We start from the raw sequence: 286,668 nt of genomic DNA, 5'->3' as shown, positions 1-286,668 counted from the left end.
TGACGTGCTTTCGAACTGCTAGGTTGGCTGGAGCAGGGACCGAGCAATGGGAGCTCGCCCCATTGCGGGGATTCGAACTGCCGACCTTCTGATCGGCAAGCCCTAGGCTCTGTGGTTTAACCCACAGCGCCACCTGCATCCCTTAACCTCTAAGTTAGATTACTGCAATGCATTAGACATAAGGTTGCCTCTGAAGATGATTCAGAAACTTCAGCCGGTGCAGAATTCGGCGGCCAGGTTGCTCATCAGAGCAAGACAGTCGGAGCATAATTCTGGCCCAACTGCACTGGCTGCCAGTTAGTATCCAAGCACAATTCAAAGCGCTGATTTTGACCTACAAACCTTAAATGGCTCAGGACTGCCATACCTCAAAGAGTGCCTCTCCCTATGTCAACCAATTTGGACCCTGCGATCATCATCTGAGGCCCTCCTTCATGTTTCTCCTCCATGAGAGGGTAGCAACACAAGAACAGGCCTTCTCTGCAGCGTCTCCCTGGGGAGGCTTACCTGGTGCCAACATCATATATCTAGGTGCCAGGCAAAAATCTTCCTCTAAAACCATGCCTTTGGCCTTTATGTGGCCTTTTAGAAGTAGGTATTTAGGTATCAAAATACATAATGTTTATATACTGTATTTAAAAAGCTCAACAACTTTGTCCAGATTTTTAGGCTTGGGAATATGGCAACCCTAAATGTATATATAGGGACGTGGGTGGCACTGTGGTCTAAACCACTGAGCCTAGGGCTTGCCAATCAGAAGGCTGGCAGTTAGAATCCCCGTGATGGGGTGAGTTCCCATTGCTCAGCCCCAGGTCCTGCCCACCTAGCAGTTCAAAAGCACGTCAAAGTGCAAGTAGATAAATAGGTACAGCTCTGGTGGGAAGGTAAACGGTGTTTCCATGCACTGCTCTGGTTCACCAGAAGTGGCTTAGTCATGCTGGCCACATGACCCGGAAGCTGTCTGTGGACAAACGCTGGCTCCCTCGGCCTATAGAGCGAGATGAATGCGCAACCCCAGAGTTGTCCGCAACTGGACCTAATGGTCAGGGGTACCTTTACCTTTACCTTTAAATGTATATATATATATGGGTCATTTTCTTTGGTTGGTTGGTTGGTTGGTTGGTTGGTTGGTTGGTTGGTTGTAAGTCACTTTGGGTTGTCTTGGGTAAGATAAAGTGGTGTATTATTTATATAACAAATATTAACAACAGCAGCAGCAGCAGCAGCAGCAGCAACAACACAGCTTCCTGTGTTGACTATGACATGTCAAATACCAACCACTGGAATCAGGCACAAAAGGGTAAATCTGAAATCAACATCGCATCCACCCAGAAAGTATAAAAAGGCTTTTCATATCAGCAACAATGCCCTCCATCCTGTATCTGCAACCATCTGAAAACAAAGGGCATCAAGAGCAATCTGGCTGTACACAAACAGCGTTCAAGTACAGAACGTTACAGGACCACATGACTGTTGAGACATGAGCAAGCAGAGGCCAGCGAAGATCATGGAATTCATCCAACAGCTGCCTGCACAAAGCTCAACGGCTGGAGATGAAGAACCCACAAGAACTCACAAAGAAAGTTAATTTCACGTATAGATTAGAATTAAACACTCAGCCTCTCATCAGTCACAGAGATGAGAGGTTGCAGATCTGGGTTTCAAACAACTGCAAATCCAGGAAGAAAGTCTGGAACAAAATGTTTTCACCCAGCCCATTCTTATTAGACAAAGGAAGCTGCTCGTTGCAAATGACTCGCCTAACTTTGGATTTTCAGCCATCCGTTTTGTCAGTGTCGGTAGTTGGGTGGTGCTGTTGAAATCATGGACCTTCACAGTGCTGGGAGGGGACTGAGCTCTCAAAGCCACAGCTCCTCTTTGGGAGCCATAGCTTAGGGGCAGGGCGTCTGCCTTCCTTGCAGAAAGTTGCAGTTTCAATCTCCGGCATCTTCAAGTATGGAGGTTCCCTGCCTGAAACTCCAAAGAGCTGCTGCCAGTCTGTGTAGGCAGTATTGAGCTAGATGGACCAATGGTTTGAGTTGATATGAGGCAGCTTTGGGTGCTCCTACTTAATCAACAGGTTGTCTGAAGAGGCAACAAGTCATGATCTGCTATTGCAGCTTATGGCCCTTTGCAAAGATGAAGACTTGGGCAACTGATTTATGTCATCTTCCCGCAAGTTTTTCATTTACTTCCCGCAAGTTTTTCATATAACTTTGAAAGTGTTTGAAAGAGCACTTCATCCAATATACTATAGGGGTATTTCTTCCATCTGAAAATAAGTCAGCAATAGTATACTCCCACTGCTGAAAGACCTAGCAGAGCAGAGACATGTTGACCTGCCACCAAAAATCAAGGGGAGGAGGAGTTTGCCATTAGAGACTGAAGGGTCATAAACCTGGAAGCTGGGGAGTGGAACATTTGTTGCCGCACAACTTCTTGAGCAAAGCTTCAAGTTACCATATTTTTCACTCCATAAGACACACTTTTTTCCTCCTAAAAAGTTAGGGGAAATATCTGTGCGTCTTATTGAGTGAATGGTGGTCCCTAGAGCTGAATTTCCCAGGGGCCAAAAGAGGATCATGCTTTTTATTTTACAAAGAGAAAAGGGGGTGTTGAGAGGACCCCACTCAGCAGCTGATCAGCAAGAGATAGGGAGAGAGGCAAGAGTCCCGGCTCCCTTTCAGCCCTGCCCCCTTGCCCAGGCCTCCATTGTTGAATGTGCTGCAGAGGGAGGTTGTTTGTTTCCCCAGCAACATGTGACTGGCTGATTAGATTATCTGTCTGGAAACTGTAGAAAAGGCTGCCTTTCCTTTAGAAGCTGCAGAAATGTGAGTTGAACCCCATAAAAATGGGGCTTTTCCTCTTTGCTTTTCCCCCTTTGCAAAAAAAAGCTGCAAAACTTTTAGCTGATCCTCAAAAAAAACAGGGCTTTTAGAGGAAGAAAACCAGGGGGGGGAATTCTTGTTTCCTCCTCTAAAAACGAGGTGCGCCCTATGGTCCGGTGCGCCCTATGGAGCGAAAAATACGGTACCTTTGAGCCTCATGAGTGCTATGTATACTGCCCACAGAAATGCAAACAAGCATTCAACAATTACCAGCAGAAATCACTTGAACCAGAATTCAATACGGTACGTTGAGTTCTGCGCCTGTTAAGATAGTGTGTGCGAGTTGCACTCACTTGTGGAGCACAAGCAAATCCTGAGTGCAATTCTCTAAAACAAAGGCAAATCTATATATTTTAGTTCTTTTATGAAACCACACCTCCAGAGATAGTAGTCTGGAACCCAGTGTCCGACTCTCGCAGAGGGAAAATTGCTGTTAGCTATAATCATGCAGCTTCTGCTGGTGAAAGCAGAAATGAAAGGAGAGATTGTTTCAGAGTTAGCAGATAACATTTGCCGCGCAATGTGAAATGTCTTTCCCTCCAGCAATAAGAACTGCAGGCATATTGTGGGAATGTTCAGGGATGCAGGAAAGGATATATTGTTTGATTATATCCTTTCCAACAAAGTTCTACAATTTAGCAGAGTAACATTCCCCCTTTTAAACTTGCAAAGTGGATGTGTTTGCTCAGGCTTTCTAAAGCCTCTATAATAAGTTTTGCTTTTGGTAATTCCCCATTTTGGTAAATGGACCCCTGACCAGTAGGTCCAGTCGCGGACGACTCTGGGGTTGCGGCGCTCATCTCGCTTTATTGGCTGAGGGAGCCGGCGTACAGCTTCTGGGTCATGTGTCCAGCATGACTAAGCCGCTTCTGGCGAACCAGAGCAGCGCACGGAAACGCCATTTAGCTTCCCGCTGGAGCGGTACCTATTTATTTACTTGAACTTTGGCGTGCTTTCAAACTGCTAGGTTGGCCCAAGCAACGGAAGCTCACCCCGTCGCAGGGATTCAAACCGCCAACCTTCTGATTAGCAAGCCCCTAGGCTCTGTGCCACCCGCGTCCCAATTCCCCATTTAGTCCCTCATAAAAAGATAGACACGACACAGTCTTCTATAAAAGTATAAAAAGAGTTTACTCACACATTACAATTGGATCCCAGAAGGCAGACTTTAAGTTACAAAAGTAATATACACCTTGAAACTATCCCATAAGGAGACAGCCCCTTTGTCCTCTCTTGAGCATCTTAGGCTAAGCAGATGTTGCTTCTTCAACGAATGTGGTCAGAGAGAGATGGCTGACCAGTCCTGCTCTTTTGTTACCTGGGCAGGTGAGGTCACGCCCACCTCTAGTCACATGTAGAGGAAGTCTGTCCCAGTCGAGGAGAAACAGGAAGTTCCGACTGGCTGGTCCAGACATCCCCTTTTATGTCCACTCTAGGGATGTTGTACTTGACTGCTCTTATGTTTCACATCCCACACATATGAAAGTGAAACAATTGCCAATAGTTCCTTTAAATCTGGATCGTCCACAATGCCAATGAATGTTCAAGTTTTTGGAAGCGTTTTGATGCTGAGGTGTTCCCGAATGTAAGAATATTTCCAAAGTCTCTATGAAAGATGGCCTTTGCTTCGGCTTTTATTTATAAATTTACTTGGTGCTTATTTTTGCTGCTAGAAATATGTTCTTTCATTGAGGTTTTGAAACATGGAAGTTATTTAATTGACTCATAAAAGAATCTGATAGTCTATTCAAATGCAAGTCCTGTGACACACACATAAGTATATAAACCACGTGTCTGAAATAGTACAGGAGAACAATCCTGAGGCCATTTTGACTCTCCCAATAACCTCAAATATTCCTCTGCAGCAAGGGAGGAAAATGGGAAAAGCCCATTACAAATCCTATCTTAAGGGTGTATTTGTGTATGAACAGGGTGAACCTGTGACCTAGATTCAGGAACTAAAGCATTAACCATCACAGAAGAATGGCTAGGCTGCCCAGGTAAAGCAATCAGTGACCATCATCAGGTATCCTGCCAGACAGGATTTCTGCTGAAGACCGCCTCCTTCTGTGATGTATGTATGTATGATATATGGAGGGGTGGTCTTGAGCTCCAGGGTAATATAAGGGCAGGCACACCTTTGTTCTGGGTTCTCTCTTGCATGTGAGGGGAGCATCCTGTTGCAACAGTTAATAAAGATCAGGCTTACTAGTTGCTTTGCTTCTCAATATACTCTGGTTGGCCTCTGTTATTTTCTCCTACCGATAGAGAACCCACTTAAGGACTCTATACGGGCTCTTGGATAGGGAAAAGGAGCAGTTTTTTTCTTACAACAAGTTCAATGAGTCTTACTCCCAAGTAACTCTACATACACACCACACCTTTAAAGCCTGTTTTCCCACCCCAAAGAATCCAGGGAAATGTAGTTAGTTAAGGGAGGTTGGAGCTGTAGCTCCACGAGAGATAAGCTACAGTTCCCAGGATTCTGGGGGTGGGGGTGCTTTAATGGTATGGTGTGTACAAAGCCTAAGAAATTAAAAAGAGGTCTGCTAGATCAGCTGAAAAGCCCACCTAGTTCTGCATCTTTTTCTCACACTGGTGGATCAGATACCTGCAGAGGCCTTCTTTATCGAACATTCATCCTGATTTGTTTGCAGGGAGATCAGTTGACATTGCATTAAAGCAAATGCTATCCCAGACTTTCCAATGCATTTCCTCATCCTTTCCTTAATTGCTTAATCTTTTGGAGAAGCGGGTTTGTAGCACAGGACCTCCCAGTCAGCTACAGTCTTGCAATCTGAATCTACCAGTATGTGATTGAATCCGACTCCAAAATTGCAACAGTCTGGAAGTGCCTGTAATCTGATGACCACATAAGCTTGGTGCAAGCAAATCAGGACAAGATTGCTCAATGATCAGGTCATCACACACACAGAGGACAAACATACAGGCACACACAGCCCCTTGCTTCTCAGCTAAGCTGTGCAATTGAGGAAGCAAAATCACCACATTCCTGCTCATCAGACAACTGTATGCCCATCAAGCCACTGGGCTGGGCAGAGAGGTTTAAACTTCCCACCCACCTGACCACTGCCGCTCAAATTGTTGGGGTCTGTGAGGGGCAGAAGAAACTGGAGGGGTTGCATCAGGGTCCTGTGCCAGGGGTTGGGCACCCCTGCTCCAAGGAGAAGCAAGCAAAACAAGTCTCTGATTTCTCGCTTTGCTTTCTATTTTGGGAAATCACCTCTGGCATAAATTACAAAGCTTTGCTGTACTCAGAGGAAGGCTCTTCCGTGAGATCAGTAGAGCTGATCCTGGAAAATCACTTTAGCTGCTGCAGATTTTTGTTTTTCCTTGGCCGAGAAGTGCAATGGACAACCCTGGGGTTGCGGGGGGGGGGGGTTGAGTCCTTCCCTTTCTACATATGGGAAGCATTGTTTTCCACTAGATTCGCATCACTTGGTTTGGATGCTTGGGACAACATTGTGGCTTGGCCGAAAGAAAGCGGGATTTAGTACAGCGCTCCCATTGCAAGGTACCGCTTGGATGCAGAATTTAACCCCATTATAAATCTGTGCAAAGGAGGGGGCCGTAGCTCAGTGTGGAAGTACGTGTTTTGCATGCAAATGGCCCCAAGTTCATTCCTGGAATCTCCAGTTAAAGAGTTTCAGAAATGAGAACTGGGAATGATCTCTGGCTGAGACCTCGGAGGTGAGGTGCCAGTCAGAGAAGGCATGTGAGCACAGGACAGTGCCTTGATCTGAGTCACAGGATTGGTCTGTGTAGCTTAATATTGTCTACACTGGCTGGCAGTGACTCTCCAAGGCTTCAGTGGCTTTTCCAGGGTCTCTCCTAGCCCTACCTAGAGATGCCGGGTATTGAACCTTATACCTTCTGCATGCAAAGCAGATTCTCTACCACTGAGCTACAGCCCTTCCCCCAAAATCCGACACGAATCCAACAGAAATATAGTTGGATGAAGTATCACTGTACTGGGTGGGGGCACACCCATTCTTCTCCATGTTTTGTTTAGATGTTAATCAAGCCTTTGCCTTCAGATTATTTCCCAGTGTTTGGAACAGCACACATGGGACATGATAGGCAGGAGCAATCCATGGCATTTAGAATAACCACCCAAGATCCAAGTACCCTTGACATTTGGGGGCAGCTCGGCTGAGATGGGAGCTTTGATGTCTGGTCTTATTGCTAATTGTAATGGACTCCTCTTATCTTCCTCCAAGAAAGACATTGCCAGGTGTCTTTCTCGGTCTGGAACACAGCGTTCTTGCACAACTCTTGAGGACCACAAGAGGAACTGGACAGAGAGATCTGCAGCTGTACTTGGTATTTAGGTGTCAATGCTCTGAGCGTTTTATTGTCACCCGTGTTCCCAGCGGACCAGACCACCTTACACTTTACATGGGCACGGCAGACAAGCAGGGATGGGGTGCGAGGAGCTACATACCAGAGTATCTGCCCTCTGCAAAAATCTATACCCTCCCATCTGTAGTTACAGCAATGTGTTGCGCCCACATTTAGATAATGTTCTGTATTCATGTGTACCTCCCTAGCCAAAGAGTGAATGAAAACTGTATGTTTTCCGTTGTGGGTAAGTGTCCTGAATGGAAAGCAGGTTTGTGGATCTTCTTGACAGATCGATGGAGAGCGGGGGAGTGGCTTCCTTGCACAAGCTATCAACCAGTTACATCTTTGATTCACAACAATGATTCAGATCTAACTTACAATGCTTTGGAACGGGGGAAGTTAAGTCTGTTGTGTGGATAATTGCATGCAGGCAAAGCTACCGCCGGCCCACCCTTGAGGTAAGGTTAAGAGACCACCTCAAGTGGCAGAATTCACAGGGGCAGCAGATCCGGACTCCAAGGAATGCATTGCCCATTGCTACTGCCACTGCTGCGGTGGCAGCGATGAATGCGGTGGATATGCAGCTAAAGCAGGCTTCCTCAAACTTGGCCCTCCAGATGTTTTGAGACTACAGTTCCCATCATCCCTGACCACTGGTCCTGCTAGCAAGGGGTCATGGGAGTTGTAGGCCAAAAACATCTGGAGGGCCGAGTTTGGGGGTGCCTGAGCTAAAGCATCCATGACAGATGGCCATCCAACCTCTGCTTAAAAACCTCCAAGGAAGGAGAGTCCACAACCTCCCGAGGGAGTCCGTTCCACTGTCTGACAGCTCTTACCATCAGAAAGTTCTTCCTGGTGTTTAGTTGGCATCTCCTTTCTTGTAACTTGAAGCCATTGGTTTGAGTCTTACCCTCCAGAGCAGGAGAAAACAACCATGTTCCCCTCTTCCATGTGACAGCCCTTGAGATATGATTCTGCACTGTGAAGATTAACTCTGCAAATCAGCCGTGTGTGTGTGTGTGTGTGTGTGTGTGTGTGTGTGAGAGAGAGAGAGAGAGAGAGAGAGAGAGAGAGAGAGAGAGAGAGAGAGAGACTGACTATATTCCAAGCAAATGGACACAGGAAGTTCCCTTGTGGAGAGTCAGAAATACCAATCCCTCTAGCTCAGTATTTTCTACAAACCAGAGATGGATGACAGCCTCCAGGAGGATTTAGCTTCAGCAAGATGGCTGCAAAATGTGCCCTCAGACCATTATTATTACTTTCCACCACCCATTCCCTTCCCTTGTGTGCCCGGTCATATTTGGACCATGCTTCGTGTTGGGTTTATGCACACTGCTTAGTTCTTGTTGGAGCGGAATAGGGCATCTGTGACCCGACTGATGTTTCATGCAACTCCCATCATCCCTGACCATCTAGTATGCCAGCTGAGGCTCATGGGATTTGGAGTCCAAGAGAATCAGGTCCAAACTGATGGTTGGCAGCTGTCCAAGGTTTCAGGTAGGAGCATTTCCCAGCTCTCCTGGAGGATGATGGAGAAGACTGAACCTGGAACCTTTTACATGCAAAGGGTGGGCTCTACCCACTGAACCTCTTCCCTTGATATTAAGGAGCATTCATTCTACAAATGTTCTCAACCATCCCGTGGAAGGGCAGCTATCGAAACAGACTTTTAGGAGCCAACACCTCTGGGAATCAGAGCTCGGAGTTTCTCGAAACCAGGACTGAAATGGAACTGTATGAACTAAACGGGCAACAAGCTGTTACACAAGCTCAGAGACAAAATACACATGGCTTCCACAGTTGTAAGCCACACTGCTGTGTTGTGACACCTATCTGCTGTTACCATGAACTTGGGAGCTTAACAATTCAGCTGTTCGCTCAGCTGCGATCTATTTGTGGTTTCGTAATTCTCAAGTGTTACCTTGGTGGAGAGTTATTTTCCACAAACATATGTGCCAGAGCTTCATTTAAGCCTCCTCTGATTGACACCATTCATCCCCCACCCTACCAAAGCTTTGGGTTAAATTTCCTGGAACAGGATCCCACCCACCCCCTCCCAACTTTCCAGTGCACAGAAGATGGGCTCTGTTTATCTGGGACTAATTATCTTGTGCAGCAATTCACAAAATTTGCAGATGCCCTTAAGTAAGGGGAGGATTTGTGTTTAACATGGGGATGGGGAAGTTAAATTCAATTCAGTTTGCATTTAAAGGCAAAACTCCCTAATTTGTGCCTTGCAAAAATGAGTACCAACACACAGCCATCCTTCAAAATGTGCAGTTTTCTGAATTATGCAGTGCAGTTCTCCAGGTAATGTGTAAACCCTCCCCCCCAAAAATGTATTTACTAGATGTATTTACAAAAAATGTATTTACTAGGGGTGATATGATAGCCATGTTCAAATATATCAAAGGATGTCATACAGAGGAGGGTGAAAGGTTGTTTTCTGCTGCTCCAGAGAAGCGGACACGGGGCAATGGATTCAAACTACAAGAAAGAAGATTCCACCTAAACATTAGGAAGAACTTCCTGACAGTAAGAGCTGTCCGACAGTGGAATTTGCTACCAAGGAGTGTGGTGGAGTCTCCTTCTTTGGAGGTCTTTAAGCGGAGGCTTGACAGCCATCTGTCAGGAATGCTTTGATGGTGTTTCCTGCTTGGCAGGGGGTTGGACTGGATGGCCCTTGTGGTTTCTTCCAACTCTATGATTCTATGATTCTAGATGAAGTGTGGATTAAATGAATATATTTGTAAAAGTAACAAACAAAAATGTTTTGTATTAGGGAGCACTGCATTTAAAAAAAATGTTTGTATTAGAAGAAATTTGCACAAAATCCTAGTGAATCTTCATGACTTTAAAGAGATTCGCAAACTTGTGTGGAAATGTGGAGAATTGAACTTCGGATTCTTGTAACACCTAATAAAACATTTGCTAGAGATTCACTGTGCCTAATTCACCCCGAATTCAGTTTCTTCTAAACAGCAGCCGGTCTTGTATCGGCAATCAAAGCAGGTGTGTTAATAAACCAACGTCACAGTGTACTTCATTAAAAAAACAAAAAAACAAATAAGGTTTCGTAGATGTTTAGGACACAATTCTGTTCTGCCATTATGCCATCTGATCTGTGTTGGGGAGCGGCGTAGACTAGCAGCAGATATGAAGTTAGTGTATGTGAGGTCCCACATACTTTGCCCATCTCACAATGGATCTGGCTGCACTATAAAATTGCTGCCATGGAAATAGCTGCCATTGCAGGGAGTAGGGCTAGATGACGCTGGGGGTCCCTTCCAACTCTACGATTCTTTGATTCTATGAAATGCATTAATCATCGTTTACTCTCGGGATAGGCAGTGGTAAGGAGCAATGACCTAAGTGGGTTAGTACATCTAATAGGCATTGCACACACACTGACAACATTTAAAATTTATAAAAGTTTCCCCGAAAGGAGATAGGAAATCATCGGGGGCAACTTATGGGCCCTGTAAAGCAGAACGAATCCATTCTCCAACCTACTTCTATGGCTAGTTTTCAGATATGGAGCCAAGTGGAGAGAGATGGGAAAGCGCCATGGCTTAAGGTCAGGGCCATAGCTCAGTGGCAGAACATCTGCCTTGCATGCAGAAGGTTGCAAGTTCAATCCCTGGCATTTCCATGTATGGTTGGAAACGTTCTCCTGCCTGAAACCTTCGAGATATTAAGCCAGCCCATATAGACAGCACTCAGCTAAATGAAATGATGCTGTGGCTAATCATAAGCCACTTTACCATGTTCCGGAGCAGGTGGTGCAACACACATGAATGCGGCCCTCAATATCTTTTTGGTGGCCCTCAGCAACATTTCAAGCCCCCCCCCCCGTGCCCTTGTATTGCCTTCCCAAAGATGGGTAAGCGAGGCACTGGGCTTAGGAAAGGAGGCAGGAGGGCTCCGGCCAGGCCCTAGAGTTTTTCCTAAAGCCTAGTTAGTACTTTCCCAGCTTTGGGAAGGAGGTAGGAGGGATCTAGGGCCTGGCCAGAGCTTCACACCTCCTTCTGAAGAAGAAGAAGAAGAAGAAGAAGAAGAAGAAGAAGAAGAAGAAGAAGAAGAAGAAGAAGAAGAAGAATTTGGATTTGATATCCCACTTTATTACTACCCAAAGGAGTCTCAAAGCGGCTAACATTCTCCTTTCCCTTCCTCCCCCACAACAAACACTCTGTGAGGTGAGTGGGGCTGAGAGACTTGAGAGAAGTGTGACTAGCCCAAGGTCACCCAGCAGCTGCATGTGGAGGAGCGGAGACGCGAACCCGGTTCACCAGATTACGAATCTACTGCTCTTAACCACTACACCACACTGGCGGCTTTGCTTAGCCGGCTTTGGGAAGGCAGTATGAGAGCTGGAGGAGCGTCAAATTTTGGCCTCCCCCGCCCCGCCCCGCCCCTCCATGCGACAAGGTGGTGTGCGGCTCACGGCATCCGCATCGAAGTATTCTTGCGGCCTACTCGGTATGAAAAGTTCGGCCACCCTGTTCCAGAGAGAGGAGCGGATGGCGAAAGAAGCCTTATAGAATCCTCAGGGAAGATTCCTCACTTTGCTTTACAAAAGAGAGGCTTAGAAGGGCTTAGCAAAGGAACATGAAGTTTGCCTCGAAACAACCACATGCATTCCGACACAAAACAAGCTCACGGCAAGAACATAATAAGGGGCTGTGGAACTTCCTCCTTTAATGATATCTGAATGAAGAAGGATGGATTTCCTTGCTTGCAAAATTGAAAACTCCCCACCCGGCATTTATACGTGCTTGTTTGTCTCCATAATATGCATATTACAAAGTTATGCAGTAATAACCCACAGCATTGTTTTGCAGTTCCTCTACACACATATTTATACATGTGTGCATTGTGCTTTGGTATTTAAAACATACGGATCGTGAAATTTGCAGCTGATGAGTAATATTTAAAGTAACAGATTGGGGCTGGGGGCAAAATCAAGAATGGATAAAATCTTAAAAATGTCACCACTGTCAACCCCTGACGAGAGTTTCCCTTTCTTTTACTTGAAGGCAAACTTTGCAAGCTGTGCTGTGGTTGGTTAGCAAAAAGCCTCATAAACTCCACTTTGATGTCACATTCCTGGCCCAGCTTTTTGTCAGCTATGCAAGCAAAGAATGTATATTTTGGGAATGCAGACTGGCTGGAAAATATTTTTGCAAAAGCCAAAACATTCTGACCGCATCGAGAATCGGAACCCGCTAATACTAATTAGTAGATAATTGTGGAATGTTTTAGATTCAGCAGTGTCAAACACGCACTGAAAACTTTTCAAACTGGATATATACCTAATACTGTATATTGCAAAGTTAAACCAGTTTCAAAACACAGGGACTCCATTCACCGCTCTTGGTGGACTTTATGAGTTGTAGTTTTGATAGTTCTGTGTTGCCTTTGAGGTCCCTTCAGAACTACATTTCCCAGGGTGTCTTGGTTGGAAAACCATGACTGTTTGCAAGCTTGAAACTGGCAGGTGCTCTACCATGGAGTTATAGTGCTTCCCCATAAAGTCTTCCTGTAATTTTTCGTAGGTTCATGAGCACATAGGTTCATGACCACATGGTGAGTCAATGTGGGGAGCTGTAGGTCCTGCGTTCCATTTATTTTGAGGGCACTGAATCATAGTTTGGCTGTTCTAGGCAGGTATTCATTCTCATTCATTCTCTCTCTGTGGAATGAAGATGACGACTCTCCCTCACCTTCCTAAAGTGAATTTGGAGCTGATTAATGCGTGCCCAGTGTATCTGAAGAAGTGTGCATGCACACGAAAGCTCATACCAAGAACAAACTCAGTTGGTCTCTAAGGTGCTACTGGAAAGAATTTTCTATTTTGTTCCAAATTATTTGTAAGCCTCCAAGAGTTACACAAAAGGTGCAGCGACCTCTGTAATTAAGCAGTCTATGTTCACCTGTGAGTAGGCATATGTAGCACAGCTAACACAGAGAGTTACACTCAGGGATGTTACTGGAATATTTTTTCACTTGTATAACATCAAAAGGATGCTCTGATGTTGGCAGGACTTCACAGGATCTGGAGGAACTCGATTACCTGAGGCTGGGCAAAGTGCACGTAACCCTGACAAGCTCTGGCTCCTGAAATATGCATTCTAGGCTCTTCAACAAAGACTGAAATGGATGGATTCCTTTTAAAGGGACAGTAGCCTCTTTGTGATAGGGTTCCAGAAAAAAAGGCCTTGTCTAGAAGAGCTGAGTGACTGTGTTGTCAGCAGCCGCTGCAGCAGAGTTACTGCTTCTATTACAAGTGGAACCTGCAGCAAAATGTTGCAGCATATCTTCCCTTCCCACAGCGCCTATACAGGTTCCAGCTTGTTGGCCATGCATTCTTGTTGATTGCTTCTTTAGAAGTCTTATACCCTGATTTATGTCATGCAGACCTCTAATACTTCAATTACAGTGATGTCAAGGACATATAACAAAATACAAAATTGAAAATACTCGTGCATGTGTAGTATGCCTATTCTTTTCCATTTTGGGGAGCGTGTCCTCTTTTAGGTTTGTTCGATTTGAGGGGCAGGCAGTTTTGTACTTCTGCTACAAAGTAGGGATTGATAGTGATACCCTCCTTCCTACTTGTTGGAGGCCCCAGTCTGGCTCCAGTCACGTTGGCACAGCAGGCACCGAGTTCACTATTAGAGGGTGTGATAGCACCACCCGTGAACATGGTGCATCAAAGTGAACATGTGGACAATAACCTGACTTCATTTCTGGTTCAATGCTGGCTCCCATGGAAGCAAGGCAAAGGCTGACTAGAAGTTGCAGGACTACGGACAGTTCCAAGTGAGCCACTTGCTCTAACAGAGGCCAGGAGCAGCCTAAAGCCTTTTAAGCTGCTGTCTCCAGACTTCCCCCTCCAGGCTCCACCCTCTTGTGATGAACTTCAGAGTCTTAAAGGGCCAACCCCACAACCCTCCTCCTTTCCATATAGACTCCTTCCTGGTGTACTCTCTATGCTACTAGATAGATGATATGTGATTGGAGGCACATGGTTCCTCAGGGTAAGGTGTCTATGAGGCCCTGGTGGCATGGCGTGATTTTGGGAGGGTTCCAGTCTGCCAGCCTTGGGAACACTGACTTCCTGGTCTCCAGCAATCAGTTCAGAGCCCTAAACTTGATCTGGGTCCTTAGCTGGTTCCTGTGCAGCTTCCCAATCTGTGCCTGGATCGTGGCTTGATGGCACCTGCCCACAAAGGTCTTATAATTTATAACTGACCAGTATTAGCTCCCAGATCACCATTGTCTGTCCATTGCCCTCTATGCCCAATCACACCACTGCCAAGGAGGAATAAGCAAGGTAAGTGGATAATACTTCTCACCACTCACACACTTGAAGGTGATGGGAGAACAGGCAGCAACAGGAAGGGGGAACTGGCCCAGGGATCAGCAGCAGAACCCCTGCTGGGGTGTGGGACTTGGCAGGTGCCCAAGCAATACAGACCTCAAGACACCAGCTCCAAATTTGACAGAGGAGAGACACACAACAGGAGTGGGATCCCACCCCTATACTACACAGGGGCTGCCTTCCTGGGGTGAAAACAATGAAAGGTTAAGCCATATCCTCACTTTTCTTGGCTTGCAACAATCTGCATGTGTGTATTCCACTGCACCACAAAGGTCACAGGGTGATGGAGGGAGGATATGAGATGACTTCATCTACCCTCTGGGCTGCAGTGTTTCAACAGCCCATGTGTAGAACCTGTATGGACAGGTTCACCTGCACACTTCCAAGAATTGTGACTATAATGACATCACCTTGCAAGCACCTGGAAGTGAAGCCAGCGGTAAGCTCGCCATATAGTTGAGGAAGAAAGACGTTCTAAGTGAGGCACATTGTTGGGACGTGCCTATTCTTGGCAGGGAGCTCTTTCTGCCACAGATAACTCATATCGCAGTGCACATATATCTCTAGAACAGTGTTTCCCAAACTTGGGTCTCCAGCTGTTTTTCAGGCTACAATTCCCATCATCCCTGACCACTGGTCTTGCTAGCTAAGGATGATGGGAGTTGTAGTCCAAAAACAGCTGGAGACCCAAGTTTGGGAAACACTGCTCTAGAACATCCTTTGTTTACACGGTGCCCTCTAGACATTGTTGGACTGCAAGATCCATCACCACTTGACCATTGGTCATGCTTAAGACCCATGGGCCATTTTTAAAGACCTGCTGATTTCATCTGGAGAGAGAGAGAGCATTGGGAATGTGCTTACCTCTGGGGAAATCAAATGCTCATCCGAGGCTGGATTGTCCCCAGATTCAATGATGTCTTCTGCTTCCACCACAGGGCAGCTTTGTGATTCAAGCGATGCTGAATTATGATTACTGGGAAGTATCCAGGGTGTGTACCTGTGATATGGTTTAACCAGCTTTGATTACCTGGAAAGACAAGGCAGGAATTAGGCAGCAGTGCTCACCTGACTAGCACTGCTGCATCTTATCAGAAGGAGGGGGCAAGGCAGCAGGGAAGGCTGTGTGGTGCAAACCCACTGGCAGGAACACAAGAAGGGCCTGCTGGATCAGGGTCAACGGCCCACCTAGTCCATTCTTACGGTCACCAACCAGATGCCTGTGGGGTGCTATTCTGGCACACGGTTTTCTCCTGCTGTACTCATGGTGGAAACAGAAGCAATGTTGTCCAATGTTGATGTCCATTGCTGGGTTACAGCACGCCCACTGCCGTGAAAGACATTGTTGTGGTGTGCCCGTATATCGGACAAAAAGCCACAGGTCCATAACACAGCGATAATATAACATGGTAAAAATGCATTATGTGAGGGGAAATTGCTTGCAGAAATGTGAATGTCAGGGGAAATTGTACAGACAAATGTGGGCCCCAGAAGAAATTCACACTAAAATGCTGGTGAATTTTTATGAAGACTTTTTTTTTTTAAATCCCAAACTTGATGCAGAAATGTGGAGGCTGGAAAAATGGGAATTATATTATTTATAATTTATATTTATATTTATATTTATATTTATATTTATATTTATATTTATATTTATATTTATATTTATATTTATATTTATATTTATATTTATATTTATTTCTAAGCCATCCAGTGTGGTGTAGTGGTTAAGAGCGGTAGACTCGTAATCTGGGGAACCGGGTTCGCGTCTCCACTCCTCCACATGCAGCTGCTGGGTGACCTTGGGCTAGTCACACTTCTCTGAAGTCTCTCAGCCCCACTCACCTCACAGAGTGTTTGTTGTGGGGGAGGAAGGGGAAGGAGAATGTTAGCCGCTTTGAGACTCCTTCGGGTAGTGAAAAGTGGGATATCAAATCCAAACTCCTCCTCCTCCTCTTCTTCTTCTTCTTCTTCTTCTTCTTCTTCTTCATCATCATCATCCATATTATTATATTTCTAAGCCATCCATCTGACTGGGCAGCTCCTCTGGGCAGCTCCCAACAGAATATTAAAAACACGTTAAAACATCAAACATTAAAAACTTCCCTAAACAATGAAGCAGAGAGAAACCAAAACTGACAGATTCTGCTCTCTGTATTTCAACCTTAGATTGTTTCGGGTGCAGGTATTTCAAGGTTTCCTGTCTTTCCCACAGTTTGTACCTACGGGTGCTATTTTGACTGCAGGGGAATAGCTCTGATGAGGATTTAGTCAGCAACCTTCTGGAAAGAACCAAGTGGTTTATGTGTCAACTAACCACATGGCAGAGGAGGTGGCAAGTGAGGCAGTGACTCAGCAGCTAACAGGTGTGGGCAATAGCATGATCCAAACACATGCTTGCCATGTTTATATATAGCAGGGTTAGGGTTACCTTCTGAATGAAATTGGTCTGCCTAACCTGTGTTGCCACAAACCACTACTTCGTGAATCAGAGAATGGGAGAGAATGAGTGGGTTGCAGAAATCAGGCCTGTCATGTGCCTCCTTAACATGGCCCAACTCTCTACATATGTGTGTGTTTAAACGGCAGGTAGTTCATCGAATGATGGCTGTGTATAATGACATCTCATGATGGTGGTGATTCCAGAGGACTAGTAAATTTTCAAGTATACTATAGGCCAGTTCAGAGCTTCTCCCTTGCATAGACTCTCTTTCCTTGGAGGTTTTTAAGCAGAGGTTGGATGGCCACCTGTCATGGATGCTTCACCCGAGATTCCTGCATTGCAGGGGGTTGGACTAGATGACCCTCAGGGTCCCTTCCAACTCTACAGTTCTATGATTCTATGTTTGCTGGAAGCATGAATGCACTTCTAACCTTACCCCCTGATGCTGACACACCTGTTAGTCCTGTTCCCATTCCAGATTAGCTGCATATTTTGCTTTAGTCTAAAAAGTGACTTATACGTAAATAGCAGGTGTATGAGCATAGGTCTCCTCCACATTGACGGGAATGATTCATCAGAACCTCTTTCATAATAAGTAATGTTTGTCAATAATAGTATATCCCATACATTTTTGTACCATTGCAAAGTGTCAACTGTTCAATCTGATTTCCAATTTCTTCCTCTGACTGCCCTTGCTACAGTGATGAAGAAGAAGAAGAAGAAGAGTTTGGATTTGATATCCCGCTTTATCACTACCCGAAGGAGTCTCAAAGCGGCTAACATTCTCCTTTCCCTTCCTCCCCCACAACAAATACTCTGTGAGGTGAGTGGGGCTGAGAGACTCCAGAGAAGTGTGACTAGCCCAAGGTCACCCAGCAGCTGCATGTGGAGGAGCGGAGAGGCGAACCCGGTTCCCCAGATTACGAGTCTACCGCTCTTAACCACTACACCACACTGGCTCTCACAGCAGCTGCGAGTTGCAAATCAACCTCACTTACTGTGCCTTTGGGATGTCCCACAAAGAATGCCATTTTTAAAAAGTATTGAAAGTAGTTTGTTTCCCATAAAGTACACACACAGTTCTTCTGGTCAAAACAGTATTTGAAACACTACAGGAGTCTGAACATAATTTGAACATAATATTTTATTAATTTATTATTATTATTATTATTATTATTATTATTATTATTATTATTATTATCATCATCATCATCATCATCATCATCACCCCACCCATCTGGCTGGGCTGCCCCAGCCACTCTGGGCAGCTTCCAACACCTATAAAAACATACTGTATTGGCCCGAATATGAGCCGCACCCAAATATAAGCCGCACCTTTAAAATTCAAGGGGGGGGGGGAGACAATACCCAAATATAAGCCGCTCCCTTAAAATTCTGCAGGCACTCACACCCGTTCTGTTTTACCATATGTCTGTTTCAGCAGCAATATCGTAAAAAAAGCCAATTTTTGTAAGGTTGCGAATTTAAGCCGCACTTTAACTTTTCAGAGTCAGAATTTTTTGGGGGGTGGGTGGGGTGGGGTGCGGTTTATATTCAGGCCAATACGGTAACAACACATCAGCCATTAAGAACTTCCTGATAGAGGGCTGCCTTCAGATGTCTGAACACAGCACAACAAAAGCAACGGTCCCTCTTTCAAACTCTCTTAAAAAGTCATAATTCTGTTCCCAGACTATTCCAATAGGCCTGAATAACTTAAACAGCCCGTTCTAGTCAACTACAAGATGTTGTTCTCCCATTCTCAATTACTTGGCGCTGTTGCCCACTAGGGCATTGCCCCCCCCACCCCGAGGGAGAGATAAAACTCGAGAGATTTATGTTTACAACCTTGAGCACTTGGCTTTCGAGACGTTGTTTTGAAAGAGCACATATCACCTTGTGCACGAAATGCCAGCTGTTGTTGTAACTCTGCAAGTCAGCAGGTCCATCGGCCCCCCCCCCCCAGGAGAAGAGGTGACAGCGTGACTGGGATTAGGGCAGCTAGACTTCTGTGGGGGTGTTTATCTCTCAAGCACTCTTATATAAGCAAACTCGGGCCACCTTCCCTCCTCTTCCTCCGTTAGTAGCAAAGGGAGGGCTTGTCTATTTGGACCACTTGTGTAAAACCAGCATCCTCAGGAGAAACACGGAAGGCAAAGACGACAGCAAGAATTACAGGTGCCTCGCGGCAGGTCCTCTAACTGTGGGGTGGGCCCAGCATTGCAACTAAAAATGACAGAAATAAATAACAGCAAATCGATGCCTGGGAATCAGCCTTGTTCCATTCATTTTATACCTTGTGTCAGAGTGCACCAAGGTGTTGCTCACGAGTAACGACAGAGTCTTCTTTCGCTAAAGACTACTTTATTGTGCATAACTATTTACAGTGCAGAGCTAGCTAAAAACATGACCACTCAGTCACTTGCAGAATCCGGAAGTGCCCCTCTCCTGTTTCCCGCCCAGCACCAAAGCCTCGGCACCCTAAAATGACGTCTTCTGTGTCCCCTGAACCCCCGATGCTGTGCTGGTGCCGGAAGCTGCAACTCCCCCTCTGATCACCTCTGGCTGGCATTGCTGGGTCTCTGCCCAGCATCCCTGACCCTCTGCTGCTGCTGCTCCTCTTCCGCGGGAGAGAGCCCTGGCGATGGGCTTTGAGAGGAGTCCGATGACAGGAGTGGCTGGGGCTCCCTGTACCTCTGCTCTCCCCGAGAGGAGTACTCCCGCCCGGGCTCTCCTCACGAGTAGGACCTCCACCCAGACTCTCCTCGCGAGAAGACAAATCCCTGACACCTTGCTTTTCCTGAGTTAAGCACCCAAGGCAGCTGACAACATGAACATTGCGATTCCAAAACACACACACACACCAGAATATCGGAAAATAAAAGCCCTGCGCTTCATGTACAGTAAGCTGTCTGTTCTTCATTTTTTTTATTTTAAAAAGGCACCATATGAACATTCATGCACATACCTGCTTCGTTGCTGCCTTGCTGTTTTTAAAAGGGTAACCATGGGACTTTTTTAAAAGAAGAAGAAGAAGAAGAAGAAGAAGAAGAAGAAGAAGAAGAAGAAGAAGAAGAGCGAAATTGTTCTCGCCATTGAAAGAGGGAGGTTTCATGAAGGATAAAGAGTATCAATGGCCAGTGGCATAGCGTGGGTTGCAAGCACCCGGGGCTGCACAGAATAAAGGAAACCGACAGAGTACGTTATGTGCATTCAACTGCCTAATGGCATCTGCATCACCCAGGAGATTGCAACCACAGAAATAAGAAAAGAAGAGTCATTCCATTGTCTGGAGAGGTCACTTCCTGTTTCACACGGAGAAGTCATTTTCCACAGAGCCCAGCAACAGAAGCATGCAGTTATATTGAGGCAGCACCAGGTGTTGAAATTTTGCTCCGCTAACATTTTTGCACCCGGGGCAACCCCACGCTATGCCACTGTCAATGGCTAGTAGCCACAATGGCTATGTCTTGCCTCTGCTGTTGAAGGCAGAATGCCTCTGTTGCTGGTAATGGCTGGTAGGGCTTCCCATAGGCACCTGATTGGCCACCATGTGAATAGACAACTGGGCATGAGGTGTCTGTGGTCTGCTGCAGAAGAGCCTTACATTCCTATAAGGCCAACCAACACCTTGCGCAGCCAACTTCAGGCTTACCAAACTGCATTTTGCCTTTTGTTCTTGGGATTCTTTAATTGCATGATTGGCAACCATGCTTGGGTTATAAAGGAACCGTTTAATAATAGGTCTCCCCCCCCCAACCCATCATCAAGACCTCTGCATGTGGGAAGCTGTAACCCATTCCCTCCTTACCAGGGATCCTGTCCCTCACATTGCAGTTAAGCTTAAGGGGTAAAGCTCCCATTGGTCTCTCTTTGCTAATAAGCAGGAGGCACATTTGTGCTGGGATCATGGCTGGAGAAGGAAGGGTTAACCATCCCTCCCCACCCCCGCATCTACTATGTCTCTAGTGTTGACTTCTTTTAAAAAGCAGGTATGGCTGCTAATCACACAATCAAAATTACATTTGCTTAGATTCTCATGCAGGCAATCTTCCCAAACCCGCCCACAGGGCTTGTGAATGATACTAAAGAGCTAACTATACATCAATATTCAGGTTGCAATAGCCCAGCACCTGCTTCTTCTAGGGGAAAGGCAGGTTTGGGAGGAGACAAAATGCAGCTGAAAGCCATGTTGGTGTGGGCGTGTTGTTGTTAAAGGTAAAGGTAAAGGTACCCCTGACCGTTAGGTCCAGTCGCGGACGACTCTGGGGTTGCGCTCTCATCTAGCTCTACAGGCCGAAGGTGCCGGTGTTTGTCCGCAGACAGCTTCTGGGTCATGTGGCCAGCATGACTAAGCCGCTTCTGGCGAACCAGAGCAGTGCACGGAAACGCTGTTTACCTTCCCGCTGGAGTGGTACCTATTTATCTACTTGCACTTTGATGTGATTTCGAACTGCTAGGTGGGCAGGAGCTGGGACTGAGCAACGGGAGCTCACCCTGTCGTGGGGATCCGAACCGCCGACCTTCTGATCAGCAAGCCCTAGGCTCTGTGGTTTAAACCACAGTGCCACCCGCGTCCATCGTGTTGTTGTTAGGGGTTGCTTAACCCTTTCCACTGCCCAATACTTCTCTGCTCAGTTACTCAAGGGAATAGAGCCCTGGTGTCAACCAGGATGCCGTGGCACCTTGGGAAGACTTGAGGAACGTTCATGGGAGCCCCAGGGAGCCGTCCTTTCAATAACTTGTAGCCCAAAAATTTCTACATTATCTCTCTCTCTTTCTCTCCTCATTAAGGGGAGCCTGCGGCTTTAACCTGCAGTCAATTATCTTCCTGCATCTCTCTCTCTCTCTCTCTCTCTCTCTCTCTCTCTCTCTCTCTCTCTCTCTCTCTCTTTTTCTCTCTCTCTCTCCCTGGCAGCCTTGCTTCCTTGAGCCCACCCAAAAAAGGGGCAGGGTGGAATGGGACAGGGGCAGAACAGGAGAGCCACAGAAAGCATGTGCTTGGTCAAGGGAGCAATGGAATCAAAAATGTTGAAGGCTGAAAACTGCTGGAATAGAGTAACTTCCCTATGAGGAATACATTTGGGGCTTTTTCATTTAGAGGATGGGCGTGCAAGAGGAGTCACGATAGAATAAAACTATGCATGGGTTGGAGAAAGTGGAAAGAGGAAAGTTTTTCTCCCTCTCTCACAATACTGGAACTTGAGGACATCTGATGAAGCTGAATGTTAGAAGCCAGGACAAGGCATAACTAAATTATGGAACGGGCTCCCACAGGAGGCAGTGATGGCCACCAACCTGGATGGCTTGAGAAACGGATTAGACAAATTCATGGAAGGCTACCCATGGCTACTAGCCCTATCACAGGCAGCGTGCCTCTGAATGCCAGTCACTGAGAATCACAGCTGGAGAGAGTGGTGTTGTGCCCAGTTCCTGCTTGCAAGCTTCCCATGGGAATATTGATTGGCCACCATGAGAGTAGATGGACCTTTCAGAGGAGTGGGTGGCGCTGTGGTCTAAACCACTGAGCCTCTTGGGTTTGCTGATCGGAAGGTCGGCGGTTCGAATCCATGCGACGGGGTGATCTCCCATTGCTCTGTCCCAGCTCCTGCCAAGCTAGCAGTTCAAAAGCACGCCAGTGCCAGTAGATAAATAGGTGCCACTGCAGCGGGAAGGTAAACGGTGTTTCTGTGCACTCTTGCACTCGTCACAGTGTCCCATTGCACCAGAAGCAGTTTAGTCATGCTGGCCACATGACCCAGAAAGCTGTCTGTGGACAAAGGCCAGCTCCCTCGGCCTGAAAGCAAGATGAGCGCCGCAACCCTAGAGTCACCTTTGACTGGACTTAACCATCCAGGGGACCTTTACCTTTACCTTAGATGGACCTATGGACTGATCCAGCAGGCCTCTTCCTATGTTCTTATGTCCAGTTTCCACCAAGGAATTCCAAATGCCTGATGGGATTTTGTTGCATACATATGCCTATAACGCATAATTCAACTCTGTGGCAAGTAAAGGTTCGCTCCAGGAATGCTCTGAGCAGGCACTTGAGGACTTTGCAACTGATTTATGCTTTGCTGCACAGCGTGTACAAGACCAAGCTCTCGTTTTGACGGCTAGCTCAAACAAAAGCAAGGCGCTTGATTGGCAGAAATAAATATAGGCAGTTGGTGGCTGCTTGGGAAGAGAACCCAAAAGTGTGTGATCTTTGAAAGTGTTGAGAAATACAGACCGGGTTCCTTCTTGCATACCTAAAAGCATAAGAAACAGAAAAGGACAAAGGGAAATTATAAACATTAGAAGCACTTACATTGTTAGGTATTTCAAAAGTTATGGTGGTGTTATTGTTAAATGTTTTTCAGAGTGCAATGTGACTGATTAACCTTACCTCAGCTAACCTTCTCAGCAGCCCCGTGAAGCGGGTTGGGAGAGCAGGAGAAGGTCTGCTGTTACATTATCACTTGCCCTTAAGACAGTGATTTGCAAACTTTCTACCTTCAGGAAATTCTTTTCATATTGGTTGCCTGCCAAAGAATTTGAGTGTCTGCTGCATATTCCCTGTGCATAGCAGGGGATTCTGGGGGATATTCTAGCCTTGCCCCTGCAACAGAGGGTGCCCGGGGCATGCCAACATCACTCACGCATGTTGAGGGGGTGTCCTGATGTGACATGCAGACACCCCATGGCCTGCATGTAGAACTGTTTTTATGTTTGCTTTTTATTTGTAAGTTGCTTTGAGCAAGCCCTTTGTGGAAGAGAAAAACATGGGTATATATTATTATTATTATTATTATTATTATTATTTGGGGGGAAGGGTGGCATTCAACTAAGTTTTACTCAGAACAGACCCAGTGAAATGAATGAACGTGACTAAACTAGGCTCAGCAGGTCTACTCTGAGTAATAACTTAGTTTCATACCATCCTTGGCAAATAATCAATGGATAACAAATTAAAGGAGCAGGGGCTAATTTGCCCTTTTAGTTTACGTGGGTAATGTGCAGGTGCTTGCATGCACAATTCATGCTCAGAGCATGAAACTCGGGGTTATGGGTTCGAGTCCCATGTTGAGCAAAAGACCCCTGGACTAGATGATCCCCGTGGTCCCAAATCTACAAGTCTATGACTGGAACGCCTGTATTTCCTAGTGAGGGTTTTCTCTTAGTACGCTTAGGAGTAGTTTTCAGGTCCCTCCATCTGTGTGCGCTGTGGGGAAATCTCAGTAACTAATTTCATAGATGTGCTGCCGATAACTCAGTCGGTAGAGCATGAGACTCTTAATCTCAAGGTTATGGGTTCGAGCCCCATATTGGGCAGAAGATTCCTGAACTGCAGGGGGTTGGACTAGATGGCCCTCACGGTCCCATACATACATAACTGTTCTTGAGTACAGGAAGCTACTGTTGGTGGAGGGAGTCCACAGTTCAATGGAGTGTCAGGGATGGGGAACCTCAGGAAATTGGGAGCAAAAGGTGCCCCCCTGGGTCTTTCAATGTCAGAAGCCTCAACAGGCTTTTGCTTGTCTGGAGTGTGTTCCTGGCTATTGCTTGCTGCAATGGAGAGTAGAGAGGAGTTTATGAGCACATGTAGAAATTATCCTACAGAAGCAAATTTTAAATTTGCTGCTCTGCATGCACTCCCTCCCATGCACCCACCCAAATCTCCTTCCAGGGAAGCAAGAGGCATTTATCAGAGTAGAAGGACACACTCCAGACAGTCAAAAACACTCCAGGCAAGGTCAGTAGCAGGTGTGGCCTGGGAAGATTTACAAGGGCCAGACAGAAAGGCTTTGAGGGCCGCATATGGCTCCCAGGCCTCAGGTTACCCACCCCTTAGTTACAGTTTAGTAACAGCTGCACCAACAACGCAGCCTGTGCCGGAGTGTCTTACTGGATACCTCCTGGGAGCCCGGCTGGGTTCAAGTCCCCACTGAGCCATGAAGCTCACTGGGTGGCCTTGGGCCAGCCACTGCCTCTCGGCCTACCCTACCTCACAGGGTTGTTGTGGGGGACCAAAAACGAGCCGGGACAGAGCCCCTGCCTTGCCCTCCTTGGAGGAAAAAGGTCGGACCCACAAGCACAATTAATGCATGTTCCTACCCTGTCTTTGCTGTTGTTCTGTGGGGTTTTTTTTTTTACTTGGCTCGGGGGCCCTATAAATAAGCCGAAGCCGGGCAGCTGAGAGAGGGGACCCCGATGCCAGGGCACAAGTTTCCATTTCCAGGGTTTGCGCAACAACCGCCTCTCCTCCCGGGGAAAGAGTGCAGCGATAAACAAAGCCACGTGTCTCTCCTCCCTCCCCGGGCGAGAGGCGGAGCTGCAGCCGCTCTTCCGGCAACAAAGAGCTCCTGCAGCCCGCAGATAAATTCGGAGGCGGCCGGAGCGAGGGCAGAGACAAGGGTCGGAGTGGTGGAGCAAGGGCGAAGGAGATCATAGTAGAGGAGGTGGAGAGCAAAGAATAATAGTAATAATTTCTGTGTAGCCCTTTGGCTAGGGACAATTCCCTTCCTAGGTATCTTCGCTTGGGAGAAGGCGGCGAAAGGGAGCGCAAGGACAACTTGGGTTGCTGCTGGATTTCTTTGGCTGGCGAGGATGCCTTTTCTGGGCCAGGACTGGCGCTCCCCGGGGCAGAACTGGGTGAAGACGGCGGATGGTTGGACGAGGTTTCTGGCCGAGAGGGAGAACAGCAGCGGCAGCTTCGCCAGCGAGCGGAACAGGTGAGACCGGCGCGGAGAGAGCCGGGTGCCTTGCGCGCTGCGTGCGCCTTTGGAGAGGTTTGCCCCACTTGCAGGTAGGGTGTCGTCCCCCCGCCCCAACCCCGGACATAGTTGCTAGCAAATGCTGCCGCTGTTGTTGTTGGGGCTGCCGAGTGGTAGCAGGCAGAGAGAGATACGTGGCGGATCACACACACACCGGTTCGCATCTTTGCAAATTTAAAAAAAAAAATGGCAAGGCTTGCTTTTTGCAAAGAACGCGCAGACATGGCGGTTGTTTTCTTAGCGAGGCCGTTGTTTCCCCGAGTGCATCTCTGCCCGTGCGAGGCTGCAACGCCTCGGTTTATGTTGTTCTTGGGGTTGTGGCGTCATTGCGGGAAAGGAAGATCATCTGGCGAGCTAAACCCTCTCCTGGAACCCGGAGGCGGAGGCAGGAGGAGGAGAGTGCAGCGCCCACCTCCTGCGGCGCTACCATGAACGTGCCGCTTCCAGCTCTCCAGATGTGACTCTCGGCCCCTTAAATGCGTACGCGCGTTTGCTCCAGATTTTTTAAAAAGCGAAATGTCCGTCTTGCCCACGTTTGGGGTTGGTTGGAGAGTGGAAGCAAATCTGTGGGATTGTGGATCAGAGAGCCACCATTTTATTATCGCAATATGGAGAGTGGAGGGCTGTATCTTAAAGTTCGTCCTACTCGGAGCAGACCTATTAAAAATAATGGGCATTACTAACTTGGGTCCATTAACTTCATTGGGCTTCTCTGAGTATAATTGGATGGAACTGTGTGTGTGTAAGGGTTGTTCATATACCCGGTATGTCCTCAAGAACAATTTCACATAAAGTGATCAGCAGTAGGACCCGGTGTTTCCAGAAATCCTGAGCCCTAAAAAAAAAAAAGTCTCCAGAAATCTTCAGTTGTCTTAAAGGCATATTCTTGTAAAAGCAACAAAGGCTCTTTAAAACGCAGGATTTTGGCCTAAACTTTCTTCAGTTCTGTTTGGGTGCTCTTCTCTTATTCTTTCCTTGTGGTTACCACCCACTCAGAATTTTTTATTGGGCCAGTTTGAATTTTACCATTGGAAATGTCAGACTCAAAGCTGGACAATAAGCCCTTGCCAGACAGTTCTTGTTGTTAGCCATCTTAGGTGTCACCTGTCTTTGGCACTACGTTGCAACCTTCGTGCCTTCCAAAGCAGGTGTGTTGTGAACATAAATGCATACATATGTCCTCTGTTGCTGTTTCAAACTCTGCCCCTTGATAAGAGGATGATGGAGGTGGTTGGTTGGTTTGCTTTCTCTCTCTCTCTCTCTCTCTCTCTCTCTCTCTCTCTCTGGGTGTGATTCTCCTAGCTGCTGTGAAGGCACACCAGCCACCCCAGAACCTGGGCCTCTCTCCCCCATGGTCTTCTGCCAGCCCTCCTCTGCCTGCCTTCTTGCGAACATCCAGCCCAGGGGGGTTCTACTGCCTGTCAGTTTCCTCCTCCTCAGTCTCAGGTTGTCCTTGCAGAACTCGGCAGGGAGGAGGATGGGGACAGAAGAACTAGAGTGAACTACATCTGCTGCTCATTGGCAACCTAATGTTGGGCTCCCTGCCCTCCACTCTATCAGTCGCAGTGGGCATCAGAGACCACCTGCTTGCCCTTATGCTCTAGGTCAGGCATCCCCAAACTTGGTCCTCCAGATGTTTTGGGACTACAATTCCCATCATCCCTGACCACTGGTCCTGTTAGCTAGGGATGATGGGAGTTGTAGTCCCAAAACATCTGGAGGGCCGAGTTTGAGATGACCTAGAGCAGGCACCCCCAATCTGCTGGTCTCTGGATGTTTGCTGGACTACAACTCACATCATGCCTGACCATTGGCAAGGTTGGCTGGGACTGATGGGAGTTGGTGTCCAATAATACCTGGAGGTTTCTAGGTTGCTTTGCAACAGGGATCTCATGGGATCACTACCAGCAGATGGTGCGACACCAGATTCCAAAGCACAGCAGCAGAGACTGTTTCTTGAATAGGCAAGGAAGCATTCCCTTTAGGAAAATAATTCCGTGCATGCTCAGAGACACTCAGCCATAAAGTACCTTTTTAAAAATAAGCACTGTTCTGTCCCACCTCCACCCATTTCCCCACCTCTCATACTCTATCCAACCTTTGTCTTCTCCCCCGGGTTTTTTCCAGCATGCTGCTAAGTCTCTCCATGTCCCTGGAGACTGGTCTGATGCAACACACACACACACACACACACACACACACACACACACACACACAGTTTGTGCTGCTCTGCCTTCATCCCTACCCAAGTTCCCTCAGTCACAACATACAGCTGGGCAAAAGTGCTTGAAAGTCTAATATTCTCAAAATGTTATTGCTTTGGTTCAGGGAAGTGAGCAATCCTGCAAATTGTTTTCCTCGAAAACCAACTCCCCCTAGAACTTAATGAGAAACTTAAATAATAAATTGGCACACCAAAGAACAGAGGAGTTGGAACAGCGGCAGATAGTATGTCAATTACTGAGGAAGCAGGTTACAGTATCTGCTAAGCATGAAAGCTGGATAGCTCAGTTGGTATAGCATTAGACTCTCGGGAATCTCAGGTTCCTGGGTTCGAGCCCCACATTGGGCAGAAGATTCCTGCAATGTAGGGGGTTGGACTAGATGACCCTCGTGGTCCCTTCCAACTCTGCAATTCTACGATTTGTATGAAGTTTATTCAGGAATTAAAACACCCACCAGCCCCCATAGGCCATCAGTGAGGATTTTTTTGATGGAAGCATGTGCGTGTTACATTATGCAGTTCGCGGTGATAGTTTTGCTTGGCGCACAGATATTTCCCCCCCTACATCTGCCTAAAATGTGCAGCAAACCAGGATTTTAGATGGATGGTTTCTGTACGAGAGCCAGATTTTTTTGTTATTAGGGTTTTGGAGCTTCTTGGATGGGTTCGCTGAGCAAGCAAGAAAATGAAGAGAAAACAGATACAACCCAGTTAGGCCACAATGTTTGGATTTAAACTGACTCAAATCCCCTTCCATTTAATGGGGCTGCAATCCTTTGCACGCCAACCTGCCTGTAGATCCCACTGAACACAGTGGAGTTTACTTCTGAGTAAGTCATAGAATTGCACTGCCAAAGCTGCTCACTTGGGTAGTTAGGCTTGCTGAATTTATTTTGGAATACAGGTACCTGCTTTTTGGAAACGCCGAGTTGCAAAACTAAGCACTGAATTTAGTTGGACTTTTAAATTAGCATTACGTTATCTGTGAAGGAAGTATGTCAGATGTAACTAGGCAATATAGATTGAGACTCCTGCCTGATGATTTTGGAAGGCTTGTATCCTGTAACTTCTGTTTATGCTTTCCAGGAAAACATCAGTTTGAGTAATGTATGGGTTAGTTTTGCAAAATCCTCGGTGGGTGGTTGAAACATAAATTTGTGGCAATGGGAACACTGCGTCCCCATTAGCGGAGTTGTGCTTCAAAGCTTTTGCTCAGACGGGTATCTATTTAACTACAAGAAATCAATACTGACAGTTCAAGTGGCTTCAGAGCATGCAGTGGTTGAGATGTGGGACTTAACAAAATGGGTTGAGTCTATTTTTAAACTCGGAGCTCTCTTGGTTTACTGTGTTTAGTTAACAAAAGCCTTGGCTATGGCAGGGCATTCTGGTTTATTTTGTTTGGCATTTAACAGAATGTTGGCCACTTAAGCAGAGGCCTGTATTCGTTGCATATTAAAGGCTTCTGCATGAAAAAAATGAAATATCGTTAAGCAATGGGCCATCGTCGAGTTCCAGTATCCTGTCTTTAGCAGGGACTGATACTGAAATGCCACAGAGTAGGGTGTTTACATTCCTATCTGTCCCACGAAACTAGCCACAACTGTGAACAAGTTACATGATATTTGTTTCAGCATCTTTCAGTTTGCTTGTGCAGCATGCAGAGGATTTCCACAGCCAAATTAAAAAGAGTTCTACTGTCAGTAAGCTGTAGCCCAAGCTTTTTTTGTCTAGGCTGCTCATTTTGCTAAAAGTTCACATTGCTGAATATTGCTACTGCTACTGAGAAAGTGAACCCAGGTGTGTTTTTTGAATTCCTGGCTTTTGAAACTGCAATGGCAAAACCGAATGCAACCACTTTTGGATTAGACGTGAGTGGCAAGAGTATGACATAGCACATGGGAACGGTGCCCTGATCATTTCTTTGTCATTCGGTTGGCATCTCTCACTGCTTAAATATGCCATCTGTCAAAGCATGCCTTGACACACCAGTCTTTGAGAGCTTGTGTGATGCTCCACCTGTGCAACAGTAGCTCATCCATATGAAATAGACTGGAAGGAAAAGCCTCGCCTTGGGGCTGTGCTGATTTTCACAGTTTAAAAAAAGAAAACTGGCTAGATGTGGGCTCTTGCACAAGAGAAGTTAGGTGCACAGCTGCCAAAGTATCAAATCTCTATATCAAAGTTAGAGTGCATTGTGGGGGCATGAGAGAGGAATTATGGCTGTCTGTCTGGAGAGACCACTGCCTGCAGGACAGAAGGTTGCCACTGGTTCTAACCCTCCTGTAGGAAGAGGAGGCAGAGCCGTAGCTAGGTGATATTGAGCCCCTGTCCAGATTGTGCCCCCTAGGGAATATGGCACAGGAAAAAAATAGGGGAAAACAGGGTCCCCGCATATCATATATAGATCCTCTATTTAAAACCTTTTTATTATGAGGCAATAATTGATATTTTTATTTATGGACATGTTTATGGAAATATTTATAGCAGATTTTGCACCCCCTCCTTGCCTGTGCCCCTGAGGGGGGGGGCTTCCTCGCCACCCCCTAGCTACGTCCCTGAGAGGCAGGATTGCCTCTTTGGAAATACAAGGGGAAGGAACCGCAGCTTGTGAGGAGGGTAGAGCACATACTGCATGCTGAAAAACCCAGTTTCAATGCCTGGAATCTCCAACTCAAAGAATCAGGTGACATTTATTGGGAAAGAGCTCTCCAGAATTGCTGCAAACCCAAGTGAGCAATCCTGGGGTAATGGATAGATGCTTCTCAGTCTGCTTCTTGTGGTTCACGTTGCTTTCCTGTGCATTGAAATCTCTGTAGAAACCTTCTCCGTAACCTTTGCAGCATAAATTTACCCCTGGCATCTCAAGATGGGACTGTTAACAAGTTCCAGGTCACATCACATGACATTGGGCAATAAAGCGCTGTTGAATCATCTGATCCAGTGACATTTCTATGTCCTAGTAACGTAGCCCAGTAAACAGAGATACAGTTTCTACTGAAGATAAGGAGTGGGTGACGTTCGCTTTGGGGAAAACACAAAGAGATGAGAAGGGGGGGGGTAGAGTGATGCTTCTTTGGACAATACAGCAGAACTGTAGTTCCTTTAGGTTTCAAATAGCAACTGTTCTCTTCAATTGTTCTCTGTTGCTGCACCATCAAGACCATGCAGTTTATAAGCCAAGCCGAACAGTATATTAGTGGACACTTCCAGAAATACCTCTGTTTTCTGGCCATTCGCTGAGGAGCTGTCTGAAAACAGTGCCTTTCTGCATTAGCCAGAATCAATTCCTCACACCTGTGGCATTAGGAATTTCCCTGTGCATACGCATACACCTGGTCAGTTCCCCAAACCTGTGGCGTTAGGTATTTTCTGTTCTGTATTTGATCTGATAATTTGACAACTCCTGCGATTGCCTAAACGAAGGGCTGGAAATAACCCCTGTTACAAAGTTACTATAGTATATTTGAAATGAATGCAGAAGAGAGGGCGTGAGGAAGTCCCCAAAGTAAGATTATAAAATAAGATTAGAATAGTTAAATGAGTGTTTGAGGTTTTGTTATTGTTTGTTTGTAGTTAGGTTATTGTTTATTATGTTTGTTTTGTATTTTGTATTGTGTAGTTGTATGTTTCCTTTTTTGTATTTTTTGTAGTGTATTTGTTAAAATGCTAATAAATTCTTATATAAAAAAGGAAATAACCCCTAAACCCGAAACACTTTATACATTGGTACCTCGGTTTACAAACTTAATCCATTCCCGAAGTTCGTTCTTAAACCAAGGCGTGCTTTCCCATAGCAGCGGGGGACTCAGTTTACAAATGGAATGCACTCAACAGGAAGCAAAACATGTTCTGCTTCCAAGGCAAAGTTCACAAACCAAAACACCTACTTCCAGGTTTGCAGTGTTCTTAATCCAAGTTGATCATAAACTAAGCTGTTCTTAAACCAAGGTACCATTGTACTGTGATCTGCAGATCAGGCTCTTTCCAGTAAGGAAGCCGTCTTAAGTCTATTACTGCAAGAGTGTCAGAGTCTTGATTTGAAAGACCAATGGGTTTATTGTGACATAAACTTTTGTGGAATTAGAGCCCATGAAAACATATTGGACACTGGCACCTAAGAACAGAGGTGCACATCTAGTTGTGTCCAAGGGTCAGGGATCTCTGCTAAAAATCCACGATTCTGCCTTCCAGCAGAACAGTTGAGCTACAACCAAATTATATAAAGTCGTACCTTGGAAGTCGAATGGAATCCGTTCCGGAATTCCATTCAACTTCCAAAATGTCCAGAAACCAAAGCGTGGCTCCTGCAGCCGATTGGAAGCTGTGGAAGCCCCATCAGACGTTTGGCTTCCAAAAATAGTTCACAAACCAGAACAGACACTTCCGGGTTTGCGGCGTTCAGGAGCCAAAACGTTCGAGAGTTAAGCTGTTCGAAAACCAAGGTACGACTGTATTGTGAATGTATTTCACAAGAACAGCTAGATTCTGCAACTTGTATAAATTATGCAAACAAGCAGATTTACATGGAATTGCCAAATTTGCATAATTTAGTCTGCTTCCACTGGACAAGACAAGGGACGGTCTTTCTCAGGAGGTTATGGACTCTCCTTCCTTGGAGGTATTTAAGCAAAGGTTGGGTGGCTTTTTGTCATGGATGCTTTAGCTGAGATTCCTGCATTGCAGGGGGTTGGACTGGATGACTCTTGGTGTCCCTTCTGATTCTATGAGGAGCTGCATTTTACACATAGTATACCTTGCAGTTACAGAGCTCCAAGGCACCCTGCTGACCACATTGTGTCCCACAGTGTCATTTTTTTTTTTAAAAAATATTTTTTATTAAGGATTTTCTTGTTTTACAAAAGTATATTCACTGTCTCTCTTGTATTTTTCCATGTAACATTTTTACACATCTGTTTCGTTTGTTGAGACATTAGGAAGAAAAGGGGGAGAGAGGTGGGTGGGATGGGGAGATGGGTGGGGTGGTGATGTTTTTACTTTGCTTAATATATGTAGGCTTTGGTGTCAGCTTCGTTTGTGCTGGTTCTCTGTTGTTTGCTTGTGCTCCTTTGGTGGTGAGAGAGGTCAGGGTTGGTGTAGGGTGTGATTGTTCATTTGTGGTTGGCTGTGGTGGTCTTTGGTTTCCTCTGTGAGAGGGGTGGGTGAGAATTTTTGGTCACGTTAGCCATATTGATTTGTATGCTGTCGGTAGATTTTTGTCATTGTCTTGTTGGGCTGTGTGTGTGTTGAAGGGGAACCATACCAGGGTGAAGGCGTCTTCTTCTATTTGTCCCTGTGTCAGTTTCAGCTTACTAGTTAGTTTTTCTAGTAGGGCTGTTTCCCATACTACTTGGTACCATTGGTCCATGCTTACTCCTTATAGGTCTTTCCAGTGTCTGGTTATGATGTTTCTGGCTGCTAAGAGTAAGTGGGTTATGAGTTCTTTGTGGTGTAAGTGGGCATTGTTGTCTTGGAAGATGTTTAGTAAGACCAGTTCTGGGGTGATTTCTAGCAAGGTATACTTGGTTATCTTACCTATTTCTTATATGATTGTTGTCCAGAATCGTTGGATTTTGGGGCACTCCCACCACATGTGGAGGTAAGTGCCTGTGTCAATTTAATGTGCATGTGGCTGCGTTGACCCAAGTTTGAATCCCATGCTTCATTTGAAGCCAGTACCTAAAGAAGCCAGTACCTCCCACCATTGTCCCATGCAGTTCAGAGCTTCACTAGCTTAATGCAGAAGTGGACAACCTGTGGCCTTCTCGATATTGTTGGACCCCAAATCTGGTCAGCCCCAGCCAGAATGGCCAGTACTCCAGGATGATGGGAGTCGAAGTCCACAACATCTGCACAGCCACAGGTTGCGCACCTCTGCCTTAAAAAGAGCATGGCTGGAAATCTAGTTGTGCCATAGATTTGTATAATGGTATTATGAAATTGGTAAGCTTTATTTACAGCTCCCTTCCTAATGATCCCTAGCAGAGCATTCGCCTTTTTCACAGCTGCCACACACTGGGTCAATATACTACGACCCTGAGGTCTTGTTCCTGGTCAGTCGCTGTACACTTCAGACCCCATGAGCGCATATGTGAAATTAAGATTATTCAGTTGTTGCACAAACAAGCGGGATCTTAAGTATTAGGTGACCGATCACTGTTACGCTGTACGTTAGTAAAGGAGCAAGTCGTTTTCTTTGGGCATTTGTTTATATTACTTTGAGGCAGTCAAGAATGAAATTTAATATAAAACTCCAACTCTGGCCAGGAGATTCTGCAATAGAGGCAGCTGTCTAATGATGACTCTGAACAGGATCTTGTTACAAATACAAGAAGGAATGCGATATCTTTCTGCAGCAGAGCATTATTTTGTTATACTTCCCGTTCCCCCGTTCTCCGTTTAGACAAGTTTTTAAAATAGTTTACGTCCTCGGCATTAAGCATGGGGTAATGAAACTGATCGCTATGTAAATAAGTACAACTTGTGCATGTAGCTGTAAAATTGTAGATAGAACTGCAATGTGGTTACCCTGACGCAATTATTCCGCTCCATTGGAAAGAAAAGCCGTTGTGAGGGTGCTGTGTGTGGGACACACATTTTGCAGGTGGTTAACTGAAATCCTTGGGAGCAACGCTGCAGTCAAGGCTGTGTTGAAACATTCATTTCTTTATTGGTTGAACCCAACTTCCATTTCAGAGCAATTCTTCACTGCCTTTGTAAAGGTAAAGGTAAATGTACCCCTGACCGTTGGGTCCAGTCATGGACGACTCTGGGGTTGTGGCGCTCATCTCGCTTTAGTGGCCGAGGGAGCCGGCGTACAGCTTCCAGGTCATGTAGCCGGAATGACTAAGCCACTTCTGGCAAACAGAGCAGTGCATGGAAACGCCGTTTACCTTCCCGCCGGAGCGGTACCTATTTACCTACTTGCACTTGACGTGCTTTCGAACTGCTAGGTGGGCAGGAGCTGGGACCGAGCAACGGGAGCTCACCCCGTCGTGGGGATTCGAACCGCCGACCTTCTGATCGGCAAGCCCTAGGCTCTGTAGTTTAGACCACAGCGACACCCACGTCCCTATCACTGGCTTTGTAGTATAAATCAATAAAGTGTAATGGAAAAGTGACGCAAATTATGGATGACTCTCTGCCCCCTTTTAACGTTGATCTACAGCAGGCATAGGCAAACTCGGCCCTCCAGATGGTTTGGGACTTACAACTCCTATCATCCCTAGCTGACAGGACCAGTGGTCAGGGATGATGGGAGTTGTAGTCCCAAAACATCTGTAGGGCCGAGTTTGAATATGCCTGATCAACGGGGACTCTGAAGGGTGTGGTGGTCTAAGGAAAGGACATTAGATTGAGTTCTACTGATCAATAATTCCCCCCCCCCGATAGATGATCAGCCACAGATTGGGAAAGATTCAGACTCCCAATTGTTCAACATTTAGCAGCAACAAACAAAATCTTCCTGCCCCACTACCCTCTGGGAAACAATCACTGGAAATCCTTATCTGTAGTCTCCCAGATGTAGATTTGTACTGTGAAGCTCCATTTTTGCATTTGGCTCACCTGTCTACAACTTTGCTTTTGCTCCTGAGGGGGCTTGGCTGGATGTTTAAGACAACCATGCTAGGCTAGATTCAGAGAGGCAATTCAACCCCACAACAGACTTGTGAATGGCGAGGACCATTCTTAAATTGCCTTGCGGCCAAGTGAGACAGACCTCTATAGAAAAATGGTTTGGAAACTGCAGCCTTTAAAGCCGTTCTACAAGTGCAGTTCAGCGTGTAGTAGAGAGATCTCTGTCAGAATCACTTTAGGCTGAAAATGGAAATTGTAGTAGCGTGGGGATAATGATTTCAGCAAGTGATTTCAGCTCTCTGACATAGCAGGCAGGAGACAGCTTCTCCACATAACACTCTTTATTCAGGCAAACAAGACTGGAGACTGAGGAGAGGGAAGCTACATTTATAGGGACAGAAGACTGGCTAGAAAGGATACATTTTGGAGGGAACAATCTCAAGCAGTCACAAAGCTGCCTTTTGGTGGGAACCAATAATACTGAGGATCCAAATGCAGCAACTTGAATGAACCAATAGTAGCTGTTCCTTCTGGAACAGGAAGGCAGTTACTTTCCCCTAATGTGAATACAGACAATAGGAATACAGATATGATAACCCTTGAATCAATACACAACAGAAATAGTATGTTTTTAGTGATTCCTATGGGGAGTAAACTCCCTGCGATTAGAAAAAAACGTAGCACAGCAGGTAGAAGACTACACCAGAACATTTCTGCCTCGCATCCAAGTTCCGTTTGGGCGTTGAGCATTTTTGATCTTCGTATCCCTTGCAGTGTATAGAACTTTTCACATTCCCACATTGTTCTCCTTAGCCACCCTTGACCTGCTGAAGCTCCTCTCCCAACACAGTACTATTTGCAGGCCTTGCAAAATATGTCTGACAATAGACACATGCCTGCAACCTGTTGCTGCCTCAGGACATCTCATGACACAAGCAGGAAGCGATGACATCAGGTGAGGCAGGACGAGGCGAAAGAAAGGGCATTGACGTTGCACCCAGGTCAAGAGCTTCGTTATGCAACTGCCGCTTAATTATGGGTGCAATTGCCGCCTCATTCCATTTTTCATCAGGACAGCCTATAAAAGTGTCACTGGAGCTTGTCCTGAAAGTGACCGTTCCTGGGATATTTCCTGAACGTGCAAGGGTGTGTACAGGAAAGGAAGTTTGCTCTACGGTTCATCTTGTTTATATAAAAGAGCATTTAAATAAAATTCTTCCAGATGTGTAGGACAAGGTTGGTGCCAACACCTACCAGAATGAAACAGATTTGGGGCAGACTTAGTTTCCCATAGAAATCTATTTGGTCCCTTAGGGTCCAATGTACCAACTGAAAAACTGTGTATATCGCAGTAGCTGCCCAGAAGCCATTTCTCTTCTTCCCATTCCACCCCAATAACATTTACTTACCAACTAAGTTTCTGAGGTAATCTATAGGAGCATATTTGGGTGTCCTTCTGCATTGGTGAGACTTGCCTAATGACAATACAAAATGGAGCCTTCTGCCTTGTGGCCCAGTCTTGTGGAAAGCTCTTCCAACAGATTCAACCAGTATCTTCAGTACTTCACCCAGCAATTTACCCAGACCCACTCTTTTTTGGGGGGGGGGACCCTCAATGTGTTTATATTAGGACCCACATTATTTCTATGATTGTAAGTTATTTTAAATTGCTTTTAGTACTGTATTTTAATGCTGTGAGGGATGGATAAATATCATCAACAACAGCAGCAGCAGCAACTTCTAAACATTTGATGGGAAGCTTCCTTGAATTGGAGGGTGATCCTCTGAAGTGGGGAGCCTCTTGCAGTCAATGGAGGCCCCATTGGTATGAACCCTGGAAGGACCTAGTCATAAATCACACAGAGAGACTGAACCTTGGGGGGGGGGGTTGGAGAGCAATGCCTTCTTGCCCTTCTCCCTATTTGCATGTTGCTTTCACACAGGTGTAGAACTCCTTAAGAGGTTGGTGGCCCATGTTGTGGTTAACTCAACCTACTGATTTCAGAACGGCAGAAGTTCAGTTAACTTGGATGGGGTCCAATCCATGATCTCGGGATAATGGCTCAGGACTACAATACCTCAAGGACCACCTCTTTCCACATGAACCTACCCGGACCCTGAGATCATCTTCTGAGGCCCTCCTTCGTGTGCCTCCTCCTCGAGAGCTCCAGAGGGTGGCAACACGAGAACGGGCCTTCTCTGTAGCGGCTCCCCATCTGTGGAATGCTCTCCCTGGGGAAGTTCGCCAGACACCTTCATTACACGCCTTTAGGTGCCAGGCAAAAACATTCATTTTTAACCAGGCCTTTGGTTGATCTATTTGGCATCCTATACAGTGGTACCTCGTTTTGAGTCCGGGATCCGTTCCGGAGCCCCAGACGCTCGCTGAAAAGGGCGTTCGTCAAAACGCCACTCTGCGCGCGCACGCGGAGCAGTTTGCGCTTCTGCGCGATTAGCATACCCGGAAGTAACCCGTTCCAGTACTTCCGGGTTTGCCGCGGACATTCGCTGAAATGGACGCTGGACGGGGCAGACTAAAATGTGGCTCTTTTCTGGGGGGGTGTTATTGGGTTGTTGTTGTTGTTGTTGTTATATATGTTGTGATCTTCTCTGTGAACCGCCCTGAGGCCTCCAGGTATAGGGCGGTATATAAACTCAATAAATGAATAAATATTATAACTGGCGGAGGGAAGCATAGGGGAAGGTAGTCTCTCTGGGTGCTCTAGGTGGGGAATTCCCAGAGAGCAGGTGACGTTGGTCATTACAAGGCTGCTGCTTGCTCCTTTTGATGATCTCATCCACCTAAGTGGCTGGACCACAAACAGAGCCTCACGTGAAATTCTTAAGGCATGGGAGTGTTCGTGAAGGAGGACTTGTTTCCTCGAGTATTCAAAACCCAAGTTTTAGGGAAGGGATCTGTTCTTCCTCGTGTTGCTGGACTGCAACTCCCACCAACATGGTCATGCAATATAGGAGCAGGGGTCCAGAAATTTCTGGACAGCCTCCTGGAGAGATGGTAGAATTTGTCCATTTTGGTTTCTCTGGATTTCCTCATTTTTCCGTCTTAAATTCTGTTCTTCACATTTCTGCATCAGTTTGCATTTTTAAAAAAAGGAAAAAAAGGAAACCTGTTTGAAAATTCACCAGCATTTTAGAGTGACTGTCTCCTTCACATAGGCAGGTTTGTGTGCAATTTTGCCTACTGGACACACTTTGGCAAAAGCCATTTCCCCGAACATAATACATTTTTGTATGCTAAATTTCACATGTGTGCATTTCGATGCACACTTTCCCCCCAGCATATGCATTTTTGCACATGTTACTTGGCTGGAAAACCATGCTGCAAAATTCAGAGAAGTGTGTATTTTGAAAGCTGATTCTGATGTGCTTCTCGTATTGTTTCAGAAAATGTGAATTAGGTAGATCCGGCTTTCAGTGTGAACTGGATCGAATTTCTCCTCCATCCCTAGCGCAGGTTCCCCATCCCTGCTTTTAGAAGCTAGATCTCTTTGAAACGGACCCAAAAGGCAATCTTGTATCATATATTGACTTAACTGTTGATGTTTGTATTCCAGGCTCCTCTTAATGGAGCTGGGGAAGTGATTAGTCAGATTGCAGAAGAGATTAAACCTTTCTCCTTCATTTTCTGGTGTCATCCCCAGTTACTGCAGAAAAGAGGACTACAATAAGGAGAATATTTTGAATAGCATGAACTATGATGTTGCTGCGAAGAAGAGAAAGAAGGACCAGCTGAACAACAAGACAAAGATTCACTGTAAGGCTGGGGAGATTTTTTATTTTATTTTAATAACAATAAACAGCTGTGTTTGGAGAGGGGGCGGGAGAAAACCCAAACTTCTCGCTCAATGAATTGACCTCTGACCCTGGAAAGGCTTTGCACTTCTGCTTAGCCGGAGAACTTGTTGCAATGTAGAATCTTATGCCTGGGATCTTTGCTCTATGTTCGTCACTTGTATTTGGCAGAGGGGGGAGGGATCTGTTTCCAGCTTCTTCTCCCCCCAGCCCACTTGGCAAGCACATAACCCCACAGCTTGAACCGGCCCCCTTCCCCAATGTTCTTTAAACATGCACCCCCAAACCACAAGATGGTGTCTAAAAACAGATGGGGGGGTAGGGAATAAAACCATTCACTTGAACCCTTTCAAAGTGGGGGGCTCCCTTTCTAATCAGACTGCCTAGAGTCTTATTTAATGGTTCGTATCCAGTTGCAGTGCTGTGCAAGGATCCCCACTTGTGCAATAGGACTTCCCCCCCCCCTTTCTCCTTGCCCCCACATTCTCCCCAGATCTTCTCCCAGGGGTTGGGGGAATTCCACAAAATAGGATGGGAATGTATTTGAGGAGGAGAGAGGGGATGGCCCCTTGTGGAAGCGGGAATCCTTGTGCTGGCGGTATGATTATTTAGTGCTGTGTTGGATATGCGCCACACATTGCGCCAGTGTGTCTCTGCAATTCCTGAGAGAGCTAAATGTCTTCCTGCTTTGAGCTTGGCTTAGGGGAGGGTTGACTCAACATGGAGGTCAAAGCTTTTGTGCCTATAACCCAGAGTACCCAAAGAAAAAGTGCTTCCAAAGGCCTATGGTCTGCCTTTGAGGAATCCCAAAGCCCCACCACCTCTCCTGTTCGTTATTATTATTGTTGTCCTTGTTAAACTGTAAGCACCGATGGGAATTCTGCAGCTAAGGTGTTGCCACAGGGAATGCCCTCTTCTAGGACACTGCTCCTCTCCAAATTTTGAGGGCAGGGGAACTATCAAGAAGGCCCCCTCTGCCAATCTAAACACCCGTGAGGGTCTGTGTGGAAGGAGGTGGTGGTCTTTCAGATATGCTTCCGATTTGATCCATTTATCAAGCTCACTCGTCCATGGGACCTGATGTAACCCAGGGTGGTGGTGATCGTTGGCAACCAATGACAAACTGAAGCAAATGGGGCAAGGGTCGAAATTTGCAGGGCTTTAAATCAAGGAAATGTGGTTTCATTTCAACAGATTTTCACCAAGAAAAGTGGATTTATGTGCACAAAGGAAGCACGAAAGAAGTGAGTATCCCTTGTTACTTGGAACGCCGTAGCTTTGCTCAAAATTATTATTTAAAACTGCCTAAAATAGCCCACTTTGCTTCCATTTACCATAACCAAAATGGCTTAGGGCTGAGTCAACATTCATTCTTGGCATGTTCTGGGTCATTTCTCAACAAACCTAAGTATGAGTAAAGGTAGAAGTGAATGTGGCCTGTTGCATCGTATTTCGACTTTTGACTTGGCATATCTAGAGAACTGCCCAGTGCAAGGAGATTGCAACTTTGCCAGTTCATCACAGAAACGCAGTAATCTCTTGGCGCCTCTGGATTGCTTTTTTATCCTATTTGCTAAAATTATAGATCATCTGTTTAAGGGTTCATCTGCACTCCTGCTTGACCCATGCAAGCGGTTTCCTCCTTGTCCTGCTCCTTTCCCAGTGAAAACCCGCTCTTGAGCTCTTTATCGGAGCAAACGTCAATCCAGAGAAACCACAAATTGCTGTTTGCTCCAATTGAGCACTAAAGAGTGGTTTTCCCCAGGAAGGGAGCAGAGGAACAAGAGGAAGTGTGAAGTTCATGGACACTAGAGGCTGATGTGATGGCACCATAGCTCAGGTGAAGAGCCACGTGATCTGCTTGCAGAAGGCCATGGGTTCAAATCCTGAAGTCTCCAATTAAATGAATGTGTAGAAGGTTATGCAAAAGATCATTCAGTATCTGAGATCCTGGAGGGCTGTTTCCAGCAGGAATGAAAGAGGACAAATAATGTCACCCGATGTAAGGTAGCTTCTATTTCTGGTTTGACTCAGAGAGAAGATAAGCCCCCTGGTTTATATGTGATTGCTCCAGATGTGGAGCTTGAAAGAATATCACTACCCTAGAAATACTTGGACCATATTAAGGTGTTGGGAGGCGCGAAAGGGAATCGCAGGTGCTTGGTCAATCTCTGGCGAGGCCAAGCAAGAAATCCCAATTCCTTTGGAATCCAAACTCAGCCTTTAGTGTTAGTTTTGAAGAGCATGCCACTACTGTCTCAGTTCCAGATCCTGAGTACAAATGAATCACTTGTGGTATTCCTCTCTCTCTTTCTCAGCGACATGGCTATTGCACTCTTGGAGAAGCATTCAATAGGCTGGATTTCTCAAGTGCCATCTTGGACTCGAGGAGATTCAACTACGTCGTACGGGTGAGTGTTGGTGAAAGCTTTGCACCGCTGAATTGTTAAATCTAGCCGTGGCTTTCAGGTAATCCAGGGGCGAGACAGAAAACAACCTGTATCTGCATATCATAGCCTTTTAAATGGTGGGGTTTTTTTTCTTTTTCTTTTTAAGAGTAGTTTCGTTGATTTTTGTGGACGTCATCCTCGATTTAAGATCACCAGTGTGCGTTTCAGACAAACTCCCCATGTGTTGAGTCTTAACTGAATTGCCACAGGCTACAATTAAAAAATAATAATTCCATTGCCACTTAACTCCATCCTTTATAACCCCTCCACTGCTTTGTTTTTTTTTACCCATTTGTAGTATGTACCTAGTAGCTGAGGGTCAAACTCCATGCATCTCATGAAGCGGGTTCTAGTTAAAAAAAGCTTTTCCCCGTAAGAAACTGTGTTAGTCCTTAAGGTCCACAAGACCTCCCTCTTGCCTTTTGCTGCAACAAACTTAACATGGCTGCCTCTTGGAATTTTTAAAAAATATTCCTTTCTTTTTGTGTGTTGCATGAACACAATGAAGTTGCTTATAGTGGAGAACTGTACAATATATACCAAGCAGGAAATTTGCTCCCCCCCTTGTCTGACTCACCGCCTGGAAACTTGCCATGATATATCTTGGGATGTCACTCTGACTCTTAATTCCTCAGTTCAACTACTGCCCTTTTTTTTACTGACGTGTGATCTTTTTTAAAAATTGAGTTGGCAGAACAACAGGAAGGGCATGGCATTTTAGGAAACGGCTTGCCCGCCACCTGCTTTTCAGATCAGAATTGAGCATAGAAGATTGGGTTTGGTGTAATAAGGGAACACACCAGCCATTCCCAACCTGGTGCCCTCTGGATGTGTTGGACTGCAACTCCCACCAGCCAGCACAGCAATAATCCTGCCTTACAGTACATGTCTGTCTGTGTCTCTCTCTCTCTCTCTCTCTCTCTCTCTCTCTCTCTCACACACACACACACACACACACACACACACACACACAATATACTACTACTACTACTACTACTACTACCACCACTGCAGTTTGAAAAGGTACAGTCCAGATTTTTTGGAAATAGGTTAATTATATATGTTTTAGAAGAATATATTGGTTAAGATGTTAGTCCATAGAAACTGCTAGAGAATATTATGGAAATGAAATTCAGATGAGGGGGGAACCGAGGGAAGTCACCCAATAATGTAAAGAATAAGTTATGTGTATGTAAGAACAACATAATGTTCTTTTTCTTTTTTCTTCTCTCTTTTTTTCTTTCTTTTTTCATCTATTACTATGTTATCTTTTCTATATCTTACAAAATGAATAAAAATTATTATTATTATTATTATTATTTTTAAAAAGAAAAGGTACAGTCCAGAAATCTAGTTTCTTAATTCTCCAGAAAATTAATTTCTCTATACAGTGGTACCTTGGTTCTTGAACTTAATCTGTTATGGGATTCCGTTCGACTCCCGAAACTGTTCGAAAACCAAGGCGCCGCTTCCGATTGGCTGCAGGAGCTTCCTGCAAATAAGCGGAAGCCATGTTGGAAGTTCGGCTTCCAAAAATTGTTCGCAAACTGGAACACTCACTTCCAGGTTTGCGGTGTTCGAGAGCAAGGCCATTCAAATACCAAAGTACCACTGTATTCAAATGTATAGGCTGCCCCAAAGAGCCCTCAAAATGGCTTAGAAAACCATTTAAAAAATTAAATCAGCAGTCATAAGAAACAGAATAATATAGCAATAGATAAAAGTTAAGCTGCAGGGAAAAGTTCAAACAACATTAAAAAATAAATTCGAGCACAATTTTAGCAGCATGTAATGTGTGGAATGGATCTTCGTTTAGGCCATTTCCAAAGTCCTTTATATTTTTCCTCTCCACTAAGATTAATACATGTAGAAATTGCAGCATTTAAGAACTCATAAAAGTGCGTGTTTCTCCAGCCAATCCTCTTAACTTCCTGGAGCCTCAGATACTGAGCAGTACCTAGAAGTTAAAAACTCTCTGATTCAAACTGGCTGTCGGTTTGGCAGAGAGAAAGCGAAACCTTCCATCCAAGCACCGCAACTCAAACAAGAACGCTGTGTTAAAAATGAATTGATCCTATCAGCCAAGTCCCTGGTGAATAATAGCTCGCATCATAGATACCACATAAATGGCTGAGCAGGGCGTGTGTGTGTGTGTGTGTGTGTGCGCGCGCGCGCCTCTGCCTGGAAAACCTCTGCTATGCTTGGAGTCACTCACTTGCAAAGCAGAAGAAGAAGCAAATAGGTGCTATTTTGTGACTAGTAACCCACCTTTGGCACAAGCCGTGTCTATGGGACTACCAGGCTGGCTTTAGGGAGCCAGTCTGGTGTAGTGGTTAGGAGCGGTGGACTCATAATCTGGTGAACCGGGTTCGCGCCTCCGCTCCTCCATATGCAGCTGCTGGTTGACCTTGGGCTAGTCCCACTTCCTTGAAGTCTCTCAGCCCCACTCACCTCACAGAGTGTTTGTTGTGGGGGAGGAAGGGAAAGGAGATTGTTAGCCGCTTTGAGACTCCTTAGGGTAGTGATAAAGCAGGATATCAAGTTCAAACTCTTCTTCTTTTAGCTGTTGGGCCAGAAGGTTTTTTGTGGGGGGGGGGGAGTTTTAAAAAAGAGCAAAGTTCTAGCACTTTTCCAGTGCTTCTTGTGCAATTTGGATGAGGAGTGTGATTTGGAGGAATGCAAATGGTTGCAAATGTTTTATGGTTTTATCTTTTTGCAAACCACTTTGAAGTTTCTCTCTCTTTTTTACAATCAAGTAATGTATAAATTTTACGAAATAAATAAATACATTCCTCAACCACCCCACAACTAGAAGCTGCTTCTAGATAGATAGATAGATAGATAATACTTAGAATTCATTTGTATGTTGAGCAGGGCAATAGGGAATAGTCCATGCAAGATTTTACCATTTCAAACATGTCTGTCAAGTTGCATGCTTGAAAGCATTCTTACACAATTTCCCTGTGCATTCATTAATAGCAAGCATATATCTTAAAAGGCCATATTGCAGGTGTTAATATTGTGTAGCTTGAAGCAGCTGGATGCATGAAAACTGACTCCTTTTGGAATAAAACTTTGTCCAGACCCATTAGATATTATTCAAAGCTTTACTTGCAGAACTTTCTTCTAAAGAGAACAGAAGCAATCAAAGGTATTTTCAAAGAATTCCATTGGACACATGCCTTCCAAGGCACAGGTTCAGCATCTTCCTAGGAATAAAATAATGTATAATCAGAGCTGAGAAACATAGCTCTTTCACACAGGTGCCATTAGCCTGCATTCCAGCCCCAAGGCTGTGGAGCTCCTGAAGTGATTCATTTGCACATCCTTCTCCCACGGAGAAGATCAGTCTACATCCCAATCCCAAAGAAGGGCAGTGCCAAAGAATGCTCCAACTACCGCACAATTGCACTCATTTCACACGCTAGCAAGGTTATGCTTAAAATTCTACAAGGCAGGCTTAAGCAGTATGTGGACCGAGAACTCCCAGAAGTGCAAGCTGGATTTCGAAGGGGCAGAGGAACCAGAGACCAAATTGCAAACATGCGCTGGATTATGGAGAAAGCTAGAGAGTTCCAGAAAAACATCTACTTCTGCTTCATTGACTACACAAAAGCATTTGACTGTGTCGACCACAACAAACTATGGCAAGTTCTTAAAGAAATGGGAGTGCCGGATCACCTCATTTGTCTCCTGAGAAATCTCTATGTGGGACAAGAAGCTACAGTTAGAACTGGATATGGAACAACTGATTGGTTCAAAATTGGGAAAGGAGTACGACAAGGCTGTATATTGTCTCCCTGCTTATTTAATTTATATGCAGAATTCATCATGCGAAAGGCTGGACTGGATGAATCCCAAACCGGAATTAAGATTGCCGGAAAAAATATCAACAACCTCAGATATGCTGATGACACTACCTTGATGGCAGAAAGTGAGGAGGAATTAAAGAACCTTTTAATGAGGGTGAAAGAGGAGAGCGCAAAATATGGTCTGAAGCTCAACATCAAAAAAACTAAGATCATGGCCACTGGTCCCATCACCTCCTGGCAAATAGAAGGGGAAGAAATGGAGGCAGTGAGAGATTTCACTTTTTTGGGTTCCACGATCACTGCAGATGGTGACAGCAGTCACGAAATTAGAAGACGCCTGCTTCTTGGGAGAAAAGCAATGACAAACCTAGACAGCATCTTAAAAAGCAAAGACATCACCTTGCCGACAAAGGTCCGTATAGTTAAAGCTATGGTTTTCCCAGTAGTAATGTATGGAAGTGAGAGCTGGACCATAAAGAAGGCTGATCGCCGTAGAATTGATGCTTTTGAATTATGGTGCTGGAGGAGACTCTTGAGAGTCCCATGGACTGCAAGAAGATCAAACCTATCCATTCTCAAAGAAATCAGCCCTGAGTGCTCACTAGAAGGACAGATCCTGAAGTTGAGGCTCCAGTACTTTGGCCACCTCATGAGAAGAGAAGACTCCCTGGAAAAGACCCTGATGTTGGGAAAGATGGAGGGCACAAGGAGAAGAGGACGACAGAGGATGAGATGGTTGGACAGTGTTCTCGAAGCTACTAACATGAGTTTGGCCAAACTGCGAGAGGCAGTGAAGGATAGGCGTGCCTGGCGTGCTCTGGTCCATGGGGTCACGAAGAGTCGGACACGACTGAACGACTGAACAACAACAACTCCCACGGAGCCCAGGAACAAAAGACAAAGACCAACTCCCCAAGATGGTGATTTGCAATTCAATACCTCTCATGTGACCTAAGGTTAAACACTCACGTGTTAGCTAGCAGAGAACAACAATAGTTAATTATCAAACCATCTAGGAGCCCAGAGAGCTTAATAGAAAATCCCCATGTTGAAGCCTTCAGTAATACACACAGGCATGCCCCATTTCAGTGTGAACTGAACAATTATACTTAACAGGCAGGACTAAAAGATGAAAGCCTGTTTAGTGAGGTAATCACACCTCCATGCATGTGCATGCATAGGGGCCTTTCCTGTTTTGGAGTCCTAGAAATAAAGCCAGTTAGTTAGAATGGAGGCCACTTTATTTGAACCTGAGCCCGAGTGTATCCTTTTCTTTCCTTCCTCCCTCCCCCTGCCCTGCAAAACTGTCCCGTTTCAGACAGCTTTGCTCGCTGTCTGGGGTGTTATGTATAGGCAGATGACAGTGACAGATTCCTTACTCCAGAAGAATTTGCCGTGTGATGCGCTCTTAAGCAATGTTCTGCAAGCGCTCACTCGCCCGCACCGCAAAAGCAGGAGAAATAATGTGTGTATTAATTTACAAGGGGAAATCCAAAGGAACTTATTCCAGAGGTGTTGTGTTATGGGGAGAGGGTCCTGGCTCACTTTTTGTTTACACGCAGGCTAACACCATTCGCTGAAGGCGTCAGCCACATACCCTGGGGTCCTGTGGGCCAAATTGGCTTCTGAAGTTTTAGGACAACAGCAGCGGAGAAGGCTTTTCCATAACAAGCCTCACATTCCCATCTGGACAACTTTCTGGGCACTGTGTACCAGTGATGGGTGGGGGCCAGAAGCAAAAGAAAACAAAAATGTTGTTTTCATAGAATCAAAGAATTAGAGTTGGAAGGGACCATGAGGGTCATCTAGTCCAACCCCCCTGCAGTGCAGGAATCATTTGCCCAGTGTGGAGCTCGAACCCATGACCCTGTGATTAAAACACTCATGCTCTACTGACTCTTGTTTAAGGTATCCCTTTATCCTCTCTTCAGATTCGGTGAACTTAGAAGTCTTAGTGCCTTAAGAAAGCAATCGTTTTTTTTAAAAAAATAACAAACATAAAATTTACTAACAAAATATCGGCAAGTAGCAGCAGAATGAACATTAAAAGGTGCTGAGCAAATTTAGGAATATTTGTGTGATATGCAAAAGTAATCGAGGAGGCTCCCCTTCAAAGGCAGGCTGCCATGGCTGAAAAAGCTCGCTCTTAGTTTAACTGCTCACCTAACTTTTGATAGCTTTGTACCTGGAGAAGGACCTCAGGTGATGATCTTGGGGCTTATCTACATCTACCTTTCGCACTTAGCTTTCTAGGCACAGGTCTGTGCTTTAAATCTCCTTGTCTGAGCACCACCACCACCCCTTTTATTTCTTTTTGCTCTGAAGCTTTCTCCACAAAAACCTGCTCTTTAAAGCTGAATCGGAGCAAACAGCAATTTGGTTTTCCCACGACTTGCCATTTCCTCCGATTCAGTAGTAAAGAGGGGATTTTCACAGGGAAAATGAGTGGGCACTTGGGCGAGGAGTGTGGACTAGGGCTGGAAAGGGCGGAGAAAATGTAAGTGTGAATAAGCTCTTAGAAACCCAGGCATGTTTGTGTGGGGTCAGGCAGTCCTTAAGATATCCTGGTACCAAGCCATATAGGACATTTCCCCACCCCACAGTCTTAAGGTCTAAAAGCTTAATTTAAAAACACCACCACAACACCACCATGCTTGGAACAGCTTCAAATGCCAAGCAGGTGATGGAGCACAGTTCCCCAGGACTTTTTGTTTATTTCGTAAAACGCATACACCGCCAGATTGTCAAAAATCCTCAGTTTACATTAAAAAAGAGCCAAGAAATAAAATTAGCGGTTGAGCAAAGTTAACAGCAATTTAAAACATTCAAAAAGTAAAAATGGCAATAGACGTAAGAAACAGATTAAGACTCTCATCAGCTTTCTAAACATCCAGGTAGTCTTGTGTATACAAAAATGTTTTTAGGCATACAAATGAAGGTACCTGCCTGATATCAATAGGCAGGGAGTTCCAAAGTGTAGCTGCTGCATCAAGTCCTTGCAGATGCAGAACAGGTGTTCTGTGACACCTGTAATAGTGCTGATTCCTCTGATCAAAGAAGTTGATTGGGCATGCATGGGGTAAGGCAGTCTCACAGGTAAACACTCCCCAAGTTGTGAAGGGCTGTACTGCTTTGGATATGTACGAGTGTGTGATTTCCTGTTTGAAAGCATCTCGATGATGCTCTCGATGAGAGCCAGTGTGGTGTAGTGGTTAAGAGTGGTAGACTCATAATCTGGGGAACTGGGTTCGTGTCTCCGTTCCTCCACATGCAGCTGCTGGGTGACCTTGGGCTAGTCACACTTCTTTGAAGTCCCTCAGCCCCACTCACCTCACAGTGTTTGTTGTGGGGGAGGAAGGGAAAAGGAGAATGTTAGCCGCTTTGAGACTCCTTTGGGTAGTGAAAAGCGGGGTATCAAATCCAAACTCTTCTTCTTCTTCTTCTTCTTCTCTCTTCTCGCTGTCATGCGCCTGTTTATCACCCCCCTTGTCGTGTCTCTGTGTGTGCTATCAGGAGCTATTTCGAAAATGCACACCTGTGTGCGTATTCATGTGGGTTTTTTTATTTTTAACTTCCCTGAAATGGTGAGTCATAGAAATGAAGCCGATTAGCCGGGGTTAGACGACTTAGCAAATTAGCCAGGGCTCCTTTTCCCCGTCTCCCTTGGTTTTTCTACCAGTCATGTGGCCACACAAAGTATTAATAGAATGCTCACGTAGGAGAGCCATCTGTTGACGTTCAAAGTTGGCCGGGGAGATAAACAGAAGAGTGGATCAGTCACCCTCGGCCACTTCTCCGCCTTGAGCCGATAGTCACACGGTGGTGACAGCGCTGTGAAAGAGGAGAGAGCAGCTGAAGCGATCTCTTTCTCCTGTTCTTCCCCTCTGTGCCCCCGCCCCTTTCCTCCTTGTCCCATGCGTTCTGACTTTATAGAAAGGCGTTGATAAGTGCAGACAAATTCTGATCATTCTTCCCACTGGGCAAAGCACTTTTCAACCCATGACTTGATGTGTTTTATCATTTTAACATGGTCAGAATTTCCTTGCCGGGTTCATCGCAAGTCCAAACTGCCTGGCGTCATCGTTGCTGTTCCAACAACGGACAGCAAGGTGCCAATTCATGAACAGGACATGGGGTTTCGGGGGGGCATGAAGGTATACTGCATCCGTACATGCAAGTTCCTTTTAGCTGTTGTAGCAGAGATCTTGCCTTTTTGACACACTGAGATACGTTAACATGGGGAGGTTGAAGGAAGGAAACTTACTTGTTCTCTATTTTCCACTGCAACTACCTGTGCCTGCAGTAGCATCTCTAGAGGGTTAGAAGAGAAGGGAAATCCTTCTCTTAAGTGAATCGGTCAAGTACAGTTTCTCATTTTTCTAATCGTAGGTTCCTATCTCCACACTTCCAAATCAGTTTGCAAGTTTTTTTGTTTTTTCTTTAAAAAGTACTTGTGGAAATTCACCAGCATTTTTAGTGCTTTACACGGCTCAAGATCTCAATACCTTAAGGACTGCCTCTCTCTATACAAACTGACCCAGACCCTGCTCTTCTCATCCGAGGCCCCTCCCCGAGGGGTTCAGAGGGTGGCAACATGAGAATGGGCCTTTTCTGTGGTGGCTCCCCATCAGTGGAATGGTCTCCCCAGAGAGGCCCGCCTGGTGCCATCGTTACATGTATTTAGGTGCCAGGCAAAAACATTTCTCTACCTAGGTCTTTAGCCATTGAATAACCTATGGCCTGTTAAAGGTGTTGGGAGGGGCTGTTATTTTGATTATTTTATCATATTGCTGTCTATTACTATGCTTTGTTTTATGTTTTTGTTATTATGTTCCATAAAATATGTTTTGAATGTTGTACACCACCCTGAAATTCTATTAAAAGGTGGAGTATAAATGTTGTTGTTAATGATGTGGATTTCTCCCAATGGGCACACTTTTTAATGCAGTTTGGGCCAATACACACATTATTGCACATTCCCTGTGTCACAAGACAAATGAGAGGACCTATCGCCATCTATGTTGTGCAGACCTGAATGGGGATGGCAGACACCAGCAGCATATCTGCATCTGATCTGTGCTGGCAATGTGTGCTTGCCCTGCTGAATCGGGACCAGTATCTTCCATTGCCTTGGAAGTCTGACTACCCCCTTAGTCCTCCAACTGAGTTTACGTATTATGTCACCGCATTTGCTCATAGCAATCCACTGCTGCACTTGTCACTCCTGCCTCTCATCCTGTTGCATTTCCTACTATGAAATTCAGATGGCAAGCTCCCGGGGGCAGGGACCCTGGTCTGCATGAAGTTACGTTTAGTGCTATGTTGTTGTTCAGTCGTTCAGTCGTGTCCGACTCTTCGTGACCCCATGGACCAGAGCACGCCAGGCACGCCTATCTTTCACTGCCTCTCGCAGTTTGGCCAAACTCATGTTAGTAGCTTCGAGAACACTGTCCAACCATCTCATCCTCTGTCGTCCCCTTCTCCTTGTGCCCTCCATCTTTCCCAACATCAGGGTCTTTTCTAGGGATTCTTCTCTTCTCATGAGGTGGGCAAAGTACTGGAGCCTCAACTTCAGGATCTGTCCTTCTAGTGAGCACTCAGTTTAGTGCTATAGCAAATATCAAAGGATGTTTCGGAAACGAGTATGTCCCCCATGGTGTTTTTTTTAATGTAGCTGCCCTTAGAGGCTGCAGCTGAACCTCAAAATATAGTTGCTTGCTGTAGCAAAAGCATTCAATTGCCCACATCGCTCTTTGTGGTTAAGGTGCTCCCATGTTCAGCAAAGCAGCTTAGATGACCACAATCTGTTTTTCTCCTCTGCTGTCAGTTTTAATGACTTGGCTTAGTAATTAAGCCAACGAGAAGAGGTGGAAAGATTGCTATCGCTTAAGCTCCTGCATTTGTCTTTCCTTTCTGGCTCTCTTGTCTATCCGTTCCCACCCTCCCTCCCTCCAAAAGTGTGTGTGTGAGAGAGAGTCAAGCAACAACAACCATCTGAACTGTTTTACTGTGCATCACATGACCAGGAAGCTAAGATTAGAAAAGTGCCTTTGTGCTCTTTAAGGCTGAATGTCTTTATTTTTATCCACAGCTGTTGGAGCTGATAGCAAAGTCTCAGCTAACATCACTGAGCGGAATTGCCCAGAAAAACTTTATGAACATCTTGGAAAAAGTAGTGCAGAAAGGTAAAGGCAACAGGCGGCTGGGGGTTGCAAACCTAAGGTTATCAACTTCGCAAGCAATAGGCTGTGGGTTCCTCCAGATGAGCTGTTTGTTGAACATTTGATTTTCTTTAAATAGAGGCCATTCTATGACGAACATTCGTCCTGGTTTGTTCCTGCTATGCTTATGTCTTCCCTTATCCATCCCACACTTCTCAGTGCATTTCCCCAGTGCCAGAGTGTTGGATGATGACCTGGGACACCACGGTTCAAATCGCCACTTGGCAGTGTTAGAAATTAGCCGGGAGCCAGGCGTGTTTTGCAACTGGCGTGGGTCCAGTTTGCGACCATGTGGAGATCTCGGGATGCCTGGTTGGCAACTGGGGAAAGCAAAATGTCAGAGAAGGATCTGAAATATTTTTAGCATCTGGGCATGCACAGAAGCAATTTCCAGAGCCGTGGAAGAGAGTCCCCGTGCCATGCTGCGCTGGTTTAGTGCAGCGCGCGGGGACTCGCCAAGCAGGCGGCTCGGTTCAGGGGTGGCTCATGAGCTGGTTAAACGGCCTTCGTGGGCCGCTTCTGGCCCATGGGCCTTAGGTTGCCTACCCCTGCAATAAGCAAACATGGTCTCACTGCTAAGAATAGAATGCGTGCTTCTTTAGCATTTTTCGTCGTCTTTGTGTCTAATTTCACTCCTTCTCTTTTCTTTTCCTATTCAAAAAGTCTTGGAGGATCAGCAGAATATCAGGCTAATCAAGGAATTGCTGCAGACTTTGTATCTGTCTCTGTGCACATTGGTGCAAAGCGTTGGCAAGTCTGTCCTGGTTGGCAACATCAACATGTGGGTCCATAGGATGGAGACGATTCTTCACTGGCAGCAGCAGCTGAACAATATCCAAATCACCAGGGTGAGTGGAGTATCCTGCCTTGTTTGTTGCCGGAAATGTTGCTTCTTTGCTCTTTCACGAAGCTCTTTTCACGCTCTGTCTTTTCCCTTCCCAGCCTGCCTTTAAGGGCTTGACTTTTACAGACCTGCCCTTGTGTTTGCAACTGAACATCATGCAGCGCCTGACAGACGGGAGAGACCTGGTGAGCCTTGGGCAAGTAGCTCCAAGTCTTCAGGTGCTCAGTGAGGACCGGCTGCTGTGGAAAAAGCTTTGCCACTACCATTTCACAGACAGACAGGTAATAATGATAATTGGAAAATTGGAGTCCTTGGAGAATACAGGAAATAAAGTAGAAAGGTTGCAAGGACTCAGGCCAGGACGGCAATAAACAATGGTTTTCTCTATTTTTGTTGTTGAAAGTATAAAACAAATTCCAGTTACAACGATTGTGAACTCCAGGACAAGGCCCTGTTTCGTTTATTCTTCTTCAGCTATTGTTTCTTAGTTTTATGGTCAAAGTGTACCGAGTGTGTTTTACCATAAAACTAAGAAACGATAGCTGAAGAAGAATAAACGAAACAGGGCCTTGTCCTGGAGTTAACAATCGTTGTAGCTGGAATTTGTTTTATACTTTCAACAACAAAAATAGGTAATAATAATAGGCTGCTGTAATCTTGAAACTGTGGGGAAAGTGATGATCACAGAAGCAGCAGAAATACTGAAAATAAGACCCCAGGGTTTTGTTTAGCTTTACTGCCCGGTCGTGAAGCAGGAGAAAGTAGACATTTAAAGGCGAACCTATGTAACACTCAGTTTCTCAAACAATACACGAACCAGACCACAACCAACTTAAAAAAAAAAAATCACACTGTTCTGAATTTTGCTGTGCAGCTCTTCAACCAAACAAATGTTCGCAGAAATGAGTGTGTTAGTGGCAGTAACCTGCAGACTTGCATTGTGTTAGTAAAAACTGCTTTGCAAAAAAAAAAAAGTGTAAATGAGTCAAAATTGCAGATAAAAGTGTGTGTGTGTTAGGTGAAATTAGCACTTACACGCTGATGGATTTTCAGGAGGACTTTAAAACACACACACACACACACACACACACACACGTAAACTTTGGTGTGAATAACTAAATTTAAGACTGGAAATATGAGCGACCAAACTTGACAGATTAGTCCATCCATACTGCCCAGACTAGTCTTGGGTCTTGAAGGTTCTTGCCAGTTTTCTGCAAAATTCCTGAGAGCATGCCTGTAACATTCTTAAGTCCTACGGTGGGGAACCAAAGAAACAAGATATCTGCATTTTCCGCCACCAAAGAGACAAGTCCCCCCCCCCTCATTTGAAAAAGCAGCTTGCTGCAGAACTCACCATGGAAAACTCCTGAATTTCCTTCCTCCTGTGTAGGATCTGCTTTAGATCCTAGTTTATCTCCTATGTTGAACAATTCTCAGTATTGAGCAGGCAGCAGTCCTAGTTTTATCGATCTGAATTTATGTAAATTTTGCTACTATTCCTGTCTCCTACTTAGGCCACACTTGGGTGTTTAATTTGCTTGGTTGTGGCGTATATTCTCTCGGGGGGGGGGGGGTTGTCTTAGATTTGCCTGATCCTCGTTTCACTGTTGTGTGGCTCATAGGAGAATAGGAAGCTGCCATATACAGAGTCAGATCATTGGGACCCACCCAGCTCCGTACTGCCTATGATGATTGCCAACAGCTCTTTGGGGCTTCATTCAGGGTCTCCGCCTGGCCAAATCTGGAGATGCCAAGGATTTGAACCTGGGACTTTCCGCATGCAGACCAGAGGCTCTCTGACTGAGCTGTGGCAGCTGCCCTAAACTAGCCAGTCCTTGGACAAATTTCCCAGGCCTCTGATTCCCATTGTGGGACTTTTACATTTCAGATTCGTAAACGGCTAATTATGTCGGAGAAGGGGCATTTGGATTGGAAGAAGATGTATTTCAAGCTTGTGAGGTGCTACCCAAGGAAGGAGCAGTACGGCGATTCTTTGCAGCTCTGTAGACACTGCCATATCTTGTCTTGGAAGGTAGGTGGCCAGTCCCAAACCCTCTGATGGCTGGAGGTTTCAACTTGGGGCAGAGGATATGTTGCATGGACTGCAATTGCAGCATCTCGCTTGAAGGGTCTTAAAGCTTGATCTCTTGGACTCGGGGTGGAATTCAGTGCTGCACTCTCCCAGCTGTTCTGCTCGCTAGATGACACTATCTCCCCTCTCCTCCTCCATGCATTGTTCTGAAGGTTCTCCTGACTTCCACCAGAGCCAATTTCATGGAGGTGCAAGAGCCCCATTACATGAGCATAAGTCCTTGCACAGGGGCTGGTTAGGTGACTCCTCTGGTTTGTTTGCCTAGTCCGCAAGATGTCGATTGCTTTCATGAACCAATCTAACCTCCTTGAGGCTCGGGGCCTCCAAAGTGTTGTTATTTATGGACCTTAAGGTCCTCTGCGAGGCGTACCAGGAGAGGCTGTCCCGTAGGTATGAGGGTCTTAGTTGTAGCCCAGAGGCTCCAAGTACCCCATCTCTGATGCATGTGGGCCAACTGCCGCTTGTACTATGTTGACGGCATGAGTGACTTGGCTGAGCTTGCAGCTTGTGCCTCTAGCAGCAGCAGCAGCAGCAGCAAAACCCCCCTTGCTGCAAGTAAGCTGTTTTATTGTCGCTAAGCTACCTACAGATATGCCATCTGCATTGGTGACATCTCTATACATCCAGATTTTCTTCCTTTTCAGGGCACTGATCATCCATGCACAGCTAACAACCCAGAGGGCTGCTTGACTTCTCTTTCACCCCAGGACTTCATCAACTTGTTCAGATTTTGAATCCCCAAGTAATTTCACCGTGTAAATATTTTGCTATTCTGATGGGACACTGTATACTGCTGAGCAGGCCCGCTCAACCTATATATGGTGTGTAAATATTACGGCTTTGGGAGTTCCTGAGTCAAGAGGACAAGAGGATTTTAGGAAGCAAAGGGAGTCATTATTCAGTGGCATTGAACTCTTTTTGAGAATATGGCCTTCTAACTGAACTGATAAATGTGTAAACACTGTAAATATGATTCTTTGTAAGAATTTGAGTGCAAGCAACTGGGGAGAATCCTTATTCTGCTTAGGAAATTCAGATTTGTTTTGTTTTTTGCATCCGTTTGAAATGTCTCTTTGGTTTCAAAGCCTAGAGAAATTAAACACCATGATTAGGCTAAAGCTGTTGAACTACTTCCCACTCTGGGTTTTGTTTACAATAGATATTTATACCGAAGACATTTTTAGAATCGGTAGCTTACGAGGGCATAGCCCTTTATCCTTCAAGATAAAATAAAAATCAATGTAAAATGTACACGCCACACCATTTTCTACCTCTGAAAAGCTTTGCAGCCAACCCGATATGCAATGTGAAGTGTTTGTACTTTATAGAGATTTAAAGGAGGGAGGTTGATAGCAAAAGTAGACTTAACTTCCTTTTTGTTACCGCTTAAGAGTCTGCTTGTTCTTTTGTTCGAAAAGCCTGGTTCTCAGAAATTTGGAAAGGCTCTAGCAGAACAGTGGGCTTGTTGTGGTTGCTGGTAAAACAACAAACGCGAAGAAGAGCTAATGATGGAGATTCCAGCTGGTGTGCCACATCACATTGTCCCTGCGTATTTTCTAGAGGCCTGCTGTTGCTCTCAATCTCTCTCCAATACAGTGCCCAAGTTCACATGTCACACTGAGCCCAAACTGGCTTAGCATGAATGCATGGGCGTGGGAGAGGAGATTGCAGCTGCACTGCTCCTCTGGAGTCGTTCAGCTGCTGTGCTGAACTAAACCATAGTTTGGATTAGCATGTCTTCCAAACCTAGTCTTATGGCTAAGCTCTGTCCAGACCAGGCATAGGCAAACTAGGCCCTCCAGATGTTTTGGGACTACAACTCCCATCATCCCTAGCTAACAGGACCCAGTGGTCAGGGATGATGGGACTTGTAGTCCCAAAACATCTGGAGCACCGAGTTTGCCTGTGGTTGGTCCAGACTAACCACAAGCTGTACCCTAAGGTCTGCCCTGTGGTTTACAGCTTACGGGTTGTGTGGAAGAGCTGTACCACAAGCCCCCGGGTTCAGGCAACATGCTCAAGCAAACCATGGCTCAGCTCTTGGCGTGATGGAGCAGCAGAATGACCAGCGAGGAGCAAAGGAGCTGCAATGTCGCCTCTGGCACTGGTTGACTTTTGAGTACGTACAGATAACACTGTGCTCTGAAAGTGGTGTAGCCAGCCTTGCTTTTTGCAAAGAGACGTCGCTTGTCTGTTCTCGGGCAAGCTCTAATGTGCAATACACTCTGCTATGTAGGCTTTAAGCTCTGTGGAGCTTGAATGTGGAAGATCCACCTGTGGGGAGGCACTCTTTGGCCGGTGCCTGTGACATGAACCCACCTCCTCCTTCCCACACCCCACCCCAGAACAATTTTACAACTTCCACATCACCTGCTCTCCAACTATAGATCCCGCTGGGATGGGATTAAACCCGAGGCTTTCTGTTTGCAAAGTGGAATGCCCTTACCACTGCCCTTCTCCTTCCTTGCAGAACCGGCCCAGTATTAAATTAATTGCAGGGGAAACACTAAAACTCCACCAAAGGTGGTGTACTCGCCTCTGTCCCCCTAATAAGTGTTGATGTTGGATTCTGAGAAGTGTGTGGCCTAGAGAACGGTAGATTAGCTATTACCTTTTGCTTGAATAAGACCACAGGCCCCCATGAGGCACATGTATCTGTGCTTAGCCTATGTTGGTACCACACATGGTCTAAAGCAGGCATGTCCAACAGGTAGATCGCACTCTACCAGTAGATCACTGGACATCTGTGGTAGATCACTGGCAGATCATTGGCTCCTCCCAAAGAAACTGAACTGTGGCTACCCTAAAAAAAAAGCTCAACATTTTACCTCCTCCCTGAAAAAGCTCAACAACTTGGACCTGAACCCCCAAAAAGGGGATAGATCACTGACAGTTTTTAACTCTGTGAGTAGATCGCAGCCTCTTGGGAGTTGGCAGCTGCGCTCAAACTAGTTACATCAGGCGTCGGCAAGGTTATCCGGCCATGGGCCGGATCAAGCCTATGGAGAGCGTCCGTGGGCCGAACATGCGCAGCGCAATGCTGGAAATCGTGTCTGCGCATGTCCGTGGCACCGGAAATCACTTCTGCGCATGTCCATGGTGCCAGAAATTGCACCTGCGCAGAAGCGATTTCGGCGTCTGGACATGCACTGACGCAATTCCCAGTATCTGCACATGAGCAGACGCAATTCCCAGCGCCACTCGGCAAGTTGCCACGCCGGTTTAGCGCAGCGCACGGGGGGGGGGGGGCTTGCTGAGCAGGCAGCTTGGTTAGCAGGCGTCTCGTGGGCTGGTAAAACAGCCTTCATGGGCTGCATCCTGCCCATGGGCCGGAGGTTGCCAACCTCTGAGTTACATTATCCAAAGAACCAACATGGCAAAAGTTGCCCCGTGTCGTGTGAAAACATTTCTCCTTTGGAGCTGCTTCTCCTATATACTGTCTCAAGTTTGGTGCTGAAACATGGGAGAAATTCCTCACACACGGTTTTAAAAGATTTTAAATAATCACGATCATTTTATTGGTATTATTCAAAGTAGTAAACCAAACTAAGGTACAGTCAGGGTACATGCATAAAATACCTTTTTTTGGCTAAGATTTAATATAGAAGCACAGGTTTTTAACAACGCTAAGGGTTGTTTAGGGGCATTGCTGGAGCTAGGAAGATGTGGAAATGAAGTGAGGTTGGAACAGGGAAGTGAGAGCAGAGGTGTGGGTGGTGGTTGACGTGAGGAGTTGGTATAAGTTGTTATGGAACTGATACGTTTGCCATGTGGTTGGGTCATTCAGGAACTGAATTTAGCAGCCTATATAGTTTAGGAGAGTAGAGGATGGGTCTGAGTGTAAGCAGAATGTGGCTTTTGGTGTTTAGGCGATGCGTGAATGAAAGGGGGGGGAGATTCAGTGGTCACTTAGGGTGAACGGGATGTTGTCCCACCAACATCTTGTCTTCCCTCAGCCAATGCCATCTCCTTTCTTACTTGCATCCACTGGCTATCAGCTTCCTCCTCCGTGGTCTCAGCATTGCCACGATAGAATTTGGTAGCAGGGAGGATGGGGGCAAACCTAGAAATGAGTTATGTCATGCGCTCTGGCGCCACCTACTGTTAGCCTCCCTGCCTTCTGCCCTACCAGTATCAATGGGTGCCAGCGACCACTAAAGGGATTGTTTACATGTGTGTGCCGATTCCTTTTTATTATGAAACCCATTAAAACTAAAATAGAAATGGTAGGGTAACATTTCTGGACCTGTCGAGCATTTCCTACATCCAAACTAGCCTCTGGCAAACGAATTCCCCTGGTTTATATGAGGATAGGACTTTTTTTATTTTTACAAAATGTGTGTATTTTATACTAGAGAAGCACTTATTCCACCCGTTGTTTGGGGGAGTTTTGTACGCACCTTGTATATATTATTGTTTAGCTATTGGATGAATCAGAATCACTTTCATGTGTCGAAAAACATGCATTTTCTACCTGAATACGTGCCCTGGAAATAAGTCTCTTTATAATGGGTTCTACGGCATGTGGGCACTCGTCGTACGACAGAATCCTCCTTACCACTTGGCAATATGGTGCAGGTGACCAAGACCCCTCAGGGGCAACACAGGTCGTTTTGGGAGCAGTTTGGTTGGCAAGTATGGACTCTTCATCTGCATGATGCTGGGCCACCTGTAGGATGGATACCTGTGGGTATGCAGTACTGTACAACTTCAGACACCAAACTCCTCCTTGAGTGCACCCCAACAGTTAGATAAATCTGGTAAGGAGGCAAAATGAGTTGACTCTGTATGGCTTAAGCTGAAACAAACCAGGATCTCTCCAAGTGCAGTTAAGTCTCTCGTAAAACTGATGAGATGTTCCTGGGCTTGAAACCATCCACTTGCTGTATGGGAGGGGGAGGTGTTGGCAGAGATTTCCGTGCAACCTGTTGCAAGGCTCATTTTAACGACCCTTCTTGCATCTTGCCATAAACCCATATATTTAATTGAAACCACTCCTCTCGCTAGCTGACTTGTTGGCGAAAACAATGACTTGCTGTGAATGTGATGCCTTTATGACTTTTAAAGTCACACTCCTCTTTTTTTTTTTTTTTTGCAGATGAGATTAGCTCTTTCCCCCTCCACCCCCGTTTTAGAAAAATTGTTTAGCATTCTGGAGTTTGGCCTATGGCAAAATACTGCCAAGGTTGTTTTCTGAACCCTTTTTTAAAAATGTAACTGCAGTCGTAAAGACGTTTTCCAACTGGAAGTGACAAAGCTCCTTTAGCTCTCAGATGCTGATGTGTCTGGAAAATGCACCCTTCTCATTCCATCGTCAGAACTGAGTCTTTCGTACAGATTTTATGTCCAACGAGCATACGATTGCTGGATTTTCACCCATTGAACAATCTCTATCTGTAACGTCTTAACTCTGGGAATGTACACTTGGAGGAGTACTGCTGCAAAATGTGGTGTAGTGTAGGGAAAACCTCTTGAAGGCAATGGGCTTGATCCTGATGAGCTTAAGGCCCATTGATTTCAGGGTTAACGAACCTGGGTGCAGAATCCTATGGTTCCTCGGAGTGTCCCGAGGGCCATACAATATGGCAGAGAAGGAAATCTGCTCTCGATAGAGGGGGGGTCCTCCCATCTACCGTGGAAAGTACTGGTGCTATTTCAGGCACAGGCAAACTCGGCCCTCCAGATGTTTCGGGACTACAAGTCCCATCACCCCTAGCTAACAGGACCAGTGGTCAGGGATGATGGGAGTTGTAGTCTCAAAACATCTGGAGGGCCGAGTTTGCCTATGCCTGTGCTGTTGCTTCCCCTCCCCCCAAATTGGAGCTGTGGTGGTGGAGAGGACAAAAAGGCAGAGGCGGATTAGAGGAGGGGTGCCATGGGTCATTCTCCTGACATGACCTTGGGACAGTGAGGTGTGTTCGCTGGCCCTTAACCGGCTTTTCTTCTTATTGGAATCAATGGGTAGGGTTTGTTCTCTTTGATGAGAGGATAAAACCATAGGCTTCCCTTCTGTAGAACATGCAGCAAATAGAATGACAATCTCAGATACAGATACAAATTTCTCCCAACAGAATTCTCTCCCTGTTCCAGACATATTCTACTTCTCATCTCTGACCTGGAAGGCTCATCACGTGTTAGGAGTCCTCTCCATTCCTGCCCACTTGTATCACACGGCTTATTTGCATTCCCCACCCTTAACCGCAGCCAGGAATTGGGGAGCAGTTCGATCCGGGGTTTGCATTTAAAGGCAAATTTGCCCCATTAGCAGATATTTTGAAGCCATACGTGTACCGGAACAAAGCCATCTTTTGAAATTCGCACTTTTCTGAAATTTTGCGGTGTGGTTCTCCAGCCAAGCGATCTGTGCGAAAATACATTTTGTAAGAGGAAATTGATTAGGGGGCGGGGAGGGAAATGTGTACATTATCATCCCTAGCTAACAGGAGAAATTAGCGTGGAAATGCTGGTGAATTTTCATGAGGTTTTTAAAAAAAAGAACTGCAAAATGTTGTGGAAGGGTGGAGAACTGAATTTGAGGCTTTTAAAAAAATAAAAAAGAAAGAAAACTTGGGAGAACCAAAATGGATAGATTTCTCCCTCCCTGAAAGGACGGAGAAGAGCAACCTGAAGATACAGCCATAAGACCCTTGTAGCATTCCTACATCCTGGGTCCTCCATCCTCATGTTCAATGTATCTTTGCTTTTGGGTGTTTGGATTTGATATCCCGCTTTATCACTTCCCGAAGGAGTCTCAAAGCGGCTAACATTCTCCTTTCCTTTCCTCCCCACAACAAACACTCTGTGAGGTGAGTGGGGCTGAGAGACTTCAAAGAAGTGTGACTACCCCAAGGTCACCCAGCAGCTGCATGTGGAGGAGTGGAGACATGAACCCGGTTCACCAGATTACAAGTCTACCGCTCTTAACCACCTACACCACACTGGTGTCTGGGATTAGTAGCATGTGCCACATTGGGGGGGAAAGCCCTCAGAACCCTTTACTCCAGAATGACCCTGTTGGTTACCAGCAGATCTTCTCCAGAGTACTTTGGCTGGGATTTGTGGCTGTACACCAGAGATGGGGAACCTGTTGTCCTCCAGCATGTCGAGGATGATCCAAAATCTCGTGAAGGACCACAGGTTGCCCATCCTTGCGCTGCACCAAAGATGCCACAACAATGCATGTTGGCATCAGCGGAGTTCAGCTGCAGCCTCTGTAAAGTGGGGGGGAGGGGTAACAGCTCTCCGTCGTTGCCTTATAGAAATGAGAATTGTTCCATTCATTCAGAATCGTGCATTGTTTGGAAACTCTGGGGGGGAGGGAGAGGCATCCGTTTGGCCCTCCGGCTCCTTCTGCCCTTTTCTCTCTCATATACTGTCTTGACAGAAAAAGTTATATTTCACTCTACATCATGCCAATAGGCCAGCTCAAGAAAGAATTTTCTTTAAAAAGAAAAAAAGAATCATTTTTTTATTATTGCCATTAATAATACATAGCTGCCTATATTTGTCTAAAAGAAGAAACTTACTTGTTTAAAGGAGGTTTACTTTGATGTAGCTCAATAGGGTGGTTCAGAGGTTGAAAAGCATACCTTATTGTGTATTTGAAACCCTTTTGTGTTAAGTATAATGGGGTGCTTGAAAATCTTTTCATATAAATGTCGCACATTCTTTTCTTGCATGTTCAGCCGTTTTTGATTTTTACAACTGCTTGGAACAAGCAGCGATGTAAAAAAAAAAATTTTGTAAACTTTTTTTGACACTGAATTATAAATAAAATGTTCAGAAATTATGAATGTTGTATTTTGTTCCCCCTGTCTTTGTTTGACTCAATCTTGCCCTGGCTTGACCCACGTCCCTTTTATCTCTCTCTGTTCTCCCCACCCTCTCTGCTCACCTAGCTATGGGGACAACTTAAATGTACTGTGTCTCTCCATTCTTCAGACTTTTATTTAAGTCATTCCTCCCCACTCACAATATCCATGGGAATGTGGTTGGCCACTGTGAGAACAGGATGCTGGACTAGATAGACCATTGACATGATGATGATGATGAAGAAGAAGAAGAAGAGTTTGGATTTGATATCCCGCTTTTCACTACCCGAAGGAGTCTCAAAGTGGTTAACATTCTCCTTTCCCTTCCTCCCCCACAACAAACACTCTGTGAGGTGAGTGGGGCTGAGAGACTTCAGAGAAGTGTGACTAGCCCAGGGTCACCCAGCAGCTGCATGTGGAAGAGTGGAGATGCAAACCCGGTTTCCCAGATTACGAGTCTACCACTCTTAACCACTACACCACACTGATGATCCGCCAAGGGTCTTCTCAGGTTCTTACATATCAGTCCAAACATTTCAGTTTTAGATAAGCTGAAAATCTCTAAAGTTGCTCTTCTGCATTTTTTAAAAAAACAAAACCCTTGTTTATTACTGTTGAAGAAATAAGATGGTTGCTTTCACACTTGCAAAGAAATGTTTGAAGAGCTAGATCTGTCCCCAAATGTGTGAAACACTAAAAACATGCATTATTATTATTATTATTATTATTATTATTATTATTATTAATAATAATTTTGGTTATTTTTAAACATCTAACAATTCTCTCTGGGATTTCCTCCCTAAAATAACTTGTTTTAAATACAAGTTTTACTGGCTCTTTTATTCATGCAAGAGGGGAAGGATTTCTGTCAATTTCCCCATCCGTCAGCAGTCCGCAACTCTTTTGTGGGGGCTACAGAGTGAAAAAGCAGAGATTGGAAGCCGTAATTCCTGTCCTGTTAACAGAAGAGAACTTAGGATAGAAGCTCTGCAGCTTCAAAGGTAACCTATCGGCATTTGCCAACTGCATTTCACATTCTGCAACCCTTAAGTCAGAGTTGGGGCTGTGTTATATGTGATATTTCCGCACTTGTACAAAACGCATGTGCATTGCGTCAGATGTGAAGTGCACTCTTGGGAGTTGGAGTGTGTGTGTGTGTGTGTGTGTGTGTGTGTGTGTGTGTTTGGATCGTCATCCAAACCAATGCCTAAGATGCATTGCCCCACCCTAAAAAGTATCAACTGAATCAAGATTTTTGGTGCAGATGTGATTTAATCCAGAGTATATTGGACCATAAAGAAGTCTGATCGCTGAAGAATTGATGCTTTTGAATTATGGTGCTGGAGGAGACTCTTGAGAGTCCCATGGACTGCAAGAAGATCAAACCTATCCATTCTTAAAGAAATCAAGCCCTGAGTGCTCACTAGAAGGACAGATCCTGAAGTTGAGGCTCCAGTACTTTGGCCACCTCATGAGAAGAGAAGACTCCCTGGAAAAGACCCTGATGTTGGGAAAGATGGAGGGCACAAGGAGAAGGGGACGACAGAGGACAAGATGGTTGGACAGTGTTCTCGAAGCTGCCAACATGAGTCTGACCAAAGTGCGGGAGGCAGTGGAAGACAGGAGTACCTGGAATGCTCTGGTCCATGGAGTCACGAAGAGTCCGACACGACTAAACAACAACAACAACTATATTCCACAATCCTAATCGCTCTCATTTTGAAATATCTCATTTTGCAACCTCGGTGTCAACGAGGGTTTCAAGATTTCCTCAAGTCCTTTTTTTTGGCAAATTAAATGTTTCTTTCCTCAAAATAGCTGGCTTGTGGGGACTGAAGCGCAACCTACCATTTTCCCGTCACCGCAAGCTTCATGCTTATACATCCGCTATTTTTAACACGACGACGGGACTCAGGGTTAATGGTAGTTTGGAGAAGCGTCTAGACAGTTGTGATGGAGTGGGGGAGATCTAGGGAAGTACAGGAAATACCCTGCATTGTAGAATGAGTGGAGATAAAAACCTCCTCTTTCTGCTGAGTCCACAGCCTACTTGGGGTGGGAGCGGGAGCAGTGTTTTGTTTTTGAGTTGTATTTGGAAGTTGCAGGAAATATCAAAAACACACACACCAAAGGAATGCAGTCTGCAACATGTTTACTTAAGAAAAGGCTCACTAAAGGGAAGAGAGAAAGTGGGTTGCTGCGGCCAAAATAATGACATTTCTGCAATGCACAGAGGGATTTCACATACGAACACACATTTCTGTTTTCTACTGCTGCGCCCACATGCTAATTCCTGTACTCTAGTCCCCGTGGGAAAACCCCACTCCACTTTATTTTATTCAGTTTTTGGTAACCGAAATGTCCAAACGCATTAAATGGTATTGTCACATGGGAGTTCCAGGCACCCACTAAGCAGATTCCAGTAAAACAATAAAAAGGGAAGATGATGGTTCATTGCTGGTATTACTTATTATTAATAAACAAACTGAATATTTTGTTTAATTTGCATACAATTTTCTTTGTAGATTGAACATACACCACCCATTTATTTTTCTGCATGTAATAGTTCATGGGTTTTATCCACTGCCATGACAGTGCTCAAATCATGTACGTGAGGAATGGACAGCTTTATGCTTAGACCTCTGCTCTTCCAATAGGAGACAAACTGCAAACAGTGACACCTAGTGACAGAACACAGTATTAGTCTTCCCATCGAGAAGCTACAGGAGACCTTCAAAAACAGCCACTTCCCAGAATTATCTATTGCAAGGAGTCTTTCTTTTTCTTTTTTTTTGCTTGAGGGCTGCATTTACCCTAAAGAAACCCTCTGGATGGCCACATGCCAATTAGTTGCCCCTGGAAGCCTTTAAACAAGAGGAGCACTGGATAGCTCAGTTGGTTAGAGCCTAGTGCTGATAATGCCAAGGTTGCAGGTTCAATCCCTGTATGGGACAGCTACATATTCCTGTATTGTAGATGATCCTCGGGGTCCCTTCCAACTCTAAAATTCTATGAATCAAACACCCCTAATATTCAGATGTGTACTGCAACTCTGCTTAACCAGGGGTGTCCAAACTTTTTAAAGAGAGGGCCAGATTTGATGAAGTGAACATGCATGAGGGCCCACCAAAGCTTTCTTTACAAGTTTACTCCCAAAGTTGTTGCCACAGGGGCCGAATTAAATCCAGCGGGCTAAATTAGCCCCCCCCCCCCGAAACGGACTTTGGACATGTCTGACTTAAGCCATCACAGCTACGAGCTACTGATCAACATAACATGCCTTTCAAAAATGCACCTATTCCTTTTTACAGCTGTCTGAGCTACTGGTCATCTTGTGGCGATTCAGTTAATTGAATGAATTCGTTTTGTGATGTGTGAATAAGTACTTCTTTTAGTCTGCCCTTTTCCTATTTCAAAGGTCGTCGAAGGGAGGGTGAGAGAGGTTTCCTTGCCCGAGGTGTACGTAATTTCTTTCCCCTGCTGTCGCTTCAAGTCACACGAACTTTACTAGCTTTTGAAACGTTTCAAAAATCCGTGAGCCCTAAGCATCCAAGCCTCAGAAACTCTTACAATCTGTGCTGCCCTTTGTCCAATGCTAAAAGCACCCTCTGCTGGCTAAAGGCAGAACTGCACCCAGGGATAATTAATGTTGCATTCAAAACGTTAATTGCATTCAATAACAATAAAACAATTATTACCTCTATAGTCATCCAATTCATGGTGCAGCTCAATATGCAACACATTTTTCGTATGTATGAAAATATAACAGCCTCAGGGTGTAAATGTAATAAAAGACCTCCCGGGTTCTGGTTATCACCCCCTTTGAGAACATTCAGATCTAAATGAGAATATCATTTGGCCATCGTCAATTTGTGCTGGCTTAGGTGAGATCATTTCCCCCACAAAGCAAGCTAGCAGGTGGGTGCACAGCTTGGTACAATCAGCTGGGAATTACTGGCATTGTTTTTCTACCGATATCTGACCCATTTTTATTTTTATTTTGCAATTTGCTAAATTCCTTGCTGCAGCATTTGCCTTCACAGAAAGGAGCTTTGTAGCTCGGCTTTCCACATACTTGCTTTGGAGATACTGCGACTGAGCCTCCCAATTTTAGGCAGAATCTGCTAATCTGGATGTTCTAAGCAGTTCTTTTATATTTCCCCCTTCTCTCTTTTTTTTGCAAGTATGTTTTTATTTTCAGATAACAAAACAAAATGAGTACACATTTACCAAACATAATCTTTAAATTATAACATAAACTCCGCCGAGTTTCCTGACTTCCCTCCTTCTCTACTTTAGTTTTCTAGATTCCTTCATTCATCCGCTTTCTCTTAACTTTCTCCACATTTTATTTACATTACAATAATGCCACTATCTATCATTATTCTTTCTGTTATATTGCAAGTATTTCATCACACCTGTCAGTGTTTTACAAATTTTTACACTTTTTAAATATTCTAAAAATTTACTCCATTCTAATTGGAAATTCTGGTCTCTCTGGTTTCTTATTCTCCCAGTCAGCTTCGCTAATTCTGAATATTCCAGCAATTTCATTCTCCATTCTTCAACCGTTGACAAGTCCGTCGATTTCCACTTCTGTGCTAGTAATATTCTAGCTGCTGTGGTGGCATATATATATATTTTCCCCCTTCTCACACGCCTCTCAAAGCATCCTTACCCATCTACCTATTGCCCACCCCTGAGCGGCTTCATTTCACTTGTGTCCTGCAGGGGGCTCCTCTGCAGATAGAAGATTGCCAATAGAACAATCCAGAATATGGGTGATATGATAGCCATGTTCAAATATATAAAAGGATGTCATATAGAGGAGGGTGAAAGGTTGTTTTCTGCTGCTCCAGAGAAGCGGACACGGGGCAATGGATTCAAACTACAAGAAAGAAGATTCCACCTAAACATTAGGAAGAACTTCCTGACAGTGAGAGCTGTTCGGCAGTGGAATTTGCTGCCAAGGAGTGTGGTGGAGTCTCCTTCTTTGGAGGTCTTTAAGCGGAGGCTTGACAGGCATCTGTCAGGAATGCTTTGATGGTGTTTCCTGCTTGGCAGGGGGTTGGACTGGATGGCCCTTGTGGTCTCTTCCAACTCTATGATTCTATGAAGGATTTCACAAGGGAAATGACATAATGTACTGGTAGAGTATGCAGACGTGCCCGGAGTCAAACACTGGCATGTCCGAGAGCTCCTAGTCTGAAACCCTGGAGAGCTGTTGCCAGTCAGGGTAGACAATACTGAGCTAAATGGACCAACGATCTAAACTTCCTATGTTATTCCGGCTCCTCTCAATATATATTAATATACAATTTAATATTTTTTTTTTAAAAAGGTTTTATTCCGTTCAGTACATTTTCTTCTATTTCCCCCCGCCCAAATGCAACCAGTACTATCAGTCCAACTTTAAAAACCTGAATGCAATAAATAAGAATGGCGCTCGTCAAAAGGATTTCTTCGCTGTGAGTCAAAAATCAGTTCTGGCTGCCGAACCCTTGCACAAATTCGGGGAGAGAGAGCACAGAACCCCATCCAACATCTGGATTCATACTGATGAAGTCATCCAGGTTCATCTTGAAGTCTTTTTTTTTCAAAAAGAGAAGGGGGGGGGGACGAGAGATGGTGTCAAGAGTACATTTGAGTGTCCCAGAAAGCTGTCTGGGAGATGATACATAATGAAATGAAGGGAAAAAATGTTGAAAATAACTTTTGTTAAGAAACCAGAAGCCTTTTTATTAGTAATTGTTGTTGTTGTTCAGTCGTGTCTGACTCTTCGTGACCCCATGGACCAGAGCACGCCAGGCACGCCTATCCTTCACTGCCTCCCGCAGTTTGGCCAAACTCATGCCAGTCGCTTCGAGAACACTGTCCAACCATCTCATCCTCTGTCATCCCCTTCTCCTTGTCCCCTCCATCTTTCCCAACATCAGGGTCTTTTCTAGGGAGTCTAAGATCATGGCCACTGGTCCCATCACCTCCTGGCAAATAGAAGGGAAGAAATGGAGGCAGTGAGAGATTTTACTTTCTTGGGCTCCATGATCACTGCAGATGGTGACAGCAGCCACAAAATTAAAAGACACCTGCTTCTTGGGAGAAAATCAATGACAAACCTAGACAACATCTTAAAAAGCAGAGGCATCACCTTGCCGACAAAGGTCCGTATAGTTAAAGCTATGGTTTTCCCAATAGTGATGTATAGAAGTGAGAGCTGGACCATAAAGAAGACTGATGACCGAAGAATTGATGCTTTTGAATTATGGTGCTGGAGGAGACTCTTGAGAGTCCCATGGACTGCAAGAAGATCAAACCTATCCATTCTTAAAGAAATCAAGCCCTGAGTGCTCACTGGAAGGACAGATCCTGAAGCTGAGGCTCCAATACTTTGGCCACCTCATGAGAAGAGAAGACTCCCTGGAAAAGATCCTGATGTTGGGAAAGATTGAAGGCACAAGGAGAAGGGGACGACAGAGGACGAGATGGTTGGACAGTGTTCTCGAAGCTACCAACACGAGTCTGACCAAACTGCGGGAGGCAGTGAAAGACAGGAGTGCCTGGCGTGCTCTGGTCCATGGGGTCACGAAGAGTCGGACATGACTAAACGACTAGACAACAACAACAAAGGGGACTGAGAGTGTCCTAACAGCTCTCAGACTACAGTTCTCAGGATACTTTGGCGGGCATGCTGTCAAATACATGAAAGGCTTTGAGCCTGCAAAGGGAATGTTAAGACACAGGTGTAACGGGAGTCTAAAACAACTTCTTACCTGCGGTCTCGATGCATGGATATAATGGAGGCGGCTTTTGCCAGTTCCCGCTGGCATCTTTCATGTGGGATCGGTCAGAGGCAAACGTCTTCAGGTACACGTCGGCTCGAACCAATCGGACTTTTCTAAACAAGCCAAACACTTATGTGACAGGGATTGCATAGTCCGCAACAGAAACATCAGGAAACATCAGGGCTGACTCTGCTCCTGGTATTTTCAGCTACAGCTGGACCAAACATGGATCATTAGGTATCAAACTCAAATGTAATTAACCGTGAACGGTTTTAAAAGGAAATCCACTTTAAACACGCAATTTTTGCAAATTACATTTTTGAAGTCCGGTTTAAATCGCAATGCAATGGGGCTTAACTTTCAGGTTAAGGGAGTGCACCCTAGGGCTGGATAGCCCTATATGAGAATAAAGCCCCACTGAACACAGTTGGGCTTACGTCCAAGTAGACATCATAGAATTGACCTGGTATTTGGTGTTTTAGACACGGAAGCAAAAGCAACCACATGACTCTCTCTCTGTGGCACTTTAAAAGACTAACAAGTGCACTGCTGCAAATGTTTTTGTAGGCATTCTGTAGTTCCTGAAGGAGCATCTCCACCCCCATCGTTCTGCCCAGACACTGAGGTCCAGCGCTGATGGCCTTCTGGTGGTTCCCTCCCTGCGAGAAGTGAGGTTACAGGGAACCAGGCAGAGGGCCTTCTCAGTAGTGGCGCCCGCCCTGTGGAACGCCCTGCCACCAGATGCTAAGGAGATAAGGAACTATGTGGCTTTTAGAAGAAATCTGAAGGCAGACCTGTTTAGGGAAGTTTTTAATGTTTGATGTTTTGTCATGCTTTTAATATCCTGTTCAAAGCTGCCCAGAGTGGCTGAGGAAACCCCGCCAGATGGGTGGGGTATAAAGAATATATTATTATTTATTTATTATTATTATTATTATTATTTATTGACAAAACAGAAACATCTAAATCTGTTGGTGCCATAGAATGCTTTATGGCAGGCATAAGCAAACTCTGGCCCTCCAGATGTTTGGGACTACAATTCCCATCATCCCTAGCTAACAGCACCGGTGGTCAGGGATGATGGGAATTGTAGTCCCAAACATCTGGAGGGCCGGAGTTTGCCTATGCCTGCTTTATGGTTATGGAAGGTATCCCATCCTCCCTTTGCCCCCAAATCGTTTACATCCACAATCTACAAAAATGATGATGAGCAGAATTGAAATATAAAGAGGAAAAACAAGAACATTTTATGACAATTCCACTTACCCGTATAGCATTTATGCAAACTGTAGTTTGCTAAGGTTGCTGAGAGTTGTCAGGAGACCCCCCTGTTCTCTTCACAGAGCTATAATTCCCAGAGTTCCCTGAGAAGAGGGACTGGCTGTTAAAAACCTGGGAACTGTAGCATCGGGAGGAGAATGGGCACCCTTAACAGACTAGTTCCCAGGGTTCTTTGGGGGGGAAGCCATGATGATTTAGAGTGGTGTGATACTGCCTGAAATGCGAAGTTCAGCAGAGGTCAACTAAACCTGTAATGCGCCATGCCAGTTTTGGGTAAGCCCAAATCTTGGTTGTTATTACAGTTGCACAGGCAATGTCTGCCCTCACCTTTGAAATTCTGGACGAATAATGCTGTCTGATTTAAAAGCCTTTTCAATATAGGTGTCGATGGGGCAAGGGAAAGGCAGCAAAGTATCAAGGTCGTAAATGAAATTCTGGTCTCCGCTGGCCACATGAAGCAAAACAACATGGTAGTCCTGTAAGTAGACAGTATTACAACTTCTTAACTGTAAGAATCTGTGACAAATGGCTGAGAGAAGTCTCCATCTAGGAATAAAACAATTCAGAAACATATACAATCAAATATTTTAAAATATCTTTTAAAAAACAACTTATTGCATTTTTCCCCACCAAGAAATTCAGTTGGTGTAGTGCACACTGTGGTCTAAACCACCGAGCCTCTTGGACTTTCCGATTGGAAGGTCAACGGTTCGAATCCGCATGACGGGGTGAGCTTCTGCCAACCTAGCAGTTCAGAAGCATACCAGCGCAAGTAGATAAATAGGTACCACTGCGATGGGAAGGTAAACGACGTTTCCATGAGCTCTGGCCCTCATCATGGTCAGCAGTTTTTAGTCATGCTGGCCACATGACCTGGAAAGCTGTCAGTGGACAAACGCCGGCTCCCTTGGCCTGAAAAGCAAGATAAGCGCCACAACCCCATAGTCTCCTTTGAATGGAGTTAACCGTCCAGGAGTCCTTTACCTTTACCTTACCTACTTCTCCCCCTCTCCATTTTATCCTCAAAACAACCCTGACAGGTAGGTTAGGATGGAAGGCAGTAGAGTCGGAAGGGACCCTAAGGGTCATCGATTCCAACCCCCGGCAATGCAGGAATCTCAGCTATTGAATACCACCCAGTGGTGTCAGAATATACATTTACCTGGAAAGATCACCGGACGCTGTTGAACTCCAGCTCCCATCAGTCCCAGCTATGGCCAGGGATGATGGGAGTTGTAGTCTTAGCAACATCTGAAGGTCCACACGTTTCCCAACTCTGGCTCAAGGAGCATAAATTAGGATTCGTATCATACTGCATTGGCTAGTGTGTTGGGCATGGACACACAAGACATATTCCCTCACTGCGAGAAGCAAAACTACAGGGAACCAGGCAGAGGGCCTTCTCGGTAGTGGAGCCCGCCCTGTGGAACACCCTCCCATCACAGGTCAGGGAAATAAACAACTACCTGACATTCAGAAAAAAACTGAAGGCAGCCCTTTTTAGGGAAGTTTTTAATGTTTGATATTTTTGTATTTGGTTTCTGTTGGAAGCCGCCCAGAGTGGCTGGGGAAATCCAGCCAGATGGGCGGGGTACAAATAATAAATATTATTATTATATTATTATTATTTAAATTCCTGGCAAGGCCATATTTCATTGACTGGCCTAGCGCATGTCACATATTTGAATGAGGCGCAGCCATCTTTAGACTGGGCGAACTGCATTAGAATGAAGTGCTTTAAAACAGGCCTCCAGCCTAATACCGGGTAAAATCTAGACATATCTACAGTTTTTAAACTGTGGGTTATGCAGGGAGATTGAAATGGGGTCACATAATTCTCTTTCTCTAGAGCTACACCTTTTTTATCGCAATAGGTGCATTTAAAAAGAAAATAAAAGTAGCAGTAGCAGTTGTTAGCAGAGAGACTAGGATAAAGCAGACAGAGTCCAGAGAGAGAGAGAGAGAGAAGAAACAGGTAATACTTTACCGAGGTAAACGGTACAAAAACAGCGTATGAGAAGAAAGGAAGAGAGACATTTGTCTTTCTTAGGTCAGGCTTACACAGGGGTGGGGGGGAACTCCTTTAAAACTACATTTCCAGCAACAGTGGAAGGGGCAATTGTAATATTAAACATAGAAAGGAAGCTCTGAATTTCCTCACCCAAATCACAGGTTGACCAACCACACCTGCCTGCTGCTCCCAAAGGGGCACCTGTGGATTACAGAGAACGGGTGATTGCATTTCAGTACGGTAAACAAACATAAAAGAGTTCAGATTACTACTGAGTTAGCGTTTAAAAAAGTATTATCTGATGCAGCTAAGATTTTTTTTCATTGGGATACAGGATGAGACCCAAATATCCCCATGCCGAGTGCCTGAAAAGCTCTTGAAGACCCATGGAAGATTTGCTCCTAACACCCACATAGTTTAGCCATTTCAAGTTTAGCATTTTGCAGCGAACTTCAGACTCAGGTCCTCCCCTCTCCACCTCCAGGTGAGCAGATCCAGTAAATCTTCTGCTCCCACTTAGATTGACCTCATCTTAGCATGTTGTCCAAAACCCTAAAGTGCGGTTTGTACGTTCAAGCAAGCTAGTTTCATCATCCGTGCTCTGAAACTGGGTGACCTGAACAAACCATAGTCAATAGGTATCAACTAAAACACTCCTTCCAGTAGCACCTTAGAGACCAACTAAGTTTGTTCTTGGTATGAGCTTTCGTGTGCATGCACACGAAAGCTCATACCAAGAACAAACTTAGTTGGTCTCTAAGGTGCTACTGGAAGGAGTGTTTTAGTTGATATTTTGTTTGGACTATGGCAGACCAACACGGCTACCTACCTGTAACTGGAACTAAAACACTGACTTGGTTTGAACAGAACACACACACACAGTGCATAGGTGAACTATGGAATTTGCTCCCACAAGATGGGAGCGATCGACACCAACTTGGATGGCTTTAAAAAGTGGATTGGACAACTTCATGAAGGATAAGGCTATCCATGACTACTAATCCTGATGGATATATTCTGTTTCCATGGCTGGAGGCATAAACGCTCCTGAATACCAGTTTCTGGGAAACCACAGGTCTGGAGAATGCTGGTTCCGTTCAGATCCTGCTTGCATCTGTCATAGGTGCTTTAGCTGAGATATGTGCATTACAGGGGGTTGGACTAGATGACCCTTGGGATCCCATCCAACTCTACAATTCTATGATTCTATCCGGTTGGCCACTAAGAATACAGGAGGCAGGACTAATGGTTGTGGGCCTGATCTTCATCGTCTTTCAATTTCCCTTTGGCCTCTCTACTCAGAAGAAAGGCCCCTTGATTTCAGGTAGGCTTACCCCCAAGAGAAGTGGGTATAGGATTGCAGCCTAAAACAACCGCCAGGATCCTATTCTGCATGCAACAGCAAGTAAGCCACTTAAGCGATCACATATATTCCACAGAACCCAGCTTCTGATGCTGCCGTGGCAAACGTCATTTTGCATTTCATAGAATCATAGAATCCTAGAGTTGGAAGAGACCACAAGGGCCATCCAGTCCAACCCCCTGCCAAGCAGGAAACACCATCAAAGCATTCCTGACAGATGGCTGTCAAGCCTCTGTTTAAGGACCTCCAAAGAAGGAGACTCCACCACACTCCTTGGCAGCAAATTCCACTGTCAAACAGCTCTTACTCTCAGGAAGTTCTTTCTAATGTTTAGGTGGAATCTTTTCTTGTAGTTTGAATCCACTGCCCCCTGTCCGCTTCTCTGGAGCAGCAGAAAACAACCTTTCACCCTCCTCTATATGACATCCTTTGATATATTTGAACATGGCTATCATATCACCCCTTAACCTTCTTTTCTCCAGGCTAAACATACCCAGCTCCCTAAGCCGTTCCTCATAAGGCATCATTTCCAGGCCTTTGACCATTTTGGTTGCCCTCCTCTGGACACGTTCCAGCTTGTCAGTATCCTTCTTGAACTGTGGTGCCCAGAACTGGACACAGTATTCCAGGTGAGGTCTGACCAGAGCACAATACAGTGGTACTATTACTTCCCTTGATCTAGATGCTATACTCCTATTGATGCAGCCCAGAATTGCATTGGCTTTTTTAGCTGCTGCATCACACTGTTGACTCATGTCAAGTTTGCGGTCTACCAAGACTCCTAGATCCTTTTCACATGAACTGCTCTCAAGCCAGTTGTCACCCATCCTGTATTTGTGCCTTTCATTATTTTTTGCCCAAGTGTAGTACTTTACATTTCTCCCTGTTAAAATTCATCTTGTTTGCTTTGGCCCAGTTCTCTAATCTGTTAAGGTCATTTTGAAGTGTGATCCTGTCCTCTGGGGTATTAGCCACCCCTCCCAATTTGGTGTCATCTGCAAACTTGATCAGGATGCCCTCAGATTCAGTTCAATGCCGCAACTCACCATCCTCCTGTCATTGGAAATGAAAACCGCATAAAATTCTTCTAAAGGGTATAGATTCTGGTTTCGGATGTATTCACAAAGCTTCCACACATTTTCCTCACTGTAACAGAGAAAACAGAAACACAACCTACTACATTTCCATTCCACGTTCTCCCCAGTAATAAAATTTCAACATTGCGTGCATTCACTGATATGGATTATTAGGACTTTACGTTGTTGTTTTTAAATAGGGACTCTTTCCCTGCCTGAGAGACCCGCACTCGCTTTTGGACAAGATTCTGAGGTCCATTTGCTATTGGGGTGTTTGGGGTGTCAGGGGCAAAAGTGGTCTAAGCAATGAATTTAAGATATTATTATTATTATTATTGTTGTTGTTGTTGTTGTTGTTGTTGTTGTTGTTGTTGTTGTTGTTATTAATTGAATTTATATACCGCCCTATACCTGGAGGTCTCAGGGCGGTTCACAGAATAAAACCAAGAGCCAAGATTTTATTTTATACGGTAGGCTAGTTTCCACATACAAACCCCCCACTTCTATCCTCCATTCAGACAAGGAGGAGGCACTATCAGGGTTCAAAGAAACATCCCAACCAGGCCAAAACATTTGGGATGAGAAGCATGGGCAGTGAGGGAGAGATTGAGGATCGAGAGCCACAATTGCCCCAGGGTTCTCGAGGTTCCCCACCCATTCTTTACAGGGTTTAATCCTCATTCCACTTTCCTGTCCCACTCTGAAAAGCTTGATCCAATCACTTTTAAAAGCACGTGTTTAATGTAATCAGATTTTTCTTGAGCCCTTCTTATTTCTACCAGAAACTATGCCCACTCCAAACACGCACCTTTGATTCAAAGGATAGGCGTGCCTGGTGTGCTCTGGTCCATGGGGTCACGAAGAGTCGGACACGACTGAACGACTGAACAACCACAACAACAACAACATGCCCATGGAAGTTCATAACTTCCCTATGAAGTGTGGGGTGTGTGTGCAGTGATCGGGTAACCTCAGGGAGAGCGAACCTATGTAAGCAAGAGGGTCTTGTCACCTGGGGAGGTCATATCGGTGCTACTACCTGTAATGCAGTTTGACTTCACACACACAGATGCCAGCATCAACCAGCTACAGTTTCCACAACCTCCGGCCACTAGCTGTCTCAACTTCCTTCTAAATGCACCGGCGTTAAGGGGGAAATTTCTGCGGAAGCAATTCTCCAGGAAGCAACTTAGGAGGGGCTTGTAATATTTTGGAGAGCTCCAGATATTCTGGAAAAGGTTGCAGCTGCTCCGATCCTCTCAGGCGCTGCGATGCTCTAGAATTAAGTGGTCCTTATGTCCTCCTATTCTATTAGGGGCATTGCAGCAATCGCCTCCTCTCCCCCGTGTTGCATTGGTTTCTTACCAGTAGCAGCCGGTGTAGACGCAACCGGGCCGAGCAGGCACCGCAAGCTCATAGCCAGCCGGTGGTGGTGCAGCTGCCGCATCTGCAGAACCTGGCTCGGGCTGATCCATTCGGACTCTCACTCAGCTAGCAAGGGGGAAGGTTGTGCGGGGCTCATTTCCCGAAGAAAGCCTTGGTGCATTTCGCCGCCGCGTCTCCCGCGGCCGCTGCAGCTGCTTAGACAGACCCGGGAAGCACCACACGGCTCGTGCGCAGGCGGCTGGGTGTGTTTCAAGCAAGTCCTTCCCCGGGAAACGCGGCAGCGTTGCAAGGATTGGAAATCCCAGGGAAGTGGAGAAGCTGTGCACGAAGGGGGAAGCTTCAGCAAAAGCTGCGCGAAGGTTTCAGCAAAACCACCTTGGCGTTGTTAACTCCGATCCTTGCTTTGCATGCGTACTGTTGCTCGGGGGCTTGCCCCAAATAAGTTGGTAACCAAAACAAATCTGCATGAAACTGCTTCTCAAAGATGCAGTACTGCGCTCCAGGCTGCTGCCTAGTCGGTCTAGTGAGAACACCGGCCCTGGATGCAGGGCTGCAATCCTGCACCCGCTGAAGAGAGGGTGGGGCACACCCACCCACAACTGCACAGAGCGGGACTTGCTTCCGATGCAATGCTGAGAAGCGCAACGGCGCACCCTGGGAACTCAAGGCTGCGTGCGGGTCAGTGGCTGCAGAAACAACAGAAAAGCCTTATGTCGCCCTTGCCTCTACATTGCAGGGGGTTGGACTAGATGACCATGGGATCCCTTCCACCTCTACAATGCTGTGATTCTAAATGGACTGTAAATCCAGGAAGCCCGACTCCGTCGTGAATTTGCCAGCTTTTAAGATTCAACCGGGCTCTTCTTGTTTTTGCCATTTTCAGATGTGCGCCCAATGTTTATTCGCAACGCATGATCCTTCGTTTAAGGTGTTGTTCAGTCGTTTAGTCGTGTCCGACTCTTCGTGACCCCATGGACCAGAGCACGCCAGGCACGCCTATCTTTCACTGCCTCCCGCAGTTTGGCCAAACTCATGTTAGTAGCTTCGAGAACACTGTCCAACCATCTCATCCTCTGTCGTCCCCTTCTCCTTGTGCCCTCCATCTTTCCCAACATCAGGGTCTTTCCCAGGGAGTCGTCTCTTCTCATGAGGTGGCCAAAGTATTGGTGCCTCAACTTCAGGATCTGTCCTTCCAGTGAGCACTCAGGGCTGATTTCTTTAAGGTTGGATAAGTTTGATCTTTTTGCAGTCCATGGGACTCTCAAGAGTCTCCTCCAGCACCATAAGTCCATTCTTAAAGAAATCAGCCCTGAGTGCTCACTGGAAGGACAGATCCTGAAGTTGAGGCTCCAGTACTTTGGCCACCTCATGAGAAAAGAAAAGACCCTGATGTTGGGAAAGATGGAGGGCACAAGGAGAAGGAGATGATAAGAGGATGAGATGGTTGGACAGTGTTGTGCCTGGCGTGCTCTGGTCCATGGGGTCACAAGGAGTTTAAGTATGTCTGGCTATAAAAGGGAGTTCAGTACGCTTGTGTTTCCACCTTCTCATTTTATTAATTGCTGAGTCTTATTGGTGCTTTTACTGCTAATTTTAGAGGGGTGGAGTTGTACATCTTCAACTGTGGGTATTATTTCCTTTTTTAAATAAAAAAAATTATTAAAAGAAATTTAAGTCCATATAATTTTTAGTTTTGACAAATTATATAAAAAAAAGAAGAAAAAATTTCCTTTTGCTGTTTTGTACGCTGCCTTATGAGTAAACTTGTGCTGCAAGGCAGGATATCAATATTTTAATAAATAACAACACATACATTTGTATTGTGGTGCAGGTTTCATGGGGTGGTGGTGTAAAGACCCACTTTATCAAATAGGCACGAGACTATCAATGGAGAGCAAACTTTATCAGGAGTAAAGGGAGGTGTGTTGTGTCTTAGTATTTTTAGAAAGCGGGGCCAAAACTGCAGGAATGAACAGCACAAATTAATCCAGTTAAGTGCATAAAAGATCCAATCAATGTAGATGTGGCCCATTTTGGAAGGGAGAAATATGCAGATCAGGATGTCAGTACCCTTAAGTACTTTAATAGAGAAGAGGTCAAATTCTTAATCGATAAAGAGATGGGGGAAACCCCGCCCTCTTAAGGGAGCGAAAATCTTGCAGGTCTTGTCTGGGACGTGACCCGACTCGGGGCTGGAGAGAAGAGGCTTGTTTTCCATCCGGGGAGGTGAGTATCTCCATTTGGGATCTGCTCCGAAAGTTACCTGGGATCTTACCGGTGAGAAAAATTTCCCATCTTTTAATACGCTTTGGGGCAGGGCGTCCTTCGTGTTGGGCAACAGGGATGAAGGAAATGCAAGATTCCTGGGAAGAGCCACGTTTGGAAAAAGCCTGCAGGATCAGGCCAATCGTCCATCATCTAGGCCAGCCAGCATCCTGATCTCACAGTGGCCAATCCGATGCCCATGAGAACCCCCCCCCCCCAAAAAAGAAGGCCTGAGCCCATGAGCATTAGTCTCTCCTGCGGTTTCCAGCCACTGGGCGTTAGGGCAACTTGTTCTCCCAATAATTTCTCTCACCCTTTAAAAGTCATCCAAGTTGGTGCCCCTTTTATAGGCCTGCATTGCTTTATGACGGCGAGCATGCATTGCACACGCTTTTTCCATATGTGCGTGAAGGGCTTGCGGTTCGCTTGCAATCTGCCGTGCATGCTGTTGGCTTGGAAGCAAGTCCCGCTTTGCTCAAAGGCGCTTACTCGCGGGTAAGCGGGGCAGGGGGAAAAAAAGGGCGCTGGTTGTGCTGCTAGGCAGGGTTTTCTCTGCAGAAAAGCAACCGCCTCTTGCATCTTATTTACAGAAAAGCGTTTGCTTTCCTGCACTCGCTCGTTTGACAGAAGCTTACTTCGTAGTAGTCGGCGGCGGATCGCTCCCACACGGGACAGGATCTTTTAAAAAACACCACCCGTCTTTGCTCTGTCTCTCCAAGGTGCGGTTCCTGCCCACCGTGGTGACCGCTTTAAGGCTTTACGTCTCAATGCACTTAATTAGGATATGCAATACTTTTGGCCGGTGTTGTGCGTTGCTGCAGGATAGATACCCTTCCAACAAAAACTCTTTAGTGGCGAGTACCGATATAACATGCAGTATTAAATAAAAATCGGCAACGCGTTGCATTTGCAACAAGGGCTGCGCGCCCTCCTAGTTATTGTGCAATGTTTATTTCGTTGGTATTTTTTGGCCCCCCTCCAAACCCACGCTCGGAGCGCGGTTTGTTTCCCGGGCGCCGCCGCAGCAAACTGGCCTCGCGAAGGCGCGGGATTTGAAGCGGGGGCGGGGGGAGCCTGCGAGGCACAGCCGCGCGCGCCGGGCCCCGCCAGCCAATCGCGGCGCAGCAGGACAAGCGGGCTCTCAAAACAACTTCGCGCGCGCCAAAACTCCCGATGAGAAACACAGCGAAGAGAGAGCCGTGTCCCTCCGCCGGTTTGGGACTACTTGTCCAGCGGAGAACTCACTTAACTCTTAGGATTTTTCTTTAAAAAGTGTTCTGTAGTAGAAATAGGGAATGAAGGGGAAGTAGTTCAGAGTCTATGAGGTTTGGCAGGGGTGTTGTATTTTCCTTTCCCGCCGTGAGGTTGAGAAGCGGGCTCTGAGGCGCGGAGGGGTTCGCATGGCGGTTGAGTGAAGCGGCTCCTCCCCGTTTGTGGCGCCAGAATTCGTCGGCGGGGAAGGAGCCTCGTCTGTGGCGGCCGAGGCCTCTTGCAGCTGTCAGGGCGACGCGACGGGAGGGCCATGGTGATGCTCCGAAGCGGCTCGGGCGGCCCTAGCCGTCCAGGCCCGGGCGGGGCTCCCGGCAGCAGCAGCAACTCAGGCGGCGGCCGAGGGGGCGCAACGCCGGGGTCGCCTTACGACGCGATGGAGTCGAGCTCCGAGTTTCTCTCATTGCAGCTCCCGTCGGCTTCCTCGGCAGCGGCCGGCGGGGACACGGCCCGGAGAGACACCGCGGTGAGGAGAAAACCGGGAGGGGGGGAGGCGCACCTTTTATTTTTATTAAGTCCCTTAGGGAGATTCAGGCTCCTACCTCAGGAGGGATCACCCCCAGGCAGCAGAGACTGTTTTATGTGAAATGAATTCATTATTATTATTAATAGAAAGTTGCTGGCCGCTCCTCCTTGCCACCAGAGGCTTTGGAAGCAGCTGCCAAGAAAAACCGGAGCGCGCGATAAAACCACTCCAAAATAACGCAGCTGGGCAGCAGAAGTTTCATAACAAGCGGCGAAATGCTGCATGGAAATCTTGAAAGTTTCAGCCAAAAAACAAAACAACCCAACTAATCTTGGATTTTGTATGCGGGGTTTTTTTTGGGGGGGGGGGTAGGGTGACCCAGAAGCTGGGAGGTCGTTGTTTTGTAAATGCTATTTATTGCTTTTTTCACACACCAGAAGCTACGAAGTCTTAAGCGTAGGGAGAGCCGTCCTGGATTAGAAACCGAAGTTGCCCATCTAGTCCAGCATCCTTTTCCCACTCTGCCTGCTGTTGATAGGGAACCCAAAGCACACAGCTATTAGTTAGATGGGGTTTGTGTGGGGGCAAGCTTAATAATTCTCCTTTTAAATTTGCCCGCCTCAATCGCCCATGTCGCATGGTAGCGAGTGCCACCAGTTTTGAACTACGTGAAGTGCTTTTTTCCCCATCCCGAAACTCCCCCCACGATTCAGCTCTGTTGCATAACAATGCCTTCCAGCAAATTGAGCAATCCGCCCCCTCGAGCTTGGAAGCTTTGGAAGCGGGTTTTTTTAACAGCAGGCTGTGGGCTTGACTTGCCCAGAGGGTATATCATTCATTGCTTTGTTTCGTTTCCTTTGTCATGAAAAGATGTTTAGAAAGACACTCTGCAAGTTGGGCAGTGGCCCTGTCCCTCCCCTGTCCCTCTCCGTGTGCCGCGGAACAGTGGTTGAAAAACACTGAGCTACTGGGTAATGTAAATGTAATGGAGGAGCTGATATGCAACTACTAATCACAAAATATGGAGAGGTTTTTGTCAATTGTTAATTTATATACCACTTACATGCCAAATTGGCTTTTAAGTGGTTTACAACTGTTCAAACATCCATAATTTAAAATACACAATAATATTAAAGCATCCTTAATTAAAATATACAATAACACAAAAAATTAAAAGCAAATAGTACAATGTGCATGTTCCTAATTTGTTTTTACTTCTTCAGGAGCTTTCTTCAGATAAAGAATGTGAACATTTACATTCCTTAAGATCTATGAGGAAAAATAATCTACATTATTCAGACTCTAGTTTTGACAAAAGCGTGACAATGCTGAGTGAGAATGGTATTAACAGGAAACATTTTACAAGGTAAATAACCTTTTCTACTTCTTGCAAATAAGTTTGTAAGATCATTTTATGATCTACCTGTATTACTTGTAGCCTAGTTTAAGTCCTACGCTCTAAGTACCAGAGTTTTTATACCCGTGCTGTGCTCCATGCAGAGTAAATTAGTGCTTACAAATCTGACTGCATGTAGAGCACTTCACGTTGCCAGAACTTAAGTGGGCCCAGTTATGCTGACTTCTATTTGTATACCATGCCTTGGAAATTGTCTGCTTGAGTGAATTTGTCCTTTGGTCATTGTTAGAGAAAATTGTGGTGTAAAAACTACAGCTTTTCTGAGGTGGATTTCAACTAAAGTACTTGGCTGAATTGTTTGAGAATGATGGCACTGGCTTATATACTTTTAAGATTTAAAAATTTACATCTTGGACTTTTTGAGTGATCATACGTATCTACTACCACCATGTGAAAAGATTATCTCTTTTAGGGTTTCCTGTTAACTACCGTATTTTTCGGTCCATAAGGCGCTCCGGACCACAAGACGCACCTGATTTTAAGAGGGGAAAAACCAGGAAAAAATATTTTCCTGGTTTTCCTCCTCTAAAAGGCAGGGAGGGGGCGCTGGAGGGGGAGCACCTTCTCCATTCACAGCGGCTCATCCCCGCTTGCTTTAAAGGGACATGGGGACGAGGGGAGAACGCTCTGTTTCTCCCCTTCTCCCCATGTCCCTTTAAAGCAAGTGGGGATGAGCCTGCTTTTGGCATCGGCGCACCGGGCACAGAGTGGTGGAGAAAGCAGCAGCATCCCCGCTGTTTTCTCCACCACCCCGTGCCTTGCACCGATCCCAAAAGCAGGCATCGCAGCTGCCTCCCCCCACCTCCCGCCAAACGCGGCGGGGGGTGGGGGGAGGCCGCAGGAGCGAAGCCTTCGCTCCATAAGGCACACAGGGATTTTCCCTTCCTTTTTAGGAGGGAAAAGGTGCGTCTTATGGAGCGTAGAATACGGTAAGTGTTGTGTACGTGACATACATATCCGGACAGGCAGCCACTGCGTTGACATATCGTGGGCCTTGGCTTACAATGCACCAGTGAATTGTGCTCCATTTTGCTCCTCCCAGCTAGCACTGAAAAGTAACCACAATCCATGGTGAAGTCTGAATTAGGATCGCAGTTTGTTTCACTGCAACAAACCACATTCAGTAAGCCCAAGAACAAATATTTGCTACAGAATGTGTTCAAACATAATGCTAAGCCAGAGGTGGTGGTTTGTTTCCTAAAGCCAGGAGGAGCGATTAACTTGATTCATTCATGCGGTAAGCAATGGTTTATGACTATCACATGAGAATTTGGCTAATGCCAAGCAAATTGACCGTAAGCAATATGAACTAGAACATGTTTACATATTTCACTTTTCAGTGGCCAATCAACATTTTTCGAGTAGCTTACTAAATAGTAAAAAGTGCAAATGTGAAAGAAATAAAACATAAGAGCACGGGATAAAAACTTGCAGCATCTTAGAAGAAATAAAAAAGTGTGTTTAAAAGCCTGAAGGAGGGGGAGGTTGTTGTCTGGTACTAAACTTACAGCAAAGTGGGAGCTAGGCAAGCTTCAGGTTATCGCCTGTTTGCCATTCACTTCCTGTTTGCCATTCATCTTGCTTCCAGTGGTGAGGGTATCTGGAGAAAGGTCTCAGGTGGATCCAGGAGTAGACTGGTTAGTAGATACAGGCAGATGGATCCAGGAGTAGACTGGTTAGTAGATACAGTGGTACCTCGGGTTACATATGCTTCAGGTTACATACTCCGCTAACCCAGAAATAACGCTTCAGGTTAAGAAATTTGCTTCAGGATAAGAACAGAAATTGTGTTCTGGCGGGGCAGCGGGAGGTCCCATTAGTTAAAGTGGTGCTTCAGGTTAAGAACGCACCTCCGGAACGAATTAAGTATGTAACCAGAGGTACCACTGTACTGGTTTATTAGTTGGGTACCTTGCACTTTGAACTGAAGTTGTATGTGATAGGGAGCAAATTCAAACTGTGATTATTATCCTACCTCCTGGTTCCTTTTAGCGGTCTTAACAGCTGTGTCCTCAACTAATTGGAACTTTTAGATGTCTTCAAAGGCAGCCCCATAAAAGAGCATGTTGCAGTAAATGAGAATTAATGAGGCCAACATGTATCTACTCTGGAGAGTCTGTAACTGGTGCTGTCCAAAATACTGTTCTTTACATGCCACTGGAGCACTGGATGGCAATAATGGATTTATAATCATCCTCAAACTACACACCTGATTCTTGTGGAATAGGGAAACCCACTCTAGAACTGAATGAACACAGTCTCTGAATATATGGACCACCCACCAATAGTTCCTACACCTTGGCAGAATAGAACTTCCTTGAAAGTATATTGCAGTGTAGCTATTATATCAGTGAAAACTATTAAAATGTTTTACATTTAAAATGTATTATTTATGGACTAAATACCCCAGAATTATACTGCAGCCTGTGGAGGGCAATCTCCACAGTTAATACACAAATGTAGTAAGACTGGGAAAATACAAATAATTTTGGTACTAGCGTGCAAAGCCCTAAACAGCTTAGGACCAGGGTATCTTAAAGAGCACCTCACTCCCTATAGGCTGCCTAGGTCATAGAGTTTCGGGGCTGACCTTTTGGCGGTGGATCCCTCTCTAGAAATCAGATTTATTTTTACTCAGAAGATAGCATTTAGCATAGTAGCCCCTGCATTATGCTACCCTTCTAGCAGAGGCAAGACCCATTGGTGGAGGTGAGAAATTTCCGACACTGGGTTTTGGCATGCCAGAAAAACATTTTTATTTGAAGCATTTCTGGGGTGTTAATTTTATCTGATTAATTTTAATATTCAGTGTTTCGTTTTTAATGTTTGCTTTTCTACTAATCCTGTAGAGATCTATGGTTATAAGCAATTTTTTTTAAAAAAAAAACAACAAACTCTTTTTTTTAAGGACTTACTGTCCAAGCAACATTACATTTTAAAATGATTTTGGCACTACCTTGTGTTAACTTGAGCTTTTGGAATTGATCTTTTTATAACAAAATTGAACAAATAAACAGTATTTCATAAACTAAGCAAATTCAAATTCTCAAGAGCACCAGTCCTTATGAAGCTAAAACATTCCATCAAGCTTGGCATGAGTACAAATTTTCCTTTTGGGTGGTGGGAGAGAACAAAAATAGCCTAGTGAGAACTGAGCATGCTCATTAGGAAAAGCATATTGGCCAGTGGATGGATGAAAATGGGAGTATTCTGGAAAAAGAACATGTTTGGAACCCAAAAGAAAAGTTGCAGGTCCCAGAGTTCAACTCAGTTCCAGTACTGTGCCAAATAAAAATTGGTGAAGTCTTAACTTTGAATCTATTTGTTTCTATGCAGGCAGCTGGCTAGACAACAAGCAGATAAAAAGAATGAAGATTGTGAATATGGTAAATCTAGTAAAATACAGATATTGAGAATTACAGAAATGTAGAGTTGTAAAATGATCCAGTGCAGCACTGATACCATTCAACCTCCTACCCTGGGGAAGGTTGACATTTGTGTACCTTTGCAGTGGAAGGACATTCCATAGCTTTCATAGGCACTGTGTTCTGCTGCAGCAAGAATGATCTGACCTAAAACTATGCCGTTTATCAATACCTATTGCTCCTTTTGTATTTTTAGAGATATGGTAAATGAATGTGTCCCATGAGGCACCATTTCACAGGGCCCCTCTACCCTTGGTGGCTTGCAGAGGTGACAGGGCAGCGATAACAGAAGGATAACACTTCTGAACAAGGGGAGTTTCAGATTTTTTTAAGGGTTGATACTATATTTTAATGTTTTCTTTTGGTAATGAGAGCCAGTTGCTCCTGGATTTGATTTTAGTTTGCTCCCAGAAATATTGCATCCAAACATCAGTTTTGAAAAACCTCACAGAAATACATGATCGACATCATAAGAAGTACTTAGGATTACTGCATAAACTTATTTTTGAAACAATTCTCGACGCCAAAGAATAATGCGTAAAAATCTGTTCTTTATGTATGCCAACAGACTAATGAAAAGAATGTTTGTTTTAAAACATAGGAACTGTAGTTCATGTCACAAGGTCTTTGAAAACAGGAGTAAATTCGAAGTCTGGTGAACATGTTGCAGAAGAAAATGGGGATGTTGAAGTCCGCCGCAGTTGCAGAATTAGGCGAAGCCGCTTTAGTACTATGAACCAGTCCGTTTTGTTTGACAAGCTTATTACAAAGTAAGGACTTTATATATTGTCAAAATGCCTTGAAAAGGCATTTTCATGAACAACTGGTAGAAATGAAAATTTTGTGAAACACATGGTATTTCCCCACTTTTAATTTCTGATTGCTGCTTCTTATATTATACTGGATAGCTCTATAACTACAAGAGTAACTTTTCAGGGATTAGAATGTTCTGTAGTGGAAAGAGGGAACTTAATAGTTACGTTGAGTGTACATGTGGCTCTGCATAGTAGCATAGTAGCCTGTTTATGTTGTTTATTGGTATGTTTATATTGTTACTATAGTTTTTATTGCTAAAATTCAGTTTAAAAGATCCTGCCCTCTGTCAACCAACCAGGTTTATATCGTAAGTTCAATACTGTATTACTATTGTTATCATTAAGCTTACAATATAAACATGGCGGACGAAACTGGGTGGGAATTTTTATTGAATTTTACTATTTTGATGTTGTTGTGTTCCTTTATTACCATATATTTTTTTATTGCTGTGAAGTGTCCTGATGCCAAATATGATGAAAAATAGTATAGAAGCACTCAAAATAAGAGTAAATCTTTTAGTTCAAACCTTAATGGTAAATAAAAATAAACATTTATTAACACTTACGGATTCATGCTCCGATTTCCCATTCTACCAGCAACTGCTTTAATGGTTTCTTAGTATTCTTGTAAGATAGGGTGTTATCTTTGTGATTTGTGCTTGAATAATAGAAAGTTCTGCTATTTCACTTTCAGATGGGACTGTAGTAAAATTATTTTATCTTGCTGCCATCCATTTCAAACCTTGCATGTATTTTTTTAAGAGTTAGTTTCATATTCGCATAACCTGTTAGCACAGCACAACAGCTTGTTCTGTTTAACTGATTTGTGTTTTAAATTATTTTTCATGTTCTGTTTGATTACATATTGCACTTTATCAAGCACTGCAGAAGCTGTACTACAAAAAATGGATGATATGAAGAAGATGCGCCGGCGAAGAATGCTGGATTTGGAAGATCTTGGAGTGTTTAATGATGGAACAGAGGTACATGTATATACAGATTGTGTAAAAGAATAATATTTCTTGCTATTATTCTTTCTTTGTTAAATATGTATTTTGCAATTTTAACTTCACCTTTGCTTGCACCCTGAGCAAAAGGGATGGAGATGGAAAGCTTAAACATTTATTCCTTTGTGTTTTGCTACTTTTATTGGAGCTGGCCTTGAAGCTGATAGTTTCATTGCGTGTATGATACATGTCATGGGATGCCTTGAATTACATGTTTTCACTTGTTATTACTAGGAAAACCTTAATGTGTACTCAAGAGGAAAACCAAAAAGAGCAATCCAAAGGATTGATGAAGAAACCACTGATAACCAAGATGGAAGTGCAGGTTATTGTGCTACTTTAACTTTTTAGAGCTATATTCTGTTTTATTATTTTAATACAATGCAGTACAATGTAGCCATTTCATCATACTTTTATGTTTTGAGCAGGTGAATTGGTATACTCCAATAGGATAAAAAATTATGCTTCATTTTGGAACCTGTTTGTTTTTTTAAAAAAAGTTTTTATTGTTTTTCAGTATAACAAAATACAAATTAGACCAACTAACTTTTATACACAATGGGGAACCTTTTTGTTTATAGAAACATCCTTCACCGTAGACATTTAGAAAATGACATGTGGAGATGGTAGTTAATTACTCGAAAAATCCATTTAGTTTGTAGTACTAAACTCACAAAATTTATTAGGATTTCTGAGGAGATGCTATTACAGCAGGCATCCCCAACCTTCGGCCCTCCAGATGTTTTGGACTACAATTTCCATCATCTCTGACCACTGGTCCTGTTAGCAAGTGATCATGGGAGTTGTAGGCCAAAATATCTGGAGGGCTGAAGGTTGGGGGTGCCTGTATTACAGTCTCTTAAAAAAAAAAAACAAATTGAAATAGCTTTTACTGTAGTGAAGCTGTTATTCCTAATCCAAGATTGGCAGTGTCTAACTGCATTTATAGCCCTAGAATCTGCTGTAAGTCAAGTAAGTTTCATTCTTTAAGCTAAAGATAATTCTGTTATTTAGAATCTTCAGAAGAAGGTGAAGACCATGAAGATGGAGAAGATAATCAAAAGCGTTACGACCTTAGACAGCGGAAAACGGTTGTGCGTTATCAGGCCTCACCAGAAAGTAGGTGTTCTCTATACCATCTTTCCCTGGAGTTTATTTACCCTTGCAAATTATATTTGGAAAGCTTCGTTATTTTGGTATATCAACCCCTGTTTTGTTTTTGCTTTTTTTGGCTGTCTTTACGTTTTGCCACACAATTATACATGCTTTCACTAGGTGACTACTAGAAAATCTTCCAGTTTGAAAAGTCTTGTCCCAGAAATGAAAACACAAACTTAGTTCATGTTAGAACTAAACTTAGCATATAAGTGCGCGATATTCCAAAATTTTGAAATTTTATATTCTCATCAGTTAATACGTAAGGGAAAACATGTAACTGTTCTAACTTTGATGTTTGTTAATAGAACCAAGGCACCAAAGGAAGCCCAAATTATTTTATCCTGATGCTGCTTCTCCAGTGAGACGAAGATTTTCCTTCAGCCCTGTGGGATCAAGGAGTCCTTATTGTAAGAAGATTAACAGGTTTGTTGATTTGTTGTGACTAGTGCTCCAGTATTATCAGTGCATAAATGTTTTCTCTCCTCCTGACTTACTCAACAACTAGACTATATGGTTTCAAATCAGCTGCACTTTCCTCCAGTTGCACTTGCTGTTATGACTTTGTCATCTGTAGCAAATTATGTAGAGAGCATGGTAATTTGTGTTTCTGTTTGAATGGGGAGTATGTGTTAGCTTTCTGGTCTCTCTGAAGCTCAATTCATAGTGTTGGCTTTGACTGAAAATCTTAATGGCTTAGCCCTAATGTAAATCAGACACTGGGAAGTAGGTATTATCTGACCAGTGAGAGGGAGACATGTAAACATTAGTTGTATTCCAGTGTTGCTCAGCGCAGGCAGGATCATTAATATTTCTACACTGTCATTCAGGAGTCTGCCCCTCCCAGAAAGCATTATCAAAGAATTTATGGTTGTGTTAGTAGGTGCTCTTAATCCATGGACACTGACTCCTGCCTACTCCCTCCCACAAAACACATCTGCATTCAGCTTACCCACTTCGCTAATACATGGAATACCGGTAATTTGGATGCCTTAACTGGCTGTGTAAATTAATTGCACAATTTTTCACAGTGCCTACTTAACAGTTTTTGTCTTCCAATTAAAACAGACGAAAGCATGCGATTCATAATAGTGATTCTACATCTTCATCTTCTGATGATGAGCAATGCTTTGAAAGGCGTAGGAAACGAAGTCGGAGCAAAGCATTAAGCAGGTATCCTGCAACTTTTGGACTCAGAATAACAATGTACATATTATGCATTCTTATCTAGCTCAGTGGTTCCCAAACATATTCCCAATAGACCACCTGAAAATTGCTGAGGGTCTTGGCAGACTACTTTTTCTGCCTGTTGTGGCAGTTGTAATGTGTTGTACTACATCAGGATTTCCCAAACTTTGATCTTCAGCTGTTTTTGTACTACAACTTCCATCATTCCTAGCTAGCAGGACCAGTGGTCAGGGATAATGGGAATTGTAGTCCAAAAACAGCTGGAGACGCAAATTTGGGAACTTGTGTACTAGATGCTGCATGATTTTTAATGTTACTTTTACAGGCACACCACAAACCACCTGAATTTAACTTAAAATCACAGTTTGGGAGTCCCTGATCTGGATACTAGATGATTAAAACATTGTTAATAAGAAACCTAGATAATTCTGGTTCTTCAGATTAAATAATTTGTTCAGAGGAGACATAGGACTGGATTTGACATAATAATTGCACTAGCATGAGGCAGGGCAATGAGTCATGCTAGTGCAGCAGGGCTCCCCGCTTCCCCTGCACCTTTTGAAATCAGTGGGTTTTTTTGGGGGGGGTAGAATAAAGTGTGGGAGAAGGAGAAGAGAGATTGTTCCATCTGGGAAGCAGAAATGCTTTCACGGACAGAATGATTGTACAGCATTGAATTTCACCCACAATATTAATAACAACTGTTTTACATTTAGCTTATGTAGATTCTACAGTATTTTACAGATAATATGGGGTAGATTTCTAATTTGAAATTACATCTCATACTTTTGCTAAATTAAAGGCAACCCCATTTCCATGTTTCAATATGAACTTGTTCCTTCTCTATTACTTAAAATGACTCTTATTTCTCAAATTAGGTGCCTTCCACTAAACTTTAGGAAAGATGAGTTGAAGGGAATCCACAAGGATCGAATGAAAATTGGAGCAAGCCTGGCTGATGTTGATCCAATGCAAATAGATTCTTCAGTGAGTGTTTAATTTCCTAGTTTCTTAAGTACATTTTGTTATTAACCACTCTCTTAACATAAGCACAGCTTTTCAAGTTTTGCTGATTAACCTGAATGGGAGCTGTGTAGCTGTTTTGTTCATTTAAGTACCCATTATTATTTTTTAAAGACTTCTGTAATGAGGTTTAATTATTCACTTCTGTGTTTTGTTGACCTTCATTTGTTAATTCTGCTTCTCCTTAGGTCCAGTTTGATAGTGTGGGTGGACTCTCTAGCCATATTTCAGCTTTAAAGGAGATGGTGGTTTTCCCACTACTTTATCCAGAAGTGTTTGAGAGATTCAAAATTCAGCCTCCAAGGTAGGAAGCAAACATTTTGTTTGCAGGATGACAGTGAACTTACCCAATTGTAAACTTTCATCTTCTGTTCATGATTGCTAGGGTTTTTTTTTTAGCCTGCTCTCCACACAAGATTACTTTTTGCATAGTTAATGCCTTTTGCATAGATGCAGCATGTTCATACATTTTTTTCAACACAATGCCAGCAGACTGCAAGTTGCTTTTTTAAATGGGGAGAGAGGAATATTGAAATCAATAGTTGGTGGGACCCAGAAGAGGGGAGGGGATGAAATCTCTGTTAGGCAGACAGAAATTCATAAGCATATTTAATGAGGTTAGCTTAAATTATATTTTGAAAATTATGAAACATTCTACTAACCAAAACATTGCAATTTCATACTTTTAATAGGGGCTGCCTCTTCTATGGTCCACCAGGTACTGGAAAAACTCTTGTTGCCAGGGCACTTGCTAATGAGTGTAGTAAGGGTGATAGAAGAGTTGCATTTTTCATGAGAAAAGGTGCTGACTGCCTCAGTAAATGGGTGGGAGAATCTGAACGACAGCTTCGTTTATTATTTGATCAGGTAATTATACTTTTAACTTACTCTATAGTATATTCTGTATAGCGCCTTCAGAATTTCTACATTTGAGCTTTTGTTTTAGGCCTTTCAGATGCGTCCTTCAATTATATTCTTCGATGAAATAGATGGTCTTGCTCCTGTACGATCCAGTAGGCAAGATCAAATTCACAGGTACAATTTTGTTTGTTTTCTGTTTGTCTTCCAATCTCCTGAACTTTTTCCCTAAATAAATTACTTCTTATACAAATACTCTTACGACAAGTCACTGTTTCCATTGTAGATTTGTAAGCTTTAAATTTTGTGATGTGCTTAAAGCACCTTTGTATTTAACCAATTGCCTAAAGTTAGTAACAGTTCTTCCTGGCAAATGATATGTAAGCCTCCAGGTATGCAGGCAGACTTTTGTGTGTGTACTGCAACATTGGTTTAGTACACACACACACACACTCTGTGAGTTGTGTTAGAGCACAAATTTGAGGTTCAGCAACACTATCCTGTCTCATAGCAGTTCCAAGAACTGGTTTATGTGTTACCTACCGGTATGTGGCATCATGACAGGAATATAAGATCTGCTAATGTGGAATATTTTGACAGTGTTGCCAGGTCTTGAGGAAGTGCAGCTCTGGCATGATTTTGTCCCGTTTGAAATATTTGTCCCATGTAACTAATTGACTCTCACATACGTTATTTTATCTTTGATAAGTCAAAACTTCATTTGAAATTTCAGTGAGTGTTTATAGTTTGAGAACAGCTTTCTATTACAAAGTAAAGTTATGTTTCCTTTTAATTGGATCTCTTCAGTGGGTAGAAAATGATACAGGCTTGGACCCCAAGTTACTGCTGCACAAGCCAAAATGCCTTCCACTTGCAGATTAAATGAGGGTTGCTTATTTCTCACAAACACCCAGTCTTCATCTGTATGCTGCCCCATAGACATGAAAAAGTTGAGTGTCCCCTGGCCCAAGAGTCAGTTTTCTAGAGCAACAGGGATTGCAGGTGGGGCTAAGGACAATGGTTTCTTCCTTCTGGTTGTGCCAGCAGAATCTTGCCCAAGCCACAGTGGATAAAATTATTTTTGTTTTGTTTTTGAAAGTTCTATCGTGTCTACATTACTTGCACTGATGGATGGCTTAGACAACAGAGGTGAGATTGTGGTGATTGGAGCTACCAATAGATTGGATTCTATAGATCCTGCTTTGCGAAGGCCTGGACGTTTCGATAGAGAATTCATTTTCAACTTGCCAGATAAAGATGTAAGACTCCATTTTTTTCATGCATATTTGGCTTTAACCTACCCAGAGTCAGGCAGGGGGTGGAAGTTGATTTCTACTTAAAATTGTTCTGGTAGGCTAACATGAGAGGAGTGGAGAACACTAACATGTGAAAAGTGTGGGCATAGACAGCTGGTGCCACTTCACAAATCCCAAATGCAATCCAGATGATATAGGTTCTGCTGTAGCAACTGGGAATTTGGTTTTCTGTAACAAAAATGAATGAATGAATCTTATGATAGTAAAAATAAATCATAAGATAGTAAGGTACCAAGAACCATGTACTTTGAATTCCCTGGAAAGTCCTTTATCCTGAAATAACTGTTTAAAATATTGCTTCTGAGAAACATGGTTAGAAAAGTGTACGTAAGGCATACTGGCTGTGACTGATTGAGTGCAACAGGTTCGCCATCTCTGCTCCATCCACTATTTACACCATGCATGGTTTTATAAACCTCTGTCAGGTACTCCTCCTTAATAACTTTCTCAAACATGAAAAGCTTGAACACTAACCTTTTTCTGGAATTATATATGGGAGCATGCAGTAAATAGTGGGACAACATCCCACTGCTTAGGACAGGCAGGTTGGGGTCAGAAGATGCAAAATGGTTGCATCAGCCAGCTCTTCAGTCTGCCTCTAGTTCCTTCCTCGCTTTGTCTTGCGACTGAGCATTTCTGAACTCCTCCTTACTCCTTCATTCATTGTTGTTCATTTTTTCCCTTGCCATCTCCAAATTCCTTACTACCGGTACTTTTAATTTTGTTTTGCTTGTTTTCTGTGTTTTCCTTTTTAAACCAAATTTAAAAACTCCCCACCCCAGGACATTTGTAAATAGTGTAATACTGAAAATGTTGGTTACTGTAACTAGAAAGGAAGATATTTGAAAGGGAAATATATGTGTAGTCTTTTGAAACTAGATGTATTTGAAATACATGTTTGTGTTTCTAGGCAAGGAGAGAGATCCTTAAGATTCACACCCGAGAATGGTTGCCTAAGCCATCGGAGATGTTCCTTGAAGAGTTAGCTGAAAAAAGTGTTGGTAAGATGATGATGATGATAAAACTTTTGACAGTTTGAGAATAGACTTCTGCCATCTCTGCAGAACCCTCTTAACAATATTTTGTATTTACCTGCTTATTAACCAAAACACTGGTTTCACATTTAAAAAAAAAATAAACCTTGAAATTTGCAATTTATGCCATCGTTCCCTCTTTTTCTGATGGTGAAGTATAATAGCGTTTACTCCCACTGCACAACAAAGGTCTCAATAGTACAGTCAGTCTTTAGGACACTCCCCCCCCCCCAAAAAAAAGAACAACAACAACAACCCGGAAACAGTCCAGTGAGGACTGAGTATGCTCGGTGGCCATGGAATACGTTGTGTACAGAATGTTGTTGAATGCTATTTAATCAAAGAATACAACTGCTACATATAGCAATGGCATGCAAAGTAACACATCCATTCTGTGGGGCTTGCTTTTATATTGTAGCACACATACTAGGCAAATGTTACAAATGCATGGTAGGCACCAGCTGTTCATTCTTTACATCAGCACCATATGAAACTTCTATAAGATATAACTAATAATAATAATAAATTTTTATTTATACCCCACCCTCCCCGGCCAGGGCTGGGCTCAGGGTGGCTAACACCGAATATAAACTACAATAAAACATAATAGAAAAAAGAAGAAAACAGTTACCGGTAATTAAAATACAGCTTAAAATAGGCAACGTACGATCTGCGTTTCTTATACTGCATGGAATTGGCCTAAATAACCTCTAGTTTTGAGACAGGAAGAATTATTTAATCTTTTGTATGATTAGATCTTTGTGTGGCTTATAAGACTATTTGCAGGCCCTATAATTTCATACAGGTGTGCTTTTCCTTTTGTAGGGTACTGTGGTGCTGACATTAAATCCATATGTGCTGAAGCAGCTTTGTGTGCCTTGCGCCGACGTTATCCTCAGATTTACACCAGCAGTGTCAAGTTGCAGTTGGATATCTCTTCTATTAACATAACAGCTAATGATTTTGTGGTGGCTATGCAAAAGACCATACCTGCTTCTCAGAGGGCAGTGACATCACCTGGCCAAGCACTCTCCAACATTTCCAAACCACTACTTGAAAATACACTTCAAAGAATCCTGGAAGTCTTACAGAATGTCTTTCCACATGCAGAACTGGCACAGAAAGGCGGAAAGTCAGGTATGTGCACATTTATTTACATTGATGGGGGGGTGAGTGAATATCGTATCTAATTAATCTGATGTGGTATACAGAACTGAAACTTGAAATTTTCCTCCCCTTTGAGAATTGCTCTTTTTTGCAAGCCAAAAACAGAAAACTACTAAAACTTGTGAGGAACGGAAGCTTCAGATTGATTATTTATCAAATAAATGGCTTTGGAAGGTACAGAGCCATTTCTGCCACTCCCCAGAAGACAGAAAATATAATAGGGGCACAAATGGTCCAACAACCGTAAGCTAGTGGAAGGCACTCTGTGCCAGCAGGGCCATTGAACCTCAAGCAACAGTAAAGGATCCAGGGGTACCACCTGCGCCTTCAGAGGCAGTGTCACATCATCAAGAGCAGGCAGTCTCCCATCCATCTGGTCTGGGGAACCACCCACTAACAGTGCCTCAGTCTTATCTAGATTGAGCTTCATTTTGTCGTGAATCATAGCATACTTTATTTAAAACATTTCTTCATCAATAATAGGTTCAATAGTATGAAAAAAATTGTTCATACAATATACAACTACAAGATAAGTGTAAACAATTTAGTGCAGCAATATACAACAAAATAAAAATAGATAAAAACCCATAAACTTAAAAAGCACAGTAAAGCAAAATTCCAACTAAAATATAATCCAAAATTCCTTGGCAAATGGGAAGGTGCTGAAATAATTGTTGTATTGGTGTTGTACTTCCCTCGTTGGGGAGGGCATTCCAGAATTTGGGCACTTGCCAGCATTTCATAGAATCAGAATTGTAATGCAGGAAATTTTTTGCACAACATGGGGCTCGAACCCTTGACCCTAAGATTAAGAGTCTAATTGTCTACTGACTGAGCTATCAGTCAGGAAGCTCCTTTATATTTGCTCTTCATTCGCAGAGTTATTCTGTTTGTTTAATATCACTTGGCTTCTTGGCATTATTAGTAAAGTTTCCTTAAGCATTTTAGGTTACTGTATTTATGCAGAGTTGAATCACCAGGCCTTAGAAATCAGGTACAATATTCCAAAGGAAATAATGTAGAGTTGTTGTTGTTTTTCTAAGATTTTGCTGGTCAGGTATTTGACAATGACTTGCTGTACAGTGATGAAGAGGAACTATCAGTTTCTGAAACTGCACCTTCTCAGAAAATATATGATAAACGAAAAGAAATGTTCCTGATTTTTAGCAGGTATGTGATAAAAGATTGCAGTTGTTGGCTGGTTGGTCTTTAAAGGAAATTTCGTTATTTTCACACTTGAGGTGTTTGATTTCTTATGCTTGCTCCCTCATTCTCTCTGATGAGCAGTACTGAGGCTTGAAGGGTGGGCTGTCATTCAGTAATGACCTCCCTTCAGTGCCTGCCACTGGGGTGGGGAGGGGCTTTGCAGGTGTCAAGGGGAATGTTGAATGGCCTCCTGAAAGTTCTGGAGAAACGGGAAGTTCCTTACTATAAATTTATGTTACACAAGTCATGCCATGTGCCATTTCTGGGATCAACTCTGGTGATTCTGTTTTGCCATAGCTTTGTAGCTTCTGCCAATGGCATACATGTGTGGGAGATAGCTTCCTAAATCCCTGCCTATTTCCTTTCATGCTGTATATCACTTGATTTATTTTACTTGTGCTAATTTATATTAAGCTGTAGCTTAGTGTGTTTTTGTATTGTAGTTGGGGGTTGTTGGTTCAGGGGATTTGGAGCAGCTCCTCGCCTTCCCCCCCCCCCAAAAAAAATCTAGGGAAATAAAAAATTGTTGACTCTGGCTGTGGATTCCAATAGGCTCTGTCCTCCTGAGGATGTGAGGTGCCTTCCAGGAAACCCAAAGGAAGAAAATCTCATGATAGAAAAATTTATTTTTCTCATTTCTTATAGAAATGCTTATCACCAGCCAACCTCTTGCCGACCAAGACTTTTAATAGCAGGAGAACCAGGATTTGGACAAGCCTCTCATTTGGCTCCGGCAGTGATACATGCTTTGGAAAAGTTCACTGTGTATACACTAGACCTTTCCATTCTCTTTGGAACCAGTGCCAAAACACCTGAAGAAACATGTGCACAGGTATTTCAGCTTTGTAGTATTACTACTTGAGTGAGGCTAACAGAACAGATTTTTTCAGCAAATCCTGAAAACATTTCCACTTTCTGTTGTTGTTGTTCAGTCGTTCAGTCGTGTCCGACTCTTCGTGACCCCATGGACCAGAGCACGCCAGGCACGCCTATCCTTCACTGCCTCTCGCAGTTTGGCCAGACTCATGTTAGTAGCTTCGAGAACACTGTCCAACCATCTCATCCTCTGTCGTCCCCTTCTCCTTGTGCCCTCCATCTTCCCCAACATCAGGGTCTTTTCTAGGGAGTCTTCTCTTCTCATGAGGTGGCCAAAGTACTGGAGCCTCAACTTCAGGATCTGTCCTTCTAGTGAGCACTCAGGGCTGATTTCTTTGAGAATGGATAGGTTTGATCTTCTTGCAGTCCATGGGACTCTCAAGAGTCTCCTCCAGCACCATAATTCAAAAGCATCAATTCTTCGGCGATCAGCCTTCTTTATGGTCCAGCTGTCACTTCCGTACATTACTACTGGGAAAACCATAGCTTTAACTATACGGACCTTTGTCGGCAAGGTGATGTCTCTGCTTTTTAAGATGCTGTCTAGGTTTGTCATTGCTTTTCTCCCAAGAAGCAGGCGTCTTCTAATTTCGTGACTGCTGTCACCATCTGCAGTGATCATGGAACCCAAGAAAGTGAAATCTCTCACTGCCTCCATTTCTTCCCCTTCTATTTGCCAGGAGGTGATGGGACCAGTGGCCATGATCTTAGTTTTTTTGATGTTGAGCTTCAGACCATATTTTGCGCTCTCCTCTTTCACCCTCATTAAAAGGTTCTTTAATTCCTCCTCACTTTCTGCCATCAAGGTAGTATCATCAGCATATCTGAGGTTGTTGATATTTTTTCCGGCAATCTTAATTCCGGTTGGGGATTCATCCAGTCCAGCCTTTCGCATGATGAATTCTGCATATAAGTTAAATAAGCAGGGAGACAATATACAGCCTTGTCATACTCCTTTCCCAATTTTGAACCAATCAGTTCCATATCCAGTTCTAACTGTAGCTTGTTGTCCCACATAGAGATTTCTCAGGAGACAAATGAGGTGATCCGGCACTCCCATTTCTTTAAGAACTTGCCATAGTTTGTTGCGGTCGACACAGTCAAATGCTTTTGCGTAGTCAATGAAGCAGAAGTAGATGTTTTTCTGGAACTCTCTAGCTTTCTCCATAATCCAGCGCATGTTTGCAATTTGGTCTCTGGTTCCTCTGCCCCTTCAAAATCCAGCTTGCACTTCTGGGAGTTCTCGGTCCACATACTGCTTAAGCCTGCCTTGTAGAATTTTAAGCATAACCTTGCTAGCGTGTGAAATGAGTGCGATTGTGCGGTAGTTGGAGCATTCTTTGGCACTGCCCTTCTTTGGGATTGGGATGTAGACTGATCTTCTCCAATCCTCTGGCCACTGCTGAGTTTTCCAAATTTGCTGGCATATTGAGTGTAGCACCTTAACAGCATCATCTTTTAAAAATTTTAATAGTTCAGCTGGAATATCATCGCTTCCACTGGCCTTGTTGTTAGTGAGGCTTTCTAAGGCCCATTTGACTTCACTCTCCAGGATGTCTGGCTCAAGGTCAGCAACCACATTACCTGGGGTGTATGACACCTCCGTATCTTTCTGGTATAATTCCTCTGTGTATTCTTGCCACCTCTTCTTGATATCTTCTGCTTCTGTTAGGTCCTTTCCACTTTTGTCCTTAATTGTGGTAATCTTTGTACGAAATGTTCCTTTCATATCTCCAATTTTCTTGAACAAATCTCTGGTTTTTCCCATTCTGTTATTTTCTTCTATTTCTTTGCATTGCTCGTTTAGAAAGGCCCTCTTGTCTCTCCTTGCTATTCTTTGGAAATCTGCATTCAATTTCCTGTATCTTTCACATCTCCTTCGCATTTTGCTTGTCTTCTCTCCCCCGCTATTTGTAAGGCCTCATTGGACAGCCACTTTGCTTTCTTGCATTTCTTTTTCATTGGGATGGTTTTCGTTGCTGTCTCCTGTATAATGTTACGAGCCTCCATCCACAGTTCTTCAGGCACTCTATCCACCAAATCTAAATCCTTAAACCTGTTCTTCACTTCAAATGTGTATTCATAAGGAATTTGATTTAGATTGTATCTTACTGGCCCAGTGGTTTTTCCTACTTTCTTCAGTTTAAGCTGGAATTTTGCTATAAGAAGCTGATGATCTGAGCCACAGTCAGCTCCAGGTCTTGTTTTCGCTGAGTGTATAGAGCTTCTCCATCTTTGGCTGCAGAGAATATAATCAATCTGATTTCGATGTTGCCCATCTGATGATGTCCATGTGTAGAGTCGTCTCTTGTGTTGTTGGAAAAGAGTGTTTGTGATGACCAGCTTGTTCTCTTGACAGAACTCTATTAGCCTTTGCCCTGCTTCATTTTGAACTCCAAGGCCAAACTTGCCAGTTGTTCCTTTTATCTCTTGACTCCCTACTTTAGCATTCCAATCCCCTATAATGAGAAGAACATCCTTCTTTGGTGTCATTTCTATAAGGTGTTGTAAGTCTTCATAGAATTGATCAATTTCAGTTTCTTCAGCACTGGTAGTTGGTGCATAAATTTGGATTGCTGTGATGTTAAAAGGTCTGCCTTGGATTCGTATCGAGATCATTCTATCATTTTTGAAATTGCATCCCAGTACAGCTTTCGCCACTCTTTTGTTGACTATGAGGGCCACTCCATTTCTTTTACGGGATTCCTGCCCACAGTAGTAGATATGATAGTCATCCGAACTGAATTCGCCCATTCCTGTCCATTTTAGTTCACTGATGCCTAGGATGTCAATGTTTATTCTTGCCATCTCATTTTTTACCACATCCAGCTTTCCAAGGTTCATGGTTCTTACATTCCAGGTTCCTATGCAATACTTTTCTTTACAGCATTGGACTTTCCTTTCGCTTCCAGGCATATCTGCAGCTGAGCGTCCTTTCGGCTTTGGCCCAGCCGCTTCATCAGCTCTGGAACTACTTGTACTTGTCCTCTGCTCTTCCCCAGTAGCAAGTTGGACGCCTTCCGACCTGAGGGGCTCATCTTCCAGCGTCATATCTTTTATATGCCTATTGTCTTTGTCCATGGAGTTTTCTTGGCAGGGATACTGGAGTGGGTTGCCAGTTCCTCCTCCAGGTGGATCACGTTTGGTCCAAACTCTCCACTATGACCTGTCCATCTTGACCTGCCCATAGCTTCCCTGAGTAATTCAAGCCCCTTCGCCGCGACAAGGCAGTGATCCACTTTCTGGTGGTAGAGAATTCTAGAGAACTGGAATGTCAGACCATCTTCCACATGTGGGTGGGAGGTTTCTTTGCCCCATAGGAATGGTTTGTTTGTTTGGCCAAGGTTTGAGAATTATGGTTAACAATATGAATGCTGCTTTTCTTCAGTCATGCTTCTAACATGATGCAACTCAAGGCAGTATTTCCATCTCAGCAGACCCAGAAAAACTTACGGTACTTCAGGGTTGCTACATATTCCTTCAGACAATCCCTCGTATCTTTTAGTATTGTACTGTTTACATCTGAATTGTTTATAATTAATCTGGTTAACAGATGACTAGTATATTTGATTTCAAGTGCCTTCCAGAAAATAGTGATGAATTTAAATAAAGATTAATGAGAGCGGCAAGAAAAGGGGTATGGACAAGTGACTTGCTCACTTTCAGAAAATACCACTGAGAAAATGTGTATTGCTAAAGCAAATTTGGCAGTATGCTGATTGTTCCTTCCTGTTTTTATAGATTTTTGTTTTAGCTTATATTTTGTTTTTTTTCTGTTCTATCAGCCATTTTTGGGAATTAGCGCAGATAGGCAGGCAGTAACTATTTTGATTTTGGGAATCTGAGAAAATCTGGTGGGGGCTGGTCCCAAAATTAACAAATTTGGGGAATGGGAGCGGTTAATGGTTTTGATTTTGGTGTCTTTCAGGCAAAAAAGTCATGATTAAAGGACAAATGTGCTAATGACCTGTCAGCTGATCATTCTTCTTGTGTTTTACTAGTTAATATGTGAAGCCAAGAGAACAGCTCCAAGTATAATATACATTCCAAATATTCATTTGTGGTGGGAGACAATTGGGCAAACGCTGCAAGCTACATTTATTGCACTGCTACAGAACATTCCATCTTTTGCTCCAATTTTGCTCCTTGCAACATCAGATGTACATCATGCATCTTTGCCAGATGAGGTACTTTATGTCATTGAATTCATAGGGTATCTCTGATCCAAAGTTTTCTTTTTCTAACTTAAGCATTTGATTTCTTTTATAAATAATAAATAAAGATGAATGAGTATTTAATGTTTGCCAAATATTTCTGAACATGAAAGCAATTAGGGAATACTTAGGCTATCAAGAAAATTGCAATGCTCTATTACTGCTTACAGAACAGAAGCATTCCAACACAACTAGTAAATTTCCAGTTAAAATAAATTGAAATTAGATTTATTTATATCTGCCAAGTTTTGAGCTAAAGTTTTTTTGTTCAGATCCTCAGTATTAAGTATTAGTAGTTTAATAGCCCTGGAACTCAGATCTTTTCTGTCACTTTCAACACTCTTATTTCCTTCTCACAAGAACTTGTACATTTCATATTCATTTATTTAAGGTACAAGAATTGTTTGACAAAGCGTATGGAGAAGTTTTTGATGTCTGCTTGCCTAGTGCTGACGAGAGAAGAAAGTTTTTTGAGAATTTAATTCTTCACCAAGCTGCTAAACAACCTGCATCAAAAAAGAAAGCAGGTTAGTATGTGCAACAGATAAAACTAGAAAGCCCTGTAAAGGTGATGGGATGTTGAAAATAACTGCAGTCAAAATATCTGCTTTTTAACTCATCAAAATGTTTTCTTTTGTCCCGTCCCCCCACAGTTTTGCAGGCTCTAGAAGTACTACCAGTAGCAGCAGCACCTGAACCACGACAATTAACAGAAGAGGAGGTCAAACAACTTGAGGGGCAAGAAGAAGATACTTTACGTGAACTCAGAATTTTCTTAAGAAACGTTACTCACAGGCTTGCAGTTGACAAACGTTTCAGAGCCTTTACAAAACCAGTTGACTTACATGAGGTAATGCTTAGGATTTTCTCTGCTTAACCGATAAATAAACAATGACGTGACCCAAAGTAATTCGCTGTGTATGTTCCTGCCACTTTATTTGGAACATACATGTTTTATGTTGCAATAATTAGCATGTTCTGTGATGTAGTAAGGTAGTTATTTTGTCTAATGTGGATCTAACAGGCTGTACAAGTGCAATCAAAAACTGACACAAAATGGCATCCTAAATGCAATCCAAAGCTGATACTGCCTTTTCTAGGAATTAAATTAAATTTCAATGGAAGGCAAAGCCTGTTTGAAAAACTCTTATGTTCAGTGACAGGAAGGTGCCATAAATAACTTACAGATGCTGTCCAAGCTCTTGATTTACCTGCATTGTGAATATCCTTTGTACCAACCCTTCATTGTCCCATCTAGCTCCTCCATTTACCCTCCTTCACGTTCCTACTTCTCTCTGTCGCTGGCCCCTGAGGACTTGGTTTAACACTTCCAGTGTAAAAATAACATTTAGCCCATTGTTCACTCCTATTGCATTTAAAGTGCCTCTTGAGTTTTAAAGTGTATGTGTGAGAGAAAAGGAGTTGTTTGTATGCACAGCTTATAATGCTGGGGTGTGTGTGTGTGTGTTTGTGTGTCCAAAATATAAAGAGTATTTTTAATGCTCAAAAGGGGAAGAGGTGCAGGGAAAGCATTTTCTCTGAGTGGCATGTAGGAGGAGGAGGAGGAAGAAGAGTTTGGATTTGATATCCCGCTTTATCACTACCTGAAGGAGTCTCAAACCGGCTAACATTCTCCTTTCCCTTCCTCCCCCACAACAAACACTCTGTGAGGTAAGTGGGGCTGAGAGACTTCAGAGAAGTGTGACTAGCAGCTGCATGTGGAGGAGCGGGGACACGAAACCGGTTCACCAGATTACGAGTCTACCGCTCTTAACCACCACAGCACACTGGTTCTCGAGGAGGCACTCAAGTTCCTATAGCTGGCAATAACAGGAACTAAACCTCATCTGATCTTATTGAGAGGACTTTAACATGTCACAGGCAGTCTGTAGCTAATGAGAAGTCCAGTTGATTGACAAATTATTTGCTGCTGCTTCCTGCCAGTATCCTAATACTTAAGTTACAGTTTTAGTAACATTAAAACCAACATAATGAGATTTCAAACATTCTTAAAAACATCAAGATTTCTGTTTTCTAGCTTAACTGAGACATTTCTAAGTTTTTTATGTTACATTTGTAGGTACCAGACTATGTTACTGTTATCAAACAACCAATGGATCTTTCAACAGTTATTTCAAAAATTGACCTTCACCAATATCTCTCTGCCAAAGACTATCTAAAAGATATTGATCTGATCTGTAGCAATGCATTAGAGTATAATCCAGACAGAGACCCTGGAGGTGAGTACAAAAATACTGTATTTGTTACAGAAATAAATGTTACAAACTTACTGCGATATCCAAATCAGAAATGTTAAATGACAATGTTTTAGAAGCTGTATTTTCTTTTGACAGAACTCTTGTTGTAACATACTTTTATTTCGATAAATCACAGTAGTTCAGCAAGCAGTATAAATGTTACAGTATAATGGAAATTACTGATGTAGCTGCTACAAAGTATTTTTCTTGTGTGTTCCTTGTTAGATCGCCTTATCAGACACAGAGCCTGTTCTCTCAGAGATACAGCATATGCAATAATTAAGGACGAAATGGATGAAGATTTTGAACACCTTTGTGAAGAAATTCAAGAATCTCGCAAAAAAAGAGGTGTGTTATATGTACTCAAAAAGCATCTACATTATAATTTATCTAAGAAGAATATGCCAAATTTCCATTTCCTGCTGCAGCCCCTTAGACTGTATCAAATTCCCCTTTCCAGGATCCCATATTCTTTAGGAGCCAGTGCTGTCTGTGCATGTGCACACAAAAGGCTGGGGGAGATCTAAAAAGTCTAAATGCAGCCCTTTGGATTCCATATTCTCCCTCCCCCTCTCATCTTCCAACATCAGTGTAGTTCAGTAATGTTTAACAAAAGATGCCTACAAAAATTCATTTATTTTTAAAGGTTGCAGCTCCTCAAAATATGCTCCTTCTTACTATTATGTAATGCCAAAGCAGAATACCTCCTTGGAATACAAGAAACTGGATTCTGAATTTGGTGAGAAACTGAAAATCCATTCAATGCCTCTGGATTCTAGCTCTCCTTGCCCTTCTAATGGTAAGTGTTACATTATTTCTTACTTAACAAACAATTTGTGAACTGATTTCAAGTTGTCAATCTTGTATTTAAAGAAGAAGGATAATGGGGTGTGTCCAATGTGAGTCAGAGTAGACGCATTGGGATTAATAGACATGACTTAGATCCATAAATTTCAGTGTATTTACTCTGAGTAGAATTTAGCTGGATAGTAGCCCAGTGTAAGGACAACACACATAATCAGGAATTTTAATTGTGTAAAGTAATGCTTTATGATATTTGTATGAGATATCAAATTCTGGTCTCAGAATATCTTTACTTTATGCCATTGTCTCATGTGCCATCTCCTATTATTTTTATTATTCCACCCATTTGACTGTGTTGCTCCAGCCACTCTGAGCAGCTCCCAACAAAGTATTAAATGCACAATAAAACATCAACCATTAAAAACTTCCCTGAACAAGGCTGCTTTCAGATGTCTTCCAAAAGTCAAATACAGTGGTACCTCGACTTACGAAATTAATCCGTTCCGAAGGTGCCATCTTGGAACAGGAAAAAAAATCGTATGTTGAAAAAACCGCATTCAAAACTTCATAAGTCGAGGTATTGTGCCACCGCTTTGCCTTCGTAAGTCGAAAATTTCGGAAGCGGCGGCCATTTTTTCGCTTCCGGAGGTCATTCGGAAGTCGAAAAATATGTAAGTCAAGTCGCTTGGAAGTCGAGGTACCACTGTAGTTCCCTGTAGCTTCATGTCTCACAATGAGGGAACTGCCAGAAGGCTCTTGAAGCTGGACCTCAATGTCCAGGCTGGACTGTGGAGACGCTCCTTCAGGTATACAAGGCCAAGGCTGCTTTAAAGGTCAACACCGACACTTTGAATTGTGCTCAGAAACATACTGGGAGCCAGATCCTTTAGGAGTGGTGTTACGTAGTCTTGGCAGCTGCTGCCAGTCATGAGTCTAGCTGCTGCATTCTAGATTATTTTAGTTTCCAGGTCACCTTCAGTGGTAGCCCCATGTAGAATGCATTGCAGTAGTCCAAGCGGAAGATAACCAATGCATGTATCACTATGGCGAGACACTGCACAGGCAGGTCTCAGCCAGTATACCAGACAGAGCTGGTAGACAGCCACCCTGGACACAGAATTAATCTGTGCCTCCATGGACAGCTGTGAGCCCCAAATAACTCCCAGGGTGCACAACTGGTCATTTAGGGGCACAGTTACCCCATTCAGGACACAGGGTATCAGCCATACTTGCCCACCTCTTGCCTCTCTCTCCCACTTCTCCATAGGAAGACTTTGGTCCTCATAAACAGCATTGTTTATTTTGTGTTTATTATTTTTAATACCTTGAGTATGTTTTTAAATTTTGATTTATACCTTTGCTGTAGCCTTATCAAAGAGAAAACTCAGAAGAAAGAGCCGATGGTGCCAGGGTAACCTAGCGAAGAGGAAGAAGACTTCTCATTTCAATAAAGAGAACAAAGCTCCGGGACAAGAGCAAGATGAAGTAGAGAGTGAAGGAGAAGACTGCATTGGAAATCATGACTCCAGCATGGAACAAACTGAAGTGGAAGAATCTGAAGCTGTGCTTCCTGACCAGCACACAAATAGCTCTGAAAACAAATCTGATACAGAGAATGGGAGTGATCAATCTGCCAGTAATGGTGCCAAGTGTAGATCTGAGGAGAACAAGGATACTGACTGTTCAGAGCAAAACAGAGGATGTAATGGAGATCTAACAGAGAATTCATTAAATAAGGATATTAATGGTAAGTGGAGAGTCATCTATTGGCATTATCTGAATACATAGTTTCCTTTAGTTACTTAATTATTCTCCCATCCCCACATACATGCAATTCTGTGAGATGACCACACCAAGAACTCTGGAAATATTTGTAAAACAGTTAAGCAAGGTGAAATTTTCAGTGAAATTTTGATCATGCCAGGGTAATTGGAGCAGACATTTCAAATGTATCAAATTTGACTTTTGTTCAAAACCTTATGTTTGAATTCTTGTGTTTTTTAAGTTACCTTTCTTGCGACTTTGCAGATATAGACTCCCTAGCCTTAGATTTGCATGACACATTTTCTCATTTAGGTGAGAGTAAATCCTATTGTACTCGGTGGGAATTGCATTCAAGTAAATGGGCACAGGGTTGACCATGTTATAGAATGGGTTTCATAATTACCTGGCAAAATCTTAGCTGTTGTGACCTAATAGAGAACTTAGCAAGGCCAACATATTATATAGATAGATCAAATTACAAAATGAAACAGTTGTATTTAAAAATCTTCTGGTTTGAATCTGTTTCTGCTACTCTATGGAAATGATATTCTTTAGTGAGAAAGAACTTGGGCTCGGTTTTGAGTGTCTCGTAAGCCAAACATTTTGATTTTTAAACACCAAAAAAACGGAAGTAATTGCTTCCGTTGTCGAACAGCTTCTGCTGCATGTTTTTCATTTTTCTTAGATTATTTGGTTGTTCTTATTCTAGCTTCATTTTTGTTATTCTAGATGTATGTATGCTTCGCATGACTCGTGCAAGGCGTTCTCAAGTGGAACAGCAACATCTCATTAGTGTTGAGAAAGCTATGGAGATTCTTTCAGAACAGACACCACCACTCATTGTTGACCATGGAAAACTTAATGTATGTACACATTGTCTTCCTACTGAATACTAAATAAGAGATTAAATGCTTCTAAAAATTAGGTTAATGTGTGGCTTCGGATGTCATGGGTGCATTCTTTGGAGCAGGTAGTATGGCAAAAACTGGCAGAAAATTCCTTTCTAGGAGTTGAGCAATTAACTTATTTTAAATTACCATCCAAGTAGTATTTTGTTGCTAATGAGCTCCAATTCCCAGCCTTCATCAGAGCTGGAAAATAAATGCTGAACTCATTTGTTAAGACATTGTTGCTAGTCTAGTGAACTGAAATTCATGCATGCTTAGTATTTATTGGACCCAAATTGGTATCTAAATTTTAAAGAGCTTGTAGCAGTGTGGATGGGAATAGAGAAATTCAGATACATTGTGCTTATATGCACCAGCCATTTAGACTTCTGCATTGTACCTCATGTTTCAATGTGTTCTTTACAACACTGTACGATCAGTGGTTAAGAGAATAAAGAAAAAGGATTGTTGTTTTAAACTCATCTTTTCCAGGTATTGCTGAACACTGTTACTGAGAAAAGTAGGAACTACACTATACTTCAGTTGGAAAAACTTTATGCCTTGCTCAGCCAGTGTATTTATCGACATCGCAAGGACTATGACAAAACCAAATTGTTGCAGGTATGATATGTTACAGGTGTTTTCTTCTGATCCCATTGCATTGCTTTATAGATACCAAGACACTTCAATTTGTTGTGTTTTACATTAAGTTTGCTACTGTTCTATTGGTCTGTTTTAATGCACACTGAGATTAAGTCAAACTTCACAAATATTCTGAAGCATTTGACTCCCATGTTACAATTTTCAATTGAGGCCATAGTTGTTCATGCCAGTTTTTTCTTAAGATGTTTGTGTAACTTACAATCTACGTACCGGTATGTCAAAGTGTTGGCTTCTATAGTATCTCTCAGATTAGCATATATTGTGTCCTTATGTGATGGGTTATTCCATGGCAGTTGGGTTTTTCCTGTGGATGCTTCTCCATTACCACAGATTCTCCTCAGTTTTAAAGCATCACTGAGAACTGGAAATACGACTGCTTTTAAAATAAGCATTTTGTATTTCATATGCACAGACACACCACTCTGCCCCTGTTAAGTATCCTGATCTAGACAGTATGGACCAAAGATTTTGAATGTGGGGGTGTAAAATTGGCATCGGCATTCATCTGTGTCTGGTGACAGTGGAGGAGTGTGCCTTTGGGGGTGAGGTCAAGCTGTTGGAAGGTTGAAGCACCTGCTGTGGCTGTAGAGAAAGTCCAGTGATCTAGCCTACTTTACTCCTGCCTGCTAGCTTGTGTGATAAATGAAACACGGTCCCTGGTATTTGTTGCTCCCCCCACCCCTAGCATGTGGGGGGAAAGTGACTCAAATCTGTGCATTCACAGTAAGCTATTAACAATGTTTTATTTTGATACGTGAATGAAGCCTAAAATACCTAAAATAAGAACTTGCCCAACAATTATTGTTCCTCACCTTAAATTGAAATACAATAGATGAGACTGCTCTTTCCACTGAAAGCTTACAATGTAAATCTGCAAACATCACATCTGGAAATATAACTAGGTTACAAATTCATTTTGAAGAAAAGTACCTAATAAAATGCTGTTCGGTTTTGTCACTGATGCTATTATTCATTTTCAGGAAATGACAAGAGAAATTGCAGCCTTTACTTAAATCTGCTAATGAAATCTTCTAGTTTGAAATGTTATCCCCTATTAATTTGGGATCAAATACCTGCATATAACAAGCCTAAATGTTCTTGATTCAACTCAGTATGGATGTAAAAGCCATAGACATTGAACAAGCCGGATGAAAGAACTAAAGAATGCAAGTGATCTGTCCACCCTAAGTCTTCATGCAGAATGCTTGGGGTTTTTTCTTCTCTTTGAAAATAAGTTTGTAATTTTCTGGTGCTAATGTGTGTTCTTTAAAGAAAGAAGTTTGGTGGAAGTTTTCATTGAAAGTTTTGAAAATATTTACACACATTACACTACTTTTCTCTGTAACATGAATACATGCTAATTTATGTCAGAATGTTTTTCAGTCAAATCATGTATATATGTTGAACCTCTATTGAAAAAATTATATAGTTGGTGTTCTAATATCTCACATGGGTTTTAAACGAGTGATGGGACATTCTAGTATTCTTATTTCCTCAAGTTTTTAACACAATCTATATTTCTATCACTGCACTAATTCTTGTGTTAATACAATCTGTAATCTGTTGTATAATATATGAATATGTTAAATCTTAATGGACAAAATAAATTTCTGTTCTCTTTAAAAGTTGGCTGTGATACCTTTTTAAAGTTACTATTACAGCTGAAGACATGGATTAATCCCTTCTTTGTTTTCTCCTGTTTGTAGATTCTCTTTTTTCATAAATCCCAGCTCTTATCAGCTTCCCCCCTTCCCCTCCCCCACCTTGCTTTTACTGTTGTGAATGACCTTAGTCAGGACGTAAGTCTTTTTTCTTCTGGGAAAGACCTCAAGTCCCACGTGCTTTAAAGTTCCTGCTTCTAGGCAAGCTAGTTGCCACAGTGACAGGCAGCACCCAGTCAGCCGCACTGCTCTCCATGGCTATGTTACTACAGAAGTACCTTTGAATTTGGGTGGGGGACATAGTCCCAAATTGTCCCAACAACATCTGCTTGGCAGACTAGACAATTCTCTCCAGAGCACCTATTTGAAGGAGCTTTGGGTTTTAGCAGGGACAGCTCAAGCAGCAGTGATGGAGCTTAGTAGTAGCCACAAAATTGTTCAACCCCTGCTAGACAGGTGCTTGCCATCCACTCTCTTCCCCCCCCCCCCAGCTTTCCCCATGAGTCCGGTGGAAGCTGGAGTTGCTGTTTTTGAATGAAGGTGAGGGGGGGCATGAAATTTCAACTCATCCCACTTGCGTATGTATCCTTTTGCCAAAGGGAGAAATGGCAGTTTTGTGCCATTCATATTCCTACATAATACACTCTGTATATGCTGTATTTGTGCTGTGTCAGCACCACATGAAAAATCAGTCCTAGTTTGAGAAAATGCGTAGAAAGCATAGGAAGACAGGTGTATCTTAAGGCATTGTTTCCTGTCTTACAAGTTCAGATCTTACAATTCCCTGAAAAAAATCAGATGTAGGCCTAGTTAAGCTTTAAACCAGGGGTCAGCAACCTTTTTCAGCTGTGGGCCGGACTATATTTTTGGGGTGGAAATGAACGAATTCCTATGCCCCACAAATAACCCAGGGTTGCATTTTTAATAAAAGCACACATTCTACTTGCGTAAAAACACCAGGCAGGCCCCACAAATAACCCGGAGGTGCATTTTTAATAAAAGGACACATTCTACTCATGTAAAACACTGATTCCCAGACCATCCACGGGCCGAATTTAAAAGACCTTAATATTATTACAGAGGGATCGCCAAATATTGCCTCCCCTGTTCCTTTGTGTCAGCTGACAATTGCCAAGGTATACTACTCTTAGCATTTCTGCCCTGGTTTTTATTTACATAGGGAATGCAATAGAAAAAAAAGCAGCTGGATAACATGCATGGTGTGGGGAAAGCCAAAAGAGTTTTCCTCTTGAAAACTAAAAGTAGAATACTAGAACCTGGAACAAAGGGAAAGTGCTTCACACAATGTGCAGTTAAACCATTGGATAGCGGGAGAACACCAGCAAGGGGAGGGCTATTGTGCTCCATATCCAACTTGCGGACTTCCCCAAACTGAACTAATGGACCTTAGATCCTGCATGGCTCTTATGTCAAACGCCGCTCCCTCCACCCCTCTGCAAACCGACCTGATTATTGCAGCGGCTGACAACCAACAGAGTCCTGCATTGCAGGGGGCTGGACTACTAGAGGACTCTCAGCGATCCCTTCCAACTCTGCAATTCTGTGCAATATATATAAATAAAGCAGGGCGCTCATCGCCAGCCAGCGCGAGCAGAGCGCTTTCTTACCACCAGGTTTGTTTTTTGCTTTTTAACCACCCTAGAGAGAGAGAGTAGCGCACGAATTCCCATAAAAGCTCGAGCCGCTGCACTCCTCCTTTTTAAGAAAACTTAAAAGGCATGTGCGTAAGAGGCGGCGCAAATAACGCAGGTGCATTAAGTAAAAAATAATTTAAAAAAAAAAAAAAAACGTCATGTGGCTGCTCCGCTTTTCACCCTCCCCTGCCCTCGGGGCGCAATTCCCTATGGCCAGCGCCAAGTCTCTCTGGGGCCAATCAGAGGGTTGCTTTCTGTTGGGTCCGCCGCTTGCAACTGGGGCTTTGACCCCACCCACTCCCTCGTTTCCCACACTCCGGGGAGGAGGAGTTGGGGGGGGGGAGAGAGAAAGCGAGTCTCTTGCAGGGCTTCCATTGGCTCCGCCCTTTCGCCGCCGTTCCCTTCCGGCTCCTTTCTCTGGGTTGCCTATGGGTGAATGTGAGACTTTTGCACACATTCGCAGTTTTGCTGCGGCGCTTCCCTTCCCCCTCCACTTTTGCGTTTTTGTTTTTTGTTTTAAATAGAAAATATTCATTGATGTCATCGGGTGTTAGAGGGAGGGAGAGGAACGAACCTCTAGTTTTCATGCTGCATGGGGGGGAAGTGAACGAGGGCGGTGGGCTGCTCTCTCTCGCTCTCTCTTTTTTAAGAAAAGTCTCATTCTTTAAAGTGCTGGCTTCAGGTTCAAAGTTCACAAAGCATCGCTACCCCTCCTCCCCCTAAAAAGTGCAGTAGGTCTCTCTCTCTCATTTTTTTTTAAAATGCAAGATGGCGGACTTGCACTGAAGAAGCAGAAATGCAGAGGTCTCTAAAAGCTGCTTGCAAAATATTGCAAGGTAGGGATTTGTTTGTTCTTTTAATAATCTTCCGGGTGAGTGTTGCGGGATGGCGAGAGGGGTGGGTGTGGGTGGCTGCCCTTACAGGCATGAAATGGCCAGCAGACTTTAAAAAGAAATAAATGATGGGCTAAGTTACAAAAGCGTTTTTCCCCCTTCCATGCACGCAGTCCCACGGTCATCGCCTTGGAAGCTAACATTTAGAGGAGATGCGAGCTGGCCTCTCCTACCTCTCAGATCTTCAAAACAAAACAACAACAAAAATCACTCTTTTGGAGTCATGGGGCAAGGAAATGAGAAACCCTGTTTTCTGCTTGGTGTCCCCCTATTTTATTTTTATTTTTTTGTGGGGCACTATAAGAAAACGGGAGTTGCTCTAATTAGGAGGATAAATCATTTGGGGGAAATGTAACTAAAAATAATAATAATAATAAAAGAAAACCACATTGAAGTGATGGGTCTCATCGCAAATGGAGAATAAATATTATTGTTGGGAAAGAAAGGTGGCAATCTTTCGATATTTGTTGTGACTTTATGGTCCATACTCCTTGCCTCCATTGTTTGCGGGGTGCGTGTGGTATTTTGGCTTTATGGTGCTTCTGAAGGAGTTAGGAAACTGGGGAGTGGAGAGGTGAAGGTGGTAGTCAAAATTTGGGCCCTGTGGTGAAAAGAAAGAGCTTCTTAACTCAAAACAAAACAAAACAAAACAAAAACCCCAAATCCTGGAATCATCCTTGACAGTTCCATTTCTCTCTGCATTTGCCCTGCAAAAACACAGTGTGCAGTTATTTTATCCAGCACAGATAGTATGTGTGTGTGTGTATATATATTTTAGGTTGGGAGTAAATGAGCTTTTTGTGTTTTTTGCTTGCCCCTTACAACATACATTGAGGAGGGAGTGGCTCACAGAGTGGGGAGCATAGCTGTATGTGTGTGTTCACCAACAGGCTACGGGGGAAATTAAACGAGCCAAATTAAATGTGTCACATTTGTGCTGCACCATTCCTCCGGGGTGGAATCTGGGGCGATCCGTGCAACAACCCTCTTGAGGGTGAGGTCAGCCTGGCTTGCTTAAGTGTATTCAGCCTTATGGGTAAGCAAGGATTTGAACCTCTAAATCTGACCTCCTAGCATCTAGCCGCTGTGCGAAAGCGTACAGGAATCGTAGGATTTAGAGGCCCAATTTGCGTGAACAAGTTATCCTCTTCGGTTAACTACTTGGAGGTTTGTGGGATTGTGTGCAAGCCTGCAGAGTTCTCTTTTTCCTTTTGACTTGAATTAAATCTACACCGCAGCACCATTTGTACGGCGAGCACATGAAAATTTTTATTTTTCAGGCTGCCTAATATCTCTGCCCTTGTCGTTGTGTTAGATGATGCTCCTCCTCCTGCCCCCAAGAACAGATGGATGTAGCGCTGGAGTCTCTAAGGAGACTTAAAATAAGTTTATAATTGCAGACAATCCCCTAGGCTTCCGAAAGAACACCTGAACTCAGCAATAAGCACTTTGCTGCTAGGGCTGGTTTAGCTGTTTGGAGTTCCTTAGCAGCCTGCCCAGTCAGCTAAAAGCTTTTATCATCTTTCGCCTTCATTTTTTCCCTCTTCCCTTGTTGTGCTTCTGCCACTTCTTCCCAGAACTCTGCTGTCAGATTCACTTGCCTAACCCTCTCCTGACACCCCATTTCAAACCACCATTCTGCCTTCCTGTCTCCTTCTTCAAGCAACACAGGAACCCCCTTAAAAACAACAACACAACAACATAGGAGTCAGACCTATTGGTCCAGCTGACTATTGTTTACTCCAAGGCCACATTGACGCCATACAATTCAAAGCACTATGGTATCATTTCAAAATAGTCATGGTTCCCCCCTTCAAGAATTCTGGGAGCTGTAGTTTGTTATGGGTGCTGAGAATTGTTAGGAGACCTCTGTCCCCCCCCCCCCACACACACACAGAGCCAAAGGTCCCAGAGTGTAATAGTCTCTGCAGGGAATCTTCAGAATTGTGGATGCTTCTAAATCAGGGGTCAGCAAACTTTTTCAGCAGGGGGCCGGTCCACTGTCCCTCAGACCTTGTGGGGGGCCGGACTATATTTTTTGGGGGGAAATGAACGAATTCCTATGCCCCACAAATAACTCAGGGTTGCATTTTTAATAAAAGCACACATTCCACTCATGTAAAAACACCAGGCAGGCCCCACAAATAATCCAGAGATGCATTTTAAATAACAGGACACATTCTACTCATGTAAAAACACGCTGATTCCCGGACCGTCTGCGGGCCGCATTTAGAAGGCGATTGGGCCGCATCCGGCCCCCGGGCCTTAGTTTGGGGACCCCTGTTCTAAAGGGAGGTGTTAAAAATGAGTGCATTCAATTTACCCAGTAGCCTCAAATCGCTGGGCATCCTTAATCACTGTTTGAATGAAATGCTCTACTTTGCTTTGATATAAGTGGGTAGGCTCTAGATCGGGGCTGGAGAACCTTTGGCCCTGCAGATGTTGCTGGACTACCTCTCCCAGCATCCCTGACCATTGGCCATGCTGGCTGGAGCAGCTGGGTGTTGGTAGTTCAATGACATCTGAAGGACCACAGGTTCCCCCTACCCCACTCTGTATAGAGGAGGGAACAGAGATTGAATATTGGGCTTTGCTTGACCTCTGGGGCTACGCTGGACATTTGCCACGGAACTTGATGGCAAAAAACACACACACACAACCCACCTCCCATTGAGGCCCACCTAAATTTCCTACTGGGTCTCTCACATTTCAACCAACCATTGTGTTGTCAGATGCATCCAGTGAAATAAAACAAGAGTCCAGGTAGGTAGCCGTGTTGGTCTGATGCAGTGGAAATATATTTTAAAAATTGTCCAGTAGCACCTTAGAGACCAACTGAGTTTGTTCTTGGTATAAGCTTTCGTGTGCATGCAAGAAGTGTGTATCTGAAGAAGTGTGCATGCACACGAAAGCTTATACAGTCGTACCTTGTGTTACGAACGCTGCGTGTTGCGTTCATCACGGGTTACGAACCCACCGAACCCGGAAGTACCGGAATGGGTTGGTTCCAGGTTCGCGCATGCGCAGACACATCAAATGACATCACGCGCATGCACAGAAGCGCCGAATCGCGCTGCGCACATGTGCAGACAATATATATATATATATATATATATATATATATATATATATATATATATATATATATATATATATATAAAACAGAGTGTGAGCTTTGCAGTTTGGTACCCTGTTTCTCCTAAAATAAGACATAGCCATAAAATAAGCCATAGCAGGATTTCTATGCATTTGCGAAATATAAGCCGTTCCCCAAAAATAAGCCATACCCCGAAAATAAGCCATAGTGACGTGGTACCTCCCATTAAAACAGCCTGGAGAGGCGTGGCTATGCAGCGTGCCGATGCGACACGGTTAAAATAAGACATCCCCTGAAAATAAGCCATACTGTGTTTTGTTGAGCGGAAAAAAAATATAAGACGGTGTCTTATTTTAGGAGAAACATGGGTATCTCTAAAGTGGTACAGTGAAATTATCTAACCTGCAGGTCCTGATTAGATGAACTTATGACAATGGTTCCCAATTGATGGTGCGGACCCCAAGGATTTTTTTTTTTGAGATTTTAGTCTTTAAAATATAAAGTGGTATAGAAATGAAATTAATAAAAATAATAAGAAGAAGAAGAAGAGAAGAGTTTGGATTTGATATCCCGCTTTATCACAACCCAAAGGTGTCTCAAAGCGGCTAACATTCTCCTTTCCCTTCCTCCCCCACAACAAACACTCTGTGAGGTGAGTGGGGCTGAGAGACTTCAGAGAAGTGTGACTAGCCCAAGGTCACCCAGCAGCTGCATGTAAGAAACACTATGGTGGGCGGAGGGCAGGAATGGCACCTGGTCATACCATTGTGGCAACTGCAAGCTAGGTTTCAGCTGCCATTTGGTGATGAGCCTATATATCTGAGTTTCTAACACGGCATGTAACCCACCCAGGGGATCCCCATGGCACATACCTGTCAACTGTCTGGGACATCCTATTTGGGGGGGGCAAGCACAGCACCCCAAAACGTGCAAAATCGCAGCCAGACATGCATCTCGTGTGAGATCGCGGGGTGCCCAAAAACACGCGTGTTACGTGACTGAAACGCAGGCATGCGGTCTGGAAAACGCACAGCCCAGTATTGCGCTGGGACAGGTTGGCGGAGATGGTGGCACCATTCACATAACAAAAACTACCAACATTTTCAAAAGCAGGGGGTCCGTGGCTTGGCTTTTGGAAAACTGGGTTCGCAGTACGAAACTCGTCGGGAACCACTGTTCTATGACATCTGTATGCTGCCCCATAACAGAAATCTAATGAGAATGCCTTACTCATCTGTATGTGGAATTATCCTGAACCACTTCTCTCAGCGGAAGGTTGAAAGAGAGTTATGGGTGGTGGGTTCAGAGCCATCAGCAGTTGCCCAAATTCATGCCCTTCTTCCTACTAGGAAAGGAACAATAACTTTGAGTTAGAGCACTCATTTTGCATCTGTTTGTCGGCCACTTGCGACCAAGTGAAGATGCCTGGATGTCAGGATGGTGCCTGACGTCTCCACCATCTGGAGGTGCATGCCTGGGGATCCTTGGATCTTTATTGTTTTCACACACTAATACCTCATCCTTTAGAAGTTATGTTTTATTTGCACAGTCAGAATGAATTTCAGGAACCAAGATGCTTTTCCTGTGCAGCCTAAGGAGGAGCAGTGAGCAACGTTATAGTTAATTGTTGTCTCTTGTCTTCCCTTACCCCATCCTACTGCCCTGCTCACAGTTGTGAAGAATATTCTTAAGTTGTGAATGATCTGTGTGACCCTTAAGAAAAAGAGGTCAGAATAGGCCAATATCTCTATGAAGACTGTCCCTGGATCAAGTGACTATTCATCCTTAACTTCTCAGAGTTCTCAACCTAGCTCAAGGTTGTGATATGAACTAGCCAGATATTTTAACAGTCGGCCCATCATTTGAAAAATAAGATTTGCCCCCAAATGGCAACTAGGCATTCCATTTAGAGACTATAGCCTTGGTTTAAGGAGCCATTTGGCCCCTAGCTTAAATATCGCGAGTTTCTTAAAACTCTTTCCCCTCTCCCTCCTCCTCCCACCCCACTCCCAATTTCCAAATTTCTAAAATCAGAGCCTTGGTTTCATGCAATGGTAAAGGGACCCCTGACCGTTAGGTCCAGTTACAAACGACTCTGGGGTTGCGGCACTCATCTCGCTTTATTGGCCGAGGGAGCCGGTGTACAGCTTCCAGGTCATGTGGCCAGCATGACTAAGCCGCTTCTGGCAAACCAGAGCAGCGCACGGAAATGCCGTTTACATTCTCGCCGGAGTGGTACCTATTTATCTACTTGCACTTTCACGTGATTTCGAACTGTTAGGTTGGCAGGAGCTGGGACCGAGCAACGGGAGCTCACCCTGTCTTGGGGATTCGAACCGCTGACCTTCTGGTCAGCAAGCCCTAGGCTCTGTGGTTTAGACCACAGCACCACCCCCATCCCATGCATACATCGATCCAAAAACTGACCTGCAAACAGCGTCCAGTCGATACAGATTGCTTCATATTGAAAAGTACTAAGCATCACTTTCTGCATAAGTAGAAATTATGACAATTAGGTGTTTGGTCACTTTATCTTGCATATTAACCATTTGGTGGCGGTGGAGGAGCAAGGCTTGGCTTTAGATGAAAAATTGGTGACTGGTTCTTGAAAACAAGCCTACAAAATTATGAACCCACAGGGTCTTTTTTATTTTTTATTTTTTAACTTTACTGTCCTGATTCCTATACGTACTTAGCCTGGAGCATATGTGAAGAAGACGGAGTTTGCAGGATGTTGAGCGGTACAGCGGTGTGGTTTGGGGGAAATGCCCTAAATCAGTCTTTCCCAAACTTGGGTCACTAGCTGTTTTTGGACTACAACTCCCATCATCCCTAGCTAGCAAGAGCAGTGGTCAGGGATGATGGGAATTGTAATCCAAAAGCGACTAGAGAAGGAGACCAAAGTTTGGGAAACATGGCCCTGAATTTTGAGTAGGTAACAATTTATTAGCCCAAGGACCAAGTTACTCTCTAGGCAAACGTGCCAGCGGGGGCTTTGGCCAAAGCAAAAGTGGGGGGAAGTAATTAATGTAAGATTTATCCTTGTGCACAAGGCTGCTTTCTACACTCACTCGCACACTGCTCACTATCTGCTGTCCCGGCAACCCAAGAGGAGTTATCATTGTGTCAAGGACACATTCCAGCCAGACAAAGCATTTGAGGAGGGTGCAGAGCATAGCAGAGCCGTTGCTTGGTGGTAGAACACATCTTTTGCACTGGGTTCAATCTGCAGCATCTCTAGGTAGAGCCGGGAAGGACTATGTGTCTGAAATCTTGGAGAGCTGCTGCCAGTCAGTGCAGGCAATACTGGCCTAAATTGCTGTCTGATCTGATTCTGTATAAGGCAGCTTTCTATGCTGCTAATATTAATAAAACATTAGAAGAGTTTGGATTTGATATCCCGCTTTTCACTACCCTAAAGAGTCTCAAAGCGGCTAAACATTCTCCTTTCCCTTCCTCCCCCACAACAAACACTCTGTGAGGTGAGTGGGGCTGAGAGACTTCAAAGAAGTGTGACTAGCCCAAAGTCACCCAGCAGCTGCATGTGGAGGAGCGGGGAAGCGAACCCGGTTCCCCAGATTACGAGTCTACCACTCTTAACCACTACACCACCCTTAGCTAAAGAGTTGGATCTGGACTTGCAAGTACTGATGGGAGATAAATAATTAGCTGAAAATTATGCTAAACAAATGGTCAAAAGGGGTGGGGTGGCATCTGAAGCATAATCTATGCCTGGATTTTTATTTCAATGAGTTCACATTCTATGTCCTTTTAAATGTGTTTGTGTGAGGAGGGGTTATTGGTTTGGTTGGTTCTTGTTTGTGTTTTGTGTTTTTATGCTGCAAACTGCACTGAGATCTTCAGTTGCACTGAGATCTTCAGTTGTACCTCGGATCTCAAATCGGCTCCCAAACGATCAAAACCCAGAAGTGAGTGTTCCGGTTTCCGGATGATTTTTTTTTAAAGCCGGACGTCCGGCAGGAATTCCAGATGGCTGCAGGAGCTTCCTACAGCCAATCAGAAGCCGTACTTTGGTTTCCAAACATTTTGGAAGTCCAATGGGCTTCCGGAACGGATTCCGTTGGACTTCCGAGGTATGACTGTACAGATGTAATAAATAAATTAAATAAAAACACATTAGGCGTATTTGGAGGTAGGTCCATTGAAATGAAGGGGGCGTTAGTCCCATTGAGTCATCTCTGAAGCCCCATTCATTTCAGTGGGACTGCGCTAAGTATGGCCACGTTGGGCTCCAATGCAAAATCCATAAAACAAATGCAACAAATTGTAATGGTAGGGCTGAATTGAAATGGATTGAAAGGATCAGCAGGAAGATATAATTTCAGAGGTACAAGGGCATTTGGTTTCACACAACGGAAGCAATGCATTTTAAAATCGTCTTTCTTTTTTTCTTTCTTTCTAAATGCAGGTGGTAGACGCCGAAGTTAAGAAGCTGCTGCTTGTTCTTTTATCCTTTGCACTGCAAGTCGCCGTCTTGCCTTGTTGCACTACAGAGATGCTGCTAACGAGCTGAATAATGCTGAGAACCTGCCATGCGTTGACGGAGAACCAAAAGCCATTATCGTAACCCAATCCTCCGGGAAGCTTGACACGGAGCAGGAGCCGCGTCAACTCAAGCCTGCCAAGTCTCTTCGCTGCAGCAGAATGGCAAGTAAACGGAAATCCACTACGCCCTGCATGGTCTTAGCAAGTGAGCCAGACCCAGACTTGGAGGTGGTCTCTGACGTGGAGGAAGGGCCGGCTGCCATCACGCCAACAGGGAGCGTCTCGAGTGACGAAGACTCTCAAGAATACGCAGACTCGGACAGTCAGCAAAAAAAAAAAAGTCGAAGGGGGTTATGAATGCAAGTACTGTACGTTCCAGACTCCAGATCTCAATATGTTTACTTTCCACGTGGATTCTGAGCACCCGACCATCGTACTGAGCTCCTCCTATGTCTGCCTTGAGTGCAAGTTCGTCACCAAGAGGTATGACGCCCTTTCGGAACACAATATGAAATACCACCCCGGAGAGGAGAACTTTAAGCTCACCATGGTGAAGCGTAACAACCAGACCATCTTTGAGCAGACGGTGAACGATCTCACTTTCGATGGGAGTTTCGTCCAGGAGGAGAAAGCAGAGGAGTCGGAAGCTTCCGAGGGCCATTTGTCGGGCATCTCGATCAGCAAAACCCCAATTATGAAAAGGATGAAGAATAAGAGCGAATCGAAGCGGATCGCCGTTTTCCACAACGCGGCGGAGGATGGTGCCGCAGAGGAGAAAGACGCCGAATCAGACCCAGAGTGTGAGGAAATCGTAGAGAAGCCGGCTCCTGCCGTTTCGGACCCCAACCCAAGTAATTCACTGGCGGCGGAAACCATTAGCACGGTTGTGAACCCCACGACGGTGATCCAGCCTGCGCAAGTGATTACTACCATCACGTCTCCGCAGAACTCAAACTTGATTTCTAAAGTCTTGATCCCTATCAATAGCATTCCGACCTATAACACTGCTTTGGATAACAACCCCCTCTTGCTCAACACCTACAACAAGTTCCCGTACCCAACAGTGTCCGAAATTGCACTTCTAGCCACGCAAGCGAAATACACCGAGGAGCAGATCAAAATCTGGTTCTCTGCCCAGCGCCTGAAGCATGGTGTCAGCTGGACGCCGGAGGAGGTGGAGGAAGCAAGGAGGAAGCAGTTCAATGGCACTGTGCACACTGTCCCTCAGACCATTACGGTCATTCCGGCACACATTTCGGCAGCAGGCAATGGCCTGCCTTCCATTCTGCAGACCTGCCAAATAGTTGGCCAGCCAGGCCTGGTGCTTACGCAAGTCACGGGCTCCGGCACGCTTCCGGTGACTGCCCCGATCGCGTTGACGGTGGCCGGAGTACCGAACCCGGCCCAGTTGCAGAAAGCACAGGTGCAAGCAACTCAGCCTGTTACTGAAACCAAGCAGGTAGCTGCCGTCCCGGCCCCTCAGCTTACCAAATCGGAGGTGGTGGCAGCGGCAAATGTGGACGTGGTCGGGGGGCGTACGAAGAAGACCAAGGAGCAGCTGACGGCACTGAAGATCAGCTACCTGAAAAGCCACTTCCCTCTCGATTCAGAGATCATTCGGCTCATGAAAGCGACGGGCCTGACCAAAGGGGAGATCAAGAAGTGGTTCAGTGACACCCGATACAACCAGAGGAACTCGAAGCACAACCACTATAACCATCTCAGCAACGACTCCTGCACCATCGTGATTGACTCGAGCGACGAGACGAACGAGCCCTCAGCGCTGGTGCAGCCGCAGCAGAGACAGTCGTGGAATGCCTCTGACCTGAGCCCCCAGAAATTTAAGGAGAAGACTGCCGAGCAGCTGCAGGTCCTCCAAGACAGTTTCCACAACAACCCTGCACTTACAGACGATGAACTGAACAGGATACGGTCGGAGACCAAGCTGACCAGGCGGGAGATTGACGCTTGGTTTTCGGAACAGAAGAAACCTAACGTTCCGCAGGACGAAAGCGTGGAATTGGCCGAAAGCAATTCAGGAAGCTTGAAGGAAGCATCTGCCGAGGCATGTGGTGGGGAAGGAGCTGGAGCCCAGAAGTCAGGGAAGCTGTCTAAGAAGTCGCCGGAACAACTGCATATGCTCAAAATGTCCTTCGTCCGGACGCAGTGGCCGTCCGCGGAAGAATACGACAAGTTGGCAGAAGAGACCAGGCTCCCCCGGTCGGAAATCGTTAGCTGGTTTGGAGACACGCGTTACGCCTGGAAAAATGGCGGCTTGAAATGGTACTACTACTACCAAGGGGCCAACGCAAGCGGCATGAATGGCCAAGGCTATTCGAGGCGGAGGGGGAGAGGACGGCCGAAAGGCAGAGGGAGGGGAAGGCCTCGTGGGCGGCCGAGGGCCAACAAACGGATTAGGCCTTGGGACAGGACGCCAATCATCAAATTTAAAACTGGAAAAGCCATCCTGAAGGATTATTACCTGAAACACAAATTCCTTAACGAGCAGGACCTTGACGAGCTGGTGGCCAAATCGCACATGGGATACGAGCAGGTCAGGGAGTGGTTTGCGGAGAAGCAGAGGAGAGCCGACTTAGGCCTCGAGTTGTTTGAGGAGGAAGACGAGGAGGAGGAGCCATTGGAAGAGCAGGACGACGAAGACGAAGGCGAGGCTGAGGACGACGAAGAAACAGACGACAGCGACAACTGGGAGCCTCCTCGACACGTCCGACGTAAGCTCTCGAAATCGGACTGAGGTTCCAGTTCTTTGGTCGTGGGACGTGGCTGCGCGGTGCCAAATGATTGACGCTGTCCCTCCAGTCCTGGTGGCCCCTAAAGGTTCCCTCCACATATTTGCTCCTCGGTTGGCCGAAGTGAACAAGCAGTTCCAGGATTTGGAATTTACAAATTTGGCTCTCCTCCACATCTCTGCTGGCGAGGCTGCACCACATAAGGGACTGTTGGTTTAATGGCCTTATGTTCGATTCCAAAAATCCTTTAAGGGTGCAGATGATTTTTTAAAAAAATAATAATTAAATAAAATAAAGAATCCACTTAACCGCAGTAGGAAAATTAACTGCAAAACGATATTTGAAAAACGTGCTTCGTGTTGCAAAGCTGCATGTCTGCTTTTCTCCCTCTGAGCAGAAGGACAATTTTATTTTTTTCCTCCCCAGAGAAAAACAAGATGGGTTGGGGTAAAGGATACCAAAGGGCAAACAGCAGCAAAAGCGTGTGAGGATGGCTTGCGGTTTTTGTGTGTTTTCTTAGGACAATAGAGGAAAAGGAGTACCTTCGATACATCCGAAGCCTGTGTGCTAGGTTTACAGAAGTCCTATTGAATGTGTCTCTCTAGCTGTGTTCAGGGAGCTTGGGTTGAAGAAGTATGCTTTTATATTAAAACTAATCAGTGTATATCATATTTAAATACTAGATACGATTAATGCAGCCAATACCAAAACTTGTCTTTGACCGTGCCGTTCTTTTGAAATCGCCAACAATAACGGGTTGCCTCCGTACAGAAAGGTCCCCAAAAATATGTATATCAGGCTTCTTTAAGGAAAAGAGCAAAGCTTAAAAACACACACAAACAAACACACACACCAGCCATCTTGGTTTTTAAAGATCAATGGCCAAATACTTTAGCCTGGGGGAGACGGACAATTCCCAGCCTAGACATCATCTCCTCCACTTCCCTTCTCCATTGTGTCTCTTCCCACCCATCACAGCATCAAGAGAATCTGCCTCCACAACCTGTAGAACAGATACTGTTGGGACTCGCAACTCCCATCAGCCCCAGGCAGCTTGGCTAATGCTCAGGGATGATGGGAGTTGTAGTTCAGCAACATCTGGAAAGCCACAGCTGGCATCCCGCCTGTCGAGGGAAATATGCCAAAAAGCATCATGTGAGTCACGGTAGCTCAGTGGTTAGAACGTGGTGCTGATGACTCCAAGTTTGCAGGTCTGATCCTTGTGTAAGGAATGCCTGCATATTCCTGCATTGCAGGCGGTTGAACTAGATGGTCCTCCGGGTCCCGTGACCCAACTCCAGTGATTTAAGATATGCCACCATTTTCAGATTAACCTCCCTGGCGGAAGGCCGTTTGCCAGCTTAGAAGGGGCGCCATTTGCTTTCTGCCAGGCACAAAACGGGTGTAAGGGGTTGAATGGGAATAATGACCAGAGTTGGGTGGGAACTGCCAATTCTTGGTTGAGAAGAACAGTGGTTCCCAAATTCCCTCTATCAAGGAACTTGTGGATTTGAAGTCCCCCACCCAGTATAATAAAAGGCCTAAGCAAAGCAGCTCAGCTAGTGGAACTTGCTCTGGGTCTGCAATCCTGCAACCAGGCAAACCGAGCAGATATGGTCAGGTGGAACCCAAGGTGTCTTGTCTTGTCATGTGTGCTGTGCTTTTAAGCGGCATAGAGCAAAAAGAACACAACAAAGGAACCGCCGGCCTGTCTGTCTCCTTGACCCTTCTTGTGGCCCAGCAACATTGCCCTGCAAATTCTGTGCCCCCCCCCCCCGCAAGCCACGTACAGATTGGGAATCAGTTGCAGACCATGCTGGCTGTCAGAAATGGAGACGAGTTAACAGGGGAGCTTGCAGTGTCCCGGCAGATGTCCATCCCCTCCAATTTAGGGACTTTGAAACAGGTTTGCAAGCTAGAGAGAGAGCGCAGCCCGAGAGCCACACAAGAACACTTCAGGTTTATTTTTACAGCCCTTTTGCTTTGCCAGTGTTTGAATTCATACAGGGTTTAAAATTGTGACATTTCCTGCCTTTCCAGCACTGGGTGTGTGGCTAAATCTCCTGTGTGGTTCAGCGTTGCCTCATTTGTCTTCCTTTGCAGTTGTAGCTCGAGCAGATGAATTTGCACAGCTAGTTGAACCAGACTTCATGGTAACTAATTCAGGCAGCCAATTACTTCTGCAGCTTTGCAGCGCAGCCAGGCATTCTTCTTTCCAGTTCAGTTCTTTATTTATTTCCTTTAACTTGCTAGGGGGAAATCCCTTGTGGCGTTCAGTATTAGCCTCCAGAAAGCTGCCTTTTCCCAAACGTTTGGCAGGCCAACTTAAAAACCATGCACTGGAATTATTTGTCAAAATCGGCCAGCTTTCAAACGGACACGGTTCAATGCAGATGCAGTGCTAACGTCCTGCAAACCATGGTTTACAACTTCAAAACCAGCCTCGAATATATGTGTTTCCCCCACCCCACCTTCCATGTGCGCCGACCATAGTTAAACACAGTTAACCAGGTTTTCTTTTTTTTTTAAAAAAAAATATTTTTATTTTTCAGCAGATAAAAATACAAACAAGTTGAACATACAGTATTTTACAATATTACATAAAACTCCGTCGAGTTTTCTGACTTCCCTCCTTCTCTTCTCTGGTTTTCTAACTTCTCACTACTTTCTCGCTTTTTCTTATTTCCATTCATTTTACAAACTTATTTTCCTCACTTTGCCTTAACATATCATCCTAGTGCAAGAATTCCGCCGACTCCCGAAAGTGCTACTAATTTTTACAATCTTTCATATAATCTAAAAATTTACCCCACTCCAATTGAAACCTTTGGTCTCTTTGATCTCTTACTCTCCCAGTTAACTTGGCCAGTTCTGAATATTCCCATAACTTTAGTTTCCAATCTCCCACCGAAGGTAAATCTTTTGATTTCCAATGCTGCGCCAAAAGTATCCTTGCTGCTGTAGTTGCATAAAGGAAAAACCTTTGGTCCTTCTTTTTTATCTCTTTTCCAACTAAACCGATTAGGAAAGCTTCCGGTTTTTTCGGAAATGTATATTTAAGTATTTTCTTTAATTCGTTGTAAATTACTTCCCAGTACTGCTTGATTTTATCACATGTCCACCACATGTGGTAGAAATCACCGTCCTTCGCCTCACATTTCCAGCATTTCTTATCGTAGTTTCTATACATTTTTGCTAGTCTTACCGGCGTGAGATACCAGCGATACATCATTTTCATGATGTTCTCCTTCAAAGTTATACAAGCAGTGAATTTTAAGTGTTCACACCATAATTTCTCCCACATTTCAAATTGAATATTATGACCTATATCTATAGCCCACTTTATCATTACTTCTTTAATTTCTTCATCTTTTGTGAACCACTCTAATAAATAATTATACATTTTAGATAGTAATTTCTCCTTTCCTTCTAATATTTCTTCTTGAAATTTTGATTTTTTCTTATCAAAGTTGTATTTTCTTTTATCCTCATTAAATAAGTTGTACACCTGGTGATATTGGATCCACCCTGTCAACCTTTCCGCCACCTGATCATAAGGTTTGATTTTCCAACCTTTTTCTGATTCAATTAAAAGGTCTTGATATGTTATCCATTTTTCATTTTCTGTATAGATCTTTTTTATCGTTATTATCTCTGTAGGTGAGAGCCACCTGGGTGTCTTTCTTTCTAATAAGTCCTTGTACCTTTGCCATACCTCATATAATGGTCTCCTAAATATATGTGTTAAAAATTCTTTGTGGACCTTCACTTTGTCTTGCCAGAGATAGGAGTGCCAACCGTATCTGTTATTAAAGCCCTCCAGGTCCAGCAACTCCTTATCTTCCAGCACTATCCACTCTCTCAGCCAGACTAAACAAGATGCTTCATAATAAATTTTAATATCCGGCATTCCAAACCCCCCTCTTTCTTTTTTGTCTATCAATAATTTATGCTTGATTCTCGGGTGTTTACCCTGCCAGATAAATTTAGTCAGATTTTTTTGCCACTCTTTTAGCTGGCTCGTTCCCTTAATTACCGGCAACATTTGGTAAAGAAACAGAATTCTCGGTATTACATTCATTTTTATACATGCTATTCTACCCCACAGAGATAAATTCAATTTGTTCCAAATTTCCAAATCCTTCTTAATTTCTTTCCAGATTGGTTCATAATTATCCCCGAATAAATTTATATTTTTTGGTGACAACCAAATTCCCAAATACTTGACCTTTTTTGCCATCATAATACCATATTCTTTTTGTATTTCTTCGATTTCATTCTTATCCAGGTTCTTAACCAACATTTTTGTCTTTTCCTTGTTTATCTTTAAACCTGCCAGTTTACCAAACTCCTCTATCACTTCCAGCATTTTCCCCATACTTTGTAATGGATCTTCCAAAGTCATAACCAGATCATCCGCAAATGCCTTAACTTTAAATTCCCTCCTACCGACCTTCACTCCTTTTACCTCTTTTGTATCTCTTAATTTGTTTGTCAGGATTTCCAAAACCATAATAAAAAGAAGTGGCGATATCGGGCAACCCTGCCTTGTGCCTTTTGTAATTCTGATTTTGTCTGATAGTATTCCATTTACCACTAATTTCGCTGTTTGTTCTTTATAAATGGCCGAAATTCCCTTTAAAAAATTTTCTCCCACCTCCATCTTTTCCAATACCTTCAACAAAAATTCCCATGATACGTTATCGAAAGCTTTTTCGGCATCAATAAAAATTAGGGCTGCCTTTCTATCGATTTTCAAATCCAAATATTCTATCAGGTCCACAACTGTTCTTATATTATTTTTCATTTGGCGACCTGGTAGGAACCCATTTTGGTCTCTGTGAATTACTTTGTTCATAACCTTTTTGAGTCTATCAGCCAATATGTTCGTAAATAATTTATAATCCAGGTTCAATAGGGAAATCGGTCGGTAGTTTTTTACATTCGTTAGATCTGTACCTTGTTTGGGGATTACTGTAATAAAAGCCTCTTTCCATGAATCTGGTATTCTCCCATTGGTTAGAATCCTGTTCATCAGTTCTAACATCTTTGGAACTAATTGTGGTGCCAAGTCCTTATAAAACCTAGCCGATAAGCCGTCAGGGCCCGGGGCTTTCCCCCCTTTTAATTTCTGTATAGCGCTTTTGAGCTCCTCTTCCGATATTGGAATGTTTAACTGTTCTTGATCTTCCTTTGAGATTTTCGTTGGTTTATTTTTCTCTAGGTAAAGATCTATTTCTTCATCATCCTCCTGCTCTTTCTGATATAGATTCTTATAGAAATCTTGGAATACATTTCTAATTTCCTTTGGATTATCTATCATTACTTCATTCTTTCTAATTTTATTTATTATGCCTTGTTCTTGTCTTCTTTTCAATTGCCATGCCAATAATTTCCCTGTCTTATTTGCGTATTCAAAATTTTTTTGTCTTAACCATTTTAACTTCCACTCAATTTCTTGATTAATCATCGATTCAAATTGGTTTTTTAGCAACTTAATACTCTGCTTCAGTTCTTGATTTTTCGGTTTCCGAATTAGTTGCTTTTCTTTGTCTTCCAATGCCTTCAATATTTCTTCCTTCTTTTTTCCTCTTGCTCTTCTTATGCCAATATCTTGTGAAATCATAAAGCCCCTCATCACCGCCTTACCGGCATCCCAAATTATATTTAAATCTGTTTCTTTGTTTGTGTTCAATGCAAAATATTCATTCACTGCTTTCTTTGCTTTTTCAACCACTTTTCCGTCATTAAATATACTCTCGTTCATCCTCCACCTACTCTTGGCACCTTCTCCTTTTAGTTCCATATAAATGGCATTATGATCCGATAAGGTTCTTGGCTGGATCTCTATTTTATTGACTCTTGACACTACCCCCTTGGTGGCCCAAATATAGTCTATTCTTCCTGAGCTTTGATTGGGCTCTGAGAAGTGCGTGTACTGTTTCGTTGTTGGGTGTTTGGATCTCCATATATCTATTAAGTTTAAGTTTTCTGTCAAAGTGAAAAAAGACTTTGGTAATTTCCCTTCGGAACCCGTGCTTCTAGATGATCTATCTATTGCTGGAGTTACCACTCCGTTTAGATCTCCCATTAAAATTTGCTTTTGATCAGCATATTCGAATAAGGTTTCCTCAAGTTTTTTGTAGAACTTGGCTTTCTTGTTATTTGGGGCGTATATTCCTACCAGCAACAGTTTCTCACCCTGCCATTTGATTTGTACAATTATCACTCTCCCCTCCTCATCTTTATATAATAATTTGGGTTCCAACTTGTGTTTTACATAAAAAACCACCCCACGCTTTTTCTTTTCATCCGTTGTCGCAAAATCCAGACCCAGTCTTTTGTTTATTAATATTTTCCTATGTTTTTTGGCGATATGGGTTTCCTGCAAACATATGACATCTAATTTCTTTTTGTTCAAAACATGTTCAACTTTATTTCTTTTACATTTATTATTTAAACCATTTATATTCCACGATTGGACCTTTAAAATCATGTCTACTTTCCGAATTTATGATCTTACAACTTTCTTATCAAATTCTTCTAGGTATTTGCGCTGTCTTCCTTTTCTTCTTTCTTCTCTTCTTCTTCCTCTTCCTCTTCTCCTTCTTCTTCACTTTCCTGTCCACTTCTTTCTCCTTCTCCTTCTTCTACTTCGCCCTCTTCTTCTGCTCCTCCTACTGCTCCTACATCCGTCTCGCCCTCTACTATTTCTCTCTTCCTCTTTCCCTTCTTATCCTCCTCCAGTCCCAACTCTTTTGGGTATCTTCTGGTGAATTTCTTTAATTCTTGCTCACTCTTAATCTTATATCTCTTGCTTTTGAAGTAAAAGGTTAATCCTTCAGGAAATTCCCATCTAAAGCTTATCCCTTTTCTTCTTAAAATACCTGCCAGCTCGTGGTACGGTTGCCTCTTGTTTAAAAATCTTGTTGGGATTTCTTTGTAAATGATGATTTCCCTTCCCCCTACTATCAACTTCTGCGAGTGGCTTAATTTCAATATTTCGTTCCTAATGTCCATCGAGTTGAACATTACTAGGCAGTCACCTGGTAATTTTTTCGCTCTTGCTTTTGCCGACTTCACACCTATTCTGAAGGCATTCAGGATTGAATATTCTATAATTTCCTGTTTGGTGTCTAGCCATCTGGCCAATTCAACCACTAATTTTTGTCTAATATTTTCATTGGCTTCCACCGGAATCCCACGAAATTTGAGATTAAGCTGTTTCTGCCTCAGTTCTAACAGAGCAATATTGTCCAACATCTCTTCCTGGGCCCTATTTAGGTCTCCAATCTCTTCTTTTACTTTTTCTGTGTCTTTTTTTGATTGTTTAACTTCTTTCTGGACTTTCTTCACTGAATTTTCTATCGTCTTGGATTTACTGGACAGCTCTTTTAACTGTTCTGTTAGCTCTCCCACTACTTTCTCAAATTTCTCATCCATAGATTCCTTCAGATCTACAATTTTTTTCTCAATATTCTGCTCACTCTGCCTTATCTCTTTTTTAATTTCTGCCAATAAACCTTCCCACTCCTTTCCTTCCTCCTGCTTTGAGGATCTTCTATCACCTGGCGTTGCACTCCCCTTAATCCCTTTCATCTTATTACAATATCCAATTCCTATTTTAATTCCAAACCTAATATACAATAATTATTTTCCACCACCAGGGGGCTCCAATCTCATTCGCTTTACAATCAATCCTGCAGTCTCACTTAAACCTGAAGGTGGCGCCAGATAGATAGTTATTGGACAGCGTCTATGCTCAGATCAACAGTCCTTTTACTTTACTTTCGATTTCTTTGTTCACCAGAGTCTTAAGGATACTTTCAGTTTCTTTGTTTCAGTCTCTTCTCCTCTCCCGCTACTTTATAACCTACCAAAGACAGCAATTCCCCTAGTGTCTCTTTAAGTCAGTCATCGGAATGCAAAGACAGTCCACAAAAGACGAAAGTCGAACCTGCAAAATAAAGCCCCTCTCCCTCCCTCCTTAAAAATTCCCCCAACAGCTCGGTCCGGCGGCTATTTCTCTGCTTCCCTTGTAATGTTCCAAAATAAGCTAAGGCGGTATTAATTCCCAGCGTCAGGTCAAACGATGTTTGTAATCCGAGAGGTCGTTACCCCTCCGTTTTAAGTGAAGCCAAGAATAAAGTTATAATCCACAGGCTCAGAAGTCCTTTGTTTCCTCTCGTCGTCCGCCGGTTATTCTTCTACGTGCTGGAGGGGGGGGGCCGATCTTCTCCAGGGATACAACACTTCTTGAAATATACTTTAAAAAGCGCCGCAGAGCTTTCCCAGGATCAAAGGTAGCTTTTCTCCAGCCATACCACAGCGTCTCCCCCTTTGTCCTTTTGTTCAGCCGTGTCGCGACCGCGTCCCAGCGACAAACCGATCTTAAGGTCTCTTTCTCTTTCTTACTTTCCCCCCCTCACGGGACCTTTTTGGTTTCTGCGATACTCTGCTCTTTCCGATCTTATTTTATAATAATGTTCTGATCAGCCCGGTCTTCAGGCTTCCCGGACGATCAGTCAAAAAGAAAAGTTACTCACTTTGCAGGAACGTTATCTTCTAGACGTCTTGCACAGTCATGCCCAGCGCCATTTTCACGCCAGAGAAGAGACGGACTCCCTTTTTGCGTCTCTTACTCTCTTCCAAATTACATGTTTAACCGTTCTTAAATTAAGAGCAACTGCGATCTCTTTCGTTGCCCCGATCTTCTTTTGTCTTCTTTCTTTTGTTTTGGAAGCGGGCTGCTTTCATCTGGATCTCGAGGCTTAGCGCCGCTGGGGGGGAGCGATGTCCCCGTCTTGCGTCCGCTTTTCGCCCTTCTCCCGACGTCTGCTCTCAAACCTCGGGTTCAGGGGCGCAGCTAGTGACGCTGCCGGGTACACTGATCTTCAAGGTAACCCCCCTTGAAGTGACCGGGTCCGCTTAGCCTTTGCGCGACCCCTTTTCCCCCAGGTACGCTTGGAACTCCCAGAGGGGATATTCCACGATCCTACGATGGCCGCAGCTCCACCGGAAGTCAGTTAACCAGGTTTTCTTAGGACAAACTACAAACTACCGTTTCAAACTGTGGTTTATGAGGGAACGGTTGTTTTGTATCTGCACATATGAAATGCTAAATCATGGTTAAAGCCAGTCAGGGAAGGGAGATGGAGAGTTGTTTCAGAAAGACTGACTGCTGATGTGCAAACCATGGTTTACAGGGAGCCAGTGTTTCATTTTCACTTGTTTCCAGCATCCTAGCCCTTCTCTCAATGCTTTACGCACAGGGGCTGGTGGTTGTGGTTTTGACACAGTTCAGGATGCTGTCTTAGGCCGTTTTTGTGGAGAGGGCACGATTCCTGTGTTTTGTGCTTTTAATGTGGGAAAGTAATCACAAAACTATTTTTCCCTTCGTCTTTCATGTAACAAACATTTCCCCTCCTCACAGCAGAAGCAGGTTTGATCTTAGGCCTCTTCCCCACCCCCCAAGCATGGTTTAAAAAACCCTGCTGTCTCCACGTTAGGACACACGTGCAAAAAGAGCATTGTGAAAATGATGCCGTTAAAACCAAATCGTCATGAGGATTTTGCCATCTTTAAGGGGGTGGGACTTAAAAGATTACCCTTTGGGTCCCTTCCAACTCTATGATTCCAGTTCAGTGGAAGCAAACATCGATACTGGCACTTGTTTTTGAAGCTATTTTGGTTCTGGCAGCATGCCATAGGAAATAAATCCTCTTGAGGGTGGCATTTCCTTATGAGCGGCAATTTTTGTTAAATTGCAGGCTGTTTCGGCATAGAGAGAGAGAGAGACCTGTGTTGAGCTGTTGGGAATAGGCCTATGTATTTAAAATGTAGTCAGTCGGTTCAGAAAGCGGGTTGAGTCAAAATCTCTCTCTTGGTTGACAAGACAGACCACAGGCCACCTATTAAGACATTTTGGGTGCTTTTGAAAATTAGGAGACAATGTATGTCCATCCACCAAGCATCACCGCCAATTTAAGAGCAACTTTAACAGAGGGGCACATAGAGAAATCAACTCTGCACTAGAGAAATCAACCCCATATTTGAATTCTGTTGCCCGTGGCTGTTCATATTAGATCTCTTTTGTTTGGTATTTCTGTTCAAGTGTGTTGTGGGACCCAAGCAACTTCCCTTTCCAGCAGCAAAAGCATTTTAGCACTGATTAAATAAGCCCTCCAATGTAGCGGTGGTGTTTCTGTTTGCGTTTCTGTTTGTTTTTTTTAATGGGGGGTGGTGTTTTGTTTTGCAAAGCTTCTTTGGCCTGACCAATAACTGTAGGATGTTGTTTCAGCTTGCATTTGTTTACAGCCCAGCTTTCCCCAACTCCGCTTAAAAAGGAAAATATTGAAAAATGATAGCGTTGCAAGCACAAGGTTGCGAGGTGACGGCCAGCACTGTGACAAGATGAAGCGTGGGGCTGCCTGTTATGTTGCACTTTTTCAAAGTGGCTTCCTTCCTAATTTCGGGGGGGGGGGAACTCTGCTCAGCAATTTGCTATTTTTCCTAGGAAATATTTTGGGGTGTAATACAGGGTGAGAGAATTGCACTGAGCGCCTCAAGGGTTCCCAGATTTTCCTTCCGTGAAACTGCTGCCGCTTTCCCTGTACGTGCACTAAGCATATTATTTATCCTGATTTGCAGTTTGTGATTTATTCGGGATACGAGAATGGTGCTTTGGTAATTGCCAGTAAAGATTTGAGCAAGTTGCTAAATCTGTTTTTTCCTGGTTTATCGTAATAGCAGGTGACCCACTGCTGTTAACAAAAGTTTGGGGTTTTTTACTTGACTGGTGCACAGTTTTCACCCTTCCTTGCTTCCCAAAGTGATGAAGGGGGGGGGACAAGTTTTTTAGGGGGCGGGGGGGGTGGAGAGAGAGGCAGGCTTGCTCCTGTATGGTTTACTGTGAATGATGGTGGCCAGTTACCTGACCTTTTGTGAAAGCAAGAAAAGAATAGGGCAGACTTAACCCCAGGACTGGAATATGCCACAAGGATTGGATCGTCCACGATGTGCCAAAGTTTTCGAAAAATGAACACTTCTTCAGAGTCGGCAAAAGTTCTGCACTGTAATATGACTGGTTCAATGACAACTTGTACAAAGGAGGGTGGGGGGAAATCTGGTTTTAATACAGACCATTTTTATTCTGCTACGCGGAGGGGAAGTTTAATGTTTTGAAGACATTAAATTGAAAGGAGAATTGGTGAGCCATTTTTCACCCGGCTTGTACCGATAACTATGTTCTTGGTATATAAAGATGGGCTTTAACTGCCTGTGTTCTTTGATAATGTGATTTAAGCTTATAGCTTTGAGTGACCAAACATTTTACAGAGTAAAAGTTCTTAGAAACAAGTGAACTTAATGGCTCTTTCTGTGTCTTTTATTTATCAGCATTTGCACAGAGGTTCATACATACAGTTTTATTTTTTAAAAAATGGTGGAAGCTGCAGTGGACTTTCATACACAAACATCTGCAGTACGATGAATTATATGGCTTGTTTTCTAGAGCGGACGTCGAATGTTGCTTTAAGAGATTTGTATTATTTCAGAAAGACTGGGCCCTCTCTTGATCCACACAGCTGAAGAAAACACCACAGGGCTGGCAGCTCGGAACGCAGGAAGAAGTCCCCAAAGGCAGCTGCAGAAATAATAAAAAAGTCTGTGCCAAATATGTCGACAAAGAGAAATAATATCTGCTTGCTGGTGGTGTGTGCCCCTCCAAGATGGAAAGAGGACGGAGCCAGAAAACATGTGCATACAAACATAGCCTTGCGTTCCTCCCAGCATGTTCTTGGGATGTACAAACTCGTACGTGCCTGGCAGCCAACTGATTTTGAACTGGGGTTATATTTTTCTTAATGGAGCCATTGCCTAAGGGCTGGTGAAATGGACCGTCCATTGAATGGTCTTCCTAGCAAGGTGCACTGACCCCCGACCCCCATCAAAGGGCTCTCTCTTCCAGCTACTTTGGAAGAGCTTTCCGTAGGGCCTCTGAGTGGCACAAGCATAATTGCCTGCAAGCAGAAGTTGCAGTTCTCAGCAATTGGCATTTGGAGGCACAGTACCTTCGACAGCGGAAAAGGCAGGATACAACCATTGGATCCTGATTTAGTTCTTCACCCTCTCCTTTTTCCCTGGCAGCCAGGAGGGTACCATTTGGTGGTTTGCTTCAGGTACCAAAATGTCTTGGGCTGGCAAGTCGACTTAGTGCTCTGCTTACATTATGATTCTTCAGATTTGCAGAAGAAGGTCCAGGATGTTAAGTCCAGAGTTAGGTTTCCCAAGATTTCTTTTTATTATTTGTTACCAAAATTGCAGAATTAATTAGGCACATTTGCATATACTATATTAGCTGCAGTATTTTTCATCTTCTATTTATGCAGACTATAGGTTGCAGTATTCACACAGCTGTCTTTTTTATGCAACTTGTTGAACAATGACCATTTTGCCTTAAAATAAATAAATCCAAGCATCTGTTTGTTCACAAGAGAGTTCCTGAACAAACTTGAGCAGGCACGATGGTTTTATTTTTATAAACTGAATACCTTCTATCATTGTAACATTAACTAGCGTTTTCTCAAAATTCTGCCACTATATCAGGGGGAAAGACCTGTAACTGCCCAGGTGTTGTTAGACTTCCAACTGCCCATCGGCCTCAGCCAGCATTGCCATGAGTCTTGTTGGGAGTTACCAAGTCCAGCACCTCCCGAGTTAAGCTGCAACTCCTAAACTGTTCATATGTTTAGTGCTGCCCCCATTGTTTCGCCAATGGGAATATTTTTCAGCAACATGTTTTAAGGATCAAGCTATCTACTGAAATGTTATTCAGTGGTTGAGTTGGTTTTTGGGTGTGTTTACAACAGGGTGGTAGGTAGTTCTATTGAATACTTGTAATTAAAAACAAAAGCTCCACCATGAGCTATGATGGTTCCCCTTATAATCTTAATGTGTTTGGTTTTTCTGTTTTCTTTTGGCCAATTTTGATCTTAGATCAGTCTGTAATTCTTAACATTTTCAGTACTTCAAAAGTCTGTTTGACATGTTTTCATATACTGCAAAATGAGGCCCTTTAACACATTTATATATTATTACCCATTTTCCACCGCTGTAATAACCACCTGCCATTGTAAAGAGTTTTGTATCTGCATTTCTTTTTACAGGGTGCTGAGCTGACGTTTGCTAGCTGTGAGATAACTCGGGAGGGGAATCAGCCCATATTTGATTTGCGTCTTTTCATAATAGAAGTGAAGGCGGTTTACAACAGCCCGGCCGTGTCAGGGCAAGTGCAGGCTGGTTTGAATTTGCAGACGCCCACCCCCAAGAGAATGGAGGAAGGAGATGCACCCTCCAGATGGCTGCGAGGACTAAAATCAGAGCTCGGTTTTGCATGCAAGCATGCTCCATCAGCAGACATACTTGACGTTTTAACTGCTGAAACACCCAAAAGAGAGTGGGGTATAAGGCTATGGAGTAAGTGCGAGGAGGGCGACACAGATGCTGTGCAATCGGTGCTGCGGAAGCCCCGCCTCCGTTTGCCCGCGCCGCGTTCCAAGCGCCAGCGGACGAAGAATGCCTTCCCAAGCCGACCCAGAAGCTCGCACCTTGCGTACGCCTCTATTTCATTTACAGTACAAGTCTATGAGTTGTCTCCGCAAGCCCGCCCCGTGACTCACGCCTGTCTAGCTTGCGGCGCAGCGCCGTCCTCTGTAATCCGGAAACAGGACTCTCTCTAGGAACGTGAGCTTCCGGCGAGCTCGCTCGCCTCTCTTCCCAAGGCGGCATGGCGCTGCCTTTCGACTTCGAAGAGTCGGTCTTCGAGGGGCGCTGCCGGGAGGGGAAGGGACGCGGCTCCGCCTCTCCTTCCCTCGGCTACAGCCCCCGGTGCTGTGAGCCCGAGGTGAGAGAGAGAAAAGGCTGGGGGTGGGATGGGAAGAGGCCCCATAGAATCCTGGGAAGTGTAGTTTTTAACCCCTCCCCCACAGAGATTCATTTCCCAGGATTCATTGGGGGAAGCTTTAAATGGGCTTTAAATTAGTGTTGGTCCAACGACGCAGCTCCCAGGGCAGGTTCTGTCCATGTTTCTGCCTTCCCTGACCTGGTGCCCCCCAAATGCTTTGGACTGAAACTCCCAAAAGACTAAAAGCTGGTTGGAATTGTCATCCAAAACATCTGGAGATTGCCACCTTTGTTCTGGCAAAATGTGGGGCAAGGCGGTTGGGGGGTGATTCCCCCCCCCAAAAAAATTGCTGTATGCATGTGTGTATTTTTATTACATTTATTTATCTAATTATTTAATTTATTAATTATTGCAATTTTTATTAATATGCTGTCCATCTGACTGGTTGCCCCAGCCACTCTGGGCGGATCCCAACAAAATATTAAAAACACAGGGACATCAAAGCAATCCAATACAATTTATTGCAGCCTAACAGGATGGCCCCTCTGGAATTTGTCACACGCACACACGAATTTGTGAACCTGCCTGTGGCTACCCAGAGTACGTGATCTTTCACACACCCTTTCAAACATATGCATGTGGAGAGGACCCCTAATTTTGGGGGGGGGGGTAGGAAGAGAGAGGGGGGGAATGTGAGAGAAAAAGAAGACCTGAAATGCAGGACAAAACTGTATCAATACAGGACATAGCATTTTACATTGAAATATGGGACAATCCTGTGTTATACAGAACAGGTGACAACCCTGTCTGGAGAGGACCAGGTTGGGGAAGGCTGATTTATGAGGTAGAGGGGAACTCAGTATCATAGAATTGTAAAGGGACCCCCAAGAGTCATCTAGTCTAACCCCGTGCAATGCAGGAATCGTAGCCAAATACTTCGTTTAAAAAACTCCAATGAAGGAGAGTCTACCACCTTCCAAAACAAAATAAAATAAAAAATTCCTTCCAGTAGCACCTTAGAGACCAACTAAGTTTGTTCTTGGTATGAGCTTTCATGTGCATGCACACTTCTTCAGATACCAATGTGCATGCACACGAAAGCTCATACCAAGAACAAACTTAGTTGGTCTCTAAGGTGCTACTGGAAGGAATTTTGTTGTTGTTGTTGTTTTGACTGGCAGACCAACATAGCTACCTACCTGTAACTACCACCTTCCAAGGCAGTCAAACAGCTCCTACCTTCAGAAAGTTCTTGCAAAACATTAAACTCTTCCTAATTGTTTAAAGAGCCTTGTATGCAGGGTTGCGGGGAGTGAAATCAGAGTCTTGTCATTCTTTGCAGCAGGAATGGTGGAACCTGTGGCTCACCAGATTATTGCTGGCTGGAGCTGTTGGGAAGTCCAACATCTGGAGGGCCACACTCTCCCAATCCCCACTTTGAAAATGTAGGCAGTTTATTCTTTTGGCATGAGTTTTCATAACTAAGAGCCTGCTTTGTCAGTCTGATGGATGGGTGTATCCAGCATGCAAGAGTCAATTGATTTATGGAATCGATTGGCAACACAACTGATTTTCTCCACTTTTCCTCCCTGCAGTGGTTTTGTGAGGAAACAGACTGGGATGATGATGCCGAATGTGTCAACATTAAAAAATTCAGAGGAGATTTGGCATACAAGCAGCGAGAATTTAAGGTATTCTGCATACTATTATTTGAATGTGTATCTTTAAGGCACATGATAAAATCTTGCACATGAGAGCATGTTTATATCGTTTTCTCCCCATGGCATTTTTTGAACGAATAAATAAAATAAATACTGACTCAAATCAGGGAGTTCCCCTCACTGTTTTTTCTCTGATGGTTTTTTGAATTGTACGTTTAGATTTTGCATCTTGCCCACTTTCATTTTCATATTTTGGTGTTGTTGTTGCAATTGGTCCCGGGAATTTGGTAAAGGACAAGGTGACAGGGGGTGCTAGCCTGGCGTTACAGCAACATCCTGTGCACATCAATGGGACTTGCACCTAGGTAAGGGTGTAGAGCACCTCACAAGGAACCTCAGAGTACAAATGCCCCACTCCACACTTTTCTGTCTAACCCTCGAGTCTTAATGGCCCTTAAAAAAGGTCTGCCCCCTGCCCCACACTGATCTTACCTGGCTGGAACACTTTCTTGAACTGTGAACAAGGCCTCTTGTTTGCCTTGATGGGAGACGGGAAAGTGGTTTGCGTCTCGCCACACCCACTGCTGCCATGTGGCCCCCAGAAGGTGTTACCTAGAATTGAATGTGGCTCTCAGGCTGAACGGAAAAGGTTCCCTTCCCACTTTTCAGCAGTAAGACTATTTCTTACCCTAGAACAGGGGTGGCCAACTCCCAAGAGACTGTGATCTACTTACAGAGTTAAAAACCGGCAGTGATCTACCCCCTCTTGGGGGATTCAGGTCAAAGTTGTTGAGCTTTTGTGGGGAGGAGCAAAGCCCTGGTTTTTGGTGGCGCAGGGCAAAAAAAAATTGAGCTTTTTTAGGGGAGCCAAAAGTTGTTGAGCTTCTTTGGGGGAGCCAGTGATCTACCACAGACGTCCAGTGATCTACCAGTAGATCACGATCTACCTGTTGGACATGCCTGCCCTAGAACTTGGGCCTTGATCTTGCTTTATGCCTAATGATTGCGCACAGATCTTAGGCCACTCAGTCTTCCTGAGTTGCACTAAGTTCAAGCTCGGTATTTGCAAAATCTCGTTTCAGAAGGCTCTGTGCGAATATTCCAGCTGCCTCGCGCTGCTGCCTCCCAGCAACGCTGCCATGCGGAGAGATGTGCTGGAGAGCCAGGCTCGTTGCTTTGCTCACCTGGGGAGACACAAGGAAGCCTTGGAGATCGCAGAAACGCTGGTTGGTTTCCTCCCTCTCTTTTTTTAATTGTTGCATTTCTATTCCATCTTTCCTCTGGGGAGCTCAAGGTGGTCTACCTTGTTATCCCTCTACCTGCTTTCATCATCACAGCGGCCCTGTGAGAAAGGTGTGAGGGAGACTGAGGCAGTATACACACAATATATTCAAAGCTCATGATTTCCCTGAAAGAATCGTGCGCAGTGTAGCTTGGGGGTTGTAGCTCTCTGAGGGGTAAACTACACTTCCTGGTATTCTTTGGGAGTAGTAATCTGCTTCAGATTTATGGCGTATGCTCATTAGGGGAGTGCCAGTTCAATGAAGGCATCGGCCCAGTGTGTGAAAAAGGCAAAATCCTTGTTGGGGGATCATTAGGAAAGGAACTGAAAATATGATTATATCGATATCGTAATGCCATTATACAAATCTGTGGCGTGACTGCATTTGGAATACTGTGTACGGTGCTGGTCACCTCACCTCAGAAAGGAGCGACTCCTCCATGAGGAAAGGTTTGGAACTTTTTAGTCTAGAGAAAAGGCGAGGAAGAAGTGACACGATAGACGTTTATGCATAGCATGGAGGAAAGTGGATAGAGAAAAGCTTTTCTCCCTCTCATAACACCACAACTTGTGGACGCCCAATGAAGCTGAATATTGGAAGCTGCAGGGCAAACTGAAGAAAGTACTTCTTCATGCAGCACATAAGCAAACTGTGGAACTCACTCCCACAAGAGGCAGTTATGGCCACTAACCTGGGTGGCTTGAAAAAAGGATTGGACACATTCATGGAGGTAAAAGCTACCAGTGGCTGCTAGCCATGATGGCTGTGCTCTTGCCTCCGCAGTTGGAGGCAGCAGTGTTGCTTGAAACCACAGGAGGGGGAAGAGTGAGGGGAGAGACTTCAACAGGCAAGGCCTTCTTCCACCTGCCTTGCCCCACCCTCCAGTCTCTGCTTCTCAATTTGTATTGTAATATTTTATGCACTGTGGCTTGCCGTTGTTTTATTGACTGTAGTTTAGAAATCATTTATTGGAATTGTTAAGAGTGGATTTCTGTTTAATTTTTATATGCTGATATTTAATGTTATTCTGATGATTGTTGAATGCTACTTTATTTGAAGTAGGCTGCTTATTTTAAAGTTATGTCTTATCACATTTTTGTATCGCATTAGATTGTTATAAGGTGTACATTCTTGATTTCTTCAGCTTGTAAACCGCCTTGGGTACTGTAAGATAGAAAGATGGTATACAAATTAAAAGTGGTGATGATGATGATGAGTGCTCTTAGGCTCGAACCCTGCTTGCTGGTTTCCCACTGCCATCTCTTTGACCACTGTGAGAGCAGGATGCTGGACTGGATGGGCCACTGGCCTGATCCAACAGGCTCTTACGTTCCTATAGCCCAAGGTTCCTTACTGAGTTTCATGACTGTCACTTAGTTTGCAGAAGAATGCCATTATTCCCCACCCATCGTTTCTCCAGAAGTGTTTCCACTTGGTGCTATGCTGTATATGTTGGGTTTTGAGTAACCAAGTGCACCTGAGCCGCTCTGGTGTCAGAACTATCAGTTTAAGAAACAGGTGCTGGTTTTCCTGTTTAATTGCACTAAAACGTAGGCGTTACTGTGTGTATATAAGTCTCTGTCGAGAAGCAATTCTGTGGGAGTGTGAATGTTTTGGTAAAGCGTGTTTGAAACTAGCTTAAAGTCTCCGGAAGAAGGTATATTGCTAGAAGAGATTTCTGGGTTTGTTTTGCCTGATTTTTTCCTTCCGTTAAAGCAAAGCCAACCGTTTGTTTTTGTATCCTGATAAAGAAGGAATTGCAGGAATTAAGGACTAAGTTGGAAAAGCCTTTTGACTCCTGGTGACCTGCTTCAGACAAGTCTCTCCTGCTGTGCATTTAAACTCTACCGGAAGCATACTTCCATGGGCCACTGGAAAACTGGGGTGTGAGTTTTCATTTAGCACCTCCAGAACCCAGTTGTTACCCATAGTATATGGTTTGTGGGCATGTAGAGGAAACCACATGCTCCATGTGCCTAACACATAGGGCATAGCATCTGTCCTCTGGAACAGTTTTAAGCTGGTTTCTAAGGCCACATCTGTATGTAACAGCACCCTGTGTACTGGTATCTCTACCTTGATCAATCCCACTTTGCTCTCCCCTGGCGCAGATGGATAAACAAGCCTGAAAAGGCATAGCTTAGCATCAGTGTCCAAAGCTTGGGTTGTGGTTCTTTTCTCTCTAACTGGTCACAATTGGTAAGCCAACAACAAACCATTGTTTGAGGCTGGTTAGCAGTTATGGTTTGTTCAGGCAAAGAAAAGCCAAGATCTTGCATTTGCTGGGTTTGGACATAACCCCAAGGTCTCCACTTCCTGGTTTGTTTCCATGCTTGCGCCAGGGCAACAAGTGAAATGGGAGGCACTCCGAGCTAATAGCTTGTTCAGGCAGTAATTTTGGCTTTTAGTTATGTGCTATCATGACCACAGTGTTGGTTCTATTGCTTCTTCTTGCCCTGTTAAATTTGGATATTTTTAAGAAGTCTTTTTATTCAAGAAAATGTGGTCTTTCCAATTTCCAGATTCTAATTTTTAAAAAGTCAATACTGCATCCTTTTAATTCTCGATTTTCTTTTCTTTCTCGCTAGAGACTAGGAGCAACAAACACTGACCACATAACAACAGTACTAGGGCTGCGGCTTGCCATTTACCAGACTCTGGAGCGTGTTGAAGAAATAATTGGGTGCTTACAGCCGCTGATTTTGTTACACCCCTTTCACCCAGGGAACTGGAAGCTGCTTGCTGAAGCTTATGCATCACTCTTGCAGTTTCCAGCCCCGTTGTCTCTGTCGGAGGCGGATCTCTTGCAACCCGGTGGCTTGACTGCGGATAACTGTCTCAGAGCTTCAGCAGAGGAATCCAGATCCCAGTGCTGCAAAAAAGACAGCTTGAGGAAGGCTTCCCCTTTGCAGTTTTCTCCCTGGAAAAACAACAGCTTTGGATCTTGTGAAGAATGCCAAAAAGAAAAGGGGCGTTTTGGTGCCTTGGGAAGGACAGGGGCATTGCCTGCGACGAAGACGGCTATGCCTGATTCCTCGGGACGAGAAGGGTCTAAAGATGTTTGGATATACGCATGTGCTTCCTTCATCAGAGCAAGGTGATGTGCAACGGCGTCTATAAAATTGTCACTGTGTGTGTACAAAATATTCCATACAGTTCTCCTCTTGACATACATTTATTAAGAATATTTGTATCCCGCCTTCCCAACAGAACATTGCTCAGGGTGGCTCACAATAGAAGGAAGACACGTCAGACTAGAAACTGAAACCTGTTAAAATACACACTGGAAATCGCACACCAGAGAAACAAACTACACTTGAAACAAAGAGGGGCACTGCAATCAGCTGAAAGGTTTCTAAAGGTCACCTACTTTTTTTAAAAAAAAGTTGGTGTTGAGTGAAGCCATCTCTTGACTTCTTCTGCGACAGACACAAGGTTTACAAGATTAGTAAAAAAAAGGCAAGACCTCAACTGGCTCAAAATCATGTAGTATTAGCAAGAGCACATTATGATACTGGGATACATATCACCCTGGCTGATAAATTTTGGTCCAGGTTTCTACATAGTTCACAGGAGAAATCATCCGTATTGCTATCTTAGGGGTGAAAGACACATGACCCAGGAAATCTTTGATTAGATCTCTCCCCACCACCACCACCACTCCCACTTTTTTCCAATTAAAACTACTATGTTTTCGTTGGTGAAGTCACAGGAAATAGCCCCTTACTCTGAAGTTAGTATTTTCCTTGCTGGGAGGAAGCATACTGATACCAGAAATTTCTCCATCGCTCCGTCCCATGCTTCGTTGTTTTGCAACTTTAACAACAGCTGCAAAAGTCACACTGTCCCAATAAATAACCTGCTTTCACCAAGGTTTCTTTTATGGTTTTGATATTGTGTTAAACCGTGTTTGGGGGTTACATTTGAACCTTTCCTTTAACACTCTTTTCAACTTGGAACATTTGTAAAGATATAGCTCAACTGCAAAACACTCACACTTCCCATATCTGGAACTCATCCTGTGAAATCTTCTTTAAATTCAACAACATTGTCATGTGTTCGTTTTGGCTGTCAAAACTCTTACGACTCCACTGTGTACACTCAGCTTTCGTTTTCCTTTTCCTCCAGGCTCTTGCTGCAGCTCATGCAGTTGAATCAGTCTTCCTTTGCGTTGGAGCATAACTTAAAGGCACAGCAGGAAATTGAAGACCAAGTGGCATCCTTCGGCGTGAAAGGCGATGCCTTGTTTTTTATGACCGAGGTGAGTTGAAGTTCTGTGCCAGGTTAGGGAACCTGTGGCTCTCCAGTTATGGCTAGACTGCAACTTCCATAACCCCTGATCATTGGTCATGGTAGCTGGAACGGATAGGAGTTCAAGATCTAACAAGATCTGGAGGGCTACAGGTTCCCCACTCCTGCCCAAAAATGTCAGAAGCCATGCTGAATGTATAGAACAGGTTTGGGGAACCCTTTTCAGGTATTTCCTTCTGAATACCAGTTGCTGGAAACCACAGGAGGGGAGAGTGCTCTTGTGCTCAGGTCCCACAGACACCTAGTTGTCCACTCCAAGGACAGGGTGCTGGACTAGATGGACCGTTGGCCTGATCTAGCAGGTTCTTCTTATAATGTACCCCCTTTTTTCTTTACCCCTTCCCTGCAGGTCATGGGAGAGGACCTTGTCCCAGAAAAGCTCAAGGAGGATGCTCAGGGAGAGGTGAAATGCTTAGGTGCTTCAACACTGGCATCCATGATGACTGTGACTGCTGTGGAATTTGAAAGGAAGTGGTTTCAGAAGCTCAGAGACCACTTGTCGCACTTGGACTGTCACACATAACACAGTGTTTTGTTTTTCCTGGTTATCAAGATGATTTGTATGTAAGTACCTAGAGGATTGTGCTGGCCAGAGAAGAATCCCACTCCTGAAGCCTGATTCCATCTATCTGAGCCTGGGATGGTTGCCCTCTTCAGTGTTACATGAGAGTGGCTTGGCCGGCATGGGGAAGGTTATGAACTTGTTTTTGGCAAGGCGATTGATGAATGGCAAGCCATTTCCCATGCTGCCGGTTCGTGACCCATTCACATTTGTGTCTCCTGGTGCATGGATCTGCTCCGTGAAACGATAACAGAGCAGCACGGGCCTCAAATAAGGTTTGACAAACTTCCATCCCAACCACATTGCCCATTTGCAAAAGGGATGTCCATGTGAGAAAGTAACCCTGGGGGATCTTGAACATGGGCCTGTCTTCCATTTGTCTATTGCATGTGCTACGAGCCTCTTCTTAGAGGTTGGTTCTCTGTAAGTATAACTTGTTGTGAGCAGCTTAATGTCATTCCCCAGATCAGAGCAGGGGGGAAACAACACCTACCGTATTGGCCTGAATATAAGCCTCACTTTCCCCCCAAATACTGGTCATGAAAATTAAAGTGTGGTTTACATTCACAACCTTACGGTAAGCAGCCAAGAGCACCCTCACCATGCGTAGTCCCCTGTCCTCTTCCCCAAGGCTGGGAACAGAGAGAGCGAGGAAGGGGAAAGGCCGCCGGCAATGCAGCGCAGCTCCCCACTGCCAATAACGCAGCCAGGAGCAGCGAGAAAGGGAGTGGCTTATATTCTGTTATTTTTTCTTTCCCCCTCCAATTTTAAAGGTGTGGCTTATATTCAGCTGCGGCTTATATTCGGGCCAATACGGTATTATGCTTCCCATCTCAGAATAGTCCACATTCCAGGTAGTGGAGCCAGTGTGGTATAGTGGTTAAGAGCGGTAGACTTGTTATCTGGGGAACCGGGTTCGCTTCCCCTCTCCTCCGCATGCAGCTGCTGGGTGACCTTGGGCTAGTCACACTTCTTTGAAGTCTCTCAGCCCCACTCACCTCACAGAGTGTTTGTTGTGAGGGAGGAAGGGAAAGGAGAATGTTAGCCGCTTTGAGACATCTTCGGGTAGTGATAAAGCAGGATATCATATACAAACTCTTCTTCTTCTTCTAGTTAATAGTTCAGCCCCTGGTATTTTCCAGCTAAAATGGTCAGGTAACAGGTGATGGGGAGATCCATTTACCTTGACATTCTACATAGCAGCTTTTCATATATTAGGCACCAGGCAAAAACGTTCCTCTTTAACCAGGCCTTTGGCTGATCGACATCTAATGCCCTTTTAAATGTGTTGTGGAAGAGAGGATTATTGGGTTGTTTTTGTTTTTATTATGTATTTTGTGTTTTTTTATATATTGTATTTTACATTGTAAACTGAGATCTACAGGTATAGGGTGGTATGCAAATTTAATAAAGAATACTAATGAAATAATAGGGGCAGATCACTTTTTTTTCATGGTAGGTGCGGGGCCACGTGCCAACGTGGGTGTAGCTGAAGTGTAAAAACGGGTGTGGTTGAAGGCTGCGGCTCAAAAAGCTACCTTCCAAAATGTTTTCCTATTGGCTAAAAAAGGTAAAGGGACCCCTGACCATTAGGTCCAGTCGCGGACAACTCGGGTTGCAGCGCTCATCTCGCTTTATTGGCCGAGGGAGCCGGCGTACAGCTTCCGGGTCATGTGGCCAGCATGACTAAGCCGCTTCTGGAGAACCAGAGCAGCACATAGAAATGCCATTTACCTTCCCACCAGAGTGGTACCTATTTATCTACTTGCACTTTGGCATGCTTTCGAACTGCTAGGTTGGCAGGAGCTGGGACCAAGCAACGGGAGCTCACCCCGTCGCGGGGATTCGAACCGCCAACCTTCAGATCAGCAAGCCCGAGGCTCTGTGGTTTAACCCACAGCGCCACCCGCGTCCCTATCAGCTAGTGGACACTATTTTTAATGTTTTTATATTTTTATTACATAAATGCAGAGGGAAGTGTGGGGCAGCTGGGGCTTGTCAACCTGGAAAAGGAGTCCATTTAGGAGAAAGAAAACTCTGATCCTAAACCCCCACTGACTTGGCGGGGTATCTTTGGGAGAAGAACAGGCTATGGATTAAACCCTACACAAATCTGGAGTGGAGTCTCTTAAGATGGTTTGATGGCACCCTGTACGCCATCTAACTCCTGCAGCCAAGCTGGTGCCAGACATCTTGCTCTGCTTTCCTTTGGACCACATCAGCAAGAGGGAGGAGGGGTCTTGTTGTCTGGACAGCCCAGGACCTCCATACACAAACATGCCCAGGCTTGCACCCAGGGAGGTCACTTCAGTGCTGCTAATGCAGCGGTTTGACTTCACTTCCAGAGTTACACTCCATTGTCTCTCAAGACAGACAGATGCCGAGAACATATACAGTCGTACCTCATGTTGCATTTGCTGCGGGTTGCGAACAGCGCGGGTTACGAATGCGCCGAATTTGGAAGTGTTTCTTTCCAGGTTTTGCTGCAGTCTGCGCATGCGCAGAAGCATGCGCAATTCACGCATACGCAATATTGCCGCTCGGGTTGTGGACTTTTCAGGGTGCGAACGGCAACCTGGAAGAGATCGTTTCCACAACCCGAGGTACCACTGTATAGGGTGGAATTAAATGCACTGCTATGGTGAATGTTCCATCTGTGCAGATATTTGAACTTGCTGGGCAGAAATGTTTCCTGCAAGGTTTTTTTTTTTTAATTTTGCATATGCTGAAACACGAAGTACAAATGAAGAGCAGATATACATGAAAGCAATATACATGAGGAAGATGCTGTGGATACCGAGCACCAGTGACCTAAAAGGATACGGCACCAGCCTCCTAAACCAGGGACTGCAGGTTTTTGGTAAAAAAAAAGATCCTGCGAGTGGGTGTTTTGCCTAAATTAGCATCACTTAGAAATGCAACAAGGTTCTCTCTGCTTCCCCTCCCCAATGTTTTTTCTCTCTCTAGCCCCCAGAATAGATGAATATGTAGGGGCAGAAAATGCACCATCTTCAGCCTAAGTTTCGCATAAACAAGTCTTAAGCCTGCAATCCTAAGAGTATTTACCCAGGAGTAGGACTTCTGAATATAAAGGCATAGGATTGTATTTACAGTGATCTGGCCTAGTTCACACAGACGTCTAAAGAGGTGCTGAAATGTTTCTCTGGGTTACCAGAGCTGGGGGTGGCTGGGGCCTTTACAAAGCTAACACATTCAGGAGAGGACTAGGGTTTAGAACTCCTTCCTGACAACTGGTTTATAAAGACAAGGATTTTTATTTTATTTTAATTAAACTGAGGTGCATACGTTCATTTGCTTCTCTCATCATTGATCTGAAGTGGTACAGTCCGTGAGCAGTTCTAAGATTTCATGTGTTGTCCATGATTTGCATCCAGTGTTAGTCCTACTCAGAGTAGAGCCATTGAAAGTGGTGGGCACAACGAACTTGGATCCGTTAATTTAAAATCGCTTTGCTCCGAATATAACTTACTTGGATACAAACTTTAGACTTCAAGGTTATTTTCAAATGCAATCTTAAGGCCTTGTTTTCTTTCACACACACAAACACACACACAGAGGAGTTTGTACGAATTATACCTGTACACTGATCTTTGGGGTGTGGCAAGAATAAGGTCTACTCGGGGTTTTTTCTTAGGGTGCATTTCATTCTCCACTGACGAATCTAACCGAACTTAGCGTTTGGTTTTACAGACTCCTCAAAATCTGAAGAAGTGTGCATGCACACGAAAGCTCATACCAAGAACAAACTTAGTTGGTCCCTAAGGTGCTACTGGAAGGATTTATATATTATTATTATTATTCTTTTATTTTGACTATGGCAGACCAACACGGCTACCTACCTGTACCTCAAAATCATGAACTGCATACTCTTCCTGATCAGCTTTCTACTAAAGTGGTACCTCGGTTCTCAAACGTAATCCGTTCCGGAAGACCATTCGAGTTTGGAAACGTTCGAGAAAATTGAAAAACACGTAGCGGAAGCCGTTCGACTTCTGAGGCGCGTTCAAAAATAGAGCATTTACTTCCGGGTTTTCAGCATTCGGGTTCCGAAACATTCGTCAACGGAGACGTTTGAGAACCGAGGTTCCACTGTATACTTTTAGGATTATTTTTATCCACACACACAAACACAATTTCCATTTCTAAGGCAATCTAATGCAATGCTGTGATGTTTTCTCATGGTGCTTAGCCACCTTGGGGATTGTCACTTTTCACCTTAAAAATAATTTAAAAAAATACAACTGAGATTCTCAACCTGCGGAAAGAGCAACTGGGTCACACTTTCGGTGGCTCATCGCAATGAAAAGACAGCAAACCCCTGGCCCCATTCATCCAATCAGGTTGGCGTTGTGAAGGCACCTCCAGACTGGGTTCATCTGTGCCCTCTTGACATCCTCTTGCCTCATCCTCATAGGCCTGTAGATGTTGACTTTGTTGTAAAGGACTGCCGGCGAGTCGCTGATGTACTGCCGGTGGTAGTAGTTGACCTGGATGCCGTTGGGCGGTGGGGTCATGTAGGCGGTGTAACCGTGGAAAGAGTGGACCCTGCTGAGAGGCGACGGCGACGCCGGGTGGCTGCTGCGGATGGGAGCCTTGGGAGATTGCCTGCTTCTCGAGCCGCTGTGGTTCGACAGGCAGCTGAAGGGGTCTGAGGGGGTGCGGAGGCTGCCCTGGTTGCTGCTGTTGGTGAGGCTGCCTTGGGTGGCTGCTGTGCTCTTGTTGAGCAGGAAGAGGGACGTGTGCGACGGAGGCCTCAACCCGGCCACAGGCTTGGATAGGGCGTAGAGGTGCCGGAACTCCTCGTCGAACAGCTCCACCACTTGGCCCGTGAACTTGGAGAGGAAGTTGCGGTGGACTTGGCCACACAACCACGTGAAGCTGGGAGGGAAGAGGAGGTGGTTGGTTGGGTGCAAATTGGGGGAAAGATGAGGGAAATATCCAGGTCAACAACTTGGAAAGGCATAGTAATAATTATTATTATTATTTATACCCTGCTCATCTGGCTGGGTTTCCACAGCCACTCAGGGCAGCTCCCAACAGAATATTAAAAACACAGTAAAACATCATTAAAAAACTTCCTAACCAGGGCCGCCTTCAGATGTCTTCTAAAAGTCAGATAGTTGTTTATCTCCTTCACATCTGATGGGAGGGCATTCCCAGGGCCGTCTCATCCATAGGGGCTATTGGCGCGCTGCGCCAGGACGCCGGCCCCCCCCCCAGGCGCGCCCCCGCGAGCCGGTCAGCATACCGCCCCCCTCCAACCCGCCCCGCCCCCATGGGTGGGCTGTTGGCCAGGCGCTCGCGCACCGGCGGCACAGCCGCTGCCGCCCATGCCGGTCCCAGGCTTTGGCTGCGAGCCGGCCACCCTCGCCTCCCATCCCGGGAGCACTGGAAGGGCGCGCAGAGCTCCGCACCACTCCAGCACCACGCCCCTCATCCCCCGCTCATCCACCCCCCCTCCCGAGGGGCGGCAAGCGTGGGAGGGAGGCGGTGGAGAGGCGGCACGCCAGGGCTGCCGGAGGGATCGCCGTGCCACGGCGGCCGATTTCCCTAAGATGACCCTGGGCTTTCCACAGGGCAGGCATTACTACCGAGAAGGCCCTCTGCCTGGTTCCCTGTAATCTCACTTCTCACAGGGAGGGAACCTCCAGAAGGCCCTCTGAGCTGGACCTCAGTGTCCAGGCAGAACGATGGCGGTGGAGACGCTCCTTCAGGTATACTGGGCCAAGGCTGTTTAGGGCTTTAAAGGTCAGCACCAACATTTTAAAGGTCAACACCAACGAATAGCCACTTCTCATCATAACATGTTGACTTAAGAACATAAGCCCATCTAGTTCAGCATCCTGCTCTCACCGTGGCCAACCAGATGCCTGTGGGAAACCGGTCAAGTCATAGACTCGTAGATTTGGGAGGGACCACGAGGGTCATCTAGATTCTAGTCCAACCCCCTGAAATGCAGGAATCTTTTGCCCAAGGCAGGGCTCGAACCCACGGCGCTGAGATCAAGAGTCTTGTGCCCCATCGGTTGAGCTAGTCCAGGCTATATAAGAAAAAGTGTTTTGACTTGCAATTTTACTAGACTAAAAAGGTGCCAAGTGTTCAGGTTTTCTTCTTGCCGAGCAACTGGGTGGGAAATGGCTTGCATGGGTTTATAAATGTTGCTTTCTTTACCCCTCTGCAAGTAAAACTGGCTAGAATTGTAAGGGATCTGGAATATCCCCAAGAGCTTGAGGGTTTTCCCCCGCCTGCTTCCCACCCCTTAACCGGCTCTGCCCATTCTTAACCAAAGGAGGAAAATCCCGATTTCAGCTTGTTTTCTTACTGTCACCAGCTGTTTTTCAACATGCATCGTTTGGGGGCTTGAGGGGAGAATTTAGGTTTCTGCATAATTTAGCTTTGCATAGCTAAAACAACAGGCAGGTGCGCCAGATATTGCTTAATGCCGCATATCAATGTCATGACGAAGCACATGCATTTGTGTGTGTTTGTAAGGAAATTAATTGGGTGTGAAGATCTCTTTTAGCCCAAAGCTAGCATAGTTCTGTTTAAAGTTGGTTTCTCGGGAAAACAAGAACCAGCATAAGGCAGGACTTTGTTTTGCAGAACAAAAAAATAAAAATAAATAAAAATAAAAATAAAAATTCCTTCCAGTAGCACCTTAGAGACCAACTAAGTTTGTTCTTGGTAGGAGCTTTCGTGTGCATGCACACCTCTTCAGATACACTGAAATAGAAGTCACCAGACCCTTTTATATGGTGAGAGAGTGAAGTCATGCCCCTCAATCCACTATGACTGCAAGCAGGGATTATTATTATTATAATAATTATTATTACCAGTGCTCAGTACCTCTCTCTTTTTCATCAATATATGAGTACTGACATTGGATTATTATTATTTTACCCAAAAAGATCACTGATTGCAAAAGTTCAGGCACAAACAATGATACCTGTATGAAGGCTGTCAGAACACCGGGTTAACTGTTCGGATTTAATACTGTATGATGTTAAACTGTCTTTGTGCTATTGCTTCAAGTATGTATTTAGGAATACGATGGGGCTACTTGTTTGATATAGCACGTGCTTTTTTTGAGGGGGGGGGGTGCCTCTCCTGAAAGGTTGCCCATGAAGTGGACTGAAAACTGTTGTTGTCCTTGTCATGATTAAAATGCATATTGTAACTTCAAACATGATTTTGGTAAGTTGGCAACCCTAATAAGCAGAAGCACTTGGGCCAGCCTGTGCATTTGGCAGCCTACAAAGTTAATGTTTATTCGAGATATGCTTGTAATATAGTCACGTAGAAAATTTTTCTTTTTAAAAAAATGTATATAGCAGCAAGGGAGGTGTGGTAGCCTGGCACCAGTTGTTGGTGCTGCTCATCTGCTTAAATCACAACCCTCTTGCAACGGGGTGAATGGATGGAGCAGGTGAGCTTACCTGTACGATCCAGACAGAACGTATCTCCAGTCTGAGATGATGAATTTTTCTTGGATTTGCCCGGAGAATTTTCGGCCCGATTTGGCACAGTAAACCTCCCCTGTGACGCTCCGCACGGAAATATTCTGGGAAGTTATCAAAGAACACTACAAGTTAGTCACGATCTCTCGGCCTGATCTACCACACAGGGTTGTTGCGTGGTTAAAATGACGCAAAGCTATCAGCTCCTTGGAGGAAAATATTGACATATAAATACTGATGGTTATCGTGCATCTCACGAATCGGACCAAAGTCTACAAAAGCTTATGCATTTTTTAAAAAAATTGTTAAGGTGCCACAAAATTCTTGGTTGGTTTTGCTACGAAAAGACTAGCGCGTCTGTTTCTCTGGAAGCTGTTATTAATTTTTTTAATTATTTATTTGTGCTCTTGTATAGATACTAATGTAGAGAATACCACTTGCATTCTGGTGCACTTCTGAGTTCCACTAGAAACCTGCCCCATTCCAGCCAGAGGATTATGAAAGTATGTGGAGCCCCTCAGATATTTTCCAAGTTGCTTTCCCAGGTCCCTCTGCTACCTCACTCCCGTCCATCTCCCCGACAAATCTGACGTTCCTTCAGGTGTATGAAGGTGAAATTCCAGCTCCCGACGCTTTATCCTTCAAGTGGGATCTGCAGCAAAACGTCGGGTCATCCCAGGCTTTCAGCACACATATGAAGGGTTTGTAATATAAGGTACAAGCATCCAATATGAAGCTTGATGGTTGTAGGCTGGAAATCTCTCTGTACGGCCCACTTTTGCCATAAAATTATCATCTATTGCTTTCTCCCATCAATCTGCTTTCCAAACTCCTCTTCAAGGGTTTGCCCCCCCCACACACACACACATTAAGTGGAAACCAGGGTTACAAAAGGTTGCTGATGCAGATTTTAGGGCTCGATCTATTCACTAGTTAAATCCCCAGACATATTATCTCCTTGCTCCTACAAAAACAGACACCCCCAAGAGCTGACGGTTTGCCATCCTGTAATCCAGGCGTGATTGACTCCAACGGCCCACCCAACCCAGCAATTGTGCCAATGGTCCAAAAACTGGGGGGTGTATGTGTATCTTAATTGCCCCCTCCTTAGTCAGCAGATGGGTCGCTCGGTGATCTGTTGATCTGGGCAGCTGCATGTCCTGTTTGTATCTGCGTGGCATGTTTTATGCATAGGTGTGAGGGGTCCACACCTGCTTTTGGTCACACCCACTGTGGGTATGTTCCTCCAGCCCTGAGGGCTGTCCAAGGGTGAATGTAGTCCTTGAGCCGAAGGAAGATTAGCCAGCATTCTGATGATCCCATCGAAAGAATCTGCTACCTTGAATTGGATACGTCATCAGATATAGGACCGGCCCTAACTACAACCAGATACCCAGAGGAAGCCCACAAGCAGGAATCTGAGCTCAAGAGAGTTCTCCCCTCCTGTGGTTTCCATCAGCTGGTGATCAGAAGTGTACTGTCTCATTACTGGCTGGTGGGCACTAGCTTGGATAGCATAGTTCTGTTTAAAAGTTGGTTTCTGGTGGAAACAGACGCAGCATAAGGCAGGACTTTGTTTCTGGAGAGTACACCCCCCAAGAAGTGTACTGTCTCTGACAGTAGAGGTAGAACAAAGCCACCAGGGTTAGCAACCACCGATAGTCTTAGGGCAGATCCGCACCATGCCTTTAAAGCACATAGAATCGTAGAATTGGAAGGGACCTCAAGGATCATCTAGTCCAACCCCCTGCAATGCAGGAATCTCAACCAAAGCAGGTACCGGTAGCTAGCCAACTTCCGTTAAAAAACCATCAATGAAGGAGAGTCCACAACCTACCGAGGGAGTCCGTTCGACTGTCGAACAGCTCTTACTGTCGGAAATGTTTGCCAGCACATGGCAACCCCCAGAGGATCCTGGGAACTGCAGTTTGTTAAGGGTGCTGGGAATTGTAGTTCCGCGAGGGGAAAACTGTGGTTCCCAGGATTATTTGGCTTTAAACGTCTGTTCGAAGTGCTTTTAAAAGCACGATGCAGATCTGGACTGATTCTCCATGAATTGGAGGGGGGAAAGTCCTCTTTTAAAGACATCTAAGTTGGCGGTCGTCAGAAAATAATGAGGATGAGGTTTCCCCCTACTCTTTTACTTAAAACAAGCTAAGCCAAGACGACACACATACACCAAAACAACCTTTCTATTGCTGTGTTTTGATTCAAGCTGGTTGGGGTGGAGGACGGACAAGAGATGGCAATAGTACCTTGAAGTGACCCTCGGACACATGGAGCTTGTCGCACATTTCAGTGAAGAGCTTTAGGTTGCTGTGGTCGAGCAGCAGATAGACAAACACCCTCCGCTTGTTTGCGGCTTCCAAGACGTCGCAGAATATCTCGGCATCAGTGAACACATCCATCAGGATAGCCAGTACCTAGGATGGGGATGGGGTCCAGGAGGAAGGGAGGCAGATGAAGGCCAAGCCGTAATACACGATGAGGACCTGGGAACATCGTACCTGCCAAGCAGACTGACAGCAGTACAGTGGTACCATGGTTCTCAAACTTAATCCGTTCCGGAAGTCCGTTCCAAAACCAAAGCGTTCCAAATCCAAGGCGCGCTTTCCCATAGAAAGCAATGCAAAATGATTTTTACTATCTAACAAGACCACTGATACATAAAATGAAAGCAATAAGCAATGTACCGCAATCAATCAATCAATCAATCAGTGGCTGAACTGGGTTCCGCACATTCACACACAAAAAGAGCCGCAGAAACAAAAACGTAAATTAAATAAATAGCAAAAACAGACAGACTTCAGCGTAACACTCGAAATGGAAGTGTGGCACTCAGATCGGAAGCGTAACACTCAAAACGGAGCACACTCGGCTTCCGGAAAAAGTTCGCAAACCGGAACATTTATTTCCGGGTTTGCAGTGTTTGGGTTCCAAGTTGTTTGAGTACCAAAGCATTTGAGAACCAAGGTACCAGTGTATTTATTCAGAACTTGCTGAGCGTTCGAAGCAAGCTTTAAACCAGCCATCCTCCCAGCAACCCTTCAAGGTAGGTCAATATTGTAAGTCCAAGTGCCCGCGGATAGCGTTCTGCTTAAACCCCAGAGGCCAGAGATGGCAAAGGATCGTCCCCCTCTTTTCCCATCCGTATGGGTGCTGCAGTAAACTCAAAGAAGCACACGAAACTAAGACCCACGGCTTGAATGGGTATCATAAAGCACATTCTGGGCACTGTAGGGTCTTCTGGGAGCTGCAGCTCTGTGATGTGATCTAAAGTTCCCATAATTATTGGATGGAAATAGCGTGCTCCGGATGTGCTTCAAAGGTATCATGTGTATTCTCTGCAAACGACCATCTCCCGGTAATCCTTGCAAAATGCTGTAGAGAATTGCTCTCCCCACCGTCTTACTAGCTAGCTCCTGAAAAGGCAAGTACCAGTTCCTTCCCTGCCAAAAGGAAGCTCTGTATTCATTCAGGTTAAAATGTAAGAGGAAATAACCATAAATCTGAAAGCAAGATTCTCTCAAAGATTATCGTCCCTCCATACCCCACCCCCCAGCCACATAGTAAGCAAGGAAGGATGGGGACTTCACTGCTTCCATGAAAACGGAGGACACCGTAGCTCACAGGTAGAGCATCTGCCTTGCAGCCGAAGGTGCCAAATTCAACCCCCAACATCTCTAGGTACAGCTGGGACCATTCCCTCCCTTGAACCCTGGAGAGCTGCTGCCCGTCAGTATAGACAATGATTCAGTTTAAGGTTATTCCTATATCCCAAATGACCTGCGGCATTGCAGAGGATACAATGTCCACTGTGCTGCTCACACGTCAAACTCATAAAATCATAGAATCGTAGAGTTGGAAGGGACCCAGAGGGTCATCTAGTCCAACCCCCTGCAATGCAGGAATCTTTCGCCCAACATGGGGTTCAAACCCACAGCCCTGAGATTAAGAGTCTTGTGCTCTACCAACTGAGCTATCTGCTGTCCTTCTCACCACATCAGAAACCATACAATAGCTCTGGACTCTGACACAGCTTCTGGCTTATTTATTATTATTTAGTTTGGCTCATTTAATGTTTTATTATTGCATTCCTATCCCACCTTCCCTCCGAGGAAGTCTAGATGGCATACATGGCTCTCCCTTTCTCCATATCATCGTCCCAACAACCCTACGAGACAGCTTGGGCTTAGAGTTGGAGGCCAGCCCAAGGTGAGCTTCACAGCTGAGTGCGCCCTTGAGCCCAGGTCTCCTTGCCTGACACACCACAGCCCTTGAGCCTTGCCTCTCCAGGCCTAGCCTGCCTGCGCATTGAAGCTCGCCCATTTGCCCACCCAAATCCCATCCGCCATACCTGAGTGGTCTTGTTGATGCAGCGGCGTATGAGGTCCCGGATATTGCTGTTCTTATCCGTCTGGAAATACACCGTGGCGCTTGACTTCTCCTTCAGGTAGGGCTTCTCGGAAGCGCTCCATGTGTGGAGAAGTGCCGGTTCGCTGCTCTCCGAGACGAGAGGGAAGTACGTTCCTGACTGGAGGGACCTGGCGTCATTATTCTGCCTCGGCCCGGTTTCGCCATCAGGGTGTGTGTCGCTGGCATAGTAAGGCTCCCTCGCGTTCCTCTTGATGTACTGAGCTTCCACGGTGGACAAGAAGTCCACTTCTCCTTCTTCGTCCAAGGCCTTGAGATAAGACTGGAGCCCACCATCTAAGAGGGCGTCCGTGGCCAGCCGGACACTTTCGTTGTGACTGAAATCCAGTTTCGCCAGCCGGAAGGACCAGTTTTTGACGTCCTCCAGCCGCCTCCGGATCTTGCCCATGTGTCTTGATCGATTCATGGTTCTTCACCAGGCCCATGCGCTCGAACAGAGGGCTGGATCCGGTCTGGCCTGGCGTGTTACTGGCTTAGGCAAACAACAACAACACACCACTTGCCAGCTGCGTAGGGTCCCGCATCCAACACCTGGAGGTGCCGTGTTGCAAACTCTCTTTTGTCAAGAGCATAATTTGTTAGCGAAGAAACACACAAACCCTCAGCGCTTAAGGCGAATTGCCCTAACCTTCTCTCTTCTCGATTCCACAGTGCGGGTGTTTCTCTAAAGAGATGAAGTCGAGCAAGCTTAGCAGATGCACTTCGGTAACAATTATGCTCCAGGTGTCCCAAGCTGATGAGTTTGCTCATCTGAGAAAGCTACACCTTCTCCTCGGGGCCCAAGAAAGTGGGTGGTGGGTGGACCAAGAAAGAAAGGGGGGGAAACCAACAACCCACCAGATGCTCATTATCCAATTTTGATTTCATCAACTGATTTCCTTTCCTCCTGTCATTCAGTCAGGCAAGGCAAGGCAGAGCTCAGGCGAAATCAGAAGCAGCATTTTCTGAATAACATTGGAATAGCTCAGGCTTGACAGACACCTACAGATTTAAAGAGGTGTGGTGCAGGTCATGTTTAGTCCAGCTCCCTTGCAAGATGTCCACAGCTAGAGCATCACCCAGTGATGTGGAAACTTGTTTCCTGAAAAGACCATTCACTGCCTTCTCGATTCATCCAGTCTTTGCCAAACAGGTGATCTTCAGGTGTGTCGGACCATAACAGCTCAGTCAGCATAACCGATTGCCAGGTATCCAACAGCCATGTCATCCAAAATATCTGGAGGGCACCAGTTTGGGGAAGGCCAGACTAAATCATTGAAGGCTGCAAGTTTATTCCTCACATACCCATGTCTGCATAAAAGCTTGGTATTGAGGTTACAGGGGATCTGATTTGATTTATTTTTTTAAAAAAAGGTTATACCACATGGAGGGCTCAAACTATAGGAAAATGTGTCCATTCTCTAGTGAAGAGCATTTATGTTCGATATATATCAGTAGTTTATTGTTATTGTAATTAATAGCAACACGGGGGTGGGCTGTGCTGGGCTTTTTGGGTCACAACTTGAGCAGGCCAGTTTTAAAAAGGAATGGCATTTAGCAATTCTAATGATCACAGCCTGCTGTTAACCATTGAGCGAAAAGTCCCAGTGCAGAAATTGTACGTGAGGAGCAATTTACGAAGATCCTTTCCCTGCCATTTTCAATCATGCGCCACCCTTTAAGGTCCAGTTGGTTAACTTGACATTAACGAACCACAGTTTTGCCCTCAACATCTGCTTGCAGCTGCACCAGGAACAACAAAAAAGCAATTAGCCAGGAACCTGCTAAGGGCAATTACACAGGAGAGAGTCATTTGGCATCATTAACTGGACGGGTAAATAGAGGCCTGTCGGCTCGTATCAGACCAGCTGAAATGTGAAAATGTATGACATATGACTAAATTACTGGGGCCTTTTTTGTGTTTGCTCTTTTAAACTCGCTAGATGCTTTTGTATTATGCAGGCTGTATTGTCATGCGTTGCTCAGCAATGAAAAGCCACAAGTAGATATGAATTTCTAGGTGCCCCCCCCCCTCACGTCCTACACCTAAGAGAAGCTTGAAAGGCAAATATTCAAACACTAAATATTTTCCCAGCATGGAAAGGCAGGGGTGGAAATGTTTTGCCTGTTCAATTGCTGCCTGTAATGCAGCTGTTGAAGGAAAGCCCAGAGGCTCTGTCTGTGATTAATACATAAAAATGCTTCGAAGGTTGCAAACCTATTGGGGAAAAAAAGACTTCAGGAGACTAGGAGGCCTGCTTTGTTAGCAAATCTCTCCCCCACCCCACCCAGCTGTATAGGAAAGGGAATTTTGTCCTGAAGAAGAACGAAAAGTTGCATGTGTGGAAATGGTCAACAATAGTATAATGCTAACTTAGTTTCAGTGCAACATCAATACAGCATATATAATTGTCGTTTAGTTGTATCCGACTCTTCGTGACTCCATGGACCCAGAGCACGCCAGGCACTCCTGTCTTCCACTGCTTCCCGCAGTTTGGTCAGACTGCTTCGAGAACACTGTCCAGTCATCTCGTCCTCTGTCGTCCCCTTCTCCTTGTGCCCTCCACCTTTCCCAACATCAGGGTCTTTTCCAGGGAGTCTTCTCTTCTCATGAGGTGGCCAAAGTATTGGAGCCTCAGCTTCAGGATCTGTCCTTCCAGTGAGCACTTGGGGCTGTTTTCTTTAAGGATGGATAAGTTTGATCTTCTTGCAGTCCATGGGACTCTCAAGAGTCTCCTCCAGCACCATAATTCAAAAGCATAAATTCTTCGGCGATCAGCCTTCTTTATGGTCCATCTCTCACTTCCAACAATAGTACAATGCTAACTTAGTTTCAGTACAACATCAATACAGCATAAATAATACAGAATAATTAATAAACCATCAATGAAGCAATTTCAATTTGTAAGACACTGCTAACAAAGCAGCAATTAAGAAAATAAGCTAAACATCACAATTAAAGCAAATGTCATATTAACTAATCAATACAGCATTGATAATTTATGAAACAATTTTAATGTTAGTAAAACAGCAGCAACAACAAAAAACTCAGCACTTATACACAGGCTCTCCACACACGCCTTGACTCATAATCTTTCCCTTTATTCAGCAATGGTGGGGCTCTGAGTTCAGGCACATTTGAATTCCCCTTCCCCTGCTTGAAGGTCTGGGGGTGGTCCTTTTCCAATTAGTGTCACTAGTATCCGATTTAGGTTTGATGAGGCCCTAAGCTGCTGAAGGTAATGGGGCCCTTTATATGTCCCGTTGTCCTTTGTCAGCAACAAATTGTTGCTGTTTTTTTGCATTGAATATATTTGTTGTTGTTCAGTCGTGTCTGACTCTTTGTGACCCCATGGGCCAGAGCACGCCAGGCACCCCTATCCTCCACTGCCTCCCACAGTTTGGCCAAACTCATGCTAGTCGCTTCGAGAACACTGTCCAACCATCTCATCCTCTGTCGTCCCCTTCTCCTTGTGCCCTCCATCTTTCCCAACATCAGCGTCTTTTTAAGGGAGTCTTCTCTTCTCTTGAGGTGGCCAAAGTATTGGAGCCTCAACTTCAGGATCTGTCCATGGTAATTTATGGACCTCATAGGTATCTGAAGCCATTTGCCCATGTTGCCATGCAACCAGTCCATGCAGAATGTAGGCACCCTTTATATAGAAATGAGCAAACCAGTGATATTTTAGGGAGCAGGATAGCAGGCGGGGCCCATTACTTACACCACAGGAGCCTACACTACACAAAACACTGTTGCTGTATGTAGGTTTTATTTTATTTGTTTTTTATCTTATATTTTGGAAATGTACACTCAGTTCCCCCCCCTTTAATTTTTTGCCCCCCCCAAATGAGTGGGCCCTTAGCTGTAGCTTGTTCAGTTTATACATAAATCCAGCACTGGGTGTCCCCCACAGATCCTACAAAAGCCTTTCAAAAGTTCCTCTCCTGCATTAATGCATTAATAGCCAGCAGCTTTGGGGGCTTGCAATAGGGCAGGGGAAGCAGGACTATTATTGCTGATGTAGTTATATTAAGCTTCTATCCTAGCCCTTCTTCCCAAAGGAGGGAAAATAAAAATAAAAATGCAATTAAACAAAAACGAAATTTTAAAATGCAATTACCCACCCCGCTCAATTTTTAAAACATTAAGGACATCTAAAGCCATGCAAATGATTGAGACCTTCTGAAAGCATTTAACATAATTGGGTAGTGGAATACTCTCTCTCTCTCTCTCTCTCTTGCATATATCCTACAAGAACTGGGCTCCATCCACTATGCATTCAGAACCAGCAAAATAAAATATTCCACACAAGGTGCAAGTCGCTCATTCTCACAAGGTATGTAGCTGGCTTTAAAAGGGGGGAGAGGGGGGGGCGAAGAGCAAAGCCGTGGAAGAGAAGGTCGTCCCTGACTCTTGGCTCAATGGAGCCTCCCGCTCAGGAGCAGTCTACCTCCAGATTCTAGTGGGAGCAAGGACAAACACGTCCTGTCTCGTGGACTTCCTGGCAGCTTCTGGTCCTTTGCAGATCTGCCCTGATCTGGAACTGTTTTTGCTAAGCAACGATTAGGGGCAGCAAGGAATTGGCAGCGCTTTTGCACACAATGCATTTGTTCATTTCAGGGCTATCATTTTATTTTGCATTTTATTTCATCTGAAACCAACGGGATAGGGTTTGGGGCTGGGAGGGGAGAGCGCTACTTTTTGTAGCTTGCAAAGATCAGTAGCTGCAAACCTCACTGTCCCTCCCCCCCCCCCCACAACCTTACAGGGCAGGATGGCTCAGCTGACGTCGAGGCTTTCCCCGTTTTACATGGAGATTTGCAGACGCACCGCTCCGAGCGCCTCGTTAGCGCAGTAGGCAGCGCGTCAGTCTCATAATCTGAAGGTCGTGAGTTCGAGCCTCACACGGGGCAACGGGTGTACTTTTTTTTCCTGCGCCCTTAAAAAAAAACAAAAACCCCAAAAACCCCAATCTTTGCAATGCCTTCGCTGCAGCACTTTGCCCCCCAAATTTCCTTTTCTAGGGTCTCCAACACTGACGTAGATTGCACGGTATCCAAACGACAGGGGCGGAAATACGCCCGCACAGCAAACTGCTTGGACTGTTTTAGGCGAGAATATGTCTTTTCCCCCACTCGTTTATTTAATCAACTCGCATTGGTTGGATCCTTGCAGCCCGGATCCTGGGCACGTGCACGGAAGGAGTAAATCCGAGTGAGTTCAACGGGACTCCCAAGAAGGTATTCATTCTGTAGGATGCAGGGAGGATGCATTTAAAACTGAACTTTGCAGCACCTCTGCACCCCTTTTACCTGGGAGCAAGCGCCATTGCACCCAATGGGGCTTACTTCCGAGTAGACATGTGCAGGATCCTCTCTTGCAATAGGTCAGCCGCTTTATGCATGCTCACTCAAAAGCAGGGTGGATTTGATTTACCCGGTAAATCAAATCGATTTAAATCACTAGTCAGTAAGACTTGATTTAAATCATTTTTCTTTTTACAGAAATACGCCTCCTTGCTGGTATAATCTTAATATTTACAACCAGATGAAGGTTTCATTTTTGGAATAATAAAATTTCAGAGTAGTTTTTACAGTTATATCAAAATTTCCTGATTTGGTTATACTATTAGAAATACATACAGATAATTATGAAATTATTGTGAGGTTTAATAGCTTAGCTGTTTATATTTGTACAACTTTTCTGCTGTACTTTATTGGAAGGAGAAAAATAATCATTTCCTTAATAACTATGTAAACAATTTATTTAACTAAAACAATAACATTATAGCATATGTATCTATGTTTGTTAACTGATGTGGCTAAACATTTTTTAAAAAAATCTTAGACTGAGTTTTAGCACACATGAATAACTTAAAACAAATCCTTATTTACTGATGAATAGCCTTTGGATTATAATGTAATTTAAATAGAAAAGAAAGATTCCCCCCCCCCCAAAAAAGCATTTTATTTTAAAAATCCTATTTAAATAAATAAAAATCCATTTTTAATTTATTTTAAAAAATCATTATTATCCACCCTGCTCAAAAGTAACCCTCATGCTGCTTCCTAGGTGTATTGGATACCCCCTTCTTTTGGAGAGAAATCAGCATACCGTAATTTAAAATGCTACACTGCCTACTGTTTAAGCACCCAGTGCTGATCAGTCCTTCAGACAAGCAGCTCCTAAACTTTTCTCATTCGCCTCCCACACACCCTTGCACCTACCCTCTCAAAACACAAAACCAAGCCATGCACTTAGGAATTTCCTTCCCCACCCCCCCACTGCATGTTGATGGGCAGGAGAAACAGGGCCTTTTCTGCTGTGTCCCCTCCCTCCAAGATTAAGGAACCCCTTCCCTATGGAGGTGTGGGTGGCCCAAACTCTTCAAATTTTTAAGTGAGGTTAAAAAAAAACCCAGAAAACTTTTTCAGTTTGAGCCACCTGTTAACCTGTTCTTAGGGCTTGCTGATCAGAAGGTCGGTGGTTTGAATCCCCGCGACGGGGTGAGCTCCTGTCGCTCCGTCCCAGCTCCTGCCCACTTAGCAGTTTGAAAGCATGTCAAAGTGCAAGTAGATAAATAGGTACCGCTCCGGCGGGAAGGTAAACGGCGTTTCCGTGCGCTGCTCTGTTTCGCCAGAAGCCGCTTAGTCATGCTAGCCACATGACCTGGAAGCTGTCTGCAGACAAACGCCGGCTCCCTTGGCCTAGAGTGAGATGAACCCCAGAGTCGTCCGTAATTGGACCTAGCGGTCAGGGGTACCTTTACCTTTACCTATTTGCAGTTCGTAGTCAATTTAAGCTGGCTTTTCTGTTTTAAAATACTTGTGGTATTGCTGGGTTTTAAACGGTTAGTTTTCAAAATCAGTTTGCTTTTATGAGATGCAAGCTGCCTAGGGTTGCCATGGGTTCGGAAAACTGCAATCGGCAGCAGTATCCGGACGGAAATCGGGACAATCTGGATGCATGGCAGCCCACATTGGCAGTGCCGTTTTTTAAAAAGAAAAAGAAACTCTACAAATTTTTCTGTCCAGATTTTCACTGTTTGAAATATGGCAGCCCTAAATCTGCCCCTCTTAGGTTGGCTGTGCCTTAAAAGCTGGACAGCAAATAAATTTATAAATGACTCTGTATGGGGGTGGTGCAGTCTATATTTATTGTTTTTAAGCAGTGAGTATTGTATTTTCCGATCTGGTTTTATCTTCCATGGCATGCAAGTTTCTAGAGGAAGAGAGAACTGGAGAACATTCAAACCACCCCCACCCACCCCCCACGTTATGGGGCTGAAATAATGTGTTTTCTCATTATGTGACATGCTTCTGTTTGGCATCAGTGAAATCATTTTGGTCAGTAATATAAGAGATTGCACATAAGACTCCATTAAAAGTAGGTTACTGGAATTTGTGCAGATTTAGTCCTCTTTATACAATCAGTGGGGCCAAATAAGCTTGTATTTAAGCACTACAGTATTGATGATTTGGTAGAATTCGTCGAAATACAGTGGTACCTCTGGTCGAACGGGATCTGTTCCGGAGCCCATACCTGTCAACCCTCCCTGATGTTCCCCACTGCTATAATAAGGGAATTTCCCGCAAAAAAAGGGAAAGGTTGACAGCTATGCCGTCCGCAACCTGAAGCGCCGCGTCTGTGCGCAGTGCGATTTGGCGCTTCTGCGCATGCACGAATTGCCAAACCCGGAAGTAACCCATTTCGGTACTTCCGGGTTCAGCGCATTCGTATCCCGTGGTGAACGCAACCAGAAGCAATCGTAACCAGAGGTACGACTGTATGTCACCAGACCTATTTCTGACAGGGGCAGCGACCTGCCTGCTTTTATGCACCATGTATTGCTGATGTTTTATTTGAAAATACTTGTGTCTTTACTTTAAAGATTTGCTTCAATTACACCTTTCGTTTGGTATTTTATTTTTATGTACAAAAATATTTCTAAAGGCATTTAGAATAAAAATGGTCTAAAAAATCAGTCCCTTTGATTTCTTAAATGCAGCTCCCAAGTGGAAAAAGTCCATCTGCAGGCAGATGTTGTCCCTTCAGCTGCTCCACTGTGCATCTGTGTTTGGGGCTTGCTTTCCCCGAGCCTGCGACATGACCTTTCGCCTGAGCTGTCTAACTTCCGCCAGCAACTCCTGCTCTCTGGATTCCAGCTCTTGCCGTCCTCTGTCTAAAGAAACTAACAAAAAAGGAAAGATGAGAATTAAAACCCTGGGGATTGCAAGCGTGGAACAGCAACTTTTTGGAGATCAAAGTGGCATGAAGTTATGTTTTATCTGGAAAGTGTAGTTGCACGTGTGAAAAGAATGTAAGACGAGTGTGCAGGATCGGGCACCTAGTCTGGCATCGTGTTCTCTCAGTGGATGGGATGCGGGTGGCGCTGTGGTCTAAACCACTGAGCCTCCTGGGCTTGCCGATCAGAAGGTCGGCAGTTCGAATCCCCACGACGGGGTGAGCTCCCGTTGCTCAGTCCCAGCTCCTGCCAATCTAGCAGTACAAAAGGACACCAGTGCAAGTAGATAAATAGGTACCGCTGCAGCGGGAAGGTAAACGGCATTTCCATGCGCTCTGGTTTCCATCACGGTGTTCCGTTGTGCCAGAAGCGGTTTAGTCATGCTGGCCACACGACCCGGAAAGCTGTCTGTGGACAAACGCCTGCTCCCTTGGCCTGAAAGCGAGATGACCGCCGCAACCCCATAGTCACCTTTGATTGGACTTAACCGTCCAGGGGTCCTTTACCTTTTTACTTCTCTGTGGCCAGCCAGATGCCTGGGGGAAGCCTGCAAGCAGGTCCCGAGTTCCCACAACACTCTCCCCACGGTGATTCCTGGTAACTGGCATTCAGAGGCATAATGCCTCCAACAGTGGAGGTAGATGATTATATTTTAACGGAGGCATGGGAACCTGTAGCCCTCATCTGCCCCAACCACTATGGCCAACGGTGTTGGGGCTGGGGTTCATACAACTGTAGAGTTGGAAGGGACCATGGCAGTCATCTAGTCCTGTTGCAAATTAACAGGCTGAAAGGAAAATACCACGCTGTTGCATGAGAAGAACAAACGAACAGGCTCAGTGGATTGACATCCAAAAGAACCCAAAGAAGTCCATCTCCCTGCAACAGTGGAATCGAACCCACAACCCTGAGATTAACAGTCTTACACATTACCGATTGAGCTATCCCAACTTGCTGCTCGTGTATGTGTGTGAGTGTGCTGCTTTTCTGTATCTTTATTTTCGTTGTGATTTATGTGAAAATTGTTGTTTGCTTTTGCATGTTTCATTTATTGTTCACGACTACTTTTGTTATGCTGTAGTCATGTCTTTTCTTCATGATGTGAGCCTCCTTGAACATAGTTTGAATTGCAGAAAGGCAGGACAGAATTGAAATTATGTATGCATGAGTTTCAGACCAGCAACATCTAGTCAGCCAAGGGTTCCTCCGGCCCTGTTTTTAAAAGTTTAAATCACTTGGCTTCTTGAAAATAAGCCACCCCTTAAACTTATTCTGCCAATAAACAGATAGGTGTGTGTGTGTGTGGGGGGACATTATACAACTGAATTCTCAAAATATTTTGAAAAAGTCCCTTGCCAAAGGCTACTAATGAAACCTGATGAGAGAAGATGTGCTGAGTGTCCTCTTATTATCCTATAGAGACAATCCAGCGCTAAACAGAAGAAGATCTAACTGCTTGGATCTGTCTCCCTCCTTTGGCTTCAAGAGTGCTGAGACACATAAGGTGCACCAAGTTCAGAAAACAAACTGGCCAAGCTCCTGCAAATCAAGCTGGATTGCCACATCTTTATGGGGGGGGGGAGATCAGAACAAACCATTTGGTCCCCAGCTAATCTCATCCACAGGATGGAGAACAAGCTATTTCTTTGTTTGGAAGCAGCCCAAAAGACAGACTGCTTAGCCACTTACAGTGCTTTGATGCTTCTCCTGCCAGCGAATCATTTAAGCAGATGTTGTCAGGCTGTGATTGAGCCTTGCTGGGTGACTTGAGGGATTCTGAATTCTTCCGGGTCTGGGAGGCTCTCAAGTCGCGCAGTCTCTCTGCAGAAAGGGGAGAAGTGGGGAAGTTTTTGGAGCTGTCATACAAAAGCACTTGATTTATTCATAGAACCTACCTGAAGAATAATAATAATTTTATACCTTGCCCATGTGTTATCCAGAATTGTTTTCAACACTATCAGGACACTGAATACAGGCTTTCATTTGCCGCCTTGGTTCATTCCTACACTAGCCAAGACCTTAGAACAATCTTCAAGAGCAACTCCATCATGTCAGTCTTCTAGCCTCAAGGCTCACAGAAATGCAGAGCTAGTCTAGGTTATCTGTGAAGCAGGATGACCCAGGAATCATCAAATCATACGAATTGGAAGGGACGCAAAGGGTCATCTCGTCCAACCTTCTGCAATGCAGGAATCTCAACTAAAGCATCTATGGTAGATGGTCATCCAACCTCTGCTTAAAATCCTCCAGGGAAGGACAACCCACAAGGATTATCCAGCCCCTAGTCTGTACACAATGAAGTAATGATGGAGAGACTGATAAACTGAACACATTGAACATACAAGTGAAACTCGAAAAATTAGAATATCGTGGAAAGGTTCATTTCTTTCAGTAATTCAACTTAAAAGGTGAAACTAATCTTGAGAGTCCCATGGACTGCAAGAAGATCAAACCTATACATTCTCAAAGAAATCAGCCCTGAGTGCTCACTAGAAGGACAGATCCTGAAGTTGAGGCTCCAGTACTTTGGCCACCTCATGAGAAGAGAAGACTCCCTAGAAAAGATCCTGATGTTGGGAAAGATGGAGGGCACAAGGAGAAGGGGACAACAGAGGACGAGATGGTTGGACAGTGTTCTCGAGGCTACTAACATGAGTTTGGCCAAACTGCGAGAGGCAGTGAAGGATAGGCGTGCCTGGCGTGCTCTGGTCCATGGGGTCACGAAGAGTCGGACACGACTGAACGACTGAACAACAACAACAACAACAAAATATATGAGATAGATTCATGACATGCAAAGTGAGGTATGTCAAGTTATAATTGTGATGATTATGGCGTACAGCTGATGAGAACCCCAAATTAACAATTTCTACTTTTGAGTTCTCATCAGCTGTACGCCATAATCATCACAATTATAACAAACAAAGGCTTGACATATCTCGCTTTGCATGTCATGAGTTTATCTCATATTAAACTCCAGTAGGTAATGAAAACAATTGCTTACATAAATGGACTTTTCCATGATATTCTAATTTTTCGAGTTTCACCTGTATTATCAGCATGATTCCGGTGTACTACTGTTATCAAATCTCCTCCTTTCTCCAAGGAGCTCAAGGTGGTGTGAATGGGAGTTATCCCATTTTATTTTCATTTTAACCCTGACAGAATCATTTAGGAAGTTTGAATCTGGGCTCAAGGTAACTTAGTGAAACTCAGGACAGGGGGGATTGCAAGTTCCTGGACCAAGGTCAAAACTTGGAGGGATGTGACTTTCCTGATGTTGTGTAATACAGTGGTACCTCGGGTTTACGAACTTAATCTGTTCTGGAAGTCCGTTCTTAAACAGAAACCATTCTTAAACCGAGGTGTGTGCTTTCCCTAATGAGGCCTCCTGCCACTGGTGCCCTTCCATTCTTAGACCGGGGTAAAGTTCGCAAACCGGGACACTACTTCCGGTTTTGCGGAGTTCGTAAACTGAATCGTTCGTAAACAGGACTGTTCTTAAACCGAGGTACCACTGTAGTTAAGACAGTTGGACTACGACCTGGGAGTTCAGGGTTCGAATCCCCACTCAGCCATGAAGCTCACTGGGTGTCCTTGGGGAAGTCACCATCTCTTAGTCTGACCTACCTCGCAGGGTTGTTTGTGAGGATGAAAGGGGGAGGAGGGGAACCATAAACGCCACCTTGAGATCCTTGGAAGATAAAGGTGGCATATAAATGTTAAAAATCGGCTCCCATCAGCCTCAGCCAGCGCTGCCAAAGGTCAGGGATTATGCGATCTGTTGCCCAAGGACATTTGGACGGCCAAAGGTTGCTCACACCTATCGTATCCACGATATAAGCACACTAGCTTTCAAATGGACCACAAATGTTACCATGTGCTTCAACTTTGATGTTTGAGGTAGTATTAAGGGGGGGGGGGTGGATTACAGAAATGCCTGAAGTAAATGAACAAAACACGTGGACTGCATGCAGGAGGCTTAGGCCCTCACCAAAATAGCTGTCTTCGTCTTGGAGCTTCTCAGCCAATTCTACAGCATCGTTCATTTCCCGTTCTAGAAAGCGTTTCCTGTTGGCATCCAATGCAGCGGACACAGCTTGCTCCGCTGCTAGCTGCTCTTGCTTTTCCAGGAGTTCCTCCCACTGAAAGAAAACAGGCACAGAGCAGATGCTGTATTGAAAAAGGGAGAGAGAGCAGTTGAAGGAGCAGCATCAGAGACCAGCGCTCTTGGGCAGTTGCCGATGGCCTCGGCCTTGAATGCCTGCAGAGCTTTCTACGAAGGCGATGGAAAGAGGCCTAAGTGCAGGGATCCCAGTTGGGCCTGCAGGAAGGAAGCAAACGGGCTGCTGCATTTCGAAGGAACATGAAGCAACACACCGTTAGCCGCCCAACCAGAGCCACGCAAGAGGTTCATTTTCGCAAACGTGAACTGAATGTGCAGTTCATCAGCCACAGAAGTGGTCCTTCCCCATGCCCTGTGACCCAACCGTGTGCACCAGCAGAGGCACAAACAACCCTGGCCAACCTCTCAGCACTCACTTTTCTGGCTTCCTCCTCTTTCATTGCCCCAAACAGCTCTGACTCCGCCATTCTGTTGTTACGGAGGTGCCTGGCCAGCTCTCGATATCGCAGGTCGCGATCCAGATCGCCGCTTCGTTGCTTGCGCAGGACCTGAGTCCGCCAGTCCGTGTTAATGTGCTCTTGATCGGCTTTGGCCAAGCATTCTTCAACCACCTCAAAAAAAGGAGAAAGACACCATTTGCGTCAGGGGGAGACGGGCTTTGCGTACGTTCCCTTGAGGAATGCACCAGGCTTGTAAAGAGCCACCACTACTTCCTTGCTTGCCTATGAAGGGTGAAAATGGACTGCAGGCAATCAAAAAAGCAGGCTTTGCAAAAAGGGTATTATTATTTGGCTGTTCCCTTTTTGTTTTTAAAGAGCAAATTTCTGGCCCTTATGAAAGTGTGAGAGGAATGCCTGCTGAATCCGTAGAAGCCAGAATGCCACTGAGTTCTAAGCTCAGGTGTTTCAGTGCCTCGGACAGCTCTTCTCTTCCCCCTTCTCTTCCCCCTTCCCTTCTCTTCCTCTGATGTTTTCCTTCACCCCTTGGTGTGTCTCTTACCCTTTTTACTAGTTTCTATTTTTGTGCTGTTCTGACACTTTTAAAATCCAGAACTCTACATGTGCAGAGGTCCCCAAATGGAGACATCATTAGAATGTGAATCTTCACCCTGCAGACAAACACATCACAAAATCCAAAGGCTCTAAATCCCTTTAGAGATGCTTTCAAGCCTCTGGCCCACACACCACAAAGCTGCGCTGATGCCACAAAATGAAAAATAAAATTCTCAGGCATATTTCAGCATAAACCCTAGAAAACCACCTTCAAGATTAATTATCAAGAAGCTTCATCTTCATTTTTGTATGAGATGTTACACAGATCTTTATTTATTTCGCACTGTCTCTCTCTTCATGTTTACCTATATTGTAATGCACTAAGAGATGGTGTAGGTGAATCTATACAGGCGCGGGAACAGTGCCTAGAGGTGGTAATGGGCTGGATAAGGGCCAACAAACTAAAGCTGAATCCTGACAAGAGAAAGGCACTGTTGCTTGGTGGTTTTCATGTCTGGGAATTCAGGAGACACACTGTTCTAGGTGGAATCATAGAATCATAGAGTTGGAAGAGACCACAAGGGCCATCCAGTCCAACCCCCTGCCAAGCAGGAAACACAATCAAAGCATTCCTGACAGATGGCTGTCAAGCCTCCGCTTAAAGACCTCCAAAGAAGGAGACTCCACCACACTCCTTGGAAGCAAATTCCACTTCCGAAATCCTCCTCTCTCCCCCCCTGTTATCCACAAATGACTAATAAATGGGTAGGCTTGGGAAGGTGGAGCAGAACTTTTGTGAACTTTCCTTGTAACGCTGAAAGTAGCATGCTTTGTTTAAAAGACATCTTAAGATGAATAGGCATGTGAAGCCAGGAGATGCTGGCCTGCTTGGGGGCACAGAGTCACACTCCCCGACAGTAGCGTCACTACCATTCACGGAGATAGTGTGGGGCAGGGTGGGCACAAGATGCGGGTCACAATATTGATTATGAATTATGGGAAATGTGCGTTTCAACACAAGGTTAAAAATCAGGAGCTAAAACCATTTCTGCTCTTACTTGCTTTGCGTTCGATTCTCCGTCCTGCTCAATTTCAATCAGCCTCTGGAGGAAAAGGTCTTCGTGGTCAGCTTTTGTCCGGCTTGTGTCCAGCTCCCCTTTCACTTCCTGAGCCACACTTTCCTGCTCTTTGAGTAGTTTCTGCCGAGGTAGAAACTTTGGTTAGAAACAAGGATGGCGTGGAAGGGTGTTTTTTATCAGCTTGAGTTCATTTTGTATCAGAAGCACTAACAGGGAGGGATCTTCAAAAGGTACAGAAAGGACTGAATTGCCACAGATCTCCTTTGCCGAACAGGAGGAGATGGAGTGATTCTGTAGGTTAGAACAGCCGGATTTCTAGCCCGTTGCCAATTTGAAGCTCAGATCGGGCAGCACAGAATCACAGAGTTGGAAGTGATCCCTGAGGGTCATCGAGTCTGGCCCCCTGCAATGCAGGAATCTCAACTAAATCATACATATTTATACCCCGCCCATCTGGCTGGGTTTCCCCAGCCACTCTGGGCGGCTCCCAACAGAATTAAAAGCACAATAAAACCTCAAACATTAAAAACCTCCCTAAAAACGGCTGCCTTCAGATGAGATACTACTGCATGGTCCCAGCAAGCGAAGCACACAAACCTGCTCAAAAAGCCGCCTTTGTGCCGTGAGCTCCATCTGCCGCACTTCTACATCCTGAACTGTAGCAGCAGTTTCTTGCTCTCTCATAGACGCCTAGGACAGACAGATATTGTTAGCCCAGAAGAGCAAGGATGTCCCTTCTTTTGTTGCCAGCATCTCCATATACAGTGGTACTTTGGGTTCTCGAACTTAATCTGTTCCAGGAGCCCATTCGACTCCTGAAACGGTTTGGAAACCAAGGTGCGGCTTCCGATTGGCTGCAGGAGCTTCCTGCACTCAATCAGAAGCCACGGAAGCCACACCGGATGTTCGGCTTCCAAAAAACGTTTGCAAACCAGACCATTTGTGGCGTTTGGGAGCCAAAACAGCTGAGTACCCAGGTGTTCGACAAACAAGGTACAACTGTATGTATAAATAAATAACACACACAAACACCAGGGTGGAGGGGAGCGGCATACCGTATTTTTCGCTCCATAAGACGCACTTTTTTCCTCCTAAAAATTAAAAGTGCTTTTTATTTTACCAAAAGTGCTTTTTATTTTACAAAGAGAAAAAGGGGTGTTGAAAGGACCCCGCTCAGCAGCTGATCAGCAAGAGATCGGGAGAGAGATAAGAGTCCCGGCTCCCTTTCAGCCCCGCCCTCCATTGTTGAATGTGCTGCAGAGGGAGGTTGTTTGTTTCCCCAGTGACATGTGACTGGCTGATTAGATTATCTGTCTGGAAACTGTAGAAATGGCTCCCTTTCTTTCAGAAGCTGCAGAAATGTGAGTTGAACCCCATAAAAATGGGGCTTTTCCTCTTTGCTTTTGCCCCTTTGCAAAAAAGCTGCAAAACTTTAGCTGATCCTAAAAAAACAAAACCCCAACAACCAGGGCTTTTCCCTTTGCAAAAAAAGCTGCAAAACATTTAGCTAATCCTCAGAAAAACAGGGCTTTTAGAGGAGGAAAACCAGATAATTTTTTTTTCTTGTTTCCTCCTGTAAAAACGAGGTGCGCCCTATGGTCCAATACAGTCTCTTGTAAAATACAGCCTCTTGTAACCTCTCAGCCTCCCCTTACAGCTTTCCTACTTGGATCTAGACCAGCAGGTCTAGATGAACCCAACCCCATAGTGAAGTTGTTTGGGGCTGGATCCACACACTCGAACGATGGCTACTTGGCCATAGAGAGACCAGCTCACCCAACTCAAGAAAGCTGTTAGATGGCCCTGGGAAAAGAGAGAATGCTCCAGAAGCCCTCCAAGTAGCAACACCTGCTGGTTTCTGCACTCCACTTTCGGCTTGGTCCATACCCAAGCAGCAGAAAGATACAGGAGAGGAGTTTAAAGGCCCTTTCCCAGTGTTGCTGCTGGACAGAGCTTTACCTTTCTTGCAATTTCATCATCAAGCCGTTTCAGCTCCATTTCCCGCTGATCTTGCTGGTACTTCAGGAAACGCCTCCTTGCGGCTTCCAGTAACTGCAGCTCCTTCACTTTCAGCTCTCGCTTCACAGCGGCTAGTCTTCAAAATGCAAACAAAGAGACAGGAATCAAGGAGGACAGGAAAAAGTGACCCTCTTGTGATACAGAAGGGACACTCTGCATTAGCAGCCTTTAATAAGCAGCTGGCCATCAGCCCCAGCTACCATTGCCAGGGACAATGGGAAGTGTAGCCCAAAAACTGATACAGTGTGAAATTCTGGAAGCAGCTTCCAGCTGCCTACTGTAGCAATTCTCACTCTATGACAGGGTGGATAAAAATCAAAGATTTTTTTAAAAAACAGATTTTTAAAATTTAAATCAGATTTTTAAAATAAAATGCTTCTGGAGGAAAAATCTTTCTAAAGATAGTTTTATATTTAAGTTACATTATACAGTGGTACCTTGATTCTCAAACTTAATCCATCCCGGAAGTCTGTTCCAAAACCAAAGCGTTCCAAAACCAAGGCACGCTTTCCCATAGAAAGTAATGCAAAATGGATTAATCCGTTCCAGACAATTAAAAACAACCCCTACAACAGCAATTCAACATGAATTTTACTATTTAATGAGACCATTGATCCATAAAATGAAAGCAATAAACCAAGCTGCACTCTACTACCCAGTATTAAAAACTGACAGTGATCTACCCATTGCCATTGGAGGGACGAGACGGGAGAGGGGAGTTTAAGTGGAGTGTGTGTGGAAACACTCAAACTGGAGGGACAAAGAGCGTGCATGGGGTGTGTGTGGGGAAGGAGGTGGCTAACTGGATGCAGGAGAGTTTCAGTGTGGGGGAAGGAAAGGGAGGCAAAAGTCCCCCCACCCCAAAGCCAGCCCCCGCTCCTCTTGTGAAAGCAACGGAGCTGCAGAACGCTGCCGGGACCCTTCTCCCCAATGCCCCAATCAGCGCGATCTCTCTAAAACCGGAACCACAGCACTAAAACTGGAAGCTCACGTTCGACTCCCCCCCCCAAAAAAATCGAGAACCAGAATGCTCATGTCAGGAAACCCCCCTCCCCACGGCTGGTAGGATCCCAGGAACGTCTGCAGTACAGGGAGCCACCCCCTTTGTTCAAGTTCGTCATCCCCCTCCTCAGGAGGAAGCGACCATTCCTCCAGCGGGGAGGGGGAGTTGGAGACAGGAAGTCGGCGCAGGGGCTCTGAAGGGATCGCAAAGCCTGAGCACCAAGGGGGAAGCGGGGAACAGGGACAGGTTCCCGCGCCCCGAGTTCACAGACAGGAAAGACGTGGAAGGGGGAGGCGGGGGTTCAGGATCCCGCGCTTTTTTCCTGGACCAAGAACCGGAAGGGTTCATTCCCGGACTCTGCGGACGGATGAGATGGACGTTTGAACTTTTGCTCCACTGTAAATATCTGCACAATAAAGAACTTAGTTTTTAGAAGTTCTGCGTTTGGCTGATTTCTCATGAGCAACCACTGAACGTCCTTACAGCTCACTTCTGGGTTTGCGATGTTTGGGTTCTAATTTGTTTGTGAACAAGGCTGTTCGAGAAACCACTGTAGTCCAAAGACTATGCATCAGTAAATAACGATTTGTTTTAAGTTTTTCACGTGTGCTAAAACTCTAAGGTTTTTTATTCTTATTTTTAACCACATCAGTTAACAAACATGGATACATATGCTATAATGTTATTGTTTTAACAAAATAAAAAAATAAAAAATTCCTTCCAGTAGCCCCTTAGAGACCAACTAAGTTTGTTCTTGGTATGAGCTTTCGTGTGCAACTTAGTTGGTCTCTAAGGTGCACGTGCCTGGCGTGCTCTGGTCCATGGGGTCACGCAGAGTCGGACACGACTGAACGACTGAACAACAACAAGGTGCTACTGGAAGGAATTTATTATTATTATTATTTTGTTTCGACTACAGCAGACCAACATAGCTACCTACCTGTTATTGTTTTAGTTACAAAAATTGTTTAAACTGTCATTAAGAAAATGATTATTTTCATCCTTCCAATAAAGTACGGCAGAAAAGTTGTCCAAATATAAAGTTGACTTATTAAACCTCACAATATTTTCATAATTATCTGTGTATTTCTAATAGTATAACCAAATCAGTAATTTTTGATATAACTGTAAAAAACTACTCTGTAAATTTACTATTCCAAAAATGAAACCTTCATCTGGTTGTAAATATTATTATACTGGCAAGAATGAGTCTGTCTGTTAAAAAAAAAAGATTTAAATCAAGTTTTACTGACTAGTGATTTAAATCGATTTGATTTAAATCAAATCCACCCTGCTCTATGACCCAATAACGGAGAGCCTTTTACAGATGTAATCTAAACAGGGAAATGATATTTTGCAAGAGGAAACATTATTATTATTTTTGCAAGACAAGTCCATCTGCGGAAGAGCAGTTCTTCCAGTAATATTCTCAAAAATTCCCGCGGTCAATACCAGGGATGCTAAAATGGAAAATACCTCCGCCTTTGCTCTGCTAGTTTCTCCTCTTCCTTAAGCAAAATCTTTCGCCTTTGCTCCTCAGCCTCCTGAAGCAGCTCTTGCTTCCGATACCAAGTTTCATCTTCCACTCTGCGCTCGCTTGCTTTGGCCTCTATCTCCTGGACCAATTGTCTGCAGAGAAGAATTATAGGGAAGTTTTCAAACGTTTGATGTTTCATTTTGCTTTTACATTTGTTGGAAGCCGCCCACAGTGTGTGGGGTAACGCAGTCAAATGGACAGGGTCCAAAAAAATAAAATAAAACTATATTATTATTAATAATAATAATTTTTAATAATAATAATTTCAAACATGACTGTTTAATGAAGCAAGAGTTCAAGCAAGTCCATCACGCTTTCAGTTCAAAGTACAAAATAGTTCTTAATCTCAAATACTATACGTAGGCAGTATAGATCACTATAGAGTGGCCTAGATTATAAAGCAATGCAGGCTGGAGAGGGGAAAAGTTTGTTGTACATTAAAAAAAAAAACAAAACCATTGTTCCAAAGGCTATACATTTATCTACAGTTGTACCTTGGAAATTGAATGGAATCCATTCCGCAAGTCCATCTGACTTCCAAAACGGTCGCAAACCAAGGCGTGGCTTCTGATTGGCTGCAGGAAGCTCCTGGAGCCAATCAGAACCCGCGTCGGACGTTCGGGTTCCAAAAGAACGTTCGCAAACTGGAACACTCACTTCCGGGTTTGCAGCGTTCAGGAGCCAAAACATTCGACTTGAAAGGTGTTCAACTTCTGAGGTATGACTGTACTGGCAATAGATGGGCAAGTCCAAAAACCCAATAAATTTTTCTCTTCAAATGTTCAGTTCTTCCCTTTCACAGGGGCACCCGCCTGTCAAAATGACACAAAGATGTCGGGTGGCCTGTTTATTTTTGCCCACATAGTTAGAAATCAAACCACAAGGGCTAAGGAACAGTGATTTGCAAGTGTCATTAATCAATGGTGCCTGCATCGCCCCCCACCCCCTTTCAGCCAAATAGCCACCCAACCTTTGCAAAGGAGACCTCACTAAATGTTTAGCCAAAATCTGCTTTCCCTGCAATTTCCACCCACTGCTTCTAGTCCGGAGCCACAGATAAATACAGTGGAACCTCGTGTTATGTACCATCCTCCTTGCGAACGCTTCCGGTTATGAGCTCTGCTAACATGGAAGTAGAAGCTCCCAGTTGCAAACTTTGCCCCGGGATGCGAGCGGAAGTTGAGCGCCGGTGGCAGGAGGCACCATTAGCAAAAGCGCGTCTCACTTTAATAATAATAATAATATTTATTATTTGTACCCCGCCCATCTGGCTGGATTTCCCCAGCCACTCTGGGCAGCTTCCAACAAAAATCAGATACAAAAATACCACACATTAAAAACTTCCCTGAAAAGGGCTGCCTTTAAGAACTGTTTCAGCTTAAAAACGGACCTCCGGAACGAATTACCATATTTTTCCATCTATAAGGCGCCCCCTTGTATAAGACGCACCCACATTTTTGACATTACAGTCACACCTTGGGTTACGTACGCTTCGGGTTGCATACTTTTCGGGTTATGAACTCCCGTAACCCAGAAGTGTTTCCCGTCGCGCATGCACAAAGCTCGTTTTTCGGGTTACGTGCAGCGACCTGGAACAAATTGAGTACGTAACCCGAAGTACCACTGTTTTTTAAGGATAAAAAATCTAGTCTTATACATGGAAAAATATGGTAAGTTCGTAACTGGAGGTACCACTGTAGGATGCAACTGATGCAACTCATCTCCAACCAAGATGGTCCAAGTCCTGCTTTACAAGACTGGGCTAGATTGCCCTCTTGAAGGGCAGTCCAGTTTCCCACCCCCACGAGTTGCCAGTCATCTTTCCATCAGAACTGTGGAACAGGCCACCCAACTAATTCTCCGCTGCCACCCGTTCAATACCTCTCTCTCAGGTACTCAATCTCATCCTGCCGGATTCGCTCTCGCTCCTGAGCCTGGTAATCCACAATGAACTTGGGGTACTTGTTAAAGATGGGGTACTGGCCCTTGGTCAGTGGCACAAAGTCCTCCAGCATGCGGCGCGGGTGGATGTCGGCCGGGGTGCATTCCATTAGGTGGTAGGCCTCTTTCAGCACGGCGCCGATGTCGAGGTTGTTCCGATGGTGGAAGAAATACTGCAACGAAGGTGGCCTTTGGTTTAGGACAGAAATAAATATGGAGAGAATCCTATTCGGAGCTGGCTCAACTTTCCTGGGATTCTGGCAACTGGACCTCAGTCCTCCAGGCGCTGCTGAACTACAACTCCCATTGTCCCCAACTATCAACGAGGCTGATGGGAGGTGGAGTCCAACATCAGGAGGGCCAAAGGTCCCCCAGCCTTGAACCTGACGGAACCTGCACCAAAGGCATTAACAAATTATACAATTTTGGTCCCCACCCCCCCGTGTGCTAGAATTGATGGTTTGACGATTTATTTTGTTTCTGTGTTCCAAAATCTTATATATTTCAATTATGCTCCAGTCAAAATACCAATCCCTTATATCGCAACTGCAGTTTCAACAACTTCCATTCGTATTGACACATTAAAGGATGAAGCATTCAAACTCTCTCTTTCCTGTGTGTGACAATTATTCTGTCCGCAGTGTTTCTTCCTGTCCTTGTAATATACCGTATTATATCTATCTTTTGTCAGCATGCCTTGGGCGGCGCTAGTGTCCCATTGTTGTTTCAGAATTTCTCCGTTGCTCCGTCCCTGGTTCATTGTTTTGCAGCTGCAAAAGTCAGACTGTCCCAATAAACTTCCTGTTTTCCCTCACAAAGGCCCTGTCCCATGCCTTTAAGAGCTGCATGAGGGCGGAAATCAATGGAAGAGGGGAGAAACTGCAACATCTCTCCCTCTCAAAGAGTCACCATATGGGGTCCTGTCCTTCTCATTTACATTTATTTAGCAGATTTCAATCCTTCCTCCAAGGATGGCAGTAGCATACACAGAGGGCTACCACCTTCTGTCAATGACAAGAAACACAGTTAGGATGAGAAGTGAGACCTCTTGTGCTCGGGATTTGCTCTGTCATGCCACACAATGATTTATGGTCCACACTGACTTTCACCTAGAGCAGTGATCTTCAGCCCTCGGTACCCTGATATTGTTAGACTACAACTCCCATTATCCCTGACCACTGGGCTAAGCTGGCTGGGGATGATGGGAGTTTTAGCCCAACATCTGGGGACCGAAGGCTGGAGAATGCTGGTTGAGAGCAAGGGTGGTTAACCCGGGCCTCTCCAAATTAGGGATGGGTCTGTCCCAGTTCTGCCTGGTGAGGGGACCGAGCCTGTTCCACTCCAATTCTGAGCAGATTCTGAAAGGAAAATCCTTAAGAAACTGGCACAGAAACATAAAGGCAATGAATAAAGAACAAATAGAAGTAGAAGAGAAGAGTTTGGATTTGATATCCCGCTTTTCACTACCCGAAGGAGTCTCAAAGCGGCTAACATTCTCCTTTCCCTTCCTCCCCCACAACAAACACTATGTGAGGTGAGTGCGGCTGAGAGACTTCTGAGAAGTGTGACTAGCCCAAGGTCACCCAGCAGCTGCATGTGGAAGAGCGGAGACGAGAACCCGGTTCCCCAGATTACGAGTCTACCGCTCTTAACCACTACACCACACTGGCTCTCAAATAGTGCTTATATAATGGTCTGAGGGCTGCAGAGCTGCCTGTGCTCTGGGTAAATGTTATTTCTTCCCTTTTAAAAAGGTAAAGGGACCCCTGACCATTAGGCCCAGTCGTGTCCGACTCTGGTGTTACAGTGCTCATCTTGCTTTACTGGCCGAGTTAGCCGGCGTACAGCTTCCGGGTCATGTGGGCAGCATGACTAAGCCACTTCTGGCGAACCAGAGCAGTGCATGGAAACGCCATTTACCTTCCCGCTGGAGCGGTACCTATTTATCTACTTGCACTTTGACGTGCTTTCTTGCCTTTTAGGAGGTTGTAAAAACTGTTTATCTGCCTATCTACAGCCTGGGAGTGGCTGGGTGACCTGTTTTTTTTTTAATGTGAGAAAAGATTTATCAGAACAGTCAGTGCTGCAGTCCCCAGCCTACCTTGTAAACTGTGGCAGGACTGCAGCTTGTGAAGTGGATCCGCGATCTGATACAGGTTGTGATCCACCCAGATCGAGTCAGGCGAGTATGCTTTGGAGTGCCAATTTGGTGGATTCCTCCCACATTCCCTACTCCAGATGTTGCTCCACTACGCCTCCAATCAGCTCCAACCAGCATGATCATTGGCCAGAGATTATAGGAATTGCAGTTCTGCAACACCTTGAGGGTCACAGGTTAGTCACCCCGATATAGAGCTTAGCTATCTACTAGTGTGGTGTGGGTCGTGCAGCAGGATCTTGGCTCCCAGGTGAACAGAGTTAGGCCCCGTGAATAGACATGCCGACCCACCAGCAAGATGCTCACCTCAAAGTCTTCCTTCTGATTGCAGTGAAGCAAAGGAGCTCTGGAAGAGATGATGTAAGCAGCAACCACCATCAGAAAGTAGGAAGGGTGGTTGGAGAAGATGTTATCGAACATTTTCAGCCATTCCTCCCTTGTCAGAACTTCCGAGAACATGGTTTCCAGAAGAGGCCAGGCGTAAACCTGGTGTCAGGCGGCAAAGACAATTAATGGTCACCTAAGCACAACACATCGAACAATCTCATCCTAATACTGTTCCATGCGAAGGTTGAATATGTATGTATTTTTAACCTGTGATGTTATATTGTAGCTCATGAAATGCTGAAGCAGCTCTTTGTCATGGTGTGCCAATATGTTTTCCACCATGCCGAGGACGTTGACTGGAGGGTTGGGGAAAAACTCGAACCAGTGCTGACACCAATTAACTAAAAAGAAAAGAAAACAGCTCATTGCACTAACAGCAGCACACAAATGCCATTTCATCTGCAGGCTTGTTCCCGCCAATGACTAACTCGTGTTTGAAAAGTTGGTTCATTGTTTTGCAGTGACATTGAATCTTTCTCCCAAATGTGCCTTCCAATCACCATTTTTCAATGACAGCATTGCACGCTGTGACATTTTGATGCAGCTCCCGCTAGCATGTGAATGGCCATCATTCAATCTTATTGGGAAAAGCCACATGCTGTGCTTGGGGGCACTTTTGAGCAGTGCAAAACCTCTCCCACCCATTCCTAATATTGGGTAGCCCAACCTTTATTGACAGAGGGGCTCTTGGGGGTTGAACGTACCTCTGTTTGGGGCACACAGAGATACGCTGCACATCCCACAGAAGTCGTCAGCATACCAGCCCTCCCTCCAGCCATCACAACAAGGGGCATTTTGCTAGCTGGTAAACAATTTCCCCCTTTAATGGACTCACACATCCTTTACTGTGGAAATTGAGTGGATGCTGGACTCTATAGATGCACCAGCAATTCACAACTCTCTGCTATTTGCAAGCGGTCTCTTGGAAGCTACTTCAAAGGCAGTGCCTGTGCTTGAACAATCATAAAAGGTAAAGGCAAAAGGACCCCTGACCATCAGGTCCAGTCGTGTCCGACTCTGGGGATGCGGCACTCATCTCGCTTTACTGGCCGAGGGAGCCGGCGTACAGCTTCCGGGTCATGTGGCCACCATGACTAAGCCGCTTCTGGCGAACCAGAGCAGCGCACAGAAACGCCGTTTACCTTCCCGCCGGAGCGGTACCTATTTATCTACTTGCACCTTTGACGTGCTTTCGAACTGCTAGGTGGGCAGGAGCTGGGACCAAGCAACGGGAGCTCATCCCGTCATGGGGATTTGAACCGCCGACCTTCTGATCAGCAAGCCCTAGGCTCTGTGGTTTAACCCACAGCACCATCTGCGTCCCTGGACAATCATAGCTTGGCTTAATTGCAGGGTTTCTCAAACTTGTGTCTCTGGCTGTTTTTGAACTAAAAATACCCATCACCCCTGACCACTAGAACTGCCGGCTAGGGATGATGGGAGTTGTAGTCCAAATACAGCTGGAGACTCAAAGTTTGGGAAACTCTGGCTTAACGGAAACAACATATAACTATTTAGAGACGCCCACAGTATAGGAAGTGTGCATCATTCAAGAGCGCTCCTGCCTTACCTATTACAGTAGCAACCACTTCAAAGCAGATGAGCTGATTGTTCTGGAAGAGTTTGACAAAAGGGAAGGCCAACAGAGGGACGTAGGGCATCTCGCCAAAGATGGCGGACCAGTGAGCTAGAGCAGATAAGGTCCTGTGCATGGACAGAAGAAGCAAGCGCTCAGAGAAACATTGGCCAAGAAGAATCTCATTTAGTGAAGAGTTAAAATCAGCCTTAACCAAGCTGGAACCCTTTGGATAGTTTGGACTATAACTCCCATCAGCCCTAGTCGGTGTGGCTGAGCTAGCTGGGGCTCATCTTCCCTTCCTTCCCACCTGAAAACATGTCCATATTTACCTCTGTAGGACTCTCAAGAGTTTCCTGCTTTTAATAGGGTATTCATTCTGAAGGTGGACAAAAGCCGAATGGGTCCCTTTATCCAACAGGCTGCTAAAAGCCAAGTGGTTTTCTGGGAGATGAAGTAAGGACCGCCAAACAAACATCCTGTAACAACAAGGGAGATTTGCAGACACAGGCTAGTTTGTGCAGAAGCGGCAGAAGCTTCCCAACAGGTGTGGTCACAGTTGCTTACTGCGAAGGGTAAGGCAGCGGAGAGGTCAGCAGGGTGCAAATACATCGGCAGGTGTCTCCACCAGAGCATTTGCACCGCGCTGGCTTCCCCACTGCCTTGCACTTGCAGTAAGCAGCAGCAACCCCCTTGCTGTGGGGCTGGTGCAGTGGCTCCACTTCTGGTAGAAGGAAAGACAACAGGTTTGCACCCAACGCACCTGTATTTTGCAGGATACTCCCCAAATCCTTTCAGCAAGGTTCGCAGCCGCTTCTTGTTCAGTCCATCAGGCAGCTCATTCTGGAACAGGAGCCACAAAGTTATTTCTTCCACCGAGATGGCTTTTTTCCCGCCCTTCCTGCCTCTCCTCTCCAACCTCTTTCCTCCGTTTCGAATTCTGCACCTTGCAGTCTCTACTGCAGGTCCTCGTTATGAGCAAGCTGCCCTTCTTTTCTGTCCTTTGCGCTTCTGACCCCCACCTTGAAATGCCATCTATTGATTTTCAAAACCAGCTGGGTGCTGCCCTAGAGTGGCCAACCTGCAAGGCACAACTTTTGAGTCAACCGTGCAAAATCACCAGCCGTTTGGCGAGAGGGGTGTTCCCAGAATGGGATTCTTGCATCGCTCTGGTGGAACTCATCTCGGCCAAGTTGTAAGGGAGAAAGAAATGGGAATTGGGAAGGAACAAAATGTGGAATTAAACATGTATCTTCCATTATTATTTGTTTAGATCAGAAACATATATTGGGAAGGAGTTTCTGCCCTGGCTTTGGTGGTCGTAGCCGAGCAGGAATTTGAACCCTGGGTGCGCTATTTCCAAGGAGGAAGATTTATACTTGCCTCCTCCACCCTGGTGGCCTCCAGATGTTGGACTCCAACTTACATTGGCCCCAACCAGCATGGCCAATAGTCAGGGAAGATGGGAGTCGTAGTTTAGGAAAACAACAACACGCCTAGAGGGCATCAGGGTAGGGAAGGCCGTTCCATACAGTCAGTCACAGTAGTGACGACCTTCTATTTCTTATTATTTTATTTATTTCTTCATTCCACCCTTCCTCCTAAGAAACTCAGGGTAGTGTGTGTGGATTTTCTACTTCAGGAATCAGATCTTGGCCCTGCCCTGCCAAAGGTTCTTACCTCTTTGTCCTCATGCGACACATCTGACTGTGGCTTTATAATTTTGGTTTGGGTCTTTCCCCTTTTCGATTGCCAGGGCCTCTCCGAGATGCCGGGTGTCACTCTCACTGTCAGCTTGTTAGTGTCAAATTTGCTTTTGGATGACTCTTCAATCACTTTAAATAGAGGTGGGGGAGGCTAAAAAGCAGAAAATCCAGGAAGGAGATCCATTAAAAACCTTTCTACAGAATGTATTCTGTAAAACCCAGGTAAAAGTCTAAATAATCCTGGTCACTGCCTAAATACAAACCAATATGCTGCTGAGTAAGAAATGTAGAGGTTATCTAATTCTAGAAGCCTGTCTAAATTCTGCCCTATAACTCACAAGAGGCATTAGTGGATAAGGCAATTTCCCAAAGACTCAAATCTGGGTTGATCGTCTTTAAGCTTTGAAGGTAGATATTTTCCCCCTCAATTCATTAGAATGGCGTTTATCAATGAGCAGACTAAATCAAGTAGTTTCTGACCCACCTTAAATCATAAATCAACTCATAGCCATTATCCTCCAGGGAGAACTCTTCACCTGGTTTGAAGTCAGAACTCTGAGATGTATATTTGCTAAAGTAACACACATGAGGTGTTGATTGCGGCGGGGGGGGGGGAACCACTGGTTGGGAGGAAGGGTCCCCCTGCCCATTGATTTTCCATTGCAACCCCCTCCTCCCGCACTGAAGCCATAGCTCTCCCACAGTAGAGCACTGGAACCGGAAGAAGAGAAGAAGAGGAGTTTGGATTTGATATCCCGCTTTATCACTACCCTAAGGAGTCTCAAAGCGGCTAACAATCTCCTTTCCCTTCCTCCCCCACAACAAACACTCTGTGCGGTGAGTGGGGCTGAGAGACTTCAGAGAAGTGTGACTAGCCCAAGGTCACCCAGCAGCTGCATGTGGAGGAGTGGAGAAGCGAACCCTGTTCCCCAGATTACGAGTCCACCGCTCTTAAACCACTACACCAGACTGGCTCTCAACTGGAGGCAACTCGGACCAGGGGAAAACACATTCAATTGCAGGCCCAAAGCAACAGTCGGCAGGGACTTCCTAAAGGCACCTGTGAGAACAGAATGCTGGATTGGATGGGGCTTTGGTCTGATTCAAAAGGATTTTTCTGATGTACCTTGTTTACTTCTTTTGTCAGTGCCTGGACACTATATATGTTAAGGCTGCCGTTCTCCATGACTGCTGCAATGTACCTCCCATTAGGGCTCACGGCGACAAGGCTGATTCCCTCCTCGTGGCTGCCGACGTCAAAGAGGAGCTTGCACGTCCTTATGTTGATGACTCTCATGATATTATCTTGACTCAGCACTCCAAGAACCTAGATGGCAAAGAAAAGGGTATAAGAGAGCTAATGTGGAACGGACAAAGAGCTTAATTTGCTTTGTTAAGCAAACAGACATAACAATGCTGGGATCCTAATTAGGACTTCTATCTGGGTAGGCATGTGTAAGATTATGCAGTAATATTTTGTAGGCAAGAAAATGGTTTTCATTTACATATGCAGACTCTAATGCAACAGTCAAAACAAAATAAAAATTTCTTTCCAGTAGCACCTTAGAGACCAACTAAGTTTGTTCTTGGTATGAGCTTTCGTGTGCATGCACACTTCTTCAGATAGTGAAGTGTGCATGCACACAAAAGCTCATACCAAGAACAAACTTAGTTGGTCTCTAAGGTGCTACTGGAAAGAAATTTTTATTTTGTTTTGACTATGGCAGACCAACACGGCTACCCACCTGTAACTGGATCTAATGCAACAGGTTTTTTTTTTTAATTATGCAGTAGAACTACCCAGTCTCAGAGAAGGCTGCCCACAGCATCTCTTATCATAGAATTAGTGTTGGAAGGGACCCCAAGGATCATCTAGTCCAACCCCCTGCAATCCAGGAATATGCAGCTGTCCCTTATGGGGATAAAACCTGCAACCATTGCATTATCAGCACCACACTCTAACCAACTGATCTCTACATGGGTCCCAGCTCTAAGCTGGCCTCCTTTCAAGCAAGGATATAAGCTAAGGCTGCTGGATCAGGCCAATGGCTTTTCTAGTCCAGCATCCTGTTCTCACCGTGGCCACAATGTTTCTGGGAAGCCTGTAAGCAGAACTTGAGCGCAACAGCAATCTCTCCCACCTATGATTTGCGGCAACTGGTGTTCAGAGGCATACTGCCTCCAACTGGGGAAACAGCGCATTGCCATTCATAGCCTTTTTGGTAACAGTATCGTGGCATAACCACAGCAGACAAAAGGCTTAAGAATGCTTAACATGCTTAAGAAGAAGCTTTCCAATAGCCTTGGAAGTAGAAAGAAGGATATGAAGCGATAATAGAGTACCGGTTGATATTACAGTGTAATAAAGATATACATGAAGATATGTGGATATGTTGAACCACACTCATAAGAAACAACGAATTATACGGTTGGGCTTGACAGGAAGTCGGATGGGTTTGGGAAAATCATTGGTATCACCCTTTTTTGGGGTGTCTTTTTTGGGGGGTGTCTTTTTCCCTTTTTATTTTTCTTGATTTTCTATTCTTTTATGTCTTCTTTTTAGTTCAATGATACATTATTTTTGGTTTATCTTATTTAAAGTGTATAGAATTGTGTACAGTGTATAGAATTGTGCATAAGTGTACAGAATTGGGTACAAGTTAGGGGTAATGACAAAAGTAAGCAAATATAGTAAATACAGTAATTGTAAGCTTTTTATGTTTATTTTTATTCTTATTTTCGTTTGGAACATTTGTTGAATAACTGTGGCAAGCATTGTATATCTGATAAATAAACGACAATTACAATAAAAAAGGGGGGAAAACATGCTTAAGAAGAAAAACTGCTGGACACATCTCCCAATTTCAACTCAGGATGGGGAAAAAACTATGTTCCCAGGTGTCAAAAAAGGGTTATTTATGAATACTTTGGCCACCACATGAGAAGAGAAGACTCCCTGGAAAAGACTCTGGTGTTGGGAAAGATGGAGGGCACAAGGAGAAGGGGACGACAGAGGACGAGATGGTTGGACAGTGTTCTCGAAGCGACTGGCATGAGTCTGGCCAAACTGCGGGAGGCAGTGGAGGATAGGGGTGCCTGGCGTGCTCTGGCCATGGGGTCACAAATAGTCGGACACGAGTGAACAGCATGTATGCTTCTACTGCAGCCTGTGTATGGTTAGCCCCAAAATGGAAAACGAGTGAGGTCCCAACCAAAGAAGGATGGCAACTTAAGTTGACATAACATGCACAACTTGCAGACTTAATGTAAGAGAACAAGAAGAACATACGTTTAAAGAAGATTGGAAAATGTTTATTGGATATACTGTAAGGGACATAACTGTGTACAGCTGAAAAGGCTGGAAGCATTAAGATAAATCCAGCGGTGTAAATAAGTTTTGATGGATGCAGTTATGGAATACTGATTGGCAGTGCTTTTTTCTAAAAAAAAATGTTTAGGGGTACTCTGATTTTTCGACTCATACTGAAATACTGTCCCTCAATGAGGCCAAACTTAGATTCACAAAATGTTTAGGGATATGCATACCCCTGCGTACCCCCAGAAAAAAGCACTGCTGATTGGTATAGTTTGTGTAAAATATGCAGGGATTTATGATATGTAAAATGAACCATGGGAAGAGAAGAAGGGAAGTCACTGATATCTTAAGGATGGTAAAATGAGTATTTTAAATTGTAAAACAGAAAATTTAATAAAAGTTACACACACACACACACACACAAAGAAAATGTACCGCATTTTTCCATATATAAGATGTTTTGCTAAAATAAATTAGGCAAAAATTGGGTGTCGTCTTATACATGGATAGCGAATGCAGAGTGGGAACATGCAATTAATAGCAGCAGCAAGCAGGAGATTGGCAGTGGTGATTGGGCAGGTGATTGGTGGCTGCAGCAAGGCCTGCTGGCGATTGGCTGGGGCAAGTGGGTGGGTGGGCTGTTGGTGGCAGTGAGTGGGCAGACAATTGGTGGCTGCGGCAAGCTGTGTGCTTGGCAATGGCTGGGGCAAGCAACTGGTGGAAGTGACCTCCCCCACCCCCCCAAAAAAGCTAAACAACTTAATTTCTTAGTTATGGGTTAAAAAAAATAGTGGTTGTCTTACAAATGGAAACATATGGTATGCGCCAGCTATCAGGAGCTTAGTGAATACCATTCTGTTTCGAATTCTGCCACCCACCTGATTAGAACCGCCGTCAAAGCTGTCTGGGAGGAATTCGAGGTGGCGAACGGCTCGCACTTTGGTGGGCATCTGGATGATCCTAAGCAGCTGCTTGGACTCCAAGCACCACAAGTGAAGGTGGTTTGATTTGCCCCCCGCTGCAAGGACACGGCCGTCTCTGCACCCCAAAACAAGACATAGTTGACGTGAATGGAGGGGAAGGGTCACAGCGCAGTGGTAGAACATCTGCTTTGCATGTCTCCCACCTGGCAGCCTGGATAACCGCTGCTGGTCTGGGTAGCTGATACCGAGCCAGGTGGACTAACAGTCTGACTCAGTAAAACGCACCTGGCTCTGCCAGCTGACTGGAGACAAGCACCTATGCCCAACAGCAGAGGAAAAAGAAGTCAAAAGGGATGAGACATTGACCAGAGGAAAAATGACTACTGGGAGGAGCGCAGAGAGAAGAAACCCCATGGTATGCCTGTAGCAGCAAAACTAGATGCCTTCATCTGCCCCAGCTGCAATAAAAAAGGTCTCTCCCATATTAGTCTCTACAGCCATAGTACGAACTGTAACCTTCCAATGGTTTGACTTCACCACCGAAGGCGCAATCTATTGTCTCAAGACACATGGATGCCTGGAAATCTAACCATAACTCAGCATTACCTAGAAGGACCTCCGCATGGTTGAAGAGTGTGAATTACCTTGTAACAGCAAAAACTTTATAGCTCAATGAAGATCCTTCAACGGGCGAAGGCAGCTGAAACTTGCAGCGAAGGGTATCAAACTCCCAGGCAAAAATAGAGTTATCTTTAAAGCAGCTGAGGATGGTGTTGCTTAGTGGAAGAAAGAAAACCTGAAATCACAGGGAGGAAGACTTGGAAACAGTCCTTGCATTGAGCAGGAAGTACCTCCAAGGTACAGGATTCTAAAATATTCGCTTCCAAATTTCAACTGTTTATAATAATATAATGTAATAATTTATTATTTATACCTCGCCCACCTGGCTGGGTTTCTCCAGCCACTCTGGGCGGCTTCCAACAAAATATTCAAAAACAATAGTCTATTAAACGTTAAAAGCTTCCCTAAACAGGGCTGCCTTCAGATGTCTTCTAAAAGTCAGATAGTTGTTTTTCTCTTTGACATCTGATGGGAGGGCGTTCCACAGGGCAGGTGCCACCACCGAGAAGGCCCTCTGCCCGGTCCCCTGTAGCTTTGCTTCTCGTGAGGGAACTGCCAGAAGGCCCTCGGCACTGGACCTCAGTGTCCGGGCAGAACAATGGGGGGTGGAGACGTTCCTTCAGGTATATGGTTAATCTCTTACACTTCTGTAATGTGATAGGACTACATCAGCTTCAAGGTACCTGAGCACTAGGACTCCAGGAGAACCTGGAAAATGGGGGAAGTCAGGCTTGAGTTCGTGCAGCACAATCAAGCTCTGGCAAAGGGAGGAAATATAGGAAATGATTGCTGAAAGCAAATACTTTGCAACAATGGCTGGAGCAGGCCATGTGGTACTGTCTAAGCCTCTCTGAAAGCTTTCAAGTGTCAAAAAGGTGGGCAACTTGGGCAAAGGAAATGTTTCTTTGGACCGACCTTCTGAATGCCCACAGACTGCCTGACTTGCAGCTTTCTCTTCCTCTGAAAAGTGTCGAGATCCCAAAGCTGGGCTGTGTCGGTAGACGACGTGATGGCATATCTACCGGAACCATGAACGGAGATCGAGGACACTGAAGATTCATGTCCTCTCATCCAACTAACAAGTTCTTTGGTATCTAAGGAAAGAAGAGGAGCAAAGAGATAAGACCGTGGTGGGACCTTCTAGCCCACAGTCTAATTCAAGCCTCTGGGGGAAGTCTCAGCTGTGTCCGGTTGCAAACAGGGGAAGCCATATGAGAGTTGACTGTGGCAGAGATGGTTCAAAGACAGTGTTTCCACCCAGATTCACTTCCAGACTGAAAGGTGAATCACCTGTCAGATGATAAGTGGGTGCCCCCCCATGTCAAAAACGACCAGTGGAAATACTATCATAGCACATATTTTGTTATATTCTTTATCTCTGGTTTATTAATAAAAATGTGTTGTTGTTTTAAAAAGGAGAGCAGTGGAGAGCAGGCTGAAAAAGTTTCCGTATTCCTGATTTAATCAAAGATAATAAAACTCCAGTTCTGAGGTTCCTAAACTAGTCCATGGAACTCCAGTGGTCCACGAGGATCATTCTGGTAGTCCATGGTGTATTAAAGGATTTGTGACTGAAAACAAGAGATGGGACACCTCTTGCATTAAACATTAATATTGCTTTTTAACTGCTGGATGGTTGTTGCTTTTAAAATAAAACAGCTAAAAATCACACAGCATTTAGATCACCACATTACAACTGCTACAACAGGCAGAAAAGCCATTAAGTGGTCGACCAAGATCCTCAACAATTTTCAAGTTTTTAAAATTTTCTGCAAGGAAAAGAAGATGAGAACCACAGCTCTAGTTTTATCATCACACACGAGATGAAATAAAGAGAAACTGGGAAGCAGTCATATATAAGAAATGCAGGTTTTGTTAACTGTGCCCAATACCTGTATCGAAGCATTTAATGGAATAATCAGCCAAAGCCACAAGGAATTCTGTTTTCCTGCGGAGATTAAACGCCAGAGCAGTACAAGCTTGCATTGTTCGTTGCACCAGTTTGAACCTATTTGTACAAATAAAAATGATTACTTCAGAGGACAAGGAAAACTCATTGCAGCCATAAATCAAAGAGTGATTGTTGGTAAGACACATGCCTCAATACGGCCTTTGTGATTATATCATAGGCTACATAGTAGCCAAAAAGACAATCCTATGAAATGAAGAATAACAGTTGTTAAAATCAACCAGAGTTTGTGAGGTTGAAACGACAATAAACCATGGTTAGCAAAAACCAGAAGCAAAAGCTTCCAAATTGCTATTTGCGCCTGTTCTTGGCAACAGGGTGGGCAGTGTTTGAGATAAGGCTTCCTTAGGCTTGTTTTTGCAATACTGTAGTAAACTAAACAAATCAGCCTAGTTGTGTGAGTACTGTATATAAACAACTGGATAAGAACTTACTAGGGCCAGGAGGGGTAATCTAGAAAGAGCTCACCTCTCTACTTCATGCTTAAAACTGTGCTAGTGTATTTATCCCTCTACTGACCCACGGTTTATATATTTTTAATCAGATCACATCAAAAGATCAGAGACAAAGAAGCAGCACTTACCTGTTGCCCACCAAGTCAAAAACATAGATATTCCCTTGATGATCTCCAGAAAGCAGTGCATCTCCAGAACTGTCAAAAGCCACATTCAAAAAGCGAATGGTCTTGGAATGATAGCCTGTGGCACTGTGAATAATATTTACGATGACTCTGAAAACAAGAAGGCGTCAACAGCATGGTATTATGAAGCGGTGAGAGCACCTTCCCCTACTAAATAGATGCGGGTGGGCCTAACTCTGCAAAAGAATCAAGACGCATGCAGTCAAAGCCTCACTTCCAAATCCGTCTCTCTGGTAAATACAGAAATGCGGAGTGTACAAAAATATTGACTTTATCCTCCCAACTTTCTTAAAGCCATTACAGAACGACTGCTTAGAAGGGGCAGAGGTTCAGAACAGAAACATGGGTAAGGGCGTTTAACATAACAAAAAAAAAAGCAACAGATAAAAATGTGATAAAAAGAAGGGCCAAGTAAAAAGTGACATAACAATAAGAAAAGAGAATTAGCCTGCCTGGAGCTATAAAGGGATTGAGAAGGAACCAAACCCATCTCCCAATTTATTTTCGTAATTACCCAAGGTTCTTTAACACACATTTTAGGTACAGGTGGGTAGCCGTGTTGGTCTGCCATAGTCAAAACAAAATAAAAAATTGTTTCCAGTAGCACCTTAGAGACCAACTAATTTTGTTCTTGGTATGAGCTTTCGTGTGCATGCACGAAAGCTCATACCAATAACAAAATTAGTTGGTCTCTAAGGTGCTACTGGAAAGAATTTTTTATTTTGTTTTGACACATTTTAGGCTTGCTTTTATATAAAGCACGCTGGCAAATGAAACGACTCCATTCTGCAGTTCTTTCTGCTCTACTTCACTTGATTTCCTAGGGAATTTTTTATTTTTTAAATGCACCCAAACTTTCTGGGGTTAAGGGTTAGTTGTTTTGCCACTGACCACCCGTGCAAGCCATTGGAAAGGCCAATTTAGTAGTGACTGCGTTGGAACCGAAAGGGTAGCCTGCTCTTGGACATGGGAGCTCCACTGATGACACCCAAGGACAGGATTCCTCCCCCCCAAAAAAAGCCAGTTTCCCCCGCACGGTTTACCCCTGCTGCGTGGCCGGGGAGGGCTTGCGGTGCCAGATCTTGCCCTCCTCCCGGCTCCCCAGGTCCGAGCTCTGCATCCTGACAAGGAAAGCAGGAGAAGCCGCCGCCGCCTCCCGCTCGAAAAGGTTCCAACCGCCCTGCCCCGCGCCAACCGCCGCTCGCCTTCCATGGCCCCGCCTACTTCGGAAGGCACCAAAATCCCGCCTGGGGTGGGTTTAGACCTCCCTCCCCTTCTTTGAAGGTTCCCGAACGCCAAAAGGCAGGCGAGCCTTCTATCTCTGCCTCCCTCCGTTTCCTTCTCAGGGTGGGCCAATCCACCCCGTTGCATGCCGGGAGTTGTGGTTTCTTTTCAAAGAGGGAGGCACCCGCACAGGTGTAAACTGGGCTTGGGCGGCGTTGGGAGCAGGCGGGCCGCTTCAGGTGTTAACGGCCAAGGCTGTGGGGTTGGATTCATGAGGCTTTAAAGTTTGTTTTTATTCTTTAGGTGCAAGGTTGTCTTGGGTTCTCTTTATTCCTCCTCTTTGTGGTAGAAAGCAATTTAAATTTATGCATTCTGTGTTTTTATATTCTGATTTTATCCTGTGAACCTCATTGGCAAAAATAATCCACTCTAGACTTTTGAAGTATGGCATTTCGCCATCTGAGGTCATGAAGTTAGATCTCGCCTTAGCCAAAAGGGTAATCAGGCAACGATTGGATGATGTAGATTTACAGCAAAACCTCGCAACAGGTGGTGGGACTTGTTCCCCATTGAATCTAGGCATTATGCCAACCTTCCAGGTTCCATCATATTTGTCAACTTTACCTGTAGCATCACATAGATTTGCTTTTGCTAAAGCAAGATTTAACGCGCTTCCATCAAACGTTATGAGCCATAGGTTTTCAAATGGCAAAATTTCAGTCTTATGTACGTGCGATAACGAATCAATAGAGTCGCTCCATCACATATTTAAATGCCCATTATATATTTTACCCCGGACCAGAATTTTGAACCCAGTTATCTTGGAAATTGCTGACAATCCTTCTGAAACACAATTGGCTTGCTTGTTGCAAGATACGATCCCCCAAAGAACATTACAGGTTGCTAGATTCTTGATTTAATAATTCCTCAAATAATAACCTTTTGGAGGTCCCGAGCAACAAAGACGTTAGGTTGGCCGCAACTAGGGCCAGGGCCTTCTCAATATTGGCCCCGACTTGGTGGAACAGCCTATCACAAGAGACCAGGGCCCTACGGGATTTGGCATCTTTCCGCAGGGCCTGCAAGACGGAGCTGTTCCACCTGGCCTTTGGGTTGGTTTCTGTTTAATATTTACGCTTCATCTTTTATTGGTGGGATATTTTGAGATTGAGACCTGCAGTTTTAATTGAATTTTTAAATTTGTATTTTAATCTGTTATTTTAAATTGATCGTTTTTATGTTTTCTTGCTGTGATTTTAATTGATGTTAGCCGCCCTGAGCCCGGTTTTCTGGCTGGGAAGGGCGGGGTATAAATAAAATTATTATTATATTATTATTATTTCAGTTATCTCATATAAAAGACCCCATGGAACACTCCAAGAATATTGATAGATATTATTCAATAATTCCAGTTTAAGTGGCCTTGTAATATTATTGTCATCATTTTACCTGTAAAATTGAGATGACTGGGTGTATTAGTCTTTTAATTGCTGTGTCAATGTTCATAATGTGTTTGATTTTCTAATCTGAATGTATTTTATTTTATTTTATTTTACTCCTGTTGTGGGCTTATAGCCAAATAAAGATATATATCTCCCTCTCCCTCCCTCCCTGTGAACCTCCTTGAGATCTGTGGGTGTAGGGTTGTGGCAGTGGCCCAAAGGGCCATAATAAATATGATAATGTGAACTCCAACAAATCATTTAATATGCTTCTAATAGAGAATTATGGTAACCTGCTGCTTTAAGGAACGGATGATTTTGGCAAGATGCCGTCTCACACCGAGAAAGAAGAACAAGCAAACATTCAATCATAAAGACACATTCATAAGCTAGAACATAAGTTGATACATGAAAATGGCTACACGTAACATAGGTTCCCATCCATTGCACACTAACAGAATGTAACAATCTCTGATAATCAAGGTTTATTTAGCAAAGCTTATTGCACATGCATATTAATTTAGGTAATGCACATGCATACTAAACTAAAATGAGGTAATGAAATATGATTGGTTAAATTGAAATCCTTTGTTTCAAATGTTATAAATACCCCTACCCAGACCTTTGGGCGGGGTTACAGGTTTGTGAAAAGGTTCGACTGTAACCCTTATTGCTTTGCAATAAAGAAAACAAAACAGACTCCAAGCTCCTCTCAAGTCTCTTGAGTTCTATTGGTGTAGCTCAGAAGAAGGGCATTTCGCCCAATGCAACAGGGCGGTGCATAAATTTATTTTTGTTGTTGTTTAATCGTTCAGTCGTGTCCGACTCTTTGTGACCCCATGGACCACAGCACGCCAGGCACTCCTGTCTTCCACTGCCTCCTGCAGTTTGGTCAGACTCATGTTGGTAGCTTCGAGAACACTGTCCAACCATCTCGTCCACTGTCGTCCCCTTCTCCTTGTGCCCTCCATCTTTCCCAACATCAGGGTCTTTTCCAGGGAGTCTTCTCTTCTCATGAGGTGGCCAAAGTATTGGAGCCTCAGCTTCAGGATCTGTCCTTCCAGTGAGCACTCAGGCCTGATTTCCTTAAGAATGGATAGGTTTGATCTTCTTGCAGTCCACGGGACTCTCAAGAGTCTCCTCCAGCACCATAATTAAAAAACATCAATTCTTCGGCGATCAGCCTTCTTTATGGTCCAGCTCTCACTTCCATACATCACTACTGGGAAAACCACAGCTTTAACGAATTAACTAATTCGTTCCGCGAGTTACTTCGTATTGCGAAAAGTTGCAAGGCGCGGTTTCCCACAGGAATGCATTGTGCGAAAATCGCAAAACATTTTCGTCTTGCGGAGCACGGCCATAGAAAAATTCGTCTTGTGAGTCACCCAAAAAAACCGCAAAACCCTTTCGTCTAGCATGTTTTTCGTTGTGTGAGGCATTTGTCTTGCGAGGTACCACTGTATACGGACCTTTGTTGGCAAGGTGATGTCTCTGCTTTTTAAGATGCTGTCTAGGCTAGTCATTGCTTTTCTCCCAAGAAGCAAGCGTCTTTTAATTTCGTGACTCCTGTCACCATATGCAGTGATCACGGAACCCAAGAAAGTAAAATCTTTCACTGCCTCCATTTCTTCCCCTTCTATTTGCCAGGAGGTGATGGGACCAGTGGCCATGATCTTAGGTTTTTTATTTATTAAATGATTATAATAATAATATCACTTGCTTTAAAAATAAAGCAGACATAACTGCCCAGCGTAATTAGAAGGCATCTCATGGTGCAAGAATAATTGATCGGAAGGGATTCATTCCGTGGTCATCTAGTCCAACCCCCTGCAATGCAGGAATATAAACGAATGCATACATGACTGATGGCCATGCAACCTCTGCTTAAAATTATTATTATTTATTAAATCTGTATACCACCCTTCACCCAAAGATCTCTGGGCGGTTCACAGCATAAAAAATACAAAAGCAAAACACAAAATGCATAATGAAAACAAGAACAAACCAAACCAAACCAAACCAAACCAAACCAAACCGATAACCCTCTCTCCAAGCAAGAAGAGTCCACCATCTCTCTTGGAAGTCTGTTCATGTGCCTTTTAAAAATGCATTGTGGTAGGTAGACATTCAAGAGGGGCAGCTTCCCAGTACCCACACAGAGGTAGAGATTTGCTAGGCTTGCCACACGTCAGGAAAATTCCTGACATGTCCTGGCTTTCGGGTGTAAAAATGGGGTTGGGGAAATTTTGCTGAATTGGAAAAATGTCAGGGAAAACCCAGATGTGATGGAAAAAGCAGTGGAAACAGCTCCAGAAGCTTCGAACCACTATTTGTAGCTGAGGTTTCCCCAAAAAAGCTCAACAATGTTGGTAAGTTTCCTTTAAAAAAAAGGTCAACTCTGCGGGTGTCAGGAATTTTACTTTTTGAAATATGGCAACCCCAGATTTCCAGTTAAGTGTCATGTAAGCTCTGGATAATATTCATCCAGATCGGCTTAGAGAAGAGAGAGAAAAACTAATGCACTACAACTAAAGTGTCACACACCCCTCTGATATTAGTAAGCCCGTCTGGGATATTATATGCCTGGAATTGGTATTTAAATAAAGCGCACTTATTGAACATTAGTGCTGCGGCTTGCAGCAAACAGGGGTGAGTTGGGATCAGGATAAACAGTTAAAAAAATAAATTAAAGCCTCTGTATGTTTACTTCCTCCTTTCTATTTTTCCCCCAACACGCTCCCACGTGTATTGGAAAACAGGGGTGATAAACGGTGCCCGCTGTCCCTTTAAGAGACGGGACTTCCGGCGACGCTCCTTCCGCCCCGCCCCTCCTCAGAGCGAAAGCCGGAAACCGGAAGTGGCCGTTGCTCGGCCGAATTCGGCGCGGCCACGTCGGAGGAAGGCGGGCCCCTCCCACCGTCCCACCTTCCGCGGCTTCGCTGTCATAGGAGCGGCTCCGGCGAGCGCGTCGGGCAGCGGAAGGCCCAGCACCGAAGGCGCCCGGCGCCCAGGCCTCGTAGCGGCTAGACCGGCGGCGGAGGGGAGATGTCGGACCTCGGGGAGTGGTTCCGGAGCATCCCGCTCATCACCCGCTACTGGTTCGCCGGCGCCATCGCGGTCCCTCTCGTCGGCAAGCTAGGCCTCGTCAGCCCTTTCTACCTCTTCCTGTGGCCCGAGGCCTTTATCAACCGCTTCCAGGTAAGCGGGTGGGCGGACTGCAGCTCCCGGCATGCTCAGCGCGAGCCTGGCTCCTAAGAATCACCCGGCGGCGCTGCGCTGTGCATGCTGGGAGTTGTAGTTAATGATTCCTTTGGAGTCGTTGTGAGGCTCGGCAGCGGTGGTTGTCAGTGGATCGCAGGGAGTTGGAAGGGACCCCCAGGGTTCATCTAGCCCAGCCCCCTGCGATGCAGGACGCCTGCCTACCGCCGTCCCTGGGTGGGCTCGAACCAGCGACTTTTCTGGTTGAGAGCCAGGCGCACTGACCCATTGTGCCACCCGAGGGAGCCACGCGGGAAGTGTCAGTGCTGTGTCATGACCACTTGTTGGGGGGACAGGACACCACTTGTAAGTGGTTTCTTCAATGTTTTGCTTCCTCCCTTACTTCTTAAACGGGAATGGGTGAGGAGCTATGAAAAGGCAGGCTTGTTTTGAGCCTAGGAGTTCATGCCTCTTTCCTGAAAGCAAAGCACGCCACCCCGGTTTAGTGGGGAATGTTTAGGTCTTTACCATCATGGGTTCAAATTCACACAGTAAGTCCTGAAACTCATTCGCCGCATCTTGAAGCTTGAACATCATCATCATCATCATCAGTAACTCAAAATCAAACACTGTTACTTTGTGTGCAGCCACTTTATCCCCTCCTTTTGTGCAGATGAGTGAATAATACATGTACAGTATATAAAGCCCAGTGTTTAGTGTCGGCATCTTGGTTAGTTCAGCAAGCACTATGCTTAATCATTTTCTGGTTTGGATTTAATAAGGAACTATGACGGAAGGATTTCTGGTTTGTTTGTTTGTTTGTTTGTTGTTGTTGTTGTTGTTGTTGTGGGGGAGCCTGGGCTAACAAAGTGCCTTTGCCCTTGTATTGGAATGTCAGAATAACAGTTCCATTAATAGGGTGAGGAGGCCAGGGCAGAATAGGTTTCCATCTGGACCTTGCTAGGTCTACAGGACTGCCATCTTCAGCAAGCAGCAAAGCAGCCATAAATAGAACACCTTCCAGGTGGTGTTCTCTGAAATGTTACCCACCCTACATACATGGCCAGCTAAATATTCTCAGTGTGTTTGTGAGGCAAGAATCTGGATTTGTTAGGCACTGAGGAAACATTATGGAACCATCTAGGCTTCTATGAAAGGGACAGGCTTCATTGAACCAGGGAAGAACTCTGTTCTTAAAATTAATGTTGTAACAGAGCAGCTTTTAAGTTGGTCACTGGAGGAGCAGCTGTTTTGGGATATGCAAGGATGAACATGTTGGATCGTGCAAGGGGAACATTATAGGAATTCAAAGAGGCCAAAGTAAAGTACTGTAGGATAAAATGCATGTGCCAGATACGTTTGGAAACAGAGATCATGAATAGACGTTCATTTGTTAATTACAGAAGCCTGCAAGCCAGAATGCTTGGTTTTAAAAGAGAGCATAGATGTATTGGGCATAGTGGGCAATGGTAGCACACAGTTGCCTCCGCATCTGGACTCTATAGGAAGGACAGAGAAGCGTGTTTTGGAGGTGGTGTTGCTCTGCATGTCAAAGAGGACACAGTCCCACAAGCTTGAAATCGAAAAAAGGGCAGACTCCACCACAGAATTGTTAGGTGGTGATATTGGACCCCACAGAATTGTTAGGTGGTGATATTGGACCCCACAGAATTGTTAGGTGGTGATATTTAGTACTGGGGACCTGCTATCACCCCCCTGATCAAAATGCTCAGGAAGATCTTGAGAAGGAGCTCAGGGAGGCACCCAAAAGAAGGAATGTCATAGTAAAAGGTGACTTCAGCTACCCACACATAGATCACAGATGTGTGTGCTCCAGCCATTGTTATTTTTTAAAAATTCAAATACATACATTTATTATCTAGTATATTTTTTATAATTTTCCATATATTTGTCCATACACAGTCTTATGTCTGTAAGCTATCTGCTCAAATATTTGTCAAATACTCTATCCATTGATTAAAGGAGACCATAGATTTATCTTTGCAGTGTATCAATATCAGTTTCTTAGCCATAGTGAAGGCACAGAGAATCCATTAATGTTGACCAGGTGTCAAATTCCATGTAGTAGGTTGAAAATTTAAAATAATACTAACCTCTGACAATGTTAGATTGTATACATAATTTTTTTTGGGAGAAGCTAACACTGTCTCCCAGAACTTCATAGGTGTGGGGCATTGCATAAACATATTTTTTTAAAGAAGCATTGCTTTTACTACATCTCCAACAACATGTTTTATAAGACTCAGTTTAAAATCCATTGACACCTTTGCTACAGATGCAAAATGCGCCTGGCACCTGGCTAATTTCGAACACTGTAATAATACCAATCCATGAACTACACCATGCTGCTTAATCACAGCTGCTATTTTTTAACATATCATTATTATACTCAGGCTTCCACCTTCTGCACACTTACATGGCAGTGAGTCCCATTGAACAAGCTGGGGCTTCTGAGTAAGCATGCGCAGCTATGTGCTGTCAAGAGTTATTTTATTGCCAGTGGTGAAATCGGAAATCGAGGCTAGTGAAATGTAGGGGAAAGCTGGGATTAAGTTGATGACTTCTTTGTGTGTCAGAAATGCAAGCATGGTCAGCCCCTTGTGGCAAGGCTATTATTTTGTGGCTGCTGCTACTCAAGAGTTAGCAGGGCTGGAAATGTCATAGGCAGGGAGTTCGATAGAACAGGTGGAGATGTGCTCAATTTTTTGCGTAATGACAGGCGATGCTTGTGCAAGTCCTACAATATAGCATTGGGAACGTAGCCATCTACCGCTTAGAGATTTTTGAAATAGTAAGCGGCATTTAAATGATTTTAAATATATGATATAAGCCACCCTCAAAGAAATACGCTACTTCATTTCTATAGCATGGATAAAGTGGGGTCCTTCTCCGAGAAGTTACTTGTGCAATGCCATGCTCTTGGATCAGAGCTTTCCAAACTTTTCATGTCGCTGACATACTTTTTAGACGTGCATCGTTTTGCGACACAGTGATTCAGTTTTACAAGAAAACTGGAGGTTTAACTATCCCCTTTCTGGCCCCAGGAGGAGTGTGGGGAGCATTCACACGACATATGTACAAACTGCAGATGACATACTAACATGTCGCAACACACAGTTTGGAAAGCTCGTCTTAGATGGTTGTCACTATTCTTTTTTGCTTTTTGTTTCACTCTGACTTCACTCCCCTACATTTCTCTCCCATCTGTGTATATGCTAGTCAAGTGAGGCTTTCATGCCATGCATCATGTGGAGTTGATAAGCTTAAGCCATAATAAATTTGTCAGTATTTAAGGTGCCGCAAGACTCTTGGTTGTTTCACTGTAATAAACCTCTGAATTCATACTCTCTCTTTAAAATGTTTGAACAGATCTGGAGGCCAATCACAGCAACCTTCTATTTTCCAGTCGGCCCAGGAACGGGGTTTCTTTACCTGGTGAACTTATATTTTTTGTATCAGTATTCATCACGATTAGAAACAGGTAATGTAACATCAAATGTATAACATACTATTTTGTTTTCACATTCAGTGGCACTAGTTACCTTCCATATTCTTTTATAATCTTCTGGGTCCATCTTGTGGAGATAGATGCTAATTTGGATGCATATATAAGAACAGAAGAAGCTGCCCTATACTGAATCAAGGCATTGGTCCATCAAGCTCAGTATGGTCTGCAGTGGCTGTCCAGGATTTAAAACAGAGGGACTCTCGCTCCCAGCCCTACCTGGAGATGCCAGGCATTGAACCTGTGACCTTATGCGTGCAAGGCAGGGGCTCTGCCATGGAGTTGTGAGAATCTAATCTTGCTAAGATGCAGAACTCGCAGGGTTGCACCCAAACCTCTACCAATTCTTCATGCAGCCCTTAGCGCTGCCTCCTAGCTGTCACCTTCTGGAGCAGCTTTCTGAGGGGCATGAGGCTGCAGGGAGAATTTGTGAAAACAGCCTATCTCCTCTAGTGGGAGAGGTTTCTGGGCAGAGTACCCATGATAGTCTGGACCCATGGGAGGTTAATGAAAATACAAATCTCTTTCTCTCTCTGTCTGTCTCTGTCTCTCTGTGTGTGTACACCAGGGGTCAGCAAACTTTTTCAGCAGGGGGCCGGTCCACTGTCCCTCAGACCTTGTGGGGGGCCGGAATATATTTTTGGGGAAAAAATATGAACGAATTCCTATGCCCCAGAAATAACCCAGAGAGGCATTTTAAATAAAAGCACACATTCTACTCATGTAAAAACGCACTGATTCCTGGACTGTCCGCGGGCCAGATTTAGAAGGTGATTGGGCCGCATCCGGCCCCCGGGCCTTAGTTTGGGGACCCCTGGTGTACACAATGCTAGTCTTTGGGGCATGCTCAGGTTTTGGGGATGAGAGGAAAATGGAGGCTGCCTATTTAGAATCAAGGTGCTGTTTTGAGGCTGCTGTCCTATTCCTGTGTGGTCTGAATTCACTGGTACAGTCGTACCTTGGATCCTGAATGCCCTGAACCTTGGACATTTTGGCTCCCGAACACCGCAAAACCCGGACGTGATTGTTTTTCAGTGTTACATTTGGAAGCCGAACGTCCGATGGGGCTTCCACGGCTTCCGATTGGCTGAAGGAGCTTCCTGCAGCCAAGCGGAAGCTGCGATTTGGTTTTCGAACGTTTTGGAAGTTGAATGGATTCCGTTTGACTTCCAAGGTATGACCGTACCTCGAAGATGCACTGCAGCATTGTTTCCTGTATTTTTTGCAGAAAAATAATGCTAGATCCAAAGCTGGTACCCATATTGAATAAAGAGGCTTCCCCCTCTCCAGATGTGGAGATGATATAGTTTGTGTCTATTAAAACAGCGAGTTTTTCTTTCAAGCATTTCTTAATTGGAATAAAACCTTTCCTGACTCTTCCTGTGGGCTCCTAAAATGGATCAGCCTCTCGTTTCTTCCTCTGAACGAAAGCCGCAGTTGTGTCGTGCAATGTAATCATAGCCCTTAAGATCCACCCAGCGTCTCTGGGGGGAACAATGCAAAACAACTGCCAAGGTTTCAGCTCGCTCTAACGCCACTCTTTTGTTCACAGGCGCTTTCGATGGAAGACCCGCCGACTATATGTTCATGCTTCTCTTTAATTGGATCTGCATAGTTGTATCCTTTTTTATTTGCCACACCAACATTTTGGCATGTTTGAGTCCTGCAGAGGGGTGGGCATGGGGTGTGTGTGGTCCTCATCTGTGTTCAATCACACATCCACTGCATGGCCTTAGTAGTTGTAGTAGTATTTATTAAATTTGTATACCACTCTTCATCTGAAGATCACAGGGCAGTTGGTAACATAAAAATACAAAACGAGAACACAAAATATATAATAGAGAACAGAACCCAATACTGCCCCCCCTCCCCGCACAAAGGCCATAGATTGTTTAATCAGCTGAAGAGTAATCTTTTCGCCTGGCAGCGCCAAATGAGCCTCCCTTAGGAGAGCATTCCACAAATGGGGAGCCACCGCAGAAAAGGCCTATTCTCCTGTAGTGGACCTCTTGTGGAGGGGGCACACGAAGAAGGGTCTCGGGTGATGATCACAGGGTCCGGGTTGGTTCATATGGAGAGAGGCAGTCCTTGAGATATTGTGGTCCTGAACCGTTTAAGGCTTTACAGGTCAAAGCCAACATTTAGTCAAGTCAATACAGTGGTACCTCGGGTTACGGACCCGATCCGTTCCGGGATGCCGTTCGCACCTTGAAAAGTCCGTAACCCGAGCGGCAGTATCACGCTTCTGCGCATGTGCGAACTGTGCAGAACACTTCTGCGCATTCAAAAACCGCGTAGGCCGCTTTGTGCATGCTCGCCGGGCGAAACCCGGAAGCAAACACTTCCGGGTTTGCCGCGTTCGGAACCCAAAAAAACTCAACCCGAAGCATACGTAACCTGAGGTATGACTGTATCTGCTTCACTTCTTTTTTTCTTTTTTAAAGAAAATTTATTATATTTAAAAACAGAAAAACGAAATACAAAAATACAAAATACAAACACTACAAATACAAAAAATAAAAACAGCACTTAACTAAACAACAAAAACTCAAACACCAAAAATACCACTATCTAAGCATCCTCATACTTATTTAAATCTTACTTAATAGACTTCCTCCCATCTTCTATGCTGCGTTCATTGCAAATTTACTTTAGTAACTTTATAACGACTTTAAATCAACATTCACAATTAATCTATACCCTGTCTATCTATCATCTTATCTTTAACTTTAACAGCTTATATCATACCTATACACCTTAACAATTCTAGCAATTACTGCTTCACTTCTTTCTGCCCCTTTTGTACTATAATGTGTTGTTAATTATTATTATTAATAATAATTTTATTATTTATACCCCGTCAACCTGGCTGGGTTTCCCCAGCCACTCTGGGCAGTTTCCAGCACACAGTAAACATTAAAAACCTCCTGATACAGGGCTGCCTTCAGATGTCATCTAAATGTTGTGTAAGTTCTTTCTCTCCTTGACAACTGGTGGCTTTGCGTTTGTCTGTATGTGTAGGAATAGCTGTAAGGATTGCAGGTAAAACAACTCAGAAAGATGCTGTATAAATAGTTTTATAATATGGCATCATTGGCCCTGTACTAAACCCTGATTGAGTGGCTGAGACTTAATGAGCTCAGATTGAAGTGTTGGGCCTGTGCCTATCCGCTTCTTCTGTGGCTAGGGGAAGGACTTATGCCAAGTTGAGTTTAGCTTTCGAGGAATCTTGGCTTCGTATTCTGTAAAAAAACAACAACCCAGTACTCCTGGCTTAAAATGACTAATGGTTTAACAGTGGCAGCTTCAAATTTGGCAACTGTGTTACACCAGGACATCTCATTCGTACCTAATGCTAAGATGAGATTCTTTGAAAGCAGAACTAAACTTTGCAGAAGTCTTCCTTCTGGTCCTGCCTGAGGAGAGGTGGGAGGGGAGGCGGGCACATCCTAGGTTGCACTTGAGTCCATTGAAGCTTGCCTGCAGAACAGTAATGGCAGTGTCTAGTGTGGCCTGCGAATGTAGCCATTCTCAGTCAAGAAGACCCCACAGTATGTCCAGCTAACAGAACATTTTCTTCTGCACTGTACTGCGTTGAATCTGACTCACTGTCCCTTGAGTTGCATGTGCCCCATCACAAGGTTGCGCTTCTTGTCTTCTGTTTTAGTTTGGTTTTCCTTAGTGAAACAATGAAAGATCACTGGTTTGGCGATGAATATGCAGGTAAGCATGCCTGTTTTCAAAGCGACCTGGCTTCTAAAGTGCCAGGTCTTTCGTGCTACTTGTACAGAATTCATGTGGGTCAGATCAGAGTGGATTATGTGTAGTTCTGTGTATTCAGTACTCTCCCATCTAAAGCTGGCAGGGAGAAAAAGGGTCTGTTTGTGTTTCTGAACACCTGAAAAGAAAGAGCACCAAGCAAAACACTCATCATTCCTGTTCAGCAAGATTGGTGTGAATTTTGCGCTGATACCGAAGTGCAAAACTGTAGGAGAAATAACCCTGAGAGAAAATGGCTGCACGTCTCTCAGAACATCCCCCGCTCCTCTCACGCAGCTGCAAGGAGGAGAGACTGGAAGCTTTCCCTTCTGTTCTTATCTAACTGCAATTTTGCATCGTGTCCACACAGGATGTATTGTGCTTTCTCTGTGGTGTGACCGAAAGAAGCAGGTTTAGGAAGCTGACCGCAGATTAGGCATTGGACGCTGAAAATAGGGGCAAGGGCTTCTGATCTTCTCACAGGCATGCTTTGGAAGGAGAAATTACACAGGCTTAAGGCTTATTCACGTAACGTAGGGTTGGGGAACCTCTGGCCACCCAGATGACTACAACCCACATTGTTCCTGTTCATTGTCTATGCTGACTCTGGCTGATGGGAGTTGGGGAGTCCAGCAATATGCGGAAACTACCGGTTTTCCATCCCTGGTATAATGATGATAAACCACATCATACCCATTGAATGCATTTTGTGCCTGTAGTTAGCCAGATGATGAGCAGTCTTACCAGGGCTGTCTTAGAGGGATTGGCCGCCGTGCCGCAGCAATCCCTCTGTGCCTCCGGCGTGCCGCCTCTCCGCCCACTTCCCTCCCGCGCTGGCCGCCCCTCGGGAGGGGGGGGTGGGCGAGCGGGGGATGAGGGGCGTGGAGCGGCGCGGGGCTTTGCGCGCCCTTCCAGCGCTCCAGCTGGGGCTCCCGCCTGCTCACCTGCCGACGTGCGAGCTCCCGCCCGCCCGTGGGTGCGGGTTGGGGAGGGGGTGCCCAGTATGCCGGTGGGCTCGCAGGGGTGCCCCTGGGGGGCCCCACGTATTGTGGTTTGACCAATCTTGACAACAGGCCTTTGTATTTGCTACATTATCTGGGACAGGCAGCAAAACCCGATTTCTCACACTCCAGCATGCTGTCATGCCTGGGGATAGGCTGCTTTCTGCTTGGCGGGTCTCAAATTAGAGAGCCCGGGGCAAAGAGGAAAAACGCCTTTCTAAAACATTTCCTCAATGACGATCTGTTGTCAGGTGTGGAGAGACCTCTCTGTGACAAACATCCATGAAAGAGCCACAGCAAACTTTGGACTATGAATAATTGTAACTATAGTTAGTGATGACACCTCAAGGTTATAACCAGTTCTCAGATTCAAGTGACATGCTGCAGTTAATCAAAAACAGAAGGCAAAGATTTCAAACTCCCCTGTGCAACAATGTCAGGAGTGGGGAGGGGACACACGCCAGAGTCTTGTTTCCATAATACTAAATCCAGGTTTGAAGTTATGTGCAAATTGGAGAGAACACTGAACAGGCCTCTGCGTTAATTTTTATTGTGAGCTTTCTGCAGTTGCTTAGGTCTCCTGTACCAAATCTCAATCTTCTTGTCTTCTCATTCTCTTGTAGTTGCTGATGATTCCCTTGATCATGTCCGTACTTTACGTTTGGGCCCAGCTGAACAGAGACATGATTGTTTCATTTTGGTTTGGGACACGGTTTAAGGTAAGGCCAAAGGGCTTTCCCCTTTCCTCAAGCCTTTTGCCCATATCAAAGGAACTTTGCTCGCTCACTGGGGAAGGGAGGCAGTCTCTCCCCCCCCCCCCGGTGACTACTTGTCCCTTCCAGATTCTTAAAGGGATACTGGCATCAGAGGAGCTCTTTTGCTGCCACTAAAGGTGCCCCACTTTCTGCAGGGTAGCCTCAGAGTTGGTATCATGTGCCTTGGCCACAATAGACGTAGACCCATGTGTGAGATGGCAATGTCTTTGTACCACATTGTATGCTCTAGAAACACCTTGAGATGCTGCAACCAGGCATGGGCTTGTAGCAGAGCTCCTTTACCCACCTCCCTGATGCTACTAGCCACCTCATGTCAGATCGCCATGGTTTCCCTTGGCTGCCAGATACGTAGTTGTGGGAGCTAATGCTATCGTGGAATATTAGGATTGGAGAAGGAGATTTGTCGTCCTTGTCCGGTATGCAGTGAGGTGGTGTACAGACAAGGAAAATATTGGCAAAGGCAATGAAGGATGGGAGGGAAAGGCAGAGTCAGAAGAGAGATTTTTGTGCTAGCGGAGGCAAGGGATGGAGCAAAAAAGCAAGGAGGCAAGGGATGGAGCAAAAAAGGGCATTTAACTGCAACTTGGGGGCTTGAAAGGTGTCCTGATATCATGTTGTAACCCAGGAAGAGGTACTTCTAAAATGTGAATTACACGTCACCGACTAGGTAGAGCAAAACCTGCATAGTTGAGGGGGGAAACTTCTATATCATGTCATGCAATAATCATGGAGTTGTTTCCAGTGATGCGATTGGAGCTCTGTTTGATCCAACAGGAGCCTGCTGGATCAGCCCAATAGCCCACCTAGTCCAGCAGCCTGCTCTTTCAGGGGCTGGCCACGCAGCCACTGACTTTGCCTTTCTCTGCTCCTCAGATATTCTCCAAAATGGACCCCAACCCCCTGGTGCAGATTTTCAGGGTGTGCAGTGGGCTTCAGAGATGAGCAGAGGAGGGGGGTGCTCTGTTGTGCAAGTGGAAGTCTTGCCCGAGTGAAACAGCAGCATTGGCTGCAACCCCTGAACATTAAATGCTCAATAATGTACTTAGCTAGCTATATTTCCGTCGGGGAATTGTATTTGGAGAATTCAGAAGCAGGTGGAGACTAAATTGCGATCTTCAGTTTCCTTGTTCACAGCATGTGCTATTGTTGTCCTAGGCATGCTATCTACCGTGGGTTATCCTGGGATTCAACTATATCATTGGAGGCTCGTAAGTATTCCCAAATACCCGTTTTATATTACAGTAAATATAGTCCTTACAGTAACATGTGGCTTACTTCCATACCCCAAAGGGCATCTGAAACATCTGGATAATTTAAGAGGAATGTGTGTGAATGCAGTAGCCTTTTTGCAAGGAGACGCTCTTTTCCTTGCATTGCCCAGCTCTTCCAGTGACCCAACCTGCAGATCTTCACTGGCGGGTTTCTCGGCGAGCAATTTCCATGGTGAAAGGTCCTAGCCATAGTACCAGCCCTGCTCAAGCTGCAATTGTTCCTGCATGAGCAGCAGGCTCCTGTGTCCTTCCCTCCCCAAAAGAAAAGGTGAATGCGGGAAGGAAAGGAACTTCCTGTGCCCGTTTGGCCTTCTGTCTGCCTTATTTTTTAGCCTGTCCTTTGAGCATGGTGACTGCTAGGAGTTGCGGCTTTGGGCATGTATGGTACATTTTTTGCTGCTACACAGGAGTATAGCAATATGGGAGTATTTTGCTGCTATACAGGAGAGTCAGCGTGGTGTAGTGGTTAAGAGCGGTGGGCTTGTAATCTGGTGAACTGGGTTCGCTTCCCCACTCCTCCACATGCAGCTGCTGGGTGCCCTTTGGCTAGTCACACTTCTCTGAAGTCTCTCAGCCTCACTCACCTCACAGAGTGTTGTGGGGGAGGAAGGGAAAGGAGATTGTTAGCTGCTTTGAGACTCCTTAAGGTAGTGATAAAGCGGGATATCCAATCCAAACTCCCCCCCCCCTCCTCCTAGGGATAGGAGCCCAAGGCTGACCCTCCCTCCAGCCCCAACTGGCTGTATGTTGGGGCAACCAAGGTTCAGTGGGTATAGATTGCCTTCAGGTCGGCCGCAGAAAATGCTTTACTACAGAATTGTTAAAAGTTGATCCCATTCTCTTCTCCCTGCAGTATCATCAACGAGCTGATTGGCAACCTGGTTGGCCACCTGTACTTTTTCTTAATGTTTAAATATCCAATAGACTTGGGTGGAAGAAATTTCCTATCAACGCCTCAGTTCCTGTAAGTTGTTTTAAAAGGTTTTCTCCTTTTAAAAAAAATGAAAATCAGGTTGCTTATTTGGAAACACAGAGTTATCCTGTTTGAAAAAAAAGGTTTATAACAACGATAACTAGAGAATTTAGGTGACCCAAGCAAGCTTTTCCAGTTTGGTGGATCTGTGATGGGGTCTTCCACATTTATCAGAGCATGCATCTCTTACAGCGAAACCAATAAGGAGAGCTTCTCAGCTGAAACTTTTAGAAGCCATGAATCAAAGAGGAGGAAGGGAGAAGATGATAATAGACTTGTAAAATGAAGTTTGAAAACAAATTAATTCAACTTAAAACAGGACTGGCTTACGCATGCTTACTCAAAAATGTCTTTCTGAATTAACGTGGAGAGGAAGAAGCAGCAGAGATACATTTCAGACATCGTGATATATCAGCATATACCCATATTTAGCTGTTGGTATACCACAATGCTGAAAACCAGATATCGCCCAGTCCTTGATGCAAGCACACATACTCACAATCTCTCTCTCAGAATACATATTGGTTCTATCCCAGTTCAAAGCCAAAGAGTGAGATACAACCACACCGTTTCAAGGAGAGAAATAATTGCTGTAGCTGCCTAGCACTTCCTGGAACCCATAGGTGACACATTTGTAGTCACTGCCAAATGTGACAGATCCTCCATTTTAAACTGGGACATTTAACACTTTTTAATGTATTCATATACAGTGCTTTTGAGATCTCCCCGAGTGCTTGATAAAAGAATGTAAACTGACGAAAGAGCTTTCAGACTTGTTAGGGGTCTGTCAAAGCAGTCCCATTTAGGTTAAAACTGCACTCGAAAGGGCAGGATTGGGATTGAACAGTATCTTAGCCATATGTCATCCAATCATTTTGCTGTTGGGCCAGCTTATGGCTCTTACTGTGTACAGCGGTACCTCGGGTTAAGAACTTAATTCGTTCTGGAGGTCTGTTCTTAACCTGAGGTACCACTTTAGCTAATGGGGTCACGCCACCACCATGCAATTTCTGTTCTCATCCTGAAGCAAAGTTCTCAACCCGAGGTACTATTTCTGGGTTAGCAGAGCCTGTAATCTGAAGCATCTGTAACCTGAAGCGTCTGTAACCCAAGGTACCACTGTAGATTCTACATGCACAATGCCACAAAGCTGGAACTAGTCCCGATTTTAGAAAGACCAGGCATTTCTGAACGGCTCTTTTGCTTGGCCCCCAGGTACCACTGGCTGCCGAACAGGAGAGGAGGAGTCTCTGGATTTGGTGTGCCCCCCGCCAGCATGCGCAGGCCTGCAGAGAACCGCCAGGGCGAAGGGAGACACAACTGGGGCCAGGGTTTTCGGCTGGGTGATCAGTGAAAGAACTTACTGCTTTTTCTCCTCTTCTTTTTTCTTTTTGTGTGTGCGGGACATCTTCAACCATTCACGGGAATGGCTCCTACTGAGGAGTGTACTCAAGAACTGGGTTTGCTTTAGGGCAAATGGGTCTGGCCCATTAAGAAATCTTACTTTTTCTTTTCGTTCCTGGTGGAAGATGACACAACGGAAGGCACAAGATAGATTTTACTCCAGGCTGTTGAATAGTGCTCAACTCAGTGCTGCCATTAAAAAAAAAAAAAGAGAACACACATTTTTAATATTGTCTAGCACAGTGTATTTTCTTTTACCAACCTCTCCTCAGGTGAATTTATGTTGTTGCATCTGCATTTCAGGCCTCTCTTTGCGTAAAAGCCCTACAGAGTCCAGTAAGAATCAACTCCTTGGGTCAGAGAATTGTCCAACACAGTAACTGGTAAAAAAAAAAGGGTTACTAGCAGGAGCTCTTCGGGTATTGATAACTCTGTTGGTATTTATTTAGCAGGAACAGATCCTAAAATATCCTGTGTAGGGCACCAGATACCTGTTTTGACTGGAGGAGATGCGAACCTAGGCCACTGAGGCAGAGCGCTAGCCCTCTTTTGGAATTTTTTCGCTGCAGCCATCTAAATGCCTCTGCCTCTTCAGCTGTAGATTGGGCGCACTTTAATGCCAGTCCTGTGCACACACTCACTTGGTGGGGCTTACTTCAGAGTAAATAACACGCATAGGACCAAGACAAAACAAGAGTTCTTTGGAATCTGTAAGGTAATCACGCTTGGGGTTTGTATCTTGTAAAGGGGAAGGCAAGCTGTGAAAAACCAAGTTGGAGGGTTAGCAAAAATTATTTTGTGTTTTCAAACAAGACTCCCAGCCAACCTGTGTTTCAGCATCTCTCATTCTGGAAGAAAATTTGAAATTTGGGTACCTGAGAATGTTCAGTAGTAACCTTCATCGCAAGTTAAGCAGCTCGGTTATAATACGCGTAATGGGTATCTAAATGACTGATGACTTTTTTATGTGGGGTGACATTGGAGATATTTGGATAGAGGGAGGAGAAAGCAGACCTAACCTTGTCCTCCCAATCTGCTGGTTTGTTTGTTCCTTCTCCTCCTCATCTCTCTCTCCCCCCCCCTTTATTCCCAAGCAAACCACATCAAGTTGTGCTTACCTGTGTTCCCACCTGCAAAATGGGACTGCAAAACATTTCACCCAGCTGCGCAAGTAGGCACTCTTTCCATAGCACTGCAAACATGGAAAGTGCTGTAGAAGCGATTATGAATGCTTTGGGTTGAAATTGCTACTGATATTTCTCCGTGCATCAAAGGTGTAGCCAATGTGGGATCCTCGAGATGTTGTCGGACCCTCATCAGGGCCAACTGCATTTGGAGGGCACTGTGTTGTCTACCCTTGCTCTGTGTATATTTGTATACTGAACTGGGGTGAGGTGGGGTTGGCGCGAGAGCGATATTTTCACCGGATTTCGCTTTCCCAAAGGTGTGAACCTACTGTGGCAGTCTTCGTTGAGGAAAACAGAAACCTTGCAATTATGTGTCTTGATAGTGGGAAAAGGTATAGATTAAGAAATCATTTAGCAGTGTCCTCATGGTAATAAACCTTCCGGTGGCTCTTGCTTGAGATATGTAATAAAAAGGATGGCATTTCCCCAAGGTCAGAATATATTTGTCATTAATTCTGGCTTGTAGCACGTGGGAACCCAAATTCCTATAGCATATCGTCATGAATTAATCCTGGTGGTTTTGTGAATGGGCTGTCCCCATGTGCACGGGGACAGCACAGCTTTGCTTGTTGTTCATTCACACAACATGTTCCACTGGCAAAGAGTCAAGCAACTTAACGTTGCACTCTAGGCTTGCCTCTTCAGCAGTGGGAACAGTTGTACCGAAACCAGAAAGCAAATTTCAGTTGTGTATGCAGTTCTTTGCCCAAGGCTGCTTGTTCTCTTTTCATACACTGCCTAAGCTGTGTAAATTGTGAATGTTACCCCCAACCCAGGTTCCAAAAACAGGAACTCATTGTGAATACTTTAAGGAATGGGATTTTGTCTTCTCTGCATTCTAGGAGAAATTGGCCTCTGTATTGCTTGAGGCATTGTGGTTGGTCTGTACAAAAAGCTGAGTTTCTCCCAAAGACCATTCTGTAGAATGGAACCAAAGTGAAATCCATGAACAGACATGACTAATTTGGGCCCATTAATTCTGATGAGTCTACTCTGAGTCGAATCTAATTGGCTACAACCCCATAGCTATACTGATCATAGAGCTAATCAACGCATCCATTTTAAGCAGAGGTGCAGCCAACTTCATAATGTAGGTGGGAAATCGCAGCTTGGAATATGTTCTTATGTAGAAAGTACTCCATGGAGGGGAAGAGGGAGTAAGAAAAGCTTTCCATAGCTTTAATAATTGCTCCCTGGCAAGCTAGCATTCCAAAGCCAGGGATATTTGGGGGTCTTTGTGAAGGTGGAGGAATCCACTCATTCAGTTCTCCGCCTCTGTTGGAAATAATACCACTTCTAAATGATGTATCTCAGCTCTAATTTAAGAGATCTCTTACACTGTTTTAGCAGATTCTTTCCCCCGATGCTGAATGGCAGCAGCCCTGCCGCAGCTGAAGAGACCTGCCAATCTTGCGTAGCCAACAAGGACCATTATTAAGCCTGCATTGTGCAGCTTCTCACTTGAACCCTGGTAGCAGAAAGGGGAAAGCAGCGGTTGCTGGTGCTCAAAGAACCAAGCATGTTTTTTAAAGGGAACCTGTAGCTTGGCTCTAAGCCACGAGAATTGCTGTCCTACCAACCCATTGGTTGTCCTACCAAGCTGCTAGCTCATCCTGAACAGAGCAATGATTTCCATCCCTTAAAAAGTATAAAGCACACCAGAGGAGAAGAGAAGGGGGCAGGTTCAGTGTCTGAAATTTCTGTCTGCACCATAATCTTAAAGCAAAAGTCAAATATTCAGGAAGGGCATACGGTACAGCAATTGTACCATGTTGCAGTGCATGTGAGGGGTGGTTTGGTTAGTGAACACCTAAGCCAGTGACATTCTCCCCCCCCCCCAAGACCTCATGTTGATTTTTGCAGTGGTCTAGTCTTGTGGAAGACCAGTTCTTCTCAAAGCTGGATTTGGCTATCAGAATGTGTCCCTGCATCTCTCTGCACATGGGGAACACAGCAGGGAGGCTTCTAGTCTGCCTTCTCACATGCAACTGGTGCATATCCAAGCCTGGTGTCCACCCTAGATCAATACCATGTGCCTTCCCTGGATGTTAAAAACTCACTTTTGGGCACTTCGCGCTACTTTGGTTTTTGTTCACCCGAAGCACTTTTCCCTCCCCACTCTCAAACTGCCGACGGCAGCTTCTGTTACGAAATGAGCACTTCTTTTTGTAGATAATTTCTCTTTTTTGTAACCATTTTTTTTTGTTCTTGGCAAAGTTTTAAATTAAAGATGTAAAACTCTAGAAACCTGTCTGACACTGAATTTGTTCCAGCTTTGCATGCCTTTGACTTTACTGTGCAAACGCAAGAGAGCTCTGTAGGTGCTCCCCCAGCTGTAAATTGAATACTGCTGTTCTCACAAAGCTGTAAAAATTCCTACAGGGCAGTAGATTATTGTTGCCGACTTCTTGGGGAGCTCTTCCTACATTGTGTCTTGCTCAACCTTGCAAAACGTCCTATGTAGCTGAGTAGTAATATTGGGTCATTAAAAGATGCATTGTCTAAGGCCATCTATGAGCAATTCCGCCATTGCTCCATCTGTAGACGGTGAGAAAAACCCTTTCTCATGCCAAGAGGGCATGTGGCAGTATCCATAGAATTCCTGCCACTAGGACTTCTACTGGTGCAATGCAGCATCCCTTTTCTGTGCCCGCTCCCAATCCTGGGCGGGAGCAAAATATGTACCTTCGTATAGTAGGCTAGTTTCTTCACGTGCTCCTCTACCTTCCATTCAGGCAAGCAAGAAGCACCACCAGCGTTTAAGGAAATATTCTAACCAGGCAGAGACTCTCAAGAGGGTGCAAAGCAGGGCGAGGGGAGAGTACGTGACCCAGAGATAGGGCCAGGCAGGCGTGGAAGGCTCCATTTGGCCCTTTTGTCTGAGGTTCCCCCTCCACGATGCAAAACATGCCTGGGAAACTTCTGGCCTGCCAGGCCTCATCACCTGTCCAAGCTCCAGTCCGCACCCAAAATTTCATGGAAAATTGGTCCTTCCTCATTCATCATCCAATTGGAAACTTGGTGTTTGTGCACTTAAGGGTGTCTGTCTATCTGTCTATCTATCTATCTATCTATCTATCTATCTATCTATCTATCTATTTTAAGGATGTGGGCACATCCATTTTCTCCCAAGGCAATAGAAGCCCGAGAGAGGGAGAGAAGGTTCTTCCCTCTTGACTATAGAGAATGATAGCAGTGGGATTTCAATGCCTCTAAATCCAGCTGGCAAAATAATGGCTGTGAATGACAGTAGGCCTTGCTTCTTCCTGGATAACTTTCTTTAAGCTGCCACTCAGCATTCAAGAGCAGGCACACTATGCTATATTTAAAGCTACTTAGCAGCGTGAGGAAGATGTTGCATTTAAAAAAAATAAAAAAAGTGAGACAAGAGGAAAAGCTTACCAAAAACATTAAAGCCTTTTGTATTACTGAGTTACAAGAAACAAGCAAAAAGTTAGAAAAGTGTTTTGTTTTAATTCAAACTCCCTAGCAATTAGATTTGTGCAGTGTATGGTGGGATGGGAAATGGATCTGTCTCTCCAAACCAAAGCAACTTCACCATTTGAGCTGTACCCATAGGACAGTTCGTCCCCTCTCTCAGCAGTTGTTTGGAGAACAAAAGTGCATTCTGAGGACCTAGAAACAAATGAAAGATGTAGTGGCCGAGGGTTCAAGAAACCACGTTGTGCACTATAGCACCTAAGGCTGACAAAAATATGTCTCTGTCTTTGCACCAGACAAAGAATTGTGAGCAAGTTCAGTTATTAAGAAGCTTAAGCCCTCCATTGTAAAGTCTTTTTTTTTTAAAGGATTGTACTACATGTAGTAGAAAAAGGTGCTTGGAACAAGCAAAGGCGTACTGTCAACAACTCTGGAGGCTCCACAATCCAGATGTTTTGGCAAACGGTGAAATGCAGGATGTGTTAAAGAGATCGGCTGTCTCTCCAAGACAAAATGTTTCTGCTGCTTTTCCTGCATGCAGAGGAACAAAAGGGAGCCATCTGCAAATAAAAGGCTCTTGAGAAAGTCGCAACGAGCAGCTAGCCCTAGACTGAACAGGTAAAAATGTGTTGAGATGGGTAAACTCTCACAGCGAAAATAGAGAAACATCTTCAGAAACATGTGCAGCAGGCCAAAAGGGTTTCCAAGTCATCATGGATGTAGACGCAGCGGTAACTAATTTTCAAGAAAACCGATAAGCCAAATCGTGACCTCGAGATGGCAATGAGAATCCACAGCGTATGCGCCACCCAGGAAAGGCAGCAAGACGTCTCCACGTTGTAAATGGGAAGTTACAATGGGAGGTAAGCAAGTTGGACGCTGTGGGGAAAAAACCTATGTACAAGGGCCCTTGTTGGAAAAGTCCCCTGGTGGAAATTTGGCACCGTGAGATCTGTAGTGACGCTCCACAGGACTGTCCTTTCTCCAACACAACTGTACCCACGTGCCTTGAACCAGGAGGCAAAACCCGCTGGATTTTCCTGCTTCTGAAGATCCTGCTTGCTCCCAGGGTCACTGAAGGCGTACTCCAAAAGAGTGGAAAGATAGGTCCAGAAAGCTGAACGATATGCCTATGACAGATAAACAAATTAGTGCATGGAATATGGTTACTATTTCGCAAAACAGAACATAGCTTGCACACCAGCCACAGCCCTCCTTTGTGCTTTTTGGCTGTGGGGCACTAACTCAGGAGCATGAAATTCAATGGGTCTTCTTTCTTGGGAGTGAAACAAATACAGCTGTGTGTGTAGGTTAAACCAGTGTTTTTCAACCTTTTTGGGGCAAAGGCACACTTGTTTCATTGAAAAAATCTCGAGGCACACCACCATTAGAAAATGTTAAAAAATGTTGAAAAATTTAACTCTGTGCCTATATTGACTATATATAAAGTAATTTTTCAATTTTTCCCACGGCACACCAGGCAACATCTCGCGGCACACTAGTGTGCCGCGGAACAGTGGTTGAAAAACACTGGGTTAAACCACAGAGCCTAGGGCTTGCCGATCAGAAGGTCGGCAGTTCGAATCCCTGCGATGGGGTGAGCTCCCGTTGTTCGGTCCCAGCTCCTGCCCACCTAGCAGTTCGAAAGCACGTCAAAAGTGCAAGCAGATAAATAGGTACCGCTAAACGATAAATGGCGTTTCCATGCGCTGCTCTGGTTCGCCAAAAGCGGCTTAGTCATGCTGGCCACATGACCCGGAAGCTGTACGCCGGCTCCCTCAGCCAGTAACGTGAGATTAACGTTGCAACCCCAGAGTCAGACATGACTGGACCTAATGGTCAGGGGTGTAGGGGAAGACTTTGGACAGCCCTGGAAGTGACATACTTAATTTTCCCTCACACCAAGACCAATGGTAAGGATTTTTTTTAAAACAACAACAACAAAGGCTGCAGCCCATAAAAAGCTTCCGTAAAAAGAAGTAGCCCCAGCTCATCTTCATTCTCCCTTACTGGGTCGCTCTGCCTGGCTGCAAACCTACACACACTTACCTGGGAATTAAATCCTTGTTGAACTCAGTGATGCTTATTTCTGAGCAAGCTTGCAGAGGAGTGTGCTTGTAAGAGACAGCATCTCTTCTCGCCCCCAGTAAGTTATCTGGATGCCAAAGGATAGGCCTGCGCAGTGTGCAACACACCTGGCGTATTGCATGTGATTTGCACCCATCACTCCTATTCCCTGCATTCTGTGCTTGCCCACCTGGGCACAGAAAACTCCTGATTTTACTAATGGAAAACGTAAGGAGAATGCTGAAGCTAACCAAATTAATTTTTCAGATTTCTGTCTGGTACTAAGCAGCCGTTTACAAGGGGTCCTGTGTGTCTAGTGCCTGTGGCAACAGCTTTAAGATACCCTACAATCAAAAAGAAATCTTTAGTACCTGATCCCAGCTTACAAACAACACAATACAATATTTTCAACAGCAAACCATCTGAGACTTTTTAAGTGTTACCAATTCTTTGCTGGATGGTGTCCCAAAAGCATGATGAGACCATGTTAATAAGCATGTCAGAGTTTGTATGTTTTTCCCACTAGAGGGCCTAAGTTTGCGTTTTCGGCAATGAGGAGTGTTTAAAAAGACACTAAGCCAGGGGCAGATAAATGAAATCAAAATACACACAGAGAATTGGGAGACTCCTTGGATTATGATTAATCGGTTAAGGTGGATCTGAAAAGCATGCAGAGTCTGCTGTCTCCTAAGCATATAAAACAGGTCAATATTTTTCTCGATTCCCATCTAGAGCTAAATACATGCGGCATTCAAAATTTGCCCGGCGTGTTGACGTTGCGCGCGTGAGCATCACTTCTCCCTCCCTAACTTGGGCAGAAGCTTCCTGGGCTTTGGGAAAGAGGTGCCAGGCCTCTGACAAGATGCTGCAGCCCTCCTGCCTCCTTCCCAAAGCAGGACAGGCTTCGGGGAGGTGGCGGAAGGGCTCTTGGACCCCATCAAAGCATCACGCAGAAGCTTCCCAGGCTTTGGGAAGGAGGTGCCAGGCGTTAGTACTTTAATACTCTTAATTTACCAGGAACGTTTTGGGGACGGGCCTAGTTCCCCATGTCCACTGACTGCAAGTGTGCTGATGTTCCTCCAACACTTGAGAGAAGATTTGGGAACTGTGGGGTGGGGTGGGGAGGAGAAAGTTCTGCTGCACAAGTGGAAGTTGCTATAGCTGGACGCAACCCTAGAATTAGAACAGTGAGCCAAGGAGGACCACGGCCAGCGTTAGGTCAACAAACAATCCCCATCGTTACCTGTCTTAGGTGCGAGAGGTATCGCCAGGTATACTTTCAGAATCAAAACCTGCTTTGCTTCCAGGTGCTGCTTGACCCCAGCTGTCCATACAGTCCGAAGCGTCGTCGTCGATGGTGACTTCCACCCAACTCACATTTCCCTTGTTCTCGTTATTGCCTTGACTACCCCGGTCACCGCATTCAGATTTCTCCATGCCCTCTATGTCCTGCTTCTCCGGCTTCTGGTGCTCCTTGCTGGGTTGCTGAACCCCCTCGCTACTGCTACTTGCCGTCTCGGTGGCTGCTGGTCCTTTTGCCTCGTCATATCCGTCGGCGGCATACTGCTGCTGGTATTGGTCCAGCCATTTCAGCGTCCCGGTTCGCAGGCAGCTCCTGTTCTCTTTGAACCAACGCACTATTTCAGTCCTCGTGAGCCCCGTCTGAGCCGCCAACTCGTCATACTCCTGCGGAGTCGGCCACTGTGTCCTCGCAAACGTGCTCTTCAGCAAGTGCGCCTGCTCTTGGCTACTTGGGGCAAATGCTGTCGAGCACCTGGACAAAGAGGTCGGTGCCTGGCAGATGTCGAACTGCTCTGTCGGAACGATGGTACCATTGGAAGCCCCTTCCTCCTTATTCCTTACGCTCGGCCCCATCAAGTCCAAGACGGCTTGTTCCATAGTATCCCTGAGCTTTCTGCGCTCAGAGAACCAGGCCTCAACCTCTCGTCTAGTCATGCAAGCTTCGTTCCGGAGCCTTTCCAACTCGCTTTGGGTTGGAAAAGAACTCTTGATAAAGCTTTCTTCAAGGACCCCCAGCTGTTCTCTGGATTTTCCTTTGAACTTCTGGAAAATGAGGTCCGGGAATGGGTTATAGTTCCGCCCCTGCCTTGCAGCCACAAGAGCAACCTGGTCCTTGGCTAGCGACTCGCTCGTGATGTGGACAATCCCTCGCTGGCTCCGGTATCGGTGGTCGCTGAACCACTTCTTGATCTCGCTTCGGGAGAGGCCCGTGACTTCTATCAGCCTGTACACCTCCGCGTTATCGGGGAACTGGCTGACAATGAAACTCGCCTTCAGGGCTGCTATTTGCTCCTTGGTCTTCTTGCGGTCATTTGCCAGCAGCACAGGAGACAAGGGCACTGCGGCCGTGCTCGTCGGAGCAGCAGGGGCGATCTGTTTGGACAAGACCTCCGTGGCGACAACGTGTGGGCGCTTGACTTCCGGGACAGCCGTCTGGGCCTGCATGCTCCGTTTCTGCCCTTGGTTGGCCGCCACGGCAAGGGCAATGGGGGAAACATTGGACCCGTTTGAGACTTGTGTCAAAACCAGGCCAGTCTGGCTAAGTATCTGGCAAGGCACAGCCGTCTGGATCATCGGCTGAGGCATTTTTGCAGCGGCGACGTGAGCGGGCAGAACGGCAATGGTCTGGGCTGCTGGTTGGATAGTGCCATTGAACATCTTCTTCCTTGCCTCCTCCACCTCTTCCGGAGACCAGCTGATGCCGTGCTTCAGACGCTGGGTGGCAAACCAAATCCGGATCTGCTCCTCGGGATGCTTGGACGCGGCTGTCAACCACGACAACTCCGCCTGCGTAGGGTACGGAAACTTGTTGAAGGAGCTGATCATGGTTGTGTTGGTGTCCAGTGCGGAATTGTATTTGGTACTGTTCAGCGGCACGGGGACTTTGGGAACCAGGTTGATGTTTGGCGGGAGTTGCACAGAGGGCATCACGTGGGCCAGGATATCGTGGAGAAGCTCTGCTCCGTTAATGCATGTGATAGGCTCCGTGGTCTCCGTCACCAGGTGGTGAATCCCATCCAGGTGGTTCTCTAAAGAAACTTTCCTGCCTTCAACTTTAGGCTTCCCAACGTTAATCACTGGGGTGGTCTTGCTTGTAACACTAGGCCCGACAGGAACCACCTCGATTTCGGGGGTTTCCACGGCAACCGAACTGCTCGTCGCCTCAATGGACTGCTCTAGGACGGTCTGGTTGTTGAGCTTGATCAACTTGAGCTTGAAGTTGTTCTCTCCCGGGTGGAGTTTGGCGTTGTGTTCGGATAAGGAATCATACTTTTTGGTTGTGAAGTTGCATTCGGCGCACACATACAGGGGGTTGAGGATCACGTTGGGGTGCTGGGTGTCTATGTGCTCCGTGAACTCGTTCAGATTCTGCGTGGAATAGGGGCAGTACTTACATTCGTAGCCTCCGAGGGGTTTCCTGGCCAGGTTGGCCGGGGAGGATTTCCCTTCGATTACCTCACAGTCATTTTCGCAGCTCTCCTTACCGGCCACCAAACCATTGCTCGCGTCCTGCTCTGGAGTGCCGCTCACTGCCCTTCCCATGCTACAGTCCTTGGGAGGTTCCTGCTCCATGGCCTCAGATGCTCGAACCATACATGGAGTGGTCGATTTCCTTTTGCTAGCCATGGCAGCTGTACAACTGTCCTTGGCAAGAGCAGCTTCTTCTCTCGGGCAAGATGCTCTCCGAGATGGCTTATTGTGTGATGTTGTCCAGGATGTGTGCCCTAAAGAATTCCAGCCATGGCCTTCAGCTCTGGCCACCACACCAATTGGGCTGCATGGCACCTACAAGAGAAGACATGCACCGTTAAAACACATCATCTTAAATACAACCCCACCCCCCCAAATAACTGTTTTTAGTGTCATGGCATTTTTGCATGCTACTCAGTATTGATCCAGAGTAGATTCCAATGTATAGTTAGCAGAGTAAAAATTTAAACGACGTTGCAGGATTCCCAAAAAATAGACCAGAGGCGATTAATATTTCATCCAGCAGAGCTTTACTGCTACTTGAAGGCAAATGAGCATAATGGCCACAAATCTAATACATTCAGGATTGGCACTGTCCATAAGAAATCCAGTTGCAGCGGACTTAACTTAAACTTACAATAACTTATAACAAGTCTAAACCTTAACACTAAGCATACTATATACAGAGAAAGTGAAACCCAGGCTCCTTCTGGCTCCGCTTTTATAGTTAGCATGAGGTTGACAGACAGAGATAAGAGAACCAGTTTAAACCAGCTGTACTCAGCTTCTCTGAAGGAATAACCCAAACAACATGAACCTTCTGATTGTTTCTGTCACGCAGAGAAGCTTCCAGAAACTTCCAGAACGCTCTTGAATTAATTAGAATAGGAAAGAATAGGAAAGTATCAGATTGATACTTTCCGCACCAAGAATTGCAAACTGACATTTAGTTCCTATGCAAGTGCATGTACACTTAATAAACTGGAGTAACTCGATTATTTGCCAGCTAAAATTTTGTTGGAATGGGTGTCAGAAACCTAAAGAAATATACTCTAGTTTGGATACAATATAGAAACGGTCATTTGTTCAAAACTCCTCCCCAAGGAAAGCCGGCCCCAAACCCCGTGACATTGAAAACTTATTACTGGGGATCAATCATTTATTACAAAGGATCAACCATTCATTGCTTAAATATTGACTATTTATTGGAAACGTTTCTCATTTTAGGACACAAAAATGCAAGTGAAGTGCCCACCAAACATTATGTCAGCACAAATATTTCAACTTGCACATGAGAATCTTTGCTCTCCCCTCTTTCCATGCATGCCCTGGGTCCAGCCCAAATCTTCTCCAATCTACAATCCCAAGCATAGTAAGAAAGGAATGAATTACCTTCTTGCGTGTTGGAAAATCAAGTTAAGGAAACCTACTTTGCACCTGTTGCCATTCTTGAAATTTTATTTCTTACAAAATTCCTACCATGATGTAAGGCTGTCCCAAATTCCTTTATTCTAGCATATTCAAATCAAATTAATGAAAAGGGGGTTGTCTCCCTTCTCTTGCTCAGAGTGTGTTAAACAAGCTTATTTAGTTAAATGTCTTTTATGCTAGTTAAGTCTATTTACTTAAGTGGTTTTTAATGCCACTCTTCTGGATCACAGATCCTGCCAAACTGGCTTGCAGTAAAAGGACTGCAATAGAACAACAAAAAACAGAGTTAAAACTCTATACATAATTTAGCCGATTAACTAGACAAGTCAAGCAGATGAGAAAACCATATAAAATCACCACCGGAGCCATCGCCCTCATTTCTGGCACAGAATACCAGCCACTCCAGCTTATCTCAGTCAAGCGCCAATTGGAAAGGAAACGTATTTTGGGCTTGTCTTAAAGGAAGCAACGAGTAAAAAACAGCTCAGGGGGGAGGGAATTCTACTCTTTGCCCCCTACTGAAAATGTCCACTTGGACACATGGTTATCTCATATTATAATCACCAATCTGACAGACTTTTACAAGTGCCACATGGTGTTTCTTCCGTACCTTCAAGTAATCAACCCTTCCGTGTGGCAGCGACTAAACTGCCTGTTTTTGCAGCCCAATAAAAACTTTTTGTGTTTTTATATTATGTTGGAAGCTGCACAGAGTGACTGGGGCAACCCAGTTGGATGGGTGTGGGGTATAATTAATAAACAGCTATATTATTATTGCCCAGACAGGTATTTTAAATATGTAATTTTATAGTACGGATTTTTAAATCTGCTGATTTTATTTCCAAAAACAAAACAGGGTGACTTGTTTTGGTTTCAGTTCTTTCTGTTAGTAGGCTAAGCTGCTTTAAACATCTGGTTTTGTTGGGGCTTTTATTGTATATTTTATATCAACCGCTAAGATGTTTTGATGGTTAACTGGTATATAAAGCCTGTTCAACAAATATAAATGAGTAAAACCAACATTTCCCATACTCTGGACACCCACCCTCCTCCCAATTTGTAACTGGGGGACATGCGAGCAGCAGTCAATCAATGTACCATCATTTTGACATTTTCTGATAAAACCAAATTCTTAACCTAATGCATTGGACACCATTTCCAAGTGCTAAACTGGTATTGAGGCTTTCCAGTTTAAAACAAAAGCCCCAACATATCTAAATGGTGATTTGCTTCTTGTGGTCTTCTTTACTTTCATTTATCGTAGGGATCAAAAATATTTTTTTCTTAGGATGCCACCAAAACATATCAAACAGTATCTGCCAGACTGAGCTTCCCTTTTATAGTGAGCTGCCTCCAAGGACAGCCCATTGGAGTTTAGCACAATTGGAAGGTGGTTTTATTTATTTCCACTGTGCAAGGTAGTTAAGGGTTTTAACAACACAGCATGGTCAGCTACTACTTTGAAGTTAGCTGTCAAGAACCAATTAAGCAGAGATGATGATCAGATGATGTTTTAAGTAGTTTTCCTCAACGTACTAATCAGTGAGACAGAAATTGCTGGTTAAGAGAGAACAATTCCTCAAGGAAACTCCCCAACTCCCAGGAAGAATTCTTTAAGGACGGTCCAGTAATTTCTTTACTTGGTTTTTTTTTAGTTTTGTGGAAATTTATTGAGAGCTGTAATTGGTCAAAAAAGTTTTGCACAGAAGCAGTTTTGGATTAATTAACTGTGCATATTAAAAGAAACAAGATGCTTGCTACCTCCCTGGAGGAGCCCGGAGAGCTCAAAATAATTGGGCGACCTACTGAGTTCTCTCTTGTGCTGAGGGCTCCTGAGGAAATCCCCAAAAGGCTTTTCGCTGATGGGCGAAGCAATTCCCTGGAACTGCGTTGTTCACAAGACTCTTGTGGAAATGCATAAAGCTGTAGATATCCCAGGATCCATTTCCACGACCAAATCTCCAAGGGAGCTGTCTTCAGGAACCCATTGGCAGGCCAACTCTGTGCTACAAAGGTGTCTGCAAACGTCACATGAAGCCTGGGCAACCTCAGCCCTGCCGTGTGGGAATCCCTTGCAGATGATCGCAGCGCCTGGAAACAGACAGTGGTGGAGAACCCTGGCCCTGCCACCTACAGCTGATGGAAGCCGAGTCCAGCAACATCTTGGAGGCTGGCTGTTCATACAATGAGACACAAATACGTTTCTCTACAGCTGCCAAGGGAACCTGTCTTAGTAGCACTGCAAAACAAAGGGATTTCCCCCTTGCTCTCTGCATCCTTTCAGGCCTGGCTGGACTCCTGCTGGCAAGAGGAAGGGATAAATAGCGCACAAGGTCTTTATGGCCTCCGGAGATGTGCATTTCAAAGCATCACTGATTTGTGCTTCTGACCTCCTCACCGCAAACATGTGCCTGCAAGGCCTACAGACGCCCCAATGCCCAGAACATCAAGCTGACAAGCTTTGGGATACTGCAGTTCACATGTTATCAGGGCAAACGTATATCAAGGTGGTAAAAGGTGGCTCTTGCAAGCTGCCCTGAAGGTGCCAGTCGGGGCTGGCAGCAAGGATAAAGGGGCCGTATGCCAAATCTCCAGAAAACCACCTTATGGCTCAGGAGTGGCTGCCACGTTTAATTCCAGAGCTCTTTGCAGGGGGTGCCAGCGAAGGTCAGCGCTCTCTCTCTCTCTCTCTTTGAGGTGGAAGCATCCTGTCAAGGCATTAAAGCCGGAGAAGGGAAGCTTTGTTGCTTCTCCCGACAACACGGTTAGAAAAAGAGCCTTTGCCACAGGAGTGGGCTGCACTTCCCAGGTTTCAAAGTCAGCCATGGGCAAGGAAGGATGCCAGCTTATTAGCATGAGGCACCACACACCGCCTGCTGCTTGGCTTAACGGAATTGTGAAACAAAGACAAATGGAGGATCTAAGCTCCACTTGACTTTGAGAAGCGGCGCTTTTGTTTTTGGAGGGCATTAACAGTAGTATGTTTTCCCAGTAGTAATGTACAGAAGTGAGAGCTGGACCATAAAGAAGGCTGATCGGCAAAGAATTGATGCTTTTGAATTATGGTGCTGGAGGAGACTCTTGAGAGTCCCATGGACTGCAAGAAGATCAAACATATCCATCCTTAAAGAAATCAGCCCTGAGTGCTCAATAGAAAGACAGATCCTGAAGTTGAGGCTCCAGTACTATGGCTACCTCATGAGAAGAGAAGACTCCCTAGAAAAGACCCTGATGTTGGGAAAGATGGAGGGCACAAGGAGAAGGGGACGGCAGAGGATGAGATGGTTGGACAGTGTTCTTGAAGCTACTAACATGAGTTTGGCCAAACTGCGGGAGGCAGTGGAAGACAGGAGTGCCTGGTGTGCTCTGGTCCATGGGGTCACGAAGAGTCGGACACGACTGAACGACTGAACAACAACAACAACAACAACAAAAGCCTGGAGATGAAGCCCCACCCCATTTGAAATAAAACCGATTACCGGTAAAACTGCTACCTGCAGTAGTGCAAGAAGTATTATATACAGTAAACCACCCTGTGATCTTCAGATGAAGGGTGGTATAAGAATTTATATAAATAATAATAATAATAATAATATTGCACTATGGCAATATGCAAGCCACACTAGTTAATATGACCCAGAAGTACCAATGATAAATTTCTTTATAATTTATTAAATTAAGGCCTGGCTTTCCCAAATACTGTAAAGCTCCCTTTATTGGGGAATGGCTGCATCTCAGGAAGTCCCAGGTTCAATCCCGGGCATCTCCAGATAAGAGCTGGAAAAGAAATGATGCCTGAAACAAGGGAAAGCTGCTGCCAGTCAGGCGGGCCAATCAGGGCCGCCTTAAGCATATCCAGTGCCGTGGGGCAAAGCTACCTCCGGCGCCCACCCCCATTTCCCAGAGTTGTCCACCTTTTTTTAGGGAGGACGGCGCTGCCGTCAGGGCTGGAGGAGGCGGGCAGCGGCTGGAGGGCAGCTCCTCCGGGGAGGAAGAGGCTGGACGCGGTGCCTCCCAGCTCAGCCGGCCACTTCATGCCACGGTGGCCACGGCAGGCGGAGGCTCTGGGTGCGGCGCTGCGTCAGCACGTCATGGCAGAGGTGGGCGAGGGTGGTGAGCTGATGCTGGGAGGCGCCGTGTCCAGCCTCCACCTCTTCCCTGGCACCCTCCAGAATTTGGCCCCCTGCGCCACTAGCCTCTATGAGTAAGATGCCCCTGGGGCCAATGGTCGTTGGCATCTGTCCGTCTCAAGAAACAATGGGGTCAGAGGCCAATAGTATTATGACTCAGTATAACACAGCTTCCTAAGGATGCATGGGGACTGCCACTGATGCGCATCTTTCATTGTGTGATGGAGATGAAATGGAGTGGAATACAACAGTCAGGGCACCTTGAGGTGGGGTTTTTTGTGGGAAGAGGAAAGGGGGATACAAGTAAGATGTATCAATAAACGTCAGCCTAAGCAAACAGTGTCAACAGTATCCGGAAAACAATGAGCAAACTGTTACATATGCTATGTCCCCAGATTGTCAGTTTTTATACAGTGGTACCTCGGGTTACAAACTTAATTTGTTCCGGAGGTCCGTTCTTAACCTGAAACCGTTCTTAAACTGAGGTACCACTTTAGCTAATGAGGCCTCCTGCCGCTGCCGCACGATTTCTGTTCTCATCCTGAGGTAAATTTCTTAACCCGAGGTACTATTTCTGGGTTAGCGGAGTCTGTAACCTGAAGCGCCTGTAACCCGAGGTACCACTGTATTTCTGTGGGGTACTGAATAGACAGGCTCTGATGAATTGAGCGGATGAGACCAATAGTGGGACCAACAGTCAAGAAGGTGGTTTCTGCTAAGGAGGGAAGTGAGGGGCAGATGGGGCTCGTCCACCTGGGAAGGCAGCCCATCTAGGAGGAGAACTCTTGAATCTAAACCTCTGCTGCCTTGCAGGATATCTTCAGGAGAAGAAAAGGCTAAGGAGTAAACCCTACACAAATCCGGTGTAGAGCCCCTAAAGCAGTCGGATAGCACCTTGTACTCCTGCAGCCAAGCGGGTGCCCACCATCTTGTTCTGCTGTCCTGTGGACCACATCAGCGAGGCTGAAAGGGTTTTTGTTGTCATCTGGGCAGCCCAGGACCTCCATACTGTACACTGCCCAGGCTTGCGCCCTGGGGAGGTCACATTGGTGCTGCTAATGCAGCAACTGGACTTCACCTCAGAGGCGGACCACATTGTCTCCTGAGACAGATGGATGCCATTAACAACTGAAAAGATGCACTCAGGAGCGGGGAATCTGTGGCCTTTTAGATGCCATTGGCCCAAAAGTCAGGGATGGTGGGAGTAGCAGTCCAGTAAAGTCTGTAGGGCCACAGGTGCCCCACCTGCTAGCATAGATGGACACGCATCACTTGACAACTGCAGCGTGACCTGTATGCCTGAAGTGACCAGTTACAGATTAAACCAGGGGTCAGCAACCTTTTTCAGCCACAGGCCGGTCCACTGTCCCTCAGACTTCGTGGGGGGCCGGACTATATTTTTTTGGGGGAAATGAACGAATTCCTATGCCCCACAAATAACCCAGAGATGCATTTTAAATAAAAGCACACATTCTACTCATGTAAAAACATGCTGATTCCCGGACCGTCCACGGGCCGGATTGAGAAGGCGATTGGGCCGCATCCGGCCCCCGGGCCTTAGGTTGCCTACCCCTGGATTATGGTAAATGTTCAACAGAACTCTCACCAAACCTCTCACATCAAAGATGGTGCTTCCCAAAGAGCTGGTTCAGACATTCAGTGCCGAGTCATCAGCTGATGAGTCACCAGCCTTTTAAGATCAAATCCAGCCGTACTTCAAAAAGGAATGGCTCGTGAGTCACCAAGTGAGGAGCCATCGAGTGATCACGATGCCTGTATTACACGCAGTATCTGAATTCCACTTGGCAGGAGACACAAGTGGGAGAGGGCTGTTGCTCTCGGTGGGCTTCTCACCTGGATATCTGGTTACCCACTATGGGAAACAGGACATTGGAATAGACAGGTCTTTGGTCTGGTCCAATAGGGCTCTTCTGGTGTACGGTTCCCTCCTTTGCCATTTCCCACACTCCTTCCACCATTTCACCACTTTACAGCGTTACACAGCAAGGGGTAGGGACCTTGGGGCTCTGTAGGCATTGCTGGACTACAACTCCCATCGTTCCTGACCACTAGCCATGCTGGCTGGGGCTGATGGAACCTGGAGTCCAACAGCATTTAGAGGATCACCCCTGCTTTAGGGTGAGCCAGTCCTCAGGTTGTTGCTCACAGCTCTTCTGCAAGGGGTAGGGACCTTGGGGCTCTGTAGGCATTGCTGGACTACAACTCCCATCGTTCCTGACTTGACTGCCCCACTCAAATCCATCCCCTATGTAAGGCAATGACTATTCGCACACTATGCATCTAATTCTAAAGCATTCCCCCCTCCAAATAATCGCGGGAACTGTAGTTTACCCTTAACAAACTACAGTTCCCAAGAATATTGTTTTTGGGGAGGAGGGGAAATGTGCTAGAAATATATGGTGTGTATGCAGCCGATGTTGACTCCTTAAAGCAGGGCTCAGCAAACTTTTTCAGCAGGGGGCCGGTCCACTGTCCCTCAGACCTGATGGGGGGCCGGACTATATTTTGAAAAAAAAATATGAACAAATTCCTATGCCCCACAAATAACCCAGAGAGGCATTTGAAATAAAAGGACACATTCTACTCATGTAAAAACACGCTGATTCCCGGACCGTTCGCGGGCTGGATTTAGAAAAGTGATTGGGCCACATCCAGCCCCCGGGCTTTAGTTTTCCTACCCATGCCTTAAAGCTGCACATATTTCGGGTTGTGGCGCAAACAGAGAGGGACAGATATACCACCCCAATTTTTGAAACGAAATATGACAGAAATTCTAACCAGAAGTTGATTATCAAGTTTCCAGCTCCTTGTCACTGTAGATTAGTCTTAAGAAAAACGGGTACACGATTTCCTGAGTTCGCTACAAACTTAGTGACACAGTTGTACAATACATCACAAACACAAAAAACAAACATTAAACTTGTATGCTAAGCTCGTGAAGAAAGAAAGAGTTCATTGATTCTACTTGCCTTTTTTAAAGCTCTTGTCGCTAAAGAGCAATAAATTATTTTGGTGCCCAACTCCCTGAACCTTTGTATCCAGATCTAATGTTGTTTAGAGCACTTAATGAAAAAAGACAAAATGTCAACTGTAAGACTAAGAGCATTAAAAAAAAATCTAAAAATTTCATTCACTTAATGTATCATCTTTAAGAGAGTCTGTAATAACACTTCAACATTTGTCAGCTGTTTACAAAGCAGTAAGAATCTCATTTCTCCCTGTGTTACACCCACATTATTTCAGATGTACATCTGAACATCTTTGTTCCTTGCTGTATGTCCCAGTATCTGTCTGAATTGCCAGAAAGCTTTCATGTAAGCACATTTTTCTCCCTGGCATCCAGCAGAATGAAAAAGCAAGTGTTAGATTTCAGAACACTTGCTTAAATCATACCCGTTGGAACAGGTTCAGTTCTTAGACAAAGGGGCTTAATACAGACCCTTATCCCAGAGGCAGGGAATGTTTTTCAGCACTAGGGTCCACATTCCCTTCTGGGCCACATTTTGAGGGCCTTATGCCAGTGGTGGCTGGGGCAGTGGCAAAAGAAAGACTCAGCAAGGCCTGGATGAAAAGGGGCCTGAATGAACAGGCAAATTCAACTGAAATTCTGAAGGCCTGACTATGTTAGAAACTCACGATAGGTGCCAAATGGCTCCTTAAACCAAGGTTACAGTCGCCAAAACAGTCGCCTAGGACCCACGTACCTATGGGACCGCCTCTCCTGGTACGCCCCACAGAGGACCTTAAGGTCCATAAATAAAAACACTTTGGAAGTCCCGAGCCCCAAGGATGTTAGATTGGCCTCAACCAGGACCAGGGCCTTTTCAGCTCTGGCCCCGGCCTGGTGGAACACCCTACCGCAGGAGAACAGGGCCCTGCGGGATTTGACATCTTTCCGCAGGGCCTGTAAGACGGAGCTGTTCTGCCTGGCCTTTGGGCTGGACTCAGTTTACCCCCCCTTTTTTGTGTGTGGATGGAACCCCTTATATGGGATTCCTATATAAATTTTCCCTCGGTTCTTTTTGCTGGCCCATGCAGGACCAGCATAGATATTTGATGTTTTCTCCCCTTATGGCTTTGATCTATAGGCTACCACTAAAACGAGGCTGCATTTTAAGCTGTATTCTAACTTATATTTGAATCAACTGTGTTTAAAAAAAGAAAGTTTTTATTGTATTTATATTCAGTGTTAGCTGCCCTGAGCCCATTCTTGGCCGGGGAGGGCAGGGTATAAATAAGAATTAATTATTAATTATTATTATTATTATTATTATTATTATTATTATTATTATTATTATTATTAAACAAAATGTCTAGTTGCCATTTGGGGGAAAGACAGCTCTAAAGTCTTATTTTTCAAATGATGGACTGACTGTGATTGATTCTCAGTTAAACATCTGGCTATTTCAGATGACAACCTTGAGATCGGTTAACAACTTTGAGAACTTAAAGAAGGAAAGTCACTTGATCCAGGGATCGTCCACATATACACTGGCCTATTCCGACCTCTTTTTCCTTAATGGCGACTGCTCCTGCTCAGGCTGCACAGAAAACAGCATTTTTGGTTCCAGAAATTCATTCCGATTGTGCAGATAAAATATAGCTGATAGAATTCTACAGGATGGGGTATTCGTGTGTGAAAACAGTCCAAATGCAATGCTCCCCAGATGGTGGAGATGTCAGGCGCTATCCTGGCAGCCAGACATCTTTACTTGGGTCGCACCTGAAGGAGCGTCTCCACCCCCATCGTTCTGCCCAGACACTGAGGTCCAGTGCCGAGGGCCTTCTGATGGTTCCCTCACTGCGAGAAGCAAAGCTACAGGGAACCGGGCAAGAGGGCCTTCTCGGTAGTGGCACCCGCCCTGTGGAATGCCCTCACACCAGATGTCAAAGAGAAAAACAACTACCAGACTTTTAGAAGACATCTGAAGGCAGCCTTGTTTAGGGAAGCTTTTAATGTTTAACAGACTATTGTATTTTACTATTTTGTTGGAAGCCGCCCAAAGTGGCTGGTGCCCATCTAATTTCGAACATTGCCCATGTATACTAATATGGGCTGTCACATGAAGATGGAGCAAGCTTGTTTTCTCCTGCTATAGATTCAAGTTACAAGAAAGGAGATTCCGATTAAACCTCAGGAAGAACTTTCTGAGAGTCAGATCTGTTTGACAGTGGAGAGGACTCCTTTCAGAGGTTGTGGACTCTCCTTCCTGTTGACAGCCCCCCTGTTCCAGAGATGAAGGGATATATTTTTAATTCCCCCATGTTGAAAATACAGCGAAGGGGTGTAGCCTGGTGTGAAAATATTTTCCCCTGCATTTCAAGATCTTCCTCAATGCCGCATGCAACGTGAACTTGGAATTCTGTTGTGTGTGTGTGTGTGTTTTTAAAAAATAACAGCCTGCACCGGCCAGCTAAATAGAGTTTTGGAAGGGAAAACCACAGGGGATATGCCTGCAAAAAGCTACTCACTTTTGCAGACTGTGCTGAAAGGGCATCTCCCTTTGAAGAGAATGAGAAATTAATGATCTGCCAAAGAGCCCTGGTGGGAATCATAAAATCCGAAAGTAAAGCATCAGACAGTTGGCACTAATGAAGAAAAAAGAGGCCTGCAAGCCTGACCGAATATGCTCAGTTTTTGCCTCAGAACGGACACCTGTCTGTTCTGCTCCAAGGTTTTTCCTTATCTCAGTGGTTCTTCAACTTTTTTCTGAGGGCTACACTTTCAGAATTTGCTCATGCCATATCAAATTGTTTTATTGATAAGAGATAGATGGGGGAACAGAAAAAAACAACAACTTCCAGACCAGGGTGGGATTTGATTGACGTAAATCACGATTTAAATCACTAGTCATTAAGACTTGATTTAAATCATTTTTCTTTTTACAGAAAGACTCCTTCTTGCTGGTATAATCTTAATATTTACAACCAGATGAAGGTTCCGTTTTTTGAATAATAAATTTTCAGAGTGGTTTTTAGTTATATCAAAAATTACTGATTTGGTTATACTATTAGAAATACATACAAATAATTATGAAATTGTTGTGAGGTTTAATAAGTTAACTGTTTATATTGGGACAACTTTTCTGCTGTACTTTATTGGAAGGAGAAAAACAATATTTTCCTTAATAACAATTTAAACAATTTATTTAACTGAAAGAATAACATTATAGCATATGTATCCATGTTTGTTAACTTGATGTGGTTAAACTTTTTTTTTAATGGAAACAAAAACATTATAGCATACCGTATGTATCCATGTTGGTTAACCATTAAAAAAAACCCTTAAGACTGAATTTTAGCACACAGGAAAAACTTAAAACAAATCCTTATTTACTGATGAATAGTCTTTGGACTATAATGTAACTCAAATAGAAAACTATCTTTAGAAAGATTTTTTTCCTCCAAAAGCATTCTATTTTAAAAATCCAATTTAAATCAAAAACATCCGATTTTTAAAAATATAAAAATCATTGATTTTTATCCACCCAGTCCCAGATGCTGCCTTATACCAAGTCAGACCATTGGCTCACCTAACACATTTTTTTTTAAAAAAAAAATGGAAACAGCTCTCCAGGATTTCAGACTGAAGTTTCTCCAAGCCCTACCTGAAGATGCTGAGATTTGAACCTGCGACCTTCTGCATGCGGGGCTGAGGCTTTAGCCCTGAGCAACAACTCTTCCCTGACTGCTCCAACCCAAAGACAGCATCATTCATGGGAGGCTCTCTGACAGCAATACCCGGAGGACCACCGCAAGACATTAAAACTCACCCCTAAAACACCTGTGATTTTGGACCCATCATAGGAAACTGAGAAAAGGATGGTGGAGGCGAACAGGAGGACACAGAGGATTTTAAACCAAAGGAAGGTGAACAAGGAGGACATGCTTTCTTCTAGGCCCAAAGTGAGGAATTGTAAAGGCTTCTAACAAAAAGGAATCTTGCTGCCCCCTTGCTCCTCAAGGTTGTTAAAATGAAGGTGTCTAATAATAGTGCCTCTGATCCGTCATTTCCAAAAGGCGCAGCCCCCCAAGCAAGAGGGAAGTGAAGGACGACGAGGTACGCGAAGAAGAAGAAGAGACAATCTTTTAACTTAGCCTCCTGCTTTTGCAGCTGACCTCAGAGCCGCTCAAAGAGGGCTGCTCTCTGAAGAAGAGCCGCAGAAGGTCAATCTTTCTCAGTGGGCAAGCCAGACGAAAATCAATGGCTTGTAATTGGGGCTTGCTAAAAAAGAAGAAGGTAAAGGTGTTGGATTTGGGGATGAAAGACTCTTGGATCTGTATGTACCACAGCGGCAAGCGCTTGAAAATAAAATAAAATAAAATAGAGAGGAACAAAGAACTGTTATTTAAACAGAAGGCGGAGAGGGAGAAACCTTTCCCCCTTTTCTTTTCAGAAAAAAAGATTGATGCAATTTCTGCACTTTTATCTACAGCCTTTCATCAGCACCTCAGTATTGTTGCGGACCAGAAGATACTTTTCCAATTCCTAATAAAATTATCCTAGCAGGGAAGTTCAGTCTGTCTCCATCGCGTGACACCTGTATTTCTCTTCCTGCGAGGCCTACCTTAGGGGGTCCACGTGCCCTAATTTAAAGGAGACCGTTTTCAGTTTGCAAGGGTTGAAGACAAAGAACCATGAGAATGAACTGCGGAACTGGCCACAGTTTAGGACGTGGAAGTCTGTGCGCTCTTTTTCTAACCGATACAAAACATTTCCCCCTTTACGTAAATGGCAATCTCAGGCCTACTGACCAAATCCTTGAGCAGCTGTATTTAGTATAGGACCTGACCAGGCGGCCATGGGGAGCACAAATTTTGGCTGGGTACCAAGGCCAGCAAAAAATGCATATACCATGATTGCAGGCTATGGAAAAAAGATGTGTCGAAGACTCTCTGGCTGGACTCTGGTGGAACTAATATGGTGATGTCCATGAGATGCGACCACACTGTACCAACGAACATATGACTAGCCTCAATAATCTCAATAATCCCTACCCCTAAAAGGAGCTTTATAATTATCTGTTCTCACAGCAGTGTCAAAAGCTTCATTTGTTACAAGTTGCCATGAAGGCAGAAGCGCCAATGAGTCATTCACGAATCATTCTCAATATGCCCCATTAATCTTGAGGAGAAGACTCTGGAGATGGTGGGTCTTTGGGAGCGAGTCATTAGAGTCAGAAATCCCTTTTCCGGGATGTACCCAACTATGTTTTACTCACAGTAAAGCCACTGAAATTAATGGATCTCAGGTAGTCATGCTCATTAATTTCAATGAGTCTACTCTGAGGACGACAAGTGTTGGATGCAACCCTAAGATCTATGAAGTTTTGGTGTCTGCTGTTGGAAACAGAACCAAAGGCCAAATGGACCTTGATTTAATGTGGCAAAACTGTTCTTATGATTCAGCACAGCTTGATGCCTGATTAAACTTATCTTAAAACTAACAAACTGAAGTCTCTGAACAGTGTTTCCAGATAACAACTACTGTTTCGTTGAATTCGCTGATGAAGAATTCAACGAAACAGTAGTTGTTGTCCGGAAACACTGTTCAGAGTTGGACATCAGAATTGGATATTTGCTGATTATACAAAGCTTGTTCTCCGCCGGGTAAAGTCCGGCATTGTGATTCATTTAAGGACTTTCAGAGACTTCAGTTTGTTAGTTTTGATGTTTTGAATCATTCCATAACGTTTTTCATATTGTATTTGTTTCTGGTCATCATGTTGCTTTTGATATTGCTGACTCACATTTTGCACCACAGGGGTTTGTTTGTTTACCCTTATCTTAAGACAAGGGATGAAGTTCTTGTGGCCTTCCTGATGTTGGTGGGCTGTATCTCCCATTATTCCTGACCACTGGCCATGCTGGCTGGGTTTGGGAACCGACAGTCCAGCTACACCCTGAAGGTCGCAAGTTCTCCATCTCTGCTTTGTAACAGAACCATCATGGTCTCATACAACATAAACAGACATCCTTTAGACTTTACTTGGAAGCCATCCAAATCTCAAAAGCTTCCGACTGTGTTTTCATTTGTTTTGTGGCAAGAAGAAGGGAGCCTTTCTCAGTCTGAAGGCCACATTCCCTTTCCTCTTGGCACAATAACAGCATCATCGCATGTGCAGCTTTTGCAAACAGACCTGGAAGAGATTTCAGGGGTCCAACCCCTCACACCGCGTTGCAATGCACAAATGGTTCAGTCTGTTAAGTGGTCTGCTCAGGGATGAGGAATTCTTGGTGCTTTAAAATATTGCTGTACCGTAATTTGACTGGAGGGTAAGGACCATGTATGTCAACTTAGGTTCTTGGAAGGCAGGAAACAAATAAACAATCGACTAATTTAAAAGATGCCCCTGGGCAGCAGACTTTTAAAGACCTTCAAAACTATTTTAATGCAAGAAATTACAAAAAGCCTGAATACCTTGCACCACTAGAAACATTTCTAGCTTATAAACTAAGCTACCCAATCCTCTGCATGTTTACAAATAAGTGCCACTAGGATCAGTGCTCCCCAAATACGGTAAGAGTGTATGAGAATGCAGCTGTAATTTAGTTCAGTTTACAAGCTACTATATATATATATATATATATATCTTTCCACTTTCACAACATGTCATCATTTGGGCATTCGTATCAGAATCAAAATTATTTTCACTACATGTATCTCAGCTGAACTAGAAACAACTAATAAAAGAGATTTACAAATGCTCACACTGCGGTGATACATTCTGGTAAGGGCACCATCAAGGCAAGACTTAGCAAGGGAACAATATCAAGGCCTTGCTTAGGAAGATGAGCAGCACCCCCCAAAAAAGCAAGATCATGGGTGTCTGCAGAGATTTTTCCAGCTGGGGGGAAATTAAACACTGCAATGGGTGGTTGCAGCACACAAGCTAGTTTCTCTCTCACACACAGAATTTTGCCTGTGCCTTTCGCCTCATATTTCAGGTTCTACAAATGCTAGAAACTTAGGTCCTATTTCTAAAATGAAAACTGGGAATCTGGGGGTTATGGTTCATCCTGGGCGAGAGACTTATCCCCTGATACTGCGAACACTCATGGCTACCATTTTGAATTACAGGTAGGTAGCCGTGTTGGTCTGCCATAGTAAAATAAAAATAAAAAATAAAAAAAAATTCCTTCCAGTAGCACCTTAGAGACCAACTAAGTTTGTTCTTGGTATGAGCTTTCGTGTGCATCTGAAGGATCTGAAGAATGGTGTGTATCTGAAGAAGTGTGCATGCACACGAAAGCTCATACCAAGAACAAACTTAGTTGGTCTCTAAAGTGCTACTGGAAGGAATTTTTTTATTTACCATTTTGAAGTTAACTTAAGTAATATACGTTGCCATCTAAAAAAGAATGGAAATACAATACTATTAATTCCACAGTCTTCCAATGCAGGTGTCTGAGCAAGCCACCTGGAGAAATGTGAGAAACCAGGTTCTATAGAGTAGAACACCATATTGCTACAGATCTACTTATTAGGAGTGGTTCTTCCACAAAACCAGAGATGTGGAATCTGTGGCCATGAAGATGCTATTGGGACTCCAACTTCCATAAGCCTCAGCCAGTATAGCCAACAGCCAGGGATGATAGGAATTACAGTCCAGCAACATTGGGGAGGGGGCAGGTGTCTCCCCACCCTTGCGCCGAACCCATGAAACAATGAAACCTTTGAAAAACACGCATGAAGGAAATGTTCCAGGAAAAAAAGTGTCCCCTCTTGCTACGGCAGCGACAGTTAACGAGGCAGAATGAAATCACCAAATTAGGCCACGGTCTGAACTGGCGGACTTGAAGTGCGGCCGTTATGACAGGGCGAGAGTTTCTCTCCCTCCAGTTCAGTCTCCGTGAAAATCACCACTGCCACCCGCTTTCCTGGGAGATCAGAAGTGCACTGAACCTCAATTTCTGGAACTGGGTCACGTCCAGGTCCTGCAGGATGTCTCCAGGCTTCAACAGCCCCAAGAAACACGGAGGATGACAGTCTCCTTGGCTAGGCACAGAGATGCACAGTCGAAAGTCAGAATGTGTGCAGAAAATGCTAGGTCCAATAGCTCAGTCTTTTTCAACCACTGTTCCGTGGCACACTAGTGTGCCGCGAGATGTTGCCTGGTGTGCCATGGGAAAAATTGTGTTTATTTGATTCCTATTCAAGAGAATTACTTTATATATAGTCAATATAGGCACAGAGTTAAATTTTTAAACATTTTCTAATGGTGGTGTGCCTCGTGATTTTTTTCATAAAACAAGTGTGCCCTTGCACAAAAAAGGTTGAAAAACACTGTAATAGCTATCATACAAAGGTCCACAACAGACTCTAGGGCACATATAGGAAGGGGGAAAACAGTAAAGAAAGTAACCCCTCAGTTTCCCCAACAGTTTTGTTTTTTAGATTTTTAGATTTTTTTTTTGCAAATCCAACAAGGTAAGGAAAAAATAAAACAAAACCACCCAAATAATAATATCCAAATAATACTAATAACCGTAGACCACCACCAGTTCACATTGTGGATACAGTAACAATCAGTACACAAATGTTATAAGTAAACATAAGCCCCCTAGATTCCACATGAGATAGACACTTATATGAAATACGTTGCCAGAGCTGTCAGGTGCTCAGACTGTTGTGTAATAGACGGTGGGTATTTATTTTTCCAGGCAAAGAAATTTGTCTGTCTGATAGTTCCCATCCCACAGGGATATAGTTTAAAAGCACATGAGCTCCTGCAAATATAAAGAAAATTTTCAGTACAAAATTGATGTAAATAACAACCTTAGTCCAAGCGAAATATATCGCTGGACAAACCTGCATCTTATATCTCAAAGACGCATTTCTCAGCGTTACACTTCCAACATCTATCTGCATTAGGCAAAACGTTCGTATACAAACGCCGTAAAGTCCAATGTACTAGAAATATCAATTTGTGCTGTATCAATCTCAATTTCAGGTCCAAGGAAACCATTCTGTATGGATTGTAAAGCAATTTCCCATTGCTTATCTTCCAATTCCCTTTTCCACGCTTCTCTAAGTTCCAGAACGTCTACCTTACCAAAATCCATTAAGAGTTCATAAACAGTGGTTATAGGTTTGGTTTTCTGTAAGTAGTCAATAATTCCCTCTAACAATTTAGGAAATGCCAAAGTACTCAAAGCAGATGGGCCATAAATAGATAGCAGCAGATGTTGTAATTGAAAATATTGCCACTCTTGCACTCATTGATAATTGACACTTAAGCTGTAAAACAAGAAATAATAAACATCCTGCAACTGAGTCTATCAGCTGGTCTAATATATGTATCCCACATGCCACCCATTCCTTTCACAAAAAAGACTGCCTGTCTATCTTCAGAACTAGATTACCACATAAAGTTAATTTAGCGTGAGCGTGCGCATCATATTGTAGCTGACAGGCCAACATACGCCCCCCCTCTCTCATGCTACAGGTCCTTTTACCATATTTAGCAATCCAGGGGACGCAAGTGGCGCTGTGGTCTAAACCACACAGCCTAGGGCTTGCCGATCAGAAGGTTGGCGGTTCGAATCCCCGCGATGGGGTGAGCTCCTGTTGCTCGGTCCCAGCTCCTGCCCGCCTAGCAGTTCGAAAGCATGTCAAAGTGCAAGTAGATAAATAGGTACCACTCCGGCGGGAAGGTAAACGGCGTTTCCGTGGGCTGCTCTGGTTCACCAGAAGCGGCTTAGTCATGCTGGCCACATGACCCGGAAGCTGTCTGTGGACAAACGCCGGCTCCCTTGGCCTTTGGAGCGAGATGAGCGCCGCAACCCCAGAGTCGTCCGTGACTGGACCTAACGGTCAGGGGTCCCTTTACATTTACCTTTATTAGCCATCCAAGAACAAGCGTGAAATAAACCATCTCTAGAATCACTCAAGCTGGGGCACTGATAGGAGAAACTTGTCAATCATTTGTACACACTGACACACCTCAAGATGCATACCAATATCTGGAAAATTAAAACCACCTTCAGATACTGGTGGTTGCATTATCTTAAAGTATTGTCCTGAATTAACTTACCAAATAACCAATTATTCTTTTTTTGGAAAATATATTTGGGGAATAGATAACAAAATACCACCAAGTACATATATCATCCGTGGCAATATTAATCTGTAGTATGTTAACCTTACCCCCAAATGCTAAATTTAAGTAATGTGCACTGTTCTAAATCGCTAGAAACCTCCTTTATCAACTTGTTCAGGTTCAGTTTAATCCTTTGAGAAATATCTCTTGGAATCAAATCACCTAAGTTTGTTAAGACCTCTGCGCACCAACAAAACCACCACTTTGTATACAAATAATCTATTGCCCACTGGCATTATTACCCATTTTGACCAATTAATTGTATACCACAAAATTCTACCCAAACTATTAATTATTTTTTTATTAACTCTGGTACAAATGCCTCGGGTCTACTAAGCACAAACAGTTAATCATCCACACACAAGGCTTGTTTAAATTCCACTTGCTCGTGAACAAAACCATCAATTCTCCTATTCTGTCACACTGTGCATGCCAGTGGTTCGAAACAAAAATCAAACACCAGTGCAGACAGAGGACGGGCTTGTCTTGAAACTCTCCAAACCAACCATCTGGAAGAAGTCTATTCGTCCTTGCGATTTAGGAAAGAGGTACAGTATAGATTTCTAGTCCGTTTTGCAAATTCTTGAGGAAATCCACCTATATCCAAAGGAGTAATCACAAACCGACAACATGCTTTACCATTCCCCCCCCCCCCACCAGCACCCAAATAAATAAATCAACTCCATGACAGTTTAAGGCCACCAAATTGGTTACCAGGCTTCGATGGCCAGCTCCCTGCCTATGCCGAATGAAATCCACTTGATCTGAACGTCCTACTGCATGAAGTGACTTAGCCAAAAATTGCTGTTCATATTTTGACACCTAAATTTAAGACGACTATAATTAATATTATTAAGATTCTTTGAATCCTTTTGCTGTGATTTGTCTTAATTACACCTTGTAGTTTCTAAAATGTTGGTAGTTACTGTGAGCAACATACAGTATTTCTGAACTACAAGACTTCCTCTGTGCGGATAGGGGCTCTGCAGTACATTTCATTGTCTCCAGGTATACGTTATTTATTTTCATTTATTCATTCAATTTACATCCCGTCCTGCCTCCTGAAGGAGCCTAACTAAGTAGAGGCTTTGCCGCCATTGTTATCAGGTTCCCTGCTCTCAACGGAGGAGGGAACTCCTGGAAGCCAGGACAGAACTCGAGAATTCTCCTAAGAATCATGTGACCACCAAGATCCTCAAAGAACAACTGCATATTCCTGCATTGCAGGGGGTTGGAATAGATCAGTGGTGGTGAACCTATGGCACGTGTGCCAGAGGGGGCACTCAGAGCTCTCTCCTTGGGCACACATGCCGTTGCCCCAGCACAGAGTTCGTAGGGGCAGCATGCGCCGAGTAGAGCTGTGCATGCGTGAGTAGTGGGTTTGTGATGCAGGGATCTCAACTACAGCATCCATGGCAAATAGCCATTCAACTTCTGCTTTGAAATCTCCCAAAGAAGCGTTTCTTGAAGGGAAATGATCAAAACAGCCATGTTGTCTGGGAGTAATTCCCTTTTCAATTACAGGTAGGTAGCCGTGTTGGTCTACCATAGTCAAAACAAAATAAAAATTTAAAAAATTCCTTCCAGTAGCACCTTAGAGACCAACTAAGTTTGTTCTTGGTATGAGCTTTCGTGTGCGTGCACACTTCTTCAGATACACTGAAACAGAAGCCACCAGACCCTTATATATAGTGAGAGGGTGGGGAGGGGTATTACTCAGAAGGGTGGTGGGAATGGGTGATTGGCTGATAGGTGTGGAAAACCTGTTGATGACTGTTAACGACTGCAATTGGTCTTACAGGAAAAGGCAAGGGGTGAGATGGCTAACGTCCATCTTTAGCCATCTCACCCCTTGCATAATACCCCTCCCCACCCTCTCACTATATATAAGGGTCTGGTGACTTCTGTTTCAGTGTATCTGAAGAAGTGTGCATGCACATGAAAGCTCATACCAAGAACAAACTTACCGTAGTTGGTCTCTAAGGTGCTACTGGAAGGAATTTTTAAATTTTTTTATTTTGTTTCACTTTTTAATGATTTCCCAAACAAGGATAATGCAAACTTTTACCTTTCAATAACAAGTTGAAAGCTCTGTTATTGTGTTTTTCTTTTAAGCCAAAAGATGTTAACATACGAGTTGTTGTTTTTTCTTAACTAAAACCTCAATATTCAGTTTAAATTGCCGTGTTGGCACTCTGCGATAAATAAGTGGGTTTTGGGTTGCAGTTTGGGCACTCGGTCTCTAAAAGGTTGGCCATCACTGGAATAGACGATCATCAGGGTCCCTTGAAACTCTGCAATTCTCTGACTACTGTGCTGTTGATCTCTCACAGCTTACATTGCTGCTGCGAACGCCCAGCCTGCCTCACCCACATTGTGGCTGGTGGTCTCCTTGCCGCAACAAGGACAGGGCAAATTGGGCTACCCCATTGTCAGACAGGCAGGTGAGCTGGAAAACACAACCGGCCCACCTGCCTGTTCCAGTACTTGCCTGCCCAGCTATTTGACCTGAGCATCAAGCACCTTGGGTCCAAACAAGCTTAGGCTTCAGCGGTTTTCTCCTCACCCCCTGCGCCCCCAATGCAACGACTGCGAAGTCCATCGCAAACTGGATTTCCCCCAGCCGAAGCTCGTTGCTCTTCACCTCCGTTACTCAGCGACCGCGACGAAAGTCACGACTCCCGGAGGAGAGGAAAAGGACGGCCTTCGAGCCCATTGTCTGGGACACAATGTTCCGAGCAAAGGTTCCTGCATAAAATATGAAAGCTGAGTGAATTATTCAGGCTCTGGAAATATCTGCAAGAACTAGCCCAAAGTCCTCTTTCTGCTGTTTTTAAGTCTCCTGCAAAAGATTTGTTTCCCTAAATATCACGTGTGCCGACTGAGGCTCCCCCCCTTGCCCTCCACTGCCTCTCTTTCCAACTGCACAGCAACCCACACTTTACGTTCAAGCAGAAAAATTGATGCGGCAAACGAAGAAAATCAAGCCTGAACCAAACCCACCTCAGAGTTTAGAAAACAGGAAGTGGCAGGATAGGAATTTCAGCTGTTCACAGTAAATGCTATCAGAGGATTCATGCATTAGTTTTTGGGTTTGTTTGTTTTTTTAAGTAACTACCGTCGACTGAGGAGTACTTGTGTTTTCCTTCAAACTGCATTTGGTCTCTGGCCGTGGGACAGGCATACAATTTCAAGCAGCTAATGAATTGCAGCAATTCGTCAGGGGAGCAGAGGGTTCGATGCCAAAAAATTTGGCTCCGGAACCTCTCCTTGCCACTAGCTCTTATGCAGCAGCGATACAGCGCCTATGGGAGGCCTTGCCAGAGGCAGGGCTTCCGTTAAATATTAAGAGGCTGTTTGTTAAAATAACATTGCCATGGCAACCGGGGAAAGCTCAAGTAGCGCCAGGTGCCTGTGCTGGAGCTGCTGACTCATGGTGGCGTGTTAAACTGCCAATCAACTCCTATCTGGATTACTTCGCTCCCTCTCTCAGACTCTCTGCGTCGACAGGAAGGGTGCTGGGAATGCAGGTTGTTGCTGAGAAAGCAACAGGGATGCAGGGAATCTGTGAACATCTGGGTGTGAAGCACTACAAACACCCATCAGCCCCAAACCAGATGGCCAATGGTCCAGGGCGATGGGAGATGTTCTAGCAAGAACCAAAGGCTCTCCCATCCCATCTAATGCAAGACTCTTGGGGTTATTCCAGCAATAGAGGAGCAGGGTTTCTCCTCTCCCACGGTTCCCCAATCCCCTACACAACAGTCTTCTCCAACCTGGCGCCCTCCAGATGCTGCCAGAATTCCAACTCCCATCAGCTGCAGTCAGCATGGCCAATGATCATTTATGATCTAGGCTCCCATCTGTAGCACTTCACGCTCAAAGTAGTATCCTTGGCAACAGTTATGGCTTCACCAAAGAATCCTGGGAACTGTAGATTGTTAAGGGTGCTGAGAGTTGTTAGGAGGCGCCTAGTCTCCTCACAGAGCTACAAATCAACCCCTCTTCTCAAGGAACTCTGGGAATTGTAATTTTCAGAGGGGGGCAACCCTCACCCAGCTTTGAAGAGAAAGACATATAAGCACTTGTGCACTGTTTCTGAAATTTTAGATATCCTGCTGCTGATTCCCCCCTCATTTTTCAAGGGGCCGCCGCTATTACATGTGCATTATGTTTAACAGTTTCATCCAATTTAAGTGGGTAATAACATGTTATGAGACTCTATTTCACGGGGTTGTAAAATTTGCCGCTGGGATGATACTGTGCATAATTTTGACATTGCTGCTTCGTATTTAGTTATTATGTTCGATATATATTATGCACTATTGTGCATTGTTTATTGGGATGTATGGTTCATATTATTGAATTGTATTTGTATCACTGTTTTAATTGGCATCCTGTGGATGTTACATTATGTATTGACATACCAAGTTTATTATGTTGTAAACGTAGAACCTAGAACTGGTGGTCTTTTGACAAAGTTCGTGATTTAAAGGTTAAAATAAAATAAAAATAAATTATGAGAGTGCTAGCCACAGGACCCCCATCTGGATATTGTGAGAAGATATTGCTTACTTTTTAGATGGCATATGATGTCTTGGTTGCTATGCTGTAATTACCACATATTTGTGCTGTTGTTAGTGTTTTTGGCAACGTTAAAAATGTCATTTTATATTAGTTGCCTTAAGATTTTTGCATGTTTCTAAATTGTTGTGAGTTGCCTGGAGACCACTCAGTGTTAGGCAACTAAACACCAGAATAAACAATAACGTTGTATTTAACACATCAGTGTATCGCCCTTCACCAAAATTGGTTCCAAGGCAGTTTGCACAATTAATATATCAAATCCATTAAAAAAACATATCAGCTGAGACAAGATCAGCCATCTGGAAAGCTACAGGTTCCTTAATCCTGGGCTGAAGTGCCCAGGTACAAACCCCAACTTAACAAAAGGAATTCTGCCTCTTGCTGCCTTAAAAAGTAATCTCTGCTTCTTATACCCTTAATGAGATTACAGCTCTCCATTATGACAGCTGAGCCCTTTTTTATGATAGTTAAAACATTTTAAGCAGAAGGTAATTACGCTTTGCAATTAAAATCCACATCAGGCCTATGAAATCAAAGAAGCGATACACTAAGCCTTTTGGAAAAAAACAACAACAAATAAATATATGCCAATGAGTCAGCTAGTCAGTTGTGGAATGAGAATTTAGTGTTCACAGTATTCGGCTGTGCTGTCTGGGGTGGAGAAAAGTTGTGGTTCGAAACAGCTGGACAAAAGGCACCCAGCTGGGGAAAACCGAGCTATAGCTCCTTGTTGCTGTGTTTGGGTGCTTCAGCTCATGTGGCTATGACAACCGCAAGCAACGCAATGCAATGGTGTTTGGTTGAGGGGGGAAAAGCCTTTAATAAACCTGGTTTGGGGTTGAAGAACACTTTTTTCTATATAGTTTTAGTTTTGGGCGGCTTCCAACAGACCATTAAAATACAATAATCTATTAAACATTAAAAGCTTCCCTAAACAGGGCTGCCTTCAGATGTCTGAAGCTAATTGTTTATACAGAAGGGAAAGATCCTGGGTTGAGCATGTGTTGAGGCACCTCAACCCTTAATTCTATGTCTGCCCTTCTGAGCCTATATTTGGCATCCGGCTCCGATTGATAGCTGCCAAAGTTTGCCTTTACTAAGCAAACAGCAGATTTTTGCGTGTCATTGGCATGCATCAACAGTGTGGTAGTGGATGCCAGTCACTCATCTCCCCAGCTGTAGTACGACTTGGCTCTGTGGTGGGAAGACTATAGCTCTGTGGCAGATTCCCCAAGATGCAATGCCTGACATTGACACTGGTGGGTATTGCATCTTGGCGACCTTGCAGCTACCCACCAAGGAGCAGCTCTGTATCCAGAAGGAGCGTTGTGGCCTGGGTAAATGCATGGGGGGGGGGGGAAAGAGGTGGTACGGGACTGGTGGCAGAAAACAGGAGGATCCATGTGATGTGAGGTATCTGATAGTGCCAAGGGAGGCCAGGGTTTGGTGGCAGAGGCAGCAGGAGCAGCAACATCAGGCCTCTCCAAGGCCCAGCATCCCTGCCAACTCCAGTTGCTGGCCTTGAACTAAGTAGGCCATGCAAACCTGGTACCTGCACTCCTGCCCTAGGAGAAGCCACCCATCATTATCCAGAGCTGCACACAGCCGAGGAAGAACAGGAAGAATCTTGCTCAATGGTCAATGCCTTTCATGATCTGATTCACAAATAATGCTCAATGCCTTGCATGATCTAATTCACAAATAAGGCAGCTACCCAGTTGTAGTGATTGTTTTGTCAGGGAAGAAGAAGAAGAAGAAGAAGAGGAAGAAGAAGAAGAAGAAGAAGAAGAGTTTGGATTTGATATCCCGCCTTATCACTAACCGAAGGAGTCTCAATGCGGCTAACATTCTCCTTTCCCTTCCTCCCCCACAACAAACACTCTGTGAGGTGAGTGGGGCTGAGAGACTTCAGAGAAGTGGGACTAGCAGCTGCATGTGGAGGAGCGGAGACTCGAACCCGACTCACCAGATTAGGAGTCTACCACTCTTAACCACTACACCACACTGGCTCTCATATCTCTGCAGTCAATCATCTTCTCACTGAGAAAACCCAAGGGTCTCTGGAATGCAGTTTGAAACACAACTCCCATGCATTGAATATCACAATAAAATAATTGGCATGGGGGCAAGGAAACACCCCTCTGTACACACCGGCTTGCAATACATCAGTATGATTTTTCATCTGATGGCAGTTCACATTAGAACTACGGTATATTACATGATCCAATTTCCTTAAGGATTTATGTATCAATAAAAGGCCTGGGTTGCCAAAGTGGATGTGAATGACTGGCGCATCCATTTCGAGGCAGAAGCAACTCCAGCACCAATGAAAGTAAAGAATGCCTCCTGTTGCATGGAGGGTGGCAAAAATAACGCCTTTGAGATGCTACCTTGTTGTACCTCCTGTTGTTATGAAAGGAAAGGAAAATGTTAGAAGGAAGGAAACAGAACAGGGAAACTTACAAACACAGAGTCCATTTTAAACACTGAAACCATTAGAACTCTTTTTGAGGAAGGCTGTTTTTCCTCCAGAAACTTGCCCAAAATGAGAAACTGGGGAGCAGCATGGGAGAAACACACATTATCCATGATGTCACAGACACTATCCAATAGGTGCCCATGATGGATCCACAAGCAGAAATATTACTGTATTATTATTATTATTATTATTATTATTATTCCCTGCCCATCTGGCTACGTTTCCCCAGCCACTCTGGGCTGCTTCCAGCACATATAAAAACATAATAAAATGTCAAACATTACAAACTTCCCGATACAGGGCTGCCTTCAGATGGCTTCTAAAAGTTGTGTACAGTTGTACTTTGGTTCTCGAATGCCTTGATACTCAAACGTTTTGGCTCCCGAACGCCAAAAACCCGCAAGTAAGTGTTCCGATTTTCGAACGTTATTTGGAAGCCGAGGCTGTTTAGGGCTTTAAAAGTCAGCACCAACACTTTGAATTGTGCTTGGGATCGTACGGAGAGCCAATGCACATCTGCAAGGCTGATGCCAAGTCTAGAATGTGCTGTGTTATACCTTCTTAGAATCATAGAATCATAGAGTTGGAAGAGACCACAAGGGCCATCCAGTCCAACCCCCTGCCAAGCAGGAAACACCATCAAAGCATTCCTGACAGATGGCTGTCAAGCCTCTGCTTAAAGACCTCCAAAGAAGGAGACTCCACCACACTCCTTGGCAGCAAATTCCACTGCCGAACAGCTCTCACTGTCAGGAAGTTCTTTTTTGCTTGTTTTTCTTGTTTTTCACATGCTCCTCCTATGGCACTGGAGCTCAGTGTTTGGGCTGAGGGATGGGGGCAGAGGTAGCGGCATGGAGTGAGAAGGGGGGACCCTAGGGGGTTGGGGAGAGGAGTGAGCAGGGGCACAGCCCCTAGTTAATCACAGTCACATATTTGTGAAAAGGGAGACAAAAACGGTACAAGCCATTGCAACAGTGAGAAAGTGACTCTTGGGGAAAGCATGGGTGGGGAATTTGTGGATCTTCAACTCCCACATCAGGGACGCAGGTGGCGCTGTGGTCTAAACCACTGAGCCTAGGGCTTGCCGATCAGAAGGTCGGCGGTTCGAATCCCCGTGACGGGGTGAGCTCCCGTTGCTCGGTCTCATCTCCTGCCAGCCTAGCAGTTTGAAAGCACGTCAAAGTGCTAGTAGATAAATAGGTACCACTCCGGTGGGAAGGTAAACAGCGTTTCGTGCGCTGCTCTGGTTCACCAGAAGCGGCTTACTCATGCTGGCCACATGACCCAGGAGCTGTCTGCGGACAAACACCGGCTTCCCCGGCCTACAGAGCGAGATGAGCGCTGCAACCACAGAGTCGTCCGCAACTGGACCTAACGGTCGGGGTCCCTTTACCTTTACCTCTACCTCCAACATCAAGAGGGCCACAGACCCATAGTTCCTGGTGTAAAGCAAGTTATGGTTGGATATAAACAACTATGAGTTAAGATGTATCAACGAGGCGGCTGCTGCTGCTGCTTCTGCTAAAGGCAATACAAACTTCCAAAGTAAAATTAATCAAAATTTGAAGCTGGCAGCTTTGAGGATGGGGAGGCAAAGGAAGAGAGGGGGGGAGATTTTAGGGGAAAGAAGCAATCTAATTAATTCGCCACGGAAAGCAAAGAAGTAATGAACTAGCTCTCAAGTGCTTTTCCAATCTACAGTTCCTTTAGCTGAAAGAGATGTGCTTGCATATTTCTGCCAACGGTACAGCACCGAGAGAATTTAAATGCCGGCCAGGAATCTAATTAAGAGCTGTCTTTCCCCTTGAAAACAAGATTTGCAGTTTGGGTAGAAGTTGCTTGCTGGGAGAGGGGTGTGGGGCAACTGTAGCCCACCCTAGTCTCCCATCCCCTCCTGAAAAACTGTCGGAAAACACATGAAGCTGCCTGAAGCCAGACTATCAGTTTAGCAAGGCCAGCAATGTCTACTTTGAGCATTAGCACCTTTTCAGGATTTTAAGCAGATATTTGCTATCTGGGGCTTTTGATCATTGAACCGGGATCTTCTGCATGCAAAAGAACTCAAAGCTAAACTGTAGCCCATTACGCTCCAGCAGTCCTGCATTGCCCCCTTTTCCAGAGCTGCATCTCAGGGGGAAACCCCACCCTTCAAATATCCTTGTTGTCAGGGAACCACTATATCTGCTCTCTCTCTGATCCTTTATTATCAGTGTTAGAAACTGGGATAGAAAAGCTAGGAGCCAAATGGCTTCTGGGACCTGGGTTGTGGGCACCAAAACAGACTGTCTAGTAGTCGCCACTGGGGGGAGGGGGGTTGTCGGCAACACTTTTTATTCCTTATTTTGATAAGCATGAACTCATAGGCAACCCACGCAAGTGACAGACTGTTAATACATTTTAGCAGAAATTGTTAATACATGTTTAATTGGGTGCTTACAATAAAAAAATGGTACCATGCTTCAGTTTTCAAAACACTCTACTCTTTATTGTTAAACTCCTTAACGCATTGTCTATCCTTAACATATACTTCGAGGATTCAAAGCACATACATTTCAGTAATTCTTGCGTGTCAGCCAGGCGCAAAAAATAATGACTTTTTGAGGTGCTTGCAAAGGGAGAATCCTTAGGCGCAAAACACGCCCGGCGCCCTGCTAATTTCAAACCATGATTATTATGCATGCCTATGGCATCACCATGATCTGCCCAACACAGCCCTGCCCACTTCAAGAGGCTTCTTTGAACTCTGGAACGAAAAATTCACTCCCCCTTTCCTTTAACTTGGGCAGGGGGGAGCGAGTAGTTATTTCCTGGAACCTAGATGGCTTCTCCACCAAAGAGAAATCTGAGGCTATTTCTTTTTCACCACACCAAAGCAAGTCAAACGCAGTCAGACTTTCGCCCAACACCAGTTTATTGGCCTTGCAAGCAAGTCTACAAAAGTGGCCAGTGATCATTGTACCTGCCCATATATACCAAGGCTGTTGTTGTTGTTCAGTCGTGTCCGACTCTTCGTGACCCCATGGACCAGAGCACGCCAGGCACCCCTGTCCTCCACTGCCTCACGCAGTTTGCCCAAACTCATGCCAGTCGCTTCGAGAACACTGTCCAACCACCTCATCCTCTGTCATCCCCTTCTCCTTGTGCCCTCCATCTTTCCCAACATCAGGGTCTTTTCCAGGGAGTCTTCTCTTCTCATGAGGTGGCCAAAGTACTGGAGCCTCAACTTCAGGATCTGTCCTTCTAGTGAGCACTCAGGGCTGATTTCTTTAAGAATGGATATGTTTGATCTTTTTTGCAGTCCAAGGCTATTCAAGTGCAACTCAATAGGTGAAAAAAAAAACAGACTTCTGTAGAGCTTCCCTGTCTTGTCACCTGGAGGGAACTTCTGCTTGCCACACATTACCATGTAAGGGGCTGTTTAAGTCTGCGTTAAATGCTGAACAACAATTTCTCCAGCACTCCCTAGGCTGTAGCTAAGTGGCAGAAGATAGAAGTTTCCCGATTCAGTTCCTGGCACCTTCAATTAAAGTGATATTGGGTAACAGGTGGTAGGAAAAGACCCTCCCTCTGAGACATGGAAGAGCCACTGTCAATCAGAGCAGACTGGACTGGACTAGACAGGCCAATGGACAGACTCAGTACGTGTTCACAGAATGCCACCATCTCTCTCTTCCCTACCGGCTGCAGATGACCTAAATTGCATTTCGCCTTGGCTGCCTGTTGTTAATTGATTTCTTGGAGCTTTGTGGTTTTTGCAGGAAGGGCTCCTGAAAAGCGAGGGCTGGGTAAAATAACCCGGGACAAAAGAAAAGAGGCTAACCGATTGCTAACTAGGCAGGAATAAAGAAGCAGTAAACCTATCTAGGCCAGAGCTCTGTTTACAAAGTATCACACAGTAAAAGGATACTGTAGACCTTGATAAAATGCACACACTGTGACAATGCCTGCCGCCTAATGGGAGTTTCATCTGCTTAAGAAATGTGCAACAGACTCGACTTGGAAGGAAGTCCCATCAATTTCAAAAGTTATTTGCTTCCAATTAAGTAACCTTTTCTCTGTTACTTGGGAGGAAGCCCCAGTGAACTCAGTAAAACTTGCATGCCTAGCAACTGGTCTGTAGAGGCATTAGCCTTGCATTTTAAAACCACAGAATATATTTAGGTTAAACACAGTTTAGTGTGTTGTTCAAACTATAAACTGTGGTTAGTTTTAACTGCAATTGGTTAAAATAAACCAGGTTCAGAAAACAGTTTGAAGCTGCCCCAATTTCCATTGACTTCAGCTAAAATCATCCATAATTTGTCAGGTTTGGATGATCAAAAACAGAAACAAATGCTTTTGAGCATCTCCTCTCAGCCACACTATAGGAAGATGTGGGTAGCACTAGTCTAAGGCTCCCCTACACTAACTGTCATCACAGTACACAATGGTTTAGCATGACACCCAAGACAAACTAACTACTTAGCTGAATAACAGCCAATCTTCTCAAAGAGAAGATCATGGGATAAAACTGGTCCCCAATGGTATTACTTAAGACTGAAGGTCCGGAATGCATATTTGAATGTTTCCCCATGTTACAAAGACAAACAGCCTACTAGGCAGCCCAATTTTATACTTCCAGTTATAAACAAAAACAAGAGCTTTGTAAGTTATATTACAGCTGTTCTCAAAAACAAGCCAACAGGAATAACAATTACAACTCAGCCATTATGACCCCAATTACAACATAAATTTATTTCTTAAACATATAATATTCCAGTCTTTTGCACTGGGGGGAAATGAATTCAGAGCAAACAGTAGTTAAAACCTGCAACTAGAAACATTCCCAAAGAAGGAGATTAAATTGGTTGGAAAAGTAGCAAGTCACATAAAGAAAGTTCTGAGCCTAACCTCTGTAATATTGATTTTCTACGTGTCGTGTTTCATATAAATATCTATGTATAAAAGACAGAGCTGATTTTTGTCAACTCGCTCGGTCTTGTGAGGCGAGACCCTGTTTATCCTTACCAATTTCCACTTTTCCAACACCTTATCCTGCCATTTCGCATCTCTGCATAAAACCACCACCCAGGATGTAAAGGGGGGTGGAATGACACAAAATATTCCGATTGGCCCAAATGTCAGGGAGCAACTAGGGCAAGCGCTAATTAAATCACCTCAATCCTTGAAAACAGATGGAAAAGGTGCAAACCTTCATGGCCTACATATCACCAATGCTAGGCAGTGTTAATTTCTATGTCAACAAAGATACAGTTATATCTTGATAGCTCAGAAGCTGGGGGCGCAATCAGAGAGACAACTCTGGAACAGTATACAAAAAACTGTGTTATAAAGTTAGGCAAATCACTGATTGCAGGTCCCCTCCCTGCCCTCACATGTTTATAAGTTTCCTTCTTTTTGTTTTTAAACCTTCTTGGTATATAGAATCATCTCCACAGGGAACCCTGTTTTTCCTGGATTGTGGGACCCAGGTCAGACACACAACAAATTGCTCGGTGTGGAGAGCCCTTGTTTAGGGTTCCAGCAACCCAGCTAAGTCTTAAGATTTAGTGTCAGGAATAACGTAGTCCTGGACACAGCAGAGTTAACAGCAGGTTTTCTGGAAGCTTCTGGCTGTTGAGGATTAACTGGACAGCACAACGCAGGAACTCAGCAACTCACTTGGATAACTATATACAGTATTTATTGAAGCAACTAGTATCCATAAGTTACTATGTACAGACTTTACAAATAAAAGAAACAAAGCATAAAATCTCTCCTCTCTGTCTCTCTCTCTCAACCTTCATTACACCACTAACAACCAACCACACAGCTCTCACACAGAGCTCATTCTTTAGGAACTCATTGACCAATCACAGGCCGTTGCTAAGGGTCTGAAGAGAGAGAAGATATTGGCTTTCTGCCAACTGGTAATTGCTACAGAGGTGATAAGCCGATTTTCTGCACTTAGGCACTTTGAAATCTCTAACACTAAGACAGTCTGTTCCAAGAGTAGCCAATGTGGTTGCCTCCAGATGTTTTGGTCTATAACAGGCATAGGCAACCTTCGGCTCTCCAGATGTTTTGGACTACAATTCCCATCATCCCTGACCACTGGTCCTGTTAGCTAGGGATCATGGGAGTTGTAGGCCAAAACATCTGGAGAGCCGAAGGTTGCCTATGCCTGGTCTATAACCTCCATCAGATGCAAGCTGCAGTCCACATCTGGAGGGTATTCCAGCTCTATTCCACCTCCTTCCTGGTTTTCCAGGGTTGTCCCCCCACAACTCTCCATAGCACTGTCTATACTATAAGAGGCCACAAGACTTTTGCCGTGACCTATAGCTTTATTTGAAAGCTGCCTTGAGTTCGATTTTAATCACAGAAATCAAAAGCAGGGCATAAACATTGAAACATATCCATTTATAGAAATAATATTTGGACAAACTTCCTCATTTCATCCCTTTAGCTTGGGGTACAGAATCTGTTGCCTTCTAGATGTTCTTGGGAGCTCCTACTTCCTTCAGGTCCAACCAGCATGGCCAATAGTCAGGAATGATGGGAGTTGTAGTCCATCAACATATGGAAGGCCACAGATTCACCACCCCCTACTTTAGCTACATCCAATGACACGGAGAAAGAACAAGGGGAATCAAAGTGCAAAGCCACTTGCTACTATATACAGATGCTTCTTCACTTATTTCTACAGTAGTACCATAGTTCTCAAACTTAATCCATTCTGGAAGTCCGTTCCAAAACCAAAGCGTTCCAAAACCAAGGCATGCTTTCCCATGGAAAGTAATCCAAAATGGATTAATCTGTTCCAGACTTTCAAAAACAACCCTTAAAACAGCCACAGGTAGGTAGCCGTGTTGGTCTGCCATAGTCAAAACAAAATAAAAAAAATTCCTTCCAGTAGCACCTTAGAGACCAACTAAGTTTGTCCTTGGTATGAGCTTTCATGTGCATGCACACTTCTTGGTTTGAGTACCAAGGCGTTTGAGACCCAAGGTAACACTGTAATTCCCCCCCCCTCCAAGCATTTGATGTGAGTAAATGCTTCTACACCAGTGTGGTGTAGTGGTTAAGAGCGGCAGACTCATAATCTGGTGAACTGGGTTCGCGTCTCCGCTCCTCCACATTGACCTTGGGCTGGTCACACTTCTCTGAAGTCTCTCAGCCCCACTCACCTCACAGAGTGTTTGTTGTGGGGGAGGAAGGGAATGGAGAATGTTAGCCGCTTTGAGACTCCTTCGGGTAGTGATAAAGCGGGATATCAAATCCAAACTCCTCTTCTTCTTCGTCTTGAAGCACTTCAGGCAAAATTCACTTTTTTTTTTTAAGAATTGCTTGGAACAGTAAAAGTGTATTGTAATTCCTGATTTTACACAGCTGTTGGCAGAAATTAAAATGGGCAGTGGCGGGGGGAGGGTGGTTTCTTCTCTACTTTTACACAGAATGATAGAAAAGTTGAGTGCTATGTTGGAAAGCTATTTCTGGTCAGGAAATGGAAAATTCCAGGATATGATAGCGATTTCCAGAACGACTGAATAAACCTCAATTCTATTAAATATAAGCTATAATTGCCGAACACTCTTAGACATGCTCCAGTCCTGCTGGAACCAGAGGGGTTTAAAACACAGGCCAAAGTGGGTGGTGTCCTCTTCTTCGATGGCTATGGGCTTTTTAAAGGGTCAAGAAAACCCTCTGGCTTCTGACACCTCGCTCTTGCATCAGCTATGGTTTCCATGCTTCAGAAATCTCAGTTCCTCCATTCCCATTTTTTAAGATTATTGTTGTTGTTCTTATTGCCAGAGCAACAATGAATTTAAGCACACTGTATTAAAAATAGCACAGTAGTAGGAAACTTGGAACTTAGGACTATATAGAAGCATTTTAAAACTGTCCTACACAAACAGCAACCAAACAATGATGTTGATGATCAGACTTCCTGTATCTCTGCATTTCTCTATAGCCCAGCTGTCTTGGTTGTGTATGTGGGGTGGTCCCAGCTGGGATCACAACTTCTTTTTGCTGTCCTTTCCTTTCAGCCATTTCCCCCCTGGAAAAATGCTCCCTCTCCTCTAAAGTTTGTATTTTGTCCTGTTAGGGAACAATTACCTGTTCTCTTAATGGAGCAAATGACAACTTTGGAGCGTGTAGTGAGAAACTGCAAGTGTAGGGTTAACTTACTCCAGTGCTGATGTGATTCAGGTACCTCTACTGACCACCCCTGGCCATTTAAAGAAACTAATCATGGATCCCCACTGTCTTGTGAACCATTGGTCCATCTCGCTCAGCTCTGTCAACTCCGACAAGCAGTGCATCTCCATAGACTCAGGCGGAGATTGTTCTCAGCTCTCTACTTGAGATTCCAAACTTGGGACTTGCAAAGCACATGCCCAGCTTGGGACCCAATGCACACCTGCCCACAAAATTCTCAAATTTTATCCGTTCCGGAAGTCCGTTCCAAAACCAAAGCGTTCCAAAACCAAGGCACGCTTTCCCATAGAAAGTAATGCAAAATGGATTAATCCGTTCCAGACTTTTAGAAACAACCCCCAAAACAGCAACTGGACATGAATTTTCTTGTCTGACGAGACCATTGATCCAAATTAAAGCAATAAACAATGTACTGCAGTCACGCAATCAATCAGTAGCTGAACTGAACAAAGTCACACACCAAAAGAGAGGGAGAGCGCTACAAAAACGAAAAATAAATAGCAAAAACAGACAGACCTCAGCGTAACTGGCACTCAAAACGGAAGTGTGGCACTCAAATCGGAAGCATAACACTCAAAACTGAGCATGTTTGACTTCTGAAAAAAGTTTGCAAATCAGAACACTTACTTCCGGGTTTGCAGTGTTTGGGTTCCAAGTTGTTTCAGAACCAAGGTACCACTGTACTACAGATCTGCACAACTCATGCTCCATCAAGGCGTAAAAATCACAAGAGCAGCTGTGCTGAATCAAACCAAAGGCCCATCTTGTCCAGCACTCTAGGGTCACAGTGGCCAACCAGATGACCACAAGAATTCCCCAAGCCGGACCCTGAACGCAGTTAACACTCACTCTACCTGCGATTCCCAGCAGCTGGCATTTATAGGCTTTCTGCCTCTGACCGTGAAGGTAGAACACTGTGATTAGTAGACACAAATGGGACGATGCTAAAGCTCCTAGGTTTGTTGCCTGTTAAGAACGGCAGAAGTGTGTTGGGGTCTAAATCAATCCCCTGCCATGTATGGCTGGCATACAGCACAGTGTTCGAATAAACATGCCCAGGATTGAGATGTGAATACCAAATCCTGCAAAGTTCCCAATTCCACTTTCAGAAAAGACCTGCTGGATCAGGCCAAAGGTCCAGCATCTTGATCTCATGGTCCACAACGAGAGGCCTGTGGGAAGCTTGCAAGCAGGACCAGGGTGCAGTTTTCAACTGGGCAAAGCGGATTTGATAGCTGCAGAAATTTCAAACTGTACAGAGCTGCTGTTCACATAGAAATGGTATGTCCTGTGCAACTCAAAAGCAGGCTTGATTGCATTTAATCCAAAAGCTGGCCCCTTCCTGTTCCCCCATCTAGCTACAAGTGTTAATCAACATAGCAAAACTGGGGTGATTGATTCTGTTAGCTCCAATTACCACTACTGTGCATGGTCACAGGATTTACCGGTATTTTACACAAATTTAAGCTTTAACTGAATCGTCACAGACCATATTTTTTTGCAGGTCACTCATCACTATTTGACCCCACTGTTTACATCCCCGTCCCCTTTATGCCCATGCATATATCAATCAACTGAGGACGACACATTATACATTTGATTACTGGAGTCTCTAGGCCATGAAAGCTGTTCGACAGTGGTTCGGTCTCCCTCGAAAGGTTGTGCACTCTCCTAACTTGGAGGTTTTTAAGCAGAGGTTGGACGGCCATCTGCCATGGATGCTTTATTTGAGATTCCTGCATTGCAGGGGAAACAAAATAGTATGAGCTTTCGTGTGCATGCACACTTCTTCAGATACACTGTATCTGAAGAAGTGTGCATGCACACGAAAGCTCATACCAAGAACAAACTCAGTTGGTCTCTAAGGTGCTACTGGAAAGAATTTCCTATTTTGTTTCGACTATGGCAGACCAACACGGCTACCCACCCGTAACTGCATTGCAGGGGGTTAGACTAGATGACCCTTGGGGTCCCTTCCAACTCTACAATTCTATGAGAGCACATGCCGTAACAACTGTAGATTCCTTTAGGGTGCAAAACGATTGTTTGTTGCTGCTGCAACAGGCTCACACCTGCTCTGAAAGCTGCCTGCTTCTTATTGCTCTTAAAACTAACGAGTGCATTAGGATCACCACAATTTAGGGTTCAAAAGCTGAAGCTGCTAGAAGTACAACATGCCCTTTAAAAGGAAAGACAAGACAACCAACTACCCAGCTTGCAGGGGGGAGGCACAGACTGAATTCCTCCAGCAGGCAAACAAAAGGCAATCAGGAAACATGTCTAGGGCTCCGAACCTTCTCACATGGCTTTGAAGTCATTCAACCAGGTGGAACTTCTCAGCAAATCAAAACTTCACTTCCTCAAAAACCAAGCCTCTCCCACAGCACTTTCATCTCAGGGGTTGGGGCAGCCCTTGTTGCTCTCTCTCCCCAGTGAGACAGGAAAGGAGCAAGTCCAATTCAAATCCTATGAAAATAAAAAAACTGCTGGGGGGAGGGAAAGGTTTTTCTGGGGGGAAAGCATAGACCTGGAAGTCTCTCCAAAGGAAATGTGGAACGATGACCAGAACACTTTAACATTTCCCAGGATTGTGGAGATCTTTGGAACAGGATCAAATCAGAAGTAAAACCAACAACGGTTAGGAGTAACCTTTTTTTTCAACATTTCGGGTTTTGTTTCGATTTTTAAACAGGGCGTTGGAATAAACCAGGCGTTTGGCAAGATGGATATTTTTAATTTCTTAGCAAAAAAAGGAGGATGCGCCAAGATGATGATCGCCCCTCCCCACCCGCTATCAGAAGATGGGGTAGTGGTGGGAAATTTGGGGCGGGGGGGGTTAGCCCGATGCGTTATGCTATCCAAGTATGGCCTCTACAGAGCCATTATTTCCTATTAATAGGGAAAAAATTACAACGTCTCCTGTCAATTTACAGATTTTTTTTTCCGGGGTTGGCGGGGGGACAGAAAGAGACTGCAGCCCAACGCGTCATGGTGCCTGCATGAAAGACGAATCTGGTGTGTGTGCGTGGAATCGCAGCCCAAACCTGTGCTTACTCGGAGCCTGGAGGGGCTACCCTATCCCATTTCCACCCCCTCCCCACCTTAAAACTGTGACCCCCGTCTCCCAGGAGGCGCGCTGGGAACACGAGGGCAAAGGCGTCCGGCCCCCCCCCCCACCCGCTCCACCGACGTCGCAGTTATGGGGGAAAGGAGGGGGCGGGGGTGTCCCTCTTCTCCAAGCCTGGATTTCCAAGATCGCCTTCCTCGCCTCTACGTAACGCCTTCTCGAAAGCGGACGCCATATTTTGTGTGGCTGATGTCGACATAGGGAAACGTAGACATATTTTTTTTAATGTATTTTTTTTTTAACCAACACCCTTCGCCTTCTCTCCTTTTTTTGCCCTCCCCCCGCCCGGCATGCAGCCCCCTCCTCCCTTAAAACAACAACAACAACTTGAGATCGGCTTGAAGAGAGGGCGAAGGGCCTCCTTTCCAATACTCGTGCACGTTTTCCTTTTAATCCGATCTTTTATCCCTACCCTCCCGGCTTGCCACCTTCCTTGCAATCTTCCCTCTCTTCAACGCCCCTCCCTCCCTGCCTTCCTCCCCTCCCCACCCGCTCTCAAGTCCTCTTAACAAACAGGAGCTTTCTTTTCTTTTTTCCTCCCCTCCCCCGGAGGTAGCAAAAGTTAGGTCCGAGTGGCTTGCCCCGATCGGTCGGGATTACAGGGCAAAAGCAAAGAGCATCTCAAGTCCATGTGGGCAAAGGATTTAGCAGCAGGGTTGTTTTTGCAAAGAACCGCACTTCCTTGTTCCTCCTTTCTTAAAAACAAACAAACCAAAAACCTAATAATAATATGGGCGGAGGAAGGGAGGGCGAACGTTGTTTTCTTTTTCTTTTTCTTTCTTTCTTCCCCTTCCTTACCTGCGATCAAAGCTTTGGAACGCCGAGACACGAACTTTCCCCGGAATGGAACTCTCGGTGCGCGTTCTAGAACGCGGGGGAGCCAGTCCGGGACTCTCGGTTTTAACACTCGGCCCACCGCACCGCACCCCCCCCCACCCCACCCCCGCCGCGAAAAGAAAGCAACCACCACCACACACGCGCACACACAGACACACGCACACAAACACAAAAAAACCCAGTAGCAATTGGGGGGGTTGGGAATTAAATTAAATTTTAAAAAAAAAACCCTCTCCGATCGGTGGTGGTGATCTACGCCAAAACCCACATGATCTCTTACGTCAGCTTGCGTATTTGCATACGATACAACCCGCGGCTCTTCTAGCAGGGTCCCTCGATTTGGGACAAAGTTTTCATCCTCTTTCTTCTCCCCCCCCCCCCAGCGTGAAAAACCTGCAGCAACTTTCTCTGCCCTCCCTACCCCTTCCTTCCAAATGTCCTCCCTCCCTTAAAAAGCATGCCTTCACCTTCTCTTAATTAATCAAATCATATCTTCATTCTGTTCACATGCGGGTTTGGGTTTTTTTTTGGTCTCCGCGTTCTTTGTTACGTGCATTTTGGTCTTAACTTTAATGCAGTGTGGGGAAAAAAGAAGGACGTTTTAATTTGCTGGCGGGGGAGGGGCGGTCGGAAGAGAAGGTTGCCTCTAATAATATCAAGGATGCTTTATATTTATATATATTATCAATTCACTTGGATACTGTTGCAGTCTTTCTTTGGTTATTAGTGCATGGGGTCCGAGGCTGCACTAAGCGCTTACTCGGGAGCAACTTCCATCCTGGGGTCGAGCTGCAGCCTCACGCGCGGTGCTTGGGGAGCAACCCCACTCGAGCTCCGTGGGACTCCACGTGCATGCTGAACTCGGGAGAAAGTCCTCACTTTGTTCCATCATGGGCCTTGCTCCCTCGTAAGCGAGCGTGGGACTGGAGCCTTCGGACCTCGATCTTGTGCACGTTTGCAGAAAGGAACCAGACTGCTTATGTAGAAATCACGGGGAAAAGGGTTAACACACTTGTTCGCTTAAATGACCTCAATTGTAGCTGTGCGCTTTATCTCCTCCGAAATGTCCCCCCCCCTGCTGTATTTCCAAAGTACAGCAACCGCGCAAGTTGTCACAATGGACCCGGACCACTTTCTCATCCGCGCCCCTTAACTTCTCATTGCCAACGTCGGCGCAAAATGTTTCTGAATTACGCACGCGCGCACAGGTCCCCAAATCCGGACGCTGGATCCCTAGAGTATAGGTAGAAATCACGCAGAGGGTGCAGGACTTCCTGTGGTGGAAGAGACCATTGCTCCTTTTCCACACACCTCCCCCCCCCAAAAAAAATAAAAATCATTCGGAGCCTTCGATCCTATAATCAGAAGTCCGGGGTATTCAGTGGCACGGCCCAGACGGGAGAATACCCATTGGGGATGGCTATACGATCGGATATCTCGCTCACTGCTACTCCTCGCGCCGGTTATGCTGTCGGACATTCCTTTTAAATCGGGGGGGGGGGCGAGGGCGAGCCTTTCTTACGCCCAGGAAGACTGCGAAACAGCTGCACCCTGTCCTGTAATGTGAACCTAGTTAAATTTAAGCCCGGGCCATTATGGTTAAGACCCTCTGCCCTGTGATTAATGGACAAATTAACGCGCGCGCCCCACCGCACCAAACAAACAAACAAATAAGAATCCCTTTGCAATGGCTCTGGTGGGTGAGATGTAGATTTTGGGGGGGGGGCGGTACACTGAGATGGCAAAATCTGTGTGTCCAATTAAAAAAGCTGCTTGCGCGCACAGCCTCAGGCCGTGCAACGAGGCGGCGCGTAATTGTGTGTGCCTTCACTTGTTCCCTCCCCTCTGATCTAATTTTAATTGTTTAAAATAAATAAATCCCAAGTCATTGGAAGAAATAGGCAGAGAGTAACCCCCAGCCCCAGCCCAGTTGCTGTTCTACGTTCATTGTTTCATTGCCATGCTTCAAATGGAAAAGTGCGGGTGGGTGCGGAGAGAGGGAGACAGGGGCCCCCCGTCGTCTTCTGCAAAAGGGGCAAGTTCGAAGCGTGCTGGTGACTTCGACAAACTCTTGATCGCTGCCACGTGGGAGCTGCGAGAAGAAGTCCTGAATCTGATGGTTGCGGAAAGAGCAAACGCTGGGCTGAGCTTCTCTCTCCTGCGTTGCTCCTTTAGGTGGTGCTTTCTTTTAGCTTTCCCTTACCTCCTTTTCATTTATTTGGTCCACGTGTTGCCTTTTTCATATTCATCATGTCTGAAGTGCAGCAGAAGTAGATTGACAGATCCGCCTTGATTAATACTCCTGTAGAACAGCGGCCATTTAATATTAATAGATTAATATACTTTATGTGGTGCCAGACCACATCCATCAAGGGCAGTTGCTTTTTCTCCTCCTCCTCTCCTTGTGTCTCCTCTCCCACCCCCAAAACCACCCAGACTCCTATAACAGCTGCCCAAGAAGCCAGCTGGTGTAGTTTATCCCAGAATAGAAAGTGATGGGAGACACTTCACCTGTTGCATTTCTGCCTGTCCTGCACAGCTTTTGCACTGTTCTATGCATTGCCCTGTTTGCTGGGGGACACTCCATCCCACCTGTCATTTGGCATGGGAATCTGTCTCGTTTGAAAGTGCAAGGATGTAACAGCTGAGATCACACAATTGCAGAGTTGGAAGGGACACAGGATCATCTAGTCCAACCCCTGGCTGCAATGCAGGAATATGCAGCTGTCCCATATGGGGATCGAACCTGCGACCTTGGTGCTATCAGCACCTTGCTCTAACCGACCAAGCTAGATCATTATCATAATATTTTCTCGCGATTTTGGAAAGTTTTTTTTTTTTTTTTAAATGTAGAACTCATTTACTCCCTTGCTTGTCCTAGAGAGCAAGGTTCAGTCTACTAGACAAGCTGTTGGGTTTTTACTGGTAACAAGTAGTGTTTTAAGTTCCTTGGCTGACTGGCTGGCTTTTCGGAGATTCTCTTTCTCGAGTCTAGAGAATAGGAAAAACGGCCCACCTAGCAGAGTTGTTGTGAGGGTGTTTTAAATATTTTGCAGATTTAAAAAGTGAGTAGGTAGTAACAGGTCTATTACCGATCTGCATGAAATGTTACCTATGAGTGCATATGCTGAGGTTTGTGCTGCAAAATGCCCACCTTTTTAATTGGCGATGAATGAACTTGGCAATTATTGCGCTTGGCTCTCATTCTCCCTTCCTCAATAATGCCTTAATTATATTTCAACTGTGCAGAGCATGATACTTTCACTGTTTCAAATTACTGCTATGGGCACATGCCCTTTTGACTTTAAACAAGAAGAATACCTTTCAGCCAGAGTTTATTTCACACTTGCTCATGTTCATTGAGCTTTAAAATCACCCTGCTTATTGTTTTGCATTTAATTTTTCCTAAATACCAGGCTCCATGTTGTTATGGCCTCTGAGAAACACAGCAACAGTTTAACATTGGGTAAAAAGTACTGTAATTATATAGGGCACCCCTCGGCAGAGGATAATTAATAGCTTTGTTGTGCTATCTTTGTAAATCACAGGGGGACAGTAGTTTAGACTTGTAATCGAACAACACACTTTACACTTATAAGATTGGTTTGTGAGACGGTGTAGCTCTGTTTTCTCATGTGCCTTCCTCCCCAAACATAATAATACAATCTGCAGAATTTTACTTTGTGTAGACTGAATTATTAGCACACCAGTCTCAAGTAAATGAGATAAAATCCTGCTGAAATCAGTGGGATGCAGGCAGGACTCTGTATCCATAGAGTTTCAATCTATAGTGAAAACACAGTATTGGGGAGGGGGTGGTTTCATAGTTTATGTCATAGCTGTCAACTTTTCCCTTTTCTTGCGAGGAATCCTATTCAGAATAAGGGAATTTCCCTTTAAAAAAAGGAAAAAGTTGACAGCTATGGTTTATGTGCTTAGTACTTTCCTTCTCGTGGAAAAAAGAATGGAGCACCCATGCCTGGCCAATTAATTTAGCACGAAGGTGCAAGCCAGGTTTGCATTTATATATTGATGCAACAGAGTTTGATTCCCCACTTGCACTGATGTGTAAGAAGCAAAGGGGAGAGGGATCTTGTAGAAGCAGGAATTGTGATAAGTGGAGTGTCTTTACTCTGGCAAGGCAAATTGTTCTTGCCAACATTTTCTGTACAAATAAGTAGACCCTTGCCTTCCTTTATTTCTGGTCACCATGCACATTAATGCAAGCTGAGAATCAAGAACTGTGTTTCAGCAACAGAGGAGATTCGTATAGACCCATTTCCCTTACAAGGTAAGAGCTGTTCGACTGGAATGGACTCCCTTGGGAGGTGGTGGACTCTCTCCTTCCTTGGAGGTTTTTAAGCAGTGGTTGGATGTGTGGGATGTAACAAAAGCAGTCAAATACAACATTTGTATTTGTATTGGACACACAAGGGAATGTTGCTCCAGCCAGGAGCACTTCCTGTCACACCTAGATGACTAGATGACCCTCAGGATCCCTTCCAACTCTTCTACGATTCTATGATCCTATGAAAATGTGCAATGTAGGTAAATATGCATTGCATTTCACAGTGATCTTGGTTGGCTATCATATCTTGGCTTAACAAACAGATGCATGAGGCTTCTCCCCACAAGTGCAGATCCTTCCCTTCTCTGTATGCTGCAATAAAGCAAGTCTTCAATGAGCCATAAAAGGTAAAGGGCCCCCTGACCATCAGGTCCAGTAGTGTCCGACTCTGGGGTTGCGGTGCTCATCTCGCTTTCAGGCTGAGGGAGCTGGCGTTTGTCCGCAGACAGCTTCCAGGTCATGTGGCCAGCATGACAAAGCCGCTTCTGGCAAACCAGAGCAGCGCACGGAAACACTGTTTACCTTCCTGCTGGAGCAGTCCCTATTTATCTACTTGCACTTTGACGTGCTTTCGAACTGCTAAGTGGGCAGGAGCTGAGACCAAGCAACGGGAGCTCACCCCGTGCCAGGGATTTGAACCGCCGACCTTCTGATCAGCAAGCCCTAGGCTCTGTGGTTTAACCCACAGCACCACCTGGGTCCCATTCAATGAGCCATAGTTTCATCTAATTCAGAGGTGAGGAACCTCCAGCTCGCAGGCCAAATCCAGCCCAGCACAGGACTCTATTTTGCCCAACAGGCTGTTTTCTCCAAACTGAACCCACCAGTTCCGCACCTGACACCTCATGTGATCTCAGGTTTGGGGCAAGCAGAGACACGGTTAAATCAGCTGCGTGGCCAAGTTCCCAATGGGAAATAAAAAGGAATTGATTGTGCAGCAGATCCTTGCAGAAAGCAGGCCTGAAGTCACCGCCCATCAGCTGACAGCCAATAACTTCACACTTGCTGACTCACCAATCCCGGTGTGGTGCTTTGGAGTCCCAAAGATCATAATCCTAAGTAACCCACTTGTTAAATTTGGCCCATGAGGATGAGTAGGGGAGATAAGGATCTGGTCCTTCGCAATCCCTTTAACTGCAGATTCCAGGGGCAGAAGATAGGACCATTTTGCCAGCCTTGCAGCTCAGGCATTGTTGCTGGAAAAGTAGAATACAAATATTAAATCAAATAAGGCTCTCAAGTGTTAATTCGATGGAATCCTGCAAAAGAGGCTGGCTGGCTGGCAAACACCCTGTACAGAACAATTCCATACTGCAACATTTTGTTGCAGGTCTCACTTGTTTGTTCATAAACTCGATTTGTATATAATTCTTCCACCAAAGAGCTCAAGTATAGCTGGCCAACTGGAACCCTGTGCAACAGCACAGGCTCTCTGTTTTTGAGCCCCCTAGCCATATTTTTTTTTTTTGAAAAGTCAGCATTTAAAAACTAAGGCACTGAAAAAAGAAGAGAGTAAGATGTGCTTTGTTTTTGTTTTTTTTTAATTTAGCAAACGAATTTCTAGCCCTTTTCTGTGCAAATGCACTAATTATTGAGGAAAAATCTCACTTTCGTGCAATGTCGCAGTTGGTATTAAGCATATGACAAAATCCATATCATCTAACCAAAAAAAGAAAGAGATTGTCTCTTAACAAGTCACACCTCTTATTTGCTTTAATTTGCAGCTTTAAGCTTAGGAAGTATGTCATGTTTTAATCTGATGCACGTAAAAGCAAGTTGTGAAGCTTATTAAACACCAGAAATTTAACAAGTGTCTGAATCCCATTGGAGCCTGAGGCCCTGAGCCAAATGGCCCTCCTGGCCCCCACTCTGATTGGCACTGCAAAAGCATTCCACATAGCAACACTTTTTTTGTGGATTAAATTTGTCTTTAAAAAAAAATGTCGCTGCATTTGAGCCTCACAAACATCTCTTGAGACAATGTCTGCCCTGTGAGCATGCAGTTTAACAGAGGTGTGGGTGTCTGAAACATGGTTAACCTGTGTCTGAAGCCTACATTATAATGTTGCTGTAAAAAGGTAAAGGACCACTGGACGGTTAAGTCCAGTCAAAGGCGACTATGGAGTTGCGGCTCTCATCTCGCTTTCAGGCCAAGGGAGCTGGTGTTTGTCCTCAGACAGCTTTCTGGGTCATGTGGCCAGCATGACTAAACTGCTTCTGGCGTAACGGAACACCGTGACGGTAATCAGAGTGCACGGAAACGGCGTTTACCTTCCCGCTGCAGCGGTACCTATTTATCTACTTGCACTGGCGTGCTTTCGAACTGCTAGGTTGGCAGGAGCTGGGACAGAGCAACGGGAGCTCACCCTGTCGTGGGGATTCGAACCACCAACCTTCTGATTGGCAAGCCCAAGAGGCTCAGTGGTTCAGACCACAGCGCTACCTGCATCCACGTTGGCTCTCAGATATGATACAGACAAACTAAATATTATAAAGCTTTCACTTTCATTGTTCCATCAGGCTAAGTATTGCCTCTTGATGGGCAGTGACTCTGCAGAATCTCAAGCAACTACCTGATATCCCTTTAAATACCGTGTTTCTCCTAAAATAAGACACCGTCTTATATTTTTTTTCGCTCAACAAAACACAGTATGGCTTATTTTCAGGGGATGTCTTATTTTAACCGCATCGCATCGGTGTGCTGCATAGCCACGCCTTTCCAGGCTGTTTTAATGGGAGGTACCACGTCACTATGGCTTATTTTCGGGGTATGGCTTATTTTTGGGGAACGGCTTATATTTCGCAAATGCATAGAAATCCTGCTATGGCTTATTTTATGGCTATGTCTTATTTTAGGAGAAACAGGGTAGAGCAGGCATGTCCAACTCCCAAGAGACTGTGATCTACTCCCAGTATAAAAAATCTGGTAGTGATCTACCCATTGCCATTGGAGGGAGGAGGAGTGTGTGTGGGGTGGGTGGATTGCCCAGTTGTTGAGCTTTTTTGGGGGGGGAGGATTGCAGAGAGTTTTTTCAGCTTCCCCCCCGTAACTTTTGTACACAATAAGGATCCCGCGATCTACCAGGATCAGCCAGGGATCTACCGGTAGATCACGATCTACTCGTTGGACATCCCTGAAATAGAGTTATTAGCAACTGAACCTAGGACACCCTGCACACAAGTGTCACTGAGCTATGAAACAAGCCATAGTTGTTTATGATGATGATAACAGTACCACCACTGGTTACTCCTTAAAAAAAGTTTGTGTTTTCAAAGGTATGTTTGACATTTCCTTCTTTGTGTTCTGAGGGTTGTGTCACATAAAGCATTGACAGCCATTGGCTGTCTGTAATTTGATAAAGCAAACTGTACACCCCCCCCCGAAACAACAACAGTAATAACAATAACACAACACCTTATTTAAGGGACTTAAAAAATTTTCAGAGTGGGCAGAAGATATTACTTGGTACAATAACATCCACTTTTTTTCTTTTCTTTCTCTCTTCTTTCCACCCGTCAAATGCTTAGCATGATGTGGAGACCTGTGTGACTCAAAAGCTTGCCCGCAGCATTCCAAACCCTACTTAGTCCAAATAAAGATGTTATTCCACCAATTTGGTGTGTGTGTGTTTTTTTTGCATTGTGTATTCTTCTTGTACTCTAGAGGCAGTATCCATCCAAGAACCAAACTGCTGTACTTAAGTATTTGGAGTCCAAATGCATGATCACATTTAATGGATTTGTTAAATAAGAAACATCAGCTGCAGGGAGAGAAAACAGGAACAGGTCTCTAGCACATGGGCCAGGCCAGGAGGATTAACCCTCTCTGCCTTCAGTGTTTCAGTCCTCAGTTGATGAAATTCACCCCAGGAAGCTGCTATTTGTCGCAGGACAGAAGTGGTTCCAAGTTGCATGTGTAAGGGATGGTGGAGGAGGAGAGTTGTCCTTGCACGGACCTCACAATGCCCATTGACCCTGCTGCTCTCCACGAGGCGCTTACCAGCAACTATGCACCGTAGAGAGCTAAAACTATTGACTCCGGGTTGCTGTTTGCTTCTTGAGGATTGTTCGGCTGGGATTTGTTGAAGCAGAGCAGGCTTGGGGAGGCGAGACAGAAAGAGGCCGCCCTGGTCTCTGGCAAAAAGCGCTCTGAATTCTTATGGATCATTAAGCACTTTGCAAGGGCTGCCTCATTAAAATGACAAAGGTGGTGAGCCAGCGGTTAACTGTATCCCTTATGGGAAAGCCATATCATGAATAGCACACACATGCACATACATACATACATACCCCAAAGACCCAATAGTTCGTTTCTGATCCAAGGGCAAAAATAAAATAAAAATTCTGAATAAGACTCCAAGCATTAGCATGTTTCAGGGGGCAACCTTTTACAGCAGGAGTAGCCAATATGGTACCCTAGCAATCCATTGGACTACAGCTTCCATCATTCTCAAATGCTGGCCATTCTAGCCAGGGTTCATGGGAGTTGGAGTCCAAAACATCTGAAAGGTACTCTGCTGCGTGGCCCTGTGTTGCAGGGTCCATTCTATTGTAGATAAGATACTAGGTGTTGCTTTTTTCGTGCTTGCTATCTTGCTCATTTGCAATATCTATGTTTTTCACTTTATGTACCACACTTTCTGTCTGAATGCCAGGGTGGCACATTATTATTATTATTTTTAAAAAAGAAAACCCTCGCACGCTACAGATCCTAAGACAACAGAATGGTGAGATACCAGCAGAGCAAGTGCTTTGTACGAAAATGTCCACTCCTGCGGTTTCCAGCAACTGGTATTCAGAAGCATTTTGAGCTTCTTGTGCGCAACACATCATATGGGGACTTCCGGCGAGGCAAAATGGCGGGCGCCATGGCAGTGAGCTCCTGAAGCCAGCCAGAGCCAACTGTGCTACCAGGCTGGCTCTGGGCTGCTGACTGCTGCCAAGGGGGAACTGGGGATGTCCGGCGGTACAGATCTCCTGCCCCCTTCCCCCATTGTTTTGACTGAGCAGGAGAGGCTCAGGAGTCGCAGCTGGCCAGCCGTTGCCCAGTTTTTTAAAAAAACTGCACATTTATGTTTCATAGGGTGCGAAAGAAGGGCTTTGCACCTTGCCAGGCAGAGAAACCACACGCCTTGCACCCCTCCTGGGCAACGGCCACCCGCCCACGACTCCTGAGCCACCCCCGATCTGTCAAAACAAAGGGGGAAGGGGGCAGATCATCAGGGAAGGCTCGGGATATGCATGTGTGCTTGGGCCCAGGGTTTTTGCCTCTTCATCCCTGCTACTGACTCCCTGTTGCTACTCAGCTTCAAAAAAAGAAAAAAGAAAAAGGAATAAAAGTTTCCCTGAATTCATTGAAAAAAATCTGGTAACCATACTTTAAAACCATCTAGGTTGGTGGCTGTGACTGCCTCATGGGGAAGTGAGTTTCATAGTTTAACGATGCGCAATGTGAATATTTACTTTCATTTATCTGTCCCAAATCTTCCAACATTCAGTTTCATTGGATGTCCATGAGTTAGAGAGGAAGAAAAACATTTATCTATTCTCTTTCCCCATGTGGTGCATCATTTTATAAGAATCTATCATGTTACCTCTTTCTCTAAACTTGAAAGTCCCAACAAAATAAAAAATAAAAAAATCCTTCCAGTAGAGACCAAGAAGATCTTAGAGACCAAGAGACCTTAGAGATCTGAAGAAGTGTGCAAACTGTGCATGCACATGAAAGCTCATACCAAGAACAAACTTAGTTGGTCTCTAAGGTGCTACTGGAAGGAATAGCTACCGGTAAATAGGTGTTTTATGTATTGTTTATGTTTTGTATGAGTTTCTTTTTTATTCTTTTTGTTTTATTTTTTGTAGTATGTATGTATCCTTTTTTGTAATTTCTATGTTTGTATTGTTTTCTTGAAATACCAATAAATTCTTATATAAAAAAATTAAAAATCCCCATATGAAACAAAGCCTAAATGCATGCAGCTACATTTACTCAAAACCACTCCTGGCTATTCATGATATTAATTGTTAAAATTGCTCCAAGGCGTTTCATGAGAAGCAACTCATAAACGAAATGAATATCCTTCTCTCTCTGGCCCATTCAACTTTCTTTATTTCCTGCTTTTCCTCCAAGAAGCAAAAAATGTTTTCCCCTCCACCCCACTCTATCCTCACAACAACCCTGTGAGGTAGGGAAGGCTGAGAGATGGTGAGTAGCCCAAGATGCTTCATGCCTGTGTTAATTCGAAAGCTGGGCTCGATAGTCCTAGTTTGACACTCCTGAGCACTGATTGTAGAGAGAGCAGCACGTGCATGGAAAATGACCCATGATGTAGAACTGTTAAGGCAGGAGGAAGGAACCATATGTTTTCTGTGCCATTTGGTGACTATGTATTTGATCTGCTCCTTCATCTGTAATGGAGAACACAATGCAGATCTCGACTTCCTGGTTGCTTTCCCTTTGTTTAAACTGTAGGGCCCACCTAGACTTTCCCACAAAATCCACAGTTTGCATAATCAAGCTGTCCCCTGGCAGTCCGTACCTCAGTGGGTTATATGCGGATGGGGGTTTTAATCCGAAGTTTCCACGTCCTTTCACCTCGTTTCCCAACTATTACATGTTTTGAGCAACCCCACCTCAAAAAACACCCACATCAAGAACAAAACTACAACAACAAACAGACCAAGGTGTCCACAGAAAGCTGGTAGGAGCATTTTTAAAGGAGAGCAAATGCCGTTTTCGGATTCTTTAAGGTTAGGGAAACTCTGGATTTAGCAGCAAGAAGGCTTGGGAAAGCATCTGTTTTCAGGGAACCAGAGACACCGAGTTGCGCCCAACATGGGGGGGGGGTGTTGTGTGTGTGTGTGTGTGATGTCACACACACGGTGCTGGTGCTCTGGGCTTGTCGGAGAGTCATGCCAGAGTGCTGGACCTTCAGCGGATGCATGATGGCGTGCGTTGCACTATTATGGAATAAAGGTAAAGGTACCCCTGACCATTAGGTCTAGTTGTGGATGACTGGGGTTGTGGTGCTCATCTCGCTCTATAGGACAAGGGAGCTGGCGTTTGTCCACAGACAGCTTCCGGGTCATGTGGCCAGCATAAATAAGCCACTTCTGGCGAACCAGAGCAGCTCACGGAAACACCGTTTACCTTCCCACCGGAGCGGTACCTATTTATCTACTTGCACTTGACGTGCTTTTGAACTGCTAGGTTGGCAGGTGTTGGGACCAAGCAACAAGAGCTCACCCCGTCACGGGGATTCGAACCACCGACCTTCTGATCAGCAAGCCCTAGGCTCAGTGGTTTAGACCACAGCGCCACCCGCGTCCCTGGGATTATGGAATAGGGTGTCCCTATTTTCATCGGAGAAATGCTGGAGAGTATGAATTATGGGACAAACAATGTGGATGAGCCTGTCGAGACTATGAGGATATGATATAATATAGGATCCCTGTTGAAGGAATGATGAAAATATGCACACAAACAAACAAGAATGATGATCAAATAATAAACTATGGAAAGGAATACTTACCAGGCTTCTGATCTGAGGTGGGGTACGAATGAGGAGACTTACATCTTCTCTTTGTAAGGATTTTTGAAGTGGGTGGGGGGAGCAGACTCTCCTGACACTACCCCCCCCCCCCAATCTGCTTTTCGTTTCTAACAGCCAAATGTATGTTTCTTGATTAACTGCTATCTCGGCTTGATCGAGTTCTCCTGCTGAAGCGGTCCTCGCTCAAAGGCCATATGCAGAAGAGTTCATTAGCATCCTTATAAGCTTATTATCCCCCCACCCCAATTAATGAAAAGTTGCCATAATTGATTCTGAGAGTGCATGGGGATTTCAAACTTGATATCGTTTGTCAAGCCACTGTTTGGGCAATCGAGAGGTTAGGATGGGAGAGATACCTGTTCCATCCTCTTGGATTAAATTAATATTTATAGAGCAATCTTTCGAGGCAGAGGAATGCCACAAGAGAGTAGGACATGGAGAGATGGAGCATGTCTCCCCCCTCACTTTTCTGCAGAATGCGTTTGGTTTCTGTTCCTCATGGGAGCAGTAAAGAGCAGTCAGGGACACATGGAGCACTGGAAATCTTACTCAGTTACCCCTTTGCCTTTTGAGATTCGCCAGGTATTGCCCCTTACTTTCAATATTAGATTTGCAACCATAAGAACTGGAAACTTGAAATTCTGTAGGCAAGGCACCTTCTCCCTGTTTCCTTGTGTTCCTGTAGAATTACGGCACCCATGCAGTTGACTGATATCTCTTCTTCCTGGTTTCCAGTACGACCGAAGCTTAGAGCTGCAAATTCTCGTTTTCCCCTGGCAGCGCTCAATGCTCAGTGGAGCATGCACCAAAAATTCACAGGAACGGTTTCCATTGTTGAGTACACTACATTGGAGAAGGCAGCTATTTCCATAGCAACCACATATGGCAGGTCGCATGGTGAATCTTCAGGGTCTCTCCTCCCCAAAAGCAATGGTGTTGATACTGAATTAATTATACATTGAACTTATTTTCTCCTGTCTTTAGTCTGCTGTTTTTGCTGGTTGATTAATACTATGGGGGTGGGGTGGGGGATGGGCAGTATGCAATGGGTCACATTCAGCTTCTGGGACATGTTCAAAGACTTGTTAACATAGGGCTGCCATACAACTGGAATTTCCCGGACGTAGCCAGGATTTGTCCATCGAAAATGGCGTCTGGGTGGAATTTTCAAAACCCAGTTAAAATGTCTGTAGTAGCAGACTTAAAATAATAATAATAATAATAATAATAATAATAATAATAATAATAATAATAATTAATTTATACCCCGCCCTGGGCGGCTTCCAACAAAACATTAAAATACAATAATCAATCAAACATTAAAAGCCTTCAGATATCTTCTAAAAGTCTGGTAGTTGTTGTTCTCTTTGGCATCTGGTAGGAGGGCATTCCACAGGGCGGGCGCCACTACCGAGAAGGCCCTCTGCCTGGTTCCCTGTAACTTGGCTTCTTGCAGTGAGGGAACAGCCAGAAGGCCCTCAGCGCTGGACCTCAGTGTCCGGGCAGAACGATGGGGATGGAGACGCTCCTTCAGGTATACTGGACGGAGGCTGTTTAGGGCTTTAAAGGTCAGCACCAACATATAGAATACGAGTACAAGAAGAACGTACGTTTAAAGAAGATTGGAAAACATCTGTTGACTATATGGGAAATAACTGTGTAAAGCTGAAAATGCTGGCAGCAATACGATGAATTCAACAGTGTAAACAAGTTTTGTGTTGGTTCTCTGTTGTTCGCTTGTGTTTCTTTAGCGGTGAGAGGTCGCGATTGGTGTAGGGTGTGCTTGTTCCTTTGTGGTTGGCTGTGTTGATCTTGGTTTTCTGTGGGAGTGGGGTGGGTGAGTGTTTTGGATCAGGTTAGCCATATTGATTTGTATGCTGTCGGTAGATTTTTGTCATTATCTTGTTGAGCTGTGTGTGTGATGAAGGGGGACCATATGGGGGTGAAGGTATCTTCTTCTGTTTGTCCCCGTGCTAGTTTTAGGTTGCTGGTTAATCCTACATATACTAAGGAAAATAGAAACATCGCCTCCCCACCCCACGGAGCAAGGTTATTGGAGAGCAGGGAAATAGTGGGAGGAAATAAATTATTATTATTATTATTATTATTATTATTATTATTATTATTATTATTATTATGGCATCCTAAGACACATATTTTATTGGCAGAATGTCACAGGTTCAATCCCAGGCACCTCATACCATATGTGGTGGACCAGTAAAAGAGTTAAAGAGTATTGGGAAATAATTCATAATGAATTGAAAAAAAGTACTTCTACAACAAAACAAACCCAGAGTCCTTTTCGTTGGGGATAATTCAGATGGAAATTCCCTGGTGTCAAAAAATGTGGTTTATGTATGCTTCTACTGTGGCCCCTTGTTTTGTTAGCCCCCAAAATGGAAAACAAGTGGGGTTCCAACTAAAGAAGAATGGCAACTTAAACTGATGGAATATGCACAGCTTGCGGACCTGACATACAGAATAAGAGGACAAGAAGAACATATGTTCTTTAAACTGGAACGTTTATTGATTATGTTTATGGAACGTTTATGGAATATGTTTATTGATTATATGGGGGGAATTGTGTCTGTAGTCGCAGACTTAACATATAGAATAAGAGTACAGTCGTACCTCTGGTTACCATTGATTCAGGTTGCTTTCGTCACGGGATACGAACGCGCCAAACCCGGAAGTACCGGAACGGGTTACTTCCGGGTTCGGCAATTCGCGCATGCGGAGATGCAGAAAATGACATCACGCGCATGCGCAGAAGCGCAGAATTGCACCACACACATGCGCAGATGTGGTGCTTCAGGTTGCGGACCTTTCAGGTTGTGAACGGGGCTCCGGAACGGATCCTGTTCTCAACCAGAGGTATCACTGTACAAGAAGAACTTATGTTTGAAGAAGATTGGAAAACATTTATTGAATATATGGGAAATAACTGTGTAAAGCTGAAAACATGGGCAGCATTAACATAAATTCAACAGTGTAAATAAGTTTTGATGGATGTAATAATGGAATACTGAACGGTTTAGTTTATGTAAAATATGCAGGGATTTATGGTATGCAAAATGAACTATGGAAAGAGAAGAAGGGAAGCCATTGATACTTTAAATGAATATTCTAAAATGTAAAACAGAAAATTTAATAAAAATTATAGAAAAAAAGAAGAACCTCTGTTGGAGACACTGGAGAACTACTGCCAGCCAGAGCAGGCAATACTGGGCTAGATGGACAAAGGCTATATACACACCAGAGACCTGAAATATAGAGAGATGGTCCTGCAGCATGTCAAGTCACATTCCTATGTCACTACACACCATGCTACCTGATGTGTTTCCCCATGCTGAACTCCAATAAGCCTTTCATCTGCACGTGTGCAATGGCTGTCTGAAATGTACGCACCTCAGCTGAACCCCGGTTGGCGCTTTCAAAACACATGCCTCAAATCAGGATAATTCCATCCTTCCATCTTAGGTGCAGGCTGTGCAAGAAGTTCAAAATACTAGAACAGATTAAAAAGTCACAGCAGCATTTCTAAGCATCTGGGAAGGCTTGTCTAAACCAGATTGATTGTAACAGCTGCCAAAAAGAATACAATGATGGCACCTGCTTGATCTCAGTAGGCGAGGAGTTCCACAAATGCAGAAGGGGTATTATGTGATGCCTGTAATAGTGTGATTTCTGCTCACTGAAGCGGTCATGTAGGCACATTTAGGGTAAGGTGATCTTGTAGGTAAACTTTGTTGTTGTTCAGTCGTTCAGTCGTGTCCGACTCTTTGTGACCCCATGGACCAGAGCACGCCAGGCACCCCTATCCTTCACTGCCTCTCGCAGTTTGGCCAAACTCATGCCAGTCGCTTCGAGAACACTGTCCAACCATCTCATCCTCTGTTGCCCCCTTCTCCTTGTGCCCTCCATCTTTCCCAACATCAGGGTCTTTTCCAGGGAGTCTTCTCTTCTCGTGGTCCCAAGTTATTAAGGATGTTGTGTACCTTGAACCTGGCCGAATAGCAGATGGGCAACTGGTGCCGTTCTCTGAGCTCAGGTGTTACATGCTGACAATTTGTTGCATTTTTAAAATGTAAAAATTCTTACAGCAGCAAAAAAGTCAAGCTTGTGCAAGTGATTGTGAGGACACGTATTATGAATGGCATGGATTATAAAATTCCTAAGCTTTTCTCTCTCTCCCCTAGATGGCACCAAACTCATTTAAAAAACAAGGATGCAAAAACCGTCTATGCTCTGCAGCCTGCATTCATTTCCTACTTTGCTTCTTTCTGGTCACTGATAGTTCTATTATCCATCCCAAATTACTCACCAGGTAACCCCCCCCCCCACAACCTTCAGTTCCACTATGGACTGTTTTCAAATTTTAGATCCCAGTATGGATGGCATAGGGGCGCAGGTGGCACTGTGGTCTAAACCACTGAGCCTCTTGCGCTTGCCGATCAGAAGGTTGGTGGTTCGAATCCCCACCACGGGGTTAGCTCCTGTTGCTCGGTCCCAACTCCTGCCAACCTAGCAGTTCGAAAACACGCCCAAAAAAGTGCAAGTAGATAAATAGGTACCGCTCCGGTGGGAAGGTAAATGGCGTTTCCGTGTGCTGCTCTGGTTTTTGCGTTTCATTGTGCCAGAAGCGGCTTAGTCATGCTGGCCACATGACCCGGAAGCTGTCTGCGGACAAACGTTGGCTCCCCCGGCCTGTAAAGCGAGATGAGTGCTGCTACCCCAGAGTCGTCTGCGACTGGACTTAACTGTCAGGGGTCCTTTACCTTTACCATTTAAGGGTGGCATAGCTGTACCCCCATCTCTGTGGGTCTGCTGTGCTTTTAACATTAGCGTAAATCCAACAGGTGAACTTGGATAAATTCAATGGGCACACATAACCCTGCACAAATTTTAGAATGCAGATCTAGGACCTGTTACAGGTAGGTAGCCGTGTTGGTCTGCCATAGTCAAAACAAAATAAAAAAATATTTTTTTCCCCTTCCAGTAGCACCTTAGAGACCAACTAAGTTTGTTCTTGGTATGCACACGAAAGCTCATTCCAAGAACAAACATACTTGGTCTCTAAGGTGCTACTGGAAGGGGAAAAAATATTTTTTATATATATCTAGGACCTGAGAGACCTGGGTTCTGATCCCCACTCAGACTGAAGCTCACTTGCTGGCTTTGGGGCAGTCATTGCCTCTCAGCCTCACCTGCCTCGCAGGGTTGTTGTGAGGAGAGGAGGAGAACCATGTAAATTTCCTTGTAAGCAGAGTTCTCACACTCTACCAAATATGTATTGGGTGGTAGTCATTGTTAGACATACTCAGAGTAGAGCACAACATTGGAAATAATGGGCAAAGCTCCAAATGGAACTGTCCAAGGTGCTGCCTTCAGCTCAAACTTTGCCTTGCTGGGAATGGAACATTGCCTTGCAAACTGAACTTTGCCTGGCTTGGCTTGCTAGGACCTGAGTGCCTGCTTCGTATGCCACGCACATACTGGGGGTGGAACCTCATCTGACTGTTATAAGGGGGAAAAACTGCTCCTTTTCCTTTGTGGGGTATCCAAGAGCCCATATAGAGCCCTTAAGTGGGTTGCCTATTGGAAGGAGAAAATAACAGCGGCCGACCAGAGTATATTGAGTAGCAAAGCAGCCAGTAAGCTTGATCTTTATAAAACTGCTGCAACAGGGTCCCCACTCACCACATGCAGGAGGGAGGAGAATCCTGAATAATGGTGTGCAAGCCCTTATATAAACTCTTAAAACTGCTCACCCTGTGGCCCAAGACCACCCCCCAAAACATCATACATACATCACAGAAGGAGGTGGTCAACAGCAGAAATCCTGCCTGCCAGGATACCTGACAATGGTCACTGATTGCATTACCTGGGCAGTCTGGCTATTCTTTTGTGATGGTTAATAATTTAGTTCCTGAATCCATGTCACAGGCTCACCCTATTCATACACAAATACATCCTTAAGACAGGAACTGCAAGCAAAAAGACAATGAGACGGCTTTCCCCATTTGCCTCCCTTACTGCAGAGGGATATTTGAGGTCATTGGGTGAGTCAAAAAGGCTTCAGGATTGCTCTCCCATAGCATCTAAGACACATGGTTTATACACTTATGTATGTGTATGTCTTGTACATTTATGAACATTTGATTTATATATTTGAGACCTTAGAATTCTTATAACATGACCGAGACCACCACTTAGGAGAGAACAGCTGCATGGGATCTGGTGTGTGTTCCAGGATCCACTCTGGGGCGTCCCATAGCTCCTGTCCAAGAGCAGAGACAACAATCCCCTGGAACCAAATGCTTTGGGGGGGGGGGGTTACTAAAGGATGGCAAACCATCTTCCAGGGATCTTCACACTGAGGAAACTCAGGACTCCTTGGAACATAGTTTGAAAGCCAGAGATGTAGTTGAAACACATCTCGGAGTCACTCACATCGGGAAAGCTTAAGCAGCAGCTGATTTGACCAGTGCACTGTGGGCTTTTTCTTAGGTCTTGACCTACCGCAGCTGAGCAGATTGCAGACCACAAACGTTTCATTCACAAGTGCAGAAAAGGCTCCTGGCTACCATTGTCATTGTTAGCGGCCCATGCTGAGCAACGCTTTGAGTGCCTTTCTCAGAATGACTTAGCAATTGTCTCATGGCTTGTTTCCTTGCCAAGATCGCTCAATCCCTCCCCGCAGTTTCTCTTTTAAAGTGTCTCAGGAGAATGGTTCAGACAATGCCATATGAATCTCGGGGAAAGTCCCCCAGTTCATATGCAAGGGAGCCAGGAAGTTAGGCATCAAAGGAAAACAGCCACGGAAACATGCAGGGCAGACATGCTGCTGTTCTAGAGGAGGGAAAGCTTTCCTAGGAAAAGAGGGAGAAATTTTGAGGTTTATCGTGGAACTGCACGACAGAGGGACAGCAGAGGGCAAGATGGTTGGACAGTGTTCTCGAAGCTACCAACATGAGTCTGACCAAACTGCGGGAGGCAGTGGAAGACAGGAGTGCCTGGCATGCTCTGGTCCATGGGGTCATGAAGAGTCAGACACGACTAAATGACTAAACAACAACAACAAATAAAGATATTAAGGTGGGGAAGAGAAAGGGCTATTGTCCAAAATTTCTCAGAAACTGCAGTGGTCCTCAGATCTAACTGCTTAAAGAATTGGACACGACTAAACGACAAGCACAATCTACTTACGTGTGCAGAGTTGGGCAACCAAGATGATTAAAAAGTCTGGAAAGCAAGCCTGATGAGGAATGGTTGAAGGAGCTGGGTATGTTCAGCCTGGAAAAGAGGAGACTGAGAGGAGATCTGATAGCCATCTTCAAATATCTCAAGGGTTGTCATATGGAAGAGGGGGCGAGCTTGTTCTCTCCTGCTCTGGAAGGTAGGGTCCAAACCAATGCTTCAAGTTACAAGAAAGGAAATTCTTCCAACTAAACACCAGGAAAAGCTTTCTGACAGTAAGAGCTACTCAACAGTGGAACAGCTGGTAGACTCTCCTTCCTTGGAGGCTTTTAAGAAGAGGTTGGATGGCTATCTGCCATGGATGCTTTAGCTGAGATTCCTGCATTGCAGAGGGTTGGACTAGATGACCCTCAGGGTCCCTTCCAACTCTACAATTCTATGAGTCTAAGACCTTGTCACACAGGTGGCATGCAACGCTAGTTAATGGATGCAACTAACTTAGGTTTGTTAATTTCAGTGCACCTGCTCTGAGTCACTACAGATAATAATAATAATAGTAATAATAATAATAATAATAATAGAATTTATATACCACCCTATACCCGGAGGTCTCAGGGTGGTTCACAGAAGAAAATCAACATATAAAACCACAAAATATATAATCAAAATAAAAACAACAACCCAATAACACCCCCCCCCCCCCGGAATGAACCTCCAGTAAATCTCTTATCATACGTAGTGCCTGAGCTACAGTACTGGTGTTTAAATTTTGTTCGGTGGCTTCTTAGGGAAGGAAAATTGGTTGGTGAAATCTACCTGAGGCATTTTACTCCCCCTGCCTACAAAGGAAAAAAGAGGCTGGAAAATGCACAGTCAGGTTGGGTCTGGTTTATAGAAGACACAATTGCAGCACATGAATAAAGACGCTACAGGACAAAGCGTACCTGCAGCCTTCCGTAATATATGGTTGAGTTAACATCTTCCTTTATTTTGACATCAGCAATTTTCACTCTCTCTCTTCACTTCAGTGCTTTGATGACCTTTACTGTTATTATTGAGATCTAAACTATGCTTTTAGGCTGGGTAGAAGTGGGGTGGGAGGTTCGGCTTTCAGCTGAGAATGTGCTGACAATTTCTCCTAGACATCACCTTCAGGATATTTCTGACAGCCACTTCCTTCTTCCTTAGCTGGAATTGATAAGGGGTTGTGTGAAGTGGGTGGATTAAGCTGCTCTTCTGACTGATCCAAGGAACTACTATTTATCAGCCAGTGAAGGGGGGGGGAGATACAATCTATTGACTAGTGTTACCAATAAGTGAGGGCAATAAAAGAAAGACCGGTAAACTGTGTTCCTATACACTTTTAAAACATTTCTCTCCATAGTCACTCTAGGAACAGCATGTTCTAAGACATGGGTTCATATTCCCCTTCCGCTTTGGAGTGATTTGGGGCTCACAGCCTTGGTCATTTGTAAAAAGATAACATTTCAAAAAATGCTTTTCTATCCTTTCTTCTTCTTTGGCAACCACTCGTAGCCGAGTAAGATTATCTCCCATAAACACGGTTTTAACAATGAGTCCGTAAGTGACTGTGGAGGCCAATTCTGGATCCACATGTCCTTCCACAGTGGGGATATTGGTTTCTGGGCGGGAGTTGATCACGGAGAGGGTTTGCCATGTGTGCCTTCCTCTTAGCACGTTTCTCCCTTTCCTCCTGAGTTTGAGTGTCTTCAAAGTCCATGACACCTTTGGTAAAGGCTGTTCTCCAGTTGGAGCCATCGCAGGCAAGTGTTTCCCAGTTGTCAGTGCAAGCGCTTGCTTGTGGGGCTTCCCCGTCCATGCTGCTTTGTTGGGCTTCCCCGTCCATGCTGCAGGTCGCTCGGTCACCGCTGGAGCAGCAGCGCAGGCTGAGATGTATGCGTCAGGACAGACTGTGCATGCCCGAAAATCTGGGCATGCACAGTCCATCCCGCCGGCGACCCACAAGCTGGCGTTCGCTTGGCAGGTTGCTGGGTTGCCGCTGGAGCAGCAGCGCCGGCTGAGATGTACTACGCAGTCCATCCCACCGGTGCTGCTGCTCCAGGGGCAACCCGCCGAGCGAGCGCCGGCTCCTGGGGCTTCCCTGTCCTGATCGCATGGGGCAGCCCCATAGCAGCGCTGGCGGGCGGACCCTAGACGGGCCGCAGGGCAGAGCAGCTTCGCTCTGTGGCTTGCTCGGGTCCGCCAGCAGGGCAGGGTGGCCCAAGTGTCACTCCCCTCCCCTGGAACCTGGGGCGGAGCGCCCCCACTGCCCCCCTCACGATGCCCGTGCCTCTGAGAGTGCAACAATACGTGGATGCCTGATGATCATCTTCCAAAGCAACTACTCTATTCCATACTTAAAAATGGAAAGTGTAATTCTGGTGGTCAACAAAAGAGGTTTAAAGACTGCCTCAAGGCAAATCTAAAAAAAAAAAAAATGTAGTATAAACACCGACAACTGGGAAACACTGGCCTGCGAGCGCTCCAGAGAATTATTTTCACGGCAATGGAGTGCAAAAGGTACAGTGTGTGGTGCGATAAGCAAAGTATCGTTCACAACGCTGGTAACTGGTGATAAAGCGCAACCATCACAGCTTTGCTGTGCTAATGAACACCTATAGCAGGACAGGATAGCAATGCTAGCAACTCACTTGTAGCAATGTCTAACAAGGCAAAACTAAAGGCAAGGACAGATATTTATTAGGGGGAAACAGGGACTATTCCTGGCAAATAAGGGGCAGTAGGATTGTTTTGTTTTTGTTTAAAAACAACTTTATTGTCATTTTGTTATGAGAGAAGAAGCACAAGTTACATAGAGACTTTTCACAATTAAGGAAATGCAATCATGGAGAACCGCTGCCAGCCTGTGTAGGCAATATTGAGTTATACAGACTGACAGACAGTACAAGGCAGCTTTCTACGTTTCTATGCAGACGAGGGTAGGAAATATCTGGTTGTGCTCAGTGTTGAATTGTTATGACTACTCTCCGGCAAAGTGTAATCTGAGTGCAAATTTGAGCCAAGAAATTGACTGATGTTCGGCTCAAACTGATAAAGCCGTTGAATTGTCTCTTTTTGCATCGTGGATGAATGAAGTTTAAGGAGTCAAAAATGTTAATGGGAAACACATCGCATGGAACATTCACTTTGACTACAAACGCCGGGCCTTAAGCCAAACAAAATACTCTTTGGGATTTTCTCAGCTTTCTCAGTGTGTGACATATATATATATATCTATATCCCCTAGAATGCTAGTCTGGGGGCATAATTCTGCTGCTCAGTGGGAGGGGGAAGAGTTTAAATGAAATATTATATTTGGATCACCTTTAAGTGACAGCCAAGTTAAGTACATAGGCTACAGACGTGCTTTTCAAACTGCGTTTCACCAAACTCTGGGATTCCTCAAGGGATGATCGGTCAAGGCAGATAAACATCCCTGGAAGAAAGAAAGAACCAGTGAGCTTCTCCTACAATGTGCTGCCACAGAAGGACTTGTTCCGTGTACTCTGATGGCATGTGGAGAGGCCTAGTGGGTCTGGGCATTGCCCAGCATGAGGATAGGACTAGAACAAAAGGGCAGACATGAGAAGGCAGATTTTAGCAAAATCTCAGCAGACGCTTAATAAGGACATAAGGAGACCACAATTTTGGAAGGATGTTGACAAACTGGAACATTTGCAGAGGAGGGCAACCAAGATGACCAAGGGTCTTAGAAGCCAAGCCTTATGTGGAACGGTTGAAGGAGTTGGGTAGGTTTAGCCTGGAAAAGAGGAGACTGAGAGGAGATATGATAGCCATCTTCAAATATCTCAAGGGATGTCACATAGAAGAGGGAACAAGCTTGTTTTCTCCTGCTCCAGAGGATAGTACCCATGTAAGACCATTCTGGGCTCCCCTTCACCCACACCAATGGCTTCAAGTTACAAGAAAGGAGATTCCAACTTAGCACCAGGGAGAACTTTTGGACAGTCAGAGCTGTTTGACAGTTGAATGGATTCCTTTAGGACAGTGGTGGCCAAACTTGGCCCTCCAGCTGTTTGGGGACTACAATTCCCATCACCCCTGACCACTGGTCCTGTTAGCTAGGGATGATGGGAGTTGTAGTCCCAAAACAGCTGGAGGGCCAAGTTTGGCCACCACTGCTTTCGGAGGTTGTGGACTTTCCCTCCTTAGAGGTTTTTAAGCAGAGGTTGAGTGGCCATCTGTCATGGAGTCTGTCTGAAGCAGCAGAGGGAGCTCTCTGTTTTAGCTGAGATTCCTGCATTTCAGGGGGTTGGATGAGATGACCTTTAGGGTACCTTCCAGCTCTATGATCTCTGCTGGATCAGGCCAAAGGCCCACCTAGCCCACCACCCTACTCCCAGAGCACCCAATCACATGTCTATTGGAACCCCAAAACAGGAGCTAAGTGTTTGGGGGAAGGCCCATAGCTCAGGGGTAGAGCATTTGCTTCTCATGCAGAAGGTCCCAGGTTCAATGGCTGAGACCTTCTGCATGAGATTGCAATTGGTCTTACAGGGAAAGGCAAGGGGTGAGGTGGCTAAAGATAGCTTTGTCATGTATAATGAGATAAGAATCCAGTGTCTTTGTTCAGACCAGGTTTCTCCATTGTTTTAAGTTTGTTGGGAATTGTGGGAGCTGAAGTTCAAATAATCTCCCTCCCTCCCTCCCTCCCTCCCTCACTCCCTCTCTCTCCCTCTCTCTCTCTCTCTCTCTCTCTCTCTCTCTCTCTCTCTCTCTCTCTCTCTCTCTCCCTCCCTCCCTCCCCCTCCCTCCCCTTCTTTTTCAGCCTTTAATGGAAATAAACTGAAGCAGCAGAGGGAGCTCTCATCTCAAAAACCAAGGATCACAGACGGTTTGGGATGCAGATTTTTTAGTGAGGCTGAAAATGAATGTACTGTAGTGCCTGACAAAAGGTTGCATTGCATGTGCAGTGGACTTGAGAATAAAAAATGAACTCGCTGAGGCCTTTAGCTGAGGCTGCAATTCAGACACGGGGTCTATTGAATTGGTTTTACTGGTTATGACGCTAGCACTTCTGCCTCAGTTTCTCTACCCGTTGCACCATGGAACTGTGGCACTGCATTTTAAAAGGGGGGGGGGAGAACTGTAATTTCATCCCTAATCTCATCATGTGAAATTACAACACAAAACTTCTGCTATTTTAGAGATGGAACAACTAAAGAGTAAGGAAGTTATAGCACGTTTGTTGGCAGCTGTCAGGGCAGCAAAGGTTGGAACCTGGAAACGTTTACAATGATCGAACATAGAAAATTAGTGCAAAGATTAAAATTGGCTAGGGGGCCAACAAAAAGCACAATAACTTTTATGCGGTTAGGTAAGGCTTAATTAATTATACAAATAATACAACACACGGAACAGAGGTGTCTACAGTTTATAATGGCATTTATAGACAGCCCATTCCTATTTTCCACTTCTCTTTTCTTCTTTTGATGTATATTTGTTGTATCTTGTTGAATAATAAAAGTAGGGGATTGATTTTAAGTGTACAAATGTACTTAAGTTATTGGTGAAAGTCAAAATCACAATTACTTCCCTGTCTATCCTATCGTTTTGGACTAATAAAACATGTTATTTTTTTAAATCATACCTTCTTGAGATCCAGTTTCAAAATTTTGCATTTTGTTCACAAAATGTTTTGCAATTGCCTTTGTAATAATAAATAAATAGAATTTGATTATTATTATTATTATTTTATATAAAAAGTCCATTTATTTCCCAAATTAATAGGGTTGCAAATGTATCCCCTCTGTCCCCAGAAACAATAAACAAAGAAATAAGCGCTAGACTGGCACTAGAGTTTCAGAAGTGGCTTTTAAGTCCTGTGAGTGTCCACATAAAGTTCAGAAATTATCAGGAAAGGAATGACTGGCTCAGATGGTTCGAGTGTGGTGCTAATAACGCCAAGGTCACAGGTTCGATCCCCAGAAGGGAAGCTGTATATTCCTGCACTGCAGGGGGTTGGACTAGATGACCCTCAGGGTGCCTTCCAACTCTATGATTCTATGAAATATCAGGAAAACACACAAAAAATGTGGTCTGAATGCAGAGTGAGCAGCAGCTACACAACTGAGGCAAAGGTAAAGGTACGTGGGCAGGGATGGAGCAAGGTGGGGGTGTTGGGGGCAGTTTGCCCCAGGTGCCACCCTGGAGGGGGCAACACTCAGCGCCCCCCGCGACTCCCAAGCTGAGCCCCGCCGCCCAGTAAAGAAGCGTCACTCAGCGGCTTGTAAGGTTGCCGTGGGAGCAGTAGCACGGAAGGACTGCGCATGTGTGGCATCCCGCACATGCGCAGTCTGTCCGTGCGCCGTGACAACGCATGCATCATGACATCACAACGCATGACGCATGCGTGCTACGGAGTGACACCCTGCCCCAGGGGTGTGTGTGTGCCCCCGTGTTTGCCGCTCCGGGCGGCCAAGCGGCTCCGTTCGCCAGTGTACATGGGTGGCTCTGTGGTCTAAACCACTGAGCCTCTTGGGCTTGCTGATCAGAAGGTTGGCGGTTCGAATCCCCGTGTCAAGGTTAGCTCCCGTTGCTCCGTCTCAGCTTCTGCGAACCTAGCAGTTCGAAAGCACGCCAGTGCGAGTAGATAAACAGGTACCGCTGTGGCGGGAAGGTAAACGGTGTTTCCGTGCGCTCTGGCTTCCATCACGGTGTTCTGTTGCACCAGAAGCAGTTCAGGCACATGACCCGGAAAGCTGTCTGTGGACAAACGCCGGCTCCCTTGGCCTGAAAGTGAGATGAGCCCCACAACCCCATAGTCGCCTTCGACTGGACTTAACCATCCAGGGGTCCTTAAACCTTTTACCTACACAACTGAGGACTGGGAAATTAGGACTTCTTGTATTTCCTCCTTATATGAGTGTCCTTGGCACACACAGAGGCTTTTATACAACCTAAAGCAATGGTGAAGTAAGCAACTGAGACTGGGAGGGTTCTCCAACCTATTTATCAGCGAACCTATTTATCTCTTGCGACCAGAGGCCAGGAGGATGCAGTGAAGCAACTGTTTTCACCCATCCAAATGATTGATGGTAATTGGGAACAAAGTTAAGTGCCCCCCTGCCTCCAAATTTTTAATTTAAAGAGAACTCCCCTCAGGTCCTTCAGTATATATATCCCATGTTCTGCTGACTTCCCTCTGCAGGGATGGCTGAGGATACTCCACGTTGGGCCTGTGATCCAAGATTTCGAACATCTGTTCCTGCTTTGGAATGCTTGAACACAGCTGACCGGCTTGCCAGAAAATATTAACCATAATCCAAAACACTAGATCAGACTGAAGGAAAAGTTGTCTTTCCTTTTCTTCATTATAAATCTATAGAGCGGCAAACTGGGACATGGGGCTAGTAGTTTGCCAGTAAGGGGTTGTCTTAGCCTTCCGCATTTGGTGTTTATTAGGAGAGGCGTTTGGAGGACGCGCCTGTAAATCTTGCTTTTATTTTATAGGGTAAGTTTATGTGCTGCAGAAGAGGGAAGAAAGCCCATCACTTAGCCTGCTTCTATAGAAAGCTGCTGAGAGCCAGTTTGGTACAGTGGTTAGAGTGTCAGACTAGGAGCTGGGAGACCAGGGGTTCCAATCCCCATTCAGCCAGGAAGCTCCCTGGGTGACCTTGGGTCAGTCACTGTCTCCCAGCCTAACCTAGCCAACAACAAAGGGTTATTGTGGGGATTAAATGAGGAAAGGATGGAACAGGTGCATCACCTTGAGCTCTTTTGGAGAAGAAGTTGGGATAGAAATGCATTTTTTTTTTAAATGAAAAAAGTGGAATACTGATTCGGAGCCCCTTGAGAAGAACAGGGTGGGGGATGGAAACTTAGGGGGTTCCTGGTGGTAACTTTAGTCAAGACATGGTTAGATATAAAATTCTATTAGTGAACTTCAGTTACCTGGAACTGCCTAGTCTCCAGAATGAATTAATTAGTGGGGAGCACTAAAAAGCCTCTAAATCACACAACCCCTGCTCTTCAGCTCCCTCCATCCCTCTCCACACAACTCTGTCCTCAAGTAAAGTTAAAGCTCTGGCGCCAACTGGAGGCTGGAGCATGTACAGAAATGTGGCGCTACCCCACAAACCAGCTGTTAGACGGGGAGGCTGAGCAGCCTAAACAAAGTCCCTCTGCACCTCCAGTCTCTTCTCTGCCCTCACTGAAGTCAGGTTTCAGGGAATCTGATCTCCCTCCCTCACGGCTGGCAGCCAGAAATGGGAAAACAAGAAGTTCTTACCATGGTATTTTATTCAATATCCACAGAGAGGGATGGATGATACCGCCTCCCAGATAATGGTGTTGCTCAGAGTAAAGTCCCACCCCCTCCATCTCTCTTATTAGACATCATCCCTGCGCCGGCTGAGCTGTGCTTTCTGCCTCTGAGCTTTCTGTTCTACTACTCTCAATGCTCGCAGGGACCTGGGGTGGGGGTGGGGGGCTGGCATGCTGCCCAAAGACATTGAGTCTGTCAGCTGTCCCTTCCCTGGTGCTGCTGCTTCTTCCTGTTGTTCCTCTCCCAATATCCCCCAGCTTTCCCCCTCTGCAGCCTCTGAGCTATGGCCTTCTGCAAATCACTGTTCTAAATCTATACTGTCCTCCTGTTCTCGGGAAGGTTCAGGAGGAGGGGGGGGCACCATTCCTCCTCAGTCCAGTCCCTGACATCTGAAGTCTTCCTGGAAAGGGTCTCCTCGCGAGCTACGAGGACTCTGCAGCTCTCTTCTGCCATAATTATTTATTTCCCAGCGCTGTGCGTAAACATGGCCTTGTGTGAGTTGAACGCTCGTAAACAGGGCTGTGCGTGCCAGACCCTCTGTGGCAGAGCACCAATGGAAGCAGGTAGAATTGTGGCAAAGGAATATTGACATTTGAAGACTGTTCCAAGTCAAGGAGGACCATCTGAAGATAGGCATCGCTTGGTAACCGTTTAGCAAATGAGCCCTGATAAGTCCCTCTAGGCTGGACCACCACTAGAACACCCCAAGGTGCCATTTCTTATATATGGGTTTTGACTGCACGACTGTTCCATCTGTTCTGTGAAGCCTTTTATTGCTTTTTTTGAAGGGAATAGCAAATAAATCACGGTAGCCGAGAATTTCCTAGACATTTATTCCCACTTCGGATGTCTCCATTTTATGGAGGCATTTCCCTGCCTGCCTCCCAGTCAGAAAGATTTAGTTGCAACGCAGCCGTCAGGTCCAAACACATCACAGTCTTTCTTCTAAACACATCCTTGATTGTGATGAAGAGCCATGTGAAAAGTCATATTCCATGCCACGCCATATTTTCTTATTATTTGCATAGGATTTTTACACTTTGGGATGCCTCTAACCAAGGCTGCAGTCACACTACAGTTTGTCTTAGTTCATTGATGTTTCCTTAACTGTTAATTCCTACATTACATTTGAGGCTTCACATGACCTAAATGCCTCTTCTGGAAATCTAGCAAAATAAAATGGAAGTTTAGCACTTATTTTTTATGTTAATTGCTTCCAGAAAGATTGATTTGCAACCCCATTAACCCAGAAAATCGTGAGAGTAAAATGACAAAATTTGGGGTGGTAAGGCATCCTACCATTTTTGGTGGGTCAACCATGGGGGGACACAAGCATGCATGTGCTGAAAGAGTGGGCGATTGGTGACATTGTTCAATGACGTATGTTACCATTCCATTATGCAACAGGAACATGTTAGAGGAATATTAGATAAAACGACAGAAGGTGCTATCGTGTTAATCAGGAAAACTAACTCAATATTTGCATGTCTCAATGAAACTAAGTTGTACTCAGAGTAGACCCATTGAAATCAATACATCTAAGTTAGCAATGCGGGTGGCACTGTGGGTTAAACCACAGAGCTTAGGGCTTGCCAATCAGAAGGTCAGGGGTTCGAATCTCCACAACGGGGTGAGCTCCCATTTCTCGGTCCCTACTCCTGCCAACCTAGCAGTTCGAAAGCATGTCAAAGTGCAAGTAGATAAATAGGTACCGCTCCGATGGGAAGTTAAACGGGGTTTCCGTGCGCTGCTCTGGTTCGCCAGAAGCAGCTTAGTCATGCTGGACACATGACCCGGAAGCTGTAAGCTGGCTCCCTCGGCCAATAAAGCAAGATGAGCGCTGCAACCCCTTTACCTTTACCTTTAAGTTAGCCACATCCATCAATGGATCCACTCTGACTATGTCTAACAGTGGATACCACTTCCTGATTCTAAATGTGTTTGATTTCTTTGCATGGAAATTCATTGGCATTCTCAGAGTTCCCTGGAAAGAAAGACCGATTGTTAAACCTCTCTGGGAATTGTAGCTCTGTGAGGGGAAATAGGGGGTCTCTTAGCAACTCTCAGCACCCTTAACAACAGGGCCGTTGCATCCTGTTTTGCCACCCAAGGCGAAATGGGAAAGTCCCATCGCTATCTACTGCAGCCTCCCTTAGCTGGGTTGTGTGCTGGCACCCATGAAGCAGGAATGGTGACGGTAGAGATGTTGCGAGATCTTACACAGCACACAAAATCTCATGAGATTTTGGTGATGTCTCATGAGATTTCAGTGATGGTTCACAAAAAGTGGATGCCACTGCCAGGGACACCTCTCCAGCGGCGGCAGAGGGCAGGGGGTCCGTGAGGTTGCCATCTCTTGGGCTTCTTACTCCCAAGACTGCTGCCTCAGCCTGCCTCATGGGTGGGCCAGCCTTGCTTAACAAACTACAGTCCCCAGAATTCTTTAGGGTGGAAGCCACGACTGTTTAAATTGAGATCATACTGCTTTAAAAGCATAGGGCAG

The 286,668-nt window shown here is 44.8% G+C and overlaps 9 protein-coding genes and 1 non-coding gene across 16 annotated transcripts; 6 read left to right on the top strand and 4 right to left on the bottom strand.

Annotated features, from left to right (window-relative positions):
* The first annotated feature begins 25,467 nt into the window (after positions 1-25,467).
* FBXO32 (F-box protein 32) lies at positions 25,468-56,007 on the top strand. The gene is made up of 9 exons (XM_033155813.1): positions 25,468-25,797; positions 39,304-39,416; positions 40,649-40,698; positions 41,773-41,865; positions 51,808-51,901; positions 52,601-52,785; positions 52,880-53,062; positions 54,673-54,816; positions 55,521-56,007. The coding sequence occupies exons 1-9, from the start codon at positions 25,673-25,675 to the stop codon at positions 55,608-55,610; spliced, it is 1,077 nt and encodes a 358-aa protein (XP_033011704.1). The 5' UTR covers positions 25,468-25,672; the 3' UTR covers positions 55,611-56,007.
* A 12,008-nt stretch (positions 56,008-68,015) lies between these two features.
* NTAQ1 (N-terminal glutamine amidase 1) lies at positions 68,016-76,779 on the bottom strand. The gene is made up of 6 exons (XM_033155812.1): positions 76,566-76,779; positions 75,171-75,270; positions 72,912-72,962; positions 71,078-71,226; positions 69,458-69,582; positions 68,016-68,274 (listed from the first exon to the last, which is right to left on the bottom strand). The coding sequence occupies exons 1-6, from the start codon at positions 76,673-76,675 to the stop codon at positions 68,168-68,170; spliced, it is 642 nt and encodes a 213-aa protein (XP_033011703.1). The 5' UTR covers positions 76,676-76,779; the 3' UTR covers positions 68,016-68,167.
* Positions 76,780-80,263: 3,484 nt separating this feature from the next.
* On the top strand, positions 80,264-108,978 carry ATAD2 (ATPase family AAA domain containing 2). Its single transcript, XM_033155810.1, has 28 exons — positions 80,264-80,586; positions 81,810-81,952; positions 85,340-85,389; positions 86,030-86,198; positions 87,124-87,226; positions 87,485-87,575; positions 88,265-88,369; positions 88,714-88,831; positions 89,474-89,578; positions 90,472-90,580; positions 90,805-90,920; positions 91,309-91,483; positions 91,563-91,651; positions 92,574-92,733; positions 93,701-93,791; positions 94,650-94,961; positions 96,035-96,161; positions 96,843-97,029; positions 101,075-101,260; positions 101,679-101,814; positions 101,941-102,137; positions 103,368-103,527; positions 103,771-103,893; positions 104,192-104,344; positions 105,716-106,096; positions 106,843-106,976; positions 107,493-107,621; positions 108,644-108,978. The coding sequence occupies exons 1-28, from the start codon at positions 80,374-80,376 to the stop codon at positions 108,674-108,676; spliced, it is 4,095 nt and encodes a 1,364-aa protein (XP_033011701.1). The 5' UTR covers positions 80,264-80,373; the 3' UTR covers positions 108,677-108,978.
* A 2,731-nt stretch (positions 108,979-111,709) lies between these two features.
* On the top strand, positions 111,710-122,935 carry ZHX1 (zinc fingers and homeoboxes 1). Its single transcript, XM_033155811.1, is given in 3 exon segments — positions 111,710-111,815; positions 119,399-119,805; positions 119,807-122,935. Coding segments are annotated over 2 exon segments (2,595 nt in total). The 5' UTR covers positions 111,710-111,815; positions 119,399-119,634; the 3' UTR covers positions 122,231-122,935.
* Positions 122,936-135,957: 13,022 nt separating this feature from the next.
* Positions 135,958-144,492, top strand: LOC117050268 (uncharacterized protein C8orf76-like). The gene is made up of 6 exons (XM_033155809.1): positions 135,958-136,128; positions 137,724-137,819; positions 138,872-139,015; positions 141,661-142,169; positions 143,201-143,333; positions 143,733-144,492. Exons 1-6 carry the CDS (start codon positions 136,012-136,014, stop codon positions 143,904-143,906), a joined length of 1,173 nt encoding a protein of 390 aa, XP_033011700.1. The 5' UTR covers positions 135,958-136,011; the 3' UTR covers positions 143,907-144,492.
* Positions 144,493-148,294: 3,802 nt separating this feature from the next.
* FAM83A (family with sequence similarity 83 member A) lies at positions 148,295-156,429 on the bottom strand. The gene is made up of 4 exons (XM_033154055.1): positions 155,781-156,429; positions 153,679-153,846; positions 151,403-151,527; positions 148,295-148,844 (listed from the first exon to the last, which is right to left on the bottom strand). Exons 1-4 carry the CDS (start codon positions 156,261-156,263, stop codon positions 148,295-148,297), a joined length of 1,326 nt encoding a protein of 441 aa, XP_033009946.1. The 5' UTR covers positions 156,264-156,429.
* A 4,248-nt stretch (positions 156,430-160,677) lies between these two features.
* On the top strand, positions 160,678-160,750 carry TRNAM-CAU. The gene has a single exon. It is a non-coding gene; the product is annotated as a tRNA-Met (tRNA).
* Positions 160,751-163,739: 2,989 nt separating this feature from the next.
* Positions 163,740-191,231, bottom strand: TBC1D31 (TBC1 domain family member 31). 5 transcript variants are annotated; one of them, XM_033155804.1, is made up of 22 exons: positions 191,119-191,231; positions 190,019-190,165; positions 189,359-189,474; positions 188,382-188,560; positions 187,490-187,641; positions 186,801-186,960; positions 183,733-183,933; positions 182,581-182,757; positions 181,664-181,743; positions 181,233-181,379; positions 180,895-181,028; positions 179,532-179,665; positions 179,244-179,423; positions 176,720-176,952; positions 174,778-174,930; positions 172,239-172,374; positions 170,877-170,969; positions 170,259-170,399; positions 168,625-168,819; positions 168,077-168,227; positions 165,772-165,903; positions 163,740-164,028 (listed from the first exon to the last, which is right to left on the bottom strand). In XM_033155804.1, the coding sequence occupies exons 1-22, from the start codon at positions 191,193-191,195 to the stop codon at positions 163,889-163,891; spliced, it is 3,258 nt and encodes a 1,085-aa protein (XP_033011695.1). In that variant the 5' UTR covers positions 191,196-191,231; the 3' UTR covers positions 163,740-163,888. The 5 variants fall into 5 exon arrangements, with proteins under 5 accessions (XP_033011695.1, XP_033011696.1, XP_033011699.1 ...); XM_033155805.1 differs by lacking the exon at positions 165,772-165,903; XM_033155808.1 differs by lacking the exons at positions 189,359-189,474; positions 191,119-191,231 and having other exon boundaries at positions 187,490-187,621; positions 190,019-190,093.
* Positions 191,232-195,625: 4,394 nt separating this feature from the next.
* On the top strand, positions 195,626-208,877 carry DERL1 (derlin 1). The gene is made up of 8 exons (XM_033155803.1): positions 195,626-195,942; positions 199,333-199,444; positions 201,021-201,085; positions 203,165-203,191; positions 204,852-204,947; positions 206,160-206,212; positions 207,129-207,239; positions 208,464-208,877. The coding sequence occupies exons 1-8, from the start codon at positions 195,790-195,792 to the stop codon at positions 208,600-208,602; spliced, it is 756 nt and encodes a 251-aa protein (XP_033011694.1). The 5' UTR covers positions 195,626-195,789; the 3' UTR covers positions 208,603-208,877.
* A 4,355-nt stretch (positions 208,878-213,232) lies between these two features.
* Positions 213,233-257,119, bottom strand: ZHX2 (zinc fingers and homeoboxes 2). 3 transcript variants are annotated; one of them, XM_033155801.1, is made up of 3 exons: positions 257,037-257,119; positions 216,591-219,154; positions 213,233-214,410 (listed from the first exon to the last, which is right to left on the bottom strand). In XM_033155801.1, the coding sequence occupies exon 2, from the start codon at positions 218,993-218,995 to the stop codon at positions 216,596-216,598; it is 2,400 nt and encodes a 799-aa protein (XP_033011692.1). In that variant the 5' UTR covers positions 218,996-219,154; positions 257,037-257,119; the 3' UTR covers positions 213,233-214,410; positions 216,591-216,595. The 3 variants fall into 3 exon arrangements, with proteins under 3 accessions (XP_033011692.1, XP_033011693.1, XP_033011691.1); XM_033155802.1 differs by having other exon boundaries at positions 257,025-257,097; XM_033155800.1 differs by lacking the exon at positions 257,037-257,119 and adding an exon at positions 256,718-256,845.
* Between the last annotated feature and the right edge of the window lie 29,549 nt (positions 257,120-286,668).

Source organism: Lacerta agilis, chromosome 7, assembly GCF_009819535.1.
Source record: "Lacerta agilis isolate rLacAgi1 chromosome 7, rLacAgi1.pri, whole genome shotgun sequence".
NCBI lineage: Eukaryota > Metazoa > Chordata > Lepidosauria > Squamata > Lacertidae > Lacerta > Lacerta agilis.
The sequence above is the reverse complement of the archived record's forward strand: the minus strand, read 5'-3'. Positions and strand labels throughout refer to the sequence as shown.

What these genes read in the sequence shown, in the direction of transcription:
- FBXO32 (XM_033155813.1), top strand. Translation starts at nt 25,673, where the DNA reads ATGCCTTTTCTGGGCCAGGACTGGCGCTCCCCGGGGCAGAACTGGGTG. An exon ending in CAACAAGACAAAGATTCACT is followed by an intron (nt 39,417 to 40,648) that starts GTAAGGCTGGGG and finishes TCATTTCAACAG; the next exon opens with ATTTTCACCAAGAAAAGTGG. An exon ending in ACCATTTCACAGACAGACAG is followed by an intron (nt 53,063 to 54,672) that starts GTAATAATGATA and finishes TTTACATTTCAG; the next exon opens with ATTCGTAAACGGCTAATTAT.
- NTAQ1 (XM_033155812.1), bottom strand. Translation starts at nt 76,675, where the DNA reads ATGGATCAGCCCGAGCCAGGTTCTGCAGATGCGGCAGCTGCACCACCA. An exon ending in TTTCCAATGACAGGAGGATG is followed by an intron (nt 72,963 to 75,170) that starts GTGAGTTGCGGC and finishes TGTAATCCACAG; the next exon opens with GTGCCCCTTTGGGAGCAGCA. An exon ending in ATTCGTCCAGAATTTCAAAG is followed by an intron (nt 69,583 to 71,077) that starts GTGAGGGCAGAC and finishes TGGCTTGTTTAG; the next exon opens with AAAAGTCCGATTGGTTCGAG.
- ATAD2 (XM_033155810.1), top strand. Translation starts at nt 80,374, where the DNA reads ATGGTGATGCTCCGAAGCGGCTCGGGCGGCCCTAGCCGTCCAGGCCCG. An exon ending in CAATGCAAATAGATTCTTCA is followed by an intron (nt 90,581 to 90,804) that starts GTGAGTGTTTAA and finishes GCTTCTCCTTAG; the next exon opens with GTCCAGTTTGATAGTGTGGG. An exon ending in AGAATCTCGCAAAAAAAGAG is followed by an intron (nt 103,894 to 104,191) that starts GTGTGTTATATG and finishes TTATTTTTAAAG; the next exon opens with GTTGCAGCTCCTCAAAATAT.
- LOC117050268 (XM_033155809.1), top strand. Translation starts at nt 136,012, where the DNA reads ATGGCGCTGCCTTTCGACTTCGAAGAGTCGGTCTTCGAGGGGCGCTGC. An exon ending in CCCGGTGCTGTGAGCCCGAG is followed by an intron (nt 136,129 to 137,723) that starts GTGAGAGAGAGA and finishes TCCTCCCTGCAG; the next exon opens with TGGTTTTGTGAGGAAACAGA. An exon ending in TGGAGATCGCAGAAACGCTG is followed by an intron (nt 139,016 to 141,660) that starts GTTGGTTTCCTC and finishes CTTTCTCGCTAG; the next exon opens with AGACTAGGAGCAACAAACAC.
- FAM83A (XM_033154055.1), bottom strand. Translation starts at nt 156,263, where the DNA reads ATGAATCGATCAAGACACATGGGCAAGATCCGGAGGCGGCTGGAGGAC. An exon ending in TGTCCGAGGGTCACTTCAAG is followed by an intron (nt 151,528 to 153,678) that starts GTACTATTGCCA and finishes ATAACTTCCCAG; the next exon opens with AATATTTCCGTGCGGAGCGT. An exon ending in GTTCTGTCTGGATCGTACAG is followed by an intron (nt 148,845 to 151,402) that starts GTAAGCTCACCT and finishes CTTCCCTCCCAG; the next exon opens with CTTCACGTGGTTGTGTGGCC.
- TBC1D31 (XM_033155804.1), bottom strand. Translation starts at nt 191,195, where the DNA reads ATGCAGAGCTCGGACCTGGGGAGCCGGGAGGAGGGCAAGATCTGGCAC. An exon ending in TTTGACTTGGTGGGCAACAG is followed by an intron (nt 189,475 to 190,018) that starts GTAAGTGCTGCT and finishes TTGTACAAATAG; the next exon opens with GTTCAAACTGGTGCAACGAA. An exon ending in AGTCTGTGGGCATTCAGAAG is followed by an intron (nt 187,642 to 188,381) that starts GTCGGTCCAAAG and finishes CTGTGATTTCAG; the next exon opens with GTTTTCTTTCTTCCACTAAG.
- DERL1 (XM_033155803.1), top strand. Translation starts at nt 195,790, where the DNA reads ATGTCGGACCTCGGGGAGTGGTTCCGGAGCATCCCGCTCATCACCCGC. An exon ending in TTCATCACGATTAGAAACAG is followed by an intron (nt 199,445 to 201,020) that starts GTAATGTAACAT and finishes TTTTGTTCACAG; the next exon opens with GCGCTTTCGATGGAAGACCC. An exon ending in AACTATATCATTGGAGGCTC is followed by an intron (nt 206,213 to 207,128) that starts GTAAGTATTCCC and finishes TTCTCCCTGCAG; the next exon opens with TATCATCAACGAGCTGATTG.
- ZHX2 (XM_033155801.1), bottom strand. Translation starts at nt 218,995, where the DNA reads ATGGCTAGCAAAAGGAAATCGACCACTCCATGTATGGTTCGAGCATCT.